The sequence below is a fragment of the Carettochelys insculpta genome, chromosome 22, assembly GCF_033958435.1.
Source record: "Carettochelys insculpta isolate YL-2023 chromosome 22, ASM3395843v1, whole genome shotgun sequence".
In the NCBI taxonomy this organism is placed as follows: domain Eukaryota; kingdom Metazoa; phylum Chordata; order Testudines; family Carettochelyidae; genus Carettochelys; species Carettochelys insculpta.
The window spans coordinates 18789532-18995892 of record NC_134158.1 but is presented as its reverse complement, the minus strand read 5'-3'; the positions used below and the strand labels follow the sequence as shown (position 1 = coordinate 18995892).

At 55.0% G+C, this 206361-nt stretch overlaps 7 protein-coding genes across 18 annotated transcripts; 6 read left to right on the top strand and 1 right to left on the bottom strand.

Moving 5' to 3' along the window:
* Window positions 1-247: 247 nt before the first annotated feature.
* SLC1A5 (solute carrier family 1 member 5) lies at window positions 248-33113 on the top strand. Of its 4 annotated transcripts, XR_012648622.1 has the most exons (9): window positions 248-867; window positions 18132-18174; window positions 21252-21338; window positions 22438-22604; window positions 25111-25344; window positions 26332-26526; window positions 28395-28529; window positions 29445-30968; window positions 31447-33113. XR_012648622.1 is itself a non-coding variant. In XM_075017875.1 (8 exons), exons 1-8 carry the CDS (start codon window positions 311-313, stop codon window positions 29680-29682), a joined length of 1656 nt encoding a protein of 551 aa, XP_074873976.1. In that variant the 5' UTR covers window positions 248-310; the 3' UTR covers window positions 29683-31017. The 4 variants fall into 4 exon arrangements, 3 of the variants coding, with proteins under 3 accessions (XP_074873976.1, XP_074873978.1, XP_074873979.1); XM_075017875.1 differs by lacking the exon at window positions 31447-33113 and having other exon boundaries at window positions 29445-31017; XM_075017878.1 differs by lacking the exons at window positions 248-867; window positions 31447-33113 and adding an exon at window positions 9282-9752 and having other exon boundaries at window positions 29445-31017.
* A 6857-nt stretch (window positions 33114-39970) lies between these two features.
* FKRP (fukutin related protein) lies at window positions 39971-53456 on the bottom strand. Of its 7 annotated transcripts, XM_075015934.1 has the most exons (5): window positions 53409-53452; window positions 51678-51782; window positions 50689-50825; window positions 49530-49566; window positions 39971-45932 (listed from the first exon to the last, which is right to left on the bottom strand). In XM_075015934.1, the coding sequence occupies exon 5, from the start codon at window positions 45795-45797 to the stop codon at window positions 44289-44291; it is 1509 nt and encodes a 502-aa protein (XP_074872035.1). In that variant the 5' UTR covers window positions 45798-45932; window positions 49530-49566; window positions 50689-50825; window positions 51678-51782; window positions 53409-53452; the 3' UTR covers window positions 39971-44288. The 7 variants fall into 7 exon arrangements, 6 of the variants coding, with proteins under 6 accessions (XP_074872035.1, XP_074872029.1, XP_074872030.1 ...); XM_075015928.1 differs by lacking the exon at window positions 49530-49566; XM_075015929.1 differs by lacking the exons at window positions 49530-49566; window positions 53409-53452 and adding an exon at window positions 52895-53012.
* Window positions 53110-81815, top strand: STRN4 (striatin 4). The gene is made up of 17 exons (XM_075015927.1): window positions 53110-53349; window positions 62303-62406; window positions 63126-63199; window positions 63500-63578; window positions 65457-65645; window positions 66412-66568; window positions 68442-68592; window positions 70870-70983; window positions 71241-71359; window positions 72831-73006; window positions 73499-73546; window positions 74147-74268; window positions 75042-75209; window positions 75991-76131; window positions 76538-76636; window positions 78338-78424; window positions 79101-81815. Exons 1-17 carry the CDS (start codon window positions 53110-53112, stop codon window positions 79268-79270), a joined length of 2238 nt encoding a protein of 745 aa, XP_074872028.1. The 3' UTR covers window positions 79271-81815.
* Window positions 81816-88093: 6278 nt separating this feature from the next.
* On the top strand, window positions 88094-124032 carry PRKD2 (protein kinase D2). Its single transcript, XM_075016603.1, has 18 exons — window positions 88094-88614; window positions 105014-105152; window positions 106264-106395; window positions 107298-107440; window positions 108005-108206; window positions 109997-110077; window positions 110394-110547; window positions 110932-111049; window positions 114400-114477; window positions 116215-116485; window positions 117216-117268; window positions 119629-119701; window positions 119985-120091; window positions 120440-120601; window positions 121158-121256; window positions 122088-122355; window positions 123126-123211; window positions 123664-124032. Exons 1-18 carry the CDS (start codon window positions 88399-88401, stop codon window positions 123886-123888), a joined length of 2607 nt encoding a protein of 868 aa, XP_074872704.1. The 5' UTR covers window positions 88094-88398; the 3' UTR covers window positions 123889-124032.
* Window positions 124033-134279: 10247 nt separating this feature from the next.
* On the top strand, window positions 134280-136011 carry LOC142024505 (putative G-protein coupled receptor 132). The gene has a single exon (XM_075016568.1). The coding sequence runs from the start codon at window positions 134280-134282 to the stop codon at window positions 135255-135257; it is 978 nt and encodes a 325-aa protein (XP_074872669.1). The 3' UTR covers window positions 135258-136011.
* A 7273-nt stretch (window positions 136012-143284) lies between these two features.
* On the top strand, window positions 143285-176667 carry DACT3 (dishevelled binding antagonist of beta catenin 3). 2 transcript variants are annotated; one of them, XM_075016471.1, is made up of 4 exons: window positions 143285-143518; window positions 172107-172218; window positions 172677-172832; window positions 173296-176667. In XM_075016471.1, the coding sequence occupies exons 1-4, from the start codon at window positions 143297-143299 to the stop codon at window positions 174969-174971; spliced, it is 2166 nt and encodes a 721-aa protein (XP_074872572.1). In that variant the 5' UTR covers window positions 143285-143296; the 3' UTR covers window positions 174972-176667. The 2 variants fall into 2 exon arrangements, with proteins under 2 accessions (XP_074872572.1, XP_074872573.1); XM_075016472.1 differs by lacking the exon at window positions 143285-143518 and adding an exon at window positions 168241-168419.
* A 2042-nt stretch (window positions 176668-178709) lies between these two features.
* GNG8 (G protein subunit gamma 8) lies at window positions 178710-191459 on the top strand. 2 transcript variants are annotated; one of them, XM_075016562.1, is made up of 4 exons: window positions 178710-178731; window positions 186979-187171; window positions 190795-190901; window positions 191331-191459. In XM_075016562.1, exons 3-4 carry the CDS (start codon window positions 190818-190820, stop codon window positions 191457-191459), a joined length of 213 nt encoding a protein of 70 aa, XP_074872663.1. In that variant the 5' UTR covers window positions 178710-178731; window positions 186979-187171; window positions 190795-190817. The 2 variants fall into 2 exon arrangements, with proteins under 2 accessions (XP_074872663.1, XP_074872662.1); XM_075016561.1 differs by lacking the exons at window positions 178710-178731; window positions 186979-187171 and having other exon boundaries at window positions 190788-190901.
* The last annotated feature ends 14902 nt before the right edge of the window (window positions 191460-206361 follow it).

The following is a 206361-nucleotide window of genomic DNA, read 5'->3' as shown; positions in this document are numbered from 1 at the left end:
TGACCAGTCAGCTGTAAGCAGGACCCTGCAGGGGGAGTCCTGGGGCATGGGCGCGGGCTGGCTGTGGGGAAGGGGGTCCCTGAGGTAGACACACGCCCCCCCCCCCGCAGCACTCTTACAGCAGGCTGGTGGGCGGAGCCGCTTGGGCGGGAAAACACCTTTCACCCCTCCCCCACGGTCTCTTCGCCCAGTCCCCCTTTCCCGGCCGCCAATCAGCGCTCCGGGATCTAACGAAAGAGGCGGGTTTGTCTCCGACGCCGGCACTGAGGGGCCACGTTGCGCTCGGGAGCCCGCAGCCCGGGGACCGGCCATGGCCGCGTGCAGGGACCGCGTCCGTTCGCTTCCCGCCGGGGAGAAGAACGCCTCCAACGGGGAGATCGGGCCGCAGGAGGCCGGCAGCGGGGCCCTGTTCCCGGCGCCGGGCTCCCCCTCCAAGGCCGCCCGCGTGCGGGGCTGCCTGCGCGCCAACCTGCTGGTGCTGCTCACCGTGGCCGGCGTGGTGGCCGGCGTGGCCGTGGGGCTGGGCGTGCGGCAAGTGCCGGGCGGGCTGAGCCGCGCCGGGATCGTCGCCTTCGCCTTCCCCGGCGAGCTGCTGCTGCGCCTGCTGAAGATGATCATCCTGCCGCTGGTGGTTTGCAGCCTGGTGGCCGGCGCCGCCAGCCTGGATCCCGCCGCCCTGGGCCGCCTGGGCGGATGGGCCATGCTCTTCTTCCTGGTCACCACGCTGCTGGCCTCGGCCCTCGGCGTCAGCCTGGCCTTCATCATCCGGCCCGGCGAGGGCGCCGCGCCACCCAGCATCGGGGACGAGGGGAACGGAGCCATGCCCGAGGCCAAGGAGGTGTCGGATTCCTTCCTGGATCTCATCAGGTGGGAAGCTGCGGGGGGGAGGAGACGTGGTCCCTGGGGAAGGGGCGTCGGAAGTGCCTGTGTTTTTGGGTGGGGGGAGAGACGTAGGGGGTGCCTGTATCTGGGTGGCTGGAGGCGGGAGGGAGACTCGTGGTCCCTGGGGCAGGGGCTTTGGGGGTGCCTCTGTGTGTGTGTGGGGGGGAAGAGACACGTGGTCCCTGAGGCAGAGGCATGTGGGGTGCTGGCGGGGGGAGAAGGGGGCAGCATTTCCCCTCACACTCTGGGTGCAGCGGCGGAGCGGGAGCAGCGCCCTGACCTGTGTCTTGGGCAAAACTAGATCCCGTAGTGAAAGATAAAATGGAAACGTGTCCTTCCGTCCCTCTTGGTCCTCGCCCAGGATCTAGGAGGGACCCAAGTCCTTGCTGATTCCGGCCCGGCTCCCTGCCTGGCAGGTGTCAGATGTTTCCTTTGCCTGACGGGGTCTTTCTTACCCGTACAGCCTGAGCTGTCTTTCTGGTGAATGGGGCTTCCCGCTCCCCTAGGACTGTGGTGGTGGCTGCTCCCAGCAAAGCCTGGGCAGGACTGCTGGGGGACTTGGCTGCAGCTTGGCGTTTTTCAGGTGAAAAGGAATCATGCCCAGCCCATTCAGCTGGGTGGGTGGTTTGGGGAGATAAGGCAATCACTTAGCTGCCGCTAGCTGCATTGTGTGTCCCCCTTGAGTAAAATAGCTGGTCTCCCTGGCATCCCAGCTGGCTATGACCATCCACTTAGATCCCTACTCCTTGGGACTAACTTTATGCATACTTGTTGCCCTTAAAGTCCCACGTTGCATACTGACCTAGATAGAAAGGCCCTAAGGCAACAGTTTTCAGTTGCCACTCTGAAGTAAATTATGAAAGGATTTCTACTATGTTCCACCTTCAGAATGCTAGCTGCTTGCAACTAAAGATGTGTGGGTCCCTTGAGTGTCTGGTTGGTTGAAAGCAGTCTTTGTCTCCAGTTGGTAACATCATTGGACATAAGATAAGTAGAGCCCTGTGCAGCAAGAAAATTTGTATCCATGTTGGCAAAAAATGAGCCCTGGCCATTTGCAGCCATGGATATATAGAAGATATTTGTGGATTTGCAGGGCTCTAATAATAATGCATGTAGAGACTGCCTGTACAGCACTTTGTGTCCCCCCCCACCTCCCGGGATCCCAACCCACTCTTTCAAAGAATGATTTCAGTCCCTCAGCCTCTTTTCAGAGTCAGTATGGGGAAACTGGGATACAGTGTAAGTGTCCTGAGCAAGCTACCAAGTGAGTTTATGGCATAGTTGGGCATGGAAACTAGTAGACCTCTGCAAATTCAGAGATATCCGCTTGTTTTTATGGATGCAGACACTAATTTTGAATCTGCACAGGGCTCTAAAAGTTAGATCTTCTGACTTCCAGTCCTGTGTGCTGCTCCCAGCTTAATTTCCCCTTGGTGAAGGCATGTTAAAATGCCTGCTGTGGAATGAGTCTTCTTGCTACTTAATCTTGAAACCAGAGAAGATGTGCTAGTCTGCTAAGACTTCTGAGTCACCATGGCCTGTATATTGCATTTCCCATGTCTGATGTAAATTCACTTGTCCGTTACACTCTTCCTCATAGTTTGGGTATTTGTGTAGGCAGCATGGCCTCTAGGCTCTTAATTCATTGATGCTTAACTGGCATGTGGAAATACACAAGGGTGCTGACACTCTACTAAGGCTTCACTTTAGTCTCAGTCTCAGTATATATGGTCCATTTTCAGTAGATCTTTCTGAGCTAGTTGAAAATTGCTATATAGCACCCTCTCATGGGTGAGACAGAGCTTGATGGTATGGAACCTAATGGCCTCACTCTTGGGGGTTAAGGGGAGGTTTCTTCCTTGACCTTTTTAATGGGAAAAAAGCCTACTAAGGAAAGTCTGTCTTTGATAGTTGCCTGGCATTGAAAAGAGCCTCCCTTTGATTCTGCTGACTTATCGTGAGTGGTGGTTGAGTTCAGGTCTCCTGTGGATGGATTGGGAGTGGTGAAGTAGCATGCAGCCCAAAAGGAAGAGAATTTTTTTTAAATTAATTGGAGATACACATCTCCTAGAACTGGAAGGGACCTCAGGAGGTCATCTAGTCCAGTCCCCTGCCCTCTTGGCAGGACCAAGCACCATCCCTGATGTCTATTTGCCCCAATCCCTAAATGGTCCCCTTGAGGATTGAATCCACAGCCCTGGGTTTGGCAGGCCAATGCTCAAGCCACTGAGCTACCACTCCCCCTGTTGTCCCACAGCTTGTCTGTTGCTGAATGGAGTATGGGTTACCTTACGGCAGGGACAGCACAGGCAAATTTGACTCCACTCCTGATCAGGCAAAAGTTCTTTGGTTCTGAATTAGACCAATAACCCAGGTCCGTGTCCAGCTGGATCAAGATGTGAGTTAGGAATTATCCCCATCTTGCAACTTGCCTGCAATCATGCAGGCTGTAGCACAGAGGAGACTAGAGCCCCTGTCACCAAGTCTTGTGCCTTAACCACAAAGTTTAGCTTTCTGTAGCGTCTTTCATACTAACTTCATGCCCAAGGGAGCAGACTTGTGGGAGGGCAAATACCCCTAGATCACAACTAACAAATGCAAAGACTCTTTCTGAAGGGATTGGCTAGAAATATGGGGTGACTATCACGTTATGACATCCTGATCTGTCAGGTGGGAGTTGGGCTTGCCTGTGCTCAAATGCCATTTCAGACAAGCGGCTCAGAGGATGTAGAAGTTGGGCCTCTTGCTGATGGGCAGAGGCCATGGTGGCAGCAGGCTGTTCCTTGTGCATGCAAGGGCACCAGCACTGCCTATTGTCTGTCTTGGCCAGCACGATATCTTTGAGGCAAACATGAGACACCCAAGGCTTGTAAGAGCAGCATGCTCCTATGCTTAATTTGTGTGTATTACACAGTCATGCAGCATTTATGTCTCTGTCCCTCTCTTGATGGGTAAGACTGTTTTGTTGCAACGACGCTTAAAAAAAAAAAATCCTTTCGTAGCTGACCTCTGTCTTAGCCCCACACAGAGGGTAATGCCTGTTGGCTAGAGAACGACTTACCTGGAATTTTGGATACCTTCCCCAGACTGCTCTCTGTCCTTATTGGCTTCAGTCTGGCAGCTCGTGTCTGATCGTGGCTGAAGTGCTGCTGTCTCCCTAGCAGCCTGAATCTCCCACATTCGTTGGAGGAGGTGGCCACAGTTTTCCCCTTTGGGTAAAGCTTAATGGTTTTTACATGACTCATGAGGCATGAATCAGAAGAACTGACATATGAGCAGCTGTTTTGTGAGAAATTCTAGTTTCTCCTTGTTCTTTGTGGCTCAGGGTTAGCAAGTTCTTCCTGAACAGCCATCTCTTGCCAAAGGCACCCCAGTGCAGCGCTCTGCGAGTGGCTGGTTTCCTGGTTAAGCCAGTGTATTATGCTGAAACACCCTCTCACTTGAATGAAAATCTAATTTGCTAGAGGCCTTAGTTGTATCAGCGACTAGACAGAGGGAAAGTCGCTGGTCCTGCGGGGGGGTTGGGGTGTAGGTGGCATCAAGTCTGTCTGATGCAATGTACCCTGGGTGTTGAGACTGCAGCACTTGATTTGCTCAGCAGCCTGGGGTGGGGCTAAGACTGGAACTCTGCTCTGGGCAGGTTCCAGTCCTGGCCATGTGGAGGCTGCCTGCAAGCATGGCAAAGCAGAGCTTGGAATTGTCAAGCGAGGGTTAACAACTAGACTGAAGCAGTCCAGTCTGCCTCAAGCTTGTCAGCAGAAAAAGGCTAAATTTAGCTCTTTGGGTGGCTGTACATCAACTTGTGCTTCTCTGGCTTCTGTCTTAAAGCTATGTAGATGCTCCTAGGAGGTAACCTGTACCCTAGGGCAGCGCAAGACTGTGCTCTTTGGAGAGCCCAAATAGACTAGTATTGTGGGAAGGTTCATTAACCCACCCAAGAGTCTGGTTGCCTGTGTTGTAAAGTCAAACAGCAGCTAGAGTGGTTTGGGTTGCGTGTTCTTTTTCTCTTTTTGTGAGCAGGCTTGTTCCTTGCATTTTGCAAGGGAGGACCAAGGTCAGCCAGTACTTAGTTGCTTCCCTTAGCCTGGGTTAGGAACCTGAACGCCCCATACAAAATCTCTGCATCTGCCTGTGACTAACTCTTATTGCCTTTGAGTTCAAATAAGCAAAATTATAGTCTCTCTCTCTTGCTGTTATGCTGAAAGGTGCTCTTGGTGCCAGCGGGTGTGGTTGGGATCCAAAGACAATCACAGCCCTTGCTAGTGCTGGTGAGTTTGCCAAGTACTTCTAAAGCATGTGTGCATTTGAAAGCTAATTCAGATTCGAGTGTGTTGTGGATTTTCAAGCTCAATAACTGTCCTTGAATTACTCCATGTATAGACAAGTCCTTGACCTCAACCTTCACGGGGAGAGGGGAAAAACATAGTCATGTGTGGGTGGGTCTTTAATTTGTTTACAGCGGGGAAAACTGTTGACAAAGGTCTCTCCCGTACAGACCTCAACCAGCTACCTGATGATATTCTCCTCCCATGTTTACGTTGCAGTAAAGTGACAGGGCCTTTTCACCGCCAGAATTTTATAGCAGGAGAGATTGTGGTGGCTTAGCTCATGGGGGGCGGGGGGGGAAAGACACTACTTGTTTTTGTCCATGAAGACAGCTGCATATTTACAGAAAACACAACTAAGCCCCTCTGTGTAGTAAAAACAACTGCAGGCAATGGGAAGTGGGGACTGCCTCCAAAGGCCTGAGGTAGCAGGGTAGGACAGAGCTGAGTTGCACAGAAGTCTGTGTTGGAGGCAGAAAGGCAGGACAAGGCATTGTGAGTAGGACCCTCAGAGCATCTTGAGTATAGACAGAGCATGCTGGAGTGGGGAGCCTCGGAGCTTCTGAGGAAAGAAGCTGCTTGTTTCTGTGATGTTGAGGGAAACAGGACTTTGTGGATGTTGAAAATAAACAAGGTAACACCAAAACTCTTATATTTCTCCTAATAGAAATTACCTTGCTGGGCACTGGTCATTGGCCAGCTGCTCAGGCCAGAGCGGCAACTGTTAAGTCTAATTATTCAGTCTCATCTAAATTTTAAAAAACAAACAAACAAAAAACCCCCTCAATTTCAAGCCTTTCCATTGGAGTGGTGAGCAGAAAAATCATTAACCATTGGTACACTCTTACCGAAATCTGCTGATTCCAGCTAAAACAGCATTGGCCCTAAAAAGCCATGGAGAATTTAAATAGCCCAGCTGGCGCTTTCTGCCTGGGGCCTTCTCTACTGGCCAGAGAGTATTGGAAGCAAACTTAGCGCTGGTCTAAGTTACACAAGTTCAGCTAGGTAACACGTCTGAAGTTGTCCTACTTAGACGTGTTTACGGTGAGGTCTTCACTGTGATGGGAGAGTGACCAGCTGTTAACTTATTGCATCTGTACTTAACTATATACTGTGCTGGTAACTATTCTGGAATGGAACTCACGCATCTGACGAAGCGGGTCTTTGCCCGCGAAAGCTTATGTTCCAAAATATCTGTTAGCTTATAAGGTGCCACAGGACTTCTTGTTTTTGAAGATACAGATTAACATGGCTACCACTCTGATGGTCTGGAATAGTGCACATAGGGAGCTGTTCTAGAATCACTTAGTGATAGTTTGAGGAAAATAATCCAACATACAGAATCATAGGAAGACTTGTCCCTTTTTAAATAAAGCCACCATTGGTGCTGTGCCCGAATGAAATGCAGAGGCCTATGTGGCGGAACCAGCTGTCCCACTCACCCACTGTGCTTGTTGGCCCTAAATGACCTGTATGTTCTGCATGAGTGCCAACTCCTTACATAGCATTGCTCATCAGCTCTGAGTGCTTCAGTCCAATGTGTCCGATCCCCCTTAAGGCTGTTCACCTCTGTGCCTTGTTTCCTCACTATACAATTAGAAAATGAAGCTGAGAGGCTAAGTGGCTTGTCCAGGGTCACACAGGGAGTCTGGCAGAGAAGGGAATTGAGGTTGGCTCTCCCCATCCCAACCTAATGGGCAGCTTTTTTAGCCTCTGGAGTGACTGCCTCATGCCCAGTTGGCCACAGGATCCAGGCAAAAATCAGTGTGTTAATCTTTAGGTTATTTTGGCTCATGTACCTGTCCAGTTTTTGAGCATGCAACCCCAGTTAAGTCCTTTTAAAGCAGCAGTGTGCAAAGTGTGGGGGAGGGAGGGTGAGCCTCCTTGTGGAGGGGGTTTTGAAACTTTGTAAAGGGGGTGCTTTGCGTGATGGGCTGCTGAGTGTCAGGCTCCTCCATCTCATTACAAATTTAAAAAAAAAAAAGAGATGCATCTCAGAACTGGAAGGGACCTTGGGAGTCATAAAGTCCAGTCCCCTGCCTGCTTGGCAGCACCAAGCACCATCCTGTTTTTAAAATAAATAATCTGTTTGCCCCAGATGCCTAAATGTCCCCCTCCAGGATTGAGCTCACAACCCTGGGTTTACCCAACCAGTGTGCTAACCACTGAGCTATCTGTCCAAGTTGAAATGTTACTGTTTTTTACACTTGTGTATTCATGTGTATATACTAACATTTTTTACATTCTAGGTGCCCTGCTTTAGGCAGGGGGCTGGACTCATCGACCTCCTGAAGTCCCTTAGTGCCTTAGGATTCTGTGATCTTACGTGCCACAAGGCCTTTTATGTGAACATAACTGAAATTTCTGTTGGTTTGAATTGTGTGAGACAGGTTGTGGGAGGGCTGGAAAGTAAAACGTTCTCACCCTAGTTTCAAGAGATCTTTCCCCCCCGCACCCCACCTGCAACTCTCAAATGTAGCTGGGAGGAGCTTGCGGATGTAACCATGAAACTTCAGAGAGCAATGAGATGTTTGTTCCTAACTGCTGCCCACTTAAGAAGCAGAAAGAGGCTGAAGATCAGGCTGCAGCTAAAATCACAGCTGTAGTGCTCCCATAAGCTAGATCTTCTGTCATTCATGAGCACCATCTCTTCACTTGCAGCACGGGGTAATTGAGGATACAGTCGTCAGCTTTGCTTTGGAATTTCCTGGCACTTCACTAATCTTAGTGATCCGGTTTTAGCCAGGGCTTTGCTCCATACGTCTTGGCAGAGGCGTTACCATGCTTTAGGGAAGCTGTAAATGTGTTCTGCTTCCTCCCCCCAATGCTAAAATCAGCTGCATGGATTTGGAGCCTTTGGTTTGGCTCTCATGGGCTGAAAATTTTTGTCCTCTTATGGCCACTCAGCAGCCTATGTGACATAGGCGTAAGGGCTCCTGACTCCGTCCTTAGGATGGGATCTTCCAACAACTATGGTTGGCCTCACTAAAGAGGAGTTTTCACAACACTCTTGAAAGAACGGCTGCTGAACTCTTTTATAGTCAAATTTGACACATTAACATGCGGTTTGAACCAGGATGGGAATTTTCTGGGTCATTATAGGGGCTTGTTTGCATGCATGGCTTAATCTAATTCTTGACTCTCCCCCCACCTCCCTTCTTCCCCTCTGCTCTCTGATTTGCTCACCTTGATAATTGTGTTTTTTCTGATTGGTCCACCTTGATGACTATTTTTGGTTCTCTGTGTCTTAAATATTTGAGTCTGTTCTGGTATGACTATGGTCTGAAGAAGTGGGTCTGTCCCAGGAAAGCTCATCACCTAATAAATTATTTTGTTAGTCTTTAAAGTGCCACTTGACTGCTTTTTGTTTTTTGTTTTGTTTTGTTTTGTTTTTATGGTTGGCCTTGTTAGTCCTGTTCATGATGCCAGTCCAGTGCCTTCCCTCTTCCCTGGAAGACTGTGCAGAAGCCCTTCAAAGAGCACAGTCCTTGAACGGGTCAGTATGACCTTTCAGGGTTGTTCAGGCATTTCTGAATAAACTGTTTCATTTCACCCTTGCTCCTGGGAGAACTGATCCTTGCAGCATGTTTGGGTTCTCCTTGCCAGGCAGGTAGGACCGTGCACCCATTGCCTGTGCTATGCCTGCCCTGAGGATAAGAGTACCTATCCACTCTCTGGGGCTGACAAGATTGCGCCTGATTTTTGGAGAAATTGAATTTGAGAAGCTCAAGGATGGTAGATTCTGTCAGTACTTGCCTGGCTTCCCTGTGCTGATGTGCAATGTCTAAGCGTCTGTGGGCTTGGCTATAACAGATCAAGGGCCTTTACCTCTGCCTGTGGAAGTACCCACACAGACAATGCCTCAGGAAAGACAGAAATGTTCCCTGCTGGGCTTCTGTTTGTCTGGAGCAAGGAGGGGGAACTAGAGGCTTCAGGAGCTTGTAGGAGCTGCAGGCTGCATTTCCTGAAATCCGATGCTGTCTGCTCTCTGTTTATCTCTAAGCAGTACTTAGCACATGCGTGTCCGTGCAGCTGATTCAGATGAGTAACCTCTCTAATAGCCTGAATGGAAACTGAACAACAGCTTCCCTTACTGCTCCTGGGGAGGTGAGAAGGAGAGACGCTGGCCTGTGATGCTCTGGCATGTTTGCTGGCTTGCTGTCTAAGGGCAAGTCCACACCGGAGAGCTACGCCTGCACTGATAGGACTGAAGGACCTCTGCCGAAAACACATTATGCTGATAGAGCATAATGACTGTCTCCGCCAGAGGTGGAAGCTGTGAGCAGGAGATGCAGCACTGCTGTGGACAGCCTTTAGTTTGCTGTAACTTGCATTGCTGGGTGGCAAAGGGGCTCTTTCGCACCCTCAGTGATGTCAGTTACAGCGACTTGAGCATCTGTCACTTAAATGTAACTGGGCTCAGCTGATGGGAGAGTTGATGCCATCTCAGCTAGGGGACCTGACTAGAGCTGGAACAAGAGCCGATGTCTTCAGAAGTGGAAATCCCCATCTTACGAACAATGGGGGTACTAGTACTCTTCTAATGTAAGTATCTTCTGCCACCCTGGGAGGCACGGCAGAGCTATTGTACTGGGGAGGGTGATGGGGTTTCTGGCAAATGGTCACCCGTGGCCTAGGCTCCAAGATGTAGGAGTGGAAGAGGCTTGCCTGCCTGAAAGGGTGGAAGGAAGGGCACAGGGAGGGAGTGACTTGGCCGAGCTCACACAGGAAATCTGGCAGAACATGGATTTGAGCAGCAGGCTGTGGAGTTGGGGCTGTGCCTGCAGAGCCTGTGTGGGGAAGAGAATAGGCTGGCAAGGCACGCCTCGGCTTAAATGGAAAAGAGATCAGTGTCACTTTGGATGCGTGGGGCCTGAAGGGACCTCGTGCAGTCGCTCAAGTCATCATGAAATGCTGCTGTCCTGAACTGGTAGTGGTTCGCCTTGCTCGGCCGTGCACTAGTGGTGAGTCAGTCACAAGGCAACCGATTGGGGTCTCATGTTCCCTCTTTGGCCAGTATGTACTCGCCCTGCTTTGTAGGGCATTTGAACAGCCCATCTGGTGCATCTACAGGGAGGAATCTGACTCCTTGCAGATGGCAGTGTTTGCCAGGACTGAAGACTGGAAGAACTGGGTTTGTTGAATATGGAAAAGCGAAGACAGATATGGGACCTAATAGTTCTCAAGTACCTAAAAGCGTGTTGTAAAGAGGAGGGAGGAAGAGTGGTTCTCCTTGTCCTATCATCACAGCACAAGGAGAGATGGGCCTAAATTGCAGCAGGGGAGTTTTAAGTTGGACGCTTAGAAAAACTTCCTGTCAGGGTAGTTAAAACATGGGAAGAAGCTGCCTTGGGAGTCTGTAGAATTTCCATCACTGGAGATATTTAAGAGCAGCTTAGACCAACACCACTCAGGGGTGATCTAATGGTGCCTTCCTCTGCTGTGACTCCAGGGGACTGGATTTGATGACCTCTCAAGGTCCCTTCCAGTGCTAATAGTCTACGAATCAGGGTTGTGAATTCAGGCAATCTGTGAAGAATGGAGCTCTGTAATGAACGTGCCCTTCTCCCTGCAGGGTGGAGACTGTCTGGGCTGGACGCGTCTGGGGAAGACTACATTTGATGGAGCAGGTTGTTCTGCATGTGAAGAACACCCCCCTGTAGCACTGGTGGTCACACTGCCCCTTATGCTGGGCTGTGTAAGAGGCTGGCTGGGGAGCCATATGGAAGAGTGTGGCTGGGAACCAGACCCTACTGCAGTCTGTGTCAGTGCTGTGGGAATGGGGCAGGAAGACTGACACTAGCCCTATTGTGTGGGATTAGCTGGAGGCACATGAGAGCTGAGTCTGCAGAGCTTTTTCAGTTTAGGTACATGGAGAGGAAAGTTAGCACCTGTCCCTGCGTAACATGGACAGGGTGGTGATCACAAGCATAGCAGCCCTAATATGTCCCCTTCCAGGGTGCACCTGAATTCTCCTTTCACCTCTGCAGTGGGGGTTTCAGGGGGAAGGGGGCAAGGGGGTTTACAAAAGTCTCCCCCCCACACACTCTTTCTCTACTGCCTGGGGCTGAGCTGGACTCAGGCCACATTTGCTTTGGGTCAGGGTAGCTTTTTATTTTAGGCAAAATGCAGTTGCATCCTTTAGGACCCGTCCTCTGCTGCATTGTGGTGATTACCAGGGTTTGGTTGTGGTAGCCCTATGGGACTGCTGCGTGGATTCACCTTTCAGAGCTGGCTGCTGGCAGGGAAGATGCAGGCTTTCTCCTGTTCCCCTAAAGTGATGGGCAGGCCTGTGGTGGAATCGGTGGGCCTGTTGGCTCTTCCATGAGATCTCCTCTCCAAAGTCTCTGGTAGAAATAGCTGCGTGTGTCATGTGTAGGAGAGGGAAGCTCTGCTCTGTGTGGCTGAGGTGCAGCTCTCTGGGAGTCAGGATTCCAGGGTGCATCTCTGCCACCTGCTTGCTATGTGACCTTGAGTGAGCCACTCACCCTTGCCTGGGCCTCCATTTTTTCCCCCATCCCTGAAACCCAGACTGCACCACACTAGGGACCCATGTGACCCCTTCCTCTCCCAGAGCCCTGTGCCACCTGCTCCAGAGGCAGATCAAGGAGCCCACCAGTGTTGAGCAAACCTGCCCCCACAGAATATCCCCTGGCGCTAAAAGTTAGATGCTGATTCTGCCCCTGAAGCAAGGCAGGGTGTTATCCCTTCTGGCTTGTAATATTAATGACCAGCCCTGGGTATCCCAGTTACCATTATGAACAGCTAATCTTCTTATGAATTCTGCTAAGCTCTTGGTCTGAATTTTGCAGCTACATGAATGGGCACAAAGAGCTGTGAGATGCTGGCGGAGGTGGGAGGCACAGTGGAGAGGGGTGGTTCTGATACGGATGCTATAAACTGGGGTATGCCCTTGCAATCCATTTAGCAGGAAACTGCGCAGGAGAAGTGGCCAGCCCATGGTTTGTTGCAGAGCATAGCACTGGCTCTTGTCTTCCCAGGTTATCCTATTCTTCTCCCTAGAGGCGGGCAGTCCAAAGCAGCTTTCCTTGCAAGCAGGGAGATTCAGGTGCCACTCGACTGAGTAGAGCACCCGCAGCCTCCTGTAGACAATAGAATGTGGGTTTTTTTGGGAGGGGGGAGGGGTGCACATCTGCACATGCCTCAGTGCATGTAACAAAACTTATTCTATGCATGGATGGAAAACTTGGTCCAAGCTTGTTTGGATTGTTAATTCTTAACAATTGTTAATCAAGAGAGCTGGTGACCATGTTAGAAGAAAGTGGCTGGACTCCTACATGCCAGTCTACCTCTTGTGTCAGGACACAGCACAGGCCTTATCCTGGCAGCTCCCCAGTGAGGCCATTGTTGTTCCTGTCCTCTAGGTAGGAAGCCAAGAGGTCATGTCCCCTGCCCACAGGGATGGAGACCTTAGGTAGGTGGGCTCCATCTAGTCCATGGTGGATGTTGGTGCTAATGGGCATAAATTGCTTTGCCCCATGGAAGGGCAGTGTGGAGCAGGGCTGATCGAAGGCATTGGTAGAAACTGGCATGGTCAGGGAAAGGTGGTAGATCTGGATATTGGACACCTAGGGCTACACAGCTAGATGGCACCTAAGGCTACACAGCTAGATGGCACCTAGGCTGGTATTTATTCTGTTGGCAATACTCATTCAGTTGTCTGGGTCCACTGGAGTGGATGATCTGATCAGAGTTAAACGAAAGTGACAAAGGCTCATGAATTGTCCCTGGGGCCTTTTAATGAGGCAAATGCAAATATTGCCTTTGGGCCAAACCTGCCAGAGGGATGTGGGGGAGGCTCTTTCTAAAAATTCCTTTTATAGTGTAGTCCTGTCCTCTCGTGATGGAGCTCTTAGCACCAGAGAGCAGAGTCCAGAGAACAGTCAAATCTGTGGGTGAGGACAGTCGGAATCCAGACTGCTTAAGTTCAATCCAGTAAAAACTGCCAGAGGGGACAATGCTTCTGTGGGAACATTAGTCCACCAAATACCTCATGAGGCACAAGATGTGTAACCTCTGCTGGACTGGGCCTCGGGCCCTTGGTTCTAGTCTCAGTTTGGCCACTAACCTGCTCAGTGGCCTTGGCCAAGTCCACCCACCAAGCGTGTGTCAATTTCCCCTCTTGCTAGGTGTCAATACAGGTTGCAGTTTCCTGGTCTGGCACCCTTGGTATCTCAGTGGTCCTGAACAAGGGATTTTGCTGGATTGGGGAGGTTAATCTCCCCCTGGGGACATAAATGTCCCTGGCTGGCCCTCTGGCCGTGGCTCCCCAGCTCTCTGGCTGACTCATCACCATAGCTGGCTCCCTGAGCTCCAGCCTTGTGTGGGACTGACCCCTGAAAGGCTGCCAGCTGGTTGACCATCTGCCCCAGTTCTCTGGTCCAGGAACAACCCTGGTCCTTCTGAAAGAGGGATATTGCTGGACCAGAAAGTGATGGTTCTAGGGGTGCAACCTGTACTGCTTACTAGGCAATGGGATTCCCTAATTTAGCTGTGGTTTCTGCTGCTGTAAGGTTTATAAAGCAAGCTCACTGGGAGGAAGGAGACCAGCAAATGTGGGGTTCCCCAATGCTGTCTCTCTGCAGCTTTCGGACAAGAAACTCGCTCCATTGCAGATACGTCTCAGAGCTCACCCCCCAAGTCTCCTACCCTGACTGTTAAAGGTGTCCCTGAGAACTGAGCATGAAGGGCTTAGCTGTGGTGGGAAAACTTGGACCATGTATGAAACCTGGTTTGTCAACCATTTTTTCTCTAGCCTACTGTGCCCCTTCCCAGGGCCAGAGGAGAATGTTTCACCTTCCTTTCCCCTAAGGGCTGTAAAGGCACAGCAGCTTTTGAGTGGCACGGGACCACCGTAGCATGCAGACAGCCTGAGGGCCCTGCTGTCCATGGGCCTCCTGTGGTAAGCACTTCCTGGGCAAAGTTCGCACCTTCCATATCCTAGCCCCTGTGCACCAGGTCAGAACCCCCTCCTGCATCCAACCTCCCTCCCAGACCCTGCAACTCCTCCATTAATCTCATAGGTAAGTGAGGCCCATGATCACTTTCCAAAATTCTTGGAGTGGCCCCTCTGCAAAAATGATTGCTTGTCCCTGGCTCAGCTGGTTCCTGTTCTTTATAACCCAGCAGCCTGCTGTTAGCAAACCACTCAAAAGCCACATGAACAGATCAGGTCTGGATTCTAGCCCCAGTTCTGAGCTGGCCACCGTGGAAGAAGCATTGGATCTCGGGGGTTAGCACAGGGGCTAGTAGAGCTGCCTGCTTCACAACCCTTGGCAGGGATGTGGCACCAGATTAACATTGGCTTGCTTGTGTTAAAGGGCCTTGCATCCCCATACGCTTTTGAAAGGGAATGATTTTGCTGATCAGGCTATTGTAATAAGAACAGGAGAAACTGACTTGCAGCTTCCCTGCTCAAGGTGCACAGGGCTGCATTCCTAACGACTCTGAGGGCATTAAGAGGTGAAAGTACAAGTAAACCATACAGACTTACGGAAGCTTTGTAAGGGTCTGCCAACACTGCTGCTGTTTAAATCCTGCCATGTGTCAGGTAGGTTGATTGTATGCAAAGAGCTCCGTGAAGTGTGGAGCTGGGAAGAGGGGTTGTGAGATGTCTGTACTTTCACCCACTGGCATTTCTGTGGTTACTCTCCCAAACTGCATTGCTTCAGAATTGGATTGGCCTGGCTGCAAGCTGCCTTCTGCGCTGGTCGCTGCTTGTCTGGATGCTGACTCTCAAAGTGCTGGCATGCCACCAGCTTTGGCCCCCTCCAGTGCCAGGTGGGGTGAGTTTACACCCCAGAGGCCCAGCTGGCTTGGATTGTGGCTCTCCAGATTGAGCACTGTTCAGTAGCGGACTGGGGATACCTGCAAGCCATTAAGAGGCAGGGGCACTGCCAGGCCTGGTCCTACTGCCCAGCCAAAGTGAAGGGGCTGTGTTGGAGTTCCTAAAGCAAGAGGTGGGACCAGCATTTCTCATGACACTCGGCAGGTGGGCAGGAAATGGGAGCAGCTGGAGTTCACTGATACCACCACTGTCCACAGTGTGCTTAGAGAAGGTTTTCTACACAGCATGGGAGACACCTGTGATGTCTGGGGTACTCTTCATGGCCCTCTGTACACCATAGTGCCCAGCCAGGAGAAGGTCTCCCTGGGGAAGACGAGAACTATCCGAAGCAGCCCAGCCTGCTCGAGAATGTCCTGCATATAGTCCGACTGAAGCTGTGGAGCGTGCTGTTTGGGTGGCAGGCATACTGCTGTCTGTGCTAGTTTACAGTACAGGGGATCTAAGCAGTTATCTGCTGACTACCTCCTGTCCTTTGCTCTTCTGAGCAGAGCTAAAAACTGCTCTCTGCCTCTGTCTCATCCCTATCGTCCACCATGCCCAAAAAGACACCTTTGCCAGAGATTTACAGCTATGAAATAGATCCCATTGCCCTGGGAGTGGTGTTATTCTATACACAGTTGACTTGTAGCAGCAGATTGAGTAGGATATGGACTCGGGGTCATGGGTTGTTTATGATGCACTTCAATTTGAAGGGGCCATTAAACCCTGTGAGGTAAATGGCCAAAATCGGCTATAGTGGAATTGCAGGGCACTTTCACACACAGCTGAAGGGTTGTTGATCTTTATGCTCAGTGGCTGCAAAGGTTTATTTTTGCAGGGCACTTCAGGCTGATTCACCCCTATCGATAAAGGCACACTTAAGGCAAAGGGAGCTCTGTGCTCTAGCAGGCACAGTTAACCAGTGTAGTTTTCTGGGGATCTCCTGCATAAGTAGAGTTCCCCTTTGTGTCCAGCCAGGTGCTGCAAGAACAGAATCCTCAGGAATAGCAGTGCTGCCAGGTTTGCTGATGACCTCTTAAAACATGACTAGGTGGAGATAAAAATGGGAGAAGTACTTCTGCGGGCTGCTCTGAACCTGCCCTCCTATGCGGGCCTGCTACCGGGCTGCTGTGAAACTGAAGAGAGGGGAAAGTGTGTCGCAAAAGACAAGGAGAAGCAATGCTTTATGTTGGAATGGGTTAACAACTGTGATCTTTCAGCTAGTAGGCCAGGGCCTCTGCATCCAGGGGTCTCATGCTGGTAAAACAAGCTGTCATCTCCAAAGCAGAGGAGAGGTTCAGGGGCCCAGTTTCTGCAAGCTGGGAGAACAGTAAGGTAGCTGTCTGTATGGGCTCAAGCTGAAGGCTTACAGCAGAGGATGAGGCCTTGGAGAGTACATGAGGGACAAGCAAATAGCTGTGGTGTGACATTCTTTGCAGCAAAGGCCAAGGACTGTCCCTTGCCAACTATACAGAACACACCAGCTGGCGCCTACTGTAGGGGAAAGATCTCCCCCAGCCCACTACAGCAGGGTAGGCTTGAGTGCCCCTCCCTCGAGACTGAGAGCACTCCAGACTCTGGGATCTAATTTAGTACAACAGTATTGTCTCAGAGGCACAGCAATACAGTACACCTTGAACCTCTCATCTGGCAGCAGGGCCGGAAGAGAGAATTTGACCTCCCTTGGCCAATAATGTTGTCTGTCACATTACCAACCCTCCCCCTGCTTACTGGCCTCTTAGAAGACATCACGAGGTAACTTACAGCTAAATAACAGCACAGAATAGGGAGAGCCAGGATTGGGGGCTGTAAACAAACTTTATGGGACCATGAGAAACTTGGCCACACCCATAAGTGGTCATCCAGCTAACTATAAATTGAATATTGATAAACTGATAATCTAGTCTGTAATGGTTAAGTGGTGGGGCCTTCTCGTATGAGGGTAGTGTTTGTTTTGTGGGATGTGTTCCTTGTTACGTGCAAAAATCTTTTGGCGCAACTTGGCTGGAAAATTCTGTTTCATCACTTGCATAACATCCTTCCATGCTCAGTGTTCCTAATAAAATCTGTACACAAACACATGAGTCACAGCTTTAGTTGCAGAACATTAATTGCGGTGGTCAGCCCCTGGCCTCACAATAGGAGCACAACTGTATCCCTGATCTTGTTCTTGTCTTGTTCTGTTTCAACAAACAGCTGTCATGAGCACAGTGTCCTGTGGCCCCGGGCAGCCTGATTAGTAATTTGGAAATAGCTCTGGCAAAATATGAATGAATTATGGGATGCTAAGAGAGGAATCCTGGAAGTTTGTTAGACCAAGTCCCAGAATTCTTCTAGGTGCTGGGAGGCTTCCTCAGTCAGCAGTGAGAAAAATCCTAGGCTACGGTCACACTAGCAGGTTTGGCCAACAAAACCTGTGGAGCACACACATGATGGGTTTTGTCAAGTTTGTTGAAAACTCAGCGCTTTCGCTGGCAGCCTTCTGCCTCTTCGCCATGAGATGGAACGCTGCTGCTGACAGATTCTGTCGCCAAAAAAAGCCGTGTGGATGCTCGGGGGGGGCTTCTCTCAACAGACGGGGTATCCAGAACAATGGACAGCCCTGTCTGCTGTGCTTCTGGGCGCCTCTTTTGTCAAGAGAGCATCTGAGCGGTCTGACCTCTCTGCCAATCTGCTTTTAGCCTATAGCTGCATTCTGTCAACAGAAGCTTTGTCAGGAGATCCCTTCCAACAGTGACTTGACAGAGCACCGTAGTGTAACCGTAGCCCTAGAGCATAAAGTTGGGCAGCAGCTCTTTGCACTGTGGGGTGTCTGCCCAGAATGCTGTCTGCTTCATTTGAACAACTGCAGAGCTGTGGGGCTGCGATAATTAACAAGCCTCCTACCCCTAAGGTGACAAACACCTGTGTGCAGCATACTTCAATTCAACACCGTTAGTCACGCTGGCCTAGTACAAGCACTCTGAATTTTCTGGCATAGACAAGCCCATGCTCCGAGATCCCTCAGGGGAATGGGACTGACTGAGTGACTTCGTTTCTTTGAAGTTCCACTCTCTAAACCTCCTCTTCCTCCACAGGAACATCTTCCCTTCCAACCTGGTGTCTGCCACGTTTCGGTCGGTAAGTGACTCCCCTGCACTGTTCCACATCTTGCCAGGCTCTCCTTAACGACAGGTCTGAAAAACTGCCATTCGGCTGTTTGCCCAAATGTAGGGTGCCCTCCTAGAGCTTCCTGTACTTGTGGATATTCTCCATATTGGGGGGCAGAACAGCCCCGTTGCTGGTCAGTAGTGTTGGTGGAACTTAGCAGGTTCCCTGATTTGTGCTACAGGTGATACCCTGCTTTAAATATGGAGATATACCTATCTCATAGAGCTGTAAGGGACCTTGAGATGTCATTGAGGACTCCACTCCCCTGCCCTCACGACAGGACCTATCACCATCCTGAACAGTATCAGAGAAGTTAGCCGAGTTAGTCTGTATCTTCAGAAACAACAAGAAGTCCTGTGGCACCTTGCAGACTAACAGATATTTTGGAGCATAAGCTTTCATGGGCACAGACCCACTTCATCAGGAGATCTTGTTTTTTGAAGATACAGACTAACTCGGCTACCTCTCTGATACTTGTCACTATGCAAGGCATTGCATTTAGCCACATTGAGTGGAAATCCATCAACCTCATGGAAAAAACTTGCACAGATACAGACAGACCATCTTCCTCTCCAAATACAGATGGACATCATATCAAAAGGACTGAAGGTGTAAAACCCACTGAAATCAACATGCTACACAGATTATGGTGAGAGATGGTGCCACACGCTCTCTAAGAAACTGAGGAACCACCTGATCAGCATCCTGTACAGGAAACAGGAAAGCATCAAAAAAGAGCTCTCAGATCTGGAGACTCTCATAAGAAACCAACCTTCCACACAAACCTCCACCTAGCTGGACTTTACTAAAACAAGACAGGAGATTTACAATGCACATCCTGAACAGGGTGTTTTGTTTGTTTAAATTAAATAAATCTATTGCCCCAGATCCTGAAACAGTCCCCTCAAGGATTGAGCTCATAACACTGGGTTTATAAGGCTGGTGCTCAAACCACAGAGCTATTCCTCTCTAACTTTGTACATGAGGGTGACAGCCATCCACTGAATCTCGTGGAGTATTGTGGGCCTGTCAAGAGCTGCCTTCCATAGGCTTAGCCTGGATGAGAAGTGTTTGTGATACGTTTACACTGTGCCTAGCACAGCAGGGCCTCTGGGAAAAGAATAAATAGTGAACCCGAGATTGGTGGCATCATTCCTGCTCTAAGGGTTGCTTTGCTGAGTCGCTGTGTGTCAGGATCAGGCAGATCCAAGTGGCACTAATCCAGGCGGGTGATTTCTTCAGGTTGTTGTAACGGGCCTGCCATGGTATCTGTCCTTTTTATAACCTCAGGAGGCTGCCAATCAGTGTGTGCCCTTAAGGGCAGGTCTTCACTGTGGGGCAACATCAACCTAAGGTTTGCAACTCCCAGCTGTGTGAATACCTTACATGGAATTGCTGTGGGATCTCCACTCTGGGGGACTTCCCTTACACTTCTTGTTCTGGTGCAGTGTTGGAGTCAATGGGAGAGTGATTGGTGGTTGATTTAGTGCAGTCTAGGCAAAATACAGTCTGTTCGCCGGATCAGGTCTGCCAAGCTGCAGGCACAGTGGGCTCCCTGCCTGCCCCCCCTCGCAGGCCACTTGAAAGAGCCAGCTGCAGGGCACTGTCTGAACAGCTGCGAGCCTGGGGGAGTGATGGGGAGAGGCTTTATATGCTACTCCCTGCGAAACCTTGCAGCAAACTGGTCAATAGGGGCTGCCTGTTTGGAGAACAGGCAGTGCTAGAAGTACCCCTCTCCTTAGGCTTGAAGCTGTTCACAGAAGCACATGGCTCCACTGCTGGCTGCTCTGCTCTGAGTGGCCTGCTGGGTTATGGAAGGCAGGAAGCCTTTTGGGCTGCTGGCCAGCAGTCACTCAGGTAAACATCTCCCAGCCTGCTCCCCAATCTCTTGCCCCAGGTCACAACCCCATCCTACACCCCCTCCAGCATCCCAGTTCCTTACCTCAGGCTCCTTTCTGCACCCAATCTCCATCCCAGACTCTGCTCTTCTTCCATTGATTGATTGATTGAAGAGTGCGGCCCTTGACCACTTTCCAAAGTCTTCAAGTGCCCTTCCCTGCTTACTATTTCCCCCTAGTCTTTACCAGATGTGCTAAATCAATCCCTTGGGAGAGCAATTGTGGCAGTGCATTGCCTGGTAAGCGTAGACCTGCCCTTATAGTCAGAGAGCTTTGAAAGGAGAGCTAAATTCAGGCAAGTAGGACAAGGGGGGAATGGTGGCTGAGAACTATTATCAACCAATGCAGATCTCAGACAGGGATGTAAATTCATCCCCCTCTCCACTGTGTGGGAATGCTGCCCACTCACATGGTGGTGCAGCTAATGTAGCCACATTCTCAGTACACACCTGGGAACTAGCAAGCTTTGCGGCTAAGTAATCACCTGTTTATATGATCTGGGTAGCAGGTGAAGGCCTCAGTGTAAGCACAGTGCTAATTACCAGGTTTAAAAACAACATAGTTTGGGAGGTGCAGGTATTGCTCATGGAATAAAGGGATCATAAGCACCTCTGTCACTGCGCTAACCTTTGGAGTACATGTGCTTGCCAGCAGTTGTGCTGCAGTTATAGTTTGCAGTGCAGGTGAAGTGTAACTGGTAACTGTTGGGGCGCTAAAGTTTAACTGGTAGGTCTAATCCTAAATGGATGAGGCTTATGACTATGGGCTAAGTATCTCCCTGCCTGGGGGGGGACAGCTGCGAATGGAGGAGGTCGCGGACGGGAGCTGCTTCTGGCCTGGCTGGGGCTGGGCCGGGCTGCCACGGACAGGCTGTTCTGGCTGCCTCCCTCCACCTTCTGTTTAACCAGTTACTCAGTTTAACTGGTTAACCAGTTATGCAGGATTTTCACATCTCTGTACAGCACAGTGACCAGTGTGACCTATAACTTCCTACCAAGTACGCACACTGCCCCATCTGGCTGGCTGTTAAGTGACATCAAGATGGGATCAGATGGGAAAACCCATCCATAGACACCCCCCCCCCACCAAGATATGGGGGGTTAGATAAAGAGAGATGGATGAAACTGTCTCCCCTTTTTGTCTCTGCAGTATGCTACTCGCTACGAGGTGCGGGTGATCAGGAAGAATATAACCAATGAGCTAGGAGTCCTCAGTGAAATTGTCAGTGAGGAGAAGGTAAGAACCTCATTGTGCTAGAAGCTGCTCAGAGATGACTTCATGGACCCTTCAACTTTGCCTTTGCTGCTAAGAACTCAGGGAGCTGGTGAAACTGCTCTGTCCCAACACTATCAGACAGAAGCTGCATGCCAAGGCCTCTACTTTACAGCAATGCCAGAGACTAAGGGGGTTATGTCTCAGCACAACTTGGGCTGGTTCCCTTTGCTTGTATGGGATTGGTTATTGGTTAGGCCCAGTTCTGAATGTAGTATCCCAGAACTTGAGGCTTTGCATCTGTCTATATTCCCTTTACAGCTGTGCCCAAGGAAACCCTGGGAGAGTCACTCCCTTAGTGAATACAAGGTGCTACTCCTTAGTGAATACAAGGTGCTACCTTCCAAAGAGGAAGCTCTGTATTTTTTAAATTTGGATGGTGACTGGTTCTATGACTGGGCATGTTCTAAGAACTTGAATATGAGAACAGGCCACTTCCACTCCTCCATTGTCCTTGGTCAAGTGGTCATAGAAGGTTTCTTATTTATGATGCCAACCTTCACGAATGCTCTCCAGACCATCTCCGTGATTCCTAGAGAGGCCACCTAACATCCTCCACCATGGAGGCTCCTGGCTGTGCAGATATCTGTTCAGCAGCTTGAGTGGTAGGCAGAGAACCATAAAGAGAAGACCCAGGCAATGTCGGTTTCTGTCCCTTGGAAAGGGAGGGAGGTCAGCTCTTCAGGTTCTCCAGCACTTCTGGGACCAGATACCACTGTTCCTGCTAATCTTTTCCATCTGTGTGCAGAATAAGTTTTATGTGGACCGAGGAGTGTGCAGATGTGCATCATCAGTAGAAACACACACTGACGGCTGTAGGTGCTCTGCCAATCAGCTGGGTGGCACCTGAGTCTCTCCTGGGAGACAGGCCAAGCGTTCAGCTTGCAGGGAACACCACATGACACTGTCCATGGCTAGAGTTCTACCCGGTTCTCCTTTCTTGCCAAACTAGTGCCCGTGAAGCCCACCTGAATACCTAGAGCCTTTCTCTGGTTCCCTGATCTGTCATCTTCACTGAGCTACCTTGGTCCTTTGACAATTGTTGACCTGTCTCTCTGCGCAGGTTCCCCGGGGAGATGAGGTGGAAGGGATGAACATCCTCGGCTTGGTGGTTTTTGCCATTGTCTTTGGGATCGCTCTGCGGAAGCTTGGGCCCGAGGGGGAGAATTTGATGAAGTTCTTCAACTCCTTCAATGAAGCCACCATGGTGTTGGTCTCCTGGATCATGTGGTAAGAAAGGGCAGCTGGTTGTCCCATTGGTGGAGACAAGGGCTATGTCTACACTGAGAAATCTTCGAAATGGCCATGCAAATGACCATTTCAAAGATTACTAATGAGGTGCTGAAATGCATACTCAGCACCTTATTAGCATGCCGCCGGCTGCGGCTCCTCAAAATTGCCGCATTTCGCTCCCGTGTGGCTTGTCCAGATGGGGGTCCTTTTCGAAGGAACCCCTGTCTGGACGAGCTGCAGGGGAGCGAAACGTGGCAATTTCAAGGAGCCGCGGCCAGCGGCATGCTAATAAGGCGCTGAATATGCATTTCAGCGCCTCATTAGTGATCTTCAAAATGATCTTTTGTATGGCCGTTTTGAAGTTTTGTGGTAGTGTAGACATGGCCAAGGGGTGATGCGGTGAGAGCGGGGCAGTGATGATGGGTAACTTGGCGATTAAAGCTGTCTCCTATGGTGCCACCCTGGGCAGATTGCATCCCATTCCTGTAGCTCTTGCTAAGACTCGGGATAATTATGGGGCTAGATGAACTGGTGATGGGTCTCTATTAAGCCACTCAGGTAGCGCTGTGTTGTGGGGATTGGTCTTCATTACAGCACATTCTGCTTGGTTGAATTCTCATTTAACTACCTTGTTCTCAGGCCCTCACAGACCTGGGTGGGAGCCTGGCTCCAGGCAAGGAGATGCCAAGTTACTCTGCCATGGTGGCAGTCATCTGCAGAGCCACAAATAGAACTTGGCTCTGTTCTAGCAGCCGGGCTCTGCTGACCCTGGGTCAGGCATGTGCCCAGGGCATATTATTATACAGCACTGGCTCGACGCTAGTCTGCGCTTTCTTTCCCTGGGCGCCAATATGCCAGATGTAGCTGTGGCTGCGTGGTGGTGCTTACAACCAACTCTGCCTGTTCTTGGCAGCTGGCCATTCCTGTTCTTCCTTCCTTGTAGGGAGACGGGTAAATTACATGCTGTGTTGAACACTCTGGTATAGTGTGAGGTGGGAGTAGAAAGACCACAGAACAGGCAGTCATTAGAAACCTCTATCTAGTCTTGACAAGAGGACAGGGAGAGTCAGGAAAAGTCCAAAGAGCCCTGTAGTTTGCAGAGTTCACAATGGCCGAGCTCCTCTTCCACCTCTGTTGGGTTCCTGGCCGCTGAGTCCTCTTGTTGGACTCAGACTTTCACCAGGCCTTTGACAAGGGACCTCACAAAGGCTCTGAAGTACAGGAAGGCATCGTGGGATAAGAGGGAAGGTCATCTCCTGTATGAGTAACCTGTTCAAAGGCAGGAAGCAAAGGCTAGGAATAATGGTCAGTTTTCACAGTGGAGAGAGCTCAATACCAGAGTGCCCTAGAGAGCTATAGTGGGGCCAGTGCTGTTCAACATGCTCCTCAATGATCTGGGAAAAAGGGGTAAACAGTGGGGTGGTGATACAAGATTGCACAAGGCAGTTGTATCCAAAGCAGCCTGCAAAGAGTACGAAAGGCGCTCCCAAAACTGGGAGATGGCAAAAAAAAATGGCAGATGAAATTCAGTGTTAAGTGTAAATAAAGCATACTGGGAAACAGGCCAACTCTACATACCTGGTGATGAGATCTAAATTATCTGTTCCCTCTTAAGGAAGATCTTGGAGACACAGCGGACAGTTTTCAGAAAATATCCATTCAATGTGCAACCACTGTCAAAAAGCAAACAGATTACTGGGAACCATTAGGAAGTATTATTTACCTCCTCACATGATACGAGAACCAGGGAGTTACCCAATGAAATGAGCAAGCAGCAGGTTTAAAACTAAGGAAGAGAAGGTTTGCTTCACCCAACGCACCATCAACCTGTGGGGCTAGTTGACAGGGGAGGCCAAAAGTGTAAGTGGTTCAAAAAAGGAGTAAATTCCTGAAGGATGGATCAGTCAGTATCTACTAGCAAAGGTGGTCAGGAGCGCAGCCTCATGCTCCAGGTGTCTCCAAACCTCTGGTAGCCAGAAGCTGGGGATGGATCTCTTGCTAGTTCCCCTGTTCCGTTCATTCCCTCTGAAGCATCTAGCATTGGCCTCTGTCAGAAATCAGGAAGTTGGACTCCATGGTCCCTGGGTCTGACCCAGTATGTCTGTTCTTCTGTAACTTTCTTGCCACTTCCAAACGGCATGTGCTGAGCAGACCTGCTTCCTCCTGATCTGTGAGACACAGTTTCCTCCTGATCTGTGAGAAGTAGCATGGACTAAGAGAGGGACTGGGCCCAGATTACAGTGCAAGTTAGGACCCTGAATACCTTTAAGGCTCTGGGCCTGAGAGCCAGGACTCCTGCGTTTTCCTCCCAGCTTGGTCGCTGTAGGCAGATCTGGGGTAAGGCACTTAACCTTGCTTTTGCCATCTACGAAGTGAGGAGGACTGCCCCCCCGATGGGAGGTGTGTGTTGGCCATTGTTTGCAGACTGTGCTGGATGACATAATTGTCCTGCCACAGTGGCTCCTGTGGTCTTCCTGTTTTCACTGACCTCTCCTCCCCTTAGGTACGCTCCTCTTGGTATCATGTTCCTGGTGGCTGGCAAGATTGTGGAGATGGAGGATGTGGTGGTCCTCTTCACCAGCCTGGGCAAGTACATCTGCTGCTGTATCGTAGGACACTTCATCCACGGTTTCATCCTCCTGCCGGTTATCTACTTCATCTTCACACGCAGGAACCCCTACAAGTTCCTCTGGGGCATCTTCACAGCACTGGCCACTGCCTTCGGCACCTCTTCCAGGTACTTCAGTGCTGGCTGTGGGGACAGGAGCTATGGGTTTGGTGTGAACAAACCTCTCTTGGCAAGGCTGCCATGAGATGAGGGAGGCTCTGGCTGCTTGGCTTAGAAGGGGGAGAGGGTGATAGAACACAAGTGGTCTTAGAAAGTCCCTTCATAGAATCCAAGGCCAGAAGGCCACCAGCTCATGTAGTCTGACCTTGACACCCACTCCCCATAGCAGCCAACCTGCTAAAGCCAACAATCCTTTTACTCCATGATACAAGGACCAGAAAGGGCTTGGTTAGGTGAATCCTACCCTGTCTTCAGTGGTCCTGGGCTGCAGCTGTTCCCATTGGCGACTATTGGGTTTGTGGTTCCTCAGCACCTCTGAATTGCAACCCCAGTATGACATTAACCTGTGGAACTCACTGCTGTGTGACACTAACAGAGCTAGTAGCACAGAGTCCAGAAAAGTACTCCACCTTTTTCTGGGCACTGGTGGGAAGGATGCAGTAAGCAGGGCTGGCCATTCTTGGGCTTCAGGGGGTAAGCACTGGACTTGGAGGCCAGGAACAAACTTCCCTCTATTAAACAAAGTAGTTTCACTCTGCTGGGAAGTCGCAGCTGTGGCTGCTGCACAGCAGAGCATAGAGACCAAGGGGGTAACAAACTTGCTGGGGGCTGTTGGCCATTTGTAGAGTAGCCTGTAGTGCCTATGGATCTGTTTAAGGCAGTGGTTCTTAATCAGAGGTCTGCAGACCCCTGGGAGTCTGCAAGGGGATTGCAGGGGGATTGGGGGGAAAATCATAGAAATAGAATTGGCTTTGACTGGGATCCACGAACGGTTTGGGGGATGACTGGGGGTCTGCACTAGTGAAAAGCCTGGGAACCACTGGTCTAGGGAGTTCTATGCTGTCCCCTCCCTGCAGCTGGGAAGGGGCTCCTGCTTCAGGGCCTAGCTGGGCTGGCAGATGTGTGCTCAGCATACGTCCTCTGCTCTCTTGCCAGCTCTGCCACACTGCCTCTGATGATGAAGTGCGTTGAGGAGAACAACGGTGTCTCCAAGCACATCAGCCGCTTCATCCTGCCCATCGGGGCCACAGTCAACATGGACGGGGCTGCCCTCTTCCAGTGCGTGGCAGCCGTCTTCATTGCCCAGCTCAACAACATCCCTCTCAACTTCATCCAGGTCATCACCATCCTGTGAGTGTGGGAGCCTGCACCCTGCTCCGGCGCTGAGACACTGAGCCACCCATGCTGCTCTGCCCAGCCTGACGGGCTGTGAGCCCCGGCTTAAGGAGGGGCAAGCGGGGTCCTGAGGCACAGGACTCACTGGGCGTTGGCCGGGCTTTGAATAGAACCCAGGAGTCCTGTCCCCATCTCGAATCATGAGACTGCGCTTCTGCCCGGAGGCGAGAGTCCTATAATCCAGGCTCTTGATCAAACTCCTAGGCCCTGTTGTCTGGCCTTCCCTTCTCTTGTGGTTTTCTGCAGGGAGGTGGGAATCTCCACACTTCCTTGGCTTAGGGAAAATGTGATCAGGAGCTTGCTGCCAAGACTGGGGGAGCTTCATGTGACGCTTGATCCTAGCAGGGAACTGGGAGGGAGTCCGTCGGCTGTTGTGTAACGGAGGGCAGTGAATGACTAGCAGGGACCTAGCTCTGATCAGTGTGTGCAAGAAGGTTTAGCACCAAGAGGCCAGGATTGAAGGCTGGCTGACCGGCTTTGTGCAGAATTCCCTGGTCTTGCCAATCCAGGGATTCATGGAACCATCTCTGCCATTCCTGCGCTCCCCTTGTCCAGCTCTGGTGTGCTCCTGAAAGGCAGCTTTCCTGCTTGGGTGGTGTCTGTGTTTTCCCTGGTGGAGTTGCTGCTGGAGGTTTGGGATATACTGGCTGTCTGAGCTAAGGGTACAGCTGTACTTACCAGGACATCAACCCTGTCATGGTTGATCTCCTGGGGTTTGATTTCACACGTCTAGTGGGGATGGTTGAAATACGAGTCCCTGGGCTCGACAGCCGACTGCTGTACTCATTCTCCCAAGGAGTAAGGGAGGTTGATGGGAGGGTTTCTCCTGTTGACCTCCCTTTGTGAGGATGGCCAGGTAAGTCGATCATAGATTTGTTGATTCCAGCTGTGCAATTGCTGTAGCAGGAATTGTATATCTAGGATCGACTTTCAGGTCTAGTGTAGACCTGGCCTAAGGCAGAAATGAGCTGGCCTTTCACTGCACCCAGCTGCTCTGCCCTAGTCCCCATCCCCTCTGGGCATGGGCTCTGGGTTGGCCTGCGGTGCCATTTCCCCAGCTCAGGGCACTCAGCTGTGCCCTGCACAAGGTGACCTGAGGGGTCCTGTGATTGTCCTGTGGCTCATTAGAGCTGGATTCTTCCTCCCTGCTGTGGAGAAGCTGCCCACGCTCCGCCAGCAGCAAATGGAAGTAGAAGAGCTTGCTCTGCCCTTGGGCCCAAGGTTAATTGGAACCAAGTAGAACTAGACCAGGCAAAGCACTGGGGGAGGGCCCAGGTTTGCCCTGGGTTCCCCAGGTCATCCCCATCTGGAATTCCAGAAGCCTCTGGGAAGTTGGACTGGGTAGAGCCATGCAGCCCAGCTACCCGCCCTCACAGGGAAGGGAAACGTCTGCGACTGAAGGGAGGGCAGGCCGGGAGCCGGAAGTGACTGGCCTGAGTTAGCTGAGTCGGTGGCAGAGGCAGGAGGGACACCACAGTCCCCACTCTAGCACAAGTGTGTGTGTGCTGAGACATCCGCTTGCCACATGCTCCTTGACTCCAGGATTATGTGGCCAGGGCACTGCCTATGGGCTTGGGAGATCTAGATTCAAGTCCCAGCTCTGCCACAGACTGCCTTGGTGATCTTGGGGAAGTCACTTGGCCCCTCTGTGCCTCAGTTTTCCCATCTGGCAAATGGGGAGAACAGCCCTGACCTGCCTCCCAAGGTTGGGGATTGTCAGGATCAAGACTGTAAAGTGTGTTGAGATCTGCTAATGGAAAATGCTATGTAAGAGCAGCCCCGCAGCATTGCAGATGTGTCTGATCCCTCTCTTCACCCTGCAGCGTCACAGCGACAGCCTCCAGCGTGGGGGCAGCGGGGATCCCTGCCGGCGGCGTCCTCACCCTCGCCATCATCCTGGAAGCTGTGGGGCTGCCGACCAATGACATCTCCCTCATCCTGGCGGTGGACTGGCTTGTGTAAGGGCAGGGCTCAGGGGCAGAGGCCTTGAGGCTGGCTGTACGGGGTAGGGTGGATGGAATCGTCAGGCTGGCTCAGCGGGTGCAGCTGGCCGGGTTTACAGGAATCCCTTCACTGGGGCCTTCCCCATTCCGGCAGCCTGAGCAGAGCAAGTTAAACCAGCCAGGTGAGCCCTGGGCAAAGTGACACCTGAGTGAGGTCTCCACTTGCACAGGGCTGGTCCGTGGTCCAGGGTGGCCTGCAGCTCAGCTTGCACAAGGATGCAGTTGCCTGCTGCGCAGCTGCTCCTGCTCCCAAAAGGAAGGGGACAGGGCCATGCAGACAAGACCCTGCAGCACCTTGCTGGGCCCCGGGGGAGCTGCTGCTCTTCAGCCAGCAGGCAGCTGAAGGGAGGGCGTGGGTGGGTTAGTCAGACCAGAGCAGCCGGTGGGTAGAGCTTTGCAAGGTTGTGTGTGTACCCAGGCATGGGGAGGGGGAAACAGTCTTGATCAGGGGCACGAACAGCGTGAGGAGGTTAGTGCTGGCTCTTGCCTCGGGGGAGCTAGGGGACTAGCTGGCCTGGTCCATAGGCAGGGTGTTGCTTCCCTGTCTGAACACCCCAGGCCTGGCAGCTAAAAGTCTGACTGGGGCCCAGCTTGGAGCAAATGTCGGGCCTTGAATGGGACGGGCCCTGGGGCCTGTGGGGGTACTTTGCAGGGCACAGCTCTCCTCCTGCTCCAGAAATACTCGGGCAGCTTCTGCTGCAGTGTCCAGCCCAGCTGCACGTGGGGCTCCGAGTTACCAGGCAGGGGCTCTGGGCTGCCGTCTCTGAGGAGCACTGAGGTGCTTGCCCCTGGCTCAGAGCTGGAGAGTGGTGTCTGGCTCCCTGCTGTTGCCTGTCTGCTCACCCACCCACCCATCCTGTGTTGGTTCAGGGACCGCACCTGCACAGTGCTCAACGTGGAAGGAGACGCCTTCGGAGCCGGCCTCCTGCAGGTGTACTCGGAGAGGACCATGGGGAACACTGAAGTGGAGGAACTGACGCAGATCAAGATCGACGCCCCAGACTCTGGCAAGGGAGCAGTGGAGGAAGAGGGGTCTCCGCTGATCAACAGTGACGAAGCTGTTCCCCGGGAGGCAGTTGGCTCCTGCGAGAAGGAGTCCGTGATGTAATCGGGGCCTGGGGCATGGCTCTGGTTTGAGACTTTTCCTGTTTTTTAGGATTCCTTTTTAAAGACGTGTCCTTGATCAGGGCAGAAACCGCAGCTTGTGGTTGTCTTAAGCCTTGAACTTCCTGGGTGAGAGGGAGGGGCTGATTGATTTGCGCCAATCGGGGGCAAACATCCAGGCTGGACTTCCAGTTCCAACTCTTACTCCTTGTACACAGTCATCCCATTCTCCTGACACAGGCTCGAGGGCCTCTCCAATCACTCCCTACCTCTGAGCCTCACTCTCTGCCCTCCCGCCCCTACCTCCCTCCCTGATACATTTTATGGGCCAAACAAGCACCAGAACCAGCCTCCCTGACAAAGCAATTGGTGTTCCTTGAACTGTTGGTAACTACTTCCTGCTGCGTGCACAGCTGCTCAGGGGAAGCTGGTTGGCCTTTAGGGTCCTCCTGCCCTCCCCTTGTTTGAGACTTGATGCTCTCCCCTCCCAGCTCTCTCCATGTGGCTACGAATCGCTGTTGACCAAGTAGGCGGTAGTTGCAGAACGGTGGTGGAACAGCTTGTACCTCTGCTTATGTGGCTGTAGTCTAGTCCTGCGTCTGTCACACTGGTCCCTGAGAAGCCAGCTCTGTTGTTGGCCTGGCGTTGTGTGTCCATGTCCCACAGTCTCTCCGTGTTCTGAGAACTGGCAGCTCGGGCCCTGCGGATGTAATTTATTTTGCTATTTAAATGTTGTGTGTGAGCCTGGCTGCCGCCTGGCCGGGGACGGAGCCCTTAGACTCCTCCTGTGAACCGGAGGCAGCACGTGGCAGCCGCCATGTAAAGGGGTTGGGATGGAGCCTGGGCAGAGGGGAAAGCCTGTACGTCAGCACCCCAGCAAGCCGGGCGGTCAGCGGTCTGACTCCAGGCACTGGTGCTTGGCTGGAGGCTCCCAGACAGGGTTACAGCTCAGTGCGGACGTGGCGGTCCTCTTCAGCACCACCTCTGAATGGCTGCAGTTCCTCTGGCACCATTCGCTCCTTAGCCTTGTGGCTTCAAACCCAGCAATCCAGGGCTGTTCCCATGCCAGCTGGAACCTGCTCTTGTCTGGGGCACAACCAGCCAGCTGCTCTGGGGCTGTTCACTGGGGGATTAGGGGGGCTTGTTGGGGCCGTGGGACCTGGTCATGGCTAAGCTAGTCCCCTCAGTCTGGTAAGTAGGTCTGATGGGCTTTATGCTGTATCTTCCCCAGAGGAGCTTTGTGGTGATGAAGTTGGGGGTGGGGGCAGGCACCAAGAAAACACTGGCTATGTCTGCACTAGCCAAAAACTTCGAAATGGCCATGCAAATGGCCATTTCGAAGTTTACTAATGAAGCGCTGAAATACATATTTAGCGCCTCATTAACATGTGGATGGCTGCAGCACTTTGAAATTGACGCGGCTCGCCACTGTGTGGCTCGTCCAGACGGGGCTCCTTTTCGAAGGGACCCCGCCTACTTAAGGGGACTTCGAAGTAGGCGGGATCCTTTCGAAAAGGAGCCCCGTCTGGACGAGCCATGCAGTGGCGAGCTGCGTCAATTTCGAAGTCCCCTGATTCCTAGAATAAGGGGACTTTGAAGTAGGCGGGGTCCTTTCGAAAAGGAGCCCCGTCTGGACGAGCCGCGCGGCGTCAATTTCGAAGTGCTGCAGCCGCCGGCATGCTAAGAAGGCGCTGAATATCCATTTCAGCGCTTCATTAGCAAACTTCGAAATGACCATTTGCATGGCCATTTTGAAGTTTTTGGCTAGTGTAGACATGGCCTAGATCTGATAGAGGAGGGCACCTGCCACACTAACCAGCCAAGGGGAGGATGGCTTTGAGATGCCAGCCCTTTCTTTGCTGGCTCCATGTGCTGCTGACCCAGTGTCTGGGTGATTTCCCCTCTTCTCCCCACTCTCCCGCAGGCTGGGAGTGAGTGTGTCTGTTACTGATTTTTACGTGGCCTTTCAGGGGCTCTTTGCTTGCCTCCTGTGGGTCTCTCCACTCAGGGCTGAGCCCAGGGTGCAGTGGGAGGTGGAGGGAGAGCCAAGACCTTCCAGGGACTGGAGAGGTCAGGGCTGCCTGCTGTGGCCTGTCATTCCTAGACTGGGGTGTCTCTTCTAACCCTGGGAGGGCACTGAGGTACATTCCTGGTGGTAGTAGGGGTGAGAGCCTCATCCTCTTGGCTGCCAGGGGCTGGCTGGCCCTGCTGAGGAGGAAATTGGAACTGCTGGGGCAGGGAGAGAGAGACCCCACCCAGCAGCATCTGGTTTCTGTGAACCTCTCCATGCAGCTTTCCACCCAGGGTTTTCCTGTCACCAGGTGCGCAAGTGGGCACCTGCTGAGGATTAGCTCCAGGGGCTGGTCACAGGAACCTCTTAGTTCACTCCCTGGAGCCTGGCCTCTTGCCTGTGAGAACAAGCCTCACCTGACCCGCCTCTAGGGGGTATTTTCAAGGCAGCTCTTGTGGCTGGAGCACTGGCAGGAAACCTGTGCTGTAGGGCATTAAGTGACCTTGTGCCAGGTTCCTCTGGCAGCTGTCTCCATGGCAGCTAACTGGGGGCAGAGGCTTGTTGCTGCAAGTGAGGGAAGAAGCTGGAGCTGTGGGGAAGCCAGCTCTAGAAGCACAAGCTGCAAGAACCAGAGCTGGGCGCTCAGTGCTCCGCAGGCAGGTCGGATCCGAGCTGCACTAATACCTGTTGGTCTTTACAAGGTCCTGCTCCTACCTGGGCTATCCTGGCACCAGCCTGACCTGGACAGAGATGTCCTCCTCCCCACCCCTGTTCCAGGGACGACTGAGCCTCTGGGAGCTGAGGGTTGCTATTTAAGGGGCACCTCCCACTGCAGTTCTGAGGCCCGGTAGCTGCTACAGTGATCCAAATCAACATGACTTCATACAGTTTAACCCAGGGCCCTTTTCTGTGCTCAAGCACAGCCTTGCCTGCAGTCTGGTCCTGTCCCGGTCAGTACTACCACCCTGCTTAGTGGATCCTGGCAGGCCCAGTCCCACACAACTTGCAGTCAGCAGAACAGCTGGGGCAGTTCTGTGATTCTCAGGCAGACTCTGCTGGGAGACTGCAGGTCTCAGGCTTGAAAGCTGGCTCTGAAGCTGAGGATTCCCAGCTCCAGCAGGTACCTGTGTGTGGGAGAGGCTGAACTGTTTGGTCTTAGGACAGCTAACTCCAGCTTTTAGAGGTAGAGTCCAGGCCAAGCTATAGCCTTGTCCTGAGGTCTCTGCACTGCCCTGAGACAGATGGGGGCTGGGATGCAGGTGCAAGTCGAAAGTACACTGTGCCAAAGCAACTGCTGGTAGGCGCGCCGCAGGGCTGTGCTGCGCTCAAAGCTGCTCTGAGGGTGGGTGGTGTCGTCTCACTCCATGTTTTGGTGACTGTCAAATGTGTCCACTGCGTGGCGACAATAAAACAGACTCTATGTGGGTGTGCTTTGTCCTTTCTGACCTTCCTAGTGTGGCCCACAGTGAACCTGGGCTTCTGCTGCTGCTCTGGGGCCCCTGGGCCGGCCTGTGGTTGGGACCCTTAGGCAGGTGTCAGAGGTGAGCAGGAGCAGCCAGTTAACCCAGTGCCAAGGGGCATCACAGACTAGAGAGAGAGGATCAAAGCCAGCATCATCCTGGGCTTAGTGGGTACAGGGTTAGCTGCCCCTTTGCTCTGGGGCTTGGGCTGGGCTTCTCAGCTGCGTCACAGTGGCCCAGGATACAGGCCATGCCTGATTCATCCTGGTACCACTGCCTTTCCCACCCGAGTCTGCCTCCCTTTGGGGTGGCTACTGAGCTGCTCACTCTCCCTCAGCACAGAGAGCAGCCAGGCTGCATCCCTGCCCACTGCAAAGTTGTGGAAGTTGGAGCTACTTGGGCTTGCTGCTAGGGGGTCCTGGGGTCTCCACTGGCCTGGTCTGTAGCACAGCAGCAACTTGCAATCCTTAAGCTGCGGCCTGAGGGCAGGTGAAAGTTGACTAGCAGGTGACTGCATGAGGAGCTAGAGCAGCTGCCCTCAGGTGTGCAGCCCAGTCCTGAAGAAAGGTTGATTTCTTTATCTCTTCTTTCCCCAGCTGTTGTTTCCATCCAAGCTCTTAGCCTTCGAATACCAGCTCGACCTGGTTGCATGCGGGGGGTTGGAAGAGGGACTGCTCTCTGGCCACTCTGAATTAGGCCTGTTCCAAGGGCATTTCTCTTCCCAGTACGAGAGAGGGGTAACCATGTTAGTCTGTATCTTTGAAAACAACAAGAAGTCCTGTAGCACCTTTATAGACTGACATATTTTAGAGCATAAGCTTTTGGGGGCAATGACCTGCTGCATGAGTGGCAGTCCTGCCAGCAGTGGGGCGTGGGAGAGACTATCGAAGACACAGACTCCTGTCCTCCGTGCGAGCAAAGACTGAACCGCAGCCAGGAAGCCTAGCTCTGCCCCTTAGTCCCTGTCCTGGGCAGAGCCAGGCTGCCTGGCTGTGGTGCAGTCTTTGCTCACATTGCCTGAGGCCAGGAGTCTGTGTCTCTGATAGTCCTGCCAGGAGGGGAGAGACTGCCACTCATCTGATGAAGCGGGTCTGTGCCCATGAAAGCTTATGATCTATAATATGTTAGTCTGTAAGGTGCCCCAGGACTTCTTGTTCTCTTCCCACTGTGTAGCTCTCACCTCCCTGTTATCTAGTTGACCTCAGTCGCCACTGGGGTACCCAAGACAGGACCCATCTTTCCCCTGGTAAACTGTGTGGCTGCAGGCTGTGTGCAAAAGATTTATTCCCGTGTCAACAATCATGTTTGGGGGCGGGGGGAAGCATAGCACTAGGTGCTATAGAAGTGGTAGCAGTTGGCCTTCCAGAGCGCACAACTGAACTAAACCAGACAGAGCCGGAGCATGGGCAAGAGGGTGGCATCAGAGGGCAGGTTCATGCTATGATGTTAGGGGTGGGAGGAGAGGAAGAAGCTGCAGGAGGAGGGCGGCAAGTCCAGTCCAAGTTGTCTGAAGGTCAAGAGGTCCCTGCTGAGGCTCTGAGTGGGATCCTCCCATCCCCCCAGCTCCCAGGGCAGTGGAGAATCAGGTCCCCCATGGAGGGGGTCAGTCTCCCCTGTAAGGTTCTGAATTTATGGTAGGTGGCTGTAGCTGGGCCCCGCTGTAGCAGGCCCTTTTCTTCACACCCTGACCAGCTCTCTCACAAATATTCTCTGGGTGGATTACGTCTGGGAGCCTCAGAGGGAAACTGAGGCTGGGTGCTAGCAGAGCCCTCCCAGGCCAGCTGGGGGTGTTCTGGGCTGCTCAGAAGGGGAGTTCCCAGGCCTGCAGAACATTAAAGTTGCATGGCCACTGCATGAGCTAAAACTATGCAGACGGGATGCCTTTACTAGCCCATTGCCTTGCTTCACTGCTGCCTCCCTCTTGCAGGGTTTCGGGGTGTTCTGCTGCTGAGCGCTGGGGTCGGGCTCCTATGTAAGTCTGCCCCAGCTAGCTTGGGCCAAGAGGGAAACCTCTAGTATGCAGCATGAATATGGATTCCCATCTGCACCCAACAAAGGCATGGGAAGATGAGGGATGGTCAGTGCTGCCCCCTGCTGGCAAGAACTGAGCTATGCCACAGGGCTTGCAGTAAAGAGTCCAAGCCCAGGTCTCCTGCAGAACAAGGGGCTACTATATTTTGAGTCTCTGGTAATATCCATGCCTGGGACAAGGCTGCATTCACTGGAACTGAGCAAGCCCCTCCATTTGTGCATTGGCCACACAGCCCAACTCAGCAGCTCCTGCCTGACCTCCCATCTGTCCTGTACAGTAGGCATTTCCATCAGAGGACCCGGCAGCACAACAGGCAGCAGATGTATTTTTACGATTGTTGTCCTCTTTCTCTTTCTCCACCCCCTTCCCTGTTGGACAGAGGAGTTTGTTCTTTCCAGCATTACACTGTTGAGGAGACAGTTCCCTTCTCGGGGTGCAGTGGTGCCTTTCCCCAAAGTCCTAGGGTTAGTTTAGCTAAGCCACTGTCTTACAGGCCTGTTGGCCCACTGCATTACTGCGCAGTTGCCAACTACGTGCAAGCTGCCTAACAGAGATTAAGGGTGACTTGATCCCAGCCTATCAATATCAATGAGGGACATAAATAGGTAATGATGGCCCAGCAGTCTAGTATGGAAAGGCCTAACACCACTCAAGGCAGGAAGCTGAAGACTGTCAATCAAGTGTAATTTTTTAACAGGACAAACAAAGCAGCCCTGGAGCACTTTAGTAACTAAGAATATTACTTATGAGGTGATGAGCTTTTGTGGGAAAGACCCACTTCTTCAGAGCTGGAGAATAACCAGTAACTGAGAGAAAAAAAAAACTGATAAAAAAAGGAGGGGAAAAAAACCACAAAACTTTTTGTTTCCCCTCTCAGTTATCAGTTATTCTCTGGATCTGGAGCTCTGGTCTTTCCCTCAAAAGCCCGCCACCTAATAAATAATATTAGTCTTTAAGGTGCTACAGCACAGCATTTTTTGTTTTGTGAAGATACAGACGAACAGAGTTGTCTCTCTGAGCCTACATCTACACTTACCATGGAAAATGGACCGCTCAGGTTTGATCTTCCGGGACGCTGTTTTGCGCATGCACAAAATGGCGTGTTCCAGGATTGATGTTGACCCCAGAACTCTATGAGCTGCAAGGAATTAAGGAAGGTTGATGGGAGGAGCACTCCCATCAACCTTCTGCCATGAAGAGACAGACACAAAAGTTGACGGCTGAAAAGCTGATTTTATGTATGCAACTCACACACCTAAAATTGCATATCAGCCATCGATTTTCCGCATGAATATAGTCACAGCCTGAGATTATTTTTAACAAGAGTAATTAACCACTGGAACAGCTTATCAAAGGGTGTGGTGGGTTCTCCAGCACTGCAAGTCTTTAAACCCAGATTGTATTTCTTCTGGAAAATCTGCCCTAGGAATGATTTTGGAGCACTTCTCTGGCCTGGGCTATTCAAAAGGTGATCCCAATTCTCCCTTCTGGCCTTGGAATCTGTGAACTGTGAGGCTCTGGGCCCCAGTGGGACCTGGTTGGAACTTTGTCATCAAGTTTCACTTTGCAGCTCTATGGTATCCCCCAAGCTCAGCAGTGTGAGGTTTAAAACTAAACCGAGCTGCCCAGGGGATCTGTCGGAAGATGCTGCAAGGCATGCTAGGGGCAGTTCTGTTTCTCTGCATTCCTTGCTGTAAGGAAATCTGCAGTGTTGCAAGGATGGAGCCTAGTTAGAAATGCAGCTCTTGAACATCCATGAAGTCAGGGCAGGCGCTTTTGGAAGAAACAGCTAGGCCCAGCCACCCAAAAGGTATTTAGGTGGCAGAAAATCATGGGAATTCAGTGCTTAAAAATGCCCAATGCTTTCCAGATCCCCTGCATTTTCACATATTATCTTCACCCTATCATCAGCTCTTGCCCGTGAGCCCTTGTTTTCATAGACTCGTAGAACACTGGAACTGGAAGGGACCTTGAGAGGCAATCAAGTCCAGTTCCCTGCCCTCTTGGCAGGACCAAACACCATCTAGACTATCCCTGATAGGTGTCTGTCTAACCTACTCTTAATATCTCCGGTGACGGAGATTCCACAACCACCCTAGGTAACTTATTCCAGTGTTTAACCACCCTGACAGTTAGGAAGTTTTTCCTAAAGTCTAATCTAAACCTCCCTTGCTGCAAATTAAACCCATTGCTCCTTGTCCTATTGTATGTATGGATGCCACGTTATCACTGATGAACCTGATGCAGGTTAAACCATAAAAAACCGGCACAACTACTGTTCAGGTCTTCAAGTGCCTCTCCCCACCATGGCCAGCGTGGACACAGTAGCCTATGAGACATAAGCAGAGCTCTTCCTCTTCCACTGTGAATGGAGCGGTGAGAAATCCAGGCATATGACCCAGCATATGAGCTGCTATCCCTTAGGATTATAAACTCTCACAAGACAAAAACACTGTCATGATTAAACTGCTCTCACGTAGTCACAAGATGCCAGCATCATCTGACCACCGAGATGCCATGGTAACTAATTGACATAGATGCTAATGAATGTGAGGTAAATGGACCAGTAGCCTATGGGAGAAGGGTCTCCAGTAGAAGGAGGGCGAGGAGCTACAACCAAGGAAACAGGGAGAAGGCCCTATGGAATGCAGCATCAGCGTAAGCCCTTACAGAGGTTGTATCCGGACGTGCGTGCTGTGGTACATAGGCTATGCATAGAGGGTGCAGGGGTCATATGCGCCCTGGGATACTTCCTCCCACACACACGGTCAGTGCTGTGCTGCCTTCCCTGAGGTTGGGAGCAGTCCTGTCCCTCCCCTGGAGTGGCATAGCCTAAGAGCAGTACGAGCTTCCTAGTTTGTGCTACTCAGGCTAATTTGCTCCAAGGGAGGGGTGGGGACTGCATTGCACTCACAGGAAGTGAAGTGGTTCTCCTGCAGGAAGAGGCAGGGCATGGGCAAGAGGGGGAGGGAGTTGGGGCATAGACATGTGGCCGGTGGGCCCTCACCCCTCTGGAATCTCTGTCCTGTTCGCCTCTGCCATGGGAGATGTGACTCCTGGGGCGTAGCTAGCATGGTGACCACTGGAGATGGTGACTCTTGGTTGCTTCGGCCTGTGATGGTGTGAAAACATGGACGCTCAGCTGCACATTCTGTGTTATCTTGATCCAGCTTGCTCGCCGGCACTTTTACCCATGGTGCCAAGTGTCACTGCAGCGGGCAGAGCGTGTTGAAGAGCCAGAATTGGAGCCACCTGCCATGGGGCCCCTTCAATGGAAGCAGCTGTGCATGGAGTAGGACAAAGATCAGTGCCGCGAGTGCGACTGGTGCCATGAGTCAGAGCGAGGATTCCATGAATGGCCAAGTTGGGACTCTGAGTAGCCAGGAACTTGTGCGGGAACGGACGGACACGGGAGTGCAGGCTTGCCTCTGGAGATCCACCGAGGGGGAGAGGCTTCGGACTGTGCTGTGGACAGCATCATTTCAATATGTCTCCACACCACCCAGTGTGTGTCGGGCACCAATGATGGGCCAGCCGGCACTGGTCCTCCTTTAGGTGAATCAAGGAGAATGGGGTTTGGTGCATGTGGTGCTGGGGCATCAGTTATGGGCCCTAGAGGTGTCGGCTGCTGCCTGCACCAAAGACATTGAGGGCGACAGAACCGATGTCGACAACTCGGGAATCTTGAAGGCACATGCCAGACTGGGAGTGGCGCTGTGCCAGAGGCTTTTGGGAACAACAGTGCCAGGACAAGGCCTTCTTCTTCGGCACTGGGCCCAGAGTGGCTGGCAGCGCACCATACACTGAAGAGCCGAGTGCAGAGCCTTGCCATGGTGGTTGAAGCATCGACTCCATGAGGAGCTGACAGCTGAAAGTCACGCTCCTGAGGAAGCTGGGGTTTAAAACCCCTGCAGATTCGGCACTTCTCAGCCTGATGAGCTTCCCCCAAACAACGAAGGCAGGAGTCATAGGAGTTGCTTGTTGGCATAGACTTCAAGCAAGAGCTGCTCTGCTCAAAGCCCTGGGATGTTTTCATGACCCAAACTCCTGGAGACAACATGGGGAGAGATGGGACTCCATCCCTACCCCCTGACTGCCTAACACTTAACTAACTAGCAAAACGTTTACATTGGTCCGACCAAGAGGGCAGGAGACTAGACTCGATGATCTGAGGTCCCTTCCAGCTCTATGAGATGTGTGTATATCTATTTACACAGAGAAGAACTAGGGAGAACTATCAACATCCTTCCTGGACTGTGGACTTTGGCACTGGACACTGGTTCCTTTGTCAAACACAGAGGGAAAAATAATCTCTCTCCTACTAAAGGTTTTGCTGATGCATGCAAGAATCACATTAGCTCTTTCAGCCACAGCATCATTCTGGGAGCACCTGTTCAGCTGATTATTTGCCCTTTTCCCAAAATCTTTTCCAGAGTCGAGAGTCTCCCAGGCTGTATGTCTGATCGACATTCTTTGCTCCTAGATGTACCCATTTACATTGAGCCATATGCAGATTGTCTGCTTGCGCCCATCTTACCAAGTGATCCAGACTGCCATCAGTGACTTGTTCTTTACCACTCCAAGTTTTGGGTCATCTGCAGACTTTATCAGCAGCGATTTTATGTTTTCTTCCAGGTCATAAATAAAAATGTTAAATTAGAGTATGGCCAAGAGCCAGATCCTCTAGAAATACATCTATGCAATGATGATTTCCAGCTCACAATTACATTTTCAGACCTATCAGTTAGTCAGCTTCTAATTCATTAAAAATGTGCCATGTCCATTTTATATTTCTCTCATTTTTAATCAAAATGTCATGAAAGCTACAAAGTCAAATTTCACACAAGAAGTCTGTTACACCAGCAGAGATACCTTTCTCAACCAAACTCGTGATCTCATCCAAAAAAGATATCAAGTTAGGTTGACAAGATCTATTTTCCATAAACCCACGTTCATTGTCAGTAAACATATTGCCTGCCACTCTCTTTTCCCTGGGACCAATATCACACTGACAGCTATAATCATCTGGGTCATCCCATTTGCCATTTTTAAATATTGGTACCATTTTCGCTTTCTTCTAGCCTTTTGGAACTTCCCCAGAGCAGCAAGTCTTAATGAAAGGTATGATCATTCAGATTTCTAACTTCCACTGAAATTAAAGAGTTTGGTGCTTTAAACATTCTGAGGGTCTGGATTTAAGGAGGTCAAGATATGGTGGCTTAAACTCTGGCATTGTTGACAGCCCCCTGTGTGAGCAAAACAAGCTCTGTCCAAAAGGCTGAAAATGATGATGCCAAGAAAACGATGGAGGAAATTGCTTTGAGTTTTAATGATTATTTAAAATAACCCCGTGGTGGGCTTTGTCCTGAACTCTGAAAATCAAGGAACGAGGTCTACAGTATTTCCTGAGGTAAAACTTTCATTGACTTCAACACTACCTGGGGAGGAGGAACAAGGTGAGTCAAATTAATCCGCTCCCCTCATTTCACTTCTCTAATCTTGTCCCTTTTCAGTAGCAGAAGGTGTTGTTATAGGCAGAGGATCTAGGTGTTCAGACTCCATTTCTACTTCTCTATCTGCCCTTTGGTGTCGCCAACTCTTGTGTCTTATAGTATTTAGATCAGGGGTCAGCAACCCCCGGCACACGTGCTAAGAGTGGCACGCAAGCTGATTTTTCATTGGCATGTAAGGTGGGACCTCAGCCCCGCCCCTTCCTCCCATGCAGCTGGGAGCTTGCTCAAAGCCATGGAGCCCATGGATTAACAAAACACTGGCCATCGGATGGTACATAGAGGTCAAAAGGTCAAATTTTGGCACTCCGCCTCAGAAAGATTGCTGACCCCCTGATTTAGGTACAGATGCCCTTACCCCAGTAACTGTAATGGGATGAGAATCTCGGGTTTCCCTGAAAAATAAAAAAGGTTCCAGCCCTCGTGGCTGCACAGAAAAGCTGGAAAACTAATAACCAGAAAGTAGAGTCAAGGAACCCAACATTTACTATTCTTTAAACCTCATGAGTCTCAGACCAATCTCATGATTTTTAAGCACATGGCGCTGGCAATACTGGCTGCTGGACCTGATTTTCTTAGCTTTTCAGCTGAACTTTCACACAGACTCATGAAGTGAGCCTCATGCTCCCCCACCAGCGAGGTAGGGGGGAGTATCATAAACTCCATTCTACCAGTGAGAGAAAGTCCTCTGTCCCATGTGTCACACATGGGGAGTCAGAGAATAGAACTCAGGTCTCCTAGCACATAGCTAGATGCTTCTCACCAAGCCAGGGAAAAATGCCTGGGATTTTCTTGTTATTAACGCATTTCTGTTACTCCTTTTGCCTCGCACAAGGAAAATGTAGAGTTTACAAACTCAGTTTCCTTCACACTGGGAGGCAGTTCAGTTACATTTCTACACTTTGCTCAGCCTGGGGCAGCAAACAGCAGTTGCTTATTTTCACTTCCTCTTCAGAGGCAGTTACAGTTACTTGTTCTGCCCCACTAATCACACACTGTGCTGTTTGTGTTCCCAGAGCTCGAAAGGGAAGGCTTAAACTAAACCAAAACACCTCCCTGAGTCTCTACATATGAACATTTCAACTCCTGGTTCTAAAGAGCATCACCTCAAACTCTTCCTCATTTCTTAAAAAAACCCAGCTGTGGCGCAGACAGGTGCAGAAAAGTAAGCCTGGCATTTGGAGCCAGATGCTAGCAACCAGAGTAGTGCGTCAGAACAGGAATAAAATGTCATGAGAGGAAATGGGCTGCAACAGGACTGAGGCAAGACAAGGAACCAGGTAGGAACACAGTCTGTCATAGCAGCTGGATGGGGATTTGCCTTCTTTCACAGACAACTTCCTGATGTTCCCTCCAGGCTTAAGTACGATGCCTGGACCAATCCGGGACTCTGGGAACACTGTCAGCCAGACTCTCTGTGGACAGCACATCCTGTGGTGCTTTGTCCCACAGTCTACGACTGCTGCTCTACCAGAGCTGTCACGTGGCTGTGTGAATGCAGCAATTGACCAAGTACCAGAGCAGACCCATGTTCTAGAGCGGCAGATTCTCCCACTACCTATCTGTTGGGCCTTGACTGGGACCAAACCACTTTTAACAGGGAAGTAAATGGTTAGAAACAGAACCAACTGTGGTTACAAATAAATCCGCAATATCGCATGCTGGGATCTTGATTCTCTGGGATCACTTACAGCCAGTCACCAGGATAAGGAAAACACTTTGCTTTTCACCAGCAAATCCAGGAAGGGACTGTATTCTGAGCTCTGCTGAACTAGTCTTTTGGCCTTCAGTGGGAGCAGAAGGGGCCTCAAAGTGCATCATCAATACTAAATATCAGAGAGGTAGCCGAGTTAGTCTGTATCTTCAAAAACAACAAGAAGTCCTGTGGCACCTTATACACTAACAGATATTTTGGACCATAAGCTTTTGTGGGCAAAGACCTGCTTCGTCAGATGCATGAGTGTGTGTGGGGTCTCTGAACCCCTCCTCCCATACTCATGCATCTGACAAAGCGGGTCTTTGCCCATGAAAGCTTATGCTCCAAAATATCTGTTCGACAATACTACATAGTTCACCTCCCAGCCAGGTCTTGCTCTCAGGCAGGCTGAGTTAATCCCCACGTGCTGCTGCATATTATAGCAGCTCAAGTTAAACATTGAGGGACGGAGGGTTGACACAACCTATAGGATCAATTAGCCCCCCACCCCCTTTCTCACGGTGTAGATCCCCAGCAGCTGCCTGTGTGTCAGTGCTGATAAGCTTCTGGCTTCCTACTGCCAGCAACTTCTGAGCCTCCCAAAGCAGGGTGGAGCCTTGCAAACTAACTCAGCACCCTGTCCAAATGTTTCTAGTTAGCCTGAACCTGTATGCGAGCCTGGTGCGGCCCCCACACTTTCAGCCCACATAGATGACACACTTCGTACCCCCCTAAATAAAGACGCAAGGGGGACAGGCATTAAGTTTGTATTCTCCCCACTGACCAAAAATGGCCATGCATGAGCTGCAGAATTTTGCTATGATGCAGAGAGCTCTGCTGGTGACCCAGCATGTTCTGCAGGTGCACCGAAGCAGCATCTCCCTGAGGTCTCCCCTGGGCTGCTTTGTGAATCAACCACATGATCCACTGTCCTCTCTTTGGCTACGTCTACACGTGCAGCCAACATCGAAATAGGCTATTTCGATGAATAACGTCTACACGTCCTCCAGGGCCGGCAACGTCGATGTTCAACTTCGACGTTGCTCAGCCCAACATCGAAATAGGCGCAGTGAGAGAACGTCTACACGTCAAAGTAGCACACATCGAAATAGGGATGCCAGGCACAGCTGCAGACAGGGTCACAGGGCGGACTCAACAGCCAGCCGCTCCCTTAAAGGGCCCCTCCCAGACACAGTTGCACTAAACAACACAAGATACACAGAGCTGACAACTGGTTGCAGACCCTGTGCCTGCAGCATAGATCCCCAGCTGCTGCAGCAGCAGCCAGAAGCCCTGGGCTAAGGGCTGCTGCCCACGGTGACCATAGAGCCCCGCAGGGGCTGGAGAGAGAGCATCTCTCAACCCCCCAGCTGATGGCCGCCATGGAGGACCCAGCAATTTCGACGTTGCGGGACGCGGATCGTCTACACGCTCCCTACTTCGATGTTGAACGTCGAAGTAGGGCGCTATTCCTATCTCCTCATGAGGTTAGTGACTTCGACGTCTCGCCGCCTAACGTCGAAGTTAACTTCGAAATAGCGCCTGACGTGTGTAGACGCGACGGGCGCTATTTCGAAGTTGGTGCCGCTACTTCGAAGTAGCATGCACGTGTAGACGCAGCCTTTGTTTTCAAAGCCTCTCACCTCCAGAGCAGCCACAAGCCCTTTTGACAATCCCCCCAGCACCACAAGTGAATGTAAACTCTCCCAGCTTTGCTGGTCAGTACCCACAGCAGTGGGTAGAGACCTCCCCTATCAGCAGCATGGCTCATAGCACAGCAACTCCCTTCTGTTAGCATCACTGATTTATGTTCAGAAGGAGAGCAGGATTCCTCCTCCCACAACGTCAGAGTCTGATACTCTCTTGGGCCCCAAGGCAGAGGCAGAACCCAGAGTCCTTGTTTATTTCACCTTATCCAGCTTCTTCAGGACTGGGTTTGGATACTCTGGATTCTCGATAACACCGGCACCGAATTTCAGCTCCAAAAAGCTCCGATAGTTGTTGGGCGCCAGAGCGGTGAAACCAGCGAATGGCAGGGGTATCAGGGGCTTGAGGAAGTGCTCAGGGAACTCCACATCTTGCTGGTGGTCCATCCACGTGTCCTTGGTCATCATCCCATTCTTGGGGTAGAAGGGCCAGAGGTCGACGTGCAGATGGTTGTGCTCACTGTACTGCACACGGTAGAAGTCACCCTCAATGGCCTTCTCCCAGACAAACCCCTTCTCATCCACAATGGAGCCAGCCTCTGTGTTCCTGAGCAGGTCACAGTTGGGAATGTCTTCCAGGTATATCCCTAGATCCACATCATAATCCCATGGAATGATGTCCTGATGTCGGGCAGCTCCTAGCAGAGTCCCACCTTCCAGCCAGTACCGCACCCCTGATGTCTCCAAGATGTTGATGACGTACTTTGCCGTCTCCCTCAGGGCTTGTAGACAGCAAGGAGGGGTCCACCGGTTCTGGTAGAGGTACTCGGGCGTATCATCATGAATGGTGCTGAAGCAACGAGGCGTCTCTTTGGTGCACCCAAACCACTGCTGCTTCCCATCCTCCAGGAGAACCCGCTTGATGCCAAAGTCTCGGAAGAGCTGGAGCCGGTTGGCTTTGGCATGGTTCTCTGCCTTCCACTGGTTGTGTGAGGAGCTGAGCAGAGGCAGGTGAGCTGAGGAGAAGGAGACATCGAGAATCCGGACTGTCCAGCCCCGCAGCGATGTCTGGATGAAGAGGGAGGTCAGCAGGGGCTTGGCCAAGGGAATGGAGAGGTTGAAAAGATCCTTTGTGCGTAGTAGAATTACAGCATCCCCCTTCAGAGCGGTGCAAACCTTGGTGGAAGGTGCAATGCTGTATTCGGCTGTCCACTCTCTAAGGCTGACCTTTAGGTTCAAGCACTGGAGAGGTGTAAGGGACTGCACCAGAGCTGCCACCATTTGAACTCTGCCCTGGTTGGCTTTGAATTCTTCTAACATATGGTCAAGCTGCCTTGTGGAATCAACCTTGATGCCATCAGGCACTAGGGCCACATACTCTGTCTTCACGTACATCTCAGGCCTGGACACATGGGCAGGTTGGTCAGGGGCTGGCTTGAGGATCACAAGCTGGATGTTGGGAGCATCTGGTAACACAAGTGGAGGGTATGGCAAGGTATCTGCTGCCACCAGCACTGGCTGCTCCGGTTTCTGCTTCAGGAAGGACTGCACCACATCAGGGACATAGTTCTCAAAATCCTCAAATTCCCTGATGAGGACGGTCACCCCAGGCCTCTGGGGGGCAGGCAGCAGCCGGGAGCTGGGCTGGATGTGGTCTCTGTGTCTGTGCAGCATCCGCTGCTGCAGCCTCGAGACGTAATGGAGTATCAGCAAATTAATGATGATGGCAAGAGCGAGGACCCCTTGGCAGAATGTGATGCGCATCTTGCAGGGCAGCCGGGTCCAATCTCCTGGAGACTGATGTTACATGGCTGTGGTCTCTGCCAGAGGCAGCCAGCAGCACTTGCTTCCCCAGGAGGCTCTGGGCTCATCCATCCCAACTCAGATCCCCTGGTCCCCCTGCAAAGAAAGTCCCATGGAGAGTGAGTTATAGGGCCATCTGCAGCTGGGAAGAGCCTGGATCCTTACAACTGAAGTGGGGGCTGCTAGAAAGAAATGCTAGATGGAATGAAGGGCTTACAAAACAAAGGTCAGACTGAAGACACATGCCTCCAATAGGTGATGGCCACAGGAAATACAGTCCCCATATTCTTCAATGCCACTCAAAAGCCACTTCTAAATTAAATCCTTTCACTGTCCCTCACTGAGACAGCATGGTCTAGTGGGACTCAGAATTCCTGTATTCTGTTCCCAGCTCAGCCACTGAGCATCCTTAGACAAGTCACTGCCATGCTGCTCCTTGATTTCCTCAGTCAGTAGCAGAGCCAGGACTAGACTGCAGGAATCCTGTCTCCTAGGCCCTCCCTCACATTCCAGTGAGAGCCTCCCTCACCCAGCATGAGTGAAGTCTGAATCCAATGGCTGGTTATCAGCACAGCTCAGCCAATGAGCGAAGCCAGACAGTCAGCGCAGGTTGGAACTGACTGACAGAAGGGCCTCTCCCTGGACCTGCAGCCAGCTGAAAGGCCGGACCTCATTGCTGTAGGCATGTCTGAACTCAGGATTGCTCCTTACGCACCTGGGGCTTCCATCTTGCTGGGAAAACAGAAGCAAAGCACAGCTTGTCAACCTGCCTTAACAGCTGAAGTTCCCAGAATGACAGCTGAGCCACGAGAGGGGGCTGCTTGATTTAATCTTGTTTGGATCAAGCTGGCTCATTTCCCAAGAAGGATCAAGGTCTCTCTTTTAAGCATTAATCTCTCTGCAAACCCCCTTCACACCAAGGGAAAGGGAAAAGGGGGGGAACAGAGAACATGGCTCACTGCACAGTAAGAGCCTAGTTATCTAGGAAAAGAAAACCCACCTGTCTCCTACAGTAACTTGGGGACAGTTACTGGCTGGCTCATGGAGAAAAATTTGGGGCTGTGGTACATCATGTTTACAGGGGCCCAACCTCCTCTTATTTTAGTTTATTTGCATAGAGATTTTACGGGTCCTCCCAAGCTTTAGGCCCTGTTACAACTGGCCCCCCTTTCGTCAGCCCTGGGAACACCACTGTGCATTTAAAGGAGCCAGTCTGACTGTAACACACCCTGTGTGCCAGGTGAACTCTGTTAACGCAACACTAGCCCCTTGCCCCAAACCATTAATCCCCAGGCTCTTAATCTCAGGCCCTATGAGATGACCCCAAACCCCAAAGCTAGGCCCCAGATCTAAACTTTCGCACCATTTTGAGGTATATGATTTGGGGATTCTGGTCTGAGCTCAAGTTTAATTTAACACAACGCTCTCAGCAAATGCCTCGCAGCAGCTGCTCTCCTTCAATCCCTCTGTACAAAATGGCTGTGTCTACAATACAGAATTTTGTCGACAGAGCATACCTCAGGGAGCATCTACTCACATAAAGCACTCTGTCGACATAGTACTATAGAAGCGCAGGGTACACACTTCTGTCGATGGAGAGGACTTCTGGTTGCCGGGCAGCCCTCTTTGAAGAGCTGCCATTCTGCTTTCTGGCACCAGGGGGCAGTGCAGTCTGGCGGTTCTCTATCCATAGAGCACGTTGTGCGTAGACGCCATCTGTCGACAGAGGTTCTGTCGAGATTTCCCTGTCGACACTAACTTTTGCCGACAGATGCTCTAGTGTAGACATCGCCAACACGTTAACCAGTCGTACCTCTGAATGCAACCCACTGTGACAGGTAGAACCTGGGGTGTACACAGAATCCAGATTCTACTTTAGCAATCGCTATTCGGGTGGAAGCAGTGTGCTACTCCCTCTGCTGGCTGAGCTGCAGCCTCTCTGTAATCAACACTGCTGGGAGCTGTGCATGACGCGCCCAGCCACACCCACGCTCAAACAAGGAAGTCAAGCCAGACAGATTTGCTTTGTTGCTTTGGAGTTTAAGGCCCACAACATGTTCACTTTTCTTTAGCTAAAGCTACTCTCCTGCCCATGGATCAATGAAGCTCCTAGAGCAGCCTTAGGGTTTAAAGTGGAGCAAGCACTCCTGCGCCTCATTGTGCTGCTCAAAGCTGTTCCCACAAGTTACAGGAACAGCGGGACAGAACCTAAACAGAGGCAATGTCACAAAGTGATTAGATCAGCAGAGCAGAAAGTCAGTCCTGGATTGGTCAGAGCAGGGTGTCCTGAATCCTATTCCCATCTCTGCCACTGATCCACTGTGTGGCCAGAGCTGTCTGCACCTGTCTGCCTAGCTATAAAATGCAGGTGTCATTAGCTCCCCTTTTGGGCAGGGAGGGAAGGGGGATTCTGCTAGGAGAGGCCAACATTTGCCAGTGTAGTAATGTAGGTTGGGGATGTGTGTAATATTTTTGATGACATTTCTACACTGGCAAAAGCCCCAAGATTCATGCAGTTATGCTGGTATCACTTACTTAACTCAGGGAACTGGCATAATAAGCTATGTCAGCAAAAGCACTTTTTTGCTAGTGTCAGATGCACGTGCACTAGATCCATGGATTAAAGGCCAGAAAGGACCGCTGTGATTCTTGTCTGACCTCTAGCTATGTCAACATACTTTTCCCAGTGTAGATCTGGCCTTAATTCAATTGTGCAAAGCACTCACAGTTCCTCAAGCAGAAGGTGCTGGCAAAGAGCAAACAATTGTTAATTAGTACTAAACCAGATTCCTTTGTGCCTGGAACTGCAGTGACCTAGTCACAGGAAGCAGCCCAGTTCTAAGATGTTACCAGCTGTAAATTGCACACTGAAATTAAAAGAGGAGGCAGCCATGTTATCTGAAAGATGAACTGCCCTCAGAATTACAAACATTTCCATGAGTCCCCAAGGAGGCAGAAGCTAAGTTTTCTCAGCATCTAAGGGAAGTCTGGCCTCAGGGAAGCTTTTCAAATGGCCAGCTGGTTGTATTATTATGTTGCAGCTCTGTGGCTGTTCTGATGCTGACAATGTGGTCAGCATGGGGTTAGTTATTTTTAATCACTCGTTTATAAGCACCATAGATCTGGTCTCCTCTCCTGCTGCTTTGTGGGATTGAAAGAGACCCTGTGTCAAGCAGCATTTAAGAAGCTGGGTTTAGATAAGCTTGATGTTGTTAAAAAGCTACTGTATTAATATGTGTCTGCATGTGTGTGGGGAAATCTACGTAAAATCTACATGGACAAAGTTATATAGAAAGGTGCTTAATATTATAATTCCCTGCTCTGCACCTTTCATGCATGGGTCTTTTAACACATTACTGAACTAAGCTCTGCAATCTGCTTGAGAGAAGGGAGTGGTTATCCCCATGACATGGGAACGCACAGTCAGGAACTGATTTGCCTACTGTGAATCAGTAGCAGAGTTGAGTATGGAAGAACCCAGGAGTTCTGACTCCCAGGAATGTTTTTAGCACTCATTCCCCCAAGCTTCTAAGAAGATATTTCAAAGCTGACACTGTTCCCTCCTACTAACCCCAGAACTTCATTGATACACCTGAAAACATCCTACCACACAGTGGTCCATAAACAGATAGGGTAATGGTGAGACACTAGATAGAGGCCAGATGAAACATGCTTTATGAGAAGCATATTTACCTAGCTTCTCTTCCACAAACATCTGAGAAAGGGGGCCCTGAAAGGACAAATCAAACAGGTCAGATGAATTAAGACGAGAAAGCCCTGATGTATTAAAAAAACGCTGTTTCCCTTCAGACAGCAAAATAAGGAAATGGAATAGAATAGAAAGTTGTGCTGGATCAGAGCCTCAGACCTAATCCTCCTTACCTTCTGGAGATGGACCGATCTGGAACCAAATTTCATATGGCTAATAGGAATGTTCATAGTTACGTTAGATAGGGTAACGAGGAATATAATATAAATATCTTAGTTATATATGTTATAACTAGAAGATTTTCCAGGCATTGTTTGGGTCCTTAACTGAAATAAGTTTTAGAAAAAAGCAGAAATGTAGCACTTTAAAGACTAACAAAATGATTTATTTGGTGATGAGCTTTCATGGGACAGACCCACTTCATCATATCAATTTCATTTCCAATACAGACTGACAGTTGTAAGTATGGAGGAGAAAAAAAAATTGCAACAAAAACTGACAATTCAAATAAGATAGAAGGAAGGGGGTGAGAGGTGGGGGGATGTAAAGTGTCCTGTCTGAGATAATTATGAGCATTAAAGGAAGGGAAGCAGTCCTTGTAATGCATGAGGTAGCTGATGTCTTTGTTCACACCACATGTTAATGCGTCAAAGCTGAATATGTACTCCAACTCACAAATCTCTCATTCTAATCTGTTGTTAAGTTCTCTGTGTTCCAGGATACCAATTCTCAGGTCTTTAATAGAATGGCCCACTCCATTGAAATGTTCACTGACTGGCTTATGTGTATTGAGTTTCTTGATGTTTGCTTATTCTTTGGCGAAGGTTTTGACCAGTCTGTCCAATGTACATAGTGTCAGGGCATTGTTGGCACATAATAGCATACCTAATGTTTCTGAAAGTGTAAGAGAATGTGCCTTTGATCTTGTAACTAACATGGTTAGGTCCAGTGATGGTATTCCCAGAATAAATATGTGGACAAAGGTGGCAGCGGGGTTTGTTGCAAGGAAAAGTTCCAGAATTAGTATTACTGTGGTGTAGCCTGTGATTGCTGGTGAGAAGCTTCTGTGCCAACAATGCCCTAACATTACGTACGTTGGACAGACTGGGCAAAACCTTCGCCAGTCAGCAAGCCCTCACTTACCCTTAAACTGGTTCCATCCAGGGAAGGGAGAAGGCACCCAGATTGGGCATTTAAGGAAGTTGGTTCTCCAGTTGCCTGTCCTTTACTTGTGGGGATAGATATCTCTGGGGTTGTCAACCCCTACTCTTTCACCAGTGCTAGAACAAAAAAGAAGGATAACATGATTGACAGGAAAATAACCTTTGTTGTAGCAAAGTTTGTGGCTAAGTGTGAGCCTTCCAGCATGCATGTTTCTAGCTCTGGTTTCCTTTCCCAGCATTTTGTCAAAATATTTGCTGCCTCCTGCTCAATCATACAAGTGGAGTCAAGCAAGATCATGATACTGTGTGACTGCTCTTTCAAACAGCTCCCAGACAGTTTTGACCACAGTTTCTCTGCCTGCCTAGGTTCAGTTAATGAGACAAAAGCCCTAACTGGGAGTTCCACATGTATCATAATGGCACAATACCACAAAGCATGTGAAATTCATTCAACACCTATTGACTGTAGCCTTAGCTTCTCAGTCTGTATTCTGATCCTTCCAGCAACACTCTGGGGGTGTCGGATGTCAATAAGCTTGAAAGGTACATTTCTATTTCACCTACAAATACCCTTCTTTCTATGCTATAAACAAGATGGCTGAGATTTTTCACTCACTAATATTTTCCTCCTTCTAGTTTCTGGTTTTTGAAAAGAAAAAAAATTGGCATCACATTATGTATTTTTGAATCAGGGAAATCATTGATACCTGAATGTAACTGAATTTGTGCAAGATCGGGGCCCACGGACATCTGGAAAGAGTCCTCATCTCTCTACTTCCCCAGTGTCTACTCCATCCCAATTTCACAGCACTTCTGAACTTGAACAGCCAAAAATCCCAAGATTTTTGGAGGCAGTCCTCTGAGTTCTCCTGGGTGAGACAACTCTATGACAATCACCCTGAAGTAACTGGGATGGAAGGGTGTGTGTATGGCAGGTGGGAAAGAGAGGGACACAATGATAATACCAACCAGAGCTGGATTTAGTAGATGGTAACCATCCTGAATAGTTGAAAGGACCGTAGCTGCTCTGAATATGGACTGGTAAAGAGCATCAGACCAAGTGTTCCATCATGGCTGGGGAAAGGAGGCAGGCATTGATTTGTCCTCCCACAAACCACATTGAAGTCTCAGCTGTGTGCTAAGAAGGGATCTACGGGGGGCGGGCAGAGGGAACAGTATTTTGGGGAGGGGACTGATCTGGGAAGGAGGTGGCCTGTTCAGTACTGGGTGGAGGTGAGACTGTGCTTGCAGTAGTGAAAAGCCTGTTGCCATGTGAATCTCTACCTGTTTACTGTGGGTGGATGAGAGAGGCCTTTCCCGAGGGGCCCTGATCGAGACCCCCATGGAAATAAGAACTTCTCATTGTATGCTTGGAATATGGCAGACAAGAGACCCTATTCTAGAGGTACCTTCATTGGGGTCCCCTCTGTAACAAGAATCCCTCTCAGTCTGTTCTGAGTGGGGTATGAGGTCTAATAGGGAGGTGTTGCCATGGGAACCCCTCCCTGGCTGCTCTGGATGTTTGGATGTGTGTTGGGGGCTGGGGGGGGAGAGGGATCATCATGGTCGGATAACTCTGGCCTGCAGGGAGGGGATGTTACCATGGAAACCCCTCTCCTTGCTCGGAGGGTGTGGAATGAAGAAGGCCTACTCTGGGGGGGCCCACTGCCCTGGGAACCCTCCTTGCTCTGGCTGTGGGGTGGGTGAAGCAGACCTCTCCTAGAGGGGATTCGTTGCCATGGGAAACACTCTCCTTGCTTGGGGATGGGTGAACCATTCCTTTCCTGGGCGGGGTGGGGTGGGGGGGACTGTTGATGTGGGAACAACCCCCCTGACTCTGGGGGGCAAGTAGACCGACCTGGAGGGTTTGATTGCAGAGGGAATATGCCCCTGCTAGGGGGAAGCAGGCCTGCGGGGTAGGCATTACCGTGGGACCACCCCCCCATGCATTCTGGGGGAAGTAGGCCTACCTGGAAAGGCCCATTGCCAGGGGAACCCCCCCCAAATGTGGGGGGGGAGTAGGCCTGCATTAAGGAGGGTGTTGCCATGGCAACCCTCTACTCTGGGGGGACAAGCCTGTGTTGGGGGCATTGCCATTGGAACCCCCTGTTGTGGAGGGGACGCAGGCCTACCTGGAGGGGCCCGTTGTTATGGGAACCCCCCTGCTCGCGGAGAAGCGGGTTTACCTGGAGGGGCCGGTTGCTATGGGAACTCCCCCGTTCGGGGAGAAGCGCGTTTACCTGGAGGGACCCGTTGCTATAGGAACCCCCGCTGCTCTGGGGGAAGCAGGCCCGGAGGAACGAGGCGCGTTGCCATGGGAACCCCTCCTTACCCCCCGTCCCGGGCCCCATTTCCTTCTGGCTCACTATCTGGCAGGAAGTGCCTCCCCAAGAGGCTCCCTATGTGGCAGCCGCCGGGATCCATGATGGAGGCTGAGCGGGCGCTGGTGCGGGCCCAGCAGGCCCCGGGCCCGGCGGGGGTCGAGCCGCCGCCCCCTCCGCCGCAGGCCCCGGGCCGGCAGGCCGGGGGGGGCGGGGCCGGCGAACTCAGCCTGCCCGGCATCCTGCACTACATCCAGCACGAGTGGGCCCGCTTCGAGGCCGAGAAGAGCCGCTGGGAGGCCGAGCGGGCCGAGCTGCAGGTGCTGGGGGCCGGGCCGGGGCCCTGGGAGCCGCGCGGGGGGGAGGGGGGGCGGTTTACCGGGGCCGCCGCTGCCTCGCCGCTGCCGCCATCTTGGAGGGAAATGGCCGACGGGACCCCGGGGGGGTCAGAGCCCCCCACGGCCGGGGGAGCCTCTCGGCGGGGAGGGGTGTGTCTGGGGGGCTGGGACCAGCCACATTCCTGGTCGGGCACCTGGAGCTCGGGAGTGTCGCTGAGCCCGGCCCCCCAGGAGAGGGGAGACGCCGTGGGGGTGAAGGGGGCTTCCCGGGGGGTGGGGGCAGGACCGATGACATTCCCTAAGGGGGGCTTCCCGGGGGGGGCACCTGCAGCTCGGGAATGTTGCTGAGCCTGGCCCTCGAGGAGTGGGGAGACCCCATGCGGGGGGGGTAAGAGGAGAGTGTCAGGCCCCCCAGGAGTGGGGAAGTCCCTGTGCAGGAGGGAAGGGGATGTTGGGGGCCCCCAGGAGTGGGGAGACCCCGTGCGGGGGAGAGGGAATGTCAGGGACCCCCAAAGACCAGGGGACCCCTTATGTGGGGAAGGGAGGGTGTTGGGACTGCCCTAGGACCTGGGTCCTCCGGGGGGGAAGGGAGTGTCAGTGGCCCCAAGCCTGATGGACTTTTCAGAGGAGGAAAAGGAGAGTGTCAGAAGCTGACCCAGGACCCCCCATGTGTGGATTGGAAAGTGTTGTCCCCTGTCCCCCCCACCCCAAACTGGATTGGTCTCTAACAGGGAGAGGGGCTTGGATTTGAGAATATACTGCAGGTGAGAGATTAGGGGGGTAGGCTGGGAGGAAGATTGAAGTCTCTCTCCTCCAATTGTAGCTAGGGTTGGTGGCTGTTGCTGTCCAGGAAGGAATGAAGAGGGGTTGGAGGGAGGGGTATGTGGCTTTCTCCTCCCCTTAGCATTGGGGGAAAGAGGGAATGAGGTGTGGCCAATGCAACTGTCACCCTTGAATTGGGGTGATCATGGTGGAGAAATATGGCTGCCCTTCTCACTATAGTGATCTGTGAAGGAGCTTCTTGTGGGAGGAGGGGTGAAATGCAGTTTCAGTCCCATAGCACCTAGCAGTGGAGTTGGGGTGAATGGTGGAGCAGGGGGCCAGGAAATGTCTGCTGCTGCCCCAGAGGGATCAAAAAGGGAGTTTGGGTGACAAGGGGAGAAATGTAGCCATTTGTCTTCCCCCCGCCACAATACAGACCAGGGGAGGAATTGGGCTGAAGACAAGTTTTTGTCAAGCCACAACAACTAAGGGAGGAACCGAGGGCTGTGGGGTGGGAAAGGGCACAGTCAACATCAAGTTCAATAGTGGCTGGCAGGAAGGAGGGGGGGAACTAGAGTGGGACGCTGCCATCACCACCTGTTGGGGATTTTGCAGGAGGTCACTTCCCTGAGGCACCTCCATGGATCTGGTCCAGAGCAATAGCTCTTTGGTTATTGTTGTTTGGTACAAAGGGAATATCATTCTCTCAGAGCAGGGCATGAAGACCAACAGGGCTGTTTTTCCTGAACAGCTATAGGGATGGCAGGATCCTGGAACTTCCCCAAACAACAGTGTTGACCGAGGCCAGGAATGGACATTTCCCTGCATAGTGACTAGGGCCATGGAGTGCATTAACTTCTCTGAGTAGCCACAGCCAGTGGATCTGAGGTTACAGATGTGAGTGAACTCCAGTTTTACAGGGTTGGAGAGGTGAAATGAGTGGAATGGAAGTAGGTGCGGAATTTGTCAAGGAAGCCATAGCAGTTCTCTTGGCACAGAGAGTTCTCCACTGGGACTTGAGAAGGAGAAGGGCCATGAGCCAAGGGCCTTTGAGATCCTTGGCAAGTGGTGTGACCCATCAACTCCTGGGTGAAGGAGTTACTACCCCCTTGAACATTGGTAGACTTGTAGGTCGCAGGAGAGAGGCGAACAAAATTGGCTAGATCTGACCCACTGTACTTTGTTGGTCTGCTTAAGAACAGGTGAAAGAGGTAAAGAGCAGTAGCTTGTCACGTGCCAGGCCAGAGGCTTTGTTGCCAGTCTCTGGCATACATGCAGACTGCAAGGCATGTCTAGAAAGTGTCTTGAGATTTGTAGATTCATGTAGCCTGTGTGGAAGTGGGGCATAAACTTCTTCTTTTTGGGTTCCTGCTTATATATGTGCTGGTTTATAATAGCTGGTCTATGTAGCAAAGGGAGTGAAGTGGACCAAACAGCAGAGTTTGATTCAAGCAGGGGCATGAAAGAAAATGGATGGGACAGAGTTGTAGGTACCGGGTAAGGGAATTGGGAGGGATTGAGAGACCAAATCTGCCTGGAGCGTTTAAGGTGACAAAGGTGGTTGTGTAGGAGGGATTGGGAGTGGAACAGGAAAAGGTGAATTGCTGATAAAAGCAAGGTGTGTCCATGGGCACAGGTGAATGGGTAGCAGATTGAATGAAACCTGGGTAGGAGGGAAGAGGGGCACGTGACTCAGAAGTGGTATGGTGAAAGAGAACTTGCTCAAGAAGAGGAAGCTGGAAACTGGCGGCGGGGCAGAAGAGCATTCAGAAGAGAATTAGGATGCAACCTTGCCTGTGACTACTGCTAGCTCCATCGCCCAAGCAATGACAATCTCAAGGGGGAGGTACTTGAGTATTTCCTGCAGAGGCAGGCTGCCATGTATTTCCATTGTGCTCTCCCTCCTTGAACTTGTATATAAGGCTGTGGTGTCCAACACGCTTGCCATGAGCCACATGGGGCTATGTGGCTGGTTGAGTGTGACTAGTTGGCTTGAGCAATACATATGTTTTTAGAGTAATTTGGCTAGTTTGCTTCAGAACTGGTTGGACAGTTGGACACCATGTGTATAAAGCTTTTTAACTTCCCAATCAGACTGCATCAGTATCCTCAGATTGAAAAATAGAGGCACAGGGCTGGAACGTGACTCCTCTCTATGTGTGGGCACCGTAAGAGCCATGATTAGAAATTGGGATTACCTGACTGTATCTCTTTTTCAAGTGAGGAGACGGCAGAGGAGCATTGCTTGGTCTCAGTTTCCATGGATATCAGAGAAATCTAGGAGAGCATCAGGGATGAGGACGGATTTGATGTTGAGGGAGCTGATGCTGACATTTTTGCATGAGAGAGGTTAATGAAGAACGATGGAAAGAAGATTGAGGAACTTCTCTTGAATGTAATGATGCTGTGTTGGGGCGAATGATTTGGAATCATCTCTTGGAGATGAAGCTAGCTGGCTGTGCTGGCTTCCACTCTTAACTTCCCTGCAGCTGCTTAGCTTTCAGATTCATCCAGCCAGCTCTGACCTCAGCCTTTCCTGTTTGGATGAGAGAGAACTACCACATGGGCTAGGAAGCAAGCAAGGCATTCTGAAGCCAGCCAGCAATACTGTGGTTAACAGTGGCAGCATGTGTGCTTTGCTACTGAAGGGAGCTAGGATGTGGCTGAAAAGCCAAGTGAAGGGGAGCAACCGCATCACACATCTACTTGCCCACCCACATTTCATAATGGTGGGTAGCAAGTGCTGTGACAGGGGAAGACTTAAAAGCACAATTGTCGCTTTTTTGTCGAGCAGTGGAAGAGGGACTGTGACAACAGCTGCAAGTATGGTCTAGTGGTTAGAGTGCTAGTCAGGGCTGTAGGAGACCTGGGTTCAATTCTGTGTTCACTCCAAACCACCTATGTGAACCTAGTCCTATCACTTAGCTTCTCTGTGTCTCAGGTTCACATCTGTAAGCCTACTACCTCTCAAATGATGTGATTGCCTTCTATGGGAGTGGTAGAACCTCAGGTGGCTTCTGAGGCCTATGCTTGAACTATAAGATCTATTACAATGAGGACAAATGTTTCCAGCTGTGGCAGGAGGCTGTTGACCATGATTGAAATCCAGTCTGTCCTTCCCTCTCTGCCTCTTGTCCTCCTCAGCTTGTCAGGGCACATTCAGAGTGCAGGGGACCGTCGGGTAGGACTTCTTTCTGTTTTGAGCCATTCTGAGTGAGTGTTTCCCACACGTCAGTGTTGGTGTTGCACTTCTTTAAGTTATCCTTCAGCAAGTCATTATAATTATGGTACCCTTCGTTCAGCTGAGAGAACAGGACCTGTTTGGGAGGTGATGGTGTCTGGACAACATGCCAGTTCAGCAGAGTGGCTGGTGGATGATCACCTCACAAAAAATCCTTGTGTGGTTCTGAGGTAGCAAGGGGATAATACCCGAGGTAGCCTGGCAATTCACATCAAAAAGCCCCTCGAGCCGTCTTAGCTGTCTCACTTGAGCTCATCCCTCACTCACCCATCCTTAAGAAGATAAGTTGAGCCAGTCGTCATTTATTGCTAGGTGTGTTTCATCTACGTATTCATGCGCCAATGCAGCTGTGCGTGACTTGGCCACTCGATGGTGGCACAGTCCACGTGGCATATGTGGCAGCGTTTGCAAAGAAACCTTTGCATAATAGGGTTTCTGGATGTTGCCCAAGGAAGGTTTGCAACTTCTGGTCTTTCTGTAAACCATGCATGCTAACTGTAGCCCAGGCCTATCACTGTTTTCTGCCCGCCCCAAGAACTCATTTAAGTGCTTGTGTAGTAGCAGTAGGCATCCTTCAGTCTACATAGACTATGGATCGCTCCCTTTAAAGTTTCAATTGAGGACTTCATTTACAGCGTCTATTGTGACTATGAAGACCCACATGAGAGTGACAGTCCTTGCTGCATCTCTTGCAGATGTAGTGGGTGTCTGGTAAGTCCTTATTGTGCTTTCTGTGTGGTCGCTTCTCCTCTGCTAGCTGTCTGATCTTCATCTCACCCTTCTGAAGGCCCTTGTGTAACCCCTGCCTCCATCTGCTGCGGTCGTCTGCTAGTTCTTCCCAGTTGTCCAGTTCGATGTTTACCTCTCTGAGGTCTCTCTTGCAGACATCTTTGTAGCGCAACTGGGGGCGTCCGGGAGGTCTTTTGCCAGAGGCTAGCTCACCATACAGGATGTCTTTTGGAATCCTTCCATCATTCATCCTGTGGACGTGGCCAAGCCAGCGGAGTCGATGCTGCCTGAGGAGGGTGTGCATGGTTGGGATTCCAGCTTGCTCGAGGACGGCGGTGTTGGTCACTCTGTCCTTCCACGATATTCCAAGGATGCGCCTGAGGCAGCGCAAGTGGAAGACATTCAGCCTCTTTTCCTGACAGGCATACAGGGTCCAAGTCTCGCTGCCATAAAGGAGTGTGCTGAGGATGCAGGCTCTGTAGACTTGCATTTTGGTGTGAGTGTACAGCTTGTTGTTATTCCACACACTCTTGCTGAGTCTGGACAGAGTTGTGGCCGCTTTTCCGATCCTCCTATTTAGCTCCGTGTCCAACGACAGGGTATCGGTGATGGTGGACCCGAGGTAAATGAACTCGTGGACGACCTCTAACGTGTAGTTGTCAATGCTGATTGATGGGGATTCAGCAACGTCCTGACCGAGTACATTTGTCTTCTTTAGGCTGATGGTAAGCCCGAAGTCCTTGCACGCTTTGGAGAACTGATCCAGCAGTTTTTGAAGCTGGTCTTCTGTGTGAGACACCACAGCAGCATCGTCTGCGAACAGCATGTCTCTGATGAGGACTTCTCGCACCTTAGACTTAGCTTTAGTGCTTGTGTAGGCCCTGCTATTCATAAAAAGGGACATACAACAGCACACAAACCCCATGTTCCTGGTGGAAATTTGTGTGTGTGTGTGTGTGGGGTCAGAGAGAGCAGTTTGCTTGTGATCTCCGCTCGTGCCTTTCATAGCTGAGTCACAGAATGAGTGGACAGGTTTAAAGCTGTTTGGGATCTTACCGAATTTCCACAGAGCCCTTTCAATTATCAGTTGATTAATCTGTTGCTTTAGTTTTGAAATTCCTTGAATTTTTTTTGGACTAGGGAAAACTCTAGCGTTTTTCACTTTTTTCCTTCTTCGAATGCTTTATCAGTTTTAACTCCATGTTAATGTTTTTTAGCCAGGGAGTTTCCTTAGGTTTTATCTGACAAATAAAGTGCTGACTACCTTCCTATGCAGAACTATTTATTCTACATCAGCCTCACTCAAAATACACTGTCGCTGTGGTTACCTACATGTTTTTTAGCATACCCTGATGTCGTGTTCATTAGAACTGAATTGTTGTTGTTTCCTCAAAGCTTTGTCTTTTTAAAAAACAGTTTAGGCTGACCTGTTTGCCTGTGGGCTCCAAGAAATCTTTGTAGGACCATTTCAGCTTTGTGTGGCCTATGAAGTATTTTGAGCAGGCTCTTTAGGTCACATGCTCCTTGGAAGTGATTGCGTTAACTTCTGGGATGGTTTGTGGGGTTGAGTGTGGTGGGCTGAGAATCTCTGTGTGGATCCAGCAAGCTTGTGACTTTCATGCTTACCTAGAGTTTACAGAGAGTTAAGCAGACCCAGATATTATAGTGCTCACTAGGGCAGGGGTCTGCAACCTGTGGCCCCAGAGCCACCTACAGCTTTTTAAGGGCTTTGTGGCTCCCGATGTTATAATTGCAAAGTAGGGAAAAAAAAAACAAACCTCTCCTGATTATTTCTGATATTTCGGCGAACATCTAAAAGCCCAACAGTGAGCAACTCATATCTAAATAGCATACAATATGGAATCTCGAAACATTAGATAACTACCCTTTTGATATGTGTGTGCTGTTCTGAAAATAGGAATTACAGAAAGCGTGGTTTGACGTTGTTTATCAAGGACTGTCTCATATTCACATGCATTGTGGCTCTTGAAGTACTGAGGTTTTTTACCGAATTAAAAAAAAAAAAAAAAAAAGGCGGGTGCATGTGTTTGTGTGTACAGGCACACAGTGGAAGGAATTCCTTGACCCAGTCTCTGAGTGGTGGTTAACACAGTCCTTTTCCATCTTCAGAATGCTCTACCAGAGCTAGCGAGTCAAACCTTTCCCCCTTTCCAACCCACCTCTAGTGGGACAGTATCCTTATGTACACTGTACAAAGTGGGAAACTGAGGCACCAAAAGGGGATGGGCCTTGTAGAAGTCACCATGACAGAGCCAGGATGAGGGCTCCAGATTCTTTGGCTCCCAGTTCTGTATTCATTCTACTTAATCAGAGTTTATTCACCTTTGCCAGTTGGTGATCAAGTCAAATGTGTTTGCAACCCCTTGCACTTACTATGAGTAAAAAACTGCACTGGTAGTAAACCGTAGTAGTAGTTGGGGGGGGAAGGAGGGAGGGAGGGAGGGAAAGAGAAAGAGAAAAATACATGACCTCGAAGGGTCAAAGGATGTTGGAAGTGGGCTAGCGAGATCTTCTTTGCTTTAGATTGTTAAGTAGAAGATTTATCCGTGGTTGCTTGGGTCCTTAACTCAATTAATTGTTGTTTCTTTTGAAAATAAAATAAAAGTGTACCTGCTTCATCTTAAATCATTGTTCTGAAGTGGGGCTAGGGATGAGGGATTCATTATTGAGGCTGCTCTGGGGAAAAATGCTACCACAGCAGTTTGGGACCAGGTGAGAAGCACCTGCTCATGGCAGCAGCAGCAGCTAGGGGAGTGGGTGTATGTCACCTGGCGTGGACATGTCCAGGTTTACTTGCTGTGCTCTCCCCCGCCATGCTCTCTAGTCACTGTGAGGGATGCCACAAACTGTGTACTTTCCCTCTGCTCCCTGATGAAGGGAAACAGCCAGCAACATCCCTATGCAAATCGGCATGTTGGGTGGGAGGCTCAGAGTTGGGGAAGTCCTGGAGGGGGGCGGGATGCCACCAGCCAGCCTCTTTCACCTGCTTGGTGATGTCTCTTTTCTGCATGGTTTTATGAGAAGCAATCCCATTCCAAGCACATCTCATTTTCCTGGTGCAACCAAACCCTTGTTTAAAATTGTGGTAAGAGGAAGATGCATATGGTATTTGGTGGTCTTAGCTCTTACTGTTGAGGAGGAGTTCTGGGACAAACAAACTCTCAAATATAAAATAGGTAAAGTTTTCAGCCTCTCACGATCTCTTTTTCCTACTTCTCCGTCTTGAGGGTTCTGACCCACAGGTTGTGAAACACTGCGCTAGACAAAGATTAGGTTTCTAAAGAGCATTTGAGCCTTGATCCTTGCAGGGTGATCTAGCTGGGAAGGAAGGCTGAATTGTGCTAGAGCCACGATTAAGACAGTGATGGCTCCAGGTTCATTGGAGCAGGTATGTGGGCCCACAGGAGAGAGGGGTTATGGAGGAGATGGGCATGATCTTTATGCAGTTGGCAGTCATGTCCCCTGGAGAGTTAGGCACCAGTAGCTGAAGTTTTAAAGCTCAGAAAGCTGGGCTTGTGCCATGAACTAAATGACTGGAAATGACTCTAACAGGAGCTTAGGATCACTGCATTCTGGGACAAGGTTTGACTCAGGGGAGCATGTTGTACCAGAAATCTGACTAACAAGTAGAAAATCTGTGTTAGTAGACTAATAGTTTCGGGGTGGGAGGTTAGAGAGGTGTCAGCTGGTGGACGGTGGAACCAGCTCTGAATCTTGCCTTAGGAGATGGCAGGCAGTTTGGCATATGGTACAGATTCCCGCGGCTTAAGCCAACAGATGGGCATTAAGTAATAGAAACGTTTTGTGATTGGGTTAAATTGCCTGTGGAAGAGTGAGGAAAATACACATGAAAGCTCAGTCCAGAGTGGAGCAGTCTTTCAAATGCAACCGTGCGTAAGCAGTGGAGCAAGCTCTTTGAGGCCACTGCCTGACCCTTGCTGTGCAAACGAGGGGAGGAGGGAGGTGGTGTTGAGGTCTGGCTTTGTGATTCTGCTGGAATAAGTTTTTTTAAAAAAAAAAAAAAAGCCATCCTTCACCCATTGCGCGCACTTCCCAGGCGGGGATCTCCAAGCACATTAGAGCAGGCAAGGGGTTGAGGGCAGCATGGGTTTGAGCCAACAGCCTATGCCCCAAACCTCTACGGGACCTGACTGACCTGGGTCTTGGTTCTTTTCCCTGCAGGCACAAGTGGCATTTTTGCAGGGAGAAAGGAAGGGCCAAGAGAACCTCAAGACAGACCTTGTGCGCAGGATAAAGATGCTGGAGTATGCTTTGAAGCAAGAGAGGTAAAGTGGGATTGCCCTGGAGGGCTGTGGCTTTGGGGCATTGGCTGGCCTGCTTGTCACACGTCGTATTTTTGGTGATCCTTGGAAACTCCTCCTGAGCAGACTCCTCTGGCTTGGTTTTCTCCAGCAGCAGAGCAGGTGCAGGGTCCTTTACTCTCAGAAGGGCTCTTATAGTCTGTTAGGACACTAGAGTTAGCATGTGTATGTCTGAGCCATCAGTTGTGATCCCTCGAAATCTACTGCCGCTGCTGTCTCATGAGTCCACCTGCACAGGTTTCTGAATCGTGATGGGTCCACGGTCACTTCTCATCCCCCTGCCACCCTCCCTCCCTCTGCTCATACCTACACATGACAGCACACAGCTGTCTTGTGGACAGACTAGGGAATCACGAAGGGACCAAACTACGGTCAGCCTGTCTCTTGTCTCTGGTCCAGAAGGAAGCACTGGTCTAATGTTCCGACTCAATGAGAGAAGTAAGTTGACTCTTGGGCCAAGTCCAAGCTGCAAGGGAAAGGATTGCCAGGTGGTTAGAGTAGTGGTGTATGGGGAGTTAAGTCCTGGTCTCCATTTGGAGGAGAGGTTGAAGCAGACTCCTGGTATGACCAGCGGCACCTTGCTACTCTTCTTTGTGCCTCCGTTTCTCCCTCTGTAGTGAGGGAATTGTACGTTGCCTCAATTGCTTTAGGTTCAAGTCAAACTTAACTTTTCTACATTTAAGGTCCAAATACCACAAGCTGAAATTTGGAACTGAACCAAATCAGGGGGAGAAGAGAGCAGATCTGTCAGAACCAGGTAGTGTACCATGCGAGTCCTCTTGTGTCCCAGGGTCCTATATATTCTGCCCCGTTCCCTGCTAATGGGCACAGACGTGCTTCCTGTGACTGTGGGCAGCTGGGATGTGGAAGGCGAGGGACGGCTGACCTCAGGGGGCCGATTCTTTCCATGGCGTTAGCCTACCACCGACAGGTGAGGCCTTGGGTTTGAGGCCGGTCCAAGGCTGGGTGTGACTTCTGTACAGCTGGTGCTGATGTGTGAATGGGATGTCCTTGGTGCATGTGCATCACTGACATCCCTTCTTTACTGCCCTCTCAGTTTCCAATGGTCCAGCGGAAACATCTACCCTGGAGAGCAACCCGCTGGTGTGGAAGGAAGGGCGCCAGCTGCTCCGGCAGTGAGTATGAAGAGCCGTGCTCCCTGTAAGCTGAGCGCTTGGGTGGCTGCTCTGACAGAGTGAGGCCAGGGGAGCCATTTACAAAGGGAAGAACAGCTCCCAAAAGCAGAAACAGCCTGGGCAATCGGGCAGAGTGAGCAGCAGGGGAAGAGGCAGCAGTATGTCCGTTATGGCCAGCTGGTCCCTCTTGAGGCTCGAGGGGGTGGGGGGAGCTTTTAAAAGCCTTCCCCCGGGAGGGAGTGGGGAGAGAGTGCAGGAGGAAGTTGGAGAGGAGTGAGGAGATTCAAACAAGCAAGGAGGGAGTTTGCACCACTCCCTAACAACTAATAGTAACATTAGAGACAGCAGAGGAGGTAAGCAGGTAACCTCAGGGCTCAGCTAAAGGCTGGGTATGCAGCCCAGTCATGGGACTCTTACCTGCTGCCCTTCAATCCCAGGGACCAAAGTCTGATCCCTGCTGAGCAGCGGTCTTGGGCCCAGGAGTGACACTGACCCTGTGACACAGCCCAGGAGAGATTGAGCTGCTGCCCAGCTGATTAGCAGAGCCCCCATAGCATGCGTTCCTGGTGGTGGTGCGCACCTATTCATGCCTCTGTGCACATAACAAAATTTATTCAGCATGTAAACTGAAAAAAATGAGAGGGAGCCCTGCTGAAGAGCTCTTGGGAGGGTCCCAGTTCTTACTTTGATTGTGGCTATTTAAAGAACATTCCACAGGAGTGGGCATCCCAGTGTCCTGACCTGTTTCCTAGTGGGTAGTTCCTCTCTGACCGTTTTTTTTTTTTAAAAAACTACTTACCCTGGATCCCTAATTGGCTTCCTCCAGGACTGAGCTCACAACCTTGGATTTAGCAGCCCAATGCTCAAACCACTGAGTTATCCCTCCTCCCCAAAGTACCCAACGATGCAGAAATGCCCTACCCAGACTCTGCGCTCTCTGGTGTTCCTCACCAAACATAGACCTTGACTCTACATATCCTTATCAGCTGTAAAGGCTTTTGGATGCAGCCTTTGTAGCTTCAAGGGCATGAGGCACGGTTTCACAGCAAGCTAAAACTAAGGCACGGGGGGAGGGCCCCTCTTTATATGACCTCTCGTGGACTAAACCATAGTTCTAGCACAAGCCCTGCAACTGTCAGTTTCCCAGTTTGGGGCGCTGGTGCAGGCACATCTCGAGAGTGTGGATCTGTCCTGGCACAGCCGCAAACGCTCCCTTTGAAGGTGAGGAATTTGTCACTGCAGCATTTGTAGCTTGGGCTGTAAGATCAGGCTCCATCCGGACCATGTGCACTCACACCCTCCTCCTCCGGGCACCTGCCCAGAAGCAAGAGCCCCACAGGACAGGGTGGAAACGGAGACACTGGGAACACAGGTGACTTGTCAGCGAAGACCCAACAAGCCTGTGGCTGAGCTGAGAGGATAGACCCCCACCTCTCCTGACTCCCAGCCCTGTGCCTTGCCCATAGGTCCACCCTTCCTCTCTGCAGCTCGTTCCCTTCAGAGAGGCACCTGCCCAGTGGCTGGTAGAGCCACTGCTATCTGAGGCAGAAATGCTGCGGGCAGCACAGACAGCTGTCTCCGTTTACCCCCTCCTCCAGAGAGAAACTTCTTGGGGCTCTGCCTGGGCCTCCCCCAGGTCCCCCTAAGTCTCTGCAGCCTTCTTGGCATCGTGGACAATGAGGGAGAGCCCAGGACTGCAAGGGGGAAGTACTGAGGTCTGCTGTGCCGACTTGGAAGAGTCTCTTTTCCATACTGTGTCCTGCTCTGGAGAGATCGCTGCCTTGCTTTGTCTCTAAATCACATGGAGATCTGCAAACAGTGTTTTGATTTCCTGCCCCAGGCCCTAGCGCTCGGCTTTCCTTTTCTCCCTCCCTGCAGGTACCTGGAAGAGGTGGGCTACACAGACACCATCCTGGACATGCGCTCAAAGCGTGTGCGGTCCCTGCTGGGCCGCTGCTCCGTGGAGCTGAACGGCACCGTGGGACCCAACGACGCAGGGCCGGGCCCCGCTGGACTGAATGGGGGAGAGTCGTTGCTTGTCAGACAGATCGAGGAACAGATTAAAAGGTGAGCGGGCAGCCCTCTGTCCGGTCCGTGCCGCTTGCTTCCCTCCCATAGGGGGCGTCATTCTTCCATGCCTGCTCCCGAGCTCTAGCGGGACCTGTGTGCTGCTGTTCTCTTGGCTTGTCCCCTAAGGCTGCTGCGCGGCCTGGGATCTGGTTGGTAGGGGAAGGGGGTGTCTGGTCTCCCTTAGATGAGGTGGGGTTCTGGATGGCGGTGGCAGTGGTTGGCTGCTGGATGCATTCAGCCCAGGGTTGGGCAGGTAGGGGAGAAGGTGATGCTCTGCCCAGAGGGGACGGCCCTGTTGCCAGAAGGAGTCGTGGCCCTGATTCTGCTGGGGAGGAGGGCTGCTGCCTGGACTGTGCATTACTTGGAGTCAGCCTGGTGTGTGGGAGATGCCCCCTTCTCATGGGCTTTGCTGCATGTTGTGTCCTGTCCCCAATGGGAGGTGCATCTGCTGAGTGCTGCATGGTGGCGGTTTTCTAGTGTAGGAAGGAGAGTGGGATCCTCAGTGGCCGGTCCCTAGTGCCTGTGAGGAAGGTGTGACAGGAGACACCTGTGGCGTTACCTGTCCATTGGGGAATTTTCTTCCCGACTCCAGGCAATTAGGACTCAGTTAGTGCCTTGCAGTGGGGAGGTTTCTATTCCTTCTCCCCAACCCCTGCACACAGCTGCTCTCCTTTCCCTCTGCCCAGCAGCCATGCTGGGTCAAGGGGCTGCAGTACAGCCTCGCTCCCTAAAGGTGGGCTGGTATTGACTCTTCCTCTGGCAGGAATGCTGGGAAGGAGACAAAAGACCGGATCAGCAGCTCGGTGATTGAGAAAATCCCCTTCCTCCAGAACTGTGAGGATGAGGACAGTGATGAAGAGGAGGACCTGGAAGGCCTTCCTCTTGAGACTCAACGGCAGCACAAGAAACAGCGAGTAAAGGCAGGTCTCCCAAGCACGAAAGAGCTTCTTATTTCTTCGGCCCCTCTAACAAGCATGCCCGAGAGGTTTCTGAAGGCTGGGCATCAGGACTCCTGGGTTCTGTTTCCTCTTTGGAAAGAGAGTGTAGTGGATTGGTTAGAACAAGGAGCCAGGACTCCTGGGTCCTGTTTCCTGGGTTACTACTGTCTCACTGTGTGGCTGTCAGCCAATCCCAGCCATGTGCCTCAGTTTCTCCACCTGTATAATGAGGTTAATGTGCACCCCCAGCCCTTTTGCAAAGTGCTTGGTAAGTCACATAATGATCAGCTGCTCCTTGGTGTTTGCCGTGGCAGCTGCATCGGAAGCCGTCTTCTGAGCTGAAGGTGAAGCTCTAGCATTGATAATTGCTGGCTTTCATCTGGCATTTTCACCTGAGGGTCTCTGAGTGCTTTAATTAACCTGCAGGTTGCACCATCATTACAGCTGGAGTATGTGGAATACAGAGCAGGGTAAGTGGTGTGCCCAGTCACCTGGGGAATCAGCAGCAGAGTTGGGGATACAACCCAGGAGTCCTGAGTCCCAGCAGCCCTCCTTGCTCTAACCATTGGTCTGTATGCCCTTGTTTTCTTGGTTCCTCTTCCTTTGCTGTTGCGGGAATGATGATTTCTTCTCAGGGTTCCCTTGTCCCCTTTCCAGCCATCAAATCTCTCTGGATTCCAATAAGACCTGTGCAGTAGCAGCAGTTGCATGGCTGAAGTTGCAGAGGTTTGGTCTGGTCTCTGCTCCTATAACACTCTGATGCCTGAAATGACTTCTCCTTCCCAATTCTAGCCTGGCCCGTGGTGAGAGGGATGTGCTGGGGCCATGGTAATAGGCCAGCCCAAGAAGCCTTGGCTGTGCTAACGGCCATACGCGTATGTGTCCTAATGGATAGGCACAGGATCCTGTGCTGTGCTCATGTGTACGAGCAGCTTTTGGCCTGGGTGGCTTTGTCTAGAATAGTGACCTTTTAGTGACTGCAGCTGTGCTTGTACACGGCATCCCTGCAGCATTCCTCCTGGAGAACAGCACCATCCTTCCCATGCATGCAGATGTGCCCTGCCCTAATTAATCAGTCAGGGTGGCTTTCCTTGGCCACTTGAATGCTCTGTGCAGATATGGTTGTCCCATCTCGAACAGGTTCTGAAAAGGGCAGCGAGAATGGTTCGGAATGCATATGTGGAATGGCTCCCAAGAGGACAGTTTCATAAGAGTTGGACATGTCAGCTCAGCAAAGAGACAACTAAGTGGGGAGGGGGATAGATTGAGGTCTCTAAATTCATGACTGGTGTAGAGAGAGGTGGGTGAGGAAGTGCTGCTTACTCCTTTCCATAACATAAGAACTAGGGGTCAGCCAAAGACCCAAACAGGCAGCAGGTTTGAAACAAACAGGAAGTTTATCTTCACATAACACATGGGCAGCCTGTGGAACTCCTTGCCAGGGATGTTGTGAAGGCCAAGACTATAACAGGATTCAGATAAAGAACTAGGCTCCTGGAGGATGGGTCCAGGGATGATGCCCCTTGCCTGTTTGCCACAAGCTGAGAGTGAACAGTGGCTGATGGGTCATTTGATTATCTGTTCTGTTTATTCCCTCTGGGACACCAGGCACTGGCCGCTCTTGGCAGACAAGATCCTGAGTTAGACGAACCCTTGGTCTGACCCAGTCTGGCCCTGATGTACTGTCTCTGGTCTGTGTCCCAGAGCCCTCCTGTGTTGAACAGAATCTCCCTGGACCCCATCCTGAGTCTGGGTGTATGAGTCCTGTGGGCTGGTGTCTGAGAGAGAAGGCAGAGGGAGCAGGCTGAGCTTGGTGCCCCCCACCCTAAGCTAACACTCCAGTTCGTGTTGCCAGCTCCCCACCAAGCCCCTGCTGCCCGAGGTGGAGGATGAGGATGATGATGAAGACTCCGAGGATGCCTTGAATGAATTTGACTTCCTGGGCTCTGGGGAGAACGGCGAAGGCTCTGGGGACAACCGGCGCTCCGGGGATGGCAATGAGCTCGGTACTGAAGTGTGTGGGTTGCGTTCGAGGGCTCCCAGCACCCATCCCCCTGGGAGCTGGCACAGCCAACTTCTGAGTGTCCCTGCAATGGGGCTGCATCATTCTCGTGCACCCCGCTCCACCTGCAGGGCTGCAGAGGAGAGGAGCAAAGGGGGCAGATGCCATGAGGCCTATTGAGTTAAAAAGGCCCAGGGCTCTGGGCTGCCACTGTTGCTAGTGCAGCAGAAACCGGAACTCCAGGCCCTTTAAATCACTGCCCAAGACCCGTGCAGCAGGGTGCATGTAGTGCTGAGGGCTGACTGCGGGAGTCTGGTCCCCAGCCTCACCCCTTCTGTCTGAGGCCCTTGCTGGAAGACATTCCCCAGCCCCTATTAATTCCTTTCTATTTCTGCCACTTAAATCCATGTGTCCTCCAAACTGATTCCCCGCCCTTCTTTGTGGTGACTTCCTTCCTGTAGGTCCAGCCACTTACTTGCTGCCCCCATGCTGAGCCAAATTAAACCAGGCAAGGTAGCCTCACTCTGCCTCCTCCTGGGTCATTTCTGTTCATCAGACTCCCTCCAGTTAGTTAATGTCCTCTTGGTGCCTAGAACTGCACGTAGGTTCCCCAGGTACCAGAAAGAGGAGTTGCTGCCTCCCTTCTCTGGGATCCCGGTTGCACTCCCATTCCATGGGATCTGCTGTGTGCTTTTCTGTGACCTGGGGATGGTGTCTGGCAAGGTGGGAGAGCCACTGACTCCCCGTCTCTGCTGCAGGATCAAGGGTTCCCTGTCCTCTCCCCTCCCAGCTGTGCTCTGAGCAGTCCAAGGACAAACACAGGCATCCTTATGAGTTTCCAGCAGCTGTTGCTGCTTTTCCTCTGGCTGGTGGAGGGGGTGGGGGGGATGATCCTGTTCTCTTCTCTGGGCTGCCTTCAGCAGGAAAGCACTGAGCAGCTGTGCTTCCTCTTGCAGGCTTGGATGGCATGAAAAGTTCCCCCTCCCCCTTCTCACATACATACATATGTGGTCCATTTCTCTTCCCCCACCCTCAACCAGCCTGGCTCCCGGCCCTTCCAGTCCCAGACAGTGAAGCTGGTCCTGTCCCTGGGGCCTGAACTTCCTATGACGCGAGCGCCCTCTAGAGCTGCTCTGGCTTCCCTCAGTCTCTTTGTTCTCAGGAATTTAGCATGCTCCTTGTTTCCCCCTGGCTGCAGTGAGCCATCCCGTGTCCCACCCTGGATGGGCATCATCAGTTTCAAACCACGCATTAAAGGGAGTTGTGGGTCCGCAGCGATGTCTGCTGTGACCATGTCATACCTGTCCTCTGCCCTCCACACTGGCCACCTGCAGAAACTGAATCTCGGTCATGGTGTCTATTTACCTTCAAGGCACTCCGTGGCCTAGGCCCAGCCTAGCTAACCGAGGCTGACACTCCAGCATGTGGGGTGTGGTTGATGCTGCTGCTCTTCAACCTCCTCGGAACTTTGTTGCCATCCGGGTGACGCCCGTCTGTGCAGGAGACGGAGCATCCTTGCGGGCTGGTCCCAGACTGTGAAACAGGAGCTAAGGCCCATCCTAGATCTTCCCACCCCTTGCTTCTGGTGCCAGAACCACTGCTCTGACCAGGATCCTCTAACATAAACACAGAACTGTGGATAGCTTTAAAAATGATGACAAAATATTCCCCCACCCCACCCAGTCCTCACCCCTTGGTGGCTGGTTGTCCTGTCAATTACTGCACACCTGAAAGACGCCCTGAAGTTGTAGTGATGAGGGTGACATAAGAACCCCTTATAGAACAGATGAGGTCCCAGATATGTCCCAGGGGGCCTTTCCTCTTCACCCATTCCAAAGCCCAAGGGACCATTGTGAACGTCTGACCCTCCCCCCTGCATAGCATAGGCCACAGGGGTCCACTGAATTAATTCTTCTTCTTGCCTGTTTCTCTTTCCCCTGTGGCTGGATGAACCACTTCCCCCAAGAACAGGGGAAGCAGTGAAACTGACAGAACTTGTCCACTGAATAAAGGCATTGGAAGGAACAAGTAGACTCACCTTCTCTCTCGGCTCTGGTGAGCCCAGATGTTAAAAGTGCCACCAGCTGGCAAGAGCATTCCACCCACAAGCGACTGTTTTTGCTTTGAATGGACAGTGTTCCTTTAGCACAGGATGCTGAGGACAAACCTGTGCTTGGTATATTTCAGGAGTCAGGTAGTTTCTTTGGGAATGGGACCAGTCTTACTGCGCTGCCACTGCCTGGATTTTAACTTTCCTCCCTTGTCTTTCCTACCCCGGCAGAGAGCCGGAGGGTTAAGCTTCAAGGCATGCTTGCCGATCTCCGGGATGTCGATGGGCTCCCTCCTAAACCATCCAGTCCATCTGCCATCTCCAGTCACTCCAGATCTCACGAAGGTAACGCCTGGTCTCTGTGCTCCCTGGGGGAAGTTGGGTGGTGCATCACGCAATGGGTCATGTTCCTCATGTCTTCTTTGGACCTCTTCAGCCACGCCCCAGCTACAGAGGCCCTACAGATTGCCTCCTATCTTGAGGTGCCCCTGCCATACCCTCCACAGGCCTGTGGGTGCACACCTGGAATACTGTCTTCTTGACCTGCTCCTACCTGGCATGCCCCCTGTTAGCCCTGAGCTTTGCCCCTTCTCCTCTTGCAGCAGGCTCCCTTGGCTTCTCCTCAGACGTGTTTATCATGGACACCATCAGCGGAGGGGAAGTGAGTCTGGGGGACCTAGCAGACTTGACTGTCACCAATGACAACGAGCTCAGTTGTGACGTGAGTAGCCAGCGTCATCTCCTTCCCCAGCTTTGCAAGCTGGCCCTTAGCCCAGGCTCCGTGAGCATTAGCCAGTGTAGCCTGCGGTGCCAGGCATGTGCGGCACAGCCCCGCTCCCTGCGCCCAGGACATTACATTTCCGTGGACCCTGATCTGATAGCCAGCTGTCCTTTGCCCTGACCTCTGCCCTTCAGGATCAGTCTAATGAGTCCCACAGGGTTTCTGGCTCCTGGTGACCCAGCAGTGTCCAGGAACAGCTCTTCCTGGTGGGAATTAGCCACCATTTCTCTCTGTAGACCTAGCTGCTGTCACCTCCAGCTCGGCCAGTGTTGTGCCCTCTGCAGGTAGCACTCTGAGGATCTCAGCTGGTGCAAAAGCTAGCTGCCTGCATGCTGGGGGAGTGCCATGTAGGGAGCTGCCAGGACCACTGGGGGTTGCGCTAGCTACCAGCTTACCTGGGTGTAGAGCTACCTAATTGGGTTCTGTCTCACACAGATGCCCTCTTGCTCCATGTGCACCAGGCAGGCAGTTGGGAGCAGGAGAGACATGTCAGCTACCGGTCACGGACATGAACTCTAGAGGGGGCTAGAGGTGGGGCCTTCTCTGAGTGGGGTCTGGAACATATGAAGCAAGCTAATTCCCATGGAACCCACCAGAACACCTTCCCGCATAGTCAGTGTGACCCAGGTTTGCAAGTTTCCTTTCCAAATATGCAGCCATATTCCAGTGCAGGAGAAGGAATGCAAAGCCAGCTTGGGTTTCTTTCCTGCCTTGTTTGGCTCTTCTCATTCCCTGACCAGAATTTTGTTCTTGTCCTCACCTGAGCTTTCCCAGCTCTGGACCTGAGCACATGGCTCCTAGGGCCAGACAGGAAGTAGACTCAACCATGCCTCAGTGCAGGAGGATGGACTGGAGGCCTCCTTGGAGCCCTTCCAGCCCTTCAGTTCCATGATTAGCTGTGTGTTGCTGTTGACGTCAGCCACAGTGTGTAACTTCCACCTCTTTGGTGGCTCAGCAGTGATGACTCTTGCCTGGGATTTAGGAGACCAGTGTCTCTGTGACCTTGGGAGAGTCACTTGGTCTCTCTGTGCTTCAGTTTCCCATCAGTGAAGTGATTTATTAGGTGTATTATGGTAACACTAAAGCAGCCTAGACATGGCCCATTGTATTAAGTGAAAAGAGGTGGTAATCAGACTTACTCCTCCCCAGCCTCACAAGGCTGTTGGGAAGATATATATTGTTGGAGCTTCCATATCACACTGATGGAAGCCATGTAGGGACCTCATGTAGTGAGACAGGTGTGGTACAGAACCAGCAAGCCCACATGTGCTTGGAATAATCAGTTGAATGGCGGAGGGTGTGCAGCTGGGGGATCTAATTGGAAACAGATGGAGGTGGCTTGGCCCAGCTCTGAGGAGGAGGCCAGCAAAGCCGTGATCGCTGATCACCCAGCCTTGTTTGGTGTTCCCAGCTCTCGGACGGCAAGGACGCTTTTAAGAAGACCTGGAATCCCAAGTTTACCCTTCGGAGTCACTACGACGGGATCCGGGCCCTGGTGTTCCATCACACGGAGTCCGCGCTGGTCACCGCCTCTGAGGACGGCACGCTGAAGCTGTGGAACCTCCAGAAGACCGTCACTGCCAAAAAGTGAGCCTCCCCTGCCTCTTGGGGAGTGTGACAGGGCCAGTAGGAGGTGCTGCGGGCGGCGGGAGGGGACTTTTAGCACACCCTGTAAAAGCCACATCCGGAGAAGGGAAAACCTGAACACACCCATGTGTCTAAGGCATGTGCCAAGCAGGAGTCTGCTGGGAGTACCCCACCGGCACTCCCCATCATGCTGCACGTGGTGCTGGTTATTTTGGAATGGGGAAATGGGGGAGGGGAGCACGGTCAGCTGTCAACATGAGCTGTTCAGCTTGATATGGGTGTGAAAGGGTTAAATACCGGAGCAACAACCCTCTCCCCATGCTGAGAAATCCGTCACTCAGTGAATCCGGAGCCTTTCCTCTGGGGTCCGGCAGTGTCCCTGAGTTGTTCCTGCTGGGGTGGAGCATAAAGCGCCCAGCCCTGCCAGCAGGGAGGGACCATCCAGAGACCTGCCCCTGCCCCTAATCTCTGCCCTTTCCCTTCCTGCCACAGGAACGCCGCGCTGGACGTGGAGCCGGTCTATGCTTTCCGGGCACACAGGTGGGTCCCTGGAGCCGCTGCCCAGAGGGGCCTCTCCCCAGCCGTGCGTCGACCCTAGGGTCCTGAGTGTGGTCGTAGCATCGCCCCACTGAGCTGTGCGAGCCCAGAGCACCAAACCCCTGGCCGTAGAGTCTGCATCTCCGGCCCCAGTGCAGCCTTTGGGGCAGCGTTGGACCCCTGGCCTCGGCAGTCTGTCATTTAATGGAGGGGTGAGGCTTAAACCTCCAAGAGTGCTAACCCTGACCCCAACAGCCTGCCCACAAGTGCTCGTAGCGCAGCCACTCTGTCCTGTGAGGACTCCGAGGACCAGCAACTCCATCCAGCCCAGTCATGTTGCTCCACAACAGGCCTCGCCACTAGAGGGCGCTCTGACTCCACCAACACCTGCCCTATGCCCCGGGCTCAGATGGGCTTGCGCTGCTGGGAGCACTTTTCCCCCGCCAGTGGGTGGCTGTGGTCAGCTCATCCTGGGTGGCCTGCGTCCACACTAGTGCCTTGGGAAGGTCCCTCTGAGTGTGGGACAGACAGGGGAAGCTCCCAGCCCTTCTGTCTTCGCTCCAGGTCCTTTGCCTCATTTCTGGGGCTGTCCCATTTCTGCAGGGGTCCAGTGCTCGCCGTCGCCATGGGCTGTAACAGCGAGTATTGCTACAGTGGAGGAACGGACGCCCAGATCCGGCTCTGGAGGGTCCCCGATTTGAGCATGGATCCTTACGACAGTTATGGTGGGTTCCAGCAACTGTCTGTCCGCCCTCTCGCCTGGCAATCTCTGTGCACCGAGCAGACCCTACAGTGCCTATCTGGCTGCTGCCAGCTGGGAGGAGAGGGATGTCAGTGTTCAAAGAGGGTGACTGTTTTCCAAGTGGTTCTTGTCTCTGGGGGTATGCTGGGAGTTTTCCAGGGTTGGGAGGGCAGGGCAGCAGTGCTGGAGTGGCGGGGGGGGTTGGAGGGGGGCTGCTACTAACCCACAAGCAGCTGTCCTGAGGCCTGCCATGGGGTGGGCGGGCATGCGTGCATGCATGTGTGAGAGAGAACACGTGTGCAAAGGAGGCAGCTGCCTCGGGGCCTGGTGATTTTAAAAGGGCTCCTGACGCTGCTATAGGGTCTGGCTGGGGGAGGCTAACCTCCATCACTGCCCCCTCAACGCCTAAACTTTTCCCAAGGCTTATTGAAGTCTGTCGGCCCCACTCTGGCTGTGCTCAAAAATTGGCAGGAGTTGATGGCTGCACCTGGTGTGTGGAAAAACTCCGCCCTGTGCTGTGGTGCTTTGGAAGATCCGTGGAGATTACAGCTCCCAGCGTGTACTGCGGCTGGGCTGCTCCAATGAAGGTGGAGCTCTTTATGCTGAGAAGTGGTTTAAAGTGTGGAAGTGGCTGTGCTAAGCCCTTCATGCACAGGCAGCTAGAGGAGATCCCTGACAAACTAGGGGGAGGCTCTCTGGCTGGGAGCCAGGCTACTGTGTGACTCTGCCTTGACCCTGGCTTTGTTTCTGGCCCAGATCCTGGAGTCCTCAGCAACATGCTGGAAGGCCACACAGATGCAATCTGGGGCCTTGCATTCAGCCCTTCCAAGAATCGCCTGGCTTCGTGTGCGGCAGATGGCACAGTCCGGATATGGGACCCTAGCGGGAGCCCAGCCTGCCTCAGCACCTACAACGTGGAGCGTGGTGAGCAAACCCTCCACCCGTGCTCCGGCTACCAGAGCATTGCTGGGAAATTTGGGGGAAGTGGGGGACTAAGAGGGGGTCTTCCTGACAAGTCTTTGAGAGGTTAGAAACAGGAGGGGGAGCTCTCTCATCTGGGGTCTGGCTTTGCTCCAGTGCCTTAGCAGAACCCTAGGGAACATGTGCCACAGTTGGTGGGAGGATGGCCCACTGGTTAGCACATTTGCCTGGCCTGGATAAATCCTACTCTGATGCTGTGTTTGTCATTTAGTCTCTCTCTCCCTCAGTTTCCCCCAGCTGTGTAATGGGGTTAATAGGCCTGCCTCGCCTTACTGACACTGTGAGGATGAAAGAACGTGAGTGCTCAGATAGTGCAGAGGCTAGGGGCTCGATACCTGCCTTAGATTGCTGCCTTCTCTCTCGTACGCATTGAAGAGCGCTTGGTAACTTCCCAAAGAGTCGTGGTGCTGCCCCAGACACCCTGGTTAAATTCCAGCGTGGGGAGTGCCATTCTTTCTCTCTAACAGACCTCTGTGGTTTCAGCTGGAGATAGGGCACTTCACTTCCTGTCGTAAAGTGTACGCCGGCGCTGTGTGCACATGATGTGCTACAGCCCAGAAAGAGCTGCGTTTTGGGGTTGGATTGGTTGAAACCTGTGTGTTAGTGTGCTTGGAATGTTCCGCTCTGTCAGGAGTGAGAGCAGGTGTGGTCTTGGTGCTGACGCATAACGATTGATCCCATAAGACCTCCTTCATTGAGCTCCCTGTGTCGCCACCCCCCGCAGAATATGGAATCCCTACCTCTGTGGCGTTCGCCAGCACGGACCCCTCCCACGTTGTGGCCGCCTTCCGAACGGGCAACACGGTGCTGTATGACCTGGAGACCTCCCGTCCCATCCTGACGCTGGAATCCAGAACCGCCACTGGTGAGCTGGGGTGACTCTTGGTTTCTAGTCCCAGCTGCGTGATCCGAGTGGGGTCTAGTGGTTGGACCCCAGGGGTGAGGGGAGAGGGTGTTATGTTCACAGCTTTTATTAATTTGCTGTGTGATGATACACAAGTCACAGTCTCCCTGAATTCCCCTCCCCTGTGCTCCTGCTGTGCCGTGGAGACGATACTGGTTCATCTCCCAGGCAGTGGTGAGGCCTAGCAGTTCAGTTTGTGCTTTGAGATCCTTGACTGGAAGATGCTTCTCCAGGCCAGGGAGGGCTGCAAAGAGAGTGACAGGTGGTTGGTTGGTCGGTCCTAGGCGGGCAGCTGCTCTGGAATGGGGTGGAGAGGAGAACAGATGGTTCCGTGGTCATCTCCTCCCTCTCCCGTATTCTGACCTAGGATTCAGTCAGATCAATCATGTGGTGAGCCACCCGACGCAGCCCATCACCATCACTGCCCATGACGACCGAGGGATCCGATTCTTGGACAACCGGACAGGTAGGGAAGCTGGCTGCTGGCGTGGGCTACGATAGACCGGCTGCCTGCCTCTGCCCGGCCCTGCCCACCCCAGCAGGAAGGCAGGCAGCCAGCACCAGCACTGGTCCTGAGCTCCTAGGAGAAGGGCCTTGTTGGCCATCTCATGGGAGAGCTGGTCCCACAGGCCTGAGGCTCTTGACGGAGTGTCTGACCTTTGTGTGTTGTGCTCCTGCCGTGGGACTCTCTAGTCTTCTGGGGCTGGGAAGAGGCAAGTGGTAGTTATGGTGACAAGGTTCCCATTGAAATCCACAAATGTAGGCCCCAGCTCCTTCCTTTAAAAGGCCCCGTTGTGCTGCCGGCCATCTCCCCAGGGCACATGTGAGCCTTCCTGTGCGCCTGTTGCAGGAAGACTCTCCCATGGTGCAAGGGAATTGGCTCTCGCTAGGGCTCCTTTGTCCCCAGATGACACATGCCCATGTCCCTCCCAAGGCTGGTCTTCCCCCAGGCTCCCCTCACCTGCTCTGAACAGACAATATTTGCAGATCCAATGGCTCCCAACCTTCCCTGGCTCACCCACTAGGAGTCAATGTTCCTTGTAAGCTGAGAGTTTCAACAGTCACCCAAGAGAGATTCAGATGCCACCCAGCTGACTAGCAGAGCACCACAGCTGGCAGTGTGGATGTTTGCTAGTAGTGCACATCCACCTGTGTCTTGGTGCACATGACAAAATGTATTCTGCACATGGATGGAAAAAATTAGATGGAACATTGTGGGAGCATCACTGTCTCCCCCTTCCCAACAGGCACGGGCAAGATACAGCCTGGGGCCAGATCTGGCCTGTGACTGCGGGGGGCGTGGAGAGGCAGTGGCGAACACATCGGGTGCTGTCCCGACTCCCAGCAAAATCTCTCAGCTCCTATTGGTCAGCAACTGGCCAATGGGAGCTGAGAGAGAGTTTGCTAGGATGGGGGAGGCAGAGCAGCATGGTTTCTCAGCTCTCATTGGCCAGAAACTGGCCAGTAGGAGCTGAGAGATTTTGCCGGGGGTTGGGGTAGCATGCAAAGCCTCACCCATCGCAGAGTGCCAGGTGGGCTGACACTGCTGGCAGCCAGGGAAGCCCACCTTAGAGTGCTGCTGGCCAGCAACGGCGGACGTAAGCGCCTCCCAGCCAGAGCCTGTCTCGAGCACTCCCACCACCTCCCACACCCCAGCTCCCTCCCGGGCCCTATGCCCACTTCCATACCCGTTCCCCAGGCCAGAATCCTCTCCTGCACCCATACCCCCTCCCAGTCCCGCCCTCCAGTACTCTACGCCAGGTCACAACTCCTCCTGCACCCAAACTCTCTCTCAGACCCCACCACACTCCTGCCTGCACCGCAGGCCCTTATCCTGAGCTCCATCCCAGACCCCACTTTCCCTCCATAGGAAAGCGCAGCCCTTGGTCACTTACCAAACTGTTGGGAGTGGCCCTCCCCATCAAAAATGATTGCCTACCCTGCCTAAGAGACTCCCCTCCCATCCCACTGGGCCAGGGGCTCCTCTGTGCCCACCCCTAAATGTGCTGCTCCAAGACAGCCCAGGAGAGGGATCCCCTTTCCCATGCCCATGGGGTCTCCAGTGCTGTAAGCGACCCCACCTGATGGGCTGTGGGGAGAAGACCAAGTGGCTGCAGCAGGATCCAGGGAGGAGCTGCCCGGATAACCCTCTCTCCTCTTCGCCCAGGGAGAGCCATCCACTCCATGGTCGCTCACTTGGACGCCGTCACCTGCCTTGCCGTGGACCCCAACGGCGTCTTCCTCATGTCCGGAAGTGAGTGTCTCTCTCCCCACCCCCCCATGTGCGTGCATCTTGCTTGCCTTTGGCCGTGAGTGTCCCTCTGCAGTGAGCCATGTGTTCAAATCCAGCGGGACCCAAAAATCGTTCTGGCCCGAGGGAGCCCTGGAGTGCAACGAGTTTGCTGGATCTCAGCTGCTTCAGCACAGGGCCCCTGCCATCATCTGTAGCATGAATAGGCTTGCCTGCTTGGCTGCGTCAGAGGGGCTGAGGACCGAGTAGGTCAGGGAGGTGGGGGTCTCCTCTCTCCCCATTGTAGGGAGCAGGGCAGGATAATAGACTGATCAGAGTGTTGGATGTGGGAGGTCTGGGCTTGGAGGGAAGAGCAGAGAAATGGACGCAGGATTCCTGGGTTCTATCCCCAGCTCTGGGATGGCAGTGGGGGCTAGTGGTTAGAGCATGGTGAAGGGGGTTGCTGGGAGTCAGGACTTCTGGGTTCTATTCTGCCCCCCTGGGGAGTCTAGTGGGTAGAGTGGAGTGAGCCTGGGAGTCAGGACTCCTGGGTTCTATCTCCAGCTGTGGGAGGGGAGTGGGGGCTAGTGGTTAGAGCGGTGAGGCTGAGAGCTACGACTCCTAGGTTCTAATCCTGACTGGGTGAGTCTCTTCTTCTCCCACCACCTGGGTGACCCTTTCCCACCCCCGGCTTTTCCAGGCCACGACTGCTCTCTGCGCCTCTGGAACCTCGACAACAAGACATGTGTGCAGGAGATCACGGCCCACCGCAAGAAGCACGAGGAGGCCATCCATGCTGTGGCCTTCCATCCCAGCAAGGCGCTGATCGCCAGCGCTGGGGCTGACGCCCTTGCCAAGGTCTTTGTATGAGCGGCAGAGGATCCCGCAGGTGAGCGGGGCTGCAGGGCAGTGCAGCGCCCGAGAGGGAAGCCACAGGCCAGCCTGCCCTGCTCCCTCACCTGCTATGGGCCATCTCCCGACAGGTGGGTCCCCGGAACTCTGCAGAGGCGCTAACTCTGTCCAGCGACAAGCACCCACCCACCTCCCCACAGCTCAGGACTTGCCACCAAGGGGCGGCTCTTCTTACCCAGTGGAGAGGCGTGGCTGGGGCGGGAGGGCAGCCCGGTGTGTGCCCCTCCCAGGCCCTCAGGGCCCAGCAGCCAGACCGAACTCTTTCCTGCGTGGTTCAAGGTCGCCTGTTTTTTAATCCCAGCCAGCGAGTGGAAAGTGTTTAGGGCCAGACACGGCTAATGGCGGGGAGGGGCCGGACCCGCTGTTCCGTGACATTGGGCACCTATCCTGTTCCGGCACCAGGGCAGTCCTCGCTGCTCCTAACGTACCTGGGCAAGGCTCTGCCCGGCCACAAATAACCCCCAGCTCTAAGTGTTTGCAAACCCCTGCCAGAGCTGCCTCCTGGCTGAGCCTGCCTCTTCGTTTCCTCCCAGAGCTCCTTGCTGGCTGATGCACTAGCTCCCATCTCTCATGTGCCTGGCACAAGGGGCGCAGGAGAGCCAGGGAGAGAGGGGTACCAAGTGGAAGGGGGGGCCAGTTTGGAGGGACCTGGGGGTAAGAGGTCCCACTGCGCTGGGCAGGCCAGGCAGGTTCCTTCCTGCAGAAAGCAAAGCAGTTCCCAGGCAAGTGACAGGGCTGAGGGTTCCAACGTTGACCATGGAGGGGCTGGTGGGCGCTGCCTTCCCCTCCTACCCCTGCAGGCAGCGGAGCTCTGAGCTGGAGCATTAGTCTCCAGGGCTGACCAGTCAGCCTCCCAGGTCAGCGCTCCTGCCCCAGCCTGCTTGGTGCTTGGCTGGATCCCAGCCTCACCAGCTCCTCGGGGGCAGTCCTCGGCCTCCTGTGGCTCCCCACCTTATTGTAGCAATAATCCCTTCCCACGTGGGGAGGGGGTCTCTGAGCAGGCAGCTCCTGTATGACACTACTGTTCCCTTAGCACAGGCGTGCCCGTGCCTGCTCTGTGAGGGGCGCTCCATCCCATCCATGAACAGTTCTCCTGCTCTCTGACTGCAGCCTGGATCTCAGCTTGGGCCCTGGAGGGCTCCCCCCAGAACACTATACCCCCCCGCCCCGCCCCGGCGGCAAGGCTGCCCTGGTCGGGACTGGACATGAGCAGTTGCGGGGGGTTAGCCGGGGCGGCTGCTCCGATCACACACCAGCTTTCCCTGGGCAAAGGTTGAATGCAGCCATGCCTGGATCCTGCAGTGCTCAGAGCTGGTTTGGGGTAGAATCATCCTCACCAGTAATAAAACCCCAGTGCCCAGGGCTGTATTGGGTCCCCTACCTGCACCCTGCCCTCAGACAGGGACCCCCACTCTGCCTCTGGGCATAGGGCCTACCCCCCATCTCTGCTAACCTCTACCCAGGGCCAGCTGGGGGAAGGGTAAAGTAGGGGCTTCTGCTTCACTCAGCCTCTGAACATGCACCGTGCAGACCCCCGTCAACCACTGATCTTCATCCCTCCCACTGAGGGGGCAGTTAAATTGCAGCCCTACTTGAGAAGCAGTGGGGTCTAATGGTTAGGGCCTGCTGAGCATCAGGACTCCTGGGTTCTGGTCCCAGCACAGGGAGGGAAATGGGACCTAACGGCAGGGGCCTGCTGGAAGTCTGTTCCCAATCCTTGGGAAAGTCACTCCCCCTCCCAGCACTTCCCTTTCCCTGTCCTGCTGGGGGAGGGGCCATAATTCTTCCTCTCCACCCCCTTTGCGAAGTACACGGGCTTGGACACTAACCTGCAACTGGGTGAGGTGGAGTTACCGCGCCCTGGGGCCCGAGCCATGTTGCTGCTTCATGCAGAGCTCTGTGACAACATGGGGACCAAAAGGGAAGGAAATCCTGGCAGGGCTCTCTTGAAACTCTGCTGTGGGGGGCTGATTTCCCCCCCACGCCTGGAGGGGCGTAGGTCCCTGCCGCCTCCTTGGCATCCCCTGCCATCTCTTTCCTCTCATCTGATCCCCCGTCGCAAAGACCATCTCCTTGTATATTCTGTACAAATGAAACTGGCTTGAAACCGAACCCGGAGACACCGAAAGGGCTGAAGCTATAGTGACCACAAACCACATTATCACTGTGTGATAGTCTACTGCTGGCGTTTTCAACTAGCCGACTAGCGATGGCGGGGGGCCAGTGCTGAAGATCAGCCGCCCTCTGGCAGTCAGGCCCTGTCAGGCCACATCAAGGGGGTGGGGAGCGCCCCCAGAAATGGAGTCGCTAGCCTATGTCCCCAATATACTGTATGTATCGGTGTGCCGTATTTATCTAACCTGAGAGCACTCGCCTTTTTAATGCCGTTTAACTTTTTATTGTATATTTATTTGACCTCTTTGGGTTTTCTTTTTGTCCTGTTTAATCACAAGATTGAACCGTATGTGAAAGAAATCTGCCTCAATAAACCCCCTTTGGAATAAGAAGCAGGTTCTGTTCTCCTCCTGGTCATGTCCCTGAGCCAGGACTGTCCTTACAGAGAGCAGCTGTGTACAGATGGGGGGGTGCATTCTTACACCCCAGCAGAAATGCAGCCACCTCTGGGGTGCAGCATGCAGGCACGTTGCATAGAGTGGGACAGGATCTGTTTAGGGCAGGAAGTGAAGAAGAATCCGTTATGTGATTGAAACCGGGGGGTGGGGGGGGAATTGTACCGCATGGGCTCTGTCTTGCAGCTTGGGTTTGTTATGGACTCTTGGGTGGGGGGTGGTGGGGGTCTCTGGTTTAGAGGTGCTCATGCTGCTGTGCAGTACCTCCTAGTGCCCAGCACCCTGCTTCCAAAGGTTTCCTGGCTTCTCTCCCAACCGTGCCCTGACCCCTCACAGGCTGCGTTGCAGGGCAGCTGCTGCAGGCTGCTGCAGTGTCTCATGCAGAACAGCTGTAGGTCAGCTCGTGTGTGCTTGTCCCAGGGAAAGGCTTCTCTTCTTGCTGCCAGCGGCGTTGAGCTCGGGAAGGGTCATTTTCTAAAGCCTCCGAGACTGACTTTGAGTGGAGCTCAAACCGGGCTGGAGGAGCCTGATGCAGAGCTGCAGGGAGCGGGGATGAAAGAGTTTAACTCGTTAACTGGTACGGTTAGTTTCTGGTAACCCTAAAACTCTGCTGGATCCTGGGATGGAGCTGGCAGGGAGAACCCATGATGTAGGGCAGGGCCAGGAGCCTGGCTGTCTGCAACACAGAGCCAGCAGCCTGGAACACTAGCAGACGGGACAGCACGGTGTGATGTGGGCCGGCAGCTGGGATCCTGGGCGGAGGGTTGGCTCTTGGTACCCTGCCAGCAGCCGGGATCCCAGGCACAGGGCTGACAGCCAGGACCCCAGCGGGTGTGGGGACACCCCTTCCTCATTCTGCCCTGGATAAAACATTTAACCATGTAATCAATAGCAGTTTAATGAGCTACCCAGTTACTGATTTTGTAGTTTTCTTACAGCCCTAGCTGGGAGGGTGGGGAGAGGCGGCGCTGGATGAAAGCACTGCTCTGATCAGCTGGGGTCCCTGCAGCCTGGCTGGGAATCTGACCTGGTGTGCGGTGGGGGGGGGGGATGGGACGTCCCTCTAGAGGGGTCTGGGGGTGGGGAGAGATGCGGGATGTCCAAGAGTTGTGGTGATTAAAACTGAAGGGATGTGCTGGATCGCACTCTGCACTGTTCCCTCGGAGAATGTTGGCCCTGCCGTGAGGTGAAGCCGGAGCTGAGCTCAGGTCCCCCAGTGCTCGATCGGATCAGCAGGATGCCACTCGCGTGGCAGAGATGCTCCTCTCCCCTGGGGCGTGGGATCCTGCCAAGCTGGGGCAGGGAGAGGGCTGCCCAAGACTGCCCCATTAGCTTCCAGCAGCTCATTGCCTAAGGAATAGGAGCAACTCGGTCTGCATTTGACCCCCCTGACTGGTGCTCCTGGATCCCTGTGGCTCTGCTCTGCCCCAGGAGCAGGTGTGGTAGGGGGCAGCTCAAAGGGGGGGACTGTGAGTTTAGCTTCTGGGGTTTGGACCTTCCCACCCACTGCAGCGGGGAGCGGAGGCTGGTCCCTAGCATCTGGGTTTGTTTGAAACCAGCGTGAGCCTTTCGGTGGCTGCCAAGAAGAGAGTCAAGTACTGCCCAGCTGATTAGCAGAACATCCACAGCTGGCAGCCTGGGTTTCTGTGGGTGGTGTGCATCCTTGTGTGCTTTGGTGCACAGAACAAAATTTATTCTTCCGATGGCTGAAAATATTACAGGGAGCACTAGCATGGACTCATGGTGTCTCCTAGGGGCTGAGATCAGCGGGGACCCTTGAGCCAACTGCCCCCCCGATGGGCGTGCCCGGGGCTAGGTTCTCAGGGGGAATTGGTGGCTCCCTAGGCACTACCCATAATATACCTAATTGCAATAAAAACATACAGTAGGAAAGGGGCCTGGTCTATGACTAAAGTGCCTAGGTGCTACCATAATACACCTAATAGCAGTTAAAAATGTCTAGCCTTTGGCACAATGAAGGCTCAGTACAAAGTGAGTTTCCTAACAGTTTGGCTATGCACAGCACTAATTTCCATAGGGCCCAGCCCCCAGAGCTAAGGAGAGGGGCGGGCACTCTGGGTCTATTCCCTTCCCCCATGCAGGGCTGAGGATGGCTGTAAGGGTTATTTCTATGGATGGATGATTTGATTGTTTCTTACCTGTAGGTCCGAATGGTGCTTTTTGCCACAGCAGCCAGGAAACTTCCCGGACCAAACACAAATAACCCCTTCCTCCCACCTGCCCCCACTCCACACACAGGTCCTGCATTTATTTCCAAGTAGCAAAATTGCTAGGTAATGAAAGGAACTGGTTTAGGACCAGCCGCCGTGGGGGCAGAGGCTGGGACTATCCAAAATGCTCTTGCCGCGAAAAGCCTCAGCAGTCCTGCCCTGATCCCTTCTGTCTCTCCTGATGTTTAATAGGAAGCTCCTTGTTCTAACTATGGCCGTGCTCCCATGTCAGGAAAGGGTGTGGGAAGAAGAGGTCCTTTGGGGCAAGATTTGAGAGGCATCAGCAGAGCTGTGGAGGGGGTTAGACTAGGGCGGGGAAAGCAGGGGGCAGTGAGTCAGGCTTGAGGGGCAGCAGTGGAGCTGGCAGGGGGCAGTCTGGGTGCTGTGGGTTGAGCTGGAGGGGCAGTGATAGACGTGGGGAGCTCTGTGAGTTGGGCTGGAGGAGCCCAGGTAGCGCTGCTCTGGGGCTGGCACAGGCCAGTCCTTACCGGGGCTGTTATAGGCCAGCTGCTGTGCTGACTGCAGGCCAAGCCCCTTCCTGTTGCTGTTTGCGTTGGCGGTGGGTGCGGGAGGGCCGCCAGGGGAAGCACCTGCAGAACCTGCCCCGAACAAAGCCCCCGTCATCCCGCCCCCGACCCGGCCCAGGCCCGGCTGTGTGGAGGGCAGGAAAGCCCAGCCCTTCGGGGTGCCCAAGAGGGTGTGGCCCAGCCTGCTGTTCCCACGTAAACAGAGTGTAAAGCACTGCGAGCCCCTGGCAGAACTCCCAGTGACTCTCCGAGCCGTTTGCTCAAAGCCCACAAGCTATGCATACGTGAACATGCTTTGCCCATGCATTGCACGAGCCTGTGCACACACTGCATCCACGTGCATGGTACAAGCACCATGAATGCATAGCGTTGTGCAGAAACATACACGCTTGAGAACATGCAGGCGGGGTCCCAGCGCACCCGAGCGCCCATAGGGTGTCCCCACAAACTGTCCTGCTGGCCAACGTGCAGCAGCATGCCCACCTCTTCCCCGGGCTTGCCGGCATCCAGCCAGCAGGAGGAGGGGCCAGCACATGCCTACCCGCCTTCACCCAGCTGGGGCAGCATCTCTTCCCACGGGGGCCTGCTGGGGGGTGCCCGGATGGCCCTGGGTAGAGCTGACTTGGCCGGCTGTCTGGGGTGGAATGCTACTCAACCTGTTGGGCTCCTTCCCCTGGGTGGGGAGGGTGGTGCAGGGCCATGACAGGCAGAGGATTGTAAAAGAAAAATGCAAGGCCATGGCTGGGGGCCCTCTCCTTAGGGATGTTCCCATGTCCCTCCTGCCTCCACCGCCATTAGCTCATAATCCCCAGGGCACAATTAAGGAACAAGTTCAGGATTGGGGTGAGGGAAAGAGACAATCTATACTTAGCTCAGCAGCTCTCTGGGGCAAGACCTGGCTTTGTGTTCTGCTTCTGTACAGCACCTGACACAACAGGGCCCGACTCCTGGGGTCTTTACCCATCCCTTGAATAAATCTAATTGTAGTAAAAATGGTCCTGGATCATGACCGAGCTGAAACTTGGACGACCTGGGTTCTGTCCCCAACTCTGCCTTTGCCCTGCTGGGTAAGTCACTGTGCCTCAGTTTTCCCATCTGCAAAATGGGTAACAAGGCCAACACCTGGCTTTGAAATGGCTGGCTGGCAAGTGCTATAGAGGAGGCATGGGGGTGACAGGTTACTTGCAGCTCTGGGCCTGCCTGAGACAATGCTGTTCAGATGGGAAATATCTGAGCATCATTCTCTGCAGTAGTGGGCTGCCCTGTGCTTGATGAGCAGGTTTGGTTCTTACTGGGGACCAGAGCTGAGTAAAGTCTGGGAAGTCTGTGTGCGAAAGACTAGGCCTGATTAGGGAAGCAATGAAGGGGAAGGGAGAGGCAAGAGGCTGTGCTAGCCAGAGTGTGGCAGGAATGGGAGACCAGGAGCCACTCGGAAGCAGTATCCAGGGAAGGGATGAAAGCAAAATGTTTTCATTACCCCCCTGGGTGCTGAAAGTCCCTGTCTCCTGGAGCTAAGGAGGCAGAAAAGGCTGGTGGCTGTTTCTCTCAGTGGCCAGTATCTACACTGAAAACTACAGAAGGGCGTTTCCAAGGTGCGTGTTGGGACCCAGGAGTATAATTAACCAGCGGAACAGCCAATGTCCATTGGTCCTCTGCCACTTGTTCAACCCCCACATCAGGCTGAGCTGGGAGACCGTGCTGCTCCCCATGCCCTCGGACCCGGTTGGCGTCCAGCGTACGCTCCACTGGTGAGGTTTGAAATGGGGGTTTCAAGCGGTTCTGCTTTAGGAATCATGGTGGGGATATTCTCTGGGCTGTGCTGTGAGGGTCAGGCTCCGCCACGCTGTTCCGACCTTGGGGGTCTATGAAAATTCCCCTGTTTCATAGTCCTGTGATGGGGTCAAGAGGTAACTTCCTGGCTGTGCCGGTTATTCCTTCATTCCCCACCAGGGGGCACCTTCCCCTGCGGCAGCTAGGGACTGGGAGAAACAGGATACTAAGGTAGACGAGCCTTTGGGCTAATCCACACTTCCCTCTCCCATCTGTAGAGCTCCAGCTTGTTGCTCAGCTGGACTTCCCCTAGAGTCAGAAACCAACCGGAGGATCTGGTCCCCCTCTCTCCCCCTGCTCCGACCCTTCCAGGCCTAGGCACTCAGCTCCTGCTGCCCTCGTCTCCCTCCCCCGACTCGCTCCCTGTATAAACAGCTGCTGAGCACCACACCAGAGGTGGCTGCATTTCAGCGCTGGGTGAGGGATCCTTGCATAGACCTCTGTGGGTGGGGGAGGTCCCACCCTGAGCGGCACTGGAATTGTTCCCTGGGCGGCAGGATGTTTGTCTCAGGTAGATAATGCGGAGATGAAAGCAGCAGTGAGTGTCTGCTCTGAGCCCTGTTGCGGGAAGTTGGGTCTCCTCCTTCCCGCTCCTACCTTCCTGGGGAAGAGGTGAGGGCAAGGGGACCCACAGACGAAGGTGCCCAGTGGGAAAGTGTGCTCCCAGAGTTGGTCTTCCAGGATTACAGGCATGTTGCCAAGTGCCATGAATGGATGTGCACCCCTGTGATTCCACGTCTGTGCACACGTCCCTGTGCCTGCGTGTGCTGATGCGTGTGCAAACACACTACGCAGATGTGTGCAAACTCATCAGCAACCATGCCCTGCCTCCAGCCAGATGCGAACACACCCGGGCAAACTTACCATGAGGCGTGCACGCACGAGCAAACACACCCACGTTGTTGCACCCATGCATGTGCAAAAAGACAGGGTGAGCGTGCATGGCAAATGCAGGCCTGCAAGCATGGGTGAGGACAGGCAGGTACAGGGACAAATGTGGGGCTGGGCCTGCTTGGAGAATTGGGCACCCTAGCCTTGGCTGCAGCCTTGTCCCCGCCACGGATGGCCTGAGAGCCTACCCTGCAACAGCTTCCTTGCAGCCCCCCTGTCCTCCTAGGGAGCCCCCGATTCCCGGGAAGATGCAGCAGGGTACAGGCAGGACCCCAGCCACCGGGGAGAAAGAGGAGGGCAAATCGCAGCCGGCAGAGGCCTCAGCTTCCCTGCAGCCAGCAGGGGGCGTGCCCCGCCCCAGTGAGGGGGGCACAGACGGGGAGGGGAGCCCCCAGGCTGAGTGCAGGGCGGTGCCAGCGGGGGGGGGGTGTCTCTGGGGCAGAGGGGCACTGGGGTGTGCGCGGGGGAGTCCCAGCACAGGAAGAAACATGGGTTTCCCCTTCCCCCCCCCCGCCTTGTCCAGGGCGGGACTCCAGCTGCCCCCGCGCACAGCCCGGACGGGCCGGCCCCCCTCTGGGCAGCAGAAGTGGTGGGGAGTCGGGGGCGGGGGAGGCGCCCGCTGGCAGCATCGCCCCGCTCTCCCGGGGCGGGCTGCGGGGAGAGGCGGGGGTGAGGGGTGCTGCGGGGGGCGGGGAAGGGGGGAGGAAGAGTCGTCTGACTTCATCCCTGGAGCTCCCCATTGGCCCGGCGGCCCGTCACTCACGGCACTTCCTCCTCTGTCCCGGCGCCCGTAAAGTTTGAGGGGAAGAAAAAGAAAGAAGCGGCGGAGGAGAACGAGAGGCGCCGGCCGGGTCCCTGTGCGCCCCCAGCCGTGCGCCGCGCCCTGGCCGTGCGCCCTCGGCCGTGCGCCCCCGGCCGTGCGCCGCGCCCCGCCGCGCCGGGATGGGCTTCCCCCTGCGGATGTGACAGCCAGCCTCGGACGCCTGGGTTCGGACTGCAGGGGCGGGGGCCGTCTGCGCGTCTCTCCGGGGGCCAGCATGGCCTCTCCAGCCTCCTGCGCCGGCCCCCCGGCCCTCCCCGCTTCCCCCGGCACCCCGGAGCCTGCCCCGCCGCCGCCGCCGGGGTCCTGCGCCGCTTGCCAGGGGGTGTCGTTCCACATCCAGATCGGGCTGACCCGGGAGTTCGTGCTGCTGCCCGCCTCCTCGGAGCTGGCCCACGTCAAGCAGCTGGCGTGCTCCATAGTGGACCAGAAGGTAGAGGGGAGGGGGGGCGGCAGGTGGGGCCCGGAGGGGACAGGTCACTCCGGGCCCAAGAGAAGGAAGCGGTGCTGACTCTGTGTGTGTGTGTGTGTATTTCTGTCTGGAGAGTCCCGCTTGTGTTTGCTACTGCTGCGTTTGTGGCTCTGAATTGGGCGTGCCTGTGTGCCACTGCCAGTTGTGCGATTGTGTATCTGTTTTCTTCTGGGTGTGTGACGGGGATTGCGTTTTGTATGACTGTGTCTGTCTGTCTTGGGAGGGTGTGATTGCACGGTGTGTCTACGGTTGTGGGGCGTGTACATGACTGTGCTTGCGTGTTGTGTATAGGTTGGGGGTGTGAGTGCAGTTGTGTGTTGTGTCATTGTGCATCTGCGCTGGGAGTGGGTGATTGCATGCTGTGGGTGATTGTGGGGTGTGTGCATGACTGAATGTGTGTATGTCGGGATGTTAGTGCAATTGCATGTTGTGTCATTGTGCATCTGTACTGTGAGTGTGATTGTGGGTGTATGACAGCATGGATTGCGTGTTGCGTAATTGAGTATTGGTACTCTGAGTCTGTGACTGTGTGTGTTGTGTATATGATAGCAGACTGTGTGAGTGCTGTGCCATTGCAAGTTGTGTGATTGTGTGTCTGTTGTGTATGACTGTGATTGCATGTTGTGTGATTGTGGAGTGTGTGCGAGTGCTGTGTGATTCCATGTTGTGTGATTGTGTGCCTATTGCACGTGACTGTGATTGTGTGTCTGCATTGTTGCGTGAGACTGCGAGTGCGTGTTAGAGGGAGAAATGTGGTGCCTGTGGTGAGAGCGTTTGCATGACTATGTATTGTGTGCGCCTGGAATTGTGCGTGTCGTGCCCACATGGGGGATGTGTGTCTAGGACCTGTGTCAGCAGCGTGGTGGGACATGTTAACTGCAGTTGTGTTGTTTTGATGCTGTATGGCGCGGAGGGGACTGGCAGGTCTGGGGCAGGGTGGAGGGGAAGGAAGTGGGGTGCAGGGGGGATGTGGGAAGCAGTGTGGGGGAGTAGATAGGGCAGTGAGGCCACACGCGGGGCTGGGAGGCAGCCAGCTGAGCCCAGACTCTGGGCTGGGCCAGGCCTGGGGGCTGGGTCCCATCTCCACCCTCCCAGGCGGGGTTTCATTTAGTTGTAGGCTGCAACTTTAGAGATTTTGGCACTGAGTTCCGTGCTCCTCGTCCCACCCAGGCAGGGGGTCCTCCTGTCCCCGCTCTCCACAGCACAGAACTTCAGCCAAGGAGGGGAAACGCCGCCGAGCCTGCCTGGGGCTCCATGCCTGGCAGGAAAGGGACAAGAACTGTGCCAGCCAGCTGGGTTCACAGTGGCCCAGACCCCCCCCCCCCCGCCATCTGCATGCAGGGAAGGAGCTGTGGGGCTTGGGTTTGGGCCCTGCTGGGAGGTCTGGGAACTCAGGCTTCCAGTGATGGAGTTTCTACAGTTTGAGCCCAGTAACGGGCTCCATGACTGGCCCCTCCCCAAGGCTCACCTGTCCCCATGCCCCTGCTCCCCTTGGCCGGGCTGTGCTGCCTCTGCAGACACCCCTCCAAGCTGTGGCTCAGCATGACAGACCTGGGAAGCAGGGGAGACCCTGCTGGCTGGGACAAGGACCCCATCTCGGCTGGATCTCCTGGTTCTCAAACCTTTGACGCTGTCACCCCCCCTATAAATTACAAACTCTTTTTGTATATGTTTAATATCACTATAAAGGCTGGCGGCAAAGTGGGGCTTGGGGTGGAGGTTGACAGCTATTGACCCCCCCAGTTTGAGAGCCCCTGCCCTAGCTGGAGCCCACACACATACCTGGTTACTCCCTGGCCCAAAGCAGGGCTCCTTCTAATTTTTTCTATCCAGGGGCGAAATAAATTTTGTTACGTGCACCAAGGCATAGGCAGATGTGCACCACCAGGAGAAACACACCCTGCTGGCTGTGGGTGCTCTGCTAATCAGCCTAGTGGCATCCACATCTCTCCTGGGCAGCTGCCCAGGCACTTGGCGTAGAGGGAACGCTGGCCCAGAGTCTGGGCAAGGAGTATTTAGCGCCTGGCTTGAATGCCGGTAGTCGGAACCAAGACAGATCCTCAGCCTTTGGTCTTGGCCTGAACCTCATTAATCCCCAAGGCCTTGGACAGGGTGGCCTCAGGCAGGTGGGGGGTGGGGACAGATAATGCCCCAGGGTCAGGGAGCCCTGTTATGGGGCTTGTGGGGAATGTCCTTCTGGGGCAGTAATGCACTTGTGTCAGGGGGGACGGGAAGGGCATAGGGGTGTCAGGCATGCAAGGAGGGAAAGGCACTAGCTGTAGGGGCCTCGGGACATGTGGGGGAGGGTAAATGGGTGTCTTGTGGATGAAAGACCTCAAAGATGCCGCAGGCAGAGGTGTTGGGGTGAAGTGGAAGTGCCATGGGATTGGGAGCCAGGACTCCTGGGTTCTATCCCCAGCTATGGGTGGGGAGTGGGGGCTAGTGGGGTGAGTGTGTGTGTGTGTGTGTGTGTGTGTGTGTGTACACACACAACCACGCACGCATGTGTTCTGGATGTCAGAACTCAGGCTGGGTCCCCAGCTGTGGGTGGGAAGTGAGGGTTAGTGGTTAAAGCAGGGTGGGTGAGGGTTTACTGTTGATGTCAGAACTACTGGGTTTGGTCCCATCCCCCAGCTCTGAGATTTAATGTGGTCTTGCATTCAGTACAGACTGAGAATCAGGGGGGCTGGCTTCTGTTCCTGGCATGGCTGTAAGGCCTTCAGCATGTCCCGTCCCTTCTCTGTGCTCCTCTTCCCTGGGCTGTTCCATGATATTGACTATCTGGGAACCAAACTGGGCTTAGAGATCCACTGGCAAGTTATGTTACCCACTGTAGGGGGTGCTTCCCCCTAGCCATCAGCATAGGGGTAACACTGTCTGCCACAGGACATACAAAAGCAAGTCTATGATTGCTTGTGGATATCAAAGCTCCCACAGCTGCTTTTCACTGGGCCGGGCTCTTTGTTCTGGTCTCCTGGCTACATCCCAGGTTGGGTAATTGTCTTCCACTTCCTTAAATGCCTGCCTGTAGTTTCAGTCTGGCTCATGCTTCAGTTCCTCTCTTCTGGACCGTAGAAAGTTTGTGTAGCTGTTAAAGAGCTGCAGTGCCTCACCCCAGAGGCAGCTGCTTTTTACTGCGGAGGGAGGGCTCCCTGTACAAACAGCTGCCAAACACCACCCCAGAGGTAGCATTTCACTGCTAGATGAGGGAGCCCTATATAACGATCTGCCATGGTCCACCCCAGAGATGGCTGCATTTCAGTGCTAGATCAGGGAACCCTCTAGAGCTGTCTACCCTGCTCCATCCCAGAGGTGGCTGCATTTCAGTGCTGGATGGAGGAGCTCTGTAGAGCTGTCCACTGTGCTGCTCCCCAGAGGTGGCTGCATTTCAGTGCTGGATGAAGGAGCTCTGTAGAGCTGTCCACTGTGCTGCTCCCCAGAGGTGGCTGCATTTCAGTGCTGGAGGGAGGAGCTCTGTATAGCTGTCCACTGTGCTCCTCCCCAGAGGTGGCTGCATTTCTGTGCCCGATGTTCAGGTTCTGCGCGGTGCTCTGTGACTTCTCCGGGGCTTGTGGAAATGTGGGCCTGCCAGCTACCAGGCCTTACCCTGCTCTTGATCTAGCCTTGAATAGAGGGCCCAGTTCCTGCTGCTTGAGCTGAGCCAGAGAGATCTCCCTCCCTTGGAGTTTATTGCCGGCTGTTATGTGCCTGCTTCCTGCAGATCTGTAACGGCTTTTGCAGAGGCTGGAAGAATTGAAAGCCCGACTCAGGGATTAACCCTTGGCTGGCCAGCCCAGGAGGAGAGAGAGGCCGGTTTTGACCATCCCAGCTCTAGGGGGAGGCTTGAGAGTCAGCTAGCTGGCCTGGTCACCTGGGATGTGTGTGGTTGTTCCCACGGCCCCCGGGGTGGGCTCAGGCTGACTCAGTGCTCAGCCCTCCCTTCTTTCTGTGAGAATGTTTTCTGGTGGGGCTACAAGACAAGCAGAATGGGGTATCCGAGCCCCTCCCGCTCCACCCCCCTTCCCAGAAACACTAGACCTGTCTCCCTAGCTGGAAAGCCCTTCCCTGCCTCCGGAGATGGAGGAACGAGGGAGGGAGACAGGCTGCTCCCCCAGGCCAGCACTGATGCTGTGGTACTGCAGAGTGGCTGGGCTCTGCCTCCCCTTTCTCCCACCGCGATAAGCTCCCAAAGGGAGGCAGAGAAGGGAGTCACTGGGCTACAGATGCTTTTGTCTCTAAGGCCATACCGCGCTCCACCCCAGAGGAGGCTGCATTTCAGTGTTTGGAAGAGCAAGACCCAGCTCCCCAGGGCAAAGGCTTGACCGTACACACCTACTGTTCTCCCCACCTGTGAGTTAGCTGCCTTTCAGAGCTGGGACTGTCTGTTCTGTGCCAGGCACCGCACTGACATGGTGGGGGTCTGGGCTGTGGCAGGGCTTCTACCACAATGCGTCGAGTGGCAATCAAAATGTACACCACCTAGTGCAAAAGTTGGGGGACAGATATTGCCCTCTGCTAAAATTACTCGTATTCGTGCGAGCTCAGTGGCAATCGGAACTATAAATTACAAACATTCAAATTAACATTGTTGACTCCACTAATCCCAACCCCCGCCCCCAAAAAGGAATTCTGCAGAGTTGGGTCCTTCATACTGACCTTACCTGCTAGGGCACACCCCTCCCTTGTCCCACACGTGGGGAGAGGTGACACACACACTTGCTCCCCTATCTCCCACGAGCTTGGAAAGTGAATGATCAAGACCCCGTGTCCCCCAGGAAGCTGCCACTTCATCTGGTACCAGCCATCGGCTGCTACCACAGAGCCTGGCCAGAGAGGTCCTAGACCAGGAGTGGGGTGCCAAGGTGCTACTGTAATACACCTAATAGTTATTCAGTACAGTTAAGATCAATACAGTCTGTTGCCTAATGGGCTTCTGCTGCAGGACTGGGTGCTGCCATAATACACCTAATAATTGGCACCACCTGTGTGTAGGGTGAGCTACCACAGGCTGGGTCCCATGGGGGCATGGAGCAGTGAACCAGAGTAGGAAGAACAGCTCCTGGGGGGCTCCAAGAGACCAGACATGTCAGCCTCATTTCCCAGCTTTGAATCGGTAGCTAACCAGGGTGGACTTTGGTTTGCTGGGCTGTTATCAGGCAATGGGCCCTGCCCCTGGAAAATGCACTGGCCAAGCAGGTCAGTGCACTGCTGCCCTCTGCTGGGTGGTGTCAAATGCTCACTTGTGTGTCACAGCCCCGCTGTTGGTGGAGATTCTCCGCCAGTGTTGGGCTTTCCGGGGTGGGGTTCTGGGTTCCTGCTGTAGGGAGGTTTAGAGGCCAAAGACATTGTATGTTGCATGACATGTGAAGTATACTATAAGGACATCCTGCCTTCATGACAGAGGAAGGCTGGAGGGTCTTTCAGGCCGCTACATTTTAACCCTTTTGTACTGGGGAATGTGATCTAAAAGCCAGATCTAGTTTGTTTTTAAAGCAATAATGCTCCAAACCATTTCTCTCTTTCTTTAAATCCTTTTTTGCAAGCACCAAACCTTAGATTTCAGGACTCAAAAATAAAAAAAAACAAACCAAAAACAAAACCATCTGTCCCCAGGAATAGTAAATTATTATTATTTAACAGTGCATAGGAGAACTCAGAGAGGTCTACTTTGGGTCCTATTGCAACAGGTGCTGTACAAACATGGCAAAAAGTTCCAGAGCAGAGACTTTCTGGGTAGTTTGCAGTTTAGAAGTCTAGCCTTACTACCAGGGTGAGACCTAGTTAAGTAGTTACTACAGGTTGAACCTCTGTAGTCTGGAACTCGCTTGTTCAGCAAACTTTGGAATCCAGCAGGATTTTAGTTAGTTGGAAGACCATTTAGCATGGGTGTGGCCAAGTTTCCCAGGATCCCATAATGTTTGTTTCCAGTCAGCAGGCCTGGCTCTCAGTGATCTGTGCTGTTATTTAGCTGTGATTTACCTTTACTTGCCTTGTAAGAGCTGAACAGGCAGTGGAAGTGTTGGTAATGCTGCTAGACAATACTGACCTCCTGGAGTTCAGCAAATTCTCTCGGCTGCCACCAGTCAGGTCCCGAGGGTGTTGGATTAGAGAGATTCAACCTGTATAGTAATAGGTATAACTAATTCCTATAGCTGCTCTGTCTTCTCTTTTGCTTCGCTCATAAATGTCTTTCAATAAATTTACAGTTCTTCCCATTGTGTGGCACATCTTGTGGGTCTTCGGAGCTGTTTTTCCTCCTTTCTCCTAATCCCCAGCTGCAGGAGTTCAGGCTATTAGCTGTGGATCTCAGCTTACATTATTTGCTTTTTAACATGTAAGTTTTTGTGGTTGTGGGCAAAAGCTTGAAAATAGGAGCCCCAAGGTTCTCGAATACCAGAAGGCAAATGAATAACCCCCAAATTTATTATAATTATTATTATTATTATTATTATCCTTTTAAAAACATGACTTTTTTTAAAGATAGTTGCATGATTTCGGGCCCTCCCTTTTTTACACAGCATATATGAAAGACACTTTATCACGGTGGTCCGCCTGCCAGCAGGTAGCCTTTTATCAAAATAATTGTGCTCCTCACAATATTTAGCAGAGGCATTTCTCTAAATACCTCCACTTATGGGGTGGAAGGAACTAGGGATATTAACAGTTAACCATTCAACTGGTAAGGGCTGGATCAGCCCCTCATAGACAGGGGGCTGCTTCAGCCCCATGGGGCCCACAGCAGGCAGAGATACTCCAGTGTGGCCAGAGCAGCCCTCATCCTTGGTGGGCCTAGGAGTGTCATGGGCCAGGGACTGTCCAGCCCAACCAGAGCAGCTTCGAGAGCCCCTGGCCATGCCCCCACCTCCATTTAACTGGATAGTTAATTTAAAGAAAGATGTGGAGAAAATGGAGAAAGTCCAGAGAAGAGTAACAAGACGGATTAAAGGTCTAGAGAACATGAGCTATGAGGGAAGACTGAAAGAACTGGGCTGGTTTAGCTTAGACTGAGAGGGGACATGATGGCAGTTTTCAAGTACCTCAAAGAGGGTTACAAGGAGGCGGGAGAAAAATTGTTCTCCTTGGCCTCTGAGGATAGAACAAGAGGCAATGGGCTTAAACTGCAGCAAGGGAGGTTTAGGTTGGACATTAGGAAAAAACTTCCTAACTGTCAGGGTGGTCAAACAGTGGAATAAATTGCCTAGGGAGGTTGGGGAATCTCCATCGCTGGAGATATTTAAGAGCAGGTGAGATGGACACCTGTCGGGGATGGTCAGACGGTGCTTGGTCCTGCCATGAGGGCAGGGGACTGGACTTGACGCCCTCTCGAGGTCCCTTCCAGTCCTTGCTTTCTATGATTCTGTGAACTGGTTGAACCTGCCATTGAGCCAGTTAACTAATAAAAGGGGCTTTTACAGCCCTAGAAGGAGCACAGCTCGGTGACAGCCCTGGGGGTGCTACCCCATTGTGTGGGAGGGGGACATGAGGAACTCTTCCTCCCGTACACCCGCAGGGAAGCTTCAGGCCCGGCCCTTGTCCTGGTCCCATGGCGGGTTAGGTCTGACACCGGCTCACGGGGTCCTTGACGGTCACAAACAGGTGGGGCGGCTGGTTCTCCTTGTGTTCAGCCATTCACCTCCCCACCATTCACTGGGCGGCGGGGAGAGCGCCCCCTACTGAGTCACCAGCGCCATTCCCTGCAGCCTGGGACCTAGGGGCAGCCCTGGAGCCAAACTGAGCCTGTGGTTGTGGCCAGGGCGTGTCCCACTTGTGGCTGGTGTGGGTGGGGGGAGGCGCTCTAATTAACCCCCCGCTGCAGCTGCTGCTGCTCCCCCCCTCCCCCTTGCAGCTGGGAAACAGCTGCTCCCCTTGGCCCACGTGCTCGAAACGACACAGACAGTCTGGTGTGTGAGACCGGAGAAGAGCTGCTCCCATCCAGGGGGGGGAATGCTGCCAGCACTGGGGTCCTGGGGGGAGTGACCAGGTTTCTGGCAGGGGAGTGGGGTTCAGTGGTTAGAGCAGGAGGCTGGGACTCCAGGGTTCTTTCCCTTGCTCTTCTTCTGACTCACTCAGCGTCCTTGGACTTGTCACCCGGCCTCGGCTGCCCTCCTTTGTGACAACCTCCTGCTGCCCAGGCCAGGCCCGCAGTTGCATGAAGGAGCCTGGCTCCTCAAGGGGCTGTGGGGGGGAGGGGAGGAGAGATGTCAGACCCTGTGACACCTGCACCAGCCTTTTGCTGAACTCTCAGGGCTGCGGGCCAAGAGCTCTGATTACCACATCCTGACAACAGGCTGAGCGGGGGCACCAGCCCTTTCCCAGAGTTCCCGGGGGCAGCTCCCTTCCCCTTTCACACGGGGCCCACCAGACCTTGCCCATGGTCAGCCCAGTTTGAGATGTGGCTTCCCCAGCCCTGATCCCATCCCCTCCCCCGGCCAGCTCTCACTCTCTGGGCAGCTTCCCATCTTAGCAGGCCACCATCCTGGTGATACTGGGCACCTCACGCTCTAGGGGCAAGGTGGGGGTTGGTTCTGCTTCCCCCATGTTACAGATGGGGAAACTGAGGCATGGGGGCCACTAAGTGACTTGTCCAATGTGGCAGAGCTGGGAACTGAACTCAGGTCTCCTCTCCGGCACTGTGTGTGTTCAGCACTGCCACCCTTCAGGGCAAATGGGGTCCAGCCCCTACCCTGGCCCTGTGGCTCCTCCTTCACACCCCTAGAGTCCTTCTGGGCAATACCCAGCCCCCACTCGCCCCACCCGGGCACCTGGCCTCGCCTGAAGCTGGGAGGGTAAGAGGTTGGGGGAAGGGTCATCTGTCTCCCATCCCCTCCTTCCATCCGCAGTACCCCGGCTGTCCTCCTGACCCGCCTTCTGTCCGCTGCCTGGCTGCGCGTTTTTCCTCCTTGCCATCCGTCCACTCTTTGTCTGTCCATCTAGTCTCATGTCCATCCTTCTGTCCACAGCCTGCCTGTCCTAACCATCCTTCCATCCACTGTGAGTCCTCCTCTCCAGCCATTCACTGTCTGTCTGTCCTTCCATCCATTGTCCATCCATCAGTCCTCCTGCGGATCCTTCTGTCCACCGGCTGTCTGTCCATCCATCCATAATATTCTATTTGCCCTTCCATTCCTCCTTCCATCCACTGTGTCTGTCTGTTGATCGGTTTTCTAGCCGTCCTTCCCTCTGTCTCCTGTCTGTCTCTCTCTCCATTTTATCCCCCTCTCTGGCCTTCAGCCCACTGCCTCTGTTTCTCCCTCTCTGCCTATCCTCCTGCACTGGGACGGATGAGCTCAGTGCAGACTTGTCTGTCTCTCGACCCCCTATTCGAAAGAGAGGAACCTGCACTTCTGAGTTGTTTGTCCCTACAGCAGGCCCGGTTCTGCTCGTTCCAGCCCTGTTCTCCAGGCTCTCTGGACAGCTCCCTTGCCATCAGGCCCTTCACGAGGGGTTTAGTGTCTGCAGGCTTATGGGAACAAGCTGGATTAGAGCAGAGGGTCTCTGCAGAATAAGCCTGGTTACGTTTTGGGTTTTCTGCAAATGCTGGCTCTGGGGTGGTTCTGATCCAGGTCCCAGTGCCTTGGATTGCCCCTGCAGCGAGGAGGTGGGCTCAGAGAGTGGGCCTCTCAGGGCACAGGGGATACTGGAAGGGGAAAAGGCACTTTGCTCCCCTGAGCTGAGGCGTGCAGCTGGCAGGATCCGATCTGGGTGCCTCTGTGGGTGAGCGAGACGAACTCCTCCTCCTGGCGCTGCTGGAGTGGAACGGGCTGGGCCATGCTTGGGCAGGAGGAAGGAAGGAAGAGGCCGGAGATGAACTGGAACCAGATCGCTCCTCACTGGGGCCATCTCAGAGCCAAAAATAACCGGGCAGATTTGCATAAGCAGCCGTAGGGAGAGTGAGGCAGCCACTGGGCCCAGGCTGCCCTTTGGGGGACCTGCCACCGTATGGGGAAAGGGGCACCCTATGAGCTGAGACTGGGGGAGCCAGAGCACTCAGTTCCCAGCATACCACTGGGGAAACTGAGGCACAGGGTGCTTAAGTGGGTCACTGAGGGCGTCTGTAGTGGAGCAGAACCCTGATGGCCAATCATAGGGCAACACGTCCCCATCGAGGAGGCTGCCCCAGGCAGCTGCACATGGGCTCCTCATCTCTTTCTGGCCAGGGGAAGTCACTGGGGCTGCCCTGGGGTCTTGAGCCCAGGATCCTCTTTGCCTCCTGCAGGAGCCAGCCAGAGGCCCTTAAACACGCCACAAGCCAGCCCTGTCTCCTGGCACCTGTGCTGCCGTGGGGGTGGAACTGGGTGCGGAGCTCAGCCGTCACAGAAGGTGCTGGGGGTGGCTCTCTCCGGCCCCTACAATTCCTGTGAACTAGGGCTTAAAGCAGTGGGGCTGAGAGCCAGGACTCCTGAGTGCTAGCTCCAGCTCCAGGAGGGGAGTGGTTCCTCATGCTTGGAGCTGGGAGCCAGAACTCCTGGGTCCCATCCCCAGCTTTGGGAGGGGAGTGAAGTCCAGTAATGGGGCTGAGAGTCAGGACTCCAGTTTTTATTCTGAGCTCTGGCACGGAGTTGCCGATTGGTTGTGGGGGAGCTGCTTGCCACCTCTGTGCTTTGGCTGCTGAATGCACACTTGGCTGCTGACCGTAGGTTGTGCGGTCCAGCGGCCCGCAACCAGCTGGCTCTTTCCTGGCCCAGCTCTGCTCTGGCTCACTGAGTGTGGGAGGGGCTAGGGATGGGCCGTATAAGCCCATGCAGAGCCACGCTGGCTTAGGCCCTTCTCTGCCAGCCACCAGGGTAAGGAGCCACAGTCTGCTGGATGTGCTGAGCGGTGGGACAGAATCGGAACATGCCCACGGCCCTCCTGGGTTAGACCAAAGGTCCATTAGCCCCTCTCCTGGCAGTGGCCAATGCCGGGTGCTTCAGCAGGAATGAACAGGACAGAGTCCACTAGGGATCCATTCCGTGGTCCATTTCCAGCTGCTAGCAGATTTAGGGGCACTGAGAACCTGGGCTTGCACCCTGACCCTCTTGGCTAATGGCCATCAAGGGACCGGTGCTTCAGGACCTGCTGTCATGCCTTTTCACCCAGTTAGGCTTTGGCCTTCACATCCACTGGCAGGGAGTTCCACAGGTTGTGCTCCGGGCACAGAAGTATTTCCTTTGGTTTCTTTTCCGCCTGCGGCCTGCTGACATCTTTGGGTGGCTGCTGGTTCTGGGGTTATGTGAAGGCATCAATACCATTTTCTGATTCGTTTTCTGTACCATTCAAGATTGTATAGCTCGGTGGTGTAGTTCTCGCTTTTCCCCAGCTGACAGTCCTAGGGTTTTAATCTCTCCTTACACAGAAGCACGTCCAACCCCTAATCACGTTCCTGGCCTTTCTCTGCACCTTTCTAGTTCTCATCTCTCTGTTTGGAGAAGGGGCAACCAGACCTGCATGCAGGTTTCAGGGGGTGGGCATACCACAGATTTATACGGGGTGTGTGTGTGTGTGTGAGAGAGAGAGGATATTTTCTGCCTTATTTTCTTTCCCAGGAGTCAGAGTGCTGAAATTTGAGCTTTTGGCTTCTATGTACGGACCGAGCACCGGTGTTACTTTTTAAAGTCACTAATAGTCCTACTTACAACAGCTTCATTAATAAATTAAGTTGAAGAGCTTTGCCGTTTAGGGGGTGGTTGGTAGCATTGGCTGGTCTTTTGTTAATCCACAGAGGCCTGGATTTGAGCAAGCTCCCAGCTGCATAGGGGAGGAGGGGCGGGGCTGAGCTCCCACCTCCTGAGCTGATGAAAATCGGGTCATGTGCCGCTGGTCGCTGACCCCTGCTCTATCCCTGGCCTAATGGTTCCTAACATTGCATTCATGGTGCTTGGATTCTCCTGCCCATGGAGGAGGTCTTTTCAGAGGACAAACCGCGAGGAGTTTCTTGAGTGGTGACAGCTAATTTAGACCCCAGCATCTTGTCTGCAGAGCTGGGGTTATGTGCGTTACAGGCAGGCCCACTGATGCAGGGGGCAGTTGTCTCTGGGCCTGGAGTTTCAAAGGGGTCCGGAACTCCATCATTGCTGCTGCTACTTTTGCAGTGGTGGCAGCCGGAGCCCTGGCCCCTTTGAAGCATGAGGCAGCCCAGCTCTGGCTGCACACAGCTGTGAGGGCGGGGGTGGGCGTGCAGCACCAGTGCTTGAGTGGCCTCGCCCCCTTTTGCTTTTGGCCACGCCCTTCCGCTTTTGACCCACCCTTTCCCACACTTGGCCCCACCTCTTCCACTGGGGGCCCCCCGTCTTCCGGGTAGCAGAGCTGGGCGCACCTCACACCTTGCCTTGGCGCCTGCAGCAGCTGTCAGCACCGCTGATCGATTACATGAGTTACTTTACATTTATCAGCACTGAATTTCATTGGCCGTTGCTCACTCACCTGTTAGGTGGGGCCCCTCTGTGCCCCTTCCAGGCTGCTTTGGACTGAACTGCCTTGAGCAATTTTGCATCATCTGCAAATGTTGCCACTTCAGTGACCACCCCTTTTAGCAGATTATTTAGGAAAATGCTGGGCAGCCCAGTGCAGATCCTGCGGGGCCCAACTGTTTATGTAAAACCATTTATTCCTGCCGTTCGCTTCCTGTCTTTTAGGCAGTCACAGCTGTGGGAGAGAACCGCCCCCTTAGCCCATGACTGCTTCCAAACCTTTGGTGAGGGACCTAGTCCAAGGCTTTGTAATCATTCAAGGGCACAACATCTGTTTGTTGACACCCTTCAAAAATTCGCCTAGATGGGTAAAGGCCGATTTTGCCCTTGACACAAACCACGTTTACTCTTCACCAGTAAATTGTGTTGATTAGTGTGTGTACTAATTCTGTTCTTTACTGTAATTTCAACTAATTTGCCTGGCACCCAAGTTAGACTTCGCAAGCCAGTAATTGCCTCTGCAGCCTTCTTAGAAAATCAGTGTCCCTTTAGCTATCTGCCAGCCGTCTGGTTTAGAGTCTGATTTAAGCAACCAATTATCTGCCACAGTTAGGTGTGTTGCAATTTCACGTTTATGTGACTTCAGAACTCTTGGCTGTGGTTAAAGCTCCTTCTAATCTTTTCCATCCATGGGCAGATTTTTCTTTGCCCCACGTGCAGAATAATTTTTTAAAGTGCACCAAGGCACATGCGAATGTGCACTACACTAGGGACAGAAATTTAGCTGTGGGTGCTCGCAGTGCAGATCTGTCTGTCTCTCGACCCCCTGGTCCAAAGAGAGGAACCTGCATTTCTGAGTTGTTTGTCCCTGTGGCAGGCCTGGTCTGCTTGTGCCAGCCCTGGTCTCCAGGCTCTCTGGACAGCTCCCTTGCCAGCAGGCTTTGCACAAGGGGTTTAGTGTCTGCTGGGCAGAACTGGAATCTCTCATGAACACCGGTCTTGGTGTCTTATAACTGTTTATCAGTTTGTTCTGAAACCTCCTCTCTTGACACCTCAGTCTGGGACAGCCCCTCCGATTTGTTACGGAAAGAGAATGGCTCGGGTGCAGGAGTCTGCCTCAAATCCTCTGCAGTAAAGACTGATGCAAACAGTTCCCCTTGCTCAGGGTCCAGCAGACCCCAGCATGGGTGCCAAGAGTGGCATGTGAGTCGATTTTCATCGGTGTGAGGCAGGAGCTCAGCCCTGCCCCTCCTCCCCCATGCAGCCAGGAGCTTGCTCAAAGCCAGGCCACCTGTGGATTAACAAAAGACCAGCTAATGCTGCCTACCAGCATCTAAACGGTGAAGTGCTGCATCTTAGAATGAAGCTGTTGTAAGTAGAACTATTAGTAACTTTAAAAAGTATCACCCACCCTCCCCCAGCACATAGTGGTCAAAAGGTCACAGTTTGGCACTCTGCCTCAGAAAGGTGGCTGATGCCTGCCTTAGCTTTTCTGCAACACATTTATCTTCTGTGAGTGCTCCTGTATCACACCCGTTGTCCAGTGGCCCCACGGATTGTTCAGCAGGCTTCCTGCTTCCGGTGTACTTGCAAAAAGTTTTGCTGTTCGTTTTCATGCCTTTTGCTTGTCGCGCTTCAGATTCTGCTTTGGCTTAATTAGACTTTTACGTGTGACTTGCCAGAATTTACGCTTCATTCTGTTTCCGTCACTTGGATTTGACTTTGCATTTGTCGAGGTTTTGTATTTTATTTTATTTTTGTGTCTAACGGCCTATTTTCTCTGCTGTTTAGCAAGGGTGGTATTTTTGGGCCCTTTTACTGTTTTGGCAGGGGTGGGGGTGGCACAGTAGACTATCTGTTTAGTTTGCACTTCTGTTCTGGTACTTTCAAAACATTTCCTTGCAGTTTGCAGGCGTTTCACCTTTGTGACTTCCTTGTCATTTTGGTTTAACTGGCCTCATCATTTTGGCATTGTCCACCTTTTTGACATGAAATGTCATGGGTTAGGTGTTTCCTAAGTATTCCTAGGTATTTCCCTCCTGACGAGGATGTTAACTTTAAGAAAATAAGAATGTAAGAATGGCCATACTGGGTAGGACTAATCCATCCAGCCCAGTATCCTGTCTGTCAACAGGGTCCCATACCAGATACTCCAGAGAGAGTGAACCAAACAGGTAACAATCTCTCTCCTGCCATCCATCTCCAGCCTCTGACAAACAGAGGCCAGGGACACCATTCCTTACCCATCCTGGCTAATAGCCATTAATGGACCTAACTTTCATGAATTTCTCTGGCTCCAGTGTTCCCAAACTCTTCAGCATCAAGCCCCCCTTTTGATTTTTGAGAAACCCTCACTCCCCCTCCTCCTTTACCATCATCCAACCCCCCCATAACAAAAATTCAATTTTTAATTTAAAACAAACACAAAAATCAAAAATAAGCCCAAATAGTTTTTCTTGGCCCCTTGCAGGTGCCTGGTGCAGCCCCAGCTGGCCATCTGCCTGAGCCCTGTGCCAGCCACCAGAGCTGCCCACGCCCACATGTCCGCCAGCTGCTGGGGCCCCGCACTGCTAGGGCCAGCCACCAACCTGCCAGCCGCCTGAGCCACCCACCCGAGCCCCAGGCTGCCAGGGCCAGCTGCCCACCCACCAGCCTGAGCTGCCCAAGCCCCATGCTGCTGGGGCCAGCTGCCCGCCTGCCAGCCTGAGCTGCCCAAGCCCTGCGAGCCCCACAAGCCGCTGCCTGAGCCTCTCCCCTCCTCCCATGCTAGGCACCACTAGCCCCCCACTCTTACCCCATCCCTCCCAAACCCCACACTCATCTTTGCAGGAGGCAGCTAGCTCCCTGTGGGACTTCACCGGCTACCTGCTTTTTATAGCAGCTGCGCCGGGTCACCCACGTAAAATGGCAGGGGCTGAGAGCTGAAAGCAAAAGGCTGGCTTTTTCTTTGGGTGGGGCAAATGGCGGGGGCAGGGCAGGGCTGGGTCACCTCACTCCCTGCCAGGGGGCATGCCCCCCAGTTTGGGAAACCATGCTCTAGCTCTTTGTAAACCCTGTTATAGCCCTAGCCTTCACCGCCTGCTCTGGCGAGGAGTTCCACAGGTTGTCTGTGCGCTGTGTGAAGAAAAACTTCCTGTTATTTGTTTTAAACCTGCTGCCCATTCGTTTCATTTCGTGTCCCCTAGTTCTTATAGGAACAAGTACATAACTTTTCCTTGTTCACTTTCTCCACACCGCTCATGATTTTATAGACCTCTGTCATCTCCCCCTTGAGTTTCCTCTTTTCTAAACTGAAAAGTCCCTGTCTCTTTAGTTGCTCTTCGTATGGGACATCTTCCAAACCCCAGATCACTTTAGTTGCTCTTTTCTGAACCTTTCCTAATGCCAATTTTTTTTTTGAGACAAGGGCACCACATCTGTATGCAGTATTCAAGATGTGGGCATCCCATGGTTTTATATAAGGGCAGTAAGATCTTCTCTGGCTTATTCTCCATCCCCTTTTTAATGATTCCTAGCATCCTGTTTGCTTTCTTCACTACCACTGCGCACTGCGTGGACGTTTTCTGAGAACTATCTATGATGACTCCAAGATGTCTTTCCTGATTAATTGTAGCTAAATTAGCCCCCATCGTATTGTAGATGTAGTTGGGGTTATTTTTTCCAGTGTGCATTAGTTTAGATTTATCTGTGTTAAATTTCATTTGCCATTTAATTGTGGTATGAACTCTGTTGGGATGATGGATGCCTGGGAGCTGGGAGAGGGGTGGAGGGACAGCTGGGTTCACCTTCTGGACCAGGTCTTGTGTGCTACTTAGCCCTAAATTAAGAATTGCCTCGGCACCACGGGGTTTACTGTGTGGTTCTGCCATATGTGCTACCCCTGAGCCGAAGGCTCTCCAGGGGTTTGGGGTGGGCAGACCCACCTGGCTGCATCTCCCATCCATTGCACGTCCATCTGTCTGTCCTCCCAGTTCCCAGAGTGCGGCTTTTACAGCCTCTATGACAAGATCCTGCTCTTCAAACATGACCTGTCATCCGCCAACATCCTGCAGCTGGTGCGGGCAGCTGGAGACATCCAGGAGGGAGACTTGGTGGAGGTGGTGCTTTCAGGTAATACACGTGTTTGTGTGTACGTGTGTGCGCATGTGTGCGTATGTGTGTGCAGTTGTCTTTAGAAGCCATGAGGCCCCTCACAGTACTATGAAACAGGTGTCCCTATGCCCGACTGCAGCTGGGCGGTGGGAGGGGGATGATGACCTTCAGCAACACATGAATGAAATATTTTTAAAGCAAATTTTAAACTAAGGTCCTGTAGATTAGCACAGAAAGGGAAACTCTGCACTTGGGGTTGGCACATGCCTGTCCATTGACTTTGTCGCCACTCCACTGGCTCTTTCACAGGTCCTGCAAAGAGCTCTGGCAGGCCTTGTTACATGTAAGGTCACTGGATCCTCTCTGGAGGAAGCAGAACCACAGAACAGGGATGAGAAGAGGTGGGTGGGTGGACATTAGGACCCAGGGGTGCCCCAAATTTCCTGGTGCCCTAGGCAGTCTGTGTGTGGGCAAGGATGGCTCTGTGTGTGTGTGTGTGTGTGTCCGTCCCTGCTGGAGGGGGTGAGCCCTGCTGTGTGTGTGTGTGTGTGTGTGTGTGTGTCCCCGTCCCTGCTGCCCCCTGCTGGAGGGGGTGAGCCCTGCTCTGTGTATGTCCCTGCTGGGGACCCTGGCACTTGGTGCTTTCTGCTGCCTGGGGAGGGCGGGGAGTTCCCCCCATGCCAGCACTGCTGTACGGCTTTGGGGCATGCTGGGCACCTGGCACCCTGGCCCCATCGCTCTCCTCCGCTGCTCCCCGCCCACGGCTGCTCTCGCTCCGCCGGTGCCCAGGTGCTGTTTTGAGTCAGGGCCCGCGCACGCCCCAGCAGGAAGTGGTTTGGGGGCCGGCTCCCTGGCACGAGCCCAGCTGGGGGAGGGGTGCTGCAGTGGTGATGGCTGGCGGCCAGAGCTGGCGGTGGTGATGGCCCCCCCCACCATCCGCAGGAAATCCTCCCCCGCCTGGTCTGTGCCAGCAGCTCCTGTGCTGGAGCAGCCCCAGCTCGGGCCAGCAGGAGGCGCCCCAACATCAGCGGGGGCTGGGGGGTGTTGGCTGCAGATCCTTATGAGCATGGGCAGGCGGGTCCAGACCGGGCTGTGCCCTGCCCTGAGCTCCCTCCCTCTTGTCCCCCAGCCTCGGCCACCTTTGAGGATTTCCGGATACGCCCACACGCCCTCAACGTGCACTCGTACCGCGCCCCGGCCTTCTGCGACCACTGCGGGGAGATGCTGTTCGGGCTGGTGCGCCAGGGCCTCAAATGCGATGGTACAGAGCCCGCTGGGGGGATAGGGGTGTCTCCCGGCCTGAGCCTGGGGCGAGGAAAGGGACATGGGGCCCTTTCACTCTAGGGGGCACTGGCTCCAATCCAGCCCCAGGGCAGAGGACTGGCTGACTCGTGGGGGTGGGGAATGGCCGTTCAGTGACCTTTGTGTGTAATGAGTTTAAGGGGGTCTCAGCCGTGTTTGAAGGGGGCTCCAATCGTGCAGGTGAGGAATATCCCTACCTCTCTGTCTGTGTGTGCGGGGGGGTCTGTCTAGGGTGGGGGCTGCATTCACCCCTGCTGGGGGCCTGGCACTGGGCACATGCTTTATTTAACCTTGGCGGCTCCAGCACGTGACTGTGACCCCTTCACCACTTGCTCTGCCCTGGCTCCGGGGTGCAGCCAGAGACGGAGTCGTTTAACACGTTGGTAATTAACCAACTTAATGCTTAACCTGGCTCCCAGCCCATCCCATTCCCTGAAACCAGCGTCCCTAAGAGATCCACGCTGCGGCTTGCCCAGTCCGCCCCACTGCTTGGGCTGGGAATGCCCAGAGCCGTGTCCCCTGCCCGCCACCTGTCTTACGCTTGGATCCTGGGCTCTTTAGGGCAGAGCTACTCCAGTGTCTGTACAGTTCAGTGGGGCCCTGATCCATCCCATCCTGCACCCCACCAGGGTTCCCTGTAAGCTGAGCGCATGGGCAGCCGCCCAGGAGAGATTCAGGTGCTGCCCGGCTGGTTCACAGAGTGCCCCGAGCTAGTAGCGTGTGTTTCCGGGGTGGTGCACATCCACATGTGCCTCGGTGCACAGCACAAAATTTATTCTGCCCCGGATGGACGTAACCATCCCCCCCCAACCTCCAAGCTCTCCCGCTGCCTGGCTGGTTAGACGTGTAATTCTGCTGCAGGTTGTGGCTTGAACTACCACAAGCGCTGTGCCTTCAACATCCCCAACAACTGCAGTGGCGCCCGCAAGCGCCGCCTCTCGGCCACCTCGCTGTCCCTGCGTCTCGCCACCTCCGAGTCGCTGCCTTGCGGCCCTGAAGAACTGGTAAGAGCCCCTGCTGGAGTAGGGGTGGGGATAGCGCTGCTCTGTTTCATGACCCGCTCTCAATAAGGCCTGGGCTGTGTATGGTGGCCACCTGAGCTGTGTATTGGGGCCCCTATACTGCCTGGCTTGGGGAGATTCTCCTCAGGCTGGAGGGGCAGGGCCTGGGTGCCACGGTAGGTGGTGGTTTGTCCTCACTTCATCTGGAAAGTCAAAGGCCGTGTCCCAGGGAGGGACTGGATGGATGGGTCTTGACCCAAGCTACAACATACCTACTCCTGAGGGAGCTAACTGCCCCACCCCATCCCATGGGAGCCCTCACTGCTCCCCTTCTGTGGCTGCTGCAGTGCTGGGTCTGCCATGGTCTCCCCTTCCCCATGGCTGGCAGGGGCAGAGTGCCGGCCCTATGATCCGGGACCCAGGGGATGCATAGGGCTTTTGCCCCCATGACTTTGAATGCTCTCCTCCCCACCTGCTCCTTTCCCCACATCCTTTCTGCACGCCCCTCCCCCACCTCATTCCTTCCATGTCCCTTCCCCCCCTTCCTGGAACACCCCCCCACCACAGAGCCGGAGCCCCATGGAGACGCTGCCGCGCCGGCTCACCAGCACCTCCTACATCGGGCGCCCCATCGAGCTGGACAAGCTGTTCCTGTCCAAGGTCAAGGTGCCCCACACCTTCCTCATCCACTCCTACACCCGCCCCACCGTCTGCCAGTTCTGCAAGAAGCTGCTCAAAGGTCTCTTCCGCCAGGGCCTGCAGTGCAAAGGTGAGTGGGGGGTGCGGGCCCCCCCCGAGAAGGGCCATGGAGAGGGGAAGACTGGGTACTACACACAGGTAGTGGAACTCCCTGCCCCTGCAAGCTCTGCTGACAAAAAAGGGGCTGGGTATGTCTGTGGAAAAGGGCTTCCACCCTCATGCTTCAGGGCGTGGCTGAGTGTCAGAGGGGACAGGAAGGAAATTCTCTTCACTCACTCCGCATCTCAATTGGCTGCTGCTGAGAGGAGTGGCACCAGGCTAGAGCAGCGGTTTTCAAGCACTGGTGTGTCGTATGAACTGTCCAAATGCGCCACGCAGTGTTGTCAATTTCCCCTCGCTGTGGCTCTTTGCAGAACAAGCTGGCGAGGAGCCTGTCCCCACTCCCTGCTGTGGCACAGGGGCGAGAGGGGGGCTGGGACACGGTTTGAGTGCTACGTCCTGGCTCCAATCAGCTGCCAGGGAGGGGAGCCGGCTTTCAGTGGTTTCTCATTTACTCCACACCCTTAGCACAGCGTCGGGCAGATGTTGAAAATGGGTCTGTGCTCCCTGTTGTCGACGGTGTGTTCCGCGGGGGATTTGAAACATTAAGGCACTTGCTCCTTGTTCCGCTTGTTGTATTCACAACTGCATTGCAAACCTCACTCATCAGACTGCCAGGCTGTCTCTACATAGCTCCCACCTTCGAAGGGAGCGTGGTCAGTAAGGTGCCGGGAGATTATTAAGGAAGTGCTGTGCTGCATATGCAGCACTTCATTAAGCTAAGCTGCGGCTACACGCGAGCCGGCACTTTGCAGTTTGCTGCTTCGGAGTTGCTGAGAGGGAGAATTAGCTTAATGAAGTGCTATATATGCAGCACAGCACTTCATTAATAATCTCCCAGCACCTTACTGACCACGCTCCCTTCGAAGTAGGGAGCTAGTGTAGACACAGCCTGGAAGTAAATGTGGCGTTTCTGAGCAATCGATTCAGCTGCAAAAGCGAGTGTGCTGTGGAATGGTTTATCTCATTGACGTGTGTTGTGTTACTGAAAAGGTTGGGAGCCGCTGGGCGAGAGGGGCCGGAGCGTTTGGTCTGGGGTGGCAGGGAGGCCCAAATACCAGGGAGAGAAGAGAAATGGCTTCGCCCAGCTCTGAAATTATTCTCATTTATTAGGTGTGTTACGGTACTGCTAAGGGGCCCTGGTCAGTGACCAGCACCTGTTTGTGTACAGGCAGCTGCTTCTGGGGTGGGACATGGCAGCTGTCTGGCAGGGAAGGGCATCAGCTCCCAGCAGGGAGGGACAGGAAGTAAAGGAGGAGCCTGCATCAGCAGGTGGGGCAGGTTTTGGAAGCCGGGGAAGCGAACATGGCGGGTGGGGTTTGGCCAAGATCCTGGGGTTCACAGCCTGGCTGGTGCCAGGTGTTGGGGGATTCTTGTTCTACCATTTTCCCTAGGGTCGGGGTCGGGGTCGGGGACTAGGGGGTGGGGGAGGGACACTGTCCTGCTGCACAGCGCCCCCTGGTGAGCCTTTGGGGTACTGCAGGGCACTCGGGGCAAGGAAGTTGAGAAAGTGGAAAGAGGGGGCCAGACACCAGGGTTCTAATTTTTCCACCCGTGCGCAGAATAAATTTTGTTCCATGCACCTGCGTGCGCATGTGTGATGTGCACCACCCACAGAAACACACGCTGGCTGTGGTGCCGTGCTAATCAGCTGGGCTGCCCTTGAATCTCTCCTGGGCGGCCGCCCCAGCACTCCGCTTCCAGGGAGCACTGCCGGAGACCCCCACGCTGGCACCCCCCTGACACTCTCCCCTCTTTCAGACTGCAAGTTTAACTGCCACAAGCGCTGTGCCACCCAGGTGCCCAGTGACTGCCTGGGCGAGATACTCTTCAATGGCACAGGTGAGTGGCAGTCTGGGCAGGTGTCCTGGAGCTGCTGCCCTCGAGCTGGGGGTGGAGGCAGGATTGCGGGGGGGATTCCTGCCCTTACTCTGGGGTGTGGGCCAGAAGAAGAGACTCCTTTGTCCCCTGCCCATCCTGGGGCTGGAGCGGATGCAGGGAGGAAGGGGCAGGGGGGTGGGCCCAGCTGGGATCCCTGCGTAGCAGGGCCCTGTGGGGGAGGAGGGGCAGTTCTGGTCACCTGGGGGGCACAGCCTGGCACCAGCAGAGCCGCCGCCCCGAGTGCTGATCCTGCCAGCTCTGGTGCTTCCACCCCCAGACGTGCCCATGGAAGACGTCAGCGACCTCAGCGACGCCGACAAGAACTCGCTGATGGACGAATCGGACGACTCGGGCATCATCCCCGGCTCCCACTCGGAGAACGAGCTCTGCGGAGGGGATGACCCTGGTGACGACGCTAGCAAGTCCCAGAGGTACAGCCCTGCCCTGCCCCTCTCTCCCCGAGGTCCACAGCCTCCAGTTACCACCAGCTGGCAGCTGTGTTGCCTGCTGGGGGAAGCAAATTTCCCATGACCCCTTCATCTCTAGCTCTGGTACCCACAGCCCCTCTTCTGCTCTCCCAGCCCTGGACTTTCCCCACCCCCACAGCTGCCCCTCTCTCACCCCAGCCCTGGGCTCCTGCAGCTTCCGAACTTCGACTGATGCTCCCCAGTCTCACCCCGCAGCCCTCTTCCCACTGTCCCCACCCTGGGCTTTTCCCAGCCACAAACCTGCCTAACCCCCTGTCCACCCGCGTGGTCCCAGCTCTCAGGCTCCCCTTTCCCTGGAGCTGATGCACCCGGCTGTTCTCCCCCTAGCTCCGTGGGCTACATCCCACTGATGCGGGTTGTGCAGTCGGTGCGGCACACGAACCGGAGATCCGGCACAGCGCTGAGAGAAGGCTGGATGGTTCACTACAGCAGCAAAGACACCCTGGTGAGTGGGGCTGGTCCCCTGGGGGCAGGCAGGCTCAAAAGCCCTACGCTGCACAGTTGCCAGGTGGTGCTGGGCATGGAGTTCCCTATTTAATACCTCGGCTGTGCCTGGCAGAGCACAAAAGGAGGCCGTTTGGGTGGGCAGCTAAGCTCCATAGCCAGGCCAGACCTGACACAGGGAGCTGGCCTGAGAACAGAAAGAGAAGGAAGAGCAGCCAAGGCTGCCTGCAGAAGGAGCAGAAGTGGTAGGGTCCCACCCCCGTGTCCCTCCTCGACGCCTGGCAGAACTTTAGCTTTGACAAGCCTGCACAAAAGACGGACAGGGAACCATATTTTGCAAGATCTCCCATTGCTGCAAAGCTCCACAAAGAAACTGGAGATATTCAGGTATCACCTGCAGGGAAACAGGCAGAGCATGTCCTTAAATCCTTCGGCTTCAGCAAAGTCAGACATGGATCTGACGATAAGGGGCCCTGGCTGTGTTTGATGCATACGTTCTACCTGAGAGAAAAGTGCTGCAAGGAAGAACACATTTCCACTGGCAAATCTAAGACCCGGGACAAAATGTGGACTGTTTTCTAAGAGCTCGGCTTGAATTGGCTCAAAAATATGCTTCCGGGAATGCAAAACGTGAACATTTCAGAGACTCCCCCACCCCATCCCATTCCTGCCCCCTGCCTCCCGCCTGGACCCCGCACCCCTACCCCGCTCCTGAATCCTCCCTTCTGCCCTTACCCCACACCCCTTCCCTGCTCCTGTATCCTCCCTTCTGCCCCTACCCCGCTCCTGTCCTCCCTTCTGCCCTTACCCCGCACCCCTACCCCGCTCCTGAATCCTCCCTTCTGCCCTTACCCCACCCCCCTTCCCTGCTCGTGTATCCTCCCTTCTGCTCCTACCCCGCTCCTGTATCCTCCCTTCTGCCCTTACCCCGCACCCCTTCCCCGCTCCATCCTGTGGTGGATCTGAAACATGAATGCATTTGATCCTTGTTTAGCTTGTTACAGGCATTGCTGCGTTGCAAACTTCTGTAGTCAGGCTGCAACTGTAGTAAATGTGACATTTCTGAACAATCGGTTCAGCTGAGAAAAGCGGGCGTAATGTGGTCTCACTGAGGTGTCCCGTGTTACGGAACAGGTTGGGAACCACTGGCCTAGTGAGTGAAATTGAATATTCACAGCCAGACTATTGATTAAAATCGGGTAGCTGCAGTTGACGTATCCTGGGTGGTCTTTTCTGGCCATCCCCACAGAGGAAGGTCGACGGGAAAAACTCTCCCATTGACCTCCCTGATTCCTTAGAAGAGTGAGGAACACCAGGGTGGACTGTCGAGCCCTGATGGTTCGATTTAGCGCATCCCCCACTAGACATGCTCAATCAAATCCCAGAAGATCGACCCTGGAGGAATCGATTCTTACAATCACCTTGAGCCTCTCCCAGAGCTGAAATCACCTCACGCAGCTCTGACACGCCTCAGAGGAACCTGAACTGCAGGGCCCAATTCACCACAGAAACAACCAACGGGGAGACAAAGTGCATGTGATCAAAGACCCAGCTGCCTTGTAGCAGCCATGAGAGGCCTCAAGGGGAGAGTGGGAGAACTCAGCAGAGGATTTGAGGGTCTCGGGCTTTTGAAAGAAGACCCAGTGCAAGTCGGTAACGTTGAACCTTACGGTGTACAACCACCTCTGCCAGACAGACCACAAAAGATGTCCGCTGCAAATTTATGCTGCTCCAGAGGACTGTGTTCAGTGGTGGCAGGTGGTTTTTCCAAGTGCTCACAGTGAAAGGACTTGAAAGACACAACACGTTGCAGTACTATCAAGTAGCTGGTGCGCAGGGGATGTTCGCTCCCTTTGGTATGTGGAACAGCCAGCACCGAACCACAAAAGCGCCGCAGCAGAAATTTGAGTCATTCTGCAGAGAATACATGATTTTGATCGTGTTCCTGGCAGCCCATGTTGTTCACAAACAAACGGAGAGGCAGAGGGAGCTGGACAGGCAGCCAAGGAAATCCCATGACAGGAAGACCCAATCTTGAGTCTTCTGAGCTAGAGATCAACCCCCCTGGCAGCTACAGGATCCAGTCTAGAAGAGGCTCCAGCTGGGAAGACAACTCGGAGCTCCTATTCTTACTTGGAAAAGAACCTATCTCCTAGGGGCACATCGTGAAGAGAGTAGCCAAATTGGATAAAAAGGCTAAATACACACAAACACACACACACCCCCCTCCGAGAGCTGGAAGGCACCTTGGGAGGTCATCTACTCCAGTCCCCTGCCCTCTTGGCAGGACCAAGCACCATCTCTCCATCTATTTGCCCTTGTCCCCACATGGCCTCCTCGAGGATTTGAGCTCACAACCCTGGATTTAGTAGGCCAATGCTCAAACCACTGAGCTATCCCTCCCGTTGAGTGACAGATGGATGCTTTTATAGCAGACAACAGCTGGCGAACTGCCCGATCTAGAACCCTGCTTGTATCCTGTTGGGGCCAGAAGGACAGACCGCTCCAGCTGTCACAGAGAGAAAGAATTTGGTGCCCAGGTGATGCGTGATTGAGACTGAGAGCAGAAAGAGGTCAATGGAAACCATCAACTCTATCGATGGTGGCCAAAAGATAAGAAGACAATGGCTCAAGGATTCCAAACTCACAGCAGCTGCTGGCCAGCCAGCAGGCCGAGTTGTTCTGCCCTGGGTCGGGTGCTGTCCACAGAAAACGAGCACAATTCAGGGAGCTGTTTCAGACTGAGCCACAGTGAGTGGCTGTACATGGGAGGGATGATGATCTTGCAGGGGGAGGTGGAAAGGTGCTGCATTTGTCCTGGACCATTCGGCCACCTGCTGGCACCGTGTGTAACGGGTTTGGTTTAAGTCAGTGGTTCCCAACCAGTGGTTCCCACTGGTGCAGACCCCTGATCACCCCCCAACACTGTTTGCAGGCCCCCCCCAATTGCCTCCCCTGAACTGTTCATGGACCCCCCCCCATCAAAGCCAATTCTAGCCACTCTGTACACCTCATTACATGAAAAAGGAAACCAGCCCATGGATTCTCAGTCACTCATAGCATTCTTGGAAGAAATTTCATTGAAAAATATGAATTGATTGTCATTTGGCAAAGCATTTATAACATATTTTCTATGATCCTTTTTATTTTTTTCATGGATCCCCAGCAATACCCCTCACGGACCCCCAAGGATCTGCAGACCCCAGGTTGGGAATCACTGGTTTAAGCACACCTTGGCTGGTGCAGGACTATGGTGTGGGCTAGTGGGTCCTCACTGGGCGGTGACCCTCTCCCAAAGGAAGAGCCACCAACTTCACAGGAACTTAAGCTTCTGCTCTTTCTCCTCCCCAGAGGAAGCGCCATTACTGGCGGCTGGACTGCAAATGCATCACACTCTTCCAGAACGACACCTCCAGCCGCTATTACAAGGTAAGCGTCCCTTCCCCTGCCTGGGGCTCACCTGGTATGAAAGACACAGGGGACAAGCGACCCTGTCAGAGCCCACCTAGCCTGTCTCCTACAGCCAGTTCCCCCCTTCCCAGGGGGCGCAGGACAGTCAGTTCCCCCACCATGCCTCAGGGCCCACCAAGCACATCCTCATCCAGAGCAGTGCCATCTCTGACTGTCTCTTCCTCCTAGAGAGGTGGAAATGTTGTCCTTGGAGGACTGTGCCCCAAGGTTTGTAGGCGTCAGCATTCCCAGCCCTCCCCTAGGGAAAATGTTTCTGTAGCCTGCTCCTCCGCTGAGTTTCACGCCGTCGATTCTGGATAAACATCCTTGTGTCCTCTCTCTCTCTCTCTCTCTCTGTGTGTGTGTGTGTGTGTGTGTGTGTGTGTGTCCCCGCCTGCCTCTGTGGCCCTCTGCTGGAGGGGATGGCTCCTACCGCAGGTGTGTATGGTCACCACTCCCTGTGTGTGTCCGAGACCCCACGCTGCCCACTCAGGCAGCTAAATAGTCTTTTGCCAAAAAAGTATTAATGTGTTATATAATATAGAAGTTGAACCTCTCTCATCCAGCACCCTCAGGACCTGACTGGTGCTAGCCAAGAGAATGTGCCAGACCATGGGAGGTCAATATTGTCTAGCCCAGTGTTTCTCAACCTTTTTTATAAAGAACCCCCTTTTTAAAAAAAATAAGTACACCCAGTACCTACGATTTTCAGACATAATTTTTCTTCTCCTGTTGCAATGCGTTTGTTTAAACAACTTAATTGTAACTGGTTGGCTGGAAGAAATTGCCTATAGGCAATAAACTCGCCCTTGTACTCATCATTGTGGGGAAAAAAGGACAAATAAAACAATTAGATGAACATAAAATGAGTCCAGTTTTTTTATTCATAAAAAGTTTGAGAAACATGGGGTTAATGTGCCCTCTGGAAGAGTTCTGCGTACCCCCAAGAGTACACATTCTCCTGGTTGAAAAACACTGGTCTAGGACATTACCAACACTTCCACTGCTTACCGGGCTCTTAGCAGACATTTAGGGGTAAACTAGAGCTAAATAACAGCACCAAACACTGAGAGCCAGGATGGGTGGCTGGAAACAAACTCTATGGGACCACAGGAAACTTGGCCACACCCATGATAAATGGTCATCCAGCTGGCTAAAATCGTGCCGGATTACGGATGTTGCTGGATTAGAGAGTTCCGGATTAGAGAAATTCAGCCTGCAGTAGTTATGACACATTAATACAACGTCATTTGGTAGACACTGATAAAGCTACGCCCCCGCCCCCGCAGTGTTTTCTTTCTTGGAAGCTCAAATCTGGGGACCCTACATTTCTATTTCTCTCCTCTGCCCTGATTTCTTCGTATTGTTGTCCCTGGAAAAGGATGGGATGTGGAAGTGTGTATGCGTGGGGGAGGGATCAGAAAATTCCCCTCATTTCCTCCTTTCTGCTGAAAAAGGTGGTTTTTGGGGTGGGGTGGGGAACAATTTTAAACAACAATTTCTCTTTTTTTTTTTTGCCATGAAAAAAGGAGACCAGAAACCCAAGGCGTGCAAAGGGGAGAGAAAATGGAAACATAGCAGAGAGAGAAATATATAACTAAATGGGGGAAAACCTAGGAATTGGGAGGGGAATCCAGGGGTTCAGAAGCCAGGCTGGGCTGAGCTGCTCTGCATTTCACCCTGAGCCTATGTGGGGATGGGGGGCTGCCGTTGCAGGAAATCCCACTCTCGGAGATCCTGGCAGTGGAGCCAGCCCAGAACTTCGCCCTGGTGCCGCCAGGCGCTAGCCCTCACTGCTTTGAGATCATCACGGCCAACGCCACATACTACATTGGGGAGAACTGCGCCCCCGCCCCGTCCACCACCGGCCAGCAGCACAGCGGGGTCGGGTTGGAGGCGGCCACGGCCTGGGAGACAGCCATCCGCCAGGCCCTCATGCCTGTCATCCTGCAGGATGCGCCCAGTACCCAGGGAGAGGCCCCCCACAGTGAGTGAGAGCCCCAAGGCCTGGGATGGGCAGTGGGGAGAGAGGTCCCTACACTGCTCCCTGCCGCAGAGCACCTCCTAGCACTATGCTGGGATTCGAGGCCGGTGCTAACGGGAAGGGGATAGCGCCCCCTACCGACCTTCCACCTGCTTCCTGCAACACAGCGCCCCCTATTGCTGAACTGAGACATTGGGGCCAGCACTGAAGGTGAGGGAAGAGTGCCCCCTACTGAGCCTCTGCCTGCTCCCTGCAGCACAGCGCCCCCTAGTGCCACACTGTGACATTGGCATCCTATAGTGCATCACCTAAGGGGTTGCCATCCCTGCTCCCTGCAGCACCCTGAGCATCTCCCATCGGAGTGCTGGCTGGTTCTTGTTTGGATCGGCCAGGAGCCCAGCCTGAAGCACCTGCATCCTTTCAGATCCTTCTGGGTCTATCCAGGCAGTGTCCCAAGGGAGCGATGCCAGTCTCACTGAGAGACCACCCAGCTGGTCCTAGGATGGAGCTTGGCATCCTTGTGGCTGCGAAGAGCAAAGCTCTCAGATGCTGGTGCTCCCCAGGGATCAGGATTAGGGTCTGGGTTGGAGGCAGGGGCTCGACACTCTGTTACCCCTGGAGGATTTCATGCCAGCTACACAAGAAGTGGGTGGAGAAGGGGGAGTCCTGATTGGGTCGGGCCTGGCTTGTCTGGTGCCAGTGCCTAATCACATGCTCCTTTTTCCCCTCCCAGGGCAAGCGTCGCTTAGGATCTCCGTGTCCAACAGCCAGATCCAGGAGAACGTGGTGAGTAGAGGTTCCACCCACCCGACCTCTGTCTCCATATAAAGAGTGGAAACATGAACAAACAGCCAAGGAGAAGTTCAGCAGAATAACACCAGAGCATGGGGACAGAACCAGAGCCCCAAACGAGCTACACGGAGTGAGCACTAAGGGATTATTAATCCCTCCTCGTGCAAAAGCTGTTCCAGCCCCCTCTGCATTTTTGCTGCCCCTCTCTCCATGCTGTCCCTACGCAACATCCTCATAAACAATCGGGAGAAGCGGGAAGAGGGCGAGGTGGCAACGTTTGCAGAGGACACTCAACTGGTCAAGGGAGTTAAGTCCGAAGCAGAAAGGGAAGCGCTTCGAAAGGGTCGTATAAAAACTAGGTGACTGGACAACAAAGTGGCAGGTAAATTTTAATGTTGATAAAGGCAAAGTAATGCAGATTGGAAAATACAATCCCAAAGATGAATACAAAGTGATGGGGGCTAAATTAGCTATAGCCACTCAGGAGAGAGCTTGGAGCCAATGGGGACAGTTCTCTGAAAACAGCAGTCAAAAAGCAAGTGGAGGGGTAGGAGTCAGTAAAAAAAAAAAAAAGGGATAGAGAATAAGACAGAGAATATCTTATCATCGCTCTATAAATCCGTGGATCTCCCGCATCTTAAATAGCGTGTGCAGATGTGGTCGCCTCCTCTCGAAAAAACATCCTGGCATTGGAAAAGGTTCAGAAAAGGGCAACAAAATTGCTGAGGGGTTTGGAACGGTGCCTCGTGAAGAGAGATGAAGAAGATGGTGACTTTTCAGTTTAGAAAAAAGGAGACTGTGGGGGAGATGAAAGAGTCTATAGTATCATGGCGGGTGTGGAGAAAGCAAAGGAGGAAAAGTTATTTACTTGTTCCCATCACCCATGAACTAGGGGTCACCCAATGAAAGGAACAGGCAGCAGGTTTAAAACAAACAAAAGGACGTTTTTCTTCACATAGCGTGCGGTCGGCCTGGGGCACTCCTGGCCAGAGGATGTTCCGAAGACCAGGACTTTAGCAGGGTTCAAAAAAGAGCCGGATAATTTCGTGGAATTTGGGTCCATGAATGGCTGTTAGCCATGATGGGTGGGAACGGGGTGCCTGGCTTCTTCGTCAGAGGCTGGGGATGGCTGACAGGGGAGGGATCACATGATGAGTCCCTGTTTGGTTTACTCCCTCTGGGGCATCTGGCATTGGCCTCTGTTGGCTGAGAGGGTGCTGGGCTAGATGGACCTTTTGTCCAACCCAACCTGGGCTGTTCTTGTGTTCTCTGCACCTTTTCCAGCTCTCATCTCTCTTTTGAGAGCCGTGGGCGTCCCAGGGGTGCGTACAGTGGCGTTGTGATAGTTGCTGACCATGGAGCCTAGCAGGCTGTGTGCTTTCTTAACCGCCATTGCACACAGAGTGGATGTTTTCAGACATCTCTCCCCAGTGACTCCAAGATCTTTCTGGAGCGGTGACAGCTCATTCAGACTCCATCATTCTGTATGCCTGACTGCGGTTATGTGCGTGACATGCATGGCTTTGCATTTATCGGCCCTGAACTCCCTCGGCCATTTTCTTGCCCAGTTAGATGAGAGCCCCTTGTACCTCTTCTCTGGCTGCAAATGTTCACCCCTTTTGGCAGATTATTTAGGAGTACAGTGAACAGCACCACCGAGTACCGACCCCTGGAGGCCCAGCTATTTACCTGTCTCCGCTCTGGAAACTGACTGTTTATTCCTGCCCTTTGCTTCTTGTCTTTTAGATCTGCAAGGGAGGGCCCCTGCCCCCTTAGCTCAGGGATATTTACAAGCCTGTGCGGTGGGACTTAGATTTTTTAAAAGTCCAAGAACTCTACATCCACCGAATCCCTCTTGTCCTTGTGTGTGTTAAACCCCGAGAACATTCTAATAGATGAGAAAAGAACAATTTCCCTGACAAAAGCCACATTGACTGTTCCCCCGCAAGTCGTCTTTATCTGTGCGGCTGCTGATTCCTTTCTTTGCTCTTGTTTCGATCAGTGTGCCTGCTTCTGAAGTTAGACTTAACCTGTCAGTCATGGCCTGTGCAGCCTTCGTAAAAAAATCGGCGTTGCATTAGCTTTCAGCCAGTCGTCCAGTTCGGAGGCTGATTTAAGTGATAGGTTACCTACTGCACTTAGGAGTTCTGCAATTTCATGTCTGAGTCTCTACAAAACTTGTCCCGGTGACTTATGAGAGTTTAATTGAGCAGTTTGTTCTGAAATAAAATTAATACCTCAGGCTAGGACCCCATCCTCCTCTAAGCCCCGCCCCTCCTCTAAGCCACACCCCTTCGTATGATGGACACCTCCCTCAACAGGGTTACGTGACCCTTTTCCTTGTGTCGTTGCAGGACATAGCCACGGTGTACCAGATCTTCCCGGATGAGGTCCTGGGCTCGGGGCAGTTTGGAGTTGTTTATGGAGGTTGGTTCGGAGGCAGAGCCTGCCACTGAGAACATTGGGATGCTTATTCAGGGATTGCTGACCTGGTACTGAGATCCAGCTGCTTCTGGGGTGGGGCATGGGGGTTGTTTAATGACTGCACGAGGAGTCTGCAGACCAGTCAGCAAATGGAAGAGGATGCCTATGTCCAAGCCTGTTTTGGGTAGAGGAGACTGGCTGGCTCAGGGGGTGAGCAATGGGACATGGTGGGGGCGGCCCGCCTGGGATGAGGGTTCTAATGCCACTGTTCCGGCCCCCCTGCCAGGGAAGCACCGTAAGACGGGCCGGGATGTGGCCGTGAAGGTGATCGACAAGCTGCGGTTCCCCACCAAGCAGGAGAGCCAGCTGCGCAACGAGGTGGCCATCCTGCAGGTGAGAGAGGGACGGACAGACAGACGGGGGCCTTGTCCTCTTGCTCCCCAGCCCCAGAGAAAGCACACTGTCCCCCACTCCCACCGGTCCCAGCCTTGGGAAACCTCAGGGTTGGCTGGCTTCGGGGCACTTCTGAACGCTGGCTGGGAGGTAGCTGTGTGGTGCAGCGAGTTTTGCAGGTCTCAGTCCAGGTCCCAGCAGGGCAGGGAGATGCCAGCTGAGCGGGCCGAGGCGGCGCATGGGGCTGGGGTTTGCCTGGAGCTGGGCAGCTCACGTGGGCCACCAGATCTAGGGGGTGGATTCCCTACCCCCGGCCCTGCTTTTATCCCCTCTCGCTTCTGCCCCAAGAGCCTGCGTCACTCGGGCATCGTGAACCTGGAGTGCATGTTCGAGACGCCTGAGAAGGTGTTTGTGGTCATGGAGAAGCTCCACGGGGACATGCTGGAGATGATCCTGTCCTCGGAGAAGGGCCGGTTGCCTGAGAGGCTCACCAAATTCCTCATCACCCAGGTGAGAGTCACCCTCAAGCTGTCCCAACACCATGGCCTGCCCCTGGGGCCGCCGCGTGGGGAGTTTGCCTGGATGGGCCAGGAAGGCTGCATCTGTCCAAGTGGGACACTTCTGAGTGCTGGCTGTCAGGTTGCAGTTTGCTGCAGCGAGTTGCACAGATCTCAGCCCAGGTCCCAGCAGGGCAGGGAGACGACATCTGAGCAGGCTGAGGTGCTGCATGGGGCTGCGGCTGGCCTGGAGCTGGGCACAGGCCTTACCCTGGGTGTCCGTCTGTCTGGAGGGTGGCGGCCCCACCATGGGTGTCTGTTTGCCTGGAGGGTAAGGGCTCTGTTCGGGGCATGTCCCTGGGGCCCCCGGGGTGCCCCAGCCCAGCCCGGTCCCTCAGCCATCTCTCTGCAGGGAGGTGGGGAAAGGGGCAGCAGGTCTCAGACCCCAGCACCTCTCCCCTGCCAGCCCCTGGGGGAGTGCCCCCTGCTGGGCAGGTGGAGTGAAGAGGCCCCTGAAGCTCTTGGGGCAGCCCCTGACCCCACATGTGACGTCTGACCTGTCCTGGCAGATCCTGGTGGCCCTGCGGCACCTGCACTTCAAGAACATTGTGCACTGTGACCTCAAACCAGAGAACGTACTTCTGGCCTCAGCCGAGCCCTTTCCCCAGGTGAGACCCCCCCCACCGCCCTAAGTGGGGAGCTACCCCCCCACGAGGGCCCCCTTGCTCTCAGAGACTCCCCTCCCATCCCTCTGCGGGGACCCCTTCCTGTTTCCTCGCTCTCTCTCCCAGTTATGCAGACCCCTTCTTCCACACAACTCCTGGGGCCCTGGGGATAGAGTGTTCCCTCTTCCGTCCCTGCATCTGAGCGCCCCCTGCTGGGCCCCTGCCCCCGCTCCCTGCAGCACAGCGCCCCCTGCTGGGCCCCTACCCCGTCCCCTACCACACAGCGCCCCCTGCTGGGCCCCTGTTCCGCTACCTGCAGCACAGCGCCCCCTGCTGGGCCCCTACCCCGTCCCCTACCACACAGCGCCCCCTGCTGGGCCCCTGTTCCGCTACCTGCAGCACAGCGCCCCCTGCTGGGCCCCTGCCCCCGCTCCCTGCAGCACAGCGCCCCCTGCTGGGCCCCTGTTCCGCTCCCTGCAGCACAGCGCCCCCTGCTGGGCCCCTACCCCGTCCCCTACCACACAGTGCCCCCTGCTGGGCCCCATACCCCATCCCCTACCACACAGCGCCCCCTGCTGGGCCCCTGTTCTGCTCCCTGCAGCACAGCACCCCCTGCTGGGCCCCTACCCCGCCCCCTATGACACAGCGCCCCCTGCTGGGCCCCTCCCCCTCCCCCTACGACACAGCGCCCCCTGCTGGGCCTCCGTTCCACTCCCTGCTGCACAGTGCCCCCTGCTGAGCCTCCCCTATAGCACAGCCCCCCAGTTCCACACTGGAGCCAGCCCCGCCCATCATGGCAGTGCACCCCCTGCTGACCCCCGCACTTGCTCCCAGGTGAAGCTGTGTGACTTCGGCTTTGCCCGCATCATCGGGGAGAAGTCGTTCCGGCGCTCGGTGGTGGGCACGCCAGCCTACCTGGCCCCCGAGGTGCTGCTCAACCAGGGCTACAACCGCTCGCTGGACATGTGGTCTGTGGGCGTCATCATGTATGTCAGCCTGAGCGGCACCTTCCCTTTCAACGAGGATGAGGACATCAACGACCAGATTCAGAATGCCGCCTTCATGTACCCGCCCAGCCCCTGGCGCCAGATCTCAGCCGGAGGTACTGCCTGGGAGGGGGAGGAGCTCGGCCAGAGGTACCACTGTGGGGAGGAGGGGGAGGAGCTGGGCTGGAGGTACCACTCTGGGGGGAAGGGGCTTGGCGAGAGGTACTGCCTGGAGAGGGGAGGGGCTTGGCTAGAGGTACTGCTTGAAAGGGGAGGGGCTTGGTCAGAGGTACCGCCTGGAGGGAAGGAAGGTGGGGGTCTCGGTCGGGGAGATACCACCTGGAGGGGGGAGAAGCTCGGCTGGAGGTACCGTCAGTGGGTGGGGGGGGGTTGTGTATTCAGGCTGGGGGAGGAGGGAGGTGCCTGTTGCATCCTAGTGGCAGGGCGCAGCCGCTACGACAGCTGGCTATGGGCTCCCAGCTGTGGGCTTTGCACCTCCAGCTCTAATGGGCTGGAGCTTGAGGTTTGGGTCAGCGAGGACAACACCCGCAACTGACACCTCCCTGCCCCTTGGTTCCTGCGGCATGGCGCTGCCCTTCCCCCGGTCCCTGCAGCATGGCCTTCCCCCTCCCTCTCCCAGTCCCTGGAGCACAGCCCAACCCCTCCATCCCTGCAGTAGGGCATCGCCCCACCCCCCTGGTGTCTGCAGCATAGCCTCCCCCCCCCACCACAGCCCCTGCAGCACAGCACCCCCCAGCAGGATGGTCCAGGCTGCCAGGGCGTCCTACCTGCTATTCACACACCCGCTGGCTTTTCTAAGAGTAGACTCACCCCATCCCCTGCAGGCAGCTCTGTAACCCCCTCCCCGCTTTCTCTCCCCCTCCAGCCATCGACCTGATCAATAACCTGCTGCAGGTGAAGATGAGGAAGCGTTACAGCGTGGACAAGTCCCTCAGCCACCCTTGGCTCCAGGTATTTAGGGCTGGCTTGGCCGCCAATCCCTTCACACCCTGCAGCAGCCTTCCCCAGCCCCGCCCGTGTCCAAAGCCATTGCCTAAGGGAGCCCCGAGGAGGAGCAGTTACCATCACTAGAGATGGGGAAACTGAGGCACAGAGCAAAGCTGGGACTTGCCGAAAACCGGGGCTTGCAACACAAGTGTCCTGGCTCACAGTCCCCTGCTCTAACCACCAGACCCCACTGTTCCTCATGCAGCTCCCAAGCCTGCCTCTGGGCCCTCCTCTGTTGCCCTGGGGGTCCTGCAGCTGCTGTAGCAGAATGATGCCTGCTGGAGGGGGTGGTTCTGGTGTTGGCCACAAGGGGGCAGCACTGACACGTGTCCCAGCCGGACCCCTATTCCGGTGCTGTCCATCAGGGGGCAGCAGTCCTGGACCTGTTCCCCGTTAACCCCGTGCTGCCCCTGCAGGATTACCAGACGTGGCTGGACCTCCGGGAGTTGGAGGTCAAGATGGGCGAACGTTACATCACGCACGAGAGCGACGACGCCCGTTGGGAGCAGTTTGCCTCCGACCACACCCTGCCCTACCCGGCCCACCTGCGGGTCCCCCGGGGGCCACCCACTGGGGAGGAGGAGGAGGGCGAGGGGGAGCAGGACCTGCAGGGGCTGACAGAAAGAGTCAGCATCCTGTGAGCCTGGCCCCGCCTCCGGTGGCAGAGGGAAGACCCCTCCCATTGCTCCGGTGGAAGGACAAGATGGACATCTGGGCCTGGAGGGGTGAAGGATGCCCCTATCCCCCCCATTGTGGGGTAGGAATGGGGCACCCCCTGCCGGCACCATAGCCAACAGCACGGCTCCCTGGCCCTGGCTGGTGCATTGTGAAATACACCCTTGCCCGCCTGCCTGTGTGCGTGCCCTCCCCTGCCTAAGCTGGACTGAGCCCCGGGGACACCCGAGAGCAAGCTGGCTCCCCTAGGGTGGAGGAAAGGTAGTGGGGGGCCCAGAATAGTGGACTCCAGGATGTGGTGAGAGGCCCAGGCAGGGAGAGATGCCGTGGGCACCCAGGACTGGCTTCTTTCCCAGACCAGCCGCCCCACAGAGGCCCGTGGTGCTGGAACCGTCCGAAACATGGGATGGAAAATAGATCCTAAATGCCCTCTGTCCAGGGGCTTGCCTGGCACAGTGGCTGAAGTCACTCGGTGCCCATCTCAACAGCGCTGGGATCCCCCGGTGTCTGGGCCAGAGCTGGAACAGACTAGAAGCAGGCGGCTGAAAGGCCCGGCGCCTGGCAGAGGGGCACAGGCTGGGGGGATATGGATGGGGACCTGGTGCTGTGTTCAGGAACTGGAGACATGGAGAAGTGGGAGTCCCAGGTGCGTGCTGGGAGTTCAAGGGAGGGTGGAAGAGTCCCAGGGATGTGACAAGGGGCGTAGAGGGAGAGCGTACCAGGTTCCCATGGTTATGAAAGGAAAAGTCCCAAAGGCCTGGGGCTGTGGTTAGGGGTCTGAGCTATGGGTGAAGATTTTGGGGTCCCCTTCACCCCCTTTCCCTGGTCCATAACTCTGTGGGCAAAAGGTCAGGGGGGTCTCCATTTTGGGGCACACTGAGAGTTCAGCCCTTCTCCCCACTATCCTGTTGAAGACAGGAGGGGAAGTATCTCCCTTCCACTCTCTGTGGGGCCGCAGTGGGGATGCCCAAACTGTCCTAGCCAGACTGAAGCCCCCCCAGAGGCTGATCCCTGCTGGATCCAGACACCCTGTTCCTCATCCTGGCTTGTGTGCACCCGTGTTCATGGTGGGGTGGGGGAAGGGTGAGTAACTGATGGGTCCGATGGAGCTGGGGCAGAGCCACCCCGCCCACTGGTTATGCTTGTACAGGAACATGAGTGTATAAATAAACCATGGCCAGGACCTGCCGAGTCGGCCTTTGATGTGAAACAGACATGCTCTGCTGGAATGAATGGGGTGGGTGTGATCACCCCAAAACCTGGCACCTCTAGAGCTATGCATGCCAGCCAGTGCTAGGCATGATCCTGCCCTCTGGGACTTGGGCATATCAGGGGCCATGGATTCTAGCCCTGCTGGCTGCTGGCCAGCCCTGTCCTTCCTCCGTGCTTCAGTTTCCCCAGCTGTATACCAGGGACAATGACAGGGTGTTTGCTTGGGGAAGTGTGCTGAGAGCACTGGATGGCAAGGCCTTGAGCGGAGTGAGAGATGGGTGGTAGTTTCCTCCCCTGGAGATTTTTAGAGCAGTGCCTCTGGGGTGGGGAGTGGATCCCCACAACCAGATGGTGAGTCAGGTGGGAAAACCACTGGCTGCTGGCGGGGTGGCCGCTGCAGGCCTTGTTCCTGTTTTGCTTGGGGCTGATTTGCTCTAGCTTGGATGCCCTGGGCTTTGCATTAAACATGTCCTCGCAGGAGTCTTCCGTTCTCTGCTGCCCCCTTAGCTGTGGTGACCGGAGGCCTGTTGGGTGGCGCTCGGAGCCCACGGCCGTGTCTGTGAAGCCGGGGCTGGCAGTTGCTTTGGGAAGCACAGCTGAGATTGCAGCCCCCAGGGTCAGTTTTTACCTGTTGGGATCTCTCTGTCTCTGTCTCCCTGTCACAGCCGGAGAGGAGGTGGGACGGGTGACCACGGAGAGCCACCTCTGAGAGCTCCCAAACGACACCTGTGGCGCTTGTCAAAGGAGGGCACTGGAGTTCCCATTTTATGGCCAGTGACACAGAGGCAGGGCCAGGGGATGGATCTTGCTGGGGGTGAGCTGGGGAATAAATCCCAGCAATTTACTCTGCTGCAGTGGGGGGAGAAAACAGCATGACAGCACGTCAAGCTGGGCTGCTGAAGGGCCCTGGGCTGACCACAGCCAGAAGCCATACAAGGCAGTGACTGGAGAGCAAAGCAAACACAGCTGGCTGGTTTCAGACTGTGTCACGTACAGCCCCCACCCAAGGTGCGCTGGCCCCAGGCTGGGCTGGGTCCTGCTTTTCACTGGGGGAGGCCTGGGTTCTGTTCCCAGCAGGGTGCCTGTCTCTAGAAACTGATCGGTGGCTTTGTCCCCAGGTGTCCCCCGCTGTCCTTAGGCGGAGGTGAACTGTACTCTCCAGATCTCTGGTTTCCCCAGGCTGAACACTAGCTCCTATAGCCGTAACCTTATAAATCAGGGCTGGGCAAGATAGGGCCCCAGGCCAAATCCAGCCCGCAGCCCTGCCCCTGCATTGGAAGGTGGCTTTCTGCTGCCCCTGCCCCAGCAAAACCCTTCAGCTCCTATTGGCAGTGATTTTGCCGCAGGCAGGGGCAGTTTGCAAAGACCTCCCCCAGCGCAGAGAGCCCCGTGGGCTGGGGCTGCCGGCTGGCAGGGGACCCTTTCTGCGAGTGCTGCTGGCTGGGAGCTGTTTGAGCCCCCCAGCCAGAGTCTGCCCGTGGCACCCCACCCCCACCCCCTCCCAGACCCTGCACCTGGTCCTACACCCCTCCCCAGGTCAGAACCCTCTCCTGCACCCATACCCTCTCCTAGCCTCCCCACCCTGCTGGCCTGGCCCCAGGCCACAGCCCCTTCAAACTCCCTCCCAGGCCCACCCCCTCTCCTGCACCTGGAGCTCCCTTCCACACCCAACCTCCATCCCAGACCCCTCACCTCCTCCGTGGAAAAGTGCAGCCCTTGGCCATCTCCCAAAATCTTGGCATGACCCCTGGGCGCTGGGATCGGGGGCTGGAGGCAGGAGGAGGTGGAGTCCCAGGGGCACGCTGGGAGCTTGAGGGAGCTGGAGGGGTCCCAGAGATGTGATGAGTGGTGGAGAGAGAGGGTGCACCAGGTTCCCATAGTTACGAAGGGGCAAGTCCCCTGGGCCTGGGGGGATTAGGGACCTGAGCTATGGGTTAAGATTCACCCCCTTTCCCTGGCCACAAGCTCTACCACCCTCCACATTGTTACCCACCCCTGATTTAAATAGAGGGTGAACTCTAAACTGGGTCCCTGAAGAGCCATAGGGCTACTTAGCTGGGCCTGGCCAGTCGGGAACCATGGTTACCCAGCCTCAGCAGCTCTGGAGCTGGGAGCATGGCCTGGTGTGGAGGGAGCCTAGCCCTTGTTCCCTGAAGGGTGGCTGCTCTGGCCTAGGCTTCTGCTGGAGGCTCCAGCTTCCTTTGTGGGGAGGGAAAATCACCCCCCCAAATGTCTGTGCCCTCCATGAGGCCGAGGGGTGGAGAATTACGTCCTCACATACCCTGGGGGAAAAGGGCTGGCGCCCCTTTCTTTGGGCCACTCCTGTGCCCCCTGGGTGAGGGGGCTGGGCTGACGCGGTGGCGGGGGCTGGGGGGTGCTGGGCGCAGGCTGGTGGCTTTCCCAGTTGAGCTGTTGGTTGCTTTTGTAGGGAAGGAGCAGGAGGCAGCTAATTCCAGGGCTAACATGACCGCTCTGCCCCTTGGCCATGGGGTGTCCTGAGGAGGGCGAGAAGGAGGCCTATGTGACCTGACCCACCACAATGCCAAAAGCATCTGGACTCCCACTTGGCCCCATGCCTGGCTCTGGGAGGCAAGTGCGGGGTAGGGGGTCGTTGAGTGGATCTGTGCCTCAGCTTCCCCATCCATCGTATGTGAGGTGAGACGAGCATGACTCCCTGCCCCGGCAACTGCAGTGTTGGTTGGGAAGTCTCCCCTGCTCCTGACCGAGTTGAGGTGGGTGGGAGGTGACAGGCAGAGGGTGAAAAACCGACTCCGCTAAGTCACTCTCAGTTCTGAGCCGTTGGTTCCTGGGGAACTCTGGTTCTTACCCATACTTTTGGCTGAATGACGCTGCTTCACGTCAGGAGCCGGGCTGGGTCCCTCTGCCTCCACTGTGGGACTGTGTGCACGGTGCCGGGGGTGGGCTGCATGGGGCGCCATGGGGCATTCCCCACGCCTGGAGCCATTTTTCACTTCTCTACTGCTGCGAATCCCCCATCTTGCCAGACGTAAACAGGAAACCACTGAGAGTGCCGGGGAACATGTGGGAGGCGGGAACAAGGTGCCACGCCACAGCCCTTGGCCACAAGGGAGTCAGCACACTCTGGCACAAGGCCACCATGGCCTCAGTGGTCCTGCCTGGGTTGGGGTGAAGGGGGCAGAGTACCAAGCCCCGCAGTGGTGACCGGGGGTGGCCAGTGCAGGCCCTGGGGTGCACAGGCTGGGCTGGTTTCTGTCAGCACACCAGGCCTGACTCGCTTCTGGCTGACTTGTGAAGTGTTCATGGGTTGCGGGGGGGAGTTCTGCGCCCTGTGTCCTCCAGCCCCCTTCCCACTCTCCTGTCAGGGGCACTGGAACAGATTTGGGGGGTGGGAGAGCTGAGCTGCACCCAACCTTTGCCCTGTCCACATGCAGAGAGCTTGGGCTGGCAGCCAGGCCCCAGGGATGGTGGCTGGGGGGAACCCCACATGCCAGTGTGCCAGCTGGGACCCTGCAGTCAGCAAAGCCATCTGGGGCTGGTGGCTGAGCAGGAACCAGGACCAGGCATGGCACTGGTGCTCAAGTAGGGTCTGGGACCCTCAGCAGAGTCTCTGGGTGGCAACAAATCCCCGAGCAGCAGTGACCCAGTGGTGGGAACCCTGAGCGGCAGGGGAGTGGGGCCAGTGGCTGGGATGTGGGGGTACAGAAGTTGGGGGTGCTGCTCCTGTGTCTCCCACCATCCATGCATGGGCCAGCCAGCCTGGTAGGATTTCATTGCCCAGTGGCCAGACCCCCGCCTTGCTAGCTGGCTTGTCTGTCTGGGGGGGGGGTCACTATATGAGGGGTACAGGGGTAATAAGTCCCCTGGTGTGTTTATCCAGCACCTCGCGGCCCACCAGAGCCCAGCGTGCCTTAAGAGTGATCCATAGTAGGGATGCAGCCAGTGCTGAATTGCAGCCACTTCTGGGGTGGGATGTGACCTGGATTGTGACACTACGAAGCCATTTGGGGCACTGGCATCCTGCCCCCACCCTAAGCACCACAAACCCTCCTCTCCTCCCACTTGGGCTCACCAACAGCCCCTCGATTTTCCCTGTATCCACCTCCCCCTCCATTGGCTTCAATCTGCGCTCAGGGCTGGGGGGGGCTTGTCCTCTCGGAGGCTGTGCTGGCCCCATACCCCTATGTGCTGTTGAGGACCTGGTGCTGCAGGGAGTCAGGGGGACAGGTAGGGGGTGCTGTGCTGCAGGGAGCTAGGAGCACCATGCTGCTGTGGGTGGGAGGGGGCTTGGTAACAGCTGCCTTGCTGGAGAGGGTGTTGGTTCGGGGCCAATCAGCTGAGCGGCCCCTGAGTCCTGGGTGGTCGCCCAGATGCTCAGCTTTCAGGGAGTGCTGCTTGGTCGGGGCTCAGTGGGGCACAGGGGCTGGGAGGTGGGGAGCGTGGGGCGGGGCGGGGGTTGTCCTTCCTACGTAGGTCCCTGGGCACTTTGCCTGGGTGCTGTCTGGGTTAACCTGGCCCAACGCCTGCACTTCCAGCCTTCCCTCCCCTCTCCCCCATCCTGCCACCCCTCTTCCTCCAGGGGCACCAAGGAGGCTGTGCTCCGCCTCCGCTCCCAGGCACAGGGCTCCAGGCCTGGTCTTTCCCTCGCCCGGAGCCACTCACTGACCTCAAGTGTTTCTGCTTTATTTGCCTTCGCATTTTTGGCAGCTTGGCCTGGGCTTTCCACAACCTGGCCCTGCCCCTCCCCGCCCCCCCCCCCGTGCTCCCTGCCCCCCCCACTACCCCTTAGTGTTCCAAGGCCTCCCCAAACTCCCCAGTGCTCCATGCCCACCCACTACCCCTAGTGTTCCATGGCCTGCACCCCCTTCACTCCTATGCCCTGCGGCTCCCTGCACTGAGGGGGCTGGAGGGCGTGGGGGTGCAGGAGCCACAGTTAGGTGTGAGAAAGCTGAGGGGGTGCAGGAGTCAGGGTGTGGGGGCAGGGATGTGGGGACTCAGGGCAAAGGCGGGAAGTGGGGGGTGGGGCTCAGGACAGGGGGCTTGGAGTGGGGCAGAGGAGGGCTGAACCATGCCAGGGCTGCTTGCTCTTCCTCTGTCCTGTCCCTGCCCGGGGGCGAGAGCAAAGTGCACAGCTCATCCGCCCCCCAGGCAGAGGGAGGGCAATGCAGCAGCAGCAGCAGCAGCCTGTGCACTTTCCCCTCACTCTCTGATGGGAAGGGGATGCACAGAGCAGCATTGAATGTCCTGTGCCAGTCTGGGCATGGGGGGCTTCAGCCCATCCCCCCCACCTCAAGGGCCCCCACTGGGAAGGGGGGCTGGGTGGGGGCGTGGCAGCTCTGCATCATCCATCTGCCCCCATCCTCCCACCCATTCATGCAGCTCCCCAGTGAGGTGTTCAGCCACTCCCTCAGCCATGCCGCTATCCACAGCCACTCACAATGCGCCTCCCCCCAGCTGCCCACCCACCCAGCCGTCCTGTAGTTGGGACCCCATTTCACCTGGCTGGACTGGGCCCTTGTTTACTCCCAGAAGAGATGGAGAACTGGCCATATCCCGCCCCCCCCGGATGTGGGGTCTTGGGCAAGTATGCACCCTGTGCTGGCAGTGTATGGTGCTGGGTGTGCGTGTGCAGTGGGTGCACGAGGTGGACTTGCACAGTGTTGGGCATGTGTGTGGTGGCCATGCATGGTGTAAGGTGTGTGTGTGTGTAGTGGCTGTGAGGAGTGGTGAGTGGGTGCTCGTGGTGACCATGCATTGTGAGGCAGCTGGTGGCAAGTGTGCTGTGGTTGTGCGAGATGGCTGTGCGTGGTGTTTACGAGGTGTGCGTGGTGGCATGCATGGTGTGAGGTGTCTGGGTGTGAGTGTGCAGTGGCTGTGCAAGATGGTTGTGCAAGGTGGCTGTGCACAGTGTTGAGTGCGTGTGCGCAGTGGCCATACACGGTGCGAGGCAGAGGCGTGCATGCGTGCAGTGGGTGTGCAGCGGCTGTGTGCGGTGTTGAGCGAGTGTGCATGGTGGCCATGCATGGTGTGAGACGTCTGGGTGCACAGTGGCTGTGTGCTGCCCGGGCTGGGTGCTGTGCCAGCCCATTGTGTGTGCACGCTGCCCGTGCTGCTGGGGCGACCGTGCGAGCAGAGGCACGGTGCCGTTGGTGATTGCACAGCCAGCCCTGTGTGTTGCTTCTGGGAACCTCAGCAACATTCCTCTCTTGCCAAGAACAGGGGTGGCTGGGCTGTCACTCAGCCCGGAGCACCACCCTGGGGACCTCAGGCCTCTGTCTGCCCCCAGGGAGGGAAGGGTGGTCTGGCACATGGGCCCAGGGCTGGGCCATGCCCCCTCCCATGCCAGCCCGTGGAAACCCCCTTGCTGGCGTATGTGAAATCCTGGACTGTGCTAACGTGGGACAGTGGAGGCGGGCACAGGTGCCCACTGGCTAATAGCAGCGGGGTGGGTGGAGCTGCCAGCCGTTCACACAGCAACTGGGGCAGCAGCGCTGCTGGGGGAGAGCGGGGAGTAACCTCAGGATGCGAAGGAGCCAAGATCAGAGGATGCACCTGGACCCCTGAGCAGCTCCGGTGTCAGCATCCCCCAGGCCGGGGCGGCTTCCAGTCAGCTCTCCAGAGACCCTCCTCGGCACGGTATGTCCTCCCCCCGCTGCCAGCTCCTGAGATCAGCCCCTGGGGACTGAAGGGCTGGGGCGTGTGGCTACCTGGGACCCCCACCCCCAAGCTGTGCCTGCTGCTTGAGGGGTGCGGGGGAGAATGCCTGGTGGAGCGAGGGAGGGAGTGGGGGGCAAGGAACATTCACCCCCTCCTTGGAAAATCCCCTCCCGATGGGCCCCACTGCAGGGGGCGCAGTTCTGGAGAAGGCTGGGTGAGAATGGGCGAGGAGGACCCATGTGCTGTCGGGGGGGGCAAATGGGGCAGAGGTGAGTAGGGAGCTAAGTCCCCCCCCCCACAGCTCTCTTGGAGGCACAGAAGTGGCTCCCCAGTTCGCAGGAGAACAGGCTGAGCTGAGCTGCCTGCTCCCCCCCGAACTTGTCCCCCAGCCCCCAACCCCAAGGGCCCAGGGTTCCACCCCTGCCCTGCACCCACACAGCGCCCACAGCGTGTGCGCCACGCACTGCACGCAGGTTCCCCTCTGTGCGACGTCACTGTTACACGCCATCCTGTGTGACAGGCGCACCACAGTTCACACACATCCACCCTCCTCCCCGGGGCCCTGCTTGGCCCTAGGCCCCCAACTGCCGCATATGGGTAGGTTGGAACCGTCGTCCCCACTCCTACAGATGGTGAAACTGAGGCATGGAGAGGGGAAATGACTTGGCAAAGCCAGGAATAGAACCCAGGCAGCCTGACTACTCCCACTCTCCCACTGCTCTAACCCTTAGACCCCCCCCTCCCCTCCAACAGTGGAGGACAAAACCCAGACCTCTGCACTTAATTCCTCTCCCAGTTTTAGTCCCTCCCAAGAGCCAGGCACAGAACCCAGCAGTCTGGATTTCCTGCCCCACTCCCACTAACCCCTAGACCCCACTCCGCTCCCAGGGCTGGGACAGAGCCCAGGTGTCCTGGCTCTAACCAGCAGACCCCACTTCCCTCCCAGAGCTGCAAGAGAACCCAGGCATCCTGGTTCCCCTGTCTACTGGCCCATGCTTGCATCATAAAAACACCCCTCGCACCCCCATGAAACCTGGGAGTTACATGTGCTACCTTGGGCCCCTCTGGGGGACAGCATCCCCGAAAGGCCAACAGCCCCAGTTCTGCGGCTCCTGGGGGGATCCCCCAGGCATTGTGCGGCCGGGGTGCCTGCCCCACCTCCGCATGCTCTTTTACCACCTGGCGCACGTGTTCGGTGCTGGGGCTGCCCAGGCAGGAAGCCAGACCCAGGCTGGGAAAGGAAATGATCGCACTGCAGTGGGCGTCATTTGCCCTTCAAGGGCTGGGGCCCCAGCTTTGGAAGCAGGGTGCAATGTGGGCCTGGCCAGCGTGCGACATGCACGAGCACGCTGAAGTGGCAGGGCTTGTGTGCCGTGGCAGCCGACGGGCTGGCCCCACTGCGGCCGGCTGGCCCCACCCTGTTAGAAAAGCTTTTTGTGTGTTTGTATCTTGGGGGCACCCACAAGCCCTGGTGGCAGAACAGGCCCACACCAGTGCAAGGCGCTGTACGTTTGCTTTGCTGCGCGGTGCCTCTGGGGAGCGCCCGGGGGCTACAGTCGTGGCCCGGGTCCCATGCGAAAACAGAGACCAGCCAGCTGGTGCTTTTGCACGGGTCTGCTCCCCACCCCCACCCCTATGTGTGACGATCAGGATGAGGCTGGTTCCCACACATGCACCACAAAGCACGCGACTGCAGTGCACGTGTGTCCGAGTCTGCCGCCCCCCGCTGGCATGCTCGTTACATCGCGCTGGACAAATTGGGTGCGCACAGCCCTACCACGAGCTAATGCACTGCTTCCTGGCCCCACCTCAGACCCACGTCAGTCCTGCCCCAGCCCAATCTGCCCCTTGCCCCCAGACCCACATCAGGGTTGAGCCCTGTTCTGTGCATGCATGCGTGCACGCTGTCCCCTGCTGGAGGAGATGAGGCCTGAGGGGTGTGTGTGTGTGTGTGTGTGTGTGTGTGTGTGTGTGTGTGTGTGTGTGTGTGTGTGTACGCTGCCATGTGTGTCCCTGCTGACTTGTGCGTGTGTGCGTGCAACATGTGCTGCAGGAGCTGAGACGTGGTGTGTGGGGATGTGTGTGTATACTTGTACACTGCTGTGTGTGTCTCTGCTGTCTCCTGTGGGGAGGGACAAGCCTTGATCTGTGCGTGTGTGTGTTGGGGGGGGTGGGGCATGTGCGCTGCCCCCTGCTGGAAGAGCTAAGACCTGGCATGTGCATGTACATGTGCTGCTGTGTGTATTTGTCCTTGCTGGCAGGGATAAGCGCATGCTGTATGTGTGTGTATGCGTGTGTGTTGGGCGGGGGGCCCCGGTGCTGCCCCTGCTGGAGATCACAGGCCCTGCTCTGTGTGTGCTGCCCCCTGGTGCTGCCGCTGGCTGGAGGGGCCAGGCCCCGCTCTGTGTGCAGCAGGGGCGCATGCTCTGAAGCTGTTGCTGATTCTGGGGGGAGGAGGAATCTCCCTGAGACTCACCCCACCCTCTCTTTGCAGCCCCCTCCCAGCGCCATGCTGAACGCCAGCACCCCCTGCCTGCCCAACGCCTCGCGCTGTGGGGTGGATTTCCAGGATGGCCAGGAGCTGGTGGTGTCTCTCTACGGCGTCGTCTTCCTGCTGGGCCTGGCCACCAACGCGCTGACCGTGTGGCCCATTGTGCAGCAGGTGCGGCTGGGCAACGTGCTGGCTGTCTACCTGCTGGGGCTGGCTGCCTCCGACCTGCTCTACCTGCTCACCCTGCCGCTGTGGATGTTGTATGTGTGGCGTGGGCACCGCTGGACTCTGAACAGCCTGGCCTGCCACGTCGCCGGCTTCGTCTTCTACTCCAACATGTACGTCAGCATCCTGCTTCTCTGCCTCATCTCCCTGGAGCGCTACCTGGCCGTGGCCCACCCGCTCCGCTCCCTGGGGCTGCGCAGCCGCCGCTCAGCCGCCGTGGCCAGCGTCCTGGTGGCCCTGCTGGTTTTCACCTTCCACGTGGTGGTCTCGCTGCGGGGCCAGGAGCTGGAGAACACCTCCTGCTACGACAGCTACCCGGTGCAGCCCGACGTGGCCCGGTTCAACTACTTCCGGGTGGCGGCCGGCTTTGCGCTGCCCTTGCTGGTCCTGGGGGTCTGCTACCTCAAGATCTTCCAGGGCGTGCGGGCCAGCAGCAGCCTGCTGGGCTGGCAGAAGGCCAAGGTCAAGCGGCTGTCGCTGGGCGTCATCGCCATCTTCCTCCTCTGCTTTGCCCCCTACCACGTGCTGCTGCTGGTGCGGACGGTGGCCTCCAGGGTGCTGGAGAGCTGCTCCCTCTGCAGCTTCGAGCAGCGGCTCCACCTGCCCTTCTCCCTGTCCCTGGCTCTGTCCAGCCTCAACAGCGCCCTGGACCCCGTCCTCTATGCCCTGGTGAGCGACAGCATTAAGGGCGACCTGAGGAAGGTGTTTGGCTGCGGGGTGGGCGCCCCTCGCGCCACAGTGTCCGGCAGAATCACCTCTATAGCCTCGTGAGCTGGGCTGGGACAGCACCGGCTGAGGGAGACTGGACCTTGCGTGCTCAGCGGTGCAGCTCCATCAGCGTTGACTGCGGGAGAAAGAAATAGCTGCTGGATCCCTGGGGCTGTGCCAAAGGCCTGCGGGGAGGGCACAGCCTTGCTTGGGTCGCTGCCTGCTCCTAGGATCCCTGGTGCCATGTGCCCAACGCCTCATGCTGGGGGGTGGTTTTCCAGGTTAGAGAGGAGACGCACATCCGCTGGGCTCTTCAGAGCATAGGGGCCAGGACAGGCAACGCTCCAAAGATGGGTGAAGGATTCCTTAGGCGGAGAGGCTGGAGACAGGGGACATGTTGCATGCAGGAGGATTTGATTCCCCCGATGAGGCTGGGGCTCCTAGTTGCTGGGGATGGAGCCCCTCTCATCAGATGCTAAAATTGAGGGGCCATTGGTGCTGAGACAAGAGCATCCCCTGCCCTGCCCTGCCCTGCGAGTTGTTAACAACCCCACATTCGCTGTCATAACGCTAACATGTGGTCTGGAGTTGAGCCTCAAGTTTTATGGGTGACTTTTGCTGCAACAGGCACCGATGGAAAACTGTGAAACCTCGTCTGACGTGGTCCCCGAAAAACCAGTCCAAGGCCATCAAGGGGCTTTCTTTTAACAAGGTGTCTTGTTGCCTTTAGCTATAGGAAGTTGCTAGAGAAGTCTGCTGAAGAGTCTGCTGCGTAATGTGAATAATTGATTCTCCCATTCTTCTTTTGGTGTGTGTGTAGTGAAAATACAAGGGATTTGGGATGCTCCAAAGAGGCCGGTGGCACCAGATTCCACCTCCTTTAATGACCACGTGCTAAAGGGGAGGGAAAAGAACAGCCGAGATAGGAAACACAGCGTCTGTCTCTGGTGCTGTTTCTCTCCTGCACCTTCATTGCGGGGGAAAACAGGCCCAGGCCAGGGGCTGATCAGCTGCTCCAAGACCTGACAAACTCATAGCTGCATTGGGGCTGTTCAGGATCCTGCTTCCAGTCACCTTTTCAGTCGCACAGACTTGCAAAAGCTGGAGTCGCACTGAATGGTGGAGTTGGACGCCCATTACACAGCCGGCAACAGGAGGGCGAAGGGAGACAAGGAAACTGAGGCAGGTGGGGCGGCAGGGCTGAGTTCACCCTGGAGCAGGTGCTGCTCAGGGCCAAAGAGCAGAGATCACATCAGAGGATCCTGGCAGAACGGGGCTTGTTTAGTCTAAAGCCCAGGCGTCTGGGAGATAGCTGGGACCGGCCCACCTGACCCAGGCGGTCTTCTGGCCTGTTCTGTCAGGACCAGGGTGGGAAAGGTCTGGTGGTGCGCAGGGAGCGGGACAGCTGCGATGCGGAACTGATCCCCAGAGAAATGCACTTGAAGCCAGGCTGGCAATTCCACCAGCCAAGTGACAGGCACCCCTGGTGACCTCAGACCTCTCCTCCCATTTCTAGACTCTTTCAGCCCGTTGCCATGCCGACCCCGCCATTCCCAGGGGCCTGGTGGCCCCCTTCTTAACCATGTCTTTTCACTTAAACGATCCGCCCCGGATCTGTTCTGTTTGTCGCAACTTTTCCGGCTCGTTCCCTGGATCGGGCTGATGGCTTTTGTCCCGCAGACGCCTGCAAATCCCGGCAGCTTCCTAACAAGTGCTGGGCCAGCATGATGGCCCTGAGATGGTGCTGCCTGCACTCTGGGCTGTACAGACAGCAGGGTGTGTGGCCAGCTAATGACTAAGGCCCAGGCTCATGGGACACATAAGTAGATCTCACCCTATCACCATCACATATATACGTCAGACCCCCAGGCAAATGCTTCTAGGTCCAAGATGCAGCTGAGATCTGGATCCACCAGGACATGAGGCAATGGGAGAGCTGGGAGCCACAGGATTTGCCTGCCTGTGAAATCGATTTTGGGTGGGGTCGGCAATGTTCCCGCTAATTGTTTTCATTCACAAGTGGAATAAATTTTGTTCTGCGCACCGAGGTGTGTGGAGATGTGCACCACCAGTAGAAACACACGCTGCCGGCTGTGGGCGCCCTGCCAGTCAGCTGGGTGGCATTGGAGTCTTCTGGGTGGCTGGCCAAGCTCTCAACTTACGGGGAACACTGATGTCAGCAGAGGAGAAGCGTGGGGTGCACAGGAGGTCACATGCACCACCTCAGCATCCACATCTCCCACACTTATCCGTGCTATGCCACTTCCAGAGGGGGGTGGGGATGCCCTTGCGCTCACTGGAAGCGGCAGGCAGGGATGGAGCAGGGGTGAAGGGGGGGTGGGGCACGTGGGGCATGGCCAGAGAGGGTGGAGCATGGGGTAGCGGGCAGGGCAGGGGTGGAGAGGGGACAGGGCAGGGGCATGTGTCTGGTGCCCCCCCCCCCCCAGGAATCGTCAATGGGTATCTCTGGGGTTGTTATTGACAAGAGCATCAGTGGGCCTGGCTAGGGATAACACTCGGTGCCCAGATCTCGACTAAAAGCCTGGTTCTGCGCCCTGAAAGGGTCACAGGGCATATCTGTGCTAGAGTCAGGGGTGTACTTCGTGCCTCTAGCAGACCTACTGATCAAGCTAACCTGCTAAAAACTCCAGGGCATTGTTGTGACTTCCCATGCTGCAGAGCAGGCCAGCCGCTGTAAGTACAATCCCAGACAAGACACCAGGCACGTGTGCCAGCTCCAACTCCTGTAAACTCAAGCAGAGCTAGCGCAAGGCTGTCTGTTGCTCTGCCAGCTCCAGCAGGAATGTGCTCCCAGCCACGCTACTTCCATCCATGAAGGTTTGGTGACTGGCGAGGCGCCGGGGAGCACGGTTTTCCCGTCCCTGGAACATTGTCATGGTTTGGAGAGGAAGCGTCTAAATCTCGTAAATGTTTGCAAACCGAAAAGGCAACGTTGATTTTGGTTCCGGTGGCTGGAAACGGTTCATTTTTGAGCTTTCTTCATTTCCGCTGAAACTTTAATGAGCTTCAATTTCTACCTGAAAAGAGCTTGCATGGCAAGAAACTGAAATCTGCCATTCAGAAGTCGGCAAGTTGGAACATTTTGACAGTTTCTGAACGTTTTTTTTCCCCCCCAACCATTTTTTTCAAGTCAAGTAAGTCCTCAGACTCAACCTGGCCCTGAAAACAGTTTTGTTTTTTGATGAATTGATTGTTTTGGGTAGGAAAAGCCTCATGGGAAATTCTCTGACTTATTGACAGGTCTGAGACATGCCTACACCTTGCTAACATGTGCTTCCCCTAACACAGGCTCCCCCTCCAGTGGCAAGGCCAGTAGTGTACTCTGAAAGCTGAGCCCTTGGGCGGTGACTCAGGAGAGCTTCAGGTGCTACCCAGCTGATTGGCAGAGCACCCACCACCACCCAGCGAGGGGCAGTGTGTGCTTCTCTTGGTGGTGCACGTCTACACATGTCTGGGTGCACGTAACAAAATTTATTCCACCCACGGCTGGAAAAGAGCTGGGAGGGGGGGCGCTGCCAGCTAGCAGTTTGGGTTAGGTACAGTTATGGAGCAACTTCCTGGGCTCATGCTCTTAGTGCTAAAGCCCTGGGGCTCATTTCCTGTGGCGAGCCTGCACACACCGTCTTCGGCAATACTACCCCCTTCCTTTCGGAAGGGGCATAGTAATGAGCAAGTTGGGAAGATGCTAATGAGGCGCTACCATGAATATGCAGTGCCTCATTAGCATAATGGCAGCTGCACATGATTTGAAAGCACCGTGTTGGAATTGCACGCCGCCTGTGTTGATGGGGCCTTTCGAAAATAGGAAGAAGGGTCTTTTGAAGTCCGGGGGTCCATTTGAAAGCCCCTCCCATCTACATGGGTGGTGTGTGATGCCTTTATGCTAATGAGGGGCTGTGTATTCATGGCAGAGCCTCATTAGCATCTTCCCAGCTTGTTCATTACCATGCCCCTTCTGAAAGGAATGGGCTAGCGTAGACATGGCCACCATAGCTGCGTCTACACGTGCACGCTACTTCGAAGTAGCGGCACCAACTTCGACATTAGGCGGCGAGATGTCGAAGTCGCTAACCTCATGAGGAGATAGGAATAGCGCCCTACTTTGACGTTCAACGTCGAAGTAGGGACCGTGTAGACGATCCGCGTCCCACAACGTCGAAATTGCTGGGTCCTCCATGGCGGCCATCAGCTGGGGGGTTGAGAGATGCTCTCTCTCCAGCCCCTGCGGGGCTCTATGGTCACCGTGGGCAGCAGCCCTTAGCCCAGGGCTTCTGGCTGCTTCTGCGGCAGCTGGGGATCTATGCTGCAGGCACAGGGTCTGCAACCAGTTGTCAGCTCTGTGTATCTTGTGTTGTTTAGTGCAACTGTGTCTGGGAGGGGCCCTTTAAGGGAGCGGCTGGCTGTTGAGTCCGCCCTGTGACCCTGTCTGCAGCTGTGCCTGGCATCCCTATTTCGATGTGTGCTACTTTGACGTGTAGACGTTCCCTCGCTGCGCCTATTTCGATGTTGGGCTGAGCAACGTCGAAGTTGAACATCGACGTTGCTGGCCCTGGAGGACGTGTAGACGTTATTCATCGAAATAGACTATTTCGATGTTGCAACATCGAAATAAGCTATTTCGATGTTGGCTGCACGTGTAGACGTAGCCCATGTGTCCATCTGCCTCATCTTTGCTAGAAGTTCAGTCTCCGTGATCCATTCAGCCCCCTGGGTTTGCAGTATTGACTCTGGAAGCAGTTGTCTTACAAAAAACTGCTGCTCAAGCCACTATTTACGTTGAGAGGTTAGCCCTGGGTCAAGCTGTGCTAGTGCAAAGCCTTCATGGTGTAAGCTGTGGCTGGCCCCAGTATCATTCTGCTGTTAGGCTTCAAAATTTCTCGGAGGGGCGGGAAAACTAGTGGTTTGAGCAGCAGGGCTGGGGGTCAGGACTCCTGGGTTCTATCTTTAGTGTGCCAGTCTCAAAGACAGGTGGGATTTGTTAGAAGTGCTCAGTCGATGAGGCCTTTTTACCCTAGACCTGTGGATCCCAAGTGCGGTCTGCAGACCTCTGACAGGGGGCGGGGGGGTCCATGAGGGTATTCCAGGGGGTCTGTGAAAGAAATAAAAGATAAATAAAAGTGAGCCTAGAAAATAAGTTCTAAAGTAATTACAACATTTACAATCAATTATAATTTGTAAATTAAATCTCTTCCAATCGTGTTATAAATTGCCATGCGGAAAGCTACACAGCGGTTTCTTCTTTCATTTAATGAAGTTACCTAGCACTGGCTTTGGTGGAGGTCTGCAAATGGTGTAGGGGGATGCTAGTGAAAAGGTTTTGACCCACTGTCCTAGACGCCTTTTCCCCGGTGTCTGTGCGGTCGTGACACATTTTGGCCACCAGAGGGGGGTATTGTCTACAGACACATGAGCCCAAACCATTTCTTCTTTGCTAGTGCTGGGGGGACTAGCTGGGGGGAGCAGGCCAGAGTCAGGGGTGGGGCAGGCCATGCTGTGGGGGGCCTGGGGCTGTGATGCTGCATGCTTCCCCGGAACTAAATCCCCTTCCAAGTTAACCAGGGGAGCAGCAGCAGCAGCAGCGTTTTGATCCTGGCTTGACCTCTGGATATGGATCCTGTTAATCCTGCGCCCCAGAGCCTAATCCTGTTGGAGCTGGTTAAATCTCTCCGGCCCCTTCCTGTCTGCACAGGCTTCAGCACATGCTGCTATGGCCTGGGGAAGGGGCAGCCTTCCTGACCCCAAAGCTCCAGCAACTCTGCCCTCCCTGAAGCTGGGACTCTTTTTCCTACCATCCTTGCTACTACTACTAGTTAACCCTTGTACTCCAAGTGGCGCATAAATCATCTACAAGTCTCTTCCACCTCACTCTGTCTCGGGACAAAACTTCTAGCTGGCCCCAGGAGTACCCCAGTTGTTGTCCTTCAAGCTCAGTAGATCTTCTCCACATTGTCCGTGATCTTCCTCTTTTGCATTTCCCTTGCAGGTCCCATGTGAGAGCTTGACGGACTGTGCCAGATGATGGTTTTCTGAGAGTGTGGTCTAACCATCCCCACTTCCTTCTCTTGACGTGAATGTCAAGTTGTGCTGTATCAGCAGTTCTTTCAGACGATTGTTGCGGGACATCTGCGTTAGAGGAGGAGCAGCTGTAGGTTCACACCACCGTATGGTCACAATAAAACTCAAGTTGCAGCTCAAGAGGTACCCCCCAAAAGCAACCAAGATGGGACTGAGATTCAACATGGAGCAGTTGAAGGATATAGAGGCAAGAGCCGGATTCCAAGTGTAGCTGTCCAACAGATATGCCCTTCGGACAAACCTCATCCTGAAGGGTGCTAACCGGGGAACGAATTTGGGCACACACCGAAACAGCCTGGGAAGAGACTTGTGGTAAAACCCTGGGAAAGAGGACAAAGCGTCACTAGGAATGGAGCACAGCAGAAACTCAGAGAAAAGTGAAGGAATGAAACAGCAGCAAACAACAACAACGAAACAAGAGCAGCCAAGGCCGAAGCTCAGGAACTCTTCTCAGAAGCCAACAGAGATGTTAAAAAGACTGTAAAATGGAACCAGAAGACTTTGTGGAAAACCTTGCACAACGAGTGGAACAAGCTACAGGACGGAGAAACTTGAAAGAGCTCTATAACATCACATGGAAGCTAGCTGGGTTGCAGCCCACAGTGGATCAGCCAGTACAGGATAAGGAGGGTCGCGTGCTAACAAACCCAAGTGAGCAGCTCAGGAGATGGAAGGAACACGTTAAAGAACTACTGAACCACCCAGCCCACATGGAACCTCCAGAGCTACCACCTGCAAATATACCTCAGCAGATTAACAGCAACTGACCTACAAAAGAGGAAGTCACAATTACAGACCCAACAGCTCCTTACTAAATCTGTCAACCCTGTCCTGGGTCTATTTACAGTAAAACAACAAGAAGTCCTGTGGCACCTTATAGACATAGATATTTTCGAGCATGAGCTGTGGTGGGCAAAGACCCACTTTGTCAGATGCACAAGTCTCATTCATGTGACAAAACAGGTCTTTGCCCACGAAAGCTCATGCTCTAAATGATCTGTTAGTCTATAAGGTGCCACAGGACTTCTTATTGTTTTTGAAGATACAGACTAAGTCAGCTACTTGTCTGCTACTTATAGTAGGTAACCGAGGAGCTAAACTGGGGGGCTGGCCAATCAGGTGCTAGAATCATCCCTCTGGCATTATAGCCACACCCCCTTGGGGTGGGTGGGGCTGTTCCATACAACCTCTTCCTTGCTCAATGGACGGGGTGAGCCAAGGGCTGGGTGAGGGAGGTGTGGTCAGGAGGATTTCCATCAATGTAGGAGCAAATATCTTTATTCGTGGGTGTGGCTATACAGATAAGCATGTGAAATAAACCAAACGCTGGGCAGGAGTGTGGGCAATGCAGTTAAAATAAGGGGGTGGAGCCAATAATTAAACATGGAGGTGTGGCTATGCAAATAAAGACATGGTAACAGCATCTGAGGATGTGTCTGTAGGAGAGCCAATGGGGTGGCTTATGGACGTGACTATGCTGATAGCGCAGATGAGAGAACCAATGACGCAATGACCATGCAGATAAAGCAGGAACTGACAACCAATGAGTTGAACCGAGGGAGTAGCTAGGCAGATAAAGCTGTGAGAGAGAATGGCGTGGGGGCGTGGCTATGCAGATAATATGGGTCTGGAGAGCCAATAGGTTGCTAAGACTTCGTGGGTATGCAGAAGAGATAGTGCTGGAGCACCAAGAGCTTGATGTGGAGGTGTGGCTATGCAGATAAAACAAAGCGGGAGAACCAATTGGCCGGCGCAAGGGCGTGGCTACGCAGAAACGGCCGGGCGAGCGAATCGTGCTGGGGGAGGGGTCTATGCAGATAAGGCGGAGCAGGCGAACCAATGGCAGTGCAGGGGGTGGAGTCTGTGCAGACGATGCCGGGCAGCTGAGCCAATGGCTGTGCTGGGGGTGGGGGCTATGCAGATGAGTCGGTGACAGCGCGGAGCCGGAGCGCTTCGGCTGCGCTGTGCGGGGCCGCAGGGGCAGCAGCGGGAGCCGAGCCGGGGGGATGATCCGGGCGTTCTCCTTCCCCGTGAGCCCGGAGCGGGGCCGGCTCCGGGGCTGGCTGGAGGGCAGCCTGGCCGGGCTCTGCGAGCTCCACCTGCTGCGGGAGCGGCAGGAGCGCCGAGTGCGGCAGGCGCTGCGCCTCGGCACTGAACCGGCCGAGCTGGCGGCGGCGGGGGAGCCGGAGCCGGGCAGCGCCGGGGAGCCGGACCCGGAGGAGCAGCTGGTGAGTCCGGGCCGGAGAGCAGGGGCGGCTGGGGCCGGGGCTGGCTGGGCACAGTCGGGCTAATTCCCGGGGGCTCCGGCTAGCTTCGCCCCACCGGTGAGCGGCTGCCTCGGCCCACGGGGGGCCCGCTGCGGGCGGGGTGGGTTGGGTAGCGGGGCTGGTAAAGGGTTGGGGAGCGGGGAAGCGGCATGAAGGTGTGGGGCAGCCCTCCAGCTGTGCTGTGGGGGGGGGGGTTGGGGTTAGCTCCCACCAGGTGTGCTGTGGCGTTGGAGCGGGGGTTTGGGGTTAGTCCCCCCAGCTGTGCTGTGCTGTGCTGTGGGGGGGTTGGGAGCAGCCCCCCCAGCTGTACTGTCTGTGGGGGTTTAGGGGCTGCCCCCAGCTGTGAAGCGTGTGTGTGGGAGGGGGGTTGGGGGTAGCTCCCCAGCTGTGGAATGTGTGTTGGGGGGGTTGGGGGCAGCCCTCCCACCTGTGCAGGGGGTAGGCTCCCCCTGAGGTCTGGGGCTGTTTTGGAGGTGTATATTGGTATACTAGGGGTGGCGAGGAGCCTGGAGGCCAGCTTGGGGTGTATATGAAGTTGTTATGGGTGTGTGGGACCGGCCCCCAGCTGTATGATGTGGGGGGAATGGGCTGTTATGAGGGTGTGAGGGCAAACCCCCTGTGCAGGGTGGGATGTATGGGGTTTTGAGGTGTGTGGGGCTGCTGTGAGTTGTAGGGTGAGTCCCACCCTGTGTGGGGTCTATGGGAGTGTGGAAGTGCCCAGCTGTGCAGGGTGGGTGCTTTGTAGGGGTTAGGGGAGTCCCTCTTTCTCGGGCAGGTGAGCAGGAGGCACCCCCTCCCCCATCTGCATGTGTAGCTTAGATAAACTTGTCTCAGATCCCCTGGCCTCTGGGAGGTCCTGGGCCCAGCCCGTTGATGGCACCACCACCAAGTCCTGGGCTACCTTGTTGCCCGCCTGGGGGCTGGAATCTGCTGCTCTTTGCATATTTCCTCTCTCCCAGGGTGGTCAGAACAGGATGCCTGGGTACTAGCTCCAGCACTGGGTAGGAAGCAGAGTCGGTGGTTAGCGCAGGGGGGGCTGGGAGTCAGACCTCAAGGGCTCTGTTCCCAGCTTGGGGAGCCAAGCGCCAGCCTTCCTTCCTGATTGGGATGGGCTTTTGCAGTTGAAATTGCTTTTGGACCAGGAATCTCATAAGCATCAAAGTACTGAATGAATGAGTGTGTGACCGGAGCCCGGAGGTGGTAGATCTTCCACTAAGAATAGCAACTGGGCTCTGAAGGTTGGGGTGTTCCTGAGGACTAGAGAAAGGAGGGTATTCCTGATGTTTTTGGGATGGAGACAGACTCCAGGGGGAAAAGGAGGCCTTAGAAATTGCAAAGCGATAAACTGAAAGTAGAAGGACATCGTCTCCATTAGTGATACTGGAACAATTTGTACAGTACTGATGTGATGAAAATCACTTCAAGGCAGTGTACAACAATGCCCAAGCACCTTCCCTGTGCAGCATAAAATTAACCGGTGGCATTCCCTCCTCCAGGATGTTTCCAATGCCTGGTGCTTGGGTGGGTGTTGGGGAAAAAGTTATGATTTTTTTTTTTCCGTACAAAAATCCCAGGGTTGGCTGCTATGATAATACATTTGAGTCTGTTCACCCTCATGCTTCAGAGCTTATCACCAGCTGGTGGTCAGGAAGGAATCCTTGTCCCCACCCCATCCCAGTGCATAGTTGAGTCCATTTCCTCTGTACCATCCAAGACAGACTATGGCTCTAGACTGGCCTATTGGTCTGGTCTGGTGCAGCCAGGAGGGGGAATCACTGCACGTAACAGACCACTGATCATTTCCACTTTGGCATTTTCAGCAACAGAATTCAGTTGTGCTCTGCGCCAGTGTTAAGGTGGCAGCACTGTGGGTGCAGGAAAGGGCTGTCCTGCGACTGACAAATTAAACTAAGTTGCTATGGTCTTCTCCTTCCTGTGGTGGTGGGAATGGAAAGATCCTGCAGCCTCTGGGAGAACGCTGGCACAAAGTGAGCTAGGGGGATGCTGGAGATGGCAGGTGAGGTGTTTCTCTTTCCTAAGCAGTGTTCCCGCTAACTTTTTCCCCTCCAGGTGTGGAATAAATTTTATTCCATGCACTGAGGCATGTGTAGTTGTGCACCACCAATAAAAACACACACTGCTGGTGGTGGGCTCTGTGCTAATCAGCTGGGCGCCCCTGAATCTCTCATGGGCAGCTGCCCAAGCACTCAGTTGACAGGGAATGCTGCTGCTGAAGTCTGGCTGGTATTTAGTTCTGCCCACAGCTGGGGATCGGGGCCTGTTGCGCTCAGCGCTATGCAGACACACCACAGAAAGTCCCTGCCCCAAAGACCTTACAGCGCAGGGCCGGATCCAAACTGACATAAATCAGCTATAATTCTGTTAGAGTCATTGGGGCCAGATCCCCAGCTGGGGTAAATCAGCTTTGCTCTATTAACAAAACAAAAAGCAGTCAAGTAGCACTTTAAAGACTAGCAAAATAGTTTATCAGGTGAGCTTTCGTGGGACAGACCCACTTCTTCAGACCATAGCCAGACCAGTCTGTTCTGGCTCTGGTCTGAAGAGCTGGGTCTGTCCACGAAAGCTCACCTGATAAACTATTTTGCTAGTCTTTAAAGTGCTACTTGACTGCTTTTTGTTTTGATAGTGTATAGACTAGCAGGGTTTGCTCTATTAAGTTCATTGTTGCCTCTTCTTGAGCTCACGTCTGGCTGGTGCCTCTGCAGAGGTTGAACCTTCTCCCTGCAAGGGAAAGTGGCTTCTGCTGACAAGGGGGCTGGTTGTGGTAGTGTGTTGTGGGGTGGCTCTTTCCTTGGTTAAAAGGTTCCTTCCTGGAGGCTTAGAGGTGGGGTTGCGGCGCGTCTGGCTCTCCATCGCGCTCTCATGTGGCAGAAGAGTTTGCAAAGCCACGTGCAGCGTCTTTCCTTGTCCATCCAATTCTCTGCTGCTTCCTCAGCACTCCATGAAAAGCCCTCTGGGGGACAACCTGTCTGCCAGTCAGAGTTTGTCAGGAAATCTATGGCACAGGCCCTGTCCTCCCTGGTCACCTTCCCCGCCTACTCAGCAGTGTCCCCCATGAGCTGAGCACTTGGGCAGCTGCCACAGGAGAGATTCAGATGCTGCCCAGCTGATTAGCAGAGTGCCCACATCTGGCAGTGTGTGTCTATGGGTGGTGCACACACATGCCTGGGTGTACAACACAAAATTTATTCTGCACAAGGATCTCAAAATAAAAAAGGAATCATATAAAAATGGAAACTAGGACAAATTACGACAGATGAATACAGGCAAACAACACAGGATTGCAGGGGCAAGATTAGAAAGGCAAAGGCACAAAATGAACTCAAATTAGCTATGGGCATAAAGGGAAACATGACGGCTTTTTATAAATACATTAAAAGCAAGAAGATGACGAAGGATAAGGGAGGCCCATTGCTCAGGGAGGAGGGAAAAACAGTAACGGGAAACTGGGAAATGGCAGAGATGCTTAATGACTTCTTTGTTTCGGTCTTCACTGAGATGTCTGAGGAAGGAATGCCTAACGTAGTGAATGCTAGTGGGAAAGGGGTGGGTTTAGAAGATAAAATAAAAAAAGAACAAGTTAAAAATCACTTAGGAAAGTTAGATGTCTGCAAGTCACCAGGCCTGATGAAATGCATCTTAGAATACTCAAGGAGCTGATGGAGGAGGTAGCTGAGCCATGAGGTGTCATCTTTGGAAAATCATGGGAGACATGGGAGAAGACTGGAAAAAGGCAAATATAGTGCCCATCTATAAAGGGGAAAAAGAACAACGCAGGAAACTACAGATGGGTCAGTTTAACTTCTGTGCCAGGAAAGATAATGTAACACGTAGTTAAGGAAATCATCTGCAAACACTTGGAAGGTGGTAAGGTGATAGGGAACAGCCAGCATGGATTTGCAAAGAACGAATCATGTCAAACCAATCTGATAGAAGTGGGTCTGTCCCACAAAAGTTCACTTAATAAATTATTTTGTTAGTCTTTAAAGTGCTACTTGACTGCCTTTTTGATTTGATAGTATATAGACTAGTTCGGCTCCCTCTCTGTTACTGTTCAATCTGATAGTGTTCTTTGATAGGATAATGAGCCTTGTGGATAAGGGAGAAGCAGTGGATGTGGTATACCTAGATTTTAGTAAGGCATTTGATATGGTCTTGCACAATATTCTTATCAATAAACTAGGCAAATACAACTTAGATGGGGCTACCATAAGGTGGGTGCAAAACTGGCTGGATAACCATACTCAGAGAGTAGTTATTAATGGTTCTCAATCCTGCTGGAATGTTATAACAAGTGGGGTTCCTCAGGGGTCTGTATTGGGACCAGTTCTGTTCAGTATCTTCATCAATGATTTAGATATTGGCATAGAAAGTACACTTATTAAGTTTGCAGATGATACTAAGCTAGGAGGGGTTGCAACTGCTTTGGAGGATAGGGTCAAAATTCAAAATGATCTGGACAAATTGGAGAAATGGTTTGAGGTAAACAGGATGAAGTTTAATAAAGACAAATGCAAAGTGCTCCACTTAGGAAGGAACAATCAGTTTCACACATACAGAATGGGGAGAGACTGTCTAGGAATGACTACAGCAGAAAGGGATCTAGGGGTTATAGTGGACCACAAGCTAAATATGTCAGCAGTGCAATGCTGTTGCAAAAAAAGCAAACATGATTCTGGGATACATTAACAGGTGTGTTGGGAACAAGACATGAGAAGTCATTCGTCTGCTCTACTCTGCGCTGGTTGGGCCTCAGTTGGAGTATTGTGTCCAGTTCTGGGCACCGCATTTCAAGAAAGATGTGGAGAAATTGGAAAGGGTCCAGAAAAGAGCGACAAGAATTATCAAAGGTCTAGAGAACATGACCTATGAATAAAGGCTGAAAGAACTGGGCTTGTTTAGTTTGGAAAAAAGAAGATTAAGGGGCGACATGATAGCAGTTTTCAAGTATCTAAAAGGGTGTCCTAAGGAGGAGAGAGAAAACTTATTCTTCTTGGCCTCTGAGGATAGAACAAGAAGCAATGGGAGCAGCAAGGGAGGTTTAGGTTGGACATTAGGAAAAAGTTCCTAACTGTCAGGGTGGTCAAACACTGGAATAAATTGCCTTGGGAGGTTGTGGGATCTCCATCTCTGGAGATATTTAAGAACAGGTTAGATAAATGTCTATCGGGGTGGTCTAGACAGTACAGTCTTCCCCCACCTTACGAGGATAATTTGTGCCTGAAAAACCCCTCATAGGGCGAATTCTCGTAAGTCAAAAATGTAATTACCATTAATGTCAATGGGAAAAAATTTTATGCATTCCTGAGCCCCAAAATGTACACCCATTTATGTTAAAGCAACACCAAATCCCATTAAATCCGGTGCAAGGGGCTGGCAGGGCATGGGGAGGCAGCCTGGCCTGAGCGCAGCTTAGGTTAAGTGGGGAGGGGGTGCTATGAGGGGCTGGCCGCGTGGGGAGCTAGGCAGGCACAGGGGTCTCCTGGCTGAGGGGTGATGCCTCTTTGTCAAGACCAATGCAGCTGACTCCATCCCCTCGGTGCTTGCCTACCAGAGCTGCCAGCCTCCAAATCGATCCTCCTAAATGGGAAGAAATGCCTCATAAGCTGAAGTAGGGGTATTAAATGAAACTCCTCGTAAAGTCAAATTCTCGTAACTCGAATGGGCGTATCTCAGGGTATGACTGTGCTTGGTCCTGCCATGAGGGCAGGGGGCTGGACTTAATGACCTCTCGAGGTCCCTTCCAGTCCTAGCATTTTATGATTCTAAGGATGAAAAAAGAGGCCAGACTGCTGCTCAGTGAGGGGAAAGTCTGCAGGGTGGGAGTCAGTGGGGGAAGGGGGTGCTCATAAACCATGTGATTGTCTGCTCATGGTTGGAAGGGGTAGTGTCACCATGCCAGAGTCAGCTAGAACTTTGGTTGTGTGGTGGGGGCCCCCACCAGGAAAGGGCTGGGGCTGTGGTGAGCTTCCTTGCAGCAGTGCCCTGCCTCTCAGCCCATAGCTGTGGGTGCTGTGTGGAGGTGAATTGTGCTGTATTTCTCTCTCTTTAGCCTGAAGGGAGAGGAATGGGGCAGGCTGCCTTTTCCTGGTGGGGATGGGGGGCGGGTAGGACTTTGCTAGGATCTGTTCCACCTCTGAGCCGGCTCTAACCTAAGACTGCAACACCAAACCAAATGAGCTGTATGGTTTGTGGAGGGTGCAGGGGATTCCCTGCAGGGGCAGGCATGTGGGTCAACAGGTCAGATAGCTCAGGGGTTGAGTATGATCCTGCTAAACCAGGGTTGTGAGCTCAAGCCTTGAAGAGGATATTTAGGGGTCTGGGGCAAACAGATTAGAAAACAAATGGTCTGGGATGGTGCTTGGTCCTGTCAGGAGGGCAGAGGACTCAGTGACCTCGCAAGGTCTCTTCCAGCTCTGAGATGTGTATCTCCATTGGTGTGCTGTGCTGTGCTTCAGACGGCTGCCTATGAAGGGGGCATTAGAGTAATCACTGTCATGCTCCAGGGCTGGAGCTGGTCCTTGAAGCAGGGTCAGGAAGGGGATTCCTCAGCTACCAGTGCATCCTGTCAGGAGTGTGTTGGATTTTTGAAGCATCAGCTGTTAAACAATGTTCCCTGTAAACTGAACATTTGAGCGACTGCCCAGGAGAGGTTCAGGTGTCTCCCAACTGATTAGCAGAGTGCCCACAGCTGGTGGACTGTGTTCCTATGGGTGGTGCACTCTGCACATGTGTCTGCGCACGTAACAAAATTTATTCCACTTTTGGGTGGAAAAAGTAAGAGGTGATGATGGCAGACAGAAAGCACACTAAGGACTTGCCAGACATCCACCACATCTGTGAGAGATGCAGCAAGGACTGTCACTCTTGTGTGGGTCTTCATAGTCACAGTAGATGCTGTAAACGAAGTCCTCAATTGAAACTATAAAGGGCGCGATCCATAGTCTATGCAGACTGAAGGATGCCCGTCCCGTCCCTGATGATGGCAGGGTGCCGGGCTGGGGGGTGAATCTGACATGATGTAGCAAACGTCTGCACTCCGGCGTTCTAGTATCTATTGGCATTGCTGCAGGAGAGGCAGCTAGGCCTGGGGTGGCTTGGTGAGCTTCCTCCAAGCAGCGACTGGGATGGATTTTACAGAGAGGCACAGCACGGAGTGGGAAAGTTACATGCCCTGAGATCACCCAGCAAATCTGTGTGAGAGCCGGGAATGGAAACCAGGGTTTGAGGCACCCATTTTCTCTGCTGCAACCACTTGCCCCCACTGCCGTCTCAGAGCTGGGGTTAGTCCCTAACTGTCCTGGCTCTCAGGCTTCGCTGCTCTGAGCACACAACACCACTCCCTTCTCAGAGCTTTGGGTAAAACCCAGGAGTCCTGATTTCCCACTTCCCTGTGTGTTTGCCACCAGCTGATCCTCCCCCACCCTCTTGCAAGGTGCTCTGTGTTTTTGATGCCCTGGATGTGCTGTCTTGCTGATGTCACAGTTTGGCCTGGGCAGTCGTGGGAGCTGTTTGCATCCAACCAGGTGTCCTTTTTGACTTCTAAAGGTCTAGCTGTGGAGTGTGGCGTCACAGGGGCTGGGTACGTCTCAGACACCACCAGGGTTCCCTGTAAGATGAGCGCCTGGGCAGCTGCTCAGGACGGATTCAGGGGCTGCACAGCTGATTGGTAGAGCGCCCCCAGCCAGCAGCGTGTGGTTTGATGGGCAGCGAACACCTGCACATGCTTTGGTGCACATAATAAAATTTATTCCACCATGAATAGAAAGAATTGGTGGGAACCCTGGACACTCCCCCACCTTCCCTTTCAGCTCCAGCTTTGCCAGCTATTTACTGATTTAATAAAAAGATTTTGCTCCATCTTTATCCCCCCATTTAATTAAATCGATGTCGCCTTTGCGGAACCGTTGTCAAAAAGCCCGGCAGCGTCTTCCAGCAGGGGATTAATGGGGCGAGCAGCTTTGCATAGGGATGAGATCCTCTGATGGGGGTGGCGGGGGGAGCTGGGCTGAAGGCTGAGCCTCGGATCTCACGGTGGGAGAAAGGGGGATACCGGAGCTGTGCAGCCCCCGAGGACGAGGCTGCAGTCAGATCGGGGTGCTGAGAGCTGGGGGAATTCACAAGCTGTGTGCCTTGGTGCTGATAAGGCTGCTCTAGCAGTGGGATAATGAGCCGTGGAGTCCAGCTGTTGCCCCCACCCCTGCCCCCACCCCCCAGGCTCTCTGGGCTTCATTGTGTGTGGGGGTGGGGGATAAATCAGCCAGAGGCCTGCCGGGACTTCAGAGCTCTGTGTCCTCCTCACACCCGCTGTCCCTCCCATCTTCACCACCTGTCAGTGGCATGGTCAGCTGCCTCCAAGCAGCGCCAGCCAGACAGACTTCATGGCCAGGGCAAAGCCATGCAGAGTGCTGGGCTGAATTTCCCATGGGACCCTTCCTTGGCTCCGCCCCTGTGCTGTGACTCCACCCCCTTGGGTTGGACAGGGGTCACACAATCCACCATCCCATTTCTCACCCCTTTACTTGTGAAGTGAGTCTGTGCTCACGAAAGCTCATGCTCAAAACTTTTCTGTTAGTCTATAAGGTGCCACAGGGCCCTTCGTTGCTGTTACAGATCCAGACTAACACGGCTACCCCTCCGATACCCTTTACTTGGGTCTCTCTTTAGGCTGGGGTCCTTTGCTTAGATGGGGAGGCCCCCTCCAGAGGGGGTTGGGAGTTTTTCAGCAAAATGTCCCGTCCCCTCAACTGGGAAACGTGGCTGTGCTGAAACCCAAACTTTTTGTGGGAAAGTTGGTTGGTTGTGACAAACGTCCTGATTTTCAAGGGGGAGGGACCAGGAATTCTCGCCGTTCCGGTTTGTAGGAAGGAAGAAAGAGATATGAAAGCAGGAGTCAAACCTTTCAGCAGGGCTCTGTCCTTGTCTCCTACTTCGTCTACTGCAGGTTGAGCCTTTGTAATCCGGCACACTCTCGTCCAGCAGCAGCTGTAACCCACCATGATTTTAGCCAACCCGACGACCACTTATGATGGGTGTGGCCAAGTTTCCCGTGGTCCCCTAAAGTTTCTTTCCAGCCACCAGTCCTGGCTCTGTGTCCTGTGCTGTTGTTTAGCTGTAATTTACTCCTAAATGTCTTCTAAGAGGCCAGTCAGCAGTAGAAGGGTTGATTATATGCTAGACAATATTGACCTCCCATGGTCTGGCCAATTCTCTTCTCCAGCACCGGTCGGGTCCTGAGGGTGCTGAACGAGAGAGGTTTAACCTGTATTTCTTCTTTTAGGGGTTGCTGGTGAGTGGAAACGTCTGTGGTTTTGATTTTTGTTCCCAATCCAGGACAGGAAAAAAAGAAAATTCTCATGGGACAAGCAGTCCCTCCCCACTTGAGGTGCGTGGAGGGGGGCTTTTGACACCACCCCGCACGGAGTGGCGAGCTTCCTCAGGAAGGTGCCCTGGCTCAGGGAAGTTAGGAGCCCCCCTGCCCTGGGTGCGGGGAGCCTCCTCAGTGGAGTGGGAGTGGCTGGGTCTGATTTTTAGCGTTGTCTGTCTTTAGCCTGGCCTGGCCATCCCCACTGGCCGTGTTTCTGCACCGCGCCGTCTGGCATGCGCTCTGGCACGTCTCTTTGGCCCTCTGCCCCCCAGATGGAGCTGGGGCGTGTGGGAGTCGTGCCAAGGCTGGGGCGGGGGGAAGACAGGCGAGCCACCCGGAATGGGCCGAGGTGGAGCCAGCGGCTGCCGAGCGGAGGTCGGCTCATGCCTGAGGCATGACGGGGCGCGAGGCTGCGGGCGGCTTGGCGTCCGGAGCGGCCCCGGTTTAGGGTTTCCTTGAGAGAGTTGCTCAGACAAAGCAAAGCCCAGCCATGCGTCCCCGGCTGCAGCCTGTCCATCCCCTCCCGCCCCACTGGCTGCGGCTAGGAGTGTGATTTCTCCTCTCTGCTTGGTTGTGCGCTGAGCCTGGGGCTGGGATCCTTGGCCAAAGTGCTGACTTTCCCAATCAGTTACATGGGGGGAAACGATCCTGCCTGGACGGCGCAGCGCCTGGCTTGGGAGCGGGATGCCTGGGAAGGGGGATATGGGCAGGCTGCAGGACTGGAGTAAAGCTGGTGCAAAGGAAGCAGCTTGAAGACCTGACTGGTGGAGGGATGGGGGAGCCTGTGGTTACACAGGGGGAGCTGAGCAGCCAGCCCCCCCCCCCCCACTGACTTTAAATCAGAGGTGGGGGCCTAGGCCTGGCCTGCAAGATACAGGAGCTGGTGGAAGCAGACGGCTGCACGGTCTGGGGACTCGGGGGTGGTGGCGTGGCCTGCAGGATACAGGAGCTGGTGGAAGCAGACGGCTGCACGGTCTGGGGACTCAGGGGTGGTGGCATGGGGCCTTCGGCAGGGTTGCCTGGAGCTATTTGGCTTCCCCGCTCCAGCCCCGCATTTCCGGCCTCCGAGGGATGCTGAAGGGGGACGAGGGAGCAGGCTCCTGCCTGCTGCTCCGTCTCCCTTCCCCCTCTATCCCTCCTGTGCCTTATCTCTGCTTTATTACTTATGGGCCATAACTGCTGGTGAGTGTGTGTGTGTGTGCGTGCGCTCTGCCGAAAGGAGCGAAACTCCGGCCTGGACTGTGGCAGGGAGGGAGCTGCAGCTGGTGAATGGGTGGGGTGGGAAAGCTGATGTCCCCTCCATATCTGAACCCAGCACGGGCCTCGTTATTCAAGGAGCCTGTTAGAGATCCTGTTATCCATCCACAGAGAGTCCAGTGACCCTCAGCACCGATTGTCTTCTTCCCTCCTCGGCCGCTGTGTGTCTGGGGGCGCCCGGCCCGACGGGGCCCTGATCTCAGACAAGAAATAACAAGGAAGAAGAAGAAAAATCGAGCCATTGTGGACACCCCACAGACCACACAGCCAGCAGAGCTTCGTATATGCTCCTGGACCAGCCACAGTGACCTTGGCCATCCTCAGCTGGGTACTCAAGGGCTGGCCTCCTGCCTGGTCCTTTCCAGCTCAGCCCATCCCCTTCTCCTACCCCTTGTATCATGAGCAAATATGGGACTAAATCCTTATATGGTCCCCATTACCATGGCAACTATGCAAGCCCATCACCATGGTAACAAGTATGTGCTCTTCACAGCACCCCATTTTACAGATGGGCAAATGCCGTGCCTCAGTTTCCTCCTGGTTACACAAGTGGAGTCAGCTGTTGTTGTCAGGTGGCTGGAGGGTGAATAGCAAGCCCTGATGGAAACATGAGAGCTTGTGAATTCTGGGTCTGCGCTTAAATATGATACGTAAGGATAGGGGTCTGCTTTGGTGCAATTGGCTGAAAGTCTGCCCCACCCATTTACTGTGCCATCTTCCACCCTAGATCTGGCTGCATTTGGCTGCTGCTGTGGAGCATGTGGACACAGCTTGTGAAACATTTTGAGATCCGTTGCCCTCTTCTGGATATACTTGACATGGCTGTGCTGAGTGTCATACACCCTGTACTGCTAAAACCTACCTTGTGGGAGATTCTCCTTCAGCCCAGATGGGCTCTTGTGGCAGGAGGCTCTGGATTCCATCCCTGTTGCTGGTGGGATGTTCTGAGCTACTGCACGCTTTCGTCCTGATTATCTTTCTTGAGCATGCCAGTGGCTTGTGGGAAAGATTACCATGCTGTGCAGCTGATTGTGGTTTCGTTTCAGGTGGAGGAATTAGCAGCTGTTAAATGCTGTGGGAACAAAAGAATCTGCTTTTATGCAAATATCCTCTGTAATTAAGAAGGCAAAAAACCCTCCACCCTACCGAGGGGGTGGAAAGCCACTGAGAAGATACTGAACGCATAGCCAGGGATGTTTCTAAGTATAGCAGCCTCTAAGTCATCCCTGGCATAGCTCTTGTGAGAATCAAGGGTGTAACAGCCCAGTAAGTTGTGTGGTTTTTTTTTTTTTTTTTTTAAACTCGTTTGGCTCCAGGCGCCTTTCATAGCCTAACAGGGATGAGATTTTTAGATATATAAGCTACACACACATCTGTGGGAAGAAAAATGCACATACTGTGTTCAGCTTTTATTTATCATGTGCCCTGGTCCATAACTGCTTACTGAATAAAGGAGTGGTTCCCAACCTGGGATCCATAAGGGTACTGCGGGGGATCCATGGGGAAAAAAATGATTGTAGAAAATAAGTTTTAAAATTTCAAAGTTACGATAAATTATCAATAAATTAAATTGTAAAGTTATGACCAATTATTATTTTTAAATTAAGTATCTTCCCATAACGTTATTAATTGTGATCTGAAAATCTGTGTTGCGGTTTCCTTTTGCACGTAATGAAGGATACATAGCGGCTAGAATTAACTTGGATGGGGGTTGGCAAATGGCTTGGGAGGGGGAGGTGATTGAGGGTCTGTGGTAGTGAGAAAAAGTTGGGGACCACAGGGAAGAGGGCCCACAACAGCAGTTGGTGTTGAAGGAAATTAGCCAACCCAATACCCAGCTGATAAGAGAGAATTCTCCCCCTCCCTGTGTACTTCCCCCCATCTAGCTAATGAAAGAAACTCAATTGTGGAGCTGTTGATGAGAAACCTCATCTGTTTCCATTAGGTTCCTTTCGCTTTCTTTTCAAGAATGGATGTTTTTCTAAAAACCGCAGGAATTAATTTAGGGTTATCCAGGACGTCACCCCGAATGATCACACTGGTCTCTTAGAAGCGGATAAATGGCCACTCAAGACTCCATCAAATTAAGCCAACCTGGATTTTTGTTCTGAGAAAGGATGTTGTGTTTCCCCCTCTGGGGAGACGTGAATCCACAGCAGCCTTGACAGCATCGTCATTTACGAGTGGTTTCTGGAAGCTTAGGTGAGAAGTTGCAGGCTTTGTCAAAACCGGTGGCTTAATTTTAACCTCCCAAATGAAATTGCAGTTCTTATTCTTGTTGGCAAAGCGAAAGCTTTGCAGGAATTAAATGTTGCTATAGGAACTTTTTAACAAGCTTTTGTTCTAATGATTTAAACTGCATTCCTGAAATTATGGCTGGGAAATAAATAGGGGAATTAGAAGCTGATGGAATTCACATGCCTGACTCCTTTAGGAAATTCCACTCCTGTACACTCTAGAACCATAAGAGCAGCCAGACTGGTCTGTCTTGTCCAGCATCTTGTCTTCTGACAGTGACCAATGCCGGGTACCCCAGAGAGAGTGAGAAGAAGGGGTAATCATCAAGTGATCCCTCCCCTTGTCCATTCCCAGCTTCTGACTAACAGAGGCTAGGGACACAATTCCCACCCATCCTGGCTAGTAGCCATTGATGGACCTGTCCTCCATGAATTTAACAGGGTTCAAAAAAGAGCTGGATTAAGTCCTGGCCTCCAGAACATCCTCTGGCGAAGAGTTCCACAGGTTGACTGTGCGCTGTGTGAAGAAATTACTTCTTTCTGTTTGTTTTAAACCTGTTGCCTATTCATTTCCTTGGTGACCCCTAGTTCTTGTGTTACAGGAACAAGTAAATAACGTTTCCTTATTCACTTTTGCCGCACGTGTCAGGATTTCATAGATGTCTGTCAGGCCCCCCTCCCCCGCCCCAGCCCTTAGCCTCCTCTTTCCTAAGATGAAAAGCCCCATCTTGTTACTCTCTTCGCACATGGCACCCGTTCCAGACCCCTAGGTGTTTTTGTTGCCCGGTTCTGAACTTTTTGCAATGCCAAGATGTGTTTTTTTGAGATGACGGGACCACATCTGTACTCCATGTTCAAGATGTGGGTGTCCCATGGATTGAGAGAAGCCATAAGATATTCTCTGTCTCCTTCTAAAAAGAGAACGTTAGAACTAGAAGGGGCCTTGAGAGGTCATCAAATCCAGTCCCCTGCCCTCCTGGCAGGACCTGGCACTACCTAGCTGATCCCTGACAGTGCTTGGACAATGAGGGACGTGGGATGCTTCATTGTCCACTCCCCTACATCGTGGCAGAGCTAGTTTCTAACTTGGCACCTTTCTGATCTCAGTGGCATTTTATATTCTAGTCTATCTTCAAATGCAGAGATGCCTCGGCAATAGCAGAGCCTCGGTGCCTGGCACTCACTGCTGGATCTTTCTCCTTCCAGCTCCTGTCTGCAGTATCCTGATTTTATAGCTCACAGAAAGAAGATTGAGTCGTTGACTGCCCAGGGGAGTTAGGCTCCTCTCCTGCTCAGGCTCTCTTGCAGAATCCTGCTAGGTGCATGTCTGCATCTTGAGGCAGCTAAGTCCCTTTGGGAGCCTGGCTTTCCGAGCCCAAGATGGATGGAGGTGGGTGGGTGGGAGAGAGAGACACGTAAACTTCCCATTGTTTATAAGGGCTTCTCCTTTTTAATATCATGCCCTACTTGCCATTCGTGTGGTGCTTTTCAGCAATGGGGCAGGAAGAGGGTTAGTGTTATGGTCCAGCCCTGTTTTACAGAAGGTAATTTGAGGTACAGAGTGAGAACAGCAACTCCAAAGTCCTTCAAGGCATCAGTGGCAGAGAGCCCAGGAGTCCTGACCAGCATTTCCCCCTAATTTTTTCCCATCCCTGGGAGGAATAAGTTTTGTTCTGTGCACCACAAGTAGGAACACAGGCTGCTGGCTGTGGGCACTCTGCTAATCCGCCGGGCAGCCCCTGAATCTCTCCTGGGTGGCCACCTGAGTGCTCAGCTTACAGGGAACACTGCTTCTGTCTTCCGGGCCCCTGCTTTAACCACTAGCCTCCACTCTCCTCTTAGAAGTGGGATAGAACCCAGGATTTTCAATTCCCATGGCTCTAACCACTGGCTCATGCAGCTGGGAATATAACCCAGGAGACCTGAATGGTAGTGCGAGACTTTGGCCATCGGATCAGGTGCTGTCCTCTGCACTGCCTGTTTTTTTTTTTTTTTTTTTTTTTTTTTTTTTTTACACACATGCGTGTACACAATGCATGTGTCTGACTGCTGTGCCTTCTGGTTTTGTTGCACGGCTACGGTGCTTCTCCGTTCCGCAAAGCAGCCTTGATGGTCCAAGAGGAATTTTTTTTTCTCCTGCGGAGAAATGGGAGCTGCGCTTCCCTGCAATAGACTTTTTTCAGGCCCATCTCCTCCTCTCCTCCTGGCAGCAGGGGAAGTGTTGGCTGTGGGAGAGCAGTGTCTTTAAGGGAATGCCTGACAGAACCGACACACAGCTCAAGTTTATTATAACCTGCAGTTCCCTGGGCAGCTGTTGGCTGTCAGGAGCTGGCATGCTCTGGTCTGTATGACACCACGGGGACCAGCAATAACTAGCGGCTTAGTGCGGTGGGTCCCAGCCTCCGCAGCTCCGTGATGCTCATGTGCCGGGCTGTTGCAGTTCGTGTTTTAGCTGCCCCAGCTCCCCTTGCGCTGGAGGCAACGTGGCCTCGTGGCTAAATGATGGCGTGGGACTCAGGAGAGCTCGGTTCTCTGCCTGGGTGAGTGGCTGTGCCTCAGTTTCCCCCGCTGTGAAATGGGGGTTGTGATCCTGCCTTCCTGGCTAAAGCTCTGAGACTTCATGGTGTGGAGCAAGTTTCACCCCTACTTTCCCTTCAGCCGTGGGGCGGCGCTCGCCCCAAAATGGATGCATCAGCTCCCCCCAAAATCCTGAGATGGCCTTACCCTATCACCAGAAGGTGGGGTTCTCTCTGATTGTCTGAGGGGTCCTGTTTTCTAGCTCTATCCAGCCCTACACCCATTGTTTTGGGGTAGATCAAAGCACAGTATGGCACAGTTACTGCATGGCAGGCTAATGGCGGGGATATTCACGCCCGAGCTTGCTGCATGCTAGCAGTTCATCTAGGCAAGCTCACGTTGTATTAAGGAAAAAAAATGGAAGCAGACGTTCTCCCGTGACTCCAGGAGCTGGGTCTTGAAGTGCAAAAATTGGAACACTGCCACCTAGAGATCGGGACTATTGTGCCAGGTGCAGCACAGCTTCAAAGTCCCTGTATCATGGGCTAGGCAGGAGGATGGGGAGAAGCAGAGAGAAGTGACTTGTCAAAGTCTGAGCACAGCCAGATGCAGAGCCAGGGCATCCTGGGCCAGGCTGCCTCTAGCTGAGCCACATTCTCAGGCCCCTAGGCAAGTGGGATGGTGGCGCACTAGCCAATATGACCAGGCTGTGAGTTTTACTAGCCAGAGAGCTAAACCTGCCGGCCAGGTGCAGCAGGGTGCTGGTTTGCAACTGTGGGAGGAGGGTGTAAATCCGCAGCCAGGGCAGCCTGTGCCTCCATCCTCCCACGGCAGGAGATGAGAATGGGAGCTGGGATGTTTCCTCTCTGTTACATCTGCCTCTGCTCACAGGCGTAATGAATCTGAAGCCACCTCCGGATGCTGGGTCAGCGAGGGGTGGAACATTAAAACAAGGCAGGTACACACACACACACACACACACACACACACACACACACACACACACACACACACACACACACACACACACACACCCCTATCCTGTTACCCTGTGGAACTCCCTGCCCCAGGATATTAAGACAGTCAAGAAGAGCCTAGTATAACCCACGCCCCTGGTTCGCTGTCCCATATAGTGGCCCTTAGACACAGAGAGAGAATGACTCCTGGTCCACACTAGGGATCAAAGTCGATCCCAGATATGCAATTCTAGCCACGCTGTTAGCATGGCTAGAATTGACATATCAGGATCAACTTTCTTCCCTGGTTTAAATCAGGGATCTTCAGGCCCGCGCCGATGTCCCTTACTCCATGCATCAGCGTGGAGTACCAGGGTCAACGGCCGAGCCCAGAGAGATCAATTTTTCTGTGTCTTCACACGTGTGGCAGAACTGATGGACTGTTGTACGCCAGGCCCCCAGTAACTGTAGACATACTTGGGATTTCCTCTACAGCCCTAGTTGCAAGCTAGGTGGCTTTCAGCTCAAACTGCAGAGCCACGGTTCCCAACCTTATCAACATGGGCGCCCATTTTGACAGTTCAGGAAGACTTGGTGATCCACAGCAATTCAAAAATGTCGGGGTGGGGGAGCAGTGCCGTAACTACGTTTATTATAGTTAATTATTTTATTATTATAGTTGATCTGAGTTGTGGTGGAGGAAAGACCCTCATTCCCAAATCACTCCCCCCAACTGCCCCAGCTTAAACCCCACACTCAGGGGCTGGTGGGTTGGGGGGCTGGCGGAATCACAGTCAAGGGCTGGGGGACTGAGGGAACACACTCAGCGGCTGGGGAGAGTCACACTCAGCGGCTGGGGAGAGTCACACTTGGGCTGGGGAAGTTACACTCAGGCTGGAGGGGCTGGGAGGGTCGTACTCAGGCTGGAGGGAGTCACACACAGCCAGAGGGGCTGGGAGGATCACACTCAGAGGCTGGAGGGGCTGGGTGAGATACAAACAAAAAATGAAACCTGACAAACCAGCTACATAGAAGAGAAGGGGGACAAAAGGGGGGGCAAAAGTTACTTACTGCAAGAATCTATTCAGTGTCTTGCCTGGGAAGACTCCGAATATCAAAGGTGGAGAAGCTGTCTCTCTCTAATGTGTAATAGCTCCCAGATGTGGCAGCGTTAAGGAGCTGCAAATGGCTCCTTTAAGAGCCACATGCAGCTCTGCGCTGCTGCCAGCCCTTAACAAATCTAATCGCGACCCTTGTTTAGGTCCCGACCCGTAGGTTGGGACTCCCTGCTGTATAGGCTCCTGCACTAAGCTCCAGAGATCCGAGGTTGGAATCCACCTGTGAGCAATTACAATAGCCGGATTTTAAAGGAAGGATTGGAGTTTGTATGTGGACAACAAGAACAAGGAAGCCTGTTGGTAGAAGGGACAGAAGCTTCTTTGCATGAGCCAACCCACTAGCTTAGGAGTCTGGCAGGAACTTCTGCTCTTGTAGCCACGGTGGACTGAGGGGAAGAGACTGCTGCTGCTGTTGGCAGACAGGCTTTATTCTCCACTGGTTTTCAAATGGGTGGAAATGGCCTGTGTGGAGTGAGTGGAGGGCATTCCTGGAGCACGCTGGGCTGTGGCTGTTCTCTGCCCTCCCAGGGAGCAGAAGGTGCATTGGGGCATGGCTGGAACACGCTGATTCTGTAGCTGTTCTCTGCCCCGCTGGGGTCAATAGAGACAGATCAGACGTGTGTCTGGGCTCCCTGTGATGTGGAGAATTAGGAGGAGCATTTCGAGCAGATCTAGAGAAGTGGTTGTTCCCCTCTATTCGGCACTGCTGAGGCCACATCTGGAGTATTGTGTCCAGTTTTGGGCCCCCCAGTAAACAAAGGATGTGGATGTGCTGGAGCAGGTTCAGTGGAAGGCAAGAAAAATGATTAAGGGGCTGGAGTACAAGACCTATGAGGAGAGGCTGAGGGATTTGGGCTTGTTTGTTTTACAGAAGAGAAGACTGAGGCATGTTTTAATGGCAGCCTTCAACTTCCTGAAGGGGGCACAAAAGAGGATGGAAAGTATTCTCAATGGTGACAGATGGCAGAACTAGGAGCAATGGTCTGAAGTTGCAGAGGGAGAGGTGTAGGTTGGATATTAGGAAAAACTACTTCCCCAGGAGGGTGGTGAAGCACTGGAATGCGTTGTCTAGGGAGGTGGTGGATTCTCCATCCCTAGAGGTTTATAAATCCCAGCTTGACAAGACCCTGGCTCGGATGATTTAGCTGGGGTTGATCCTGCTTGAAGATGACTAGATGACCTCTTGAGGTCCCTTCCAGGCCTATGATTCTGTGTGGCTATTCTCTGCGCCCTAGGGCCTGTAGAGGATGGATTCGGGTGTGGATGGGGTGCACTGCACTGCACTGCGGCTACTCTCTGCCCCATGTTGTGGCAACTAGACCATGTACACAGAGAGAGAATGAGTCTCCTCTGTAGCCTTAGCTGAATGGCCCCTGGTTTTTTGCTGCAACTGTAGAGGCTCCTGCACTAAGCTCCATAGATCCCAGGTTCAAGTCCACCTCTGGGCAGTTCCACCAGCCCAACCCGGCCCAGGCCAGATTCCTAGAGGGTGCAGTGTGGTCAGCGGACTAGAGGCTTGTATGGCGTCAGAGCCACCAGCGGTCAGCTGTGCAAGTCACGTGTCCGGAGCCTGCCACTCTGCTCTGTTTGGCGGCTTGATTGCGGCACTGAGGTTACTTGAGTTGGAATCGACATTGTCCCCCTTTTTCAACCTTGGCCTGAGCCACTCAAGGCACCGTGTTTTACCTGGCTGAATTCAGCCAAGCCCTGGCTCGCGGGAAGTCACGGGCGCAGGCGGCACTTTTCCATTGCTGATTGCTGCGAGTTTTGCTCATGTGCCACTACGCCCAGCTCTCTGCTTACGGCCGTCAGCTGGCCCAAAGCCGCTCTGCCGCGGTCTGGCTTGTGTCTTTGTCTCCTCGTCTTTCCGACATCCAGACGTGTTTGAATGCAAGAGCGTGCGGCTGGGAGGAAAGACTGCAAGCTGCAAGGAAGAAGGGGGACTGTGGCAACGGCTCCGAAACAGACACCGGGGTCAGGGTGGCTGTTGCCTCGTGTGTTTATGCTGCAAACTGAGTCCAAGTTCTGGCAATGGCTCCGAAACAGACACCGGGGTCAGGGTGGCTGTTGCCTCGTGTGTTTATGCTGCAAACTGAGTCCAAGTTCTGAGTCTGCTTTGAGCCCAACCCCCACCCCCACCCCCCTTCTGTCCACACGACTCAGCTCCTGGGGCCCTGCTCACGGGGTGAATCAAGCAGCAGGGACCCAGCCTGAGCTGCAGATCCGAGTTGGGTTGCAGATCACCAGCAAGCCCCGAAGGTTTGCAAACCAGTGTGGACACTCAAGCCCCATAAGCCAGGAGCCACAGCCCAAAGCCGCAATGCAGCGTAGACGCAGTCTATCTGCCGGTCCCATCCTGGACCTGACAAATAGGGTTCCCGCTAATTTTTTCCACCCATGGGTGGATTAAATCTTGGTCTGTGCCCGAGGCACGTGTGGAGGTGCAACCCCAATAGAAACCCAGGCTACCCACTGGGGGAGCTCCGCTAACCAGCTGGGCAGCTCCTGAATCTCTCCTGGGCGGCCGCCCAAGTGCTCAGCTTACAGGGAGCCCTGGTGGCAAATCAGCTGCACAGCCATGTCAAGTATGAGGCCCTGATCTGCTATCCTCACCCTCAGCAACCAGGGGCTCAGCGCCCGTTGGTGTCCACTGCCTCCTTCACTATTTCCTTCCATCTTTCCCTGTCCAGTGCAGAGTGGCTTCGTTTCTAGAGACGACCTCCACCCCAATCTACTATATCATCCACCCATTCTTGGTGGGGTCTGCCTCTCCTATTCGAGCCGTCCATTATGCCGCCATCTCCTTTCAAAGCGGCTCTAACTGTCCAGTCACCCACAGCATTGGGACGTTCCGCTTGATAGGAGATGGGTTGTAATTTTCTTGCGGTACCCAACTTATCAGCCCAACCCCGATTGCTCGATTGGTGCCCTGGCCCTTGTTTATCTGGCCTATGTCCAAGCCGGCACCTTTTGTCACGTAGTCATACTGGCATCAGTTTTCATTGGTATTGTTGTTTTATGATCAGCGCATCGACGGTCATCTGACCAACCCTCCTCCTCCACCCAGGCTTGGGACTTGCATGGAACCGGTAGAGGTTTCATGGCAGAGCTCCTGATGTGCTAGCATTGGTGTCAGGACTTGAACTTGGATTGCTGTGTGCCCAGAGAGCACCCTGACCTCCGGGCTGCCCAGTCTGTCTCGTTCTGGCCCTGTGACTAATTAATGATTTTACAGAGTGGAACAGCTCTTCCCATCAGATGGAGGCTGTTGCTCCGGCCTTGTGCTGGTGAGGTGCTCCCTGGGGAAATGGGAGATTTTGGCTCAATTCCCTGTTCTCCGTGTTCCTGGTTCTCATTCTAGTGCTCTGCTGAAGATCCAGATAGCCTCGGCATAGCTGGAAAGAGACACGATGGGGACTGAGGGTTAGAGTGGGGAAGTCCGGGTGCTTGGATTCTGTCTCTAGGTCTGTTGGAATGTGCACTCAAGTGGGTCTGAGCAGGGGGCTAGGAGTCAGGACACCTGAGTTCCATTCTTGGCTCTGACGTTGGCTCGCTGATCATAGGCAAGTCAGCGTGCCTCAGTTTCCCTCTTTGTAGAACAGGGATGGCATTGAGCAAGTGGGGCTGGGAATCCAGACTCCTGGGTTCTGTTCCCCAGCATGGCCATACTGGGTTAGACCAAGGGTCTGTGTTGCCCGTCTTCCAACAGCGATCAATGCCAGGTACTTCGAAGGCAATGAACAAAACAAGGCAACTATTGCGTGATGCAGCCCCCGTTTGTCCAAACCCAGCTTCTGCCACTCAGATGTTTAAGGGGACATGGAGGACACAGTCCAGTCCAGCGTTCCCTGTAAGCTGAGCACTTGGGCGACCACCCAGGAGAGGTTCAGGCACCACCCAGCTGATTAGCAGAGCATCCCCAGCCGGCAGCGTGTGTTTCTATTGGTGGTGCACCTCCGCACATGTCTTGGTGTGAATAACAAACTTTATTCCACACACAGATGGCAAAAACTAGAGGCAACATTGGTCCTATTCCCTGAGGATCTGACCCTCAGGTTACAGGGGGTATCACCAAAGGAGGGAGCCTTAGGCTGTGTGCCATGTGAGGTATCAAAGTACCTGGTAGCAGTAGTAGGTTGGTATCCTGTCTCTGCATCAGCTGCTCAAGGGAGAGGTGAGACACACACTTCACCTGTGGGCTTCACCTATCCCAGGGGAGCATCCTAACCTCTAGCCTATTGCCTGTTCCTGGCTGGAGTGCTCGCTCGCTCGCTCGCTCTTCCTTCTGTTAGTTGTTATCTTTAGTGAGTTATTTCCAAAGGTCTCAGTTTGCTCCAGAGTGAAATAAAAACAAATTCTAAACCTTGGAATTCCCACCCCCCATGTTTTCCAGCCAGACCCAGATTACCTTTACCACGATAGTGTCACCACTCCAGACAGGTGAACAAGTAGAAGTCTGGAAAAGGTTCTGCTTCCCTCCCTGCAAGGGAGAGGAGTTCGGTAGTTTATTTAGGTTATCAAAAGAACACCTTGGTCATGGGGAATAAGCATCCACAAGGGGACATCTCTTGTGTAAAAGGCTTGTTAACTTACTAGACAAGCAATAACAAGATGCAGTGACTGGAGACTGAAGCTAGAGAAATCCAGACTATAAATAAGACTTGAGTTGTGAACAGGAAAAGGTGCTAAACCTGGAAACAGCTGACCGAAGGGCAGCAGTGAATTCTCCACCATTTGGGGGACTTACACTGAACTTAGACAACAAGAAGTCCTGTGGTACCTTATAGACTAACAGATCTTTTGGAGCATGAGCTTTCGTGGGCAAAGACCTGTTTCGTCAGAGGCAACAAAAGCTTATGCCTATGCCCATGAAAGCTGATGCTCCAAGATATCTGTTAGTCTATAAGATGCCACAGGACTTCTTGTTGTTTTTGAAGGTATAGACTAACTCAGCTACCTCTCTGGTACTTGAAATCAGACAGTTTTCTTAAATCCTGCTTTAGCTCAGCCACAAGATATGGGCTGGAAATGGTTTGAACCCGGTTTGCTGTATCCCCCGTGGCCTCCCTGCCCTGGGCCTGGGTTATACGGACTGATCAAAGTGATGGTTCCTTCTGGGGTTTTCTGAATCACCAGAGTAGAACCTACTTCTCCTTCCCCATCCCCATCACCGCTCCCGGCAGAGGGTCCACCAATCCCAAACCTCCGATCCCAGTCCTCTTTCTGCACAGAGCTTGGCCTTTCTCAGCCTGGCTCTGGGGAGTCCTGTTTGAACCTATCCCCCACTACCATGTCTAGATGCAGCTCTGTTCTGTAATTCATCCCACACGCTCTCCCAGGCCCTCGTTTGAGTTGGGCAGGGGCTGTCTCAGCAAAGCCGCTGCACAGTGCGGAACGAATGTGGATGAGTCCCACACCTGGTTCTCATTTGTGCTTTCTTGGGGAGAACTGAGCAAGCTGTGTTTAGTTTGAAAAGGGATGGGATTGAAGGGCTGGAGGCAGGGAGGTGGTAATCAGGATTCCTTGATTCTGTTCCCAGCTCTGGGAGGGGTGTGGGGTGTGGGGCAGGAGTGAGCAAACTTTTTACATCAGGCTCCACTTTCCCTGGGGAGCCCCCCCCCGCAACCTGTCTACTGGCATCCAAACTGACGCACATCTCGGTTAGGTACATATTAAAAAATAACAACAAAAAACAAGCAAACAAAAAAAAAAACCCTTTCTGCACGTGTACAAAAGTAAGTCTGTAGCATGTGCAAACTTTATTAATCGGTCTGTAAATGTGAACACATGGACCTCAAAACAGGAACAGATTGCAACATTTTTAATGAGATGGTTGAGCCTGAGACCCAGCAGCTGATCTTGCTGTGCGCTCCTTACAAAATTTCACCTCCCCCTCGAGGGGGGTCCACCCCCCACTTTGCACTCCCCGGCCTAGTGGATGAGAAGGGGTGGGGGAGTGGGTACCAGGACTCCTGGCTTCTATTCCTAGCTCTGCAACTGACTCCTGATTGTAAGGAAAGGCCATGTGCCTCAGTTTCCCCATTTGTCAAGCAGGGATCATGCCAAGCAGGAGCACAGAAATGGTTAATTTTTGTATAGTGTTCTGGAGGGGCTTGAATGCCACATCCATAATTATATGTGCAGGCAAGAGGCAAGAAGTGGAACCAGTCAGAAGCGGAGCGAAGACAGCCCAGCTCTATCTTCCAGGGTTCCAGAGCAGGGTGAAATGCAGACAGGACACTCCCTGCATAAAAGGATCGTGGCTATCTCGAACCCCTAAAGAGGTCAGATCCATTTCCCTGAAGCAGTTTGCCTGCTCCTTTCCTTTTAGTCACAAAGTCGGGAGGAAGGTAGGCTAGATTTAGTCCCGTAATGCAAGTTTTTTTAATGTAACTTTCTTTGTTTTTAAAAATTGAGAGCGGAAAGGATTTACATCCTCTCACATGTGGGTTATTGCCAAAGTGGGGATCCTGGGATGTGCAGCATAGTTATGTGCCACTTGACGTATCAGTACCTGGTAGCAGTAGTAGGTTGTTATCTTGTCTGTGCCTCTGCCGCTAGAGGCGGAGATGAGACACACACACTCCGCCTGTGGTTTTCACTGTTTTTTGCTGACCGCCAAGAGTTGTGGAGGCTAGAGACTGGGCTTCCTCCCATCCCGTTCTGCCTCTGGCTTCCTGCTCCCTACCTGCACCTCTTCTGTTCGCCCATCCAGCCTCTTCATATTCTGCATTCCAGCCTGTCTCCTCATCCATGCTGCCTGGCGCCAGCTGGGAGAGCACTCAGAGTGCAGGAGAGACAGTTTCTTTGCTCTTCATTCCACATTACTCCCCTAGCATCTGCGTGGAGCAGTTGCCAGTAGTCCAGTTCAGCCTCTGCAACCCAGGGCGGGAGCACGTTCATGAACCCTGCGTGGCACATGGGGCGGATTCTCATGGGATCAGCAGATGGCACATCCCAGAGCCCAGGGCAGCCCCTCTGCCAGATTTCAAGTCCCTGCCCCAAAGCATGAGGGGACTAGAACTTCTCCACCAATTGGCTGCGATATTTTTTCCCGTCGGAGAACGGCCAAATCGCTGTATTTCCCCAACTTGGTTCTCAAAACCAGCCGACCTGTTTTAGCTGAACTGTTCCAGAAAAATTCAGCCTGCGCCTGACACTCAACATGGAAAAGTTCAACCTCAACAGCTAAGGATATAACTAAGCAAAACCAGGCTCTGAGAAGGGAAACTGTCAGACAACCTTAACCGTTGGTGTTGCTGCTTGAGCTGCCAGTAACACACCCATGCAAACCGCAGACCTCGTGCTCCTAGCTGTTGTATCCCAGGTTGTCTCTTTCAGCTGCATCCTTCACCAGAGGCTGATCATGGCTGCTGGAGGTTTGATCAGGTTGGATTTTTCAAACCTATTTGAGAGTGGGGATTTAGATGTTTGACTGGTGCCGGCACCACATATTACAGAGCTTAGCAGGGTTCCAAAAAGGATTAGCTGTTTATATGCATATTAAGCATGTCTGAGTTGCCTGCTCCCGGGATGAAAATTTACATGAGCTATAAATCCGCCTGCTTCAGGATATAAGCGCAGACTAGCTGGTCATGGTCCTCTCCACTGCCTTGCACCTGCCTCCAAAATACCTGTATTTATCCCTAACTTTGGTCTCAAAAGCAGGTGGCCTGTTTTAGCTGAAACTATCTAGAAAAATTCAGCCTGAGCCTGACACCAAGCATGGGAAAGTTCAGCCTGAACAGGTAAAGTTACAAGGAAGCAAAAACAGGGCCTTAGAATGGAAACTGTCAGACAACCTTAACAATCGGCAGTAGGTGGCTGCGGGAAGGTAGGTTACTGGGTTCGATGGGGCATGGCGGGGATCTGCATTTAAAATCTTTTTCTTGGCATTGCGCGGTTCGCTCTAATTGAGTGACACCTGTTTATACCAGCGCAGAATCTGGCCTCATTGCTCCAATAGAGCGACACCTGTTTATACTAACTAGGGGCTTAGATCCTTAGCTCACATTAGTAACAAAAAGACAATAATTTAGCTTTTACTTTGATAAAAACCCTTGGGGAAAAACCACTTCTTTCTGTGCTATCAGACCTAACCGCTTTGCAGCTGGCATTGGAACTCCTGGGTTCTCAGCTAAGGGAGCGGAGTGGGGTGTAGCAGATTGGACTGGGAAGAATTAGGAGCCAGGATTCACTCCCTGGCTTGGTGTGGGGCGTGGTTAGAAACGTGCATGGTTAGCAGTGGCCTAGTGGTTGGAGCAGTGCGGTTCAGAGCCAGGACGCTGGCTCTGGAAGGAGCGTGGAGTCTAGTGGTTAGAACAGGAGGGCTGGAAGACAGGACTCCTGGGTTCCATTCCTCCCTCTGGGAGAAGTGCATGATTTAAAGGTTACCACCTTGCCCCAGGCAGCCCAGCTCAGAGCAGACCTGGACAACGCAGCAGTTAAAACCTCCACGGCTACCATGGGCTCTGCATGGCTGGATTGTCTGCCTGTCTGGTAAGGGAAAGGTATAGGAAACACAGGGACGATGTGCGCAGGTGGTTTCGGCACAGCCCTTCTCTAGGTACTCACTGGGGTCCCTACATGCAGTGCTGGGTCCCCTTAATGTAGTACAGTCGGGTGCCCAGATATCGTGGCAATGGGCCTGGAGGTAGCAGGGTAAGAACCTGATGGCAACATGGCTGGTGCCACTGGAGAATTTGAAGGGGCAGAGTCCAGTGGCTAAAGCCATCAAGGGCAGGTTCTCCACGGCTCGTTATCTACCCCTGGGAGGACCTAAAAGGGAATTCTGGCCGGGTTTGGGAGCGCTGCCCCCTTCTGGACAGTCCCTGTAACAACCACCTCCCTTCTGGGCCTGCTCTCGCCCCATTCCTGTAACATCTCCGCCCCACCGTTCCTGCTGCTCTTTTCCATCCACGTGTGGAATATTTTTTTATGTGCAGATGTGGACCACCCTCAGAAACACGCGCTGCCGGCGGTGGGCGCGCTGCCCATCATCCGAGCAGCACCTGACTCTCTCCTGGGCAGCCGCCCAAAGTGTTCAGCTTCCAGGGAACCCTGCTGAGCACCCCACAAACTTGAACGTGGGGATCTGCACAGCGCCTCTGTGAGGCAGTGCAGCTAGGCCTGTAGCCCAGATGGGGAAACTGAGGCACATGGAGTCTTGCATCCAAAGTCCCCCAGGGAGGCTGTGGTGAAGTGAGGAATGGCTCGCCGGGTGCAGCGTGTCCCCCGTCAGAGGCTGGAGGCCCTAACGACTGGGCCGTCCTCCCCCCTGCTCTCACCAGCCTTGCATTTCTCAGATGATGCCGAAAGACCTAAAGAAAACAAACCCTTGGCTCCCACCCTCTGGAGTTTTACTGGTTTATGGGGAGGCGTAGTTAGTAAATCTGTCCAGCCCCTCCTTGCAATGGCCGGAGTCCACCCGTGAGACATGTGGAAGCAGAAGGGGGGTGGTTAGGTGCCAGGTGGATAATATGGAGTTGGGGTCAGAAATGTGGGGAACCTTATCAGATGTCCCTGAGTTAAAGTCCTGTGTGGCAGTGGGCATGGGCTCTCTTTAAGGGGGTGAAATGGGGGTGGGAATATCCCCCCCAGTTCCTGCCCCCTTTGTCTGCAGCCCCCTGCATTGTAATTTATTCCTTAATGTCGCTGTTGTGTTAGGAATAATTAATTTTCTCTGGAGCTGGCCTGGTGGTGTTCCCCGCTTCCCAGGAGCTGTGATAAATGAACCCCTGCCATCTCTGAGCTGAAATTGACCCCAGGCAGGGGGAAGGCAGCCGGGCATGAAGCAGAGCGATGGGGGAGGTGGGGTGAGCAGTGTTTGGGTGCCCGACAAGGGGCCGGGGAGCTTTTCCCGCCCCACTGGGAAGGCGAGGGAATAGGAAAGCTGTTGTGGGGCGCGACAGATCTTCCTTCCTCTCCTTTTCCCCACTGGTTTGTTCTCTCGCTCATTGGGTCCTCACTTTTCTTTGTGTCCTTGCTTGTGCTTTCCGTCTGTCGGTCCCTATGTAACCCCGTCTGTCTGTCCCCGCACACCTCTCCTTGGATTTCTTCCAGGGAGGCGGGGGCAGGAGAGCTGGTTCGCAGGCTCCCCAGAACCGAAGGACAGGTGCAGTGAGACTCATGGCGCCTGTTCTTCGCCGGCTTGTCACCCGGCCGCTGTTCGGCTGATGCGTGGGGTGTTCATCGTTGGACCGGATGTGGTGGCAGTGATGGTGCAGGGATCCCAGCTTCATGGCTGCCCAATGTGCTGTGTTTCAGCTGTGGCTTGTCATTTTCCACCAGCTGGAAATAGTTGTGCTGAAACGGGGGGTGGATAAATGGTGTTTTTCGTGACCTCTCTCCTTCTTCCTCCTCCTTTCTCTGTTTCTCGGCGTCTCCCCTCCCCGCATCCCGACTCGCTCTGGCCCATGCTTGGTCAGACTCTGCCACCCTCGCCTCCCCCCCACTGTGCTTCTTGCAGCTCTGGGATCTGTCTGCCTCCTGCTTTCCTGACCTTATAGGGGCAGGGAATGGCCAGAGCAGGTTTTAAAGGGCCCCCTCTCCAGGCCTTGTTTCCCTGGGCGGCTGCCCTCCCCATATCTGGAGCCCTAGGAGGACAGTGGGGTACCCCACGGCAATGGGCCAGGTGATAGCTTCTCCAGCCCTGGAGCTGTCTGCTCCCCCTCTGCCTTGGGGTGAAGGCCCCCCCCCAGCCAAAACTTATGGCTCCCGCAGAGTTTGATTGACAACCCCAAATGGGTCTCATTGTCTCTCCCCACCCATCTGTCTGGAGGTCAAAGGTCACCCGGCAGAGCCTACCCCCCCTTCCCATGTGGGCTGTCTGTGACCGCCCGGAGGTTCAGCCTTCCACTGAATATAAACAGCTGGGGGGCACGCAGAGGCCAATTGCTTTCCCATGGCTGTCTACCGCTGAAGGGAGCTAAGGGGTGATATGCAGCAGTGGCTTGTGGGTGGGGGGTTTTCTACTGGGGGGGGTTGTTCAGTGCCTCGACCACCCCCCCCCCCCCGCCATGTCCCAGGAGGCTCTGTGCCTTGCTAACACCCCACCCATCTCTGGTTTGTTTGTAGGAGGCCCTGCCCGGGCTGATGTGGGAGCTGGAGCAGCAAGTCGGGGGCCTGCGGCTGTACCCTGAAAAGGCCAGCGGGGAGGCGGCTGAGACGGACAGCTGGCCCAGCTCTGGTAGGGATCCCAGCGCTGCGAGGCGGGGTGGGGGTGTCTTGGAGAGGGGGGAGATGCTGCTGATCCCCCACCCACACTCCCCGGTTATCCCGGCAGGGAAGCAGCACCCCCAAAAGTGCCTCCTTCGTCCTGGCTTGCACTGGCTGCCCCCGGGGCTGCTCCCCTTCCTAGCGGAACAGTCGCGATCCCCCTCGTCAGCGGTGATCACGGGGCCAGAACTGTTCCTCTGTTCTCCTTGTGTTCCCTCTACCCTCGCTTGCCCCTTTGCTGCATCTTCCCCCACTCACCAGCTCTCCCCTGCCCCCATCCTTGAGCCGCCTGCCCCAGATTGGGGCTGCTTCTTCCCCTCCCCCATCCCTGGTCCCCCAGTTGGTGGCAGCTCCCCCCAAGACCATGGGCTCCCCTCCACCCAGGTCCATGGCTCCCCGCCCCAGGTCCATGGCTGCCATCTCTTGCAGGTTTCTATGAAGGGGGCTCGTCTGCCATGGCCTCAGACTCGCCGCCCTCTGGCTTCGGGGACTCTTCCGGCTTCCCCTCCGCCTCCGGCTCCTGCTCCCGCATCGGCCAGGCCGAATCTCGCGGCAGCTACGCCAGCGAACGCCCCAAGTCCATGGGTGAGCGATTGCCAGGCTCCTGAGAGACCAGCGTGGGGCTGGGGTCACCCTGCCGAGCTGAGGGGGCATACTGGGGCTGGCAGGGGCAGTGGGTTGGGTTCTGCGGGCACAGGGCTGGATGAGGCTGTGGGTTGAACCCTGGGGGGACAGGAGAGTGGATGGGGCCATGGGTTGGGCCCTGGGGAGCTGGAAGGGGCCACAGGTCAGGTCCTGGCAGGCCTAGGACCAGATGGGGCCACAGGATGGGCCCTGAGGGGACTGTGGGCTGGACAGGGCCATGGGTCAGGTCCTGGAGGGCCAGAGGGTTGAATGGGGACACAAGTCGAGCCCTGAGGAGGACAGGGGGGCTGTGGGTTGAGCCCTGGAGGGATGGGGGTTGTGGGTCGAGCTCTGGCATTGTCGTGGTCACCCTCCCTCCCTCCGTGGGTCTGTCCCTCATGAGGTCCACGTCTCTGTCCTGCAGGCGAGGTGGGCAGCAGCGCGAAGGACGGCGCCGGGCGGGGCATGGTTCCCCGCTCCTACTCAGCCCCCTACTCCAGCGCTCAGGACTACCCCTCCGAGCCGCCCCCGCGCCACCCGCCGCGAGACAGCCTGGAGCCCTTCCTCTACCCCAGCCCCCTCCACGCCGTGGCCATGCAGAACCCGCTGCTCCGGGGCTGCCTCTACGACGCCGTCGCCTTCTCGCCGGGCCTGGCCTACGGGGCGGAGCAGGCCGGGGGGCTGGAGGAGTTTGCGGAGCAGGAGCTGCCCAGTTACCCCGAGGCCGCTCACTGCCACAAGGTGGAGAGCTACATCTCCCAGCTGATCCGCCGGCGCAGCCAGCTGGCACGGGGCGGCAAGCCCAGGACTAGCCTCAACGCCGAGCTGCCCGCCAAGGGGGTGGCCCGCCAGAACAGCCTCTGCAAGAGGCCTTCGGAGCTGCTGCCCCCCCCGGCTGAGCGCAGGCCCCCCCCGGCCATGGAGCGGGGCAGCAGCACCCCCTCGCCCTGCGGCTACGAGGGCGGGGCCGGCGCGGCCACCCGCATCTGGTCGTCCTGGGACGCCGCGGCGGAGAGGACGCTGGCCGCCAAGGGGGCCCCTGAAGGCTACGGCCCCCCCCACGCCGGCCTCAAGAAGCCCCCCAAGCTGCAGGCGCTGGCCCACCTCCGGCTGGCCCCCTCCATGGATCACTATGAGGAGGGGCTGGGTGAAGCCGGGGCCCCCCCCAGAAGTGAGCAGGACCCACCACCCTACGAGGAGAGGGGGGGCCCCCGCCCCCCGCCAGTCTGCAGCGAGGAGGGGGCCTGCCAGATGGTGAAGGCCCAGTACATCCCGGCCCAGCAGCCCCCCCGCGCCCAGCGAGGCGCCAAAAAGAAGCCCCCGCCCCTCACCAAGGGGCGCTCGGTGGAGCTGTCTCCCGAGCGGGCCCCGGCAACCCCCAGGGAGAGGCCCCGGGCGGCGGCACTGCCCAAGAAGTGCCGCTTCAGCGAGGAGGGCGGGGAGGCGCCCGGTGGGCGCCGGGGCAGTGCCAGGAAGGGCTCCCCCCGCAGCAAGAAGGCCGCCCGCTCGCAGTCGGAGAACAGCCTCTTGAACAAGCCGGGTGCCTCAGGCCCCAAGTACCACACAGTGGAGCGGGACGAGGGGGCGCTCAAGCCGGCCCGGCAGCGCCGGCCCCACCCGGCCGGCGGCGGCGGCTACCGGAAGTGGCGCTCGACGGCAGAGATCTGCCAGGAGGAGGCGGGCGGTGGGGAGCCGCGGCGGAGTCGGCGGGCTGGGCGGAGTGGGCCGGGCGCTGCCTCGCCCCCCCGCCATGTGCTGTACGGCTATGCCGGCAGCGACTCGGAGTGCTCGGGTGGGTGGGGCGGCGGGCCCCGGCAGGCGCCCGTGTGCCGGCTGGAGGAGGGCCTGGCCTACGGCGACAGCGAGTCCAGCCTGAGCGAGGGCGGCTCGCCTGCCTTCAGCACCGGCTCCAGCGACACGGACGAGAGCAGCGGGCTGGTCTGGCCCCAGCAGCTCTCGCCCCAGCTGGTGGCCAACGCTGGCCCCGGCCTGGCCGCTGGGCGGCCCAAGGTCTTCGTCAAGATCAAGGCCTCCCATGCCCTGAAGAAGAAGATCATGCGCTTCCGTTCGGGCTCCCTGAAAGTGATGACGACGGTGTGAGACCCTGGCCTGGGGGCGGCTCATCCCCCTTCAAGCCCCCTGCACCCTCGGCGCTCCCTGGCCCACACCTCCAGCCCCCTTGTGCCCCCCTGGCTTGGGGCAGCCTAAACCATCCTGATCTGTGTCTCCTGCCAGTGGGTGCCCCCCATCCCATGGCCTTGGGGGGAGCTGACTCCCCATTTACTCTCTCCAGCTTGGGAGTGTCCCCTGCCTCGTACCCCTCGAGCCTGACCCACCACATCCCCTATCCCCCGGCCTGGGGGAGCTCACCCCCCCCCCCTTCCCGGGAGTACCCTCCCCCAGCCTGGCAATGTAGCCTGACCCAGCCAGATCTATCCACCTCCTGACCTGCCCTAGCCTGGGGGCTCCCTACAGCCCCCTATTCCACCCCCCAGCCTGGCATTATCCCCCCTCACCCCTCCTACCGCTCAACCCTCCTTGCCGTTTGCCTTGGAAGGGGCATGTCACCCCCTGACCCACCCATCCACGTGGGTCTCCTGATCTCCCTTCCCGCTGGTCAGTTCTGCCCCTTGCGCTGCCAGTTGGGGCTGGACGTGTGCCTGGAGGTTTCCTCTCAGGCCGTAATCTTTAATTTAAAGATTCCTTATTAATTCCCGGCGACTCCAGGATAACCCTAGAGGGTTGCTAGCCCTGTCTCCTCCCCCTGTGCCCCACTCCCAGCTCCTCCCCCAAAACCTTCCCTGCCTGGCCCCATACCCACCCCCCAAACTCTGCTGCACTCGGGGCCCTGTGGTAGGAGGTGGATGGCTTCAAGCTCCCAGGCTTGATTTTTCAGCAGAGGTGCAAAATCCACCCTCCAGACAGGATGCCCCAGCAGGCTGGAGGCGCTGGCTGCTGGGTTCCATTGCGGCTGGGCAGCTGGTGCTAAAATTAATTGGGGAGAGAATCTAGCAGGGGAGCTGCACTCGCCTCAGGTTCCTTTCCCCACTGGGGTGTGACGCTGCCAAGCTGAGCCCTGTGCGACAGCCCCCCGCCCTACCTGTGCCAAGTGACGACATGGCTCCAGAGAAACCCTGGTGCGAGGTGCTAGTGCGGAAACCCTCGTGTTGGTGCGTCAGCCCTCTAGCAGTGAAGCCAGGGCACTAGTGAAATCGTAGGAGCCAGGCTGGCGCCCCCGTGCGAGGGAGATTGTGATGCTGCTGCGATCATGCCAGAGCACCCATGTTGGGCTGAGCACCTCGAGTCCATCCGTGAGACACCGTCAGCACGAGTGGACTTGTGCCAATGCCCTGCTGACTAGCACCCAGCTGTGGCACGAGCAGGTGAACAGCAGTTTCTGGGTTAGGCTGGACCTGTCTCTTCCCCAGCCCTGGAGCTCTGTGCCAAGGAGTGGGTGGGAGCCTAGGGCCGGTTACTAAGCAAAGCCAGCCTGTTCCGTTACATCACAACCCTGACGTCAACGCCTGCGCCCGCTGCACAGATAATCGTTAACTGGCCCGCAGGGCCCCGCTTGTGTTACGTGCCTGCCACAACTCCCTGCCCCACTGGGCCAGTGCTTGCAATGTTCCCTGGGTTCCCCGCTTCTTTTTCTTAAATGAGCGTATTTATTATTCTGATTCTGTATGGTAGCTCCTCTGGAGCCTGCACTGTACATAGGTGTCTCCGTGGCAAAGCCCCCGGCTGCTCTCGTATTTCTATATATAATTTCCCCCTCCCCTTGGCCCGGTTTTTGTAAATAAAGATGAGTGTTATTTGTGGAGGTGCTGTTTAAAAGGGCTGAGGCCAGGATGAACGCGCATCCAGGGTTCGGGGGGGTGGGTTGCTGAGAAGTAATGCTTGTTAATAAGGGAACACTCAGGGCCCTGTTGAGCGGCAGGCTGCCAAGACACACGGTGTCTGAGATCAGGGCCCTGTCGGGCCGGGCGCTGCCCAGACACACAGTGACCGAGCTCAGGGCCCCCTTGGGCTAGGCACTGCCCAGCCACTGAGTAACCAAGATGGGGGTCCCAAGTGCTGCACAGATCCAGTAACTGATCGAGGCCCCCCGCCACATTGCATGCAGTGGCGCTTGCTGTGGCACGGAGGTGTGCAGAGCTAGACACGCTGGTGTGGACTGTGGGGAGCAGGCCCCCACACCTCAGGCTGGGTCAGCCATAGTATCTCCAGACACGCACCCTGAGCCTGTGTGTGGCTGGAGAGCTTGGGGATCACACCACTCCCCTATGCCCGGTGTGGATCTATCCCCTTCCCTATGATGGCCGCATCCCACTGCATCCACCAATAGTGAATTTGGAGGGGAGCTTCCAGGCGGCAGTCCTGTCCATGGGCTGCTTGGAGCTCCAAGCAGTCTCTGTAACCAAGGCCCGGCCCAGAGCCCTTTATGAAAACCAGATGCGGGAAGCAGTCAGGAAAACCTTCCTGCCTTGCAAATTCTTTCCTTCAGCCCGCGGCACGCCGGCGCTCATCCCCCCTCCCCCTGGCCCTGGCTCAACTGAATTATTACGAGCTGTGGACAACACACTCATTCTCCTCTAGCCGCGCTTGGAAGCCAAAATGCGGAGCCAGTTCTGCTCCCTGACCTGCCGATGCAGATGGCTTCTGCTCCCCCCAGCCTAGACCGCTGACTCCCTGCTCCCTCCGCACCCTGATGCAGATGGTTTCTGCTCCCCCTCATCCTAGACGGCTGATCCCCCCCCCGCCACATCCTGATGCAGATGGTTTCTGCTCCCCCCACAGTCTAGATGGCTGCCTCCCTGCTCCCCATCTGAAATTGGGCGTTTGAGCTTTGCAGCACCTATGGTGTTCCGCTTTCGCTGTTGCACACCCCCACATGTGCCCTGAGCTGCTCTTCACCTCCAGATCTGGCCAGGTAATGCCCCTTTGTGCCCCAAACCTGAGCAGCTGTCTTCTGCACCCCACCCCCCATATCCTGAGCCTAAGCTGCTGTTGGGCTGTACCCCCAACCTATGTACCCCAGTGCTGAGCTGCTCTGTTTGCTGCACCCCAAAACCTGAGCCTCTTTCCCCTCTGAGCTGCCAAAACTCTTTCCTGTCCCATGCCACCTGGTTCAGGCTACATGATGGGGGGGTTCACATCACCTGCTGCTGGGAAGGGAACACCCCCACTTTCTGAGGCAGATGATGCCAGCCCCCTCCCTGTGTGCTCCAGCTCCTCAAACGGGAGGGGCAACAGGGAGTGTCTGGCTGTCTTCCATGGGGGCACCTGGGAGAGAAATGGGGGGCTGGGGGGGTTGGTCCAGGGAAGTGGGGAGATGGGCTCACAGCCTTTAATTTGTACCATCTGCAAATCATGCTGAAACCCGAGCGGAAGCCTGGGGGCTACTGTGAGGGGTGGGGCTGGAGGTTATGAGGTGGGTATTGGGCGCTAGTGAGGTGTTGCGGGGGGCTGGGCTATGGCAGGGGTGGGATGGTGGCTGGTTTCTGCTGTTTGGTGCTGGTACAGGGTGGGCTCTGCTGGGTCGTGGTGGGGGGCTGGCGGGGGGCGGACCCTGGGCTGTGAGAAGGGGTGGGTTGGGCTCTGGTACAGGGCTGTTGAGGGGCGGTGGGGGGGGGGCGGGAATCTGGCAGAGGGCGTTGCAAACCCTGGGCTGTGAGGGGAGGGGAGGGTGGGGTTCTGCTGGGGGCGGGGGCTGCTGTGTACTGAGGGGGCTGGACTGCAGTGGAGATGGGTTGGGGGCTGGGCTCTGCTGTGTTGTGTGGGGGCATGTTGCAAGGGCTGGGCTGTAGTCGGGGCGACTGGATCTGGCAGAGCAGGCTGGGGACCCTGGGCTGTCGGGGAGGTGGGTCGGGCTGTGGGGTGGGGCTCTTGGGGGCTGGGCTGTGGTATGGAGGGGTTGGTATCTAGCAGAAGGGGTTGTGGATGCCGAACTGTGGGGTGAATTGAGCTGGGAGGGGGCTGGGCTGGGGGGTGCTGGCACCTGGCGGAGGGGGCTGTGGCCCCAAAGTTATGGGGGGTTGGGGGGGGCTCTCTGGGGCTGGGCTGTGGTATATGGGGGGGCTGTGATCGGGCAGAGTGAGCTGTGGACCGAGAGCTGTGGGGAGGGCTGTGGTGGTGGAGGCTCTCGGGGGCTGGGCTGTGGTATGGGGGTGCTGGGATCTGGCCGAGGGGGTTGTGGACCCCAGAGCTGTGGGGGGGGGCGGTGGCATAGGGGGCTGTGGGGAGGGACCTGCCGCTCTGGCTGCCTAAAGCGGCTGCCCTGTGCTGCACCGGGGTCTGATGCCTGCCAGATGTGAGACAGTGGCCCCCTTTCATGGCCTGCCCCGAGCCGAGCCGAGCCAAACCCGCGGCTGCCCGGGCAGCGTTTGCTTTGTGCTGGGGGAGGCACCATGGGCCTGCGTCCCCTCCCTCCCTGCGCACTCCGCAGAGATGAGGCTACTTAGGCAGAGTGGGGAGGGGGGGTGCTGTGCGGGGGTGGGGGGGCACCAGAACTGTGTGTGCAGCCAGGGGGGCTACCCCATTCATAGGCACCAGCTGCCTCCATCCCAAGGCTGGACGAACCCATTGCACCCAGCTTGTCTGACCCTGGGCAGCACAGAGTGATGCAAACTGACCCCTAGAGCAGGTCCCACAGCCACACATCCAGCCCTGTGGTGCGGGGGTTCACACGCCTGCTGCAGCTGCACCGGGCTTTGTGCCTGAGCTGGGTGTTTGCAGTTCTAGCAGTGGGACGGGGGTGGGTACATCAGGGCAGTGTGGCTGGACAGTACAGCTTGGAGGGGGGTAAAGTTCCATTTGCCTTCAGAGGGGCGTTGGCACTCTGTGAGCCTGCAGTGCTGCGAGCTTCCTTGGGGCAGTGTCAGCTGTGAGATTCCTCGGGCAGTGCTGGCTGTGGAGTGCAGTGCTGAGTTTCCACGGGCAGTGATGGCTGTGGAGTGCAGTGCTGTGAGTTTCCTCGGGCAGTGCTGGCTGTGGAGTGCAGTGCTGAGTTTCCTCGGGCAGTGCCGGCTGTGGAGTGCAGTGCTGTGAGTTTCCTTGGGCAGTGCCGGCTGTGGAGTGCAGTGCTGTGAGTTTCCTCGGGCAGTGCTGGCTGTGGAGTGCAGTGCTGAGTTTCCTCGGGCAGTGCCGGCTGTGGAGTGCAGTGCTGTGAGTTTCCTCGGTTAGTGCCGGCTGTGGAGTGCAGTGCTGTGAGTTTCCTCGGGCAGTGCCGGCTGTGGAGTGCAGTGCTGTGAGTTTCCTTGGGCAGTGCCGGCTGTGGAGTGCAGTGCTGTGAGTTTCCTCGGGCAGTGCTGGCTGTGGAGTGCAGTGCTGAGTTTCCTCGGGCAGTGCTGGCTGTGGAGTGCAGTGCTGTGAGTTTCCTCGGGCAGTGCCGGCTGTGGAGTGCAGTGCTGTGAGTTTCCTCGGGCAGTGCCGGCTGTGGAGTGCAGTGCTGTGAGTTTCCTCGGGCAGTGCCGGCTGTGGAGTGCAGTGCTGTGAGTTTCCTCGGGCAGTGCCGGCTGTGGAGTGCAGTGCTGTGAGATTCCTCGGGCAGTGCCGGCTGTGGAGTGCAGTGCTGTGAGATTCCTCGGGCAGTGCCGGCTGTGGAGTGCAGTGCTGTGAGTTTCCTCGGGCAGTGCCGGCTGTGGAGTGCAGTGCTGTGAGTTTCCTCGGGCAGTGCCGGCTGTGGAGTGCAGTGCTGTGAGTTTCCTCGGGCAGTGCCGGCTGTGGAGTGCAGTGCTGTGAGTTTCCTCGGGCAGTGCCGGCTGTGGAGTGCAGTGCTGTGAGATTCCTTGGGCAGTGCCGGCTGTGGAGCACGGCACTGAGAGATTCTCATGGGTGGTGCCAGCTGGGGAATGGGCGGAGGCAGGACTGGTGCTGTGAGCTTTCTCATGGCAGTGCCGGCTGGGGACTGGGGCACTGTGTGTTTCCTTGCAGCAGTGACCCAGAACCTGACACAGTGATTTCCATGGGAATGCCCACATGGGGCAGGGTGCACATGGGGCTATGCCGAGGGCGAGCCAGTCTGGGCTGGGGAGGGGGTTAGCATGCCCATAGCTGGTCCCTGCTCGAGTGTTTTCCCCAGCACTGACTCCCTCCCTGCCTGCCCCTGGCTGCCAGCAGGAGATGGGCTCAGCTCTGGAGCTGCTAAACTGCAGGGAACATGAAGCCTGACTCAGGCAGCACCTGCCCACGGAGCCGCTAAAAATACCTCGCGGTTGGCGGCAAGGACCCAGCACCGCCAGACTCTCCCCCCCGCCCCCCCCAGCCCCAGATTGCTCCTGGAGCAAAGCCGGGCTCTGCTCCCCCCAGGAAAGGGGCGATTGTGCCCCAGGAAAGGGTGCTAGTGTGCTGCTGAGATGCCAGAGCCATCCACACTGGCTCTGCTCTGGCACAGGGAGCGGATGGCAGGCAATTGGCCCAAGTCCTGCTCTTGGAGGAAAGGGCAGGATTAGCTCCCTCTGGTGCCTCTCACTTTCTGGGGTCTGCCCAGTTCCTGGCACCAGACCAGCCCGGTGAGTGCAATAGCCCCAGGGCAGTGTGCCTGCACCGTGCCCTGATCTGCCACCAGGGGGGGCAGAGTATAACCACAGTGCACTGTGCCCTGGACATGCCCCCAATCTGCTCCTTTTGCCAAGAGTTGGGAGTCAGCCCTGCACTGCTCAGAGACCCCCTGGGTGCTGGGGTGGGGGGAGTTGGAGCAGAGGGGCCGGAAGAATCTGGCTTAATGTCCTGCCCCTCTGCCAGTGCCTCTGCCCACCCATCCACACACAGGATCAGCCAGTGCCAAGACCTGGCTTCCAGGTCCCATCACGGCTGTGCTGTGAGCTGCTCCAGGACAGTGCCAGCTGACGCATGCTGTGCTCCTGCCTTCAGACACCAAAGGGTTGAACACACCTCCTCCCCCACTGCAGACTGTCTTCTCCACAGATGGGCGTCTGCCCCCCAAGGCAATGAGCCATGCTGGGCCTCCAGCCACTCGTCCTGGCTAATGGTCCCTCTAATATTTTCTCTGTGTGTAGAATAAATTTTGTTATATGCACCAAGGCATGTGCAGATGCGCACCACCGGCAGAAACACAGGCTGCTGGCTGTGAGCACTCTGCTAATCAGCTGCAAAGCACCTGAACCTCTTCTGGGTGGCCTCCCCAGTGCTCAGCTTGCAGCTGGGCTTCCCAGCCTGTGGGTCAAGCCCCAAACATGGGTTGCCATTAGGTTTTTTTAAGGGCTGCTGGCTGGGCAGCTCTGAGCTGCATGTGGCTCTTTAAGGAGCCATTTGCGGCTCCTGCCGCGGCTGCTGCTCATGCCTCCAGCATCCAGTCCCTGCCCTGCCAAAGTGGAATGAAATGTAATTGGTTTAATGTCTGGCAGGATCCAACAGTTAAACCAATTCAACTGCGTCCCAGTTTGGCAGGGCAGGGCAGGGCAGGGACCTACCCATGCTGCATGGTGGAGCAGGGAATAGGAGGGCTGCGGGGAGCTGCATGGAGGAGGCAGCAGCCCAAAGAAGGAGCACCAGTGACACTTGCATGAGGTACGTGGGGAGGTGGTGTGGGGCTGCAAGGGGTTTAAGCCTGGGGACGGCAAATTAAGATTTACAATTTTTTTCCCCAGTGGGGAACCTACTCCCCCCACCCCGGCTGCCCCCGGTTTTGAATTGCCTGGATCACAATGTCTTACTGAATTGTCAGAACAAGTCCTTGTCTCGAAAAGTTTGGGAACAGCCAGCTTTCAGGGAACGCTGCTTGGGAGCTGTGAGCCAGGCTGGGGCGATGGGGTAAAGCAATCTGCCCTAAGGGGGCAAAGGGGCTGGGGCAGGTTTGTGCAGAGGGACCGTATGGCTGGTGGGGTGAGGGGGCAGTGCTGCAGAAGGGGGGACCCAGCAGTAGCACCCCGCTGGGGATTCCATGTTGTGAGCTTCTCCAGAGTGGTGCTCTGTCAACACCCAGCCAGGGACCCCAGTGCTGTGAGATTCTCTTCCTCAGCCCCTGGCCTGCACAGGGGGCAGATGGGGTGTCTGAAAGTGGTTTATAGATGGGGGGGGCACCACCCCCAGACATTGCACCCCTGCTACCCTCCCTGCAGGCAGGACTGGGCCGGCTGGAATCTAAAGGAGGTTCTCTAGGGAGGCCACTGTGGTTCTGTCCATCTCTCCAGCCTGGTGAATGTGAACTGGCTGGTCCTGCCCCTTCCTCCCAAAGAGCCCTGGGACAGCCACCCCTTAGCCAGGCCAGGGGAGGTCCAAGTGGGCAGGATTTTCCCACAATGCACCAGTGCCCAAGCATGGAGCAGGCTGAGTGGGCAGGGTGGGAATGATCGGGTGCATTGGCTGGCTGCTCCTGAGAGCATCCTGGGAGCTCCAGCTTGGTCCAGTCCAGACTCACCCATGGGTGCGGGGGGGGGGCTATAGCAGGGCACTGCGGTGGGCGGCCTGTCTGGACCTGGATGCTAATCTGGGTGGGGGGCAGGGTGTGTGTGTCTAGATCCTCTCTGGCTGTACCCACTCCGACCCCCCTGCCAGGTAACTGGAAATCGGAACTGCTGAGGAAGTCTGGGCGGCAGGGGGTGGGGTGGGAAATCCCTGTCAAAACAGCTGCCACAGTCCACTGCAGAGATGGCTGCAGCCCAGTGCTGGGTAACGAATGATCCTTCTGCATCTCCCACGGAGGCAGTTGCATTTCAGCACTGGGCAGAGCGTCCTGGTATTAAGAGCTGCCACCCTAGAGCTGGCTGTATCGCAGGACTGAGTGAACCACCCCGGTAGAATGAGATCCTGCATCCTATGCCCGAAGCAGCTACATATAAGCACCAGGCGAAGGATTTTTGTATAACCAGATGCTGCGCCCCCACCCCAGAGGTGGCTGCATCTCAGCCCAGGATGACTTGTTTGCTGAAAGGATGTGAGTGACAGGCCCTGTCAAAGGATGCGAAAGCCCCTTCTCGGCCTTCTTTCCCTCTGGAACGTGTCCCTTTCCCCCACCCCCTGCCGGCAACTATCACCCAGATCGTAATGAACCAATCCCACTCCCCGCCCCCCCCGGCTCCTGACCCCTTGCATCTTCTGGGCTCAGAACTGGCTGGTGCCGTTGCTATGGCAACCGCATCGCACGCACCTGCCTCTGGAGTAGTGGGCGAAGGGACGAGAGGATTACGTTAACCCTTCTGCTGGCTCCTTCCACGCCAGCCTGCCATGCAGCACAATCCCAGGGCTGGCCAAGGCATCCAGGGGAAAAGCAAAGCCAGGTGCCGTCTACACTAAACCAGCAGGTGTTGCAACACCGTCTCTACAGGGTGGCAATACTGGTTCTGCAGGGCGGGACTTTGTGGGTCCAGCAGCAGCAGGGTTAGGCTGCGGCCTGGATTGCGGCTGGTCCCGTCCCTCCATGCGCTGCGCTGCACCTGAGCGTTACCCAGAGTGCCTTGCTTCCCGTAGCGGAGTTGGCCCCGCCCACGTGAGGAGATGCTCCGCCTTCTAACAACCTCTCCACGGCTTCACGAGGCGGCTCTGCCCGCAGGTCCTGTCGCGCCGATAACAGAGGCGCAGCTCTGATGGGCCCGGGCTGAAAGGCCGAGGAGCTGAGCTGGCCCAGAGTGCAGGCGAGGAGCTGGAATCACGCTGCCCAGGAGCTGTCCTTTGCATGTGGCTGAGAGCCCCTTCCTCAGGGCCGAGCTGCCCTGGAAATGTACATGGGCAAAGCTGCGTTTCTCTGTGCTATGAAAATCCCACCTCCCCAAGAGACGTAGCCAGCCCGGCCTAGCACCCGGCGCAGACAGCACAAGGCCTTTGTGCCTCTGTTTGTATCAGGAGTAGCCAACCTCCTAGGGTGAGCGTAGCCCTGGCCGTTGAGCCTGGGGATGGGGCTGTTACACCATGTGTGTGCCCGGGGCAGGAGAAACGTGACCAGAGCTCTTGGGAAAATGCTGCTCGCTTGTAGGATTCATTATCAGAAGTAGCCTGAGTAATGGAGGCGCAGAAGTGCTATGTGTGTCATAGACCTCTCACTGCTGGTGTGGCGCAGTGTTCCGTCGGATTTTCTTTCCCATCTGTGGGCAGAATAAATTTTGTTCTGTGCACAGGAGCCTGGGTCGATGTGCACCACCCGTAGAAGCACACACTGCGGGCGCTCTGCAAACCGGCTGGTTGACACCTGGATCTCTCCTGAGCGGCTGCCCACGTGCTCAGCTTACCAGGCACCAGGGTGTGAAGTCACTTTTGGCTTAGAGGTAGTTGGGCTCATGGAGGAGGGATATTTGGGGTTCTCTTGCCTGCTGCTAGAAAGAGTTAGGAGAAGCTGGCTATTAAGCAAGAATATAACACGACAGAGCGTGGAGATGCAGCTGCCGCTGGGCTGGAGCATGGCAACTATTTACACAGGGATCTCTCACCCAACACTGAATTGCTATACAGCCCTCACTGTGTGCTGAAATGCAGCCACCTCTGGGGTGCTACATGGCAGCTGTTTACCCAGCCATAGCTACTACCCACTACTGAAATCCCTCCCTGCCAGCCCCAGCAGGACATGCACTCAGAAAACAGGCCCCCGCCCCACGGATGTGGGATGGGGGTGTGTGTGGGGGCTGGTCCCCTAACTGGACTGGCCCTCTGGTGGCCATTCACCTTCCTTCTAGCCATTTCTCTCTGGTGCCCCACCACCCCCAAGCCATGTGGTTCCTTTAATGGCCTCCTCTTCCCGCCTCCAGTGGGCCTGAAGACCCCTGAGTCTGGGGCCAGCTGAGGCAAGCATTCTTGCTGCTCTTCTCCCTTCCCCCTCCCTCTCTGCCTCTTCCCCCTCACTCCCTCCTTTTCTCTCCCCATCCCCCCTCTTGCTCCGTCTCCCCCCCCCCACTTCCCCGCCTCCCAGGCTGGAATCCAGGAGGCCCTTCCAGATGCTCAGCTGGGATTTGCCGGGGCTAATTTTAGCCCCTCAAGGGCCTTATCACCGCCATGGCCGAGTGAAGAGCAGCTGCCTCCCTCCTTCCACCAGGGCCGGGTGAGGGGGGGATGCGCCCCTGCCAGCTCCGAGCCCTCCAGCCTCGCACATCCTGTGCCGTGATCGCCGACTCCTGCCGCCACCTCACGTGCCACGGGCGTGCTGGGCTCGGAACACCCATGCACCCACTTCGCCATGCTGAGGTCGGGCAGCGGCAGCGTTTTCACACCCCTCGGACCCTGAGCTCCAGGCCTCCTGAAGCCGGGACTCCACTGTGTGCCAGGGTCCCGCGCTCATGGCGCATCCCCAGTGCGCCAGGCCCCGCTGCAGCCGGCATGGTGCCCTCAGCCAGGCGTTCCAGACGCACCTCCCACTGTGCAAAGGCTGGCCCCAGGTCCGGGAGACACGAGGGCAGCCCCCCGAGCTGGCTTAGCGGTCAGCTCAGGAAGATCTCAGGGGCTGAGCAGCACCGTCCTGGAGCCGGGAGGGCCTACCCTGATGTCTGTGGCCCTCTGGCACTGCGCAGACCCCCACGTCCTCCTAGCACCCTTCCCTGTCTAGCCCACTGCCTGGGGCCGGTGCCCATGCAGTGCCCATCAACTGTCCTTTGGTGCCCCCATGTGGACAATGCCAGGGCTGCACATGGGGATCACAGCACAGGGTTGTTCTCAGGGTCCCCTGCCAGGGATCGGGTGGGTGAAAGCAAAGGCCCAGCGTGGGGTTCCAGGAGTTGTGCATGGCCCAAGGTGGGTCTGCATAGCAGCGAAGTGGGGTGCAGGGTCTGGGCAAGGCCCTGGGGGATTCTGGGTAACAGAGAATTGGGGTGTAGGGGGCTGGGGGATTCTGGTTAACTGGGAATGGGGTGCAGGGTCTGGGCAGGGCCCTGCGGGGATTCTGGGTAACCAGGAATGGGGCGCAGGGGCAGGACAGGACCCCGGGGGATTCTGGGTGACAGATTTGGGGTGCAGGGTGGTGGGGTTTGTGGTAACCAGGCATGAGGCTCAGGGTCTGGTCAGGACCCCAGGGGATTCTGGGTAACTGGGAATGGGGCGCAGGGCTGGGCAGGGCCATGGGGGATTCTGGATAACAGATAATTGGGGTGCATCTCGGTGTGTCTGTTCCTCCGTGTTGGCGTGTCTGTCCAGCCAGTCTGTCTGTCTGTCCTTCTGTGTGTGATCTCAGGTCTCTGGTACCGGCCCTGCCTTCCCCCACTCTGCCAGCTGCTATGAGCCGCCCTCCTGAGCCGGCGCCCCCCCAGGAGGGCAGGGGGAGGTGACGCTCACAGACGCTCCACACTAGAGGCTGCTGTGTCAGGGGACCAGACGCTGCTCACTCCAGCTGGAGACAGCGAGAGACACAGACACCGTGGCAACAGGTAGGTGCTGGCTCTGCCCCCTCCGCCCCTTCCAGGGTGACCCACATCCTAGGAGTCCCCACCTGGGCTGGGGGGCCTGACATGGGCAGCCCTGACCGCCCCTCTGGGCAGCTGATCCTGGGGAGGGCTCCCTCTTAGCTGTAGTGAACCCCACTGTCTCCTAGGCATGGGTCCGCTGCTGCTCCAAGAGCATCTGACAGCTACAGCCCCCATCAGCCGGGAACAGCTAAGGCCTCCCATACCTCCTTCCCCAGGCCCCAGACTGCTCTGTGCAATGCTGATGCCCCTGCCCTGGCGGGGCTGGACTGCAGTAATGGCTAAGAGGGTGTCTGGTCCTTTTCTCACCTCTGCGCCAAGCCTGTGCTGAGCAGAACTAATTGCTGCTGCCCAGCATGTGGGTTAGGCTCCAAAGCCCTGATGCACAGGCGGGGGCTCTGGGACAGAGGACAGGGTTTGCCCAGGCTCCCACCATGAGACAGTGATAGGACCAGGACTAGAACTGGGCTGGGGCTAGAACCCAGGAGCCCTGTTTCCTCAGTTCCTCGCCTAATCTCAGGGCGTCGCTTCTCACCCTCTGCTGACACCTGCTCGTTTTCTTTCATCCTTCCCCCCAACCCCTGGACAGGGGCCAGCCTGGGGGAAAAATATGAGCCCCCTGTGCCCAAATCTCAGCCCATTCGTAAAACCGGACAATCTTGGCCAGGAACACAAAGATGGGGAGTGTTGTAAGGGGAGAGAGAGAGTGTGTGTGTGTGGATGGATGGATAGATAGATAGAGACAACTCTTGTCTCACCTTTGTTTATATGGGCTGCCACTTTATAAACAGGTCCAGATCCATACTCCCAGCCTTAAAACTGAGTGAGATTCTCCAATGGGTTTTCAGGCTAGTAGCCTCCGTTCCATTCAGGTCAGCACCAGACCCAACCCTGGACTCTCCTGAGGCCAGGGGGACATGCGATTCCCCCTGTCTCTGGGACCTCAGCTCACCATGTTGGAGCTGAATGGTCTGAGGGTTACAACCTCTGCCTGCCCACTGCTCCTGTGCCCAGCACCCAGGGTGTGTCCCACGGGATTCCTAGGTTGTGGTTTGGGAAGTGTCTTGGGGGCTCCGTCCCCCTCTTTCTCGCACCATGTCTGCCTTCCATCACATGCATACCTGGGCACTGCAGGTGGCAGTGCAGAGTCAGTGTGCCATGCATTGGCTTGGCTTCCTGCCCAGGAGCTCTGTTGGCGGTGACCATGCCAAAGAGGGCATTGGTCCGGCTGGATCCGCAGATCTGGAAGGAAGGAAGAAAGGTGTTTGTGCCTCCAGCAACTAACTGCTAGGGGTCAGGTCCCAGTCCCAGCTGGAACTGAAAAACAAAGCAGCTGGGGCCCAGCCCCTATATTATTTACCTGCCAGGAGCAGAGATCAGGGACCTGCGTCTCCCTCAGCAGCAGCTGGGAAGTTAAGGAGGGCCTGGGGCAGTGTGAGGAAAGCAGCTTGCAGAACCTCAGGGTTCTTGGGAAATGTCCCCATTGTGGGAATGTGTCTGCACATGCCCACCTGTGTGCATTCTCTCATGCACAGCTGCCTTGTGTGCACGTGCACACTCGCACATCTATGCACACATGGGCTAGTCCTTGCACTGCCATGTGCACACTTTAGCACGCACATCCCCTCCCCATGGTCTTGGCCATACCGGTGCATGCCTATAAGCCCTTGTACTCGTGTCCTTGCACACACGTGTACACCTCCTGGTTCTCCCCTGTGCACACTCATGCAGTCTCTTGCCTGCAGACACAAACAGCATAAGACCCTGCCTCTGGGTACACACACCGGCTCAGACATAAGCATGCAGTCATTGGTGCACTAACGTGCCCCAACACAAATTTGCACACAGGTGCATGACAACGTGCCAGGGTGGACCAGCGACCTAGGTACCTGTACCGCTGGCCGTTTCACACTCAGGTGGCCTCCCTCCCCTGCAAACAGCACACACCCTGACAAGAGCTGTCCAGAACAGCCCCCAACCTCAGCATTTTCTGTGTGGAAGAGCTGGCTCCGGGTGTGGCTGGGGGCTTTACAACACCACAGAACAGATGTGACTTGAACCTTCACCCCCCAAACCTTAACTGGCCCCCCCCCGCAAACATACCTGGATTTCACTCACCTCCTAGCCTCCCCCCACCCCATTTTCACAACCTAGAGCTTCCCAAGTTTCCCAGGTCCCTGTCCCCTTCATGGTCCAAGCACAGATAGGGCTGGGTTGGGTGAAGATCCCTTTAACAGCCCTGCCCCAGGCTCCTAGCCATGCAGTGCCCCCTGCTGTGCCATGTAAGCTCTCCCCTGCCCTGTGCCAGTGCCCGACCAGGTGACATTTCCCTGCACCTGGCTGAGCAATTAGCCGGCTGCTTTGAGAATAGCTGATCAGGGGCCTCCTGCGGGCAGGGCTGGCGGGGAGGGGAAAGCTACCGAGAGGGCCTAATTAGCCAGCCATGACTCCCCCTCTTCCCAGAGTGGGGCTAATTTCCCTTTCTTGGATCAAGGCTGAGGCAGCAGGTTCCCTGCTGTCCCCAGCACAGCGAGACCCCGTCATCTGCAGCCCCCTGCCCCGGCTCAGATGTGCCACTGGGCTGCCTCTGAAGTATGGCGCTGTGCTGGGGGCGGGGCAGTGTATGCATGGATGGAGCAGAGACCTGGGGGGGTGAGCTCACAAGCATGCACACACACACACACACACACACACGTGCACACACACACCTCATCTATGCACCCACACAGCTCTTCATGTGTGCAGTGCATCCGCACATTCATGCATCTGCATAGCTATCCTTGCACAGGGCGATCACATTGCCCTATGGCAGGTACGAGACACTGGCTCCCAGGGATGTGGGGCTGCTGTCCCATGTCAGGACTCCTCTGCAATGGGGGGGGGGCTGCTGCCCCACAGTGAGGCACCGGGGATGGGAGCTCCACAACCTTCTGGTGGGGGGCTGCCAAGAACAGGGGCTCTGCAGCCTCCTGGCATGGGGGACAGGAAATGAGGCAGCTGCCCCACGGAGGAGCTCCCCTGCAGCAGGAGCTGCTGCCCTGAGACCCCAGGTGCCAGGAAACAGGAGCCCTGTAAACTAAGGGACAATTGGCCCGTTTTCTTAAAAAAGTCAGGAGGCCTGTGAGACAGCGTGAGTGAGGGGAAAACGGGACAGATGGTGCACCCGTCCCGGCACCCACAGGCACGCATGCCCCACCCATGCACCCACAGACCACATCATGAATGCAACACATGAATGCTCACCCTCTGCCTGCCGGGCCCTGCCCTCCCACACAGGGAGAGTCCCTAGGCCCAGAAAGGACAGCTGACTGTTCTGCCCATTCAACCCTCCGTGGGCTTGGTCTGAGTGTGCCGCTCAGAAGGGGTGATTCTGTGGCCGCTGACCCCATTCCCCCGGCCCCCCACCCCTGGGCCAGCCAGTCCCCACTGCCCTGAGGTTGGACCAGAGGGGCGCCCCCTGTGGACTGGGAGGGCGTGAGGGTGAAGCTTGGCCCTGGAGCTCAGGAAATCCAGCCTAGAGCACTGCCGCCCACCTCTACCTTCTCCTCACCCCCTCCTTCACTGACACCCCCCAACCTCCATGGCAGGGCAAGTGTCTGCCTGGGGAACCATGTCCAACAACATGGCCAAGATCGCCGAGGCCCGCAAGATGGTGGAGCAGCTCAAGCTGGAGGTGAACATTGACCGCATGAAGGTGTGACTCTCCCCCCGCCCCGCCTGTTCGCACCTGGCTGGGCAAGCCCCGCCCCCACGCCGCTGCTCTGCAAGCCCCACTCCCAGTGCCGCCACCTCCACCTCTGGGCATGAATGGGACCCAGGGGAGCAGCTCCCAGCTAGACCAGCCCCATTCTCTCCCAGCAGGGGGCGCTGTGGGGAGCAGGACGGGGGCACTCCCTGTAGGGGGAACTCCCACTTATGCCAGCCCTGTCCTGTCCCAGCAGGGGGCGCTGTGGGGAGCAGGACGGGGGCACTCCCTGTAGGGGGAACTCCCACTTATGCCAGCCCTGTCCTGTCCCAGCAGGGGGCGCTGTGGGGAGCTCTGGTTGGGGGAACCCCCAAAGGCTCTGTTGCCGCTGTCCCCGGGCTGTGCCTGGTGCGTTTAACCCTTTCCTCCCTGTGACAGGTGTCCAAGGCAGCCGCGGATTTGCTGGCCTACTGCGAGGCACACGCCAAGGAGGACCCACTGGTGACCCCGGTGCCCTCCTCGGAGAACCCCTTTCGCGAAAAGCGGCTCTTCTGCATCGTGCTGTGAGGCCTGGGGCCAGCGACTCAGCACAGCCCATCGGGCCGTAGCTCTAGAGCCGCCCCACTCGCGACAGCATAGAGAAGCAGAGAGGGGGTGCAAGGAGGGTGGGGAGAAACCAGGGGATGAGGCACGGGGTGTGGGCCGCACACCCTGACTGATAAGGGGAGCCTTCCTGTCTGTCCTCCCGTCCACGGCGTCTGTCCAACCACCCACCCGGCCTCCCACTGAATATGTCTCACCGATCCATCCAGGGAGCCTGTCAATCCAACTTGTCCGTCCTTCTGTCCGTGGTATCTATCTGCCCATCTGCCCCCTCCGTGGAACTGAGTGATGCATTCTGGCCATCCGTCCTTCCTTCCGTGGTGTCTGTGTATCCAGCTACCCTCCCGTCCATCCACGGTACCAATCTGTCCATTGCCCTACGGAATCTAACTGTGCTTCTGTCTGTCTATCTGTCTGTCTGTCTGTCACAGCATAGCCATAGTGTCGTCTTCTCCTGCTCTCCATTCTCCCACTCCCCACCTCCCATCCGCCCTTCCTCACTGCTCTCCCCTTCTCCGCCAGGAACATTCGCTCGGTGGATTTGCCCCTTGGCTGCTGTCACCAAGATCAGTAAACACGGCTGAGTAACTTCACTGTCCCTGTCCATTCCTTGTGTCCCCAGCCCCTGCCCACCCCCTGCACAAGCACCCAGGTCCCCTCCTGTACTGCAGCCCCCACCTGGTTACTCAACTCACAGCCCTTCCCACCGCATGGGAACCCTGTTTCTAGCTTCGCTCTGCTGCACCCATCTGGTCACTGAGCCACCAGGCCCTCAGGTTCCAGCTCCCCCCACTGCCCCACCCTGTCACTGACACCCCAGGCCCTGTGCCCCCCAAACCCCAAGTTCCAGGTCCCCCCTAATCCCCACCCAGTCACTGTGCCCCCAGGCCTTGAATCCCCAGATCCTGTGTCCTTATCCTTGCTGCCCATATCCAGTCTCTGACCCCTCCAGGACCTGTTCCCCCTGGACTCCAAGCCATTCCTCCACCACTGGCCACAGACTGAGCCCCTGAACCCTCACCCTGCCTTTGCCCCCACCGTGGTCACTGGCTTCCCGGCCCCATCCCCCTCAGCATGGGAGGGGATATACCCAGGGGTTGATGACAGACATTCAGGGACTTGGTCCCCTCCTGGACCACATATACACACCTGCCCCTACACACACACACAGCCAAGTGTACGCATGCCTGGTTGACACCCCCCCACTTTCCCAGCAGCAGGGATCATCAGACCCCCAGTTTGGCAGATGCGAGTCACATGCTGGGATCCCCCAGGCAGGCCCACCACCTGGGCAAGTGCTCATCTGTGCTAGTAGGGGTTGGGGGGGGGAACCAGGCTCTGGACCACACATTGCTCCCTAATGCACAGCTGCCTGCTTCTGCTGCTCATCCCCAGCCCAGGGCCAGATGGTGCGACCCTGGAATGGACGGGACTCAGTGCCCCCTCTGCCTTCCCCTGCACCTGCTGGAGTGAAAGCCTCACCCTGCAGTGAAGACTCCCCTGACCCAGGTTCTGTTCCCAGCTGTCAGCCTCTATGTGCAACCCTGGGCGAGTTTCCCCTGCCACACCCTGCCTTAGTTTCCCCGCCCGCTCCCTGCCTCGGTTTCTCCTCCTACCCTTTGTGTATCTCAACTGTGCACTGGCAGGGGTGGTCTCTTGTTCTGCGCCTGAGCACCAGGCACAGAGGGGCCTCTGGGTGCAGCCGTAATGCTCCTAGTAGCAGGTCTGTTGCCTTGGATGGGGGGCTGTACTCAATGGGGTGGCTGTGGATGGGGCAATACAGACAGGCCCTAGGGCCTAGTGGTTTATTGTATCCCTCAGCGGGTCCAGGAATGGCTACTGCTCCTCCTGGGGTAGGGCCCTCTCTCTGGTGGGGGAAATATGGCACAAACAAACCCCAGCCAGTGCTGCGAACTTTCCTGGAAACCAACCTCCTGAGCCCCCTTGGAGACCTGCCCTGCTCCCCCCTGGGGAAAGGCCAGGGCAGGAAAAGGGGCCAAATGGACTCTTAGCTGAGCTTCCCCACAGGTGAGTCTGAGCTTCCCACTGTTAGCTGCCCCCCACCAATGACTGAGCTCCCTTCATGACTCCGACTGGGTTCCTCCATCCCCCAGGCTCCTGGCTCCATTCCCCTGTCCCTGGTTCTTGTTCTCCCCAGCCTGCAGAGTCCCTGCACCGAGCCAGCCCATAAAGCACCGTGACTGCTTTACTAGCCAGCCTCTCGGCGCGAATACCTTGCCCCTAAGAGGAAGAGTAAACAGGTCCCTCCGTGGCTGCCTCCGCTGCTGCTCCGGCCATGTACATTCATGGGCATGCAGACAGACAGCAGGGGAACTCAACCAGGCCCAGCGAACCCCCGATCTGGAGCAAGGCAACCCCCACCCACTCACAGGTGATGTTCCAGGCTTCCCATATAGCCCCTTAGCCCCTGCGTCCTGCTCCTGTGGCCTGTTGTGCCCCCTCACCCAGTGTGTGCCTCCTTCCCCACTGGGCTCAGCCCCTTAGCGATCACTAGTTGTCTACAGCTGGGGAAATTAGCCAATCACCTGTGCCACTCAACAGCTGTGCCTCTTCTCTAACTGACATCTGTCTGGCTCCAACTTCCAGCCATTCATTCTCCTTCTGGCTTTCTCCCAGCCAGTAACCTTTGGCCTCTGTTCCACCCTAGAGGTAGCTGCATTTGACACCCTTCCCTCCCTGCTCCCCCACCGAGACTGGCCTGCACTCCCCTCTGCCTGAGAGTCCCCAGAATTATTATGCTGCTTGGCCTCCCCCCATCTCCCTTACGTGTTTTGAACATTGTCATTGATTACCACTCCCTCCATTAAGCTCCAGTCCCAGCCATGCTCAATTATTTACAGACCTATTAGCCACTATTGATTTACAATCCTTCCTGCTAATCAGGACTATAATTGCATCTGGCTTCCCTCCATCTTCCTCTCTGCAGCTAGGTCCCCAGCTCCGAAACATGCATCATATCTCCAGGCCTGCCAGGGATGTACCAGCTCCTGTTAAAGTGGTACAGACCCGTCATTCCCACTTCCCCATTCCTGTTGCCCTGGAGTGCCTCTGCTGAGAACAGCAGCCAGTGCTGACAGTGACTGCGTGGGCTGTCAGTAGGTTTCAGAGTCAACGCGTCTCCTTGAGACGACTGGAGGGCTGCCGTTGAGCTGTCATTTCAAGCTCTGCACAGACTGAAAGAACGGGGCTTGCTTAGTTTAGAAAAGAGAGGACTTAGAGGGGACGTGATAGTGGTTTTCAAGTACTGTGGCAAATCAGAAGTTGCAGCTAAGGGCCTGATGGAGGGTGAACATTTTGGGTCCTATTGAAGACCAAGGCGTGGGGTGAACATTCTAGGTTCCGAAGGAGCTCCTTTTTGTTCCCCTCCCAAATTTCCAGAGGGGGCAATCCTGTAGGCTGGATGGGCAGCTGGGGCTTGTTAGGAAACAGCCAGCAACAGGTTGCAATCAAGCACCTGCAGCCAGTTAAGGCTTCCAAGCTCCCTACAAAAGGCTTTCCCCAGGCAGCAAGAGCAGGAGTGTGCTGCTCAGTGAGGAGGCTGTAGAGAAGGGTGGAACAGGATGGAGCCAAGTGATACCTGCCCCAAGATACCAGAGGGAAGTGGTGGGTGAAGAAGCCCAGGGAAAGGTTATTGCTGTGGGGCAGAGGCAAAAGCCCCACCAGTTGTCTCCTTCTCTGGGTTGGAGTCCAGGGCAGTGGGTGGGATTAGACTCCTCCTGCCCCTCTTCCCCTGTACCTAACTTGGGCCAGATTGAGGTAGTTTTACACTGGTGGAGATGGTCCTAATTCACCTCCACTTAAAACTGGTCTGTGATTAAAAATGGCTTGGTAAAGGGGGACCCTTGCCTTTGGGAAGCCCCAGGGCAATAAAGGAGCCTCTGTGAGTCCCTGAGGTACACAAGGAGCCACAGAGATGTGCAGGACCTTTAAGGAACAGACAAGAGGTTTGTCACAGTACCTAAAAGAGGGCTGTGGTGGTGGTGGTGGTGGTGGGGGAATTGCTCCTCTTGGGACAGGACAAGAAGCAATGGGCTTAAACTGCAGCCAGGGAGGTCTAGGTTAGACATTAGGAAAAACTTCCTAACTGTCAGGGTGGTTAAACAGTGGAATAAGTTACCTGGGGAGGCTGTGGGATCTCTATCACTGGAGATATTAAAGAGCTGGTTAGATGGTGCCTGGCCCTGCCTTGGGGATGGGATTTGATGACCTCTCAAGGTCCCTTCCAGTTTTAGTGTTCTATGACTCAGCTGGCAAACTCCATGCTGGGTCCTGCTGGGAAGGTTTTCCTCTGGGCAAGGGAAAAATTGTCCAGGGTGCAGAGAACAGGAGAGGTGAAGGAAGGGCTGGTGTTAACTGATGTTCCCCCTAATTTTTCCTATCCATGTGTGGGGTAAACTTTGTTATGGGCACGAAGACATATGCACCACCAGCAGAAACCCAGGTTGCTGTCTGCGGCTGCTCTGCTAATCAGCTGGATGACACCAGAATCTCTCCTGGGTGGCTGCTTATGCGTGCAGCTTACAGAGGACGCACAAGTCCTTACCCTGAGCTGAAGCTGTTTATTTTGTTGGAAGAAATAAGCTGTGAGCAAGTTGCATCTCAGCCTAAGAAATACCTAGGTACTAAAAGGCTCTTTCATCTCTTGCGGAACAAGAAGCAGGGGCTGAGGGCTAAAGGCAGACACGTTTAGATGAAAAATGTGGCTTGATCCTGAACGGTGGAAGGGAGCCCTGGAATCTGCCACCATGGAAAGCAGAAGATTCTCCATTTCCGGGGACAGGCAGGCCTGCTGCCGGAGCTGCAATGGGAGCTCAGGCTGGGGAGCTGGAGGAAGTTCTGTGGCCTCAGCAAGTCAGCCCAGGGTAGCTTAAACTCCATAAATCTTCCTCTGGATGTCTGCAGCGCCCAAGGCTGCATGTGTTCTGGGTGCTGATAGGGGTCAGTCAAAGCAGTAGGAGTCTGCTGCTGGGCACTGTCTTTCAAGGCGTGCAGGGTGATCTGTGTCTTGTCTGTGTGATCAGGCATGACAGGAGGAAGGAGTCAAGCCCTGCCTAGTCAGGGTGGGGGTAGGGGGGGTCCATAGGGTGGCTAAGGCAGCTGCCTCAGGATGCCTGGATGAGATTCCCTGCTTGGTGCTAAACGGCCAGTGATTCCAAGCCTGACGTGCCAAACACCCTCCGGAGGTCTCAGCATGCTGGGGACGTGGGGTGCAGAATGGGCAGAGTCCCACAGCTCTGCCACCCTGGAAGGCTGCCCAGCTCCCCCTCTCCAGAGGGCACCTGCCCTGAGACCAGGACAGTGGCTGAAATCTGTGACAAGCCCTGGGGGGATCATGACTACCTGACCTGTGCAGCATGAGTCATGGAGACACCTGGAAGCTATTATGCAGCGAGGGTCCTTCCACCTCACACCCTAACAGTGGGGCAAGTCTGGCCCTCTCACACCCAAAGGGCTGTTTTCCGGGCGCCAGCAGTGAGGGTAAGGAACACTTCAGAGCCGTCTGGGATTGGGCAAACCTCATAGGGAGAGGGATGGGAGATGGGTTTTGGGGAGACTGGAAGGGGTGTGGCTCTCTGGGTAGGTGGCAGGCAGGGTGCGTTCAGTATCCTGCAGGTGCCCAGCATGGAAGTGGTTGTGGTCACCGGGCAAGGTGGGACAATCCCATCTGGGTGAACCCCCAAACCATCCCAGCCAGCAAGAGGAATGGGGGAGAATCCTTGCACCAGCTGCCTGTTCCTCTCTCTGTGGGGCGGTGGCAGGTGCTGCCGGTTCTACTAGCTCTGACCCAGTCTCCCCCCAGCCTGGCTCTAGCAATGTCTCGTCTGGTCGCAGCAGCTTGGGGGGGTAACGAAGCTTTGCACCCGCAACCTGACTCGGGTCTTGTGCTCTGTGGGGTGTGTGGGTGCATTGCCTCTAGGGTCAGGAGCCTTTTGCTTTCTAGCGACCCCTTGTGGGCCAAGGAAGGATTGCACCTCTCCCCACCTACGCCCCTTCCAGGTAGGGTGGGGATGGGTCACCCCCTACAGGTCACCTGTGGCAGGCATTCAGCACACACCCCACTGCATGGCAGGGAACCAGGAAATGGAGCTGTGGCGGGGAGAGACATCCACCTGCTCCGTGGATTTCCCACCCTCGGCTGCCAGGGCCTCCCTCGGTCTGATTCCAGCTTCCACACCGTCACTGCCAAACTGCAGGTAGCTAGCTGCCTGCTCTCCGTGCTGGGGGAAAGCAGCAGTCCCTTTCTTTGGTCACAGACTTTAAAGCACAGGAGCTGTTGTGATGGGGTTCAGGGGTCCCCATGCACTGCACCCCGTCCACTGGCAGGAGTGACTCTCACTCAGGAGGTTTATTAGGCAACAGATGCCCAGTTTCTCACAGAAGCCTCAGTGCAGCAGTCAGAGACAGTCATTCCAACCTGTCCTGGGGAGAGGAGCCTGAGGGGTGCCCCTCTGGGGCGTAGCTTCCCCCCTCCTCAGGCTGGCTGCCTTCCAGCTCCCTCTCCCCCCAGCCTCTAACTGCCACCTCTGATTCAAAACCAGCTTGGCTCCTCCCTCCTCTTTGTTCAGGGCTGAGGTGTTACCTGCCAGCCTAGGTTATAGCCTCAGGGTCATCCTCACCCGCTGGGAGCTGCTCTGCTTGTCTCACACACCTCCAGCCTGAGTCTCACCCATGCACTCCCCCAACTCCATCACAGCTGTGTCCCATCATTCCTCCCCTTGTGTGACTACAAATGTGGCACCAGGGAAAGCATCAACTGCCTTGGCTTTCTGAAGGGACCTCACTTGCCACCCTTTGGTAGCATATGAATGCTGTAGGGAAATCAGCTAGCTCAGTTGTTCTCACATTGGGGTTCACCTGCCCTTTTTCTGCCCTAGAAGTTTCTGAACCCGGATCGTCACCTCCCCCAGTTCCTCCCAGGCACCAGTGCAGACACTTGCCCACCTGTCCTAGGAGGGGATTGCATTCCTGTCTCTGGTGCAGGGTCCTGCTTGTCCTGTGTTCCAGCTGCACACATTTATTCAGAATTATTTGCACATGATGAGTGTGCAATATACACACGCAATATGAGCATGTACATGTGAAATAGACATGCATGCACAGTCGGGCATGCGTGTAATACAGACATGCACAGGTGGAAGCAAGCACACAATTAGGTGGGCAAGTACGCAGCCATGCCTGTGTGCAATGCAGCTAAGGACACAATACAAACATGCACCTTCAGAAACACACTCACGCTACCAGGCACATATATGCAGCCCTGGCTGCATGCAACAGAAGTGCCTTAGTCCAATGCAAACACAGCAGGGGGGTATCTCCAGTCCAGGCAGGTGTGTGCAAACAGGCCCTACTATGAAAGGATGCATGTGACGGGGGGCGTATGCCTTCTCACACACAGCACTTGCCAATACGTATCTGGGGAGCACCGTAACGAATGATCTAGACTGTAAGAAGGAAATAGGGACTAAAACAGCAAGAGCGAGTGTGAGGGTGATGGATAAGATCTGGAAAAGCAAAGTGATTAGCTTAGGAATGAAGCTGAGCGTCCTGAAAATGTGCGTATTCAGCAGCATGTTGTACAGGTGTGAGATGGGCGATAATGAAAGATTGGGAAAAGAAGAATATTGGCATTCAGAAGGGGTTGTTATAGAAAGATTCTGAGGACAGGATGGATGCAGAAGGCCACCAGCGTGGAATTATATAGGAAGGTACAAAAGAGAACCTGCTGCAGAAGGTTATAAAACGGAAGCTACAACTATTTGGGCGTATTTGCAGAATGAACAACAAACAAAAAAATCAAGACCCTGTTATTTGGCATAATGGATGGCTCGAATAGGAGAGGCCGACCACACAGAGAATGGGTCGATGATGTAGTAGACTGGTGCAGAGCTCGTCTACAGAAACGAAGCCACTCAACAGTGGGCGGGGAAAGATGGAAGGAAATAGTGAGAGAGGCATCAGACACCAATGGGCGCTGGGCCCACGGTTGATGATGATGATGATGATGATGAATACATACAAGTACACTTATGCAGTGACTTGGACTGAAGCATCTGCCCATTCACCTAAGCCAATACCTGCAGCTTCAGAGAGAGGCAAGTCAAAGTTTGAACCTCCAGCCCTCCTGCAGCAGGGCCTTCCACAGATTGCCCAGGTGTCTGTTCTGTCTTCCAGCTCCAGAGGAAGCATCCCTCCCCCACTGCCCTGGCTCTCTCGTTGCAGGCTGTGATGCTGGTGAAACCTCATGAGAAAGGGCCTCCACCCTGCTCATTGGCAGCAGCAAAGCAGCTGCCCAGCAGACATTGAAGTGCTACCCCACTGATTGGCTGAGCCCCCACATCCTGTGTTTCTATTGGTGGGGCACATCTGCATGTGCCCTCATGCACATAACAAAATTTATTCCACATAGGGCTGGAAAACATTGGAGGACTCTCTGAAGGTGGCCTGGTACGAGGGCTAGCCAAGGGCGGTCACCTCTCCTTGTCCTGTAGCCTGAAACCACCTGTCACTGGCAGGGTGCCTGCCTTCATCAGCCCTCCCCATTGAAATGCCAGGCCATGTGTGTTTGGAGCCAGCTCCATGGAGACCTGTCTAAGCACTGGAAGGCTGAGAAAACGCAGGGCCTCAGCCGTCCCTCCAGAGCAGCGAGCAAGGTGTCTGTCCGATTCCCCTGCACTGCCCTGTCCTAATAAGTTAGTGTCCCAGGGGTGAGCAGCGGTGCTGGGGTCTGGGGCATCCCACCCAGCAGGGGTGGGAAGCCTTCGGTAGCGGTTTACGACACCCCGACGGCAGCAGGGCCAGGGTTGGGGGAGCAGGGCCAGGACCCTGGGACGTAAAAACCGCCTGGGCAGGACTGTTCTGTGTTCCCGCCTTCCTCTTGCACACAACAGAGCCCCCCCGCTGCCTGGCTTGGCAGGCTCCTGGCCTCCCAGCACTGGAACTCAACTACCCTACCCCCGCCCAGCTCCTGAACCCCCTGGGCTTTGCACCTGGCAGTGACATCGCAACAGTTTGTGTAGGGGGAGCGCTGAGCGCCACTGAACCAAAGCATAACCCCGGGGTGGGATGGAATCCCCTTCCAGCCAGGGCCCACTGGGCTGCCGCACCCCCAGTTCTGCATCCATCAGCCTCCATCCTTGCCTTGTGCAGCTAGGGCAGGGCTGAGTCCCAGGGTGGCTGGGTTAGAGACATGATCCATATAACTACGCACATAGTGGGGTGAGCGACAGAGAGGGAGTGGGGATGGATAGATGATGGCGGGGGTGGAGACAAAGGAGGGTAGAGGGGAGCGGATAGATGGACTCCCTCAGCCCTGTGTTGGGCCCCATGGAAGGGCAGACTCATGGGCCCAGCAGATGGGGGCTCCCCTCAGCCCCGCTCTCTGGGAAGGCAGCAGGGGCTGAGCCAGGGCGCCTGGTTAATAACACATGCTCATATCCCAGCTGCACTGAGAGACTCATGGGGGTGGCGGGAGGCCAATACCATTCAAGGGCAGGTGGTGGCAAGCACACAGCTGTTTGGCCCCCGCTGGAGGCCTCGGAAATGACTCTGAGGCTGGCAGGAGGGTGACGTGGCAGAGCTGCGAGTGAAAGCACAGTACGTGCGATGGCGTGGGTGCCCATGTCTCGGCGTGCGTGCACGTCTGCACGTGCGTGTGCGTGGCTGGGTGTGCGCCTGTGAGCACGTGTGTGTGCACATGTATGGCTGTACGCATGTCTGAGAGTGTGCGTGCACATGCATGCTTGTGTGTTTGTGAGGGAGCGTGTGTCTATGTGGGTGCACATGCACCTATGCACATTTGCGGGCCAGTGTGTGCAGGCACGTCTGAGTGTGCAAGCCTGTGCGTGCGTGTGCATAGCTGTGAGTGGATGCCCGTATGTGTTCAAAGGCGCCTGTCCCTGCATGTGTCTGCATTTGTGAGTGTGCATGTACCTGCGCCCAGGTCGGTGCACATGTAGCTGTGTGTGAATTTCAATGTATGTGTGCATGCACGCACACGGAGGCTGAGCTCTATGGCTCCACCAGGGAAGGAAACACCAAGGAAATAAAATCAGAACAGCCTGGGATTTCCTGCCCGCTCTGTGCCAAGCACTTTCTTTCTGTTAGTGCTGATGTCACTCAAATGCTTGAATAGCCGTTGGGAGAAAAACGCTTGTTGGTAAAGGTAAGCGGCGGCACCGGGAGGTCACGCCTGGTTTACACTGGGTTTGAGTTTCCATGAAGTGACTCCTACTTTATACTGCGATGAGTTTCCAGTCAGCATAAGCCCTTACCAATGGCCACGCAGGGTCAGACCAAAGGTCCATCTAGCTCAGAGTCTGGTCTTGAAAGTGTGGCCCATGCCAGATGCCCCAGAGGGAGTGAATGGAACAGGTCATCACTGAGTGATCCCACCCCGTCCTCCATTCCCAGCCTCTGCCAAACAGAGGTGAGGAACATTGTTCCCACCCATCTTGGCTGAAAGCCACTGATGGACCTAATCTCCAGGAATTCATCTACTTCTTTTTGGAACCCTGATAAAGTGCTGGTCTTCCCAACCTCCTCTGGTCAGGAGTCCTACAGGCTGACCGGGCACTGCATGAAGAAAATCTTCCCTTTGTTTGCTTTAAACCCATCATCATCATCATCAATAACCCGTTGGTGTCTCATGCCTCTCTCGCTATTTCCTTCCATCTTTCCTTATCCAGTGCAGAGTGGCTTAGTTTCTGTAGACGAGCTCCGCACCAATCTACTACATCATCTATCCATTCTCTGTGGGGTCTGCCGCTTCTGTTCGAACCGTCCATAATGCCAAATACCAGGGTCTTGATTTTTTCGTTCGTCGTTCATTCTGCAAATGAATGTTAATTTCAGTGCATGTTAATTTCATAGGGTGCCCTCTAGTTCTTGTGTTCCAGGAACAAATAAGTAACTTTTCCCTACTCACTTTCTCCACACCAGGCATGGTTTTATCGACCTCTGTCATATCCCACCATAGTCACCTCTTTTCTGGCTTACAGTGGGTTTGAGTCTGCCTGGACTGACTCCTAGTTTATACAGGGATTAGTTTCCCATGAATAACTCTGGGTTTACACAGATGAAAGGGGAGGGTGGTGAGCTGGGGTCTTAGAGGGCTGTCCCTCCTCCCTGCCGAGGTGTGTGTGTGTGTGTGTGTGTGTGTGTGAGAGAGAGAGAGATATAGTTACCTGTGGCAAATGGGGAGCATCAGATTTCCACCCTCTCCTACACCCCAACAATTGGACTGCTGCTGTTAAGCAGCTGCTGGGCTCCACCCCAGAGGAGTTGCAGCTTGAGGTGGTCCAGATCCCCAGCTGGCTGAAATCAGCTGTTGGGGCCAAAGGGGTGAACTCTCCAGCTGCTGCGCAGGGGCGTCTCTGTTGGACACAGCTGGGCTACATTGATACGGCTGCAATTGAGTTAGCCTGACTTTTCCCGGCCCCAGAACAGATCAGCTGACTGCACATCCCTTTGGGACTCTTCCGTTGGGCCTGGGTGGCAGGCTTACAAGCTGGCACACTCATAAATCTGCGTGAATGAATAATATTGCTGGGAATGAATCAACACACGCCGGATGCTCACATCCTCTGACGGGGTGGGAGGCAAAGATCTGGCCAGGACTCCAGGGTTCCACCCCTGCCTGGAAGGCGAGTTGAGTGCTAATGCTACAACCAGGTGACAGGGGGCCAGGACTCCTGGGTTGCACTCCCTGTTCTGGTAGGGGAGCGAGGCCTGGCTGTGACAGTGGCATGGCTTGGAGCCAGGACTCCTGGGTTCTCTCCCCAGCTCTAGGAGGGGTTTAAAGGGTTAGAGCAGAGACTCCTGAATACCAGTCCGAACTGCACTGTGGGCAGGCCTGTTTTCCTATACTACCTCTGTTTCCTTGGCTGCAAATGAAATTATTGACACTGGGTGGGGGTACATGGGATGTGCTGCTTAATTATTTAGTGCCCAGAAACCAGCTCCGAGGCATGTGCCAGGAGGCCAGGTTCTTCCTCCCCACTGCTCCACCCTAGCTGGTGTAAGTCACCCCACCCTGTGGAGCTGGAGGGGTTTACGCCAGCCGGGGGATTTGGCCCCATCGTTCCATGGGAGAGCAGCAAGGCAGCTGCTAGCCAGCTCAGCCTTTCCACTGGCAGGGGCTGGCTCGGTGAGATAGCCCTGGGAGCACAGCCAGTGTCAGTAGTCCACACTGCAACTAGGAGGCGGCTGTGGCTTGTATGCAGGCTTCTGGGAGGTCAGTGGGGGGAGAGTGATGGCTGATGGCCCCCACCAGACATAGACAGAGGGAGATACTGACCTCCGCCCCAGCACAGCTGCTGGGTCCAGGGCTTCCTTCTCTGCACCCAGCACCAGCAGCAGGGAGTTGGGGAGCCATCAAGATGCAGACTGCTTGTTCCCTGTTAGGTTGGGGGTTATGGTAGGGAGGGGCTGGGAGGCAGGATTCCTGGGTTCTCTCCCCCACTCTTGGACAGGAGTGGAATGCAGTGGTTACAACAGACTGGGAGTCAGGACTCCTGGGTTCTTTCCCTGCCTCGTTGTGTGCCGCTCCGCCACCCCCACTTTGTGCCTCAGTGTCCCGAGGCGTACGGCTAACCTGCAATGCATGGGGGGTTCAGCTGGTGTGGGAATCACATGGGGCTGGCCCCTGGGTGCTGCCGTTTGGGTAGCTGTATTCAAGAGCTGCAAGCAGGTATATAACTCATCCAGATAACATGTACATGGCACTTGGGCTGTCTCTGTGAGGCTGCGGCCCTGGGCAACCTCTCCTATTCCAGGTGCCCCTGGACTCCCTCTAATTTTTAACATCCATATGTGGAATAAATTTTGTTCTGTGCAGCAAGGCATGAGTGGATGCACACCACCAATAAAAGCCCATGCTACCCGCCATGGGTGGCTGAGGGCACTCTACTAATCAGCTGGGCGGCACCTGAATCTCCCCTGCATCTGTGTGCGTGTGCGCACGTGCTTGTGAGTGCACCCGCGTGTGCAGCGCCTCGTGCAATGGGTCCCTGAACTCGGCCTCTGTGTGTGTGTGTGTGTGTGTGTGAGCCCGCACGCGCACTGTTACCATAAATCACCTAATAAATAAGCCTCCTATCTCGACATCTCCTATCCCTTTTGCTGTAGATGTCAGATGCGGTGAAATCTGACTATAGCAATTGTCCGGCGTGCAAGGAAGTAGCAGGCCCATGCTGCAGAGGCTGAGGCTGGGAATCTGTCCCCTAGCCCAGGGTCCCTGTTTGACACAGACACCTGTGCGCCCTGATGTTTAGACACAGCTGAGCCTGGGGCAGGAATGGGGGCGTTGGCTCTGATCCACTCTCAGATGGGCAGAAATGGAGTGGGGGGAACCTGGCTGGCTCTGTGGGTGGTGGGGGGAAGGTTGGGTTATTGGATAGGGAGCATCTGATGTTCCCATGGATATAAAATGGGCTCTGTAATACTGGCAGGCCACAGGCCCAGTTATTTGGCACCTGAGGCCTTGCTAGGACCTAGTTACACAAGGCGAGAAACTGACGTGGAAGCTGCATCTTTCTTGCCATAGTCTCTGGTCCCATCCAGCCTCCCTCTGGGGGGCTGCAGGGGTTAAATCCTCAGTGGGCTTCGGCCTCAGGCTCCCAGAGCATCTCTGAGCTGCAGCGCCCTGCACAGGGCCCCATCTGAGCTGCTCCTGGCGCATTCCCCCCAACAGCCGGCTACGGCCCTGCCTGTGGATCCCCACCCAGGGAACACACCCCAGCACCAGGCTGGGATGCCAGTGACTGGGCCTTGGAGGGACCTTGGTCACAGGCTGGCGGGGTGACCTTGGCGTAAGTTTGGGCTCGTTCCATGCCTCAGTTTCCCCCGCTGTAAAATGGCTGGAATGACACCGCCAGTTGTGAAAGGAACCAGGGGGTTGTTATTGGTTCTGCCTCTAGTCACATCCCCGCCCCATTGCTGCTGCCCCAGGTGCACCCATCACCCAGCCATCTAGCTGACCCCCCAGGCGCCCTCCTCTCCCCACGCCCCTCCGCTGCCCCTCCCCCTCCCCCTACGCCCCTCCCCTAGACATCCTTCCCTTGCGCCCCGTCTCCCCCACCCCCCCTTCCCTGTACACCCCCGTCCTCCCCCAGCCCCGTCTCCCCCCCGCGCTGGGTGCCCCTCCCCCGCTGTGCAGCTGTTCCGGGGGGGGTCCCATCCCCGCCCCGCAGTTTCGGCTCCACGGAAAGGAACCGAGGGCTCGGGGAGGTCCCCGCCCTCGAGCGGCCCCGCCCCGCAGCCAGGCAGGAGCAGAACCGCTTCCCAGCCGCCGCTGCCGCCGCGGGGTCCCGGGCAGAGCCGAGCCGAGCCGAGCCGAGCCAGCGCGGGACTCCGGGGGAGCCAGGCGGGCGCGTCTCCTCTACAGGTGCCCTACGGCCGGGCCAGAGCCCAGGTCCTGCTTCCAACGCTATACCCGCCCCCTCTAGCCACTAGACTCTGCTCCCCTCCCAGCACCAGGGAAAGAACCGCAGAACCTGAGCACCCAGCCCCCTCTAGCCACTAGACTCTGCTCCCCTCCCAGCACCAGGGAAAGAACCGCAGAACCTGAGCACCCAGCCCCCTCTAGCCACTAGACTCTGCTCCCCTCCCAGCACCAGGGAAAGAACCGCAGAACCTGAGCACCCAGCCCCCTCTAGCCACTAGACTCTGCTCCCCTCCCAGCACCAGGGAAAGAACCGCAGAACCTGAGCACCCACCCCCCTCTAACCACTAGACCCTTTTCCCCTCCCAGCACCAGGGAAAGAAGCGCAGAATCTGAGCACCCAGCCCCCTCTAACCACTAGACTCTGCTCCCCTCCCAGCACCAGGGAAAGAAGCGCAGAATCTG

What these genes read in the sequence shown, in the direction of transcription:
- SLC1A5 (XM_075017875.1), top strand. Translation starts at nt 311, where the DNA reads ATGGCCGCGTGCAGGGACCGCGTCCGTTCGCTTCCCGCCGGGGAGAAG. An exon ending in TTGGTCTCCTGGATCATGTG is followed by an intron (nt 22,605 to 25,110) that starts GTAAGAAAGGGC and finishes TCCTCCCCTTAG; the next exon opens with GTACGCTCCTCTTGGTATCA. An exon ending in ATCCAGGTCATCACCATCCT is followed by an intron (nt 26,527 to 28,394) that starts GTGAGTGTGGGA and finishes TTCACCCTGCAG; the next exon opens with CGTCACAGCGACAGCCTCCA.
- FKRP (XM_075015931.1), bottom strand. Translation starts at nt 45,797, where the DNA reads ATGCGCATCACATTCTGCCAAGGGGTCCTCGCTCTTGCCATCATCATT.
- STRN4 (XM_075015927.1), top strand. Translation starts at nt 53,110, where the DNA reads ATGTGGCAGCCGCCGGGATCCATGATGGAGGCTGAGCGGGCGCTGGTG. An exon ending in ACAAGAAACAGCGAGTAAAG is followed by an intron (nt 66,569 to 68,441) that starts GCAGGTCTCCCA and finishes TCGTGTTGCCAG; the next exon opens with CTCCCCACCAAGCCCCTGCT. An exon ending in GGAATCCAGAACCGCCACTG is followed by an intron (nt 76,132 to 76,537) that starts GTGAGCTGGGGT and finishes ATTCTGACCTAG; the next exon opens with GATTCAGTCAGATCAATCAT.
- PRKD2 (XM_075016603.1), top strand. Translation starts at nt 88,399, where the DNA reads ATGGCCTCTCCAGCCTCCTGCGCCGGCCCCCCGGCCCTCCCCGCTTCC. An exon ending in ACGAGGTGGCCATCCTGCAG is followed by an intron (nt 120,092 to 120,439) that starts GTGAGAGAGGGA and finishes TTCTGCCCCAAG; the next exon opens with AGCCTGCGTCACTCGGGCAT. An exon ending in TCAGCCACCCTTGGCTCCAG is followed by an intron (nt 123,212 to 123,663) that starts GTATTTAGGGCT and finishes CTGCCCCTGCAG; the next exon opens with GATTACCAGACGTGGCTGGA.
- LOC142024505 (XM_075016568.1), top strand. Translation starts at nt 134,280, where the DNA reads ATGCTGAACGCCAGCACCCCCTGCCTGCCCAACGCCTCGCGCTGTGGG.
- DACT3 (XM_075016471.1), top strand. Translation starts at nt 143,297, where the DNA reads ATGATCCGGGCGTTCTCCTTCCCCGTGAGCCCGGAGCGGGGCCGGCTC. An exon ending in CGGACCCGGAGGAGCAGCTG is followed by an intron (nt 143,519 to 172,106) that starts GTGAGTCCGGGC and finishes GTTTGTTTGTAG; the next exon opens with GAGGCCCTGCCCGGGCTGAT. An exon ending in CGAACGCCCCAAGTCCATGG is followed by an intron (nt 172,833 to 173,295) that starts GTGAGCGATTGC and finishes TCTGTCCTGCAG; the next exon opens with GCGAGGTGGGCAGCAGCGCG.
- GNG8 (XM_075016561.1), top strand. Translation starts at nt 190,788, where the DNA reads ATGGCAGGGCAAGTGTCTGCCTGGGGAACCATGTCCAACAACATGGCC. An exon ending in TGAACATTGACCGCATGAAG is followed by an intron (nt 190,902 to 191,330) that starts GTGTGACTCTCC and finishes TCCCTGTGACAG; the next exon opens with GTGTCCAAGGCAGCCGCGGA.